This window comes from Populus alba, chromosome 14 (genome assembly GCF_005239225.2).
Source record: "Populus alba chromosome 14, ASM523922v2, whole genome shotgun sequence".
In the NCBI taxonomy this organism is placed as follows: Eukaryota; Viridiplantae; Streptophyta; class Magnoliopsida; order Malpighiales; family Salicaceae; genus Populus; species Populus alba.
The window spans coordinates 7,688,392-7,975,475 of record NC_133297.1 but is presented as its reverse complement, the minus strand read 5'-3'; the positions used below and the strand labels follow the sequence as shown (position 1 = coordinate 7,975,475).

Sequence of the window (287,084 nt, the reverse complement as noted above, 5' to 3'; positions counted from 1 at the left end):
TATTAGTTTACTTTATGAGTAATAAAGTACACAATAATTTTGCATATTACTAAAAAATTAATTTGTCGGTATTTAAACACTGAGTTTGCTAGAAATATTTTTACAGATGGATTCTCGAATGATTATTGTTTGTCAAAAAAACTTATTGGTATCATTTCATCAATGATTCCATTAGTGAGTATGATATATTATTGATAAAAATATTATTTTTAATTTTATCAGTGATTTATTTTCATATCATTGATGGAATGAACCCACCAGTGAGCACATATTGTTAATGGCATTTGCTGTAATGTTTTTTTAACTCTCTGGAACTCTTTGAGAGTTTTAGTTTGTTGGTGATTCTGTCTGCAATAATGAGTGACATTTCATATATTTTTTTTGTCAATTCTTTGGAAAATTTTGACAGACTAAGTCTGTCGGTAAGTCCATTAGTAATCTGTTTATTTTTTTTAAAGAAATTCTAATAAATAGAGTAGACAATAATTAAAAAAAAATAAAATTAGATTAAAAAAATAAAATATTTATTAAAAATGTAAAAATCTTCATCATGAATATAATTCATCTAAAAGAAAGGGTTAGAGAAAGCGATGGAGGTGTGTCTTTGTTGGCATAAAAGGCGATGAGGTAAACCACATGTACCTCCCATATTTGAGTTTAGGTCCACGTACAATCGTCGGAGTTTGACCATCTCAACACCAAGTCATTCTATCTCAGTAGCAAGCCTGGTCGTTCGAGCTTCAACTTGTTGGTTTGCAATTGCATAGAAATTTGTTTATAATTGCTTGAGAGCATCCAACGATTGAAACGCTATGGGCTGTCAGCAAATTCTCGATTGTGGTGTTTAAGATATCTTAAACATGATTTCTATCAAGTCCACGACAATCTAGCCTCAAACCATAAATCTTGATTTGGTTATGGATGGGTCGAGGATCATTCTCATATTTCTCCTGCAACCAAGTGTTATATGTTTTCTTGAATATTAAAAAAAAAAAACCCAAGTCAGCAGATTTTTTTTGTTGAAATCTAACTTACCATGAAATTCTAAACTTAGCTATACATGAGTTGTTGAACCTCTTTTCAAAGGTTATTATTTCACATGTGAGTTTCCACAAAAAACTTCATTAGTCCTGGCTCACGTCCAAGAACAGTTGCCTGTAAAAAAAAAAATAGTTAGTTAAATATTTTTATATAAAATAACAATTTTAAAAAATGGATGCAATAAAAAAGAATCTTACCATCCACTTCGAATTCGAAATAAACAAAATGGATCAGCTGGTGTGCGTTGTATTTGAACCATGAATCTCTTTATTCTGGTTTTCAGCACCGAACTGTGACCGCCATATGAAACACTTGGACATCACGTGCTGGATATAATCTACCAATATAGCCTCCAAGATATGCAGTGGTCTAAAATCCCTCAAAACTAACATATCTCCCTGGTTTGGAAGATTGCTTTTTTAGCATATTTGTTTTGGTTTTTTATTTTGTACCTCATACCAAAAATAATGCAACCTATATAGTAGAAATGAATTATCGGTTAAGATAATGGAAAATAAAAAATTATCATGTAAATAAAAAATATAAAAATTTGAATTAAATCTTATATAATTGCGACATAATTCTCTCAAACCTTCATAACAATAATGTTTCCAGCCATATCCCATAATTGTTTTTCCTTGCACATTAAATTTGTAAAAAGAATTAGTTTATTAAAATTAAAAAACTAACTGAATTAACATAATAAAAACATTGTTCAAGTATAAACTAACCTTGAATTTTCCAAACCATACATCAATCATAGGTTTCTATTCAAAGTTTTTTTGAAAAACCTAACTCCATTGAAATAATGGTTACTTTTCTCAATGATTTCATCATTGATATTATATATGTGAGCAACCTTCATATTTGTAAACTTGAAATTCTTTTGTTAAATTGAAATTAGTATTTCAAAATTATTAATTGTTGTTTGTTTTTTAATCGTGTAGGAAAGAAAAGCAAATTTATATTGAGTGGTTAGGTTTCCACTTAATAATATACTTCCCAATATATAAATCCCACTTAGAACAGACCCCCCCTCTATAAAATGGCATAACATTTGATGAGCATGCATCGAGAGAGGGTATATGTGCCTTAGATGCTTGTTCATGGTTGACACCTAACGAATCATGGTCACTAGAAAATGCTGCTAACAGTACAAGTAAGCGCTCTTGTATGTATAAACACATATTGGCTTTTCCCTTGATATTTACATAAATTCTCATCTACTATTTGATATCATCATTGTCATCAATTTTTGTATATTCACTAGTTCTCAATATATCATTTAACTTCTCAGTATCAACAGTAACAAAATATATTCTCAACGATGGGAAAATTTGGGTTTGCTTTTAATTTAGTAAAAAAACCAACTTGATATGGATCAACTAACTTATCGAGCTGAAATACATAATCTCTTGCAGTTACTTCATCATTACCATTATAAACAATTTGAACATAACCTCTAGGTTTGGTTTTTCATATGAAAACCAATCAACCTTATAACAATCCTTCTAAAAGAAAATAATGTATATATAATAACCTTTCCTTAGCAAACAATGATGAAGATCTATTTTGAATATCTCTATTAGTTTATAACATACCAATACAATTTAAATAAAAGACTTTTATTTCTAATCGCTATAATATTACAATTCAATCTTATCTTCTAACTTCTCATAATAATCAACCTTTAAAGAATTAGAAGTTGATCCCTTAACAATAAACCCCACTGTTATAATATCTTTCACCCAACCATACTCTTTAGTATAGAAGACATGTCCATTGAAGAAATACTTGTTATAGCATTTCACTTTTTTTTTTTAGGATTCAAAACATAGTAAATTTAAAGTACCACTAACATTTCTCTCTCAATCGATTAAACCTAGTACAAGATTACAACTATTAAATGTTAAAGGAGAAAGGTGTAATGAAATTAAGTTTTACAGAGATAAGAAATAAACTAAGCAGTTACTTACATTGTATTCTAAACATACATGAAAAATTGTTTCATCCCTGTAAATTAAAGATTTAAGATTTAGTCAGTTGTAAGTTTTTGAACAGTAAAAATTGATGATGTTGCCTATAAAAAATTCATCAATCTATCAATTTATGATAATATAAAAGATAATTGGTTAAAAAATAACGACATGTTAATTATTGTAGTTACTAAATAAAAGATCTCAATTCATTACGGTTAAATAACATATAATTATGTGCATATCTGAATTTGATTTATGTTAAGTATCTTTTTCCCTTTATATTTTTTGGTACAAGTCATCCAATATGGAAAAATATTGACTAATTCCCTCACCAAGGCACTTCATCATTGTCATTATGTTTTGAAATGCAGTTGATTCTTGTTTTCAAGTGACATTCGAAATACAATAAGATAAATGTTAAGATCTTTTCAACAATATAAATCTCGCATATTGAAGCCTCAATATACATCTTGTCTTTTTTTTTTAATTTTTTCTTAAAGTTGAATAAGTATCTGTATTGAATTAAATGAATGTTTTAGATTTTAAAAAAAAAAGACAATGAAAATTTAATTAAGATGCATATGTAATCTCTAACCTCTTGAATTAATACATCCCATCTATAAAAGTGATTTGAGGTATGTGAATGCATCCAATACCCTCATTGGTAATAAATTCCTAGTAAGTAAGTGGATATGATTGGTTTGCATAAATACATTACAAACATGAATTTTTATTTTATAGCAATTAAGCAATATTTTTAAATTCACTATTCCTAGATATTGTTTCAAGTATGTCCAATCAGAAAAACATAAAATTTTTAAGCCATTTATAGATATAATAACCTTGTATTTATTGTTTTAAGACGAGGTTGGCTTTTGAGTTTTGCAACTCTTGACCTTATCATAAATAAACCTCTATATTCTTATAGTGACAAAACAAAATGTATATCCATTCATAGCTTTAATTTTGTCCTTTGTTTTTCCTTTTCACCATTCATCATCGTTTTAAAAATAATTTTTTAAAAACATGTTTTTTTTAATATGCTTGACATTTAGATTATAACGGAGGAGATAAGTCTTTCAATAAGGAAGCTCCCAAAAAATACTTTGCTTTACACAAAATTAAAAAAACTTTTGCTAACAAGATTGAAAAATTCAAACACAAATGTTCATCGTACTGTTAATATCAACATCATTATAATTTTTTCACTCGAATGGTACTCATCAGTGCAACATCCCTTTTAAAATCTATCAATAAAAAAGTCCTTTCTAATTTTTTTTAATACTTGTTTGCTACCCCATTCCATTTTTGAACCCATGTTTTTTTGATATATTTTTCAAAAAAATCCAAAAATAGAGAAAAACAATGAAAATCCAAAAAAAATATGTATTTTTTAATATATTCTCGTCATTTTAGTATTTTCAGCGTCGTCTAAAAAGATTTTAATTTTTATTTAAAGAATTTAATTTTTTTCAAAAGATTTTTCGAAACGCGTTCGACTTTTCACGCGTTATTTTTAAAATCATTGATTTTTCCATATTTTGAGTCGACGTTGATATTGCTCGTTTTTCAAAAAATACAAAAAATAATAAAAATCAAAATTTACAAAAAGAAAGAAGTTGAGGGACCAAGTTGAAAAACCTAGCAAAATTTTTGTCTATAAATACTGGTTTCCAACACTTGCAAAAGGAGGGGGGGCAATTTTGAAATATCAGAAATACAAAAAAAAATAACCTAACCCTAAAACCTATCTCTACCAAGCCTGCAGCCCCCTTTCCCCTTGGTTTGAATTTTTTTCCTACAGCCGCCGGCCACAAACCAAAGCCAAACACAGCCACCCCTTCAGCTGTTTCTTTCTCAACAGACCCCCACATTTGAACGCCACGGTCCAACCATCTCTTTCAGCCCTTTTGAAACAACAGAACAACAGCCGTCTCCAAGCCTTTTTTCCCGTTACAACAGCCACCACCGTTTTTTTTCTTCTCTTCAACCTCACAAAGGACGCAGCCGGCGGCGCCCCCCTTTTGGGTCTTGAGTTTTTCCCCGGCCCATCTCTGATCTCCCTCTTCTCAGCCGGACAGCCATCGTCTCCCAGCTCTCCCCATTTTTCTCCTTCTCACAGACGCACCAGACTTCCCTCTCCGCCGAGACAAGCTCTCGACCAGCAGCCGCCAGCTCCACCGTAGCTTCAACAGGCGAGCTCAGCCTCACACCGGATCAGGCCTCCCTTCCCTCAGCCACCGGGCAACAGTCGACCCATCGCCCTCCACAGCAGCGACGGACGACAGCAGCAGCGACCACAGCCGCGGTCCCCTTTGCAACCACCAGATCGGCCGCCTGAAGCAGAGGAGAAGAAGAAGAAGAAACACACGGACTGATCTGCAGATAAAAGCAGATCCGAAACCGAGACGAAGAGAAGGAGAAGCAGATCCGAAGAAGGAGAAGGAATGAAGCTGCAGATCTGAAAAGAAAGAACAAAAAAAACAGATTTGAAAAACTAAGAAAAAAACTTAAAATCGACTGCCCTTGTTGTGTTTTTTTTTGGATTTGCAGGTGAATAGATCGAAGAGAGGAGGAAGCATTACAGCCCCCCCCCCTCACGCTGCCTGATTTTCGCACGCGCCGCCAGTCACTGCGGTGCGTGGGGTCCACCGCGCCGTTACTGTTCAGGCAGCCCAGAACTGTTCCTGAAGGGTTTCCCAGTACTGTTAGGGATTGTTTAGGGACCATTTTGTAAATTTTAAAGTTTTTAATGTAATTTTTGTTTATTTATTTTAAATTTGTAAATATGTGAATGTAAATAGAAAAAAGAAAAGAAAAAAAATAATAATAACAAAGGGGATGTGTGTGTTGGTGTATTTTTATTTATTTATTTTGAATTTGTATTTGTATTTGTATTGTATTTTGTGGATGTAAAAAGAAAAAGAAAAAAAAAATAAGTGAAAAAGTGTATGTGTGTGTTATGTATTGTTTATTTTATTTATTTGTATATATATTTTAAGGATGAAATTGCAAAATACATTAAAGAAGAATTTAAATATTTTGATCGGGATCCACTGGTGAAGAATTAATTACTTATACGTAAGTGATATTTCTAATTTCCGAAGAAAAAGACAATTATTAAAACTTCTTTAACACGTCAAAGCCACGAAGAGCTTACCTCAGGTTAGGGTGTGTTTAGGGGTGCTAATACCTTCCCTAACCACAAACCAGGTCCCTTTACCGCGAATCTCTGACAAGAGACCAGTGCATTCCGGTTTTCCTAGTAGCCCGCAATTCAATTACTAGGTGGCGACTCCAAACGAACCAATTCAAAGCAATCGCAACAAAACGAGATTTAAATTCGCCAGCCGATGCCGCGCGCTTGATTTTTTTTGGGGTGCCGACAGAATGGCGACTCCACTGGGGAAGGTATTTTTTTCGATTATTGGACTAAGCTTTGTGTATTTGATGTGTTTAAGTTTTTGCATTTTTTATCTTTTTGTTAATATTATTTCCATGCATTTTATAGAATTGTCTCATGCATCACCTGTATTTATTTTTAAAAAGCACACACAAGCTTCTAGGTTAGGTGGGGAACTAGCGATCTGCCCTAAGACTATTGGTCAGGGTTCAGATGCGTGAAACACCCAACTCATATCTGAGTGCCTGCTTGGTAATGGTGGGTATACTTGCCTTAACCATTTCTTGCAACGCCCCCATTACTGTCTTTACGAAGAACGTCACTGGGCAGATATGAGACCCTTTTGAGACCAGATAGAAAACCTATCCATGTTCACATAATGAATAGAACCTGTCCTTAGGTTGTATGTGCTATCGTTTTTTGCATAAGGGCAAACCCTTCTTGAAGCATCTTGAACTCAAGACTTGTGGGTGACACATTGGCCGTTGCTCCGAAAATTTTCATTGTAGAGTTTGGGCAAAAATCACGATTCTTGTCCATAATTACAAGAGTTTACGACCATATTGTCACCTCTCGAAGGGTGAGTTCATCATATAGATTACATGTTCATACATTTATCATGCATGAATCGGTTTGAAAGGTGGGTCCCCTGTAACAAGTTGTGATGCACGTGATGGAGGTGAAGAAATGTGTTAGATAGAGGCTCATTATCAGATTAAGGTTTGAGAGCATTAAATGTGAAGTAGCTACACTCAGATCTGCTCGAACAAGTGTTGAGCATCAAATAGAAAGAGAATGTCTGCATAGTCTTCTGTGGGAACACTGCTGGTTCACATCTAATTGAAGCTGTATTCTCCTTTCCGTCATGAACAATAGCAACAATGCCTTCAGTCATCAACTAATGACAACTCTGATTCTTGTCTAGTTGCATGTTAAGTGTTCATCGCCTCCACATCATCTAATGGAACCAACGACTACTAGCCTCACTGTACAGGGTGCATAATCTGCTTTGAAGTTACCCAATTATAAGCTCAATTCCAGCACAAGATGTTGGTTCGAAAAAACCATGATTGAACATTGAACTTCATGTGGCAGAGCTCTCTCTACAAAAATCAATTTATGGCTCTGCAAATTAGGGAATGCAAGAGGGATTTATAAGTTGCATATGCTACAAATATTTCTCTCATCAGTTTTCAGCACGGAGACATCTTAGTACATTAAAGATCCAGACTGGTCTGAAAAAATACGAGCAAACTTCAAACTTCAACGTAGCAGAGCTCTTTCGCAGGAATCTGTTCGTTAGATCCGCAAATGGGAAATCCAGAAGGAATACAGTAGTTTTCATATCAGCTATGATTTCCTCCAACAGTGTCAGTAATTAAAATGCAAGAGTTAGAGAGAAGAGACATGCCTAGAATGAAAAACAATGAAGAAGACTGAAACTTCAACAGAGGCAGAACTTCCTCTATAGGTGTTTGTTTGCTGCACTGTCAGTGAGAAAATGAAGAGGGGACAAAGGAGTTTAGATTCACCAGTGCTCGTCCATAGAAGACAATGTGTGATTCCACACGTCGGTAGCGGCGATACTAACGAGTTTCTAGGCGCTGCCAAGATTTACCAAGCTATTTGAAAGTTTTTCTAACAATCCTCAACCAACCACAACAACATTGAAATGATGTTGTGAGGATTTGTCGAAGAATTGAACAAGCTATGAAGAGAGGAAAGATTGAAGGATCTGCCATGGATTCCAGAACAATGATGAGAGGTGCATCAGAAGATGACTCTCGATTGAGAAACCTCAGTTACTTTGCCTAGTCAAGTCTCGCTCAAGCATCAATTGCTCAAGTGTCTTTGCCAAGATTGACATTCCTCTGCCACTTATGTTTGTCGGCCAACACCTGCCAGATTCTAGAATTTTTGCTTGACTCCGACAAATCCCATGCAACCACCAATTTCTAGGTGGTATAATCCAGATAAGAGATGTGATGTCATGGTGGGGTCCTCAACCATTTCAAGTGAACAGTTTCAAGAATTGCAAGAATGGAGTCTGAAAGTTGGTGAGCAAGAGACAAGTGGAGTCGGTAAAGGAGGGTGTTATTGGCTATATTCCCCCCCGAACATCTTCAGAATGACATGTGATCGAAAGTGCTTGGCCGAACACAGATGTTGCCAGAAAAGCTGATTCAAGAATGGTGATGAACAGTCAATCATATTGTTATGGATTTCGGCATTTTGTTTTGGGATCACATCTCATCCTTCAACGAAACATGTCTTACTTTTGTCTCTTTGTTGTTTTGAAATCAACAGATGTTTAGCATTTTATCCTGACAAAATATTTTGATCAAACTCCAACATGCAATAAAGGTTAATCAATCCGGAAGATTAAAAGTGTTTTGATTACAGAAATGACCCTATGCTTGAAAAGGACATGAGGTGACCGACAATTTTGAGCTCACACCTGAAACTGAACCACACATCATATAGCTAAGTTTTAACAGTATGCAATGACATGTAGTGGATTCGGTAGTTATAGACTCGTGAATCATGATTCTTACAAGTCCCAATCATTACACTGGATGAGGTCAAAATTTATCGGTTCTAACCGACCTTGCTTGAAATGAGAAAAGGCCATCTTTGATATCCCTTCACTTTCTAAAGATTATATCCCTTGCAGTCCCATTTTGAGCCTGGTAAAATATTTTCTTTCAAAAAAAAAAACTCTGACTAGGATCACACCCCACACTGGGGGCAAATGAGAGATATTTTGGAGACACTGATAAAATCAATGGATCAAAGAAAAGCTTAGAACAAAAGTCCAATGTTTGAGAAAGGGCTAGCAGAAGAAAATCCATAGATTGAGGGTCATCCAAGAAAAACTTTGAGGAAGGCTATGAAAAAAGAGAACGAAAAAAAAAAAAGTTGAAATTTCCCTCACTTAAATACAAGTCAAAGATAAAGGAAGGAGAACGCCTATCAAGTCTATGAAGAGCAAAAGAAATTTCAATCAAGGAAGGGCACAACAAAAGTCAATACCAGAAAAAGACTAAGCTATAAACGTGACTTTTGGTGTCCATTATAAAGTCTCTGATGTTATCAGGTGATTAAGGTTGGTTATTCATCAAGGAAAGGTGGATTTGCATTATGACTTATGTTAAGCGAAGGCTGATCTTTGAGGTTAACAAGGTTATATGTCGTCTCCTCTACAAAGACAACAATATAAAAGAGTTGATGAATAGTTGATGTTGATCCTAGGTCTTTGAAACCCTCAAACACCGTTTGAGCCTTTGAAATTCCTTTCTTTCATAGCCATGAACCATAGCCTGCATTACGTGCTTTTAAAAGCCCTTTTTAATCAAGCAAGCAATTTGAACCGATAAATGGCGCTCTCAAAATTTGAAGAGTTTTTCCATAAGGGTCGTGACTTCATGAATTAAGCTATTGGTTATTATGCATGCTGATAAAACAAGTTATAAGAAGAGAAACAACCTTTCTTGATAAAGCCGGAGTTTTGACTTGAGCATTTTTGTTTTTTTGAAATTCATGCAAAGGTCACCTCATCATAGACTATTAAATGATATACCCAACATCAAGGATTCAAATTGATACAAAGAACCATGGAAAAAGCCATTCTTAATCCTACATTGGGTCAATTTCTGTTTTCAAAATGCATGACAATCAAAGGACTATATATTCGAATAACGTGTGTTGGGTCTTTGATCAAAAAGCTTGATTTTCAAAAGATTTTCAAAAAGGACATCTCTGATTTCATTTCAACAAACTAGACTTTTGAATAGACATGATCTTTGAAATATGAGAGTTGATTCCAGAACAAGGAAGATTATCAAACACAGAAGAACATTGATTGAGTATGCAGAATCGTTGATAAAAATGACATTGAAGTCCTCGACACTCCTTGAAAAGTTGAGCAGCTGGGGGCAATACAGTAGACCTTGAAAAGGAAAAACAAGCAGTGCTCAGATCAGCTATGAGGCAATGTTTAGATGATGAATCAGTGAACTGAAGGCAATGATGTTCAAAGACAGATAATCAATGAACGAGCACATTCGGATCATACTGAGGGCAATGTCATTCCAAAATGGCCCATGCTTTAGTGAATCCTGTCGGCAATGGAGAAACAAAAACGTACCTGAAGGGCACTTTCCTATCATCATTTTTGAAACATGGCTCGCGATCGATGAGGAATACACAGATGAATGTAATTGAATAGAGAAAAGATGCATACCACCAAGACTGACTGTGGAACAATGTTGCACTTAAAGGACAATCTCATATTGTCATTCTTTGAAACATGGTTATAGACAGATGTTATCACACAATTGCACTGAATGAATGTCGGAAAGGCACCCACCTCGAAGACTGATTGTGGGACATCTATTCTGAAGCTCAAATGCGCACTTCACCGCATGAATATGGGTGATAACATGAACATCATTGATGATGCCAAAGCAGAGCATGAGATACATGTTTGGATGACTTGGCAGTTCCATGAAGGCTGGTCATACATACTTGAATGGTGTTTCAACCGAAGGCAAGTTCATGACTGATTAACAAACGTGATGGGTGTTGGCATGATACACACAACCAATCAGAAGATAATTCCCAGAAGAATCCAAGAGAGAACATCCTTCATAATAAATCAAGCAACACCACACTTGGGGGCATTGTCAAGCTTGATGAACCAACGAGAGCAGTAATTGTCAAAGACAACCCGGTATGGGCACTGCATTTACAGCTGAGTGGATGGCTAGCACATGAATAAGTCAATACATCGAAAGAACAAGGAAAGCTATGGAATGCAAACAAAGGCACCCTATGACGATGAAGCATTAAAGAGGGGGGACCTATTATTTCAAATCAGGTAAGGATGCATGCATATCATCTAACCTCAAAAAAAAAAAAAAAAAAAAAAAACCATTTGCACATATTTTTGAATTGTTACAAGAAAATCCTTAATGAGGTCCAGCAAGATGGTGGAAAGAGAAAGAAGCATTGTGGTGATGATAATAAAGAATCGGTTTTGATCATGGAATAAAAGGACGATGGGATGAACCCTACCATTAGGAAAATCCCAAAGAAATGAAAAGATCAACCTTGCAATCAGGAAGCCTCGAATTTTCAACCCTTGCAGTCAGAAAACATCGAGTTTTCAAACCCTATGATTGAGAATTATCAGGAAGCACCAAGTTTTTCAGCCCTTCTTCTATCATCCCCTCAGACTTCGCCAGGTAAGTCCTATTTTTCACACTTGTCATATCATATTTTTTCCACCTGGGTTGGTCACCCATGACAATGAGACCGTGTTTTTCACATTTTTTCCATCCGGGTAGGTCACCCATGACAATGAGACCACACTTCATCATATTTTTCTATCTGGGTAGGTCACCCATTACAATGAGACCACACTTCATATTTTTTCTATTTTTTGGGTAGGTCACCCATTACAATGAGACCGCACATCACATTCTTTCTATTTGGGTAGGTCGCCCATCGCAACGAGACCACCTTTTCATATTCTTTCCACATGGATAGGTCACCCATTACAGTGACCACACTTATTCACATTTTTTCCATGTTGGGTCGGTCACCCATACAATGAGACCAACATTTTTCTTGGGTCGGTCACCCATACAATGAGACCATCATTTTTTTCAGGGTTAGTCACCCGTACAATGAGACCAGCAGTTTTCTAGGGTTCGTCACCCGTACAATGAGACTAGCAGCACCATAGGGTTCGTCACCCGTACAATGAGACCAATATAGGGTTCGTCACCCGTACAATGAGACCAGCTTTTTTTTCTAGGGTTAGTCACCCGTACAATGAGACCAGAATGAGGTCGCCAGATGGGATCTCATGTAGCTTTGGTTAAAGGGAATCGCCAGATGGGATTTCAGGTTAACCGAGTTACGCATATTTCGTTCCAGTTGAATGAGGTCGCCAGATGGGATCTCAGGTAAACCCAATGTGTGGGCAGGTCGCCCGTGAAAATAGACTATTGGGAGAGTGTGGGTCGGTCGCCCGTGAAAATAGACTAGAGTGAGTATGTGTAGGCAGGTTGCCCAAAATAATGAAATCATTTTCCTTTTGTTTTCTTTACAAAGCTTACTATGCAAAATTTTGAGGATTTTCGCTTCGTAAGCATTGTAAAGAGGGGGCATCTGTTGCTACCCAATTTTTGACCCATGTTTTTGATATATTTTTCAAAAAAATCCAAAAATAGAGAAAAACAATGAAAATCCAAAAAAATATGTATTTTTAATATATTCTCGTCATTTTAGTATTTTCAGCGTCGTCTAAAAAGATTTTAATTTTTATTTAAAGAATTTAATTTTTCAAAAGATTTTCGAACGCGTTCGACTTTTCACGCGTTATTTTTAAAATCATTGATTTTCCATATTTTGAGTCGACGTTGATATTGCTCGTTTTCAAAAAATACAAAAAATAATAAAAATCAAAATTTACAAAAAGAAAGAAGTTGAGGGACCAAGTTGAAAAACCTAGCAAAATTTTGTCTATAAATACTGGTTTCCAACACTTGCAAAAGGAGGGGGGGCAATTTTGAAATATCAGAAAATACAAAAAAAAATAACCTAACCCTAAACCTATCTCTACCAAGCCTGCAGCCCCCTTTCCCTTGGTTTGAATTTTTTTCCTACAGCCGCCGGCCACAAACCAAAGCCAAACACAGCCACCCCTTCAGCTGTTTCTTTCTCAACAGACCCCACATTTGAACCCACGGTCCAACCATCTCTTTCAGCCCTTTGAAACAACAGAACAACAGCCGTCTCCAAGCCTTTTTTCCCGTTACAACAGCCACCACCGTTTTTTTTCTTCTCTTCAACCTCACAAAGGACCAGCCGGCGGCGCCCCCCCTTTTGGGTCTTGAGTTTTTCCCCGGCCATCTCTGATCTCCCTCTTCTCAGCCGGACAGCCATCGTCTCCCAGCTCTCCCCATTTTTCTCCTTCTCACAGACCACCAGACTTCCCTCTCCGCCGAGACAAGCTCTCGACCAGCAGCCGCCAGCTCCACCGTAGCTTCAACAGGCCGAGCTCAGCCTCACACCGGATCAGGCCTCCCTTCCCTCAGCCACCGGGCAACAGTCGACCCATCGCCCTCCACAGCAGCGACGGACGACAGCAGCAGCGACCACAGCCGCGGTCCCCTTTGCAACCACCAGATCGGCCGCCTGAAGCAGAGGAGAAGAAGAAGAAGAAACACACGGACTGATCTGCAGATAAAAGCAGATCCGAAACCGAGACGAAGAGAAGGAGAAGCAGATCCGAAGAAGGAGAAGGAATGAACTGCAGATCTGAAAAGAAAGAACAAAAAAAACAGATTTGAAAAACTAAGAAAAAAACTTAAAATCGACTGCCCTTGTTGTGTTTTTTTTTGGATTTGCAGGTGAATAGATCGAAGAGAGGAGGAAGCATTACAGCCCCCCCCCTCACGCTGCCTGATTTTCGCACGCGCCGCCAGTCACTGCGGTGCGTGGGGTCCACGCGCCGTTACTGTTCAGGCAGCCCAGAACTGTTCCTGAAGGGTTTCCCAGTACTGTTAGGGATTGTTTAGGGACCATTTTGTAAATTTTAAAGTTTTAATGTAATTTTTGTTTATTTATTTTAAATTTGTAATATGTGAATGTAAAAGAAAAAGAAAAGAAAAAAAATAATAATAACAAAGGGGATGTGTGTGTTGGTGTATTTTTATTTATTTATTTTGAATTTGTATTTGTATTTGTATTTGTATTTTGTGGATGTAAAAGAAAAGAAAAAAAATAGTGAAAGTGTATGTGTGTGTTTGTATTTTATTTTATTTATTTGTATATATTTTAAGGATGAAATTGCAAATACATTAAAGAAGAATTTAATATTTTGATCGGATCACGGTGAAGAATTATTAACTTATACGTAAGTGATATTTCTAATTTCCGAAGAAAAGACAATTATTAAAACTTCTTTTAACACGTCAAAGCCACGAAGCAGCTTACCTCAGGTAGGGTGTGTTAGGGGTGCTAATACCTTCCCTAACCACAACCAGTCCCTTACCCGCGAATCTCTGACAAGACCAGTGCATCCGGTTTCCTAGTAGCCCGCAATCAATTACTAGGTGGCGACTCCAACGAACCAATTCAAAGCAACGCAACAAACGAGATTTAAATCGCCAGCCGATGCCGCGCGCTGATTTTTTTTGGGGTGCGACAATACTTATGATCGACAAGAACCATCGGTGACAATAAAAAAAATGTTTTACCATAATTTTTTAAGGTCTAGGACCTGTTATTTTCCATATACTATGGACATGCTACTTTTCCATGCTTGCTTCAACCAAAAACCATCTCATACATAGAAAAATAATTGATAGTCCACATCAAAGATGCCTTCATCTAAAAATTATATTTCATCGAGATATCACAAGTTCAAGTCCTAGATGACCACAACTATAAATTATAAGTTTCAATGAGATATCTTATGGATATATAGATATAGAGGAGTTTGTTGAGACAAAAAATATATCTTTATATAAAATAGATCTACACTAGATTGCTTTTATGTTATGTTTCTAGTTAAATTAGTTTTTTTTAGCAAAAATAAAAAAAATAAAATCAAAGTCACAAAGGAACTATTTAAAATTGTCATGAAACCAAGTTAAGTAGGCAAACTTTCCAACCAACTCTCTACCTAGTCTGGGCTGTAAAATGTTTGGAAATCGTTCTTTCTTGTACAATTGATGACACTTGATGGTATTTTAAAACATATAAATTTAATAGCTAAACATGAGAATGCATACCAATATATATATATATATATATATATATATATATATATATATATATATATATATATATATATATAAAAGGTATTGCTATATTTTTGGTCTCTTATCATGTTTGTTTGGGTTGCTATTGAGGCCTATTAGGTCTTTTTTTCTCATATTGTTGTCTCTCCCAAATTAGGCCTAGTGTAAGAGTTAGTAATGAATCATAATCTAAAATGAGAAGATATTAGAGAATTAAGGATTAAATTGAATGAAAAATAATTTTTTTTGGCATGTGTAACACATGCGTTAACGTGCGACTTCTCTAAGCTCCAATGGTGGCCATTCTTGAAGCTGTTAGAAAGGTCTCGACAAAGTTTTCCCACCACAGTGGCGTGTGGTGTAAAGAGTAGCTTTGATAATATTTTTTGTTTTTGCTCTTTTCCTTTTTTTTCTTCTCTTTCTTCATTAGATTTCTGTATCTGACCTTATAAAAAATATAATAGGGGGATTTATTTATTTATTAATTAATGTAAACTTTAATCCTTATTTTTTTAATTCTTATTTTTAATAAAAAAAATATAATTCAATATTATAGAATCAATGCCCAATACACAATGTAATGTGTGTCCAAAACTATTAACATGCTAGGAAATATAAAATGAAAGAAATTTTTGAAACATATGACATGAAAGAATGAAATTAAAAAATCAAAACTTGAAGGGGAAAAAAAAGAAAAGAAAATGAGAAAATAATGAAAACGTCACTTGAAAGCAGCAAAAGAAAGTTGAAAAAAATTACAAAACTTGCCACGTGTGAAAACCACTTCTTTTTTGGATTCTTGTTAATGTTAATTAATAGCCTTACTCGCTCACCACTCTATATATATGGACACCAACCAAGCATTTCCATTCAGCCCAAAAATCAGAAGCCACTCTCTTCTCTTGTCAGCGTGGAAAACATAAAATTAACCCTGTATTTGTGTAACCTCTCCTCAATCTTCAAAATTCCACTTAACCTAGCCCACCATGAGAACCGACATAGAAAGCTTCTGGATCTTTGCTTTGGCCTCCAAATGCAGAGCCTTTACACAAGAAAACATTGCATGGTCACTTTTGATCATTGGTTTAGCTTGGATAGTTGTTACCCTGATTTACTGGGCATACCCTGGTGGTCCAGCTTGGGGAAAATACAAACTCAAAAACACTTCCTTCACGATTTCTAATGCAATTCCAGGTTCCAGGGGATTGCCTGTTACCGGCAGCATGAAGCTTATGACCTCCTTGGCACATCACAAGATTGCAGCTGCTGCAGCTGCATGCAAAGCCAGGAGGCTCATGGCGTTTAGCCTTGGCGATACTCGTGTTATCGTGACATGCAATCCTGATGTCGCTAAAGAAATATTGAACAGCTCGGTGTTTGCAGATCGTCCAGTTAAAGAATCTGCTTATAGCCTAATGTTCAATAGAGCAATCGGGTTCGCTCCTTATGGTGTCTACTGGCGAACCCTTAGAAAAATAGCTTCTACACACCTTTTCTGCCCCAAGCAAATCAAAGCTGCCGAGTCTCAAAGGCTCCAAATTGCTTCTCAAATGGTGTCAACGTTCAGTGACCGAGAAAAGAGCAGTTTCAGCGTTCGTGGGGTCCTTAAAAGAGCTTCACTTAACAACATGATGTGTTCAGTTTTTGGACGCGAATATAAACTGGATTCATTTAATAATGAAGTTGAAGAGCTAAGAGCTCTAGTTGAAGAGGGGTACGATTTATTGGGTACACTTAACTGGAGTGACCACCTTCCTTGGCTGGCAGATTTTGACCCTCAAAAAATCCGGTTCAGATGCTCAAATCTCGTCCCAAAAGTGAACCGGTTTGTCAGCCGAATTATAGCTGAACACAGAGCTCTACCCAGAAGCGAAAACCCAGATTTCGTTGATGTTTTGTTGTCTCTCCAAGGCCACGATAAATTATCAGACTCCGATATGATTGCCGTCCTTTGGGTAAGCAAGCAGGGGCGCGCGCGCATATACACACATCACACATGAATCTTACTATAATATTTTTGTCCCAGATACGTAACTTATTATTGTTATGTGTGTTAGTGGATGAACATACATATAAATTATTCTGAGCAGCAAGCAATTAATGCTTTTATTTCTATCTTGTACTATGTTGTTGTGCATTTGGACGAGCTAAATATCGCTGGGTTTCACTTTCTCTGTGTGTAGGAAATGATTTTCAGAGGGACTGATACAGTGGCGGTTTTGATTGAGTGGATTCTAGCGAGAATGGTGCTTCATCCTGATGTTCAATCAAAGGTCCATGATGAGCTTTACAAAGTTGTTGGAAGATCAAGGGTTGTTGCTGAATCTGATATCACGGCCATGGTGCATCTCCAGGCGGTGGTGAAGGAAGTGTTGAGGCTACACCCACCTGGCCCACTTCTCTCGTGGGCCAGGTTAGCCATCACCGATACAACCATTGATGGGTATCACGTGCCGAAAGGGACCACGGCAATGGTGAACATGTGGGCCATTTCAAGGGACCCAGAGTTTTGGGAGGACCCACTTGAATTTAAGCCCGAGAGATTCGTCGTGACTAAGGAGGATGCGTTGGAGTTTTCTGTTCTCGGCTCGGATCTTAGGCTTGCTCCGTTTGGTTCCGGTAGGCGGACTTGCCCTGGAAAGACATTGGGCATAACCACGGTGACCTTTTGGGTTGCATCACTGTTACACGAGTATGAATGGGTGCCCGGTGATGAAAACAACGTTGACCTGTCAGAAGTATTGCGACTGTCCTGTGAGATGGCGAATCCATTGACCGTTAAAGTGCGGCCCAGGCGTTCCTTCCACAACCCCCCTGTACTAGGTGTACAGAGAACTACGTCCTAGATGTCTAGTTTGGATCTTACAAAAAGAAAAAAACAAGTACTTGGTGACGGGGTGTACAACCCTTGATCCACCACATGATCATGTTATCTTTAGCCTGTTCTTTGGGGTTTGTTTTTAAATTTCACAGTCAAGTATCAAATATTGTGTCTCTTCTATATATATATCATGACATGTTTCCACTGGTGTAAATACGAGTGAAAATGAAAAAAAAGAGTTCCGAGTTTTTCATTGTCTCTCAACTCTCAAGAGCTATCATGTATGGTTCGTCGTTATTTAGTTTTTAGAAGCACTTAAATCTCTTTTGGTTTGCGAAATTACCAGCAAATTAAAAAATTCGATGGTGACAACAGTTGCATCTGTCTTCGGTAGCTTCTTGACAAAGGACCTTGACGTATGCTATGGAAATATATCTTTCTTTTTCTCCGCCGTATTGCGCTCACCGTTTTATGCCCGAAATCTTCGTTTCATTCGTCATTTAATTATTCTTGCGGTTTTCCATGGCTTGCTCCGTTATGAGTGAGATTTTTCACGAGCTTGGGAAATAATAAATTAAATCACTTATCCAAAATTTAGATGTGACATTGACATTATTATTTGGATAAATTTTAATTTGTTCATTGAGTGTTTCTATCAATTACACGCCAATTTCTTAACTTTGCTAATTAATTAACCACCAATAATTTAAAAATAATTCTCAGATTAGCCTCGTCCAGTCAATTTATTAAAAAACTTGATGACATTGGTCATTAAACGAGCCAGTTCTATAATATGATCATTATCCAGATAAACCTTGCTAAAAAAGTCAGTCAAATATGATTTTTTTTTAAAAAAAAAATCCCACAAGAGAAATAGAAAAAGAATAAAAAGAGTTTTTTCTGTGCAAAGTCAAGAAAATCCCGCAATGTAGTGTAAAGTCAAAAATAGATTAAAAAGATTAAGTACTTCAAATTATTATTATTTTTTGCATACTTTATCAGTTAATAAATTCACTTATAAAATTCTTATTGATGAACTCATCAATAGACTAGAAATTATTAACAAGAATTTTTTTGATAGATTATTTTTATCCATGAACTTGTCAATAAGTTTCTTGTTGATGGACTATGAGATGAATACCAATATTTTTTTTTCAATAAATCTAAAAAATTTGGTAGTTCTAGTTTAGGGGTTTTTTTTTCACAACAACACTAGTCAATTTGTGTCTCTTATCAATTATCAATCTATAATTTCAATTTTTAATTAATTCTTGAAAATGAGAAGGATTTACTCTGTCCCCTCCCCTTCTTTAGTTTGTCTTTCTGTAGTTCTAGTTTTCTTCATTGTTCTACAAATGGTGGGATGAAATCATGCTACCGTTGATCATGAGGAAGCGGAACGCTTGGCAAGCCCCTCTGCGTCGATCTTTGGTTCATTTGATATTTTGAAAGAAAAATTGATATTAGCGGTGGTTCCAAACACTTCTCCATTACTCAAACTAGGGGTATTCACGGTTCGGTTCGGTTCGGTTTAGACTAAAAAAACCAACCGAACCGAATTTCACTATTTTGAAGAAATATTAACCGAACATGACCAAAAACCGGTTCAAACCGAGCCAATCCGCTTCGGTTAAATCCGGTTTTTTTTGGAAAAAACCGGGAAACCAAAATCCCTTCATTTATGGGTTTTTTTTCCGGTTTTTTAAAAATTGGCTTAGCCTTACAGTTTAAAAATTTATAGAAACCTGAATTAATTAACAACTTGGCTCACTGCCATAAACAGGAATTCCCTACTGAACACTTATGCATGCAATGTGGAAGTGCCATCTGCAAGCCTTTCTTCTCCTGGTCACTCCGAACTTTTCTTCTCCTTTCAAGTTAAGGAATATGCAGCAGACAACTTTAAATTCAAGGGGCATCCCAAGACTGATGACAAATCAATTTATTTTTCATGTCTTGTTTCCTGGTTTATAAGCCTGAAGTTGTTCAAAATTCAAATGGTTTACAGGCAGTGATCTAATAAATCAATTTGTATATCCCAAAAACAAAACCATCAGCAGAAGGCAGGAAATAAGTACTCAGAACTCAGAAGCTAATATCAACTCGGCCATAAACTGAGCAGCCAACAACACTTTCAATGGGTCAATTGCCATCCACTGGTTCCTAAAACACAATGAGCATAAGCAACAAAGACACGGGTCAGGAGAGTTGATGGGGAAGGTCAAGCCTACCACATGCGTCAAGTATAGCTTCATCCAAGTTCATCAGTCGATAAATATTGATGAAAAGAACAAGAGTTGACGCAAAGGACATCAATTAAAAGCAAAGGAACCCTTCTAGAAACACTTGTCATCTGATCTTTAAATATATCTCCAAAAGAAGCTGATCCATCAATTACCCTCATATAAAATAACGATTTCGCAGGAAAGATTACAACCAGAACAAACTCATCTAGTATCCCAAAGTAACCCCAAGCATCAAGGACTCGCTTCACCATTCTCATTCCTGTTTAAGTTTCAGGATTTTATAAAAAACTTAAAACAAGAGCACACCAACAAAAACCAACTTGACCTTGTTACTCTGGTTATAGAGAACTTGAAAAGGAGCCATTTGGAAAAACCTATAACAGCACAATGAAGGCAGAGCAAATAGCTACACGGAAAAAATTTGCAGATCCATATCATTAGTAAACAATAGTTGGATCACTTGTAACTTTGCTTGTTCTAATCAAATTGCAAAAGCAGAGGATCAGATAACTTCAAGAGAGCAAATCTGAAATAAGAGCCCACAGTTCTACTACCAGTCCTGTAGATAAAGATTATAGAAAAATACATGCAGAAGGAAACTGAAACCTCATGAAGTTAAGATTATCATCATACAGTTTTTTGGAACTTCTATATCTAATAGACTAACAATATAAACAAATGAAATGATAAGCAGAGATCAGAGAAGCATCAAAGTTTGAAACAAAAAGTTGAACTTATAAGCAGTTAAGCACATGAAGATAAACTTACCAATGGAGGTGCCTTGTCGTTCTACTGCAAGCCTGCAAGTGAAGAGAGAAGCTTGAGGTTTTCTTCGGGAGATGCAGAAGGGAGAAGAGTGGGCGGCGGCTTCAGTTTAGAATTGAATTAGGGTTAGGCACTTACACTGTTACGCTTACTTATTTATACTACCGGTTCGGTTCACCAGTTTAAGTGGTCAAACCGGAACCGAACCGAACCGGTCAAATTTTATGGTTTTAAAATCAGTTTAATCGGTTTTCTATCTCGATTCGGTTTTCTCGGTTAATTTTTCATCGGTTTTTTTGAACACCCCTAACTCAAACCATATGAAATTCAAAATTATATATGGTTAATTGACAAAATGAAAAAAATATAAGTCTTAGATGGTTTTTATATAGAAAAATAATGGAAGAATGAGATCACTTATTTTTAAGAATGCAATGGTTTTTTAAGGATACACACACCCCTTTTTTAAAAAGATGAAGGTGGATAACTTTATATATACTTCTTAGGAATCAATTAAAAACTTGAGTAAAGGACAAATTTATCCTCAAACTCTCTCACATGTTCCAATTGAGTCCTCCATCTATTGATTGTCCAAATTGAGTCCCCCATGTATCCAACTGTTGATCAATCAATTTATCCTGATTTATAGCCAAATGGGTATGTTTGAGATTGTGGGTTATAGTGACGGTTCAAAATGTTTTTTATTTATAAATATATTAAAATAATTTTTTTTATTTAATTATATAATTTAAATTGTTTTGATGTGCTGATATTAAAAATAATTTTTTAAAAATAAAAAAAATATGTTGAAGAGGCATGTAAAGTCACTCTTCGTACCAGGACTTGCAATTTGTTTTTCCGCTCAAAACCTTGCTTACAAACGGATACCTTTTAGAATTGGCATCAAATCTCATAGTGATGTAAATAAGCTTTTTTAATCACGGAAAAACGCAAACAAATCCGAAATTTGTGCCGCGATTTGGCTAGTAGAGTGACCTAGCTATATTCCTATCATGTGCAAATTTAAGGGATCGTTTATTGTAGATCACAGTGAGGATCAATTGATCAAAATCTAAATAAAAAGGAGAGTCAATTAAGATAATTGATAGGTGGAGGATCTAACTGGGGTAAATCTATCTTTTTCCCGGCGATTTTCTTAAAAAAACACTATTTATGTCATTTCTAAGAGAAAGAGAGGAACATCCCATGCTTTAAGGGTTAAGTATGACTGAAAAAAAAGAAACAGCTTTCAGGGGAAAAGGGAAATATACCTTTCGTTTTCCGGCCGGGGTCAATTGAAGAATTTTAAAGGGAAGGACTGAATTCATTATCTCTCTAAAATGAGCAATCCACGAATAACAAGCACAGCTCAGCTAGACAGGACTCATGACTTATATTTAATATTTAATAGTAGTTTTATTTATTTATTTATTTATTTATTTGGCAAGTCGTATGTTTTAATAGTATGTGATTGCTGTGGTGCGATCGATCTTAAGAAATTGTAATGATGTTGGCGTTTTGTCACTAATCATGAGATTATCCAAATTGATATTTAATAGTATTTTTTTTTTTTTTTGGCGAGTCGTATATTTTGATAGTATGTGATTGCTGTGGTGCGATCTATCTTAAGAAATTGTAATGATGTAGGCGTTTTGTCACTAATCATGAGATTCTCCAAACTGTCCTCCAGCTTAATTAATTATACATACATACATACATACATACAAGCAAGCAAGATTCGCATTGCCAATTGTGCTCTAGCGGGGCACGTACAGCGGCTTTTGTATGATAATAGTGCTCCAAGTCTTTAAATATATCGTGTTCCAACATTCGTGGAACAACTTGGACACTGGATTTAGGGAACTTTGTTTCATTAATCCCTGTTGATGACTACGATGCTAGCTAATTATAAGTGTTTTTCATTTTGATTAGTGCATATGTAGACTTGATTCGATATATGAGGGAAGTCTAAATGATTTAATTTCATAAGAGAATTCTAGCTCCCAATTCAAAGTTTGATTCACTCAAATGATATTCACTTGTGAATATAGTTCTTCTAACTAATCATTCCTCATCGAAAAAATTTAAAAATAAAATAAAAAATGATTTAAACGAAATCGAACATGTTTAATTTCATATCTACGAGAATAGCAACAACAACCATCACCCTCTCCCCCAAGGGCGGAGGTGTGCTGAGGGCTAGGATGGGTTCTAACCCAGGTTAAGATTTTATCAATATTTTTTAATTAGTTTTATATAAAATAAATTTTTAATTTTTAATTGAGTTATCAAAAAAATTTAAAAATTTGCGTAGAGCCTTGTAATATAATACTTTAGCTTAGATTAAAATTTCAGAATTTTTGGAGAAATTTAGAAATTTGAGAAAAATCACAATTTGACTAGTTTTACGTTATTGAACGTAATTTTCAATCCGACTATTAAATTGAGCTGAAATTTTACAAGGGATCTTAAAATATATTAAATAAAATCTGGTTAAAATTTTAGGATGAATGGAGCTTGGTAGTGCTAACAAAAAAAAGACTGTCAAATAAAAGCAAAACAATTTATTAAGGGTAAAATGATTATTTGCCATCAAAAAATAAAACAAATAAGCTCTTCCTTTCTTTTATATGTTGTCGACTGTAAAGAAGCAGAATAGAAAAAGAAAGAAAAGAAAAGGCAAGAGAGAAAGAGAGAGAAGGAAGGGAAAACATTAAAAAAAAAAATCCAAGGAAAAAAAAAGAGTAAGAGAATAACCTTATAAACTTACAAAGTATAACTTATAAAACTCTAATCTAAGGAAGAATCAAGTGAAGGAAGGAGGAATTGAGAGAGAAAAAAATTAATTAATTTTTTTTTCCAGTTGACATATGAGATTATTATTTTATCTCGATTAAGGGGTTGTTATAATATTAATTCAGATTTGATTATAAATAAATTATATTTCATAAAACATCGAAGAATGTAACTTTAATAGTGAGTTTCTTTTTACTTTTTACTTCAATTTTATGCATTTTTTTTAATATTTTAGGTAATGTATTTGAATTAAAATTGTAATGTTATCTTCAAAAATTTATATACATGAATTAATAGTTATTTTTTTAAAAAATTATACATTTATTTAATAGTCCAGGACAGGAAAAATTCCTGGCTCCGCTCTTGCTCTCCCCTTAATTGGACAAGCAATAAACAAGTAGAGAGGATGCCAAATCTAGAAAACTAGTCCCAAAATACCAATTTTTTACATTTTAAAATTATTTTTGAAGAAATTGAAATTTTTTATTTAAAATTATTTTTATATATATTTTTAAATCATTTTGATATATTCATTTTAAAAAATATTATTTCAATATATTTATAATTAAAAAATATATTTTAAAAAATATTAACTATTACAAAACCACACATTCTCAAAATAAATCCATGTCTCATTTCCCTGCGCAAGAAGGAAGTTACTGGAAAACTGTTAACCTCGAGCGGCTGCGACTACGTGCGGATTTTTTTTTTTCTCAAGAAAACAAAAGATTTTGTAGACTGCTCCAGCACTTCACCAGCAATTCAATAATTTTTTTATTCAACGGTCAACAATTCTTTTACTAGCTCTAATCTAATGAAATTAATTAAAGCATTTAAGGACCTGTCCCGAATTTTTTTATTCTAGACGATAGAAGGACCCTTTGTATATCTTACATCATTAATTGTTTTGTAGGAAGTTGGTAGAGTACTAGAGTCTAATCTTATTCTTGGCAAGAACAAGGTTCTAGCCATGGCATAGTTCGTTACTTTTGACCAGACAGAGATTTGATCATGTTTAGGCTTGTCAGATTAATTAAATTTTGACTTATGAATTGAATTTGATTAGATGAATCAATTTTTCACTTTAATTTCAAAATTGAATTACAAGATTATCAAAAAAACAAAATTTACATGATAAAAAAAATATAATATAAACTAAAATTACAAGTAAATTTTTGTAATAAATTATATATTAAAAATTTATCTAGAAGATGAAAGTTTAGAAAGGATTGTGAATCAAAGAAAATTAAACGAAGAAACAAAAAGAGATTTCATTCCATTTTGAAACTTAGAGGAACCAAATTGACATTCTTGTATGAAGTTTCACTCTCTTTTACTCTAGTTAATATGTGGTTAATTTACTTAGGAATAGATGATGGAAATTAAAATGATTTTACTAATTGATTTTAGAGAAGCCAAGAATGTTAAACAAAGGAATGGGAGGAGATTTTGTTCTATTTTCATCAATCTCGTGTGAACCAAAAATAACCATTTTAATTTGTTAATGGTTTTTATCCTTTTTTTATTTTGATAAATATATGATACTATCTATTTTTGCTTGATTTTGTAGAGGATCTCATAAAATAATATCAGAAGTCATACTCAATTTACTTCAAATACTTGAGTGATTAATACGATTGTATTTATTTAATAAGAAAAAAGTAACTCATATGGCTATTTTTATGCTAGGATTAGCTACTTCGCTCTAGTTAACTCTAGGATTAAAAGAATACAGGAAGTAAATAAATCAGGTAAAACCCTTAAAAGATACTACACATATCCAATTAACCTCATTTGCAAATGTATTTTTATTATGATTTAACTAATAAATATGTTCAGAATTCCTCAAGATGTATATGAATTCCTCAAAATATATATAAATTTGTTTAGAAATCCTGAAAATACACATGAAGTTAGAAGTATACCGTTTTTTTTTGTTGAATTTGTGATAAGGTTAAAGGCAAAAGCTAACGGTGTCTTAAGCATTATTTAAATGTAATTATACTTCATTTATTATTGGATTGTGATAAAAGAAGTAATAAAAAACAAATATTTTAACTAAAATGAATTGTGGTGATTATATCTATTAAATAAGTGTTATTTATAAGGTAATAAATATTTTTAAGCATTGACAATAAATTAAAGATTGACTTGTAACATTGAACAACTCTTAACTATGTAAGAACCCTTGACATAGATGCTAGAGCTTATAGACAGCGGTTTTCACTGGTTGGCATATTGTCATCAAACAATTTTAATCATGTTTTCAAGCAACAATGAAGTTGACATGACAATTTTTTTTTTCCTGTAAAAAACTAGTCCAGCATACAGTTTAGCAGCAAGTGTCGTCATGTCGAAGTCCATGATTGATATATATATATATATATATATATATATTACAATTTAATAGGTCAATATCGTGCCATAAGAGCTTTCTACTGTCACCGCATTAAATTAGCTAGGAGTGTACTGGCTCAGATCATCTGGATTTAAAATTTGGTATTAAAAATGGAGCGGTAGCCTGTTTGCTTCAAGGAAATGGCAAGAATATTTAAAATTGGGTTCGGGTATTTTTAGATAGATTAATACTTATAAAAAACCCCATTTGATAGATTTGTGGATTCTAAGATGTTTAGGTATATATATATATTTTTTAAAAAAAAGTAAAATGATATTTTAAAAACATAATTTAAAAAATACATATAATAAAAAAGTTATGAACTTGAAGCTTGACTGATTCATGTGGTATTTATAACTTATGAATCTTATATTTTTGTGAAGAGGAGAGACTAAAGTTTTACTTCATTTTTATGATATTTTGAATTATATTTTATTCAAAATAATACTTATTAAATTCATATAAAATATTGAAAAATTCTGTGGAGTCTTAATTTTTTCTATAAAAAAGTATTGGGTGCAAGAAAGGTGCATGAACCTCTTAGAAAAAAAAAAATTAAATATGTAATATAAACTCAAATATAATTGGCTCAGGTATAGTAGCATAAAGCCATGTGAGTGGTGGGGTTCATTCCCAACACCACAGGTGTTAGGATGCAAACCCAACATGAGCTCTAACTATTATTTCCCATGCATCTTGACAAAAGTTGAACTTAAATATGATTGTTTGAACAACAAAAATATATTTTTTAAGCTATTTAAAGTATTTTTTTACACGTTAAATTTGAATTTATAAGAATAAAATATAATAAATATATTTAGATAATGCTTAACAGATATCTTTTATCTTTTGTTAAATTCAACGACATCTACCCTTATTTATGCAAAAAATAAAAACAAACAAATAAAACACCAACCCATTTTACTTGCCAGGCATGTGATTTTTCTTCGACTAAACAGAGATCAAGCTCAGAAAATATTTCTACCATTTGTTTTTTGGTGAAAAAGATATTAGTACCTTTAATATTATCAGATAGATAGCTCTATACGCATCGTATCAACTTCTTTGCCCATTCATAAAATTAAATAAGCTAAAAGAAAGTATCTTCGCTAAACTACGTCACTTGAAAACCGTGTGCGCAAAATACTATTCTTAGGTGAAATTAGTTGCTGAAGTTATAATAAAATTAAAATACAATTATCCAGCACATTGTGATCTTACCAAATCCAACTGTACAAGTTACGAGGTCTTTAATTCAGACGATCGATTGAGTTGCTTTTGCAAGCACGCGACTCATAATTGATGATTGGTTCCTATGTGACTATATCCTTCTTTTCCCCATGAAATCCCAAAGGGTTCGGCCTCTTCTTTTGTAACAGGAAATAAAACAAAATAATTGAGCATCGTTAATTATTAATAGTTAAACATGCGTGTTGTTGGTGGCAATATGGAAACATGATCCAAGCATAATAGAGCATCGGTTAGCCATGGATCGATGCTAATTAACTTGGATAATAAACTTATTTGATAGTTTACTAAGAATCTGTGATTAAATTCAGCCCAAACAAAAGATTTTGAGGAATCATGCAAGGGGAGATATTCCTCACTAAATTACACATGACTATATCTAGAGCCCACAAACAATCGCCAAGAAAGTAAAGATAAGAAATATTAGAGTGTGATTTCGGAAGGAATTGTACTGTTCAAAGAATACAGGCATCACTAATATGCCAGCCAGTACTGCATAGAAATGAGGGGTGCAAAATGCAGATTATAGCTACATGATAAATATAGAAACCTATCTAAGATTGGTGTTATTAAAGGCATTGCCTTGTATTATATCCTTTCTTATGGCAAAATCTTACGTGTGATGCCTGTATTCTTACTGTTAACACAGGAAATAACCTTTCTTATGGCAAATGAGGTACTGTTAACACAGGAAATAACCGAGGAAAGGAGAACAGCAAAATCTTACGTGTAGAAATGTGATAAGTTGTTGTCGCTCATTTGGCTCATGCAATATGAAGACGGTTGAGAGGAACATATGGAGCCAAAGACAGCGATCTAATGCACAATTTTAGCCTTTATCTTAATGAAATCGATAAAGACCCGCCACCAGTTCCATAACCTAAATACTAACAACATTTGATTATGAAAGCCGCAAGATCCTGCCCGTGCCTTACTCTGTGTCTATGGAGACAGATCGTGACATGCATAACAAATGTACGCATAAGGAACAAAATGAGATGACTTCCTATATATGTTTGGATAAGGAACAGCACAGCTTGGAATGAGATTTCATTTCTGGACTAGTTCAAGTCCTTTTCAATCTGATTTCTTTTATAAGATGGAACCTTGTTAATTAGTCCATTGCTGAAGTGTGATGATGTTTTGTTTATTAAGGGTGCTATAAAAATGACAACTTGCTAATAACGAGAAAGATCATAATAAATTCAGGTGCACGCGTGTATGTATTAAATAATATTTATATAGTTTTATTTATGAATAATGAAATAGTATTTTTAATTTAATCTATATATATTTTCTTTATATTTAGATTAACACTAAACTTATAAATAGATTATTAAAAATTTTAGATTAGGAGAGAACAAGTGTCATTGATGACTGATCAATTGTGATTTTTCTTTCACTTGCCGAGTCAAGTGCTTTTGGTGGGCAGTGAAATACCTCATCAATCAATGGGAACCAATATTAATCATTGTTTATATAATTCATGCTAAAAAAATAAACAAAATGATCATTATATAATTAAAAATGAATAAAAAAACTGATCAATACATATATGGATGTACGTACTCTTGTAAATGGAGACGGAAGGGAGATGTAATTTATATGACAGCTTGAGAAACCCTAGCAACACAGGGTTATCTAGCAAGCCATGCCGTTATAAAATACAATTGCCGGGGCTTCTGCTTTACCAAATGTGTCTAGAAGTAATACTTTGTAATTTTATTTATTTATTTTTAATTTGAAAGAAGGAAAGGTTATTACTTATTATCACGCCATTAACCTAACCAAGACTAGATAAGGATAATGTGCTGCTAGATTCTGATTGGCCTTTAGGAGCATGTCCCATTACAAACTTTGCTATCTGTCTAGCTGGTGAATTATGCTTCTTTTCCATGTCTAATCTACCAGCCAATTCAAGAACGCAGCATATCCCAGAAATCTCGCAGATCATCATCACCCTTTACATTTCTTATTGCGTCGGCAGTACTGTAAAATCCTTGCAAAGGAGGATTGGTTACTGAGGCTTAATTATTTTGTTTTTCGCAATGGGATATCACAGTTCATATGCAGTGCCGCTAAAAATCATCAAGTGTTGAGCACTTAGCAAGCTGTGGGCTAGCTAGGTAATCAAATCGTGTTTAATTATCATTCTAAGTATCTGGACTTGGGTGATCAAAATCATATCACTCTAGCTAGACCCACATGGATATTCGCTCTTACATTATTGGAAAAATGCTCTTTTTGATAACCCCAGTTTTGTTAGCCTTTTCTGTTCTTCCTGAGACACACTAATTTCCACTCTAGCTACTCCCTCCTGATTTCCACTTGTCATTTTAACAGCACATGCATGTGATGTGCCTTGACTATTGTTTTTCTTTTAGCAAACAGTAATAATTGCCATATGAACTTCTTCTGTCTAGCAAGGCGTCCTTCAGAAGAAATCGAAACTCTTCCACAGATCTGGTAGCTAGCTAGCTAGCTAAGATAATTAATTGGTAGAGCTAGGCACAATGACAAATTAGCATGGCGGGCGTCCAAATCGCACCAAACATTGCATTTGTAAGGCCATGGCTGAATGTCTGGGACGTACAGAGAGGCACCATCAGACAATAGAGTAGGTTTATGTACATTACTGCCTATATATATATATGGACAGCAGAATGTTTCATTCGCCTTGTGTGATCACCTGAAAAAAGAAAGAAAAAAGACTTGTTTTATATATGTGATCTTAGACACTTGTTTCACTTCAACATGCAGAGTGATTAGGAACCCGAACTCATCCTTACAATTATTTTGCTATAAAACAAGTGAGTGAAATCGTGATCAGTTTAATTTAATGTATCTAAATTAAGTTTAGCTATTTTAATTTGATTAAAAACATTAACTATTCATGCAAAGATTAGGAGATTGATAATATATTGTAGCTAGAAAAAAAAGTGTTTGGTTATAATATGCAACTCAAATGATAATCAAGAAGACATTTTTACTATTGTACTAAAATGAGAATAAAATTCAATTATTAGAAAATTATATTTTTTTCTCTTATACTAATATCATATGTAAAACTTTTAATGATATTGTATTTCTATATATATATATATATAAAGTTATTTTATTATATATAATTGAACCATTAATGGTACTTACAAGTAAAAACTAGAACTGTGTTTCTTGGGGGGGGGGGGGAATCATTGGTTTACCATTTTAACCTTGTTTTTGGGGTGTTATTAATTTTTTTCTGTTTTAATTTTGAATTGTTTTAATATGTTAATATAAAAAAAATAAAAAATTATTTTAATATATTTATAAATAAAAAATATACTTTAAAAAAATAATATGAGATTTGTGAAACGTTGCATTCAATTAATATCTACAAATCGGAACCATTTGGGCTTCTTAAAGTAGATTCTACAACTAGTTATCATCTTAACAAAACACCTCCGACGGATCATGAAGAAAATGCATAATTATTTAATAATCTATTAACTCCTTTGATTTCTTTTCTTACCTTGTGTGTTTACTGATGTATTTTTAATTAAAAATATTCTTAAAAAACACTTCATGATTCATGATATCAAGCGGTACATTCTGAAACATAAGCATACGTTAAACCGAATGTTTGGGTAAACAAGGCGACCTTGCAATCCAGAAACGAAATGAGCTTTAAGCCCAAGAATTGATCCACCAAATCATCAATCTATACGTCCCATATATCAACTTTATTTTAAAAGTTATTGCAAACTCCCAGTACAACATTGGACCTTTTTGTGGTCCAGATAGAAGTGGGCCTATTAATGACTATGAAGCCCAAGACTATCAACTCCAATAATGCAGTTGCTGGTGCATGTTTATATTAACTTAGTTTCTATCCTCTATGTGTGTATTAACAAAAATTAAACCTTTATGTGGGAGAGCTTTGCCTCCCTTACGGGTCTCACCCGGCTCGAATCCGGATTAGTCGGCAGTGGCCGGAAACCGGATGGTTATACCAAAAAAAAAACAAAAATTAAACCCTTTTTTGAAAAATATTGTTCACCCAAACTTATGCCGAACAAATTATTATTTTTTTATGTAAAAGAAGTGATGGGTTAAGAAAAGTTAAAGCCCCAGGTTAATGGTTAAATTGGCAAATTGAATATTTATGAAAAAAACCAATAATAGTAAATAAATCATCGACAAACAAAACAACAACAAAAAAAGAAAAACAACACCTAAGGCTATTCAGTTTATCAAACAACCCAAAGCTAACCTAACTGAAAAAAAAAAAAACAAAAGAAAAAAGAGTCAAACTAAAAAAAAAAAACAAAAACCCAAGCAATCCTCTTAAACAAAAGAAATAAAGCTTGTTGGAGACTTACTATTGCTCTTCTGTGGACATCATCCCACCAATAGAAAGAACTCATTAAGGCAGTTCTAACGCTACTGTAAAATACTGCATGATAACATTGATAGAGGCTGCAAGCGCTATCAATGCAATGACCTAGAAATCAAATCATATCAAATAAAATATCATGAAGTGAGCATCTCATGTTTATATCTAATTAATTAGTTTGATTTAATTCAAAAAACAATTTAAAAAAACTAAATTTAACAAAGAACAACAAATAAAAAGACCCGAGATAACCAGATCATTTTTAAAATCAATGATAAATTCTATAAAAAGCAAATACAAAAAATAATGGAGCTCAATCTCCAATTAAATAAATTTTAAAGGATGAAATTGAAAAAATATAAGTTTTCAAAAAAAAAAAAAAAACAAAACAAACACGGGTGAATGTCCTAAACCTAGATTAATCCTCAATGTCCTTTTGATAAAATAAATTATTTTATCGAAAGATGTTGTTGTTGTATAATCTTCAATGTAGTTTTATTATTTTCATAATTTAATGTTATTGGTGTTTTTTTGCCTTCTTTTTATGCATTTTTAGAGTTTTCACATGCCAAGTAAATTGTTAATGATGTATTATCTAGATTATGAGTGATTTATGATGCATTTTTAGAGTTTTTTTTCCCCTGTTATCTTCCTTCTTTTAGCATTATTGTGTTATGCATTGTTGCTTTGATGAAGACAACAATTATTTCAAATTAGTGGGTTTAAGAGGTGGTTGTTGAAATTTATTATCGTCAAGATGGATAGACATGTAAGCATGACAACGGCCATCTCATCAAATTTTATTTGAATATATCTAGAGTGTTATATTTCTTTCCCTATTTCTCATTATATGTATGGTTTTCGTTAAACATATATGGTCGTTGTTTAATGGACAAAGAAAGATTCTTAATGTATTTAAAATGTTTTGCACATGTAGTGGTGTTTGATGAGGAAAAAGAGATGAATGAGATAAAATTTGTTACGACTTACAAAAGAATTTAGACAATTTGGCATGTTCCAAATTCCCAACAGGAGGAATGTCTTTAAAACAAAAATCTAGTTAAATGACGGCGCCGCACCTAATAATAGCCCAAATTATTTGCTACAAATTAATACCTGTCGAGAGATAGGACTAAAATATAGGATTTTTGAAGCCAAAAGAACTGAATTTAATATTCACTAAAAGAAAAGGGACTAATTTATAATTTATTAAAAACCAATGCATTGTTCTTGTACCCCAATTCTAGCCCTTCAGTGGGCATGACGATGGCTCAAACTCAATTTTGTTTGTTTTCGTTCACTGAACGAATTGAGGGAAACGCTGGAAGGAGCCTTTGGAATTAGAGGCACGAGCCTCGAGCCCTAAGGGCCCTGAAAAGAACTTTGATTCTCTTTCAAACAAACCAGTTAAAATGGAGTTAAGATCACGCATTTATATTTAACATGAATTATTAATATGATTTTTAAAAACCAATTAAAATTGAAAGAAAAATTATTACCAAATAATAAAAGTCTCAAATCTAAAATAGCTTTGTGAACTATGAGCTCATAAGTTTGGACTTTTATTTTAGTCTTGAAAATATCTTAGAATATGAATCAATACGTTAAATATGTGATTAGAATTAATATTATTACGAATAATTCATAAACTATGAACATTTATTAATCATGAAGATTAATATTTTTCTTAGACTTATTTCTATATTCTGGAATTTAGGTTTGGTTTTTGTAGAGAGATATTGAATACAATTCATTTGAGTTTGTTTGAATGCTAAGATTGTGATTCTATAATTTATATAAGTTTATATATTTGTTTAATAAACATATCAGTCTTTTTCATTATAATTGCAGGCTGTCATATTTTTATTGTATCGCGTGTTTATAAATTAAACATGTTTTTCTCACTTTTCTAATTTTATTTGTGAATTTTTGTTTTATTTTTCAACAAAAGAATTTATCTGCTCGTTGTTTTGGAAAAGGATAAAAACTTTAGAGGCAAGTTTGTGCCCCAAATGAGGTGCCTCTCCAGCATCCATGCATGCACATTCTGCTACACAGAGTTCAGTAATTTGATACTTCAAAGGATGCATCACATCGTCAAGATCCGTGAACAAATGAAAGCCTGTTAATGTGTTGGCAACCAAACATCCAATATTTACGAAATCCAAAACAGAAGAAAACTTACAAAACAGATCACATAGTTCCAGGTTACACGCACACACATGCATACAACAACCCGATTAACATTAACGGAAAAAAATAAATTAACAGCAAAACCCAAATCCATCTCTAGCAAATTAGATCATCACTGAAAGCTCATATGGCAGGACCTGCAATACAAGTCACGGCAAGAGAGATATGTTAGCAAAGTCACTCTGCAGTACAAATCGCAACGCTACAAATAGTAATCATGCGGTGATGATTGTATACGTAATATGGAGAAGGGGAGAAAATGTTACTGGTCTGTATGCCCTACCAGTCTATGGACAGCTAGGAGATTACACTGTAGCAGAGTTGGACTCAATTTGAGAAGGAGAATTGTTTGAGCATTTCCATTCATATCGAAGCTAATTGGAACGTTTTTATTGGATGGCTTCCTCTTTGGATTTATGTTTTAAGCTTTTTCCTAGGAGGGACCCCATTACCCTATAGATGATGGAAACCCTATAAGAAATCCATGGAAAATGACAGGGAGGCCAGCTCCAGCTCTCTCCCGTCCACCCAGACCATGCATGCGACCAAGGCACGTCCAAGTAGAACAGGTTGTAAAGCACATACGCGAAGTTTAGAAGTCCAAGAAGAATTACAAGATATCATACATAATGTGGGAAATTGTTTTCTGATTTATGTGGCATCGATTGTTAGATGCTAAGCACTACCAAATCACAGAGAAATTAAGATGCAGATTCTTGTCAATCGGGGCCACTCTGAAAATGGAGATTAAATAATCTGCCGATGGAAATTGTTGACACACCCAATGATTGGATGTTTAAACATATTGCAATCATCCATTGTACTAAAATGATTATACACAACTTGACAGATTAATTTTTAAGCCGTGTCCTCAAGCGGTATGGTCATATGTGCAGGTTCATTGGATGCATATATACAATTCTTGCTTTAATTATTTTGTCTTTATATTTTAATGTGAAGATTAAGTGAGCATTGCTCGATTATTTATTTTATGTTTTTTTGAACTTTTTTTCCTGAGAGAGGCAGAGATCAAGTACCTGATGGAGTTTGAAGCAGAAAAACTGATTCGGCTTCATTTCCCTTGCGGATTTGGACATCCATAATGCCAGGCTTATTTTGATTGTCTGATTTATTTCCCTTCCCATCAAGTTCTGGGTGAATTTTTCTCTTCAACATCCTCCTCATCAACTACAATACATCACAAAATTGACTAATTGTTACTTGAAAATACCTTGAAGAAAAGTGTATCATTGCACATGAAGAGAGAATCGATACTTACCTGGTTGAACTTTTTTATGGGACGTGAATCCTCTCCTGGGCGAGTACGTATTAGCTTCTTGGCGAAAGAAAGGCCACCCTTGGCACGAGCAACCGGCTTTTTATTACCTGGTTTGGTCTCAATTTCAACAGAATCCGGCTTCTTTTTCATGTCAGCATCTTCCAAGAACAGTTCTGCCAGTGTTATTCTTTCTCCTTTCCTTTTTCTTTGTTCTTGCTCGGTGAGACTAGAGTTGGTTATGACATCACATGTCACGGTATTTGATCCAGTTCCCTCAAAACTGTGCTCAAATGTTGCATATATCAAAGGGCTCACTTCTTCATCTTCAACATTGTCATCATCAAAATAATCATCATCAACTGAGTATTGTTCTTGTTCCCTTTCTACTTCCTCCTCTTCTTCACTTTCCAAAATGAAATACTGATCATTTTGTTGGTTAAAGGGTTTTAAAGGGTCAAGACCTAATGTGCCAATTGTTAAAATGCCATCTTTCCAACCATCAAGCACATCCACCAGGGCTACTTGTTTCAGCAATGCTTGCTTGTCCGCCTCGTTTGTAATGGATTCAGCCTTCTTCACATTTCTAGCTAGCCCATCTGGTTAAAACAAATTTCTCATCCATTTAATTGAACAATTATATAAACAACAATCACAGTCACAATTAAATAATAATTTTAATGATTTTGATTGGCAAAACAAGTGTTGATAATGATTGTGACACAGGCCTGTTGGGGAATAATAAAAAAAAAAAAAGAGGCGAACTAAAATCAACAAGGCACTCATTTATAGAGGGCACGATGATTATTATAATACTAAAAAGAAATTCTCAAGACCGAGTCAACTAGACTTTTGTTCCATTCAAAAATCCAGTTTGTTCCAGTAGATAAAAAAAAAAAAAAAAAAAAAAAAAAAAAAAAAAGAGAGACAGAAATACGAATGAATACCAAACCTTTCATTGCGCCATGATGAAACCTCCTCTGCACCCAGTTGAAGATCTGTTTCCAAGAGAAAAAAAACATTAGAAACCAATAAAATATCATCACTAGAACAACTGTAGAGAGTGAGAGTAGATGATCAGCCTGGCCATTAAAAAAGCATCAAGATACACTTCAATTCTGATAATGTGCTATACTTCTAACCTTCATGTTCACAGCAAGTTCTCGGCGAGGGAATTGGTACAAAGGAAATGTCAAAATGAGGGAAATGACTTTGAAGAAAGAACTAAAAAGTAGGGGTCAAGTGGGTGGAGGCCTTTGGTGATAACACGTGTCCATGAGTAGTGGGGCCTCTTATATAGCCTATGTTTTGGGGTGCATGGCATGTTTGATGAGCCACAAAGTTGGGTCTTTCTGGCATGATCGATGTGTCAAAATTCTCGAAGTGATGTGCAGAGTGTGTATCCCTCTCTGATGCATGCTAGTTACTGATACAGAGATCTACTAAAGACCTACCTAATCTCTTTTGCCATCTTTTATCGATTTGTTAACATTTTCACCTCATCATAGTGAACTGTTTTCTCCTTAGTTAGTTATCCAGTAAACGTGGATAGATTTGGTAAGGAGCACGAGACGCTGAGACAGATACGAGATAAAAATTTATCATGTTTGATTCTATAAGGAACATGGTTGATTAGCTGGTTTCTTGGTATTGTTCCATGGTAATAATGATTTGTATAACGATTAAGGAAAATACTTTCTTTTTAGCTATCAAGTTCAAGCCCAGAATAAAAATGAAACTGATCCACGTGGAATGATTAACGTATAACTGATGCAGGAGGTTAAGAGGAAAGCCTTGCAAATATTTTTGGAAAAATTGTTTTAAAAATATGGGTATTGTCGCATTTGACATCAAATTAAGTTTTTTGAGTTAAAACTTTGTTGGGATTTATTCTTTAATATAAACTATTTAATATGTAATATTAACATGATTAAAATATTTTATGAGTAAATAAAAAATTAATCTAAAAAATCAATGATTAATATATTTAAAAAAAAAAATTAGATCTAAAAAGTACCCGAGTTTTTAGAAAAGAAAATACTTTAACAAAGTAAACTGTGGAGTTAAAACACATGTACAACCCAACTTGACTTTGGGTTTATACTTGAGTTTGATAGGTTTATTGTAAAATAATTTTTTGAGCGGTAAAACTATTAACTTTTTACCAATCTATTATGGGCAGGGGTTTGAGCTATAATTGTTTTTTTCCATAAAAAATTATTTTTTATCAACCCATTATTTTATTGAATCCATAAAGATATAAATCTGATTAGTTTTTTTTAGAATAATGTTTTCAGCTAAAAAACTTTAAATTTAAAGTCAAAACTCTCAAGTTTAATTATGGTTTTATGGACAGTAATCAAAGTTAATAATAGATGAAAATTATTCTAGTTTGGTTTCAAAAATTCATTATAAAAAAAGATTGAAAAATAATATATATAGTTGATTTTTCTGCATTGTTTCAAACAAAATTTATGCAGATTCTTTTTACTCTTCTTCAACTTAATTTTCTAACTGCTTCTCTTAAGATTAAAGCTTTGATCCTCATCTTTATCTTCCTTCTATTATAGAGCTTAGATTAGTCATGTAAAGAGATTTTAAGTCATATTCCTTTAAGTTCATTGGAATTTTAAGCTTAGATCCTCACCTAAACAAGATAATGATGCTAGAATCATGAGATACTTATTAAAATCAAATATTTTACACCAAGTAAGGAATAATAATGCTTTAAAAATAAAAGATTGATAATTGACAACAACAATAAAATTTCAAGTTAATTATATAGTAAGTATTTCAACAAGTATTTTTTATTGGTTTTGTTTAAGTATATTTTCAATATATGTTTAGAATGTATGCTAGATTGTGTTTCAATTTCTTACGACAACTTTCGATATGTGTTTAGCATACATTCTAGAATCCTTATATGTTTTTAGTTTTGATTGCATATTTGCAAAATTACATGCTTAGAAACCAAATTAACTTGTATATAAAAAAAAATTCCTGGATATATAATTTTTATTGTATATATTTGTTATGATAAACTAAACAATCAATGCTTATTAGTCTAATTTTTAGAAAACAAATACATATTTGAACTAGATAGACAAATCAAAATCCAAAAAAAATTCTAGTTATGCCAAACAAATAAGCTTCTAAGAAGCTCATAACTTTATATCTTATTGTTAGATTGCACATAAATTTTGCCAATAAATTCTATAAGTCATGTTTTATAAAACGCCCAGTCAGCTTTCCTAGCTCACCTTGGGAAGACCTCAAAAGGGGATTGAAAAATGTTGTTTGAATTAATTTTTTTTTATTTTTCTAGGTAATTTTAGCTTTTAAATTTTAGTTTAATTTTTTGGTTTTATGTTTAAAAAAATCAGTAATAAAATATGACCGGAGTTTTTGTTGTAAGCCCTTTCATGAAAATCATGTCTTCATTGTTGTTTTATTCATGTTCTTCCCCATCCATATTATAGGTTGCGTCACTACGTATACAAAGATTTCGACTTGGGTTTAATTTCAAGGATTCCATTGTTATTTTTTCACCGTCATGAATTGATATATATATTATTCAGAATTGATATAGAAGGAGACTTTGTCTCCATGTACAGAAACATTAACTGGCATGCTAAAGTTCGATGCCAGTTAAAAAAATTAATTACAGCCTCCAAAAAATAAAGCAAGCTAACCCCCCTGCAGACCACATCAGAGAAGCTCTCTTTTTCCATGTAAGAGTTCAGTCACTTGTAGCATTCAGGATGATGTCTAGTGGGACTAATGATACTACTTTTCTTTGTCTTTCTATTTACCTTTTCGCCTTTGTATCTTATCAAAGGTTTCTTAACAAACTTTTGATTTGAAGAGAAAAGAGGAAGTCATATTGCTCAATGGCAGACATAGATCATAGCTATCATGCAACTCCAGAAATTACACTTTTGCATAGATGGAGTTTGCCAATGACATTACAAGTAAAAGGACAGGTTCTCCTTAATTTGCATTCTTGCCAGTTCACTTTCCACCACGAAGCATTCAGCATTGAACAAGCTCTTTTGTTTGTATTATCTATGGTGGGTGACAACTAAATTAATTGGAAATTCACTTAACGTTTCCCCTAGCTATCGCCATCACTGATCATACTATGAACAGAGAGATTTAACTTTAACTGATCAGTTCAGTTAACAGGAATCTCTGGATAGAAGAGATCACAAGCTAGGGGGATCGCCATAGCCCTTAGTGCACCCCAACCAGTATAGATGAATAGGAAAAAGAAAAACTTGCAACGACAACTATGGCATTAATTTGCAGGTGATGATATGAAACTTTCTTTGCTTTTTCCTTCTGTACTTTGGACCCAAAAATATCCCTTATCCAATGGCAATAAACGACACTCATCCCTCCATCATGATAAGGTACAGGTGGATATTCTAATTAAGTTAGGCCTCCGATTGCACAAAATAATTAATATCCTTTCTGCAACGCCTAACAGTTGCCAAACTTCTTGTCTCTGAGGGCCTAGCTTGGAAAGTTGAACGAAACAGTTGGATCTGGCTCCTCCAAGCTGCCATGCGATGAAGCTGGTTGGATAGAAAGCTAGAAGTGTTAGCACAATTGTCATGCTATGCTTGTAAGTTTGTGCAGTCCCAGTTCGGTTAATTTCCAGTTGGAAGCTGTGTGATCCTGTCTTGGACTTGATAAAAAGTCAAGTCTTCACTGAGGACCAGATAAGAGCAGCTACTGCATATGACTGATGATGGCGCTGTTGGACGACAGACACTGATGTTCGAAGGTAGGTCATTATCCCAATAGTTTGAATTTAGAAATTCAATCCAAGTAATTTGTGCTCACAACTAGTTTTTTGATGAGGAAAAGCCCTTGTCTTCAAACATTAATTTTGAATTAAATTCCCCATTGCAAATCTGCTTAAGATGGTAAGTCATCACTTGCTCTGGGAATCATCCTTAATTATTCTTCTCTTAGTGTGTGAATGGTAATGTGAGTTTTTTAATTGAAAATTAATTAAAATGATTTTTTTATATATATTAACATATAATTTATACACGTATCCCCTTGTAGTTGCTCCCTTTATTTACTTATTTTTGGGATTGGCGGGTTGCCCATTAAAAAAAAAACAAACCCTTAGCTAGCTGCCTCGTCTTCTGTCTTTCAAATAATTGAACCACTAGTTTTCTGCCTTTTATGGTGACACGTGGAAGAGCTAGAAGCTAGCTAGATTCTCAAGGACAAATCAGACATTCAGAGGTGGAATGTTCCATGAAAAATGATATCCTAGCCTGGAATAGGTGTTCAACAAGATCTGACCGAGCAAATAGCGAGAGGAGACATGGAGAGTTTTATTAGTTACAGTGCGGCTATTAATTCTTGGCAAGTTGTCACTTCTCATCATGGGGCAAAAGGTATCGTCGGTGTTGTTTATAAAAAAGAAAAAAGGGAAGGAAAAGATATTTATTTCAGACAAGAAAGAAATACTTTATTCTTCAGTGTTTATAGAAATGAATTTTTATTGTCCAGTAGTACATTAAGTATTTCTAGTGAGTTTTTTTAATATTATTATATAGATATTTATAATATCAAAATACAATATTTGACATTTAATATCTTACTAAGATTAATTTATTTTTTGAATTAATTTATTTTATTTTTCTAATTAATTTTGATATTTGTGATTGTTAGGATACAACTGAATGATAGTTATTCACTTTAACTAAATTTATAATTATTTCATTAACAATTATATAATTTTATTAATAATTATAATATTTGCAGATATAATATTAGATTGAAAGGTAATTAATTGATGGTCGTAAGAATCCTAATAAGTTAAATATTTTGGATTCGTAAAAGTATAATACTTTTAAATATAAAATTCTTTTAAAGCTCTCACAACAAATGCTAGCTGTTCTTGTGTCGAGAATAGTTTTCAAATCAACCCCTAGTATTGGTGGGAATATACTCAATCAATTTTAAAGTTTTTTATCTCCAGCAACAATACAAATACTTGTTTGTTATTAAAATTGGTTACATTATGGATCAATTCTAATCAACTTTAGAGCTTTGATGAATGATATTAAAACCTGTAAAAACTTTGAGTTAGATAATTTATTTTATAAATTTATATTTTTTTATTTTATGATTTATTAATCAATGCATTGATAATCTAACATGTCTAACTTGGTATTTTATAGAATCAGGTTAAAAGTGGGCATTTGCAGCTGGCAGCTGACTTTGATTTTTTGAGTGTATATAATCATTAATGCCTCATTTCTAAATGATATATTGATAGTTGCATACTAATGTTGCAGGATATGGGAGACGTTTGTCATTCCTAAATTCTCAAGTGTTGCAGGATTTGTGTGTGATCATTATGTCCCTTTGTTTTTTTTTTTTTTGATTTATGTAAGTGTCCGAGCCAGCTTGCGCGCACCACGACTAATCCCACGACTCACTGAACATCCTGCAAACTCAGTGAGCATGTAAAGCACCGCGGGGGTGACAGGCGTGCACGGTGAGGTTTGAACCCAGGATGTAAAGAAAGGGAACAAATCTCTTCAACCGCTGGGTCAAGACCTCAAGCGCATTATGTCCCTTTGTTTTTGTATTTACAGGATGTGTGTATTTTAATATAAATCGAGGATCTTTTCATCTCCTAAATAAACATTTTTATGTTTTCATTAGTGATAGGAATATTTGCAGGATGTGTTTCATTAAATGATGTAGGTTACTCTTAGGATTTTTGCATATGATGTTAGCCTATGTTTCATTAAACAGCCCGAGTGGATTTGGCCATAAAAAACCCGCATGTTTTGCTAGTTTTACTCTTTAAGAAAACAAACTGAAATTGACCGGCGTAAACCGGTTTCTGGTATGAACTGGTTCTGAATACATAAAAAAAACAAGTGCCGTGTGATTTTGCTAGGTCTTGATGAATGCCTTGAAACAATTTCACTCGCAGGTTCCAAATCTCCAGGAGCAGGTGCTTTGGATTCTAACCGAAGCGATCTGATCCAATCCTTGAGCTATGTGGGCCTCGCCTAGCCTGGGAGGTCACTTTGGTCCCTCCCGATTACAGCGAAACCTCTTTTTGAGTGGCAACAAAAGCAAGCTTGGAAAAGGAAAAGGAAAAGGAAGAACGTATTATCCAAATACAAAATTGATTTAGCACATTAGAATGTCTAGTGGAACAAGAGATTTTATGTGGTCCAAGTTGTTCGACAGCATAATTCAACCTTTTCATACATGCTTCTGCTGCTTTCAAATAATGGCTTCTCTAATTTCTGGCTCAATGCCCCTACTAAAGGAAGCGCTTTATAAAATCGTAATTGACTCTACATAGAAATTCCATGTGCAGAGTCAATGGCCTGTCAAAAAGTCTTGAGAGAAAAAGGGAAAATGTTCCTTTTTTCTTACTTAGCCAATCCCCAATCAATAAAACAAACAAATACACGTTGCACTTTGTTTGCGTAGCACTTTCTTAAGTGAAAGCTGGTCCTAAACCCTCAAGTAATTTGACCTTGTCTCGATCCTTCAGCAGCAAGTTACAACGCCCAGAACACCCGAGAGCTGTTAACGTACGGTGATGTCTATTGACTCCACTGCAGCAGATCTAGCTTAAATCCCTTTGTTCTCTACCGTACGTAACAGGCAAATCCACCCCTGATCAGCACCTGAGCTAGCCCAGGTGGCTATAATCATGCAGGTATGTGACCTTGCTTTCCGGTCCCCTTCTTTAGGTCAAAGAGCTAACTATTTGCATCTTGTCGAACTCTTGTCCTAATTTTTCCTTTTATCTTCCTCCTCAAAATCTTCTGCATTATTATTATAGGCCATGGCAGAGTCTCAGAGTAACCAGGGCCAGAAATTGTTACGAGCCATGACTGTCAACAGGTGCATCGTATATGTTATCTGAGGCACATGCAAGGCTTTTAACGACACCAGTGAATTGAAGACCCACTCAAAAAGGTTTTCATAACAGCAGTTTGTAGGCCAACTATAGTGGAACCACAAGAAGCATCCTAGCTATTGGCTCATTGTGTTGGAGCTGCTATTCCCCATTCAAACCCTCACCAATAAATTATTGCCAATAGAACAAAGGAGATGGTGTCAAGATTAATTGCGTGACTGGCAAAGAATCAACGTGTATATCCCGTCTGATTTAATTTAAATATAGAAAAATATATATAGAGGAATGATTGAACTGGCAATTAATTTAAGAGATTATATTGTGGAGAGTACTCAACAGTTTGGATGTGGCAGGGGAGGTTTAAAGATTTATATAATGTGATTATTATATTATTTTTCTAGTATGAAATATAGCAATTTACTATATTAATGGTATCGCGCGATGACATGGGATGTAACATTTTTTTATCAATTAAAAAAAAAGGTATTTGGAAGACGTAAATATATTTTAAAAAAATAACATAATTCGGGCATAGAATCGATTGAGTGAAAAGTAATATAAGAAAAATATAAAAATAATGAGAATCTAATTTAATGATATGATGTAGTTTTACTTTTTTTGGATTTTAACATTATTATTTTTTTGGGATTTTTTTAATCATTTCAGAGTTTTCATATAAAGTAATAATATAATATATGGGTTAGGAGTACTGACTTAAGAAGCTTACTTTTATGTTATTTAAGGTTTTATATGGTTAATAAATGGTAAAATAATAGAAAAGGGGTATTAACCTATTTTTTAGGTTTTAATAATAATTCTTTCTTTAATAATTCCTTCAATGTTTTTTCTTAATTAGTGATAATGGAATTCATATATTAGTGTTGGAGACAGGCCACAACGTTAATATTGCATGAAAGGCACAATAACTAATAATTGTTTTTTTATATATATATAGACCTGACAAGGTTTCGACGCAACAAGCCTGGTCCGGAGTCCCTGCGGCCCAATCAATATATTTTTATAGACCCAGTTAGAGTCTAACTCAGCATGCACAGGCCAATCTCTAGATCGTGATTTTAGCCCAGGCCCCAATCCGGTCCTACGCTACTGTTTCATACAAAGTTCCCCAATCTTTCTTATCTTTTTCTTTCTTTTTAACAAGAGTTTCTTCTTTTCTTTTGACTGCAAGAAATATTTGTTTAATTATCAAATGAATTAATTATGACTTAGGATCTCTTTTTAAAAAACAAATCTAAGAAAGAAATTATTTTTGTATGGAAAATATTCTCCTATATTAAAAAATATTTTTTCTATAAAATAATTTTTTATTATTATTGATGATGCTTGAATGATAATAATATGATGTTAGTGGTAGTGGTTGTGGTTATGAAATCAATATTGATAATAATTATGATGTTAGTATTTGTTAAATGAAAGTTAGCTAGCCATTTAAAGCTAGCAAATTATTACCTTGTAAAGCTTTAACAAGTAATTTCTTTATTTGTAAATCTTTCTTTAATTGGGATATACTAGATATTTGGCGAATTGAATCTAGTATTTTGATTGTTTTAAAGGCTAGAAATCAACTTGTACAGATTTTATATTTTTGTATTTTTCTTATATAATAAAAACTCTATAGGATAGAAAGTAGTTTTTCTTTAAAAGCTCTTTAAGTTTAATTTGGTATTAGAGCCACAATTTTAATTCCTCTTGTGTCTCTTGCTCATAAGCCTAGTTCAGTTTTTTTTTTCTTAGTTATTCTATATCAGTTTATTCCTTGGCATTATATCATCAAACGAGTCATATATTTTTTAATGATAACAACTACTTAACCTGAAAATTCCACTTCAAATTGTTTATCAAATGCAGGGATTTATGAGATCATATTGAGGGCATCAACCCTGCTCCTAACAAAGATAAAGACAAGGATTTGTACGCCAAGTGGAAAGTTAAAGATGCCCAAATCATGGCATGATTTCTCGAATCTATAGAACACAAACTTGTTTTGAATCTCCAACCCTTTAGATTGTTGCCAAAATGTGAACTTACCTAAAAAATATCTACAGACAGCATAATAATGCTCATCGATTCTAGCTTGAACTTGAATTAGCCAATCTTAAGAAAGACAGTCTCTTTATCTTTGATTTTTACTTTAGTTTCATGAATTTTTAGACTAAATATATTGATATTATGTATGCTACCTTACCACCCAAAGGCCTTACCTTTGGATTATTTGGTTATACTCATTCATCTCCTTTATTGTATCAAGAATCTCCTATTCGCTCGATTATTTGGTCATACTTCAACTTATTCTACTTTTTTGTATTTTTAGATGTGTGTTATGTTCATCTCCTAACACACAAATGCACAAAACTCATGGCTCAGTCTATCCAATGTGATTTTCTAAGATATTTTATACATTAAAAAGGTTTTCTTTGTTTTGATCCAGATCTAGGTCGTATTTGGATTTCTATAAACATAATTTTTCTAGAAAACTAATATTTCTTTCAAACTCACCATGATCTCATTTACCTTTAATTTTTTTTCTTTTGCTATGTCATTATTTACTAACCATTTTTTTATATTCAATAACTCTTAAGCCTTTTCTAGTACATTAGTGACGATCTGGTTCCCTGTCAACTTAGATTCCAACACCTTTTAAGTCCCTTTCAGATCATCCCTTGACTATTGATTTTGTTTCGACAACTGCACTCACTCCTCTCAGGTATAGTACTTGAGTTCGTAGACCCCCATATGGGTTTGATTTTAAAAATCACTTATCTTTAACAACCACTTTGTCTTTTATTATTATTCCCTCGAGTTACAAACAAGCAATGGTACATGGGTGTTGGTTAAAAGCTATTGAAACAGAATTTCTAGCACTGGAAGAAAACCACACCTGGGATTTTAATGTTTCCTCCATCTATGAAACATATTAAGAGCAAATGGATGTTTTCTATTAAGCTTCATTCTGATAGATCCATATATCATTACATATTGAGAGTATAGCCTAAACCATGATGAGACATTTACACCAATTGCCAAGATGACCACCATGAATACAATCATAACCCTTGTAGCCTTTCAATCCTAGCATTTACATCAAATAGATGTTAAGAACGCATTTCTGCATAATGGTCTTAATGAGAAAGTTTACATGAAACTTCCATATGGTATGGTTACTTCTTCACCTACTAATATTTGCAAACTAAACCTTTTTATTATGGTTTGAAACCGACATCAAGAGCATGGTTTGAAAAATTTTGCACTGCTCTCCTTGGGTTTTTATTTACTCAGAGTTAGTACGACTCCTTTCTTTTGTAGCAGAGAACATCTAATTGCATAATCTTCCTCCTTGTCTATGTAGATGATATTATTGTATTTGGTTATGATATGATAGTTATCTCTAATATTAAAAAAAATATTATATCCTTCTTTTCACATTAAAGACCTAGGGCAACTCATCTATTTCTTGGGGTTAGAGGTGCATCACTAACTTTAAAGTATTTTCTTAAAATCAAAACAAGTATATTTAAGATCTCGCTCATTTAGTATGACTCACAAAATATCTACCTTTATGTGTTTTATATTGTTAGCAAGTTCATGCTAGCCCCTTAATCCCCACCTCATTGTCGTTTGCCATATCATTCGATACATCATTGGCACATCTAGTCATGACTTATTCTGCCTTGGTCGTTCTTCACTCCAGTTACAAGCATATTGTGATATTGATTGGCTTGGTTGCCTAAACACTAGAAAATCCACTACTAGATAGTGCTTATTTCTTGTTAATGCTCTTATCTCTTATAAATACAAGAAGATTGCGTATTTAAGTACTTTATTAAGGTAGAGTATCGTGTCATGATTACTACCTGCTCCAAAATCATCTAGCCATGTGATCTCCTTACAAAGCTTGGTTTCTCTCAGGTTTACTCTACTCCACTACATGCTAACAACATTGGTGTCATTCAAAAATATTGTCAACCTCGTTTACCATGAGCACAAGAAGCACATAAAAATTGATTACCACTCTCTTCGGAAGGTCTTTGACCGCAAAGTTATTACCTTTGCACACGCCTCCACTACTCTATAGATCTTGGATATTTTCATCAAAGCTATGACACGTTAACGACATTATTTTCTTGTTAGTAAATTGATGTTTGTAGATTTACCAATATCAATTTGAAAGAAGGTGTTAGAGGAAAGATATGTTGGCCATTTAAAGCCAACATATTCTATACCTTGTATATCTTTGACAACTAATTTATTTGTTTGTAATATATTAGTTCTAGGCTAATTGTGTATCGTAATTTTGATGTTTTAAAGGTTAGAAATTAATTTTATACTCTTGTACTATTTTTATATAATGAAAATTCTTCATCGAGATAAAGTATCCTCCATGTTCTTGTTTGCGATGAATTTGAATTGCAAGACAAGAGAGAAATAATGATTTGTTAAATTCATAAAGGAAAACTGTCGTACAGTAGGAACTGACGAGTAGATATAAGTGCAAATCAATACAAAGCAAACTTGCTGACTTATTACATATATATTTATATTTCAGGTTGGCCTCTACCAAAGGCAGGGCAATGGACTAACTTCTTCTGTAATCCACAAAAAGTGGTACGCAACAATGAAGAATAGAATCCATGCCCTTTTCTTTCCATCACTCGGTTACTTGTATTTATTTTCACAGTATAATATCGTATGAAGACATAAAATCACAACTTTTTTGTTTCTTTCTTTATCCCTTTCAACTTTGGTAGCCATTGCCACGGTCCTTGACATGGAATCCAGCAGAACCAGAAGGTTTTATGAAGTGAGCAACATGCACCCCAGGATCATGATGACTGCATGAAGAATTGTAAACGATTGAGTTGTTAACACCTTGCACATTACTGTTCACAAATGCACTCATAGGAGATGGCCCAATTGATCTTCCTTTGTGGTTCTTGTTCTTCTTGCTGTTGTCTTCTTCACCACTGCTGCTCCGGCTTCCCCAATCACTGCCTTCACTTCTAGGATTACCCTTCTTGTGGAGAGTATGAGAATTGCCTTCAAAAAAATGTTTCTTGGGAGAACGGATTACTTCCATGAAAGCACCTTTGTTTTCACCAGCAATTGTAATTACCCTCATGCCACCATCCTCAGAATCTGAAGAAATCTTCTTGCCGCTATCTTTCTCCTTTGTTTGATCTTTGGCAGTTTCTTGCTTTGCAAGACGAGCAATGCCAGAGCTGAGACTGTTTGCAAAGGCCCTCAGCGAATCACCTGCCTCCTTAGGCTTGTCAATAATCTTCTGAACCAACACAGTTTTTTGCTCTGCTACTAATGGAATCTTGGGTTGGAGATCAGCGTCAGATTTTACTCGGGAAGGTGGAAGTATTAGAGGAGAAGGTGGTGGAGCAGTGGGCTTAGGCTTAGGTGACTGGGGTGGGGTTTGAACTGTAGGCTGGACGATTCTTAGAGATGGTGTAGGGCCAGGCACACGAGCTGCACTGGTGGTTACAGCTTTAGTGGCTGGAGAATTTGGCACCGAGGATGTGACTGTCGCTGGCTTAGGGGCAGGAGAGCTTGGCGCTGAGGATGTGGTTGACGCTGGCCTGGTGGAAGGAGAAGTTGAGACGGAAGCAGATCGAGCTGGTGTAGAAGCTGGGGAGGTAGGAACTGAAGACGAAGTACGTGATGGTTTGAGGGTTGGAGAAGGTGGAAGTGAAAAAGTAGTGGGTGGAAACACTCTGGAAGTTGGGACAGGAGAAGTTGGCACTGAAGATGAAGGAGCAGGTGCCCTTGGAGCTGGGGATGTTGGTAATGATGCGACACCACCTGCAGCTTTTACAGCTGGAGATGTTGGAACTGAAGTAATACCAGCGGCAGGTGGCAATGGTTGTCGTGGGGGAGCAGCTACAGGCGGTGGCACTGTCGCAGCAGAAGGAGGTGGTGCGGGAGTGGGTTCTTGAGGCTGTGTTGGCACAGGCTGAGGCAGAGAACTTAGCCTAAATGAAGGTCGAGCAAGAGCTGGACGGGGTTGGGTAGGCGGCGGCTCTGGAGTTGGGGTTGGAGCAGGGGCAGCTGGCCGAGCTATTGATGGCAAACGGAACCATGGGCGAGGCGGGGCAGGTTGGTTTGACATGTCGAGGAGAGTTTTTGGATTTTAGAACTTGACAGATAAGAAACGCAGGAATGAATACAAGTATAGAATATAGATGATTAATGCATGCGAGCTGTTATTTATAGTGTTATAACGATGGACCTTAAGCTAGCTTGACATAGAAACAGAAAAGAAAAGGGGGGGTGGGGGAGGCCATGCGGAACGCACTCTATTGCATACAGAGAGATGAAAGGAATAAGGGAAAGGCATCAGATTCAGAAAGCACATACAGCTGACATTGGCTCGCCCACAATCTAAGATTGGTATCAACTAGTCATATAGAAACTTGGCTTTTCAGCCATGATGGGATGACTTCTCTGGTTTCATGGGGGATCATTGGATTGAATTAAGTAATTGAAAAACGAGTCCGAAGGTAGACGCTTGTTTTCCAAAACTGATAGAAATCCACCTCATGTGTTAGTATTAACATTCTGAAGAAAAACTGAGCAGGATCCTGCCATCATTTTCGAAAATGTTCCTTTCACTTTGGTGCAAGCTTTTGAGTTCACCAATCGGAAAGAAATAGCATATGCCATTTTAAATTGTTTGGATTTTTAGTGACCGCTATAGGAGATTCAACTCCCAGCCCCTCCTTCGAAGCCTGGCTACAGATTAATTTCCACCTCGGCAAACTTTTAATTAACATCATCGTCATAATCGACTTTTTTGGTGCATTGTTCTGCAATTTTCTTGCACTTCTCTTGCTGGGATCATAGCAGCCGTTCCTTTCCAAACATGATAACGGCTGTCCACCAAACTCATATTGACTAATGAGCATCTTCATGCTGTGCTTATTGCGGCTTCACTCCACTCTCCCTATTTCCCATCGTTAAAAGGAGAATCAGAATTTGTCGATATGTTTTGTAGTTAGTAACCACAAAGCATACTGTAATAATATTCTTGAAATCCCCCAGGGGATTTTAGTACCGTAGCTGTCTATGTATTCGTCTTTCACTTTGCTTGCTACATTTAGCCATTGCGATTCTTTCCGTCTTTGTTTTCCTTTTCGAACTTCGTTTACCTCACGACGCTTCAAGATTTCCCTTCCATCAAAATAACTAGGGGTGTTAAAATAGCTGAGAGAGGATAGAGAGGGGTAGCAATAGTTGACGGTGACTGAAGATACACCAAAGTTCTCCATTTTTGTAAAAGAAAGGAAAAGAACCTCAGAGGTGTCCAGGGAATATATCTACCCTATCTCTTCGTCTCTACTTAGGAATCGCAAAGGTTGTAGAATCTTCTTTTACAAGTCCCCTTCAAATATTATTTTAGTAGCTTCAAATGAGATCAAGAAAATTGTTGTTAAGAGAAGACCGATGAAATATGTCAGAAGAGAGATTCTGGAATAGAATATTAGGCAAAAACTCTTCACCTGGAAGTATCGATCAATGTTATATTTGGGTTCGTTTAATCTAATTATACAGCAAAAATATTTCAAATGCATTACATTGACTTATGGGTGCGATGTGATATATATATATATATATGGCAGCTACAGATTGTGGTATCCAGACCAGTAAATCAAGCTTCTTAGTGGATTTAAAAGGTATTTGGAGAAATGGAATAACATCTACTTTTTAAAATATATTTTACTTGAAATATATTAAAATAATATTTTTTATTTTTAAAAAATTATTTTTAAAATTATCACATCAAAAAGATTTCAAAATATATTAAAAAAATTAATTTAAAAAACAATAGTTTGACAGTGACATTTCATTGCATTTAATACGTATCGGTTTATTTTCTGTTCCACTATCTACCTTCATTCTGATAGATTCTTTCTGTGTCTATGAACTGCTAGCGCCCTTTATGTAAATTAATTGGCACCAGGGGAAATAAAATCTTAGTTGTATGTGTCTGAAATCTTGAAATGCATTTGAACTTTTCAGATACCATTTACAGGGCACATGAAGGTGTCAACACATTTGTTGGATTTGCAGATCGAACAAAACATTAGGTAAGGACAAATGCAGATACTAATGGGTGCTGATGAGCTAAACCAATTTTCTTGTAATCTAATGATCTTGGAAGAAATTTGCCTTGGTCTAATTCTCAACTCCTTCAACAGAGAGAGATTCTTCACTGTCATACAGTACTGCTACATTTCAATAAATTGCAAATTCTCTTCCTGTAATTTGATTTTAAAAAAATGGTAAAAGCATAGCCTGAGAAAAAAGAAGAAAGCAGTTGCATATGAACTGAGCAAGTACTTATGACATTCTTTTGCCGAACATTAGTAGATACCATGAGAAGAGTTATGGTAGGATTTCCGTTGAATCTACAACATTTTCCAAATGCTATTTCTTACGGATCGAGGAGCATCAATTGCATGGTAATGCATTTCTTTCTGCTTGATCATATATACTAATGACAAGGATACAAACAATCACAGTGGAAGTGGATGGAAAAATTTTCGAGTGCAGGTTATACAAGTGACCTGATATAGAGACAATATACCTGCCCGGTTTGTAATAAAGCTCACACTCGAGGTCTCTATGATTCAAGGCCATTTAGTGAATTCAAACACTTTAAAAACTATGTCAATTCCAGTGGGGATTTGCCACAAGAAGAGAGCAACGTTAATTGCATTCAATGCAATGTGAAGGTTCCTTGCCGTTTCATTCCCTTTCTGCATTGCAGGGACTAGGGCGGCGGCGGCTGCCCATAACACTGTAATGCCTGTGACACAATTAAAAACAGTAAGATCAGCTGATCAAGGCAGTCTCTCAGAAGTGAAAGCCAGCAGCATGACTAGATTGAACGGCAATTTAGAAAACCTTATCCTATAACACGCGAGTCAACCTACAAGAACCCTTGTTTCCCCTTTGGGGTTATAATTTTGGATTTTGATAAACTAAACACTGGTGCTATACCTGCTCCTGCAAACAAATGAGGTCCAGGGAATAGCTTTCCTGTCCTAAACCATGTGTTGACTCCTCCACCAATTGCTTCAAATACTCCAAATCCTAGCAATATTGATCCCGCGTTGAAGTGCCTGTCCCTGTAAGACCCTTTAATCAACTCCTTCCTCTCCTGTATTAGAAATATCAATGCCTTAGATAAACATATTCTCTCCTCGACTCCTTCAGAAATGCAATTGGTTGGGAAAATAAATGCCTCCAAGAAGTCACACCATTTCAACATTCATGCAATGCAATTCCTCAAAAAAAAAAACTTTCAAGCAATGTAGCATTAACAACAATTTATGTGTAATTAAGAAATCTACAAAGAATTTGAAAAGAATCATAATGAAACATTTTCACCCCAGCCAGGAGACCATGGTACTCCATACAATTTTAGAAGTGATCTTTGTTATTATATGATAGGATGTGAATATGCAAACAACAAAGAGAGATAAATAATTTCATCTCTTAGTTATATTAAACTAAATCTGGTAATATTGGAAGAAGAAATGTACACCAATTCCTTCTTCGATGACTAATCATGATTCGTTCTATAAACATATCTAAATCGTATTACTTAATGATATGTCAAACATATCATCAGGTATCAATGGCATTCACATATAAAAAAATAATAATAATAAAAAGCTGTCATATGGTTTGCAAATTGCAATCCTCAAGCATTTTTCCTTCTCAAATGACTCCCTCAAATGGTAACTCACAGAAGGAATTCTGAATCACTACAATTAAAACTATTCTTGTTTTTTACGCCTGTAGCCTTACCTCAGTGAGTTGCTGAATTTTGAGCTGAACAGGAGATGGTGCAGCTTCCACAGGTGTGCCTTCAGGAGTAACTGGGGTAGGTTTCACTTGCCTTTTAAGTTCACTGATCTCATTCTGCGTGGTCCTAACACGCCTCCATTGCCACCCCAAATATCCAGCCCACAAAGTGTAGAATAATAAACCACCCATCACAATGGGGTGGATAAGTGCAAATGACCTTCCCTCCAATATCCCAAACTCCCCACCAACAGCAAGCGCATCCTGCAGTCCCCAAAAAAAAGGAAGGGTCAGCAATTCAGTCCAGAAAATGATAAATTAGAGCAAAAGAGGATTTCTAAAGCTGCTTGTCGATGGGCTTGCCTTTGTGTCTAAGAAGAAAGGTAATGCGAGCGATGCAGGTGAAAGAGAAGATGAACTTAGATGCTGGATGGTTTCAGTGAAAAGCTTACGAGGGCCATGCGATTCCTTTTTGCAGACATCTAACTTTGATGAGTTAGAAAGAAGAGGCATTTTTGAGTGGATAAATGGAGTATTATTCTTCTGAGCAAGAATTGGGAATTTTAGAAGGCCGAGTGTGGTGGCCATGCTGTCCTCTGTTGCCTGGCACAGGAAGATAGAGCAAGAGAGGATAAACTGGCTACAACAAAAGATAAGGAACTGAGATTTGCAAGACTTTTTCAAGCATTTGTTTTGGTTTGTAAGAAAATGGGCCCGTCTCTGTAACGACTACATGATTTCTGATCCATCTGTTCAGTTTGTAAGTTACAGTCTAGTTTTGAAAACAGTGTTGTCATTTTGTAAAATGAGGCCTGGGCTGTGATGAAGACAAGGTGCAAGATCTATCAACATTTTAGATCATAAAAAGATAGGCTCTCTCATGGGGTGGGTTCAGAACGTTGCTAGGGTCCATTTACAAGCTCTGGGAAATAAGAGTTGGAGATCGTTGCTGTGTTCTTCGAGTGATTTATGACGTCTGGGGATATTCCGAGGTTTTGGGCTTGCCTTGTGGCTCAGCCGGATCCAGAATGAAACGCTTCTGCTTTCTAAACTTTGTTATGGAGGGACAATCTTAGGTTATTCTCTTGTAGCCTGTAGGCTTATGTAATTTGATGTCTTTTGATATCTCCATTGATGTGTTTCGAAAACCTAATTTTGGTAAGGCTGTAAAGATCAAGTATTCTTGAAGTCTATATTACAGCTCTTCTACTTCTAGCTCGGTCTGAACTTAGACAGACACCTAAACCTAATCCTTGGTTCCCTCCATCGTTTTTAATTTATTCTATATAGCCACGGGATCATTTCAACCAGGTGGTAAACTTTATCTCTCCACCTTTCACGAAGAATTTCAAGTATTTCTTATCAAATCGAAAGGTTTTCTGATTAAATAGAAGCAAAAAAAAAGCAATGATTTCCCCTTTGATCTTAGCCTTTGGCTTAAGTCTATGCTGTGTTTGTTGTGGATTAAAAGGATTAAAAAGATATTTGGAAGTATAATAACTATTACTTTAAAAAAAAAAAAATTACTCAGAAATATATTAAAATAATATTTTTTTATTTTTTAAAAATTATTTTTAACATTGATATATTAAAAATAATCTAAAAAATACCAAAAAAATATATGAATTTAAAACAAAAATAATTAATTAATTAATTTTTTAAAAAAATATTTTTAAATCATAAAATCAAACCGATCCTTAATATTAACAGTGATGTTTCTTTAAATTTTTTATTATTTATTATTAACGTGGATATCTGAGTCAGTTTGCGTATATCTCGACTAATTTTACGGGCTCTAAAATTAACAATTATATAAATTTTCAATAACTATCGTATTAGAAATTACTTCTAATACTCAAATTTTAATCTTTAAAGTAGGGAGAGATAAGCGTTAAGCTAACAGGGGTGAGGTAAAAAACTGGTGGTGGGGGGAGGAATTTGGGGTTTGTGCTAAAAGAATTCTCATTGATTTTTATTAAAATAAAGCATAGAACCCATAACTATGCATTGTTTATTATTTATATTTACTGTGGATTATATTTATTGGACCCATGTGATTCTTCACATCTATCAAACATTCTTAACACTCTATCGTGCAATCACTTTTTACAATTTTAAGATTTCATCACTTAACATTTAACTCCTTAAAATTTAGGGTGTGTTTGGTATTACGGTAGCTGTTGTGGTTGTGATTTTGAAAAAGTTGTTTTATAAAAAGTGCTTTTAGTTGAAGTTGGTTTGAAAAAATAAGTATTTGGTTAAAACTGTGGTTGAAATTGAAGTTGAAAAAAAAGTAGTTTAATGTGTTTGGTTAAGAATGCTTTTAAAATTGAGGTTATAAAATAATTTTAAAAAATATATATTAATATTGATGATTTTTAATTTAAATATTGTAAATTTAACTATTACTATTACATCATAAAATAAATCATACTTACTTAATATAAAATATTTTTTATTATTCCATGAAAGCATCTACAATTTCATTACATATGAAATACATCCAATAAAAATTATAGTTTCCATAATTATTTTAGCATATAATAAAATTAGATTAAATATTAACATGTATAAAATTTACTCTAATTTTTTAAAAAATATATTAAAAAAAAAAAAGAAGAAGTGTTCACGCAGTGCAGTGAACAGTGCAAGAGAATTGCACTGTTCACATGAACAGTGTACCGTGTATACTGTTCATGTTAATTGCACTGTTCATTGAACAGTGCAAGAAAAGCAGGAAAAACTTGCTTGCTAAAAACCGCAAATTAAACATCAATTTTTTGTGGGTTCCATGGCTAAAACACAGCTGCTGAAGATAACCAAACACCATGTTACTGCGTTTGAAGAAAAAAGCAGAAGCTAACGCAGAGCCAAACAGAGTCTTAATCTTCAATTTTTAATCCCAAACCAAACACAGCTTTGAAATCTTATTTTCTTTGACTCCATGTCAAATCCTAAGATTACCGGGCCTGTTATAGTCTTCGTATGGGCACAGATCCTCTTTAAGTCAAGAAAAAAAATAATTGATTGTCTAAGGACTGGATTTGGTAAAACTTACTCTTAGTTGACAGAACTTACACGGAAAGAAATCAGTCTTTTAGTTACGCAAGGTTATTCTTTTAATATATAACTAAATAAAAAAATAAATGCTGCCGTAAAAAACGAAATATCTGATACAGAAGTCCGGTGAGGACATTTTAAGCTCCTCCTCCTGACTAGAATTTAAAATGATTTATCTCTACAGAATTACCTAACATCGAATTACCTAACATCTGGTCCTTGATTGATGCAGCTGGTGTACAGTAGGCATAAGAAAATGGGAAAGGAGAGTGGGCCTTGTGCTGGACTCAGTCGTGCTGGACCACCGGCCACCTTTTCCACCAAAAGCAAGAACGTTCTTGAGATGCCGGCAATTAAGTAGAACAGCCGGTCCACGGTATGGGCAGCAAGCTTCTTTTTGAATATTAGGTGTCCTCTCGGGTTTTGCGAAGAATGGAAGGACTGGTCTCCTTTGCAAGAAGGTTTCGGTAAAAGCTCATGAGTGTCTTCGGAATATCTGTTAAATATTGTTTAAATGTTTTTACTGTATTTCACCTGTTATTGAATCGTAATAAAAAGAATAGAAATCAAATATTTGAATGGAAATTAACGGTATTGTTTATAGAAATCAAATGTTATTTTATATGATAATATTTATAAGTGTTTATAGCAAATTACTAGCCTACTTCTCGCACTACCATATGGCAGGCTAGACTAAAAAGATTTTAAACGTTAAAAGAAATATTCCAATTACAAGGAATCTTTTAACATTGTTATTAAACTCCATCTAGCAAGCCAAATTTTAAAACTATCGACTTAACTCTTTTTTAAGGTCCTTGCATGCTGAGCTCCAATAAACATGCAAAGGCATTAAAAAAACCCCTGCCATATGAAAGCTTGTTTTTATAAGGGGAGTGATATATCATCCATTTTTAGTTTTTAAAGAAAAAAAGAAAGAAAGAAACATGAGACGTGTGGCGTGCTAAGGCAAATGACATGTTGTTTCCCATGCTTAACTTGGAATTTAGCCACTAATATGGTGGTTAAAAAATCACAAGGTGAGTTTTTTGGGGTTGAAAATCTATTTTTGATCCATTTTTACAAAAAAAAAATCCAATAAACATAATAAAAGTCTTCATAAATCACTAGCTAACCTCAAAATACTTCAAAATCACTTAAAAAACCAATATTAACCGAACTTAAAAAATTAAAATGAAATTCGATCTTCTTTTTCAGATATATTTACAGGGAAACTCATTATCATTAAACTCCCTTTGATGCATGGAATATATTGACACCAATTTTGATCATTTTTACCGTTAGTATTGTGAAAACAAACTATTTTCTTTATTTTTTGTTGTTTTTCAATAACTTTCTCTTTACCTTTTCTAATTTAAAAAATGAAAAAAAAATAAACTAAATAAAAAAAAATTATGAATTTAGAGTAATTTTTTATGTTTTAATTTATACCCTAATTTTATATAATTAGACTAAAAACAAAAGATGCAATTAAAAAAAAAAAACCGAGTAGGAACCGTGGCTGACTTTTAGTGTTTTTTTTTTTTTAGTTTATGTTATAGTGTAACTAAAAAAAGGGGAAAAAATGACATGTTAAGGCGAATCTTAAAATGAAATGCGAACCAGCCAGCTGTTTTTTTTTTTTTTGGTGTGTGTGTGTGTGGACTCATGAACCACGTGGCTACATTTCTGTGCGTTTTAAAAATGGCATGATTACAATTAAGTAATTATTAATGCCATCTCACTAATTGGCAATAAATTGTTTCCTTCAGAAATCACCTGCCCATCATGCATATGGACCATATGGTATGTGAGGCAGGTGTCTTGCCTTTATGAGGTTACATCATTGCAACGACATGTCATCAGAACACTTGACAGCAGACGATAAAGAATAGAAGGATAATCTTAGTTGAAAAGGCAAAACCACTAAATCCACGAGTGGTTTCGAAACTTCAAACTACCAGCACCAAGCAACTTAAACAAAGTAGATTTAATTTTTTTTTTTTTTTAGATTTAATTTTTTTAGGATAGTTAATTGGTTAGATTTTAAATTTATTTTTTAATAAATAAAGTAGACGCTGCTTCAAATAAATATTGCCTGATTTTGTACCACTAGCCCGTGATGGTCCTGAGTTTTGATATTCCTTGGATCGTTGTGTGCGTGGATGAGTTTAGGTTGATCGAAAATTAATTAATTAAATAATAGTTTGTGTACGAAGCCCAGTTACACTTACCTGTCATGGAAATAGCAAAAAGACGTGCATACTTAACCAATTGAAAAGCACTGTTGAACATTGTAATCTTCGCCCTTTCCACCCAAAAAAAAAAAAACATAAAAAATGAATGTCTTGTTTTGGAGGTATTCGTGTCTTTTCAAAACCCACATTAGTCATAACAGGAGGTATATGTATTTTTTTTTTGTTTTTTAAACAAAGTGAAATAACTTAAACATCCATAATAAGAATTCATCATTTTGGTAAACAGGGTTAATAATTTTTATTTTTATTTTTTAAAATACAGTAAAAAAAATAACAAGTTTACTTTTAAAATGAAAAAAAATAAATCAGGCAACTAGAGAGCCTTGGATCTTTTCACTCTAGGTTTTTTTATCATCATCAAATTCATTAAAAATATTTTGATTTTTTAACCATGTTCAAATATTAATAAAATTAAAAATGTTATTAACGAGTGTAGCACACTCACCAGCGCTTTTTAAGATCAAAACCGTTTTTTTTTGGGCTATTGAAGCACTACCAAAGTCTCGTTTGTTTGGTGAAAAATTTAATTTTTATTTTTTTTATTATTTTTTTTATTTGAAATAATTTGGGTGTTGATAGAATAATCTGCATATTTGTCCAAAGCCAGGTGTTTATAAACTTTTATACATGCCTCCATGGAAAAACATATAAATGGAACGAAGTGGGTCACGAATCGGTAGAGGAGCACCTAAAAACAATGAACCAGCAGAAAGAGGAGATGAAGGAGACTCGTTGCGTCTTTACACCACAATTTTCTCCACCTTTTGGATTCTTAGAAAATCCGTGTGCAGGGTTTAATTGAGGTGGACATTTGACAAACAGATGGAGAGCATCTGCATCTCTTATTGCTCTGTGGAAATGCCGTAGGAGAGAAGCTTGGGATTTGAAGGTGGAAAGTGTTTGCATAATTGCTTATTCTTTTAACCTTTTAATTTGATCACTAAACTTTCTGTAAAGTCTTTCTTTCCTCCTGTTGGGTGTAATTTTCAAAACAATTTTCCTTTTCTCCTCCGTTAAAGAATTAGACAGCGGGATTTCTTATTGTGACGTCATACGCGTGAGTCCCGGTTTTTATGAAATGGATGAATAAATTATTTTTCAGTATCGACATTTGATTGTGGTTATTGTTAGAGATTGTTTAGCTTTATGTCTGCGGCTGCGTTTTATTTAAAATGCAGCTTACAGCTATTTAATTAAAAAAATAATAATTTATTATTCACTGAACTCTATTTAATTTCTGTACTAGAAATATAGAAAAAGAAAAGCAGCAATTTTTTTTAATTCTTTAACTTTATTGGTGTTGTTCTTAGGAATTTAGCATATCAAGTAAGAAATTCAACACTCCATAAATATTTACAGAATTTTCTTGATGTTGTTGTGTTTATCTCTTTAAGATTTTTTTAATAATATATATGGTGTTATTATTAGGGTTTGGTAGAATCAGTTAACCATAATGGTGGGCAATTTAGCTAGCATTTTAAATTTTGAATTAAGCTATCTACTCGCTTGTCAAGTTTGAAAGTTATGCCAGAAGGAATTTTTAAAACTAATTAGGACATTTCTTAAAACTTAGTAAACTATGACCAATGTGTTTTTTTTTTTTTAATATCACAGCTACTTTTACCAACCCTTTTTCCTATTTTTTTCACCGGTTCTAATTTGGCAAGAACATTTCTAAACTATGTTTTAAAAGAAAAGCATCACACAGTCCATGGGTTTGCTGGTAAATGCTTATTTGGTACTGTAGTAGTTGTTATTTTTTAAAAACAAATTATTTAAAAATACATTAAAAATATTTAAAAATAAAAAAAAAATTAATTTAAAATAAAATATTTAATTTTTCTTAAAAACATTTGTAAGATACACAAACAAACAAAATTTTAGTAGGAAAAGAAATGAAAACCCGTCAAACACTGTTGCTGCTTAGTAAGCTGGCCAAATTCGAATTCTGGGGGTCCTTCCACTTGGAGAGAATTTGTGCAAAAAACGAATTTGTCACTCATCTGTTTATTTGATGAGAAATCATGTAGATAATGAATAATATCTCAGTCCTCAGATCAAAGTAAAAGCAATTTTTGGGTATTTCACAAAATATATGCTGTCTTCTTCGACTTGGCTATTATTTGTCACAGCCCAAAACGTGTGCAGTTGTAATCAAAACCAAGTAATTTGAACTTTCCAGTTCATAAAAGGGAAGAATAAAGCGAGGGAATTTGAATTTGTAACTAGAATACTGTTTTTTTTTCCTTCTCCTTTGGATGTAATAAGTCTACAAGAGTCCTTAATGTAGAAGGAGGACGAAACTGTAAATAATAAATTCTCAGTGGAATTATTTTATGAGCTTTCCGTGGCCAACTGGCTCGTGAAGAAATTCCCTGTTCATTTTTCACCAAGATTCAGCGTTCTAGAGCGAGGAATCCAACATTTGATGGATTTTCTTAGCATCATTAGTATACCATATAGAAAAGATTTGGTCCTCGCTTCCAATTATTCATTTTTCGTTGTAAATTTGTTTACCGGATGATTGAGATTATTAGGCAACTCCTTGATGGGTTATTGTTTTGTTTCCCATGAATTTCACAAATTAATGCAAGATATATTTTTATATATATATTAATGTAGATATTTAAACTAGTTTGTGTGTATCTTGATTAATTCTATGAATTCTAAAATTAATAATGAAGTAAGTCTTCAACGATCCTGAGATTTATAAAATTTAAATTGGTAATATATAAAGATAAAATTTAAAATATCATCAATTAAATTACATCTATTTTTTAATAATGCTTTAAGTGGTTTGGAAAAACAAATCGAGTAATTTATTCATCTAACCGCGATTACTGCTAAAAAAAATCAATAGAAATTGAATCCATAATTACTGAGATGGATTTCGTCACTAATTTAGGCTTAAATACTCCTGCTTCGCCGCTTGGAATTGCCCGAAATGAAAATCGGTCTACGGCCGAAATAACAATACAAGAAGAACACGAGATAACTCGAAGACAAATATTAAAAACTTAAAAACAAACGTAAGATATAGAAAAAGACAAAAACCTCAGAAACGATATTATTTATGAAATAATAATTAATTTAACATCCTGGCTGTCAAGTAGATAGAAGAATCGCAGAAACGACTGCGAAACACAAGAGGGTTCGGCAATCGCCACTCTCAAGAAAAGGAAAAGAAATCAAAACGCAACGCAACGCAACACTTTCCTGGTGCCGGCTATTCGCCGTCTCTTAACTTTAATTAGTTTTAGACTTCGCTCCTCTCATCTCCTATTTTAATCAAATCTTTCTAGGTTTTTTGCTGTAGATTTCTCCGTCTCCCTTCCACTTGCAGATTCCCTCACTCATGGCTCCTTCTAAATCTTGCAAGAGGAAAAAATCTCCCATTAAAATCCCAAGACTCCATCTTTGAGTTTATATCTTCTTCTTTTATTATTATTATTATTTTCTTCAATTTGCAGCAAACCATGGAAATTCTTTATACCCCATTCTTACTTTTGTTCATAATTGTTAGTCTACTGTTTTTGCTTCGTGTCCTTTTATTCAAAACTGGGCTAATTTACATCACCAAAAAATGGTGGAGATCTATAGAAGATTGTTTTCATGTCTATCAATTCTTCAAAGTCCCAGAATTCAACGAGAGCATGCAAGAAAATCAGCTTTATCACAAAGTCTCAATTTATCTCAGCTCTCTGGCTTCCATGGAAGACTCTGATTACACCAATCTCTTCACCGGAAAAAAATCCAACGATATCATCCTTCATCTCGATCCCAACCAGGTAATCGATGATTATTTCCTTGGAGCTAGAGTTTCTTGGATTAACGACGACAAAAGCGATACGACTTGTTGCAGAACCTTGGTTTTGAAGGTCAGGAGAGCCGATAAGCGCAGAATTCTGCGTCCTTATCTGCAGCACATCCACATCACATCGGACGAGGTCGAGCAGAAGAAGAAAGGTTTAAATCTCTACATAAATATTGGCAGTCATGAGCAAAACAGACGGTGGAGATCTGTTCCATTCAATCATCCTTCAACGTTTGATACAATTGTGATGGATTCTGATCTCAAGAATAAGTTGAAATCAGATCTTGAGTCATTCCTCAAAACCAAACAGTACTACCACCGGCTGGGGCGTGCCTGGAAGCGAAGCTACTTGTTGTACGGTCCATCAGGTACTGGAAAATCCAGCTTTGTTGCAGCTATGGCCAATTTTATTGGCTACGATGTGTATGGTATTGATCTTTCAAGAGTTTTGGATGATTCGGATCTGAAAACGCTATTGTTACAAACGACAAGCAAGTCAGTGATTTTGATTGAAGACCTTGATCGGTTTTTGATGGATAAATCAACGGGTGTTAGCTTATCAGGTGTTTTGAACTTCATGGATGGGATATTAAATGCTTGCTGTGCAGAGGAAAGAGTTATGGTTTTTACAATGAACGGTAAAGATCATGTTGACCCGGCTATTCTTAGACCGGGCCGGATTGATGTTCATATTCATTTCCCTTTGTGTGATTTTGCTGCATTCAAAACTCTGGCGAACAGTTACTTGGGTGTTAAGGATCATAAATTGTTTCCTCAAGTAGAGGAGATTTTTCTAACTGGGGCAAGTTTGAGCCCAGCTGAGATTGGGGAGCTTATGCTTGCGAACAGGAATTCGCCCAGTCGGGCCTTGAAATCGGTTATTACTGCTCTGCAAACGGACGGTGATGGAAGGGGGTCTTTGAACATTAGAAGACAGTGGACTGACAGTTCTTCAAGGAAGTCAACTGAGGATCCAGGGGAACACTCGGGGGTTTTTTCCAAGGAAGGTGTCCATGCCATGAAGGATTTTAGAAAACTGTATGGCTTGTTGAGATTCAAAAGTAACAAAACATCGGAATCGTTTGATATGACACCAGACCGTAAGGACGGGCAATCATATGGTTCTTGACGTTTCGAGGAGATGTCGGCAATTTCATTGCCTCGATACATCTCAATGTTTCACGTTCATAAGCAGCAAGGGGGCATGAAGAACTTATACAGGGCAGAAGCCAGATGTTGATAAGAATATAGCATAGCTCAGAACAGTTAGTTTTTTCTTTCTTTTTCTATTTTTTCTGGTGTTTGGATGCTTTTGTTCCAATTCAATTAGAATATGATTCTGTTTGTGTCATTTGCTTTCCCCCTTTTCTTTTTAAATTATTCCCTCGTTTAGATTAGCAATAGAAGGAGTTGAAGTTGCGGTTAGTGGTGGTTTGGTAACGCATTAAAATTAATTTTTTATGTTTTTTTAATCATGTTCATATAAATTTAATTTTAAAAAGATCATTTTGATATAATATACCAGACACCCTTTCATCTTCTCTGCTTTTCCTCTTAATAGTTTTCTTTGAAGTGTTTTGGTTTGTATTCAGCTTTGATAATCTGCAGTTTATGCAAATTACATGACTATACATATGCAACCAAAAGGAGAATCGACAATCAAAAGTAGGTGCTATGTTATTATCATATAATATACTATTCTGTAGGCCAAATGTTGAGGTAACCAAGTGCAGCATAATCATCATCTACCTAATTAAAAGAGTAAAGGGCTTTAAAAAAAGAAAAGAAAGAAAGGTAAAGAGGTGAAATTTCTCATCAATTTACACGCTCCTGGCTTGAATCACTGAGCAAAAGATCCTCCTTTTAGCCATGTCTGCAATTGAACAAACAGATAAAACACAGTATGACATGCTGGGTTCCCTTTTTTGTATGTTGTTTCCACTTCCTTCTCTATTTTGTGTCAAAAGATACTTCACTCAGAATTCAAACTTCATATTTTTTACCCTCATTTACTATTTGCTTCTATTTGATAATAAAATCTGGGCAATGCTCCTAGATCCGGTGGTTTGGTGTTACGCATCCAACCGTATAAACAAGGCTAGGACATGCCAACAACATGGAACATGAGGGGCTGGTTAGAACTGCGTCTCAGACAACCGTTATCTTAAATTTTATTCATATATATATAGATTATTTTGATGTGTTGGTATAAAGGGCTGGCCTTTAGAGTTTGATGGGATGTAACTGAAGGTGAAACGAGAAATCTGTAATGGTCTTTTAACGAACAGAGCAGAGGCACACCTGACTTAAACCGAGTATATATGGGATGCGAAAGTTTTGGAAATGGGACTTTTCTTGTATTTCTAGCGCAATGCCAATCTTCTTCTCCTGCCAAAAGCAAAGATGCTCAAACCATTTTCTTACTCTTATGATTGGCGACGGTGTGCTTGATTAATGACTCTTGTTGTTTCTTGTAAAGTGCTTTTGTCTTGTCTCTTTGGTTTTTAGCGTTTACACAGGGAACCAGCAGAATGCGGGCAATGTCAGAGAAGACTCCGGGACTGGGAGTCCTTGAAAACATTATAGGTTTTTTTTTTTTTCTAGTCTTAGGTGGGTTTTTCTCTCGCAAAATGCCAATTTCTTATTTGATATCACTGTTTAATAAAATTGATTTTGTGGCGGAGATTCTCTTAAAAATATCATTCACCACTCCTATTATCTACGAACACATTTATTTAAATAGGTTTTAAAAATCTTAATTGGGAATATTAAAAATTAAATTTTTTATAAGGATATCTCTATCAATAACAACTAACAATCCAAATAAAGAGATAGTATTTAATAATACATGCCTCAATATGTCACAATCTCAACTGTTGGAGGGCAAAAAAAGTTATTAAACCTCATATTAGCTTATATCATTTTCATAAGAAGAAGACATATTATCCCAATGTATTCTATTTATAGTAAGTTCCTTTGTTGTTTATTCTAAATCATGTTTCTAGTAATTAGTTTATTTAATATTTAAGAAAAGTCATTCTTAGGAGATCCTAATATTATCATGTTAAGTTTGTCTAAAAATCCATTCTAAAAGACCTAGAAAAAATCTATATAAAGTTTAAGAAAAGTCATTTTTGGTGAGTAAATTCTTATCTTATTATGTTAAAACCCAATCATTCCAAAATCCAATAAAAGAAGGTTTTTTATTTGGAATTTTGGTCAAATCCTAATGGATAATCTCAAACTTGATATGATACCCATTAACTGATTTTTTTTTTTCAAAGTATAATGGTAATGCAATTTTTATTTCTTATAAAATATGAATGGAAATTTTAGGAATTTGGTCGTGTGCACATAAAATTAAACATATTTTTTTTGTATTCTTAAAATGATTACAGTTTTTAGAATTTTTTGGTATTTCAGCGAAAATCAAGTATTTTTAATATCGAAAAAGTATCTTATATTTAAGTCCCCCAGTATTAAATGAAATTATTGAAAAAATATGTGAGAGTCTCGTAAATAATTTTAAAATGATTCTTGATTTTTTTTTTTTAGAATTGTTTTTAAAAAATTTGGGTCTGTTTGGCAAAAAACTCATTGTCCCTTTAAATGAAGTTGCCAAAATAGACTTAAAGGTATGTTTGCTAAACACGCTCTTGAGCCAAAAAAACCTTTATCAAAATACTTGCCAAACAAACAAAACATAACTTAATTAACTCGAAGTCAGACTGATCGGGTTGACCTGAAATTATTGGTTTGACTGTGAACCGAACATAAAATTTTGGTTTAGCTAAAAATCAAACCCAAAACAAAGTAAATATCCAGAAATATATTCAACTCAAATAAAACATGAAAAAAAAAATCCTTGATAAAAAACATATCAAACACACACGAAATGAAGAACATGATGAATGTTCTTCGTGAACCTAAAAAACATAACTCTCATCATTGACTAGATACAGCAAAACAAGATCCACAAAGATATTATAAATCATACAATGATCAATAATCTAGCACTTATTACCTTTAATTATCACTAAAATATTAGTGATTTGGTAAAAATGGGTGTCAATTTGAAACTGAAACCTTAAGATTAAAATCATGAATAAAATGTTACTGAGACAAAAGAAACCTAGATTACTAGCTAAAGGAGCCACGAAAAGTGGTTAGTGCCAAGAAATGAACTAAAAGTAGTCCAATTTATGTAACCAAGGCAATGTTCTGAATATCTTCAATTTGATCTTAAATTGACCGCCAAACTTTGATTTTCTTGTAATTTTATCCATGATTTCATCTTATTGAGTTTAGAGAAATTAAATTTGGTCCTCTAAAATTATAGTCTTCTCAATTAAACCCAAATTAAGCTTCTAAACTTAAATTTTCACTAATTAAATTCCTATAAAAGTATTGACTCATTAAAGTCCAATTAAGTCATTACACTTAATTAAATCTTTTAATTTGATGCAAATTAATTCTTACACTTGATCAAAAATTTAATTAGGTTCATGATTAAATCAAACTGATCAATTAAAGGTTTAATCAAACCCTCATACACATGCAAATTAATTTTTATGCAAATTCATTTATTGATCATTTAATTTGACTTTAAATCCGTATTATCATTTAGTATGGGATATAATGGGGTAAATTAAGCTTCCAATTTCATCAAAAATCTCACCTTGATTCCTTCATATATTTGAAACCCTTCTCAGCCTACTTATGTCTTTAAAGTAGAAAAAAATTAATAAAAAAATAAAAAATTAATTCAATATCATAAATTTTTTATAGCCTCAATCTATTTGTTTATACAAGATAAATGTTAGAAACCACCAGGCTAGGCTAGGTTTGTTAGGCCAACTAGATCGTAAGATGAAGTTTTTTTTGTTCTTCTTTTTATTTATTTTGTTTTATAATTATATTTTTAAAATTTTATCCTTTATAATTGAATTTTATTAATATTTATTGCTAAAATGCTTTTCAATTTTTATCATTCCACCACCAGAATGGTTTTCTTTGACCTTGCATTCTATCTTTGAGCTAAAAACAAAATCGCGCGCGGTCCAACTGGTGAAATAAATTATCGCTACTTTGGTTTTGTCCCCTTTCCGACAGATGGTGGGTACCAAAAGTCAGCTGTCCTAATAATGATCCTCGGCGCCAGACGTAAATTACGGCCAATAGAAAATGCTAAATAGTTATTTCAAATTGATTCTATAGAGAATAATCTGGAATTAGAAAGATATTCGATATGCTTTTAGGATCAACAATTGAAAAATTGAATAAATTTAGTTAAATCGTGCAAGAGACGCAAATGCTTCTTGAAGGCTTTTTTTCCCCGATTGATGAAGTGTTTTTAATTCTCATGTTCTACGCATGGTATACTTTTGACTATAATAAATCTCCCTTCTTTTCTGTTTTCGAGTGTTGCGAGGTTTAATATTTTTTTTTTAAGTATTTTTAAAAAATATTTAATTTTTTTAATTTTAAATTAATATTATTTAATATTTTTATATTATTTTGATGTGTTAATATCAAAAATAATTTTTTAAAAATAAATAAAATATTGTTTAAATATATTTTTAAATAAAAAATACTTTTAAAAAAATTATAATCACACTTCAAAAAGGTCGATTAAATTCCTGATAATTTAGCAATAAGAGATGGTTTAGTTACAAATCACTGATTATGAAAGGACAATTGCCTTCTACATGACACGAACAACAATGGCATGGCTGTAAGAACATGTAGTTTCATTACTATTTATTGTCTACTAGAATCTTATTTTCATTAATTAATGGTTTCCATTTTTCATGTATATTGTTTTTATTATTTCGTATTTTGATTAATTGATTTTATTGTTATTAAGATTAATGATTGCTTTATATATTTGTTCTTGGATTAGAAAGTGTTTCGGCTGTTATTAAATGGCTTTCGTTTAAATAACTTCTCCTTATTTGATGATGTCTTAACATACAGTGGTTTAATGTTTTTTTTTTAATATTTTTTAATTAAAATAATATTTTCTAGATTTTTTTTAATTTTTGATATTAACATATTAAAACTATAAAAAAACACATTTTAAAAGGCTTCAATTTATTTATTTTTTATAAAAAAATAATTTAAAAAACACTTTAAAAACACATAAGTAACAAACACTCATTTTGTAGAAGATATGATTTCTTGAAAGATAAAAAGAATTTAGCTCATGAATTTTTTGGAGCGAGGGAAGACATGGTATGAATTAAACTACAAGCTATTTAATGACATTAAAAGGGTGTTTTAAAGTGTATTATAGATTATTTTTTAAAGTAGTTTTTATTTAAAAATATATTAATATAATATATTTTTTTTATTTTTTAAAAATTATTTTTGATATCAACACATTAAAATGATTCAAAAACATTAAAAAAATTAACTTAAAACAAAAAAATAACAAATTTAACAAAAAAACAATAATTCAACCTTGGTATCAATACAAAAGGGATTGAAATTGATCTACTTTTAAAAATTATTTTTAATGGTGATGGTGGTAGATATATATGTAGGTAGTGTTTGAGATTAATATATTTCTCCGGTTGTTCCTTGCTCTTGAATTTATTTAGGTAATGTTTAAAATTGTAGTAATGATTGTTTTTTTATGTATTTTTTATTTGAAAATACATTAAAATGATATATATATATATATATATATATTAATGCATCAATATAAAATTATATAAAAATTCAATCTGAAACAAAAACAAATCATAAATTTTCAAAAAAAAATGAAACACTTTTTGCTTGTATGTACATCCAAGTTCCAACAAATAACATTTCTCTTCTCTTTTTTTTTTTTTTTTTTTTTTTTGGTAACCCAGGGTGTCCGGGCCAGCTTACGCGCACCACGACTATTCCCCGGGCCCACTGAACATCCTGCAAGGCCAGTAGGCAGATAAGACACCGCGGGGGTGACAGGCTGGTACTCTTGAGGATCGAACCCAGGACCTTCGCAAAGACAAGCTTTGCTGTTGACCAATGGGCTAGACCCTCAAGTGTAACATTTCTCTTTTTTACTTCTACACGTAGAATTCTCATTTAAGATTTAAGATATTTCTATGAATAGATCTAATCGAATGTAAATATATTATTTTTTTAAAAATCTAATTGTAGAATTCAAATTAAAAACCTCCTCAAATTAAATGTGTGTTCTTTTTATCATCCGAATCGACTCCACATGTTTCAGAGAACCAGGATGAATGTATGTGATGTGTATGCTCGCACATGACGTGTAGAGATGAAAAGGGCTATCAATATCCATCAACCAGCTCGTATGTGTTTGTCATAAATAGATCAATACAAAATTTAAATGGAACATTAATGGGTTGACCCAAAAATACCCTAAAATTAATTCGATTAGGTAGGGTTGGGTAAGGGCTACCTACTGGAATCATATAAAGATATGCACTCAAAAATGATTACAAAAAAAAAATGCATTTTAGTCCCTACAACTTTGAGATTTTTATTTTAGTATATAATTTTATTTTTCTTGCAAATTAGTCTTTTTTTATCCTTAAATTTTTTAATTAAAATTTAATCTCCGGTTGATTTTTGAAAAAACTTCCTGGAAGTCAAATTGTAACATTGGTCAAAATCAGTTAAATAATTTAAATGGATAAATAAAGGAGGGTAAGGGTCACAAGTGAGTTTAGATGGAAATGATCCAAATCTATCTTTAAGCTCATTATCACTCTCCTTCTCTCATTCTAACTTTTCCTTGAAACCTTAATTTCATGAGTTTTCTACCACTCTAACTCCTTTTTTTTTTTTTTTTTTTTTCTTTTCCTCTCCCCTCCCCTATATGTGCATGTGTGTTTAGAATTTATAAAGATCCTGGTTAATGTTAAAGATATTTTTTTAAAAAATATAATAAGAAAAATAATTAAAAAAATTAGGTTATAACAAGTAGGGAGGGTCAACTTGAATTAATTTAGTTGTAATTCAATTTGTTTTTTTTAAATGGATCAAAATGTCTTTTTGATTAATTTTCTTTTTAAAAATCAATGAGTTGAGAATTGAGTTTTTTTTTTTTTAAATTCAATCTAGATTTTTGGTTGAGTCATTTTTTATTTATTTTTTTTAACCTGAAATAATATAAATTATAAATCATCCGGTTCTAGATCAATTCACTAAGTTGATTTGGATTATATAATTAGGATTTAAATAAGTACAGAAAATCTCATTTTCACTGGAAATACAAAGTGCATCATGTATCGAACGAAATCATTTTACCAATGAGTTGCAATTTGTTTTAGGCTTTGCAAAATAAAATCCATTTTCACGAACGGAGAATTATTGACTCAAGCATGTCTCAAAACTTATTTTATAACCAATTTGTTGCTAAATAAGAAGAAATTACAGTTGCCTCCATTTTATTCACAACCATCCGTGATAAAGCACAAGAACAAAATCCACATATAATAATAAAACAGATTTATTTGACAAAAAAAGAAGTTATAATTATGATACATAACTATAGCCACGTGTGTGATGCGATGAACCTGATAATTAGTTAACTATACTACATCACATATTAAAAAGATGCATAATGAGATGAATTTTTCTATGCAATTTGTGTGTATATATATATAAAAAAGCAAAACAGGAATGAAGCTTTAAGGTTAAAATCCTCAAAAAATCTCCCAACAATAATTAAAAGAATATATAAAAATGTGTAGAAGTTAGGTAAAATAAGTTATTTTTTTATTTTAATACTTTATATTTGACGCGGACCCTATCATAAGACTATGAATTGTAAAAACAATTAAATACACAAATCGTTCACATGAGCGGGGAAGTGGACGAGTGTTAAAAGAATTATTATAGGAGGGACCAACCGCAAATGGGCAAAGGAGGGGCAGACAGACAGAGAAAACAGAGCCTCATTAATTCTTTCGAAAGCGTTTCATCATAAAGAAGCATAGATTCTTCTCTGAAGGTTTCATCATAAAGAAATCTATATTTAATCTTTGTGTTGATTTGTACTGTTCACCATTCACTAGTTTCACTAGCCTCATTTCACTTGTTCAGAGGTGATTTTTCTTTTTCCCAATGAATCGAGAATTCCAACAAATGAAGGAAAAGGAAAACCATCCATGCAAATCAATACATATAAAAAAACCAAATTCATGGGTTCTGTAAGACAAGTACAATACTGCTAAAATCTTGACAGGTCACAGAAAAGAAAAAACTTGCCACCCTCACCACACGACCGATCACCACTTTCCAAAGAAAGCCACAGAATCAATTAAGAACATGGGAGTGGTGAAGTCTTATAGTGCACAATTCACAAGAAAAATGATCAAATCAACACGAGCAAGCAGATAATTTCTTCATCTCGCTAATCTCCAGATCCGTCCCTGATATGCCATCAATCTTAGAACCTCTAAGCGTTATGGCATCAGCAGCATGGGGATTTCCATTGCCACATTCCAATGACTTCTTACAAATCACACCGTAAATTTCTTCTAGCAGCCTGAAAAATGCTCCGTCCACATTGTCACCACTAAGGGCTGATGTCTCAGAAAAAAACAGGCCTTGATCCTCTGCAAATTCCACCGCGTCTTCTGTTGGAACTGCCCTGAGGTCCACAAGATCAGCCTTGTTTCCAATCAGCATGATCACGATTGAGCTGTCAGCATGGGCTCGGAGCTCCTCCACCCACCTAGCCACATGATCAAACGTTGGTCTCTTGGTAATGTCGTAGACTAACATAGCCCCTAATGCCCCTCTATAGTATGCGCTTGTCACTGCCCGGTACCTGCAGAATTTTGTTTGTTTTTTTTAATTTCTTTCAATAAATTGGATTTGATATATCATAGTTTTACTGCAACTTCGGAAGACGTAGTGACGGTAGCATCGCCATTTCAATGCTATTCACGAGCCAATATGGAACGGATCCAAATATTGCATTCAAGGCACACATTTCCACAATTATTATATATAGTAATTCTAAGAACATTTCTTTTATCAGCATGTTTTTCTTAAGAAAAAGGATCATCTCGTTCGTAACAATTGAAAAACTCTGAACATCAATTAGGGTTTTTATCTTCTGACAAGCAGGCAAGTAGCTATACACTATAGTTTTAAAAACAATTACATGTATATTCTAGCCGGGCCGAAAGGGTCAAGCAAAAAGGTACGTGTTTGATGAGGGTATGAGAAAAGAGCGAGAGAGAGAGGACCCCAACCTTTCTTGGCCAGCAGTATCCCAGATCTGAGCCTTGATGACCTTGTCTTTAATGATGACAGTCCTCGTCTGGAACTCGACACCGATGGTAGACTTTGAATCAAAGCAGAATTCATTCTTGGTAAACCTGGAAAGAACTTGCGTCTTGCCGACTGCAGAGTCACCTATCACCACCACCTTAAACACATAATCGATTTTCTCTTGCACATTCTCTTGGTGGTTCTGATCAATCTCAGTATCAACACCATTCATCTCTTGGTTCATTTTTTATCACCCCTCAAACAAACTTGGGGCTAGGAAAAAGAATGGGACTTTATCTTGACTTGGTTGCTCAGCTGCTATGTGAAATATAATATGAAACTCTTGAAACTTTGTTCTTGGTCTTGGGACTCTAGTCGAGGTGGTGAATGGAGTATGTAAAGGAAAGAGATCGAAAAAGAGGACCAGACAAGACCGATGTTTTCAAGGGTTCGTAATCCCTCACTAATGTAGTGAGAGGAGGAGCTGTGAAACATGCTCTGGTCTCTGTCTCTCTTTTAATTCTTTGTAGCTGTATGCGCACCATGCATTATTTATTCATATAACACGCCAGAGAAATTATTTAGCATTAGCCATTGTAGACTTATTAATTACTGCCTCTCTACATCTTTATTTAAAAAAAAAAAAACAGGAACAGGATACATCTGTCAACACACCATGGTGATTTTCTCTGAGACATTTTAGTCCACATGTTCAATACAATACAAACTTAACTAGATGACATGCGATTTTTGGCCTCTAAAATCACTCAAAAACCAGATTATGCTATTCTCAACCCAGCAACTCGCTGAGCTATTTTCCCAGATATTTTTTTAAATCATGATAGTTTATTAAATATTTTTTTTTGCATGAGTTGGTTAAAAAAAGAAAGCTCTATAATTACAGAATGACCACAGGCTCTAGATCAACACAGACGGATGAGAGTGTGAGTTGGGATTAGTGAACGTAATTATTTGTCCAGGCAGCTTATATGGTCTAATTTCCTGGCACAATCTCGGGATTGAGCTTCAGCTTTTGTTTATTTTAATTCGAGGCTCTCTAGAAAAGTGAGAATAATAATGGAGTCCTGGTTCAAGCACGGTAGCTAGTGCATCACAACTTGGATTTTGCAGTCATTCATACATGCATACATACATGCATGCATGTACACATCGGAATGGAAAGATGGGCTGGAAACCACCACTCGAAGCTGCAATTTTTAATATGTCAAAGCTTACGGAACTTAAGTCCCATTGAATGACATCTTCTTTCAATTAAATGCGCGCCTCCTAACTAAAATTCATGTACAGTAAGGTAGACGACAGATAGTCTAAACGATGTACACGTAAAATATATACCTTTTTTTTTTTTTTGAAATACCCATAAAATTAATTTGAAGCTTTTTTGTTCCAGATGGGGGATCGATGTTCCTAGTCTTATTGCAGTGACCCCATAAATACACAGGAAGCTTCGAATAAAGCTTGCTTGATCGCAATAAAATCGAAATGAGCTCCTAATTTTTTAGCACCGACAGAATTTTTTGGGACAGTGAAATTCCTAAGAAAGGGGGTAAACCCCGCAACGCATTTCAAGGAAACTAAAGTACTCCTGTGATGTCTGTCTCTGAATGCTCAGACTGGAAATTCATGGGGGAAACTAGCCAGCTGCTACTCGTTTGTGCTCAATTGGTTTTTTGACCGAACTTGTAAGCCTTTTATATAGTCTGATGAAACTGGTCATTTGACCCCTTCTTTGTAATTTAGTATTTAATCTAACAATTATTTTTCTTTCTAGAAATGCCATTTGTCATTTAAAAATATGCATGCAATTAAGTAGCACTATGATTCGTGAATTTCTCTCATTTTTCCCAGTAAAACCACACATTTGGTTTTTAATGATGAAATGAACTAACCCAACATCATTATGCTGCAGAAAGCAAACAGCTAATCATAAACAAGAACATTTCTAACACTTGAAAAGGTCAAAAAGCAGGAATGGGGCCATCAACAATGGGGGCCAGTAACACTGCACTCTGATCCTGGCTTGGCACGTAAATAACGATTGTTCTTCAACTTCAAATCGCCTTGCGTTGGAATATATATTAATGGGCCAGGGGATCTCTTACCGGAGATTTGAAGTACAATCTGACTGTCGTGACGGGCCAGGTTCTTGTAGGCCTGCATCCCGGTACAAATTTGTCAGTTTATAATATATATGGGCCATGAAATATCTCTTGTACCTTTGTAGACCCAACGACAGAAAAAAGGTTGTAGGCTCGCAGCTGTTTTTCGTTCATGTTGCACTGTGTTCTGGGTGCACACTGTTTTTGCATCAAACTAAACCTATACGGGAAATTAATGCGGTGAAGCCCACTAAGGTTGGTAACATTTATATGAAACAAGCTTGATCCACCGAACCAGGCTGGTGATGTTGGGTGTCCTAAACATTCACCTTGTGAGTCCATGAACGAGTCAATCTCTAATTCAACTCCAATTATTATTATTATTTTTTTTAATATTTTGCTCAAGGAGGAGAAGTGGAACACACAGTTTGTGGCTTTAGCTTTACCAGGGGCATAAATCTTATCGTCATCCCTCGTCCTAAAACCAAATCGGAAGCATCCCCTGAAGCACTATTCAAATTTTCCACTCTCGCCATGGATACCATCTCAAGTTCCATTTCAACCCTCAAAGGCCCTGCCTTTCTGTCAACACTTCCTGAATTGCAACATTTAAGGACTCCTCACGTATCTCATCTACTCCCTCCTAATCTTACAACTAAACCCAACTCTTCAATCTCTAACAGAACCCCATCTGAGACCAAAACCTTATCTTTTAAGAATCTTAATCCTCCACTCTTTTCTAACATCTCTCAAAGCTCATCTCATAACTCATCTCCACATATCCACAGAAACCCTGTCAGTGGCTATGCCGCCGCACTTGTAGACATAGCTCGATGCAAGAGTTCCCTTGACATCGTCCAAAATGATGTGCAGAAATTATCGAAGCTGCTTCAAAATGAGCAAATTCAAGCTGTTCTGGGTAGCCCGTTTGTGGGTGACAAAGAGAAGGGACAAGTAGTGAAGGAAGTGGCAAAGAGAGGTAAATTCAATAGATATTTGGTAGGTTTGGTGAAGATGTTGATCGATAGAAATAAGGTGATGATCGTGAGTGATGTTTTGATGGAGTTTGAGAGGATATGTGATGAGATGAGTGGGACAAGAGTGGTTTTGGTTCCGTCTCCTAAAAAGATGAAGGAAGATCAGTTGTTTTGGATTGCCAAGACTGTGCAGAATCTTACCGGGGCTGTGAATGTTAAGGTAAAAAATTTCTTTGATGAGAAGTTGCCAGCATTTGTTGTTTAAGTTCAATTTGATGTTAAAAATTGCACATTTTTTATTGTAAATTAGTTATGGTCGAGCCTGTGACAATTGGATGTATCTGAACTGGATAAAGCTCAGTTCCTTTGACTTACATCTTGTCACTTGCAATTGCTCGTGCTACCCAGCAACTATTTCTAAAGCCTGCGATGTTGAAATGTGTACTCTTGTGAGCTTGACAGATTAAACTAAAACATCAACCTTGGATTATATTCCGGACCTGTATTGATTTGCCTAAAGTCATAGATGATTTTTGTTTTTATTCTCTTGGATAATGGGATAAGCCACTGATGGTTGAAGAGCTCCACTTAATTAGTTACCTGATGATCGAAGAATATAGAAATGCCATAAATAGCTGTAATTGTTGTCTATTCTTTATATAATAATCCTTCAATCATGATTACTTTTGTCCTCTTTTTGGTGAATTATTTTTATGCTTTAGACTGACCTTCATATCTTGATAGTTTCGTCCTAAATATTGATGAAGGATCTTAACATTGATGTCATCATGTAAGGGAATTAGGAATTGTATGAACAGAATGATTATTTATAAAGAAAAAATGCAGAACTGTTTCACCTTTTATTTGGTTTTGCATTGTAGAACAAGAGACTCTTAGGAAGTGTTTGTTTCTGTGTTTGTAATTACGTTTTGGCAAATTTCAAATTTTTTTTTTCACTAAAATTGAGTTACGGTTGTACTTTTTGGATCGTTTTGATGTGCTGATATCAAAAATGATTTTTAAAAAAATGAAAAAACATCATTTGCATGTATTTCGGCACGAAAAGCTATTTGAAAAGCAACCGCTATCACATTAGTAGTAATGGATGGACAAACATTTTTTTTTCCAGCCTGCCAAGTAGTTGAATCATTGTAAAAAGGTTTGTGTTTTTAATGAAGAAAGAGCGGAATACCAAATCCATTATGCTTGGATTCACCCGTGGGATGAACCCATGACATCAATGGTATGATGAGTTGTCAAACTTATTTTTTATAGGTTTTATTATATATCAGATCTTGTTAGACTTTGAGTTCCTTATTAGTAACATAGGGTTCTATTTTCAGATTATTTACATTAATTGTTTATATTAGAAACAATCATCTCTTTACGCTAATAGAAGTGTTAAAAATCTCTCAAATTGTCTATTATATTTCTCTCGTTAATGTGGAATAAATATTTGTTCCTTATTAATTATATATAAAAGATTTTTATTTTTTATGAATGTTATTAAAAGCAAGGGACTTTTCAATCTCTTATTTTCCTGAAAACGATAAAGTTTAAGAGTTATAAAATACCTCATGAACCATCCAGATAAATAATTAATACTTTTTCGTACTCTAAAAGCTTATGCTTTGAGCATTAATAAGAAAATATCAAGAATAAAAATCCTTGTTCTTGAAATTAAAAGCTTTTTTATTATTATTTATCATCATTTTTATTTAAAATTATTGATTTTATTATTGGAGAGTCTTGAAGTTGCATTGGCAAGAATTGTTTTTGCATGTATTAGGACTAGCATCATCAATTTTTGCACTTCATGTGCTTGGGAGAAGAAAATAAAGACATGAACATTAGATTAGCCATAATTCAAGCACATGTTCATTGAACATATTGGATTTCTAGAACATCATTAATATTATAAATTATACCAAGGAAGTAATGTTTATATTTTCTAGATTATTCTATCAAATTAATATTTATTTTATAAATATTTAAGTACGTGGATAGAACATGCAAGTCCCTGTATTAGTTATAAAAAGATAGCACAATTTTTTTGTCGTGTGAAATGGGCTTCGTCAATTTTTTTCGAATATGGTAATAAAAGAATTGGAGATGGATTAAGCAGTTTATATTTGGGAACTCCATTTTTCACGATGCTCATTAAGTTTTTTAATCTGTGGTCTTTACATGCTTAATGATATTATCAACAGCTTTTCAAGATCAACAATGGAAGTGTTTTGGAGCTAGCTTTTGTGTGGCGAGACCATATTCTCTACTCATCATGTCTCTTGCAGATTATTCACATTTAGGTTAGGAAATGTTTTTAGAGAAATCATTGTTTGTGTCAACAAGTTTTAACATACTTCTTTTAATGGCCGTTGCCGAGTAGCCACAAGCTTGTTTTTTCCTTCCCCAGCCCTTCAAGGAGCACGCCTCTCTTATCTTGATATGGGATGGTAGAGGTCCTGCTGAGGATTCTTCAAAGAAATATATAGAGTAAAGTATAAGTTAATCCTTTTATTTTTGCAAAATGAATTAAATAGTCTTTTTAATTTTAAAAGTTAATTAATTAGTCCCTATATTTGTTGTAAGGAGTCACGGTGACTTTAACTTATGACTGAATCTAAATTTATTAAGTCTGAAATCTTACTAGATTGATGTTCAATTGGGCTAACACTCTATTTATGAAATTGAATTATTTATAAGTCAAAACATCAATTATCCAAGATTCCAGCGGGTTACTAATTTCAAATTTAATTAAATCCAACACGGATCATATAAATAAGCCATGGTCAATTCATTTGTGGAGCCAAGGGGCGCAGCTCTCCAGTATCCAAGAGCATTTAGGATGCCCACATTGACCATACATTTCTCAATTATTTTCCATATCAACACTGTTTTTTATTTTTCAAATGGAGGATTCATTCACTTATGATAAGCAATAGAACTTCATATGATTTCTCGGAGTCAATCTAAGAAAATAATATCATTGTCACGAAGATAACAATCTAATGTTAAGAAAATTTAAAAAATAGTTTGGTGAACAATTTCTTCTCTATTGATTTATCATGTTCTTATAGTTAATGCCGTGAGTTTTGCATAATTTTTTAAAATGATTTTTTTATATTTAATTTTTGAATAATTTTTTTTATTTTATATAGGTGAATTTTTTTATAAAAAATATTTATTCTTAAATAATATTTTTTACATGTTTGGTGTTGCATAATGTTTTCAGTTTCCGTATTATTATTATTTTTTATTGATTTTAATAAATAAATTCAGTAAATACAAATGAATAAATATTTTATTTTACAAAATCAAATATCTTGGTTTATATTTATTTTAAATTTTTTTATTATCAATGATTTTTTTTATTTATTTACATAAATAATTATCACTTTATTTAATTAAATTTTTACATAAATTTTTTAATTTATACTTTAATATTTATTAGAAAATAACCTACGTACTCCGAGTGTTTTTTTTAAATTACGGGTTAAGTAGCCACTTCCACGTCTTTAGCGAGCAGTACTCAACTGGTACACTCTTCAACTGGCTTGAGAGAGAGAGAGAGAGAGAGAGAGAGAGAGAGAGAGAGTCTCTCTCGAAATCAACATCAGCTCCACAAGCATTTCTCATCCATACGATATGTGGACTTGTCTCAGCAATATCATCATAGCTTATGTACCGAAATGTTAAATTTAATTCTACTGCAAGTAATCAACTCTTTACATATTAATAAAACGACAAGCCATAAATAATTTTTTTTTAAAATCAACATGCACGAGCATGCCTCAAGAAAGTGAAAGGATCATTAATCGAGTAATATCTCTAAATACAATGCTGTAAATGAGGAATTTTTATAATACATTTTGATCACATAGCAGAGGAGTTGCCATTTGCTACTATAAAACGTTGAGAAGTCAAACCACAAAGACCAACAAACAAGCAGAAAGAACGAAACGTAGCAAAGAATGAAAGACAGAGTCTTCGTCTATGTCTGACATTGCCTAGGCGATTGTATGTATCTTTAGCCTTTCCAAAACCGTCTTCTTCTTCTACCTTGTTTATTTTTCTTTTTTTTCATTAATATATGCTTCCTCTTTTGTTTTTTTTTTTTGTTTTTTTTTTCTGGGTCTTTCGGGTCGATTTCATGCATTATCGCAAAATCTCTGTGCATTTTCCAGGAAGAGAGAGCAAAGAAGCTGTTCTTCAGTGAACTTTCATGGGCATTTACTGTCTAAACAGGTTCTTCTCTCTCTGCTTCAAAGATAATTGTAATTGGACTTTGAATCTAATTAAACGTTTCTTTTTCTCCCGTTGACTATTTTTATTTCAATTGCATTTTCTGCTTTGAATTGAATATAGAAAAGAATAGCTAAACCTTTCTTTTATCCCCTGTTGTTGAATTTTGATTGAAATTGAACTCATGTTCATGCTCCAAGGCTATATGCCTGAACTTCATAAATTTGTTGCTTTTGATGCTATTTCACTGGAATATTCCTGTTTGGTTTATCAACTAATGTGGGAAAAGAACAGGAATTTTGGTGGAAACTTGGACTTTTCTGCTATGGAGGCTCAGCTGTGTGAATTCGAGCACTTTACGTGGAGGCTTAAAGAGATTTGAGAAAAAAAGAAACAAACACCATTTCAGATGATTTTTGAACAAAGAACTTGTCTAAGCAAAGCTTAATAATGGATTTAAGCACTTTACGTGTAGGCTTAAAGAGATTGCAAATGATATGAAAACTATAATTTATTCTGTCTTCCAACCAGGTAGATTATAGTCATACGATTTAAATCTTTTTCTGCATTTGTTTTCTTTTGTATGCTTAGCAACCAAGTGGAGGCTATGACTTTAATTCCTTTGAATATTTTGTTTCCTCTTTGTTCTTGTCAACATGGGCTCCAAAAATCTAAAGCAAGAAGTTCTGGCTGATCTGAACTAAATGCAGGCATTTTATGAAACCTGATCTGGATCGAAATGTCTGGATGGTTGGCTTGCGACCGTTTTTTTGACCTCATGGGAATAGAGGGTTTTGATTCTTAGCTGTTGTAGGAGTAATACATGATGGCATTAGATATGGTTACTAGTGTCTCTTCTGTTCCAGTTGCTGAGTGCCTTTCGCAAATCGTGGAGGGCATGATGGATGTTGTATCTGCTGCCAACAATGTGCTCATTAAGGAGGGCAGTTTTAAGGAACTTTCTGTTTACTTGGAAAGGATTGCACCTGTCCTAAAAGAGCTGAATAAGAAGGACATTGGTTGTTCTGGGAGCATAAACAATGCCATTGGGATCCTCAACCAGGAAATCAAAGCTGCTAAGCAGCTGACTGCTGATTGCACCAAGAGAAACAAAGTGTATCTCCTAATGAATTGCCGGACAATAACCAAGAGCCTAGAGGACATCACAAGAGAGATAAGCCGGGCCCTAGGTCTTCTTCCTTTGGCCAATCTGGATCTTTCAACCGGTCTAATCGAAGAGATTGAAAAGCTTCGCGATAGTATGCAGAGAGCTGAGTTCAAGGCTGCTATAGCAGAAGAAGAGATTTTGGCTAAAATTGAGTCTGGAATACAGGAGAGGAATGTTGATCGTTCTTATGCCAACAAGATACTGGCTCACATAGCCGAGGCTGTTGGGATCTCAACAGAGAGGTCTGCTTTGAAGAAAGAGTTTGAAGAATTCAAGAGTGAGATTGAAAATGCGCGGCTTAGGAAGGACCAGGCTGAAGCTATACAAATGGATCAGATAATTGCTTTGCTAGAAAGGGCAGACGCTGCTTCTTCCTCTAAGGAGAAAGAGATAAAGTATTACACCAAAAGGAAGTCTTTGGGTAGTCAGCCATTGGAACCTCTTCAGTCCTTTTATTGCCCAATTACTCGGGATGTTATGGTGGACCCTGTGGAGACCTCTTCAGGACAGACATTTGAGAGAAGTGCAATAGAAAAATGGTTAGCAGATGGGCATGAAATGTGTCCTCTGACCATGACCCCCCTAGACACATCAATTTTAAGGCCTAACAAAACCCTGAGGGACTCAATAGAAGAATGGAAGGATAGAAACACCATGATTACAATTGCTTCCATGAAATCAAAACTTGTGTATCAAGAAGAAGAAGAAGAAGTGCTTCGTTGCCTGGAACAGTTAGAGGATCTCTGTGAACAAAGAGAACAGCATCGGGAATGGGTGATCTTGGAGAATTATATACCACTTTTTATCCAGCTTCTTGGAGCAAAAAATCGTGATATAAGGAATCGTGCTCTTGTTGTCCTTTTGATTTTGGCAAAGGATAGTGATCATGCCAAGGTACTTCAAAATTTATTTGATCTATTATGGCGTGTTCTCTCTTTCTCTGTTATTTCCATTTCTGACATACTTGGAATCATATTTGCAAATGCATTTTACTAAGCATTTCAGCTCACCTCAACTCAAAATAACCAAACCTCTATATGAAAGTAGCTGGGGTTGGCTACATGGATCCACCTCCTCCAATCCATTTTTTTGAGGCTAAAGTTTCATTGTGATGCTAGATTTTCTTCATCTCTTGAGCTCACGTTAATTTTGGTCTACCTTCTCTACCTCCTCTCTTCTAACAAATACAAATTATACTCACAAATATTGAAAATATGTGGCTACTGGACACAAACAAATGCGAACACAGAACTTGGATTCACATGCACAATATGCGTATACATGAATAGGAAAATACAATGCAGGCACATGAGGCATTTTCGTACTTTAAATTTGGATCAATGATACATCCTCGAAATCTATATATATGTGAGCTGTGATAGCTGATTTGTTTGTTCTGTTGAATTTAGTTATTTGATTTATTCTTGATAATTTCAATGCTTGATTGATACTAAACAAAAAGAAGCTCCTTTTTTATTTATATTGAAATCACACAAAAAATTATCCATGATATTGACTGGCTTAATTATATTTGACATATTAACTCAGTAGATAAAGTAAAATCAAGATTGTGTTTGTTATTAGTAATTCTTTTCTAAAATCTGAAATATGCTGCAGGAAAGAGTTGCAGATGTTGATAATGCAATCGAATCCATTGTTCGATCACTTGGACGCCGTATTGGGGAAAGGAAGTTAGCCGTGGCATTATTGTTGGAGTTGTCAAAGTGTAACTTGGTAAGGGATGGCATTGGAAAGGTTCAGGGTTGTATTCTCCTCTTAGTGACTATGGCAAGCAGTGATAACAGTCAAGCTGCCACAGATGCCCGAGAGCTATTGGAGAATCTTTCGTTCTCTGATCAGAACATCATACAAATGACTAAAGCAAATTATTTCAGACATTTTCTGCAGCGTATATCCACAGGTGATTTTCTTGCATAGGACAACCTATTTTAAGCTTCTTAATGGAATTTTGATTCTGGCTGTCATCAATTTTTCCCCTTTACATTTTCTTCTTTTTGTATTTTTTTTTGGTGCAAATTCTTTCTGAAATAGTTGCTGCCCCTTGTCAAATGAGCAGAATCTGTCACAGTATGGAGTCAAACTGTACCTAATTATGCTGTCGCTTGCATGGAACCCTAAAATCCTTACGTGTTTTGTGTGTCAAATTGTACAATTCCAGGTATCCTAATAACATGCAGCATGCCGTATTCACAGCATACTGGATGCTGGTCTCCAACTTGCTATACATCTCTAAATTGTTTTGTTGTGAGTTCAGCAATTTAGCCTGGAGTTTAAATTGTTTCTGCCAGTGGCTGCTAACTGTATTATTTATATTATAATAGTTTATGTCCTAGCCTTGCAGTGATTGAAGAGAGACATATTCATACTTCAGAAATACTTGTTTGTATGTTTATGCAGGATCAGAAGAAGTGAAAACGATGATGGCATCGACTTTGGCAGAATTGGAGTTGACTGACCACAACAAAGCATCTTTGTTTGAAGGAGGTGCTCTGGGTCCACTTCTTCACTTGGTATCATGCGGTGATGTTCAGATGAAAAAGGTGGCAGTCAAAGCTCTTCAGAACCTATCAAGCTTACCTGCAAATGGCCTGCAGATGATTAAAGAAGGTGCAGTGCAGCCATTACTTGGCCTTCTCTTTCAGCACATCTCTTCATCCTCAAGTTTATGTGAGCTGGCGGCCGCCACAATTATGTACCTCGCTCTATCAACAGTGTCACAAGAATCCAGCCGAACACCAATTTCATTGTTGGAATCTGATAATGATACTTTCAGGCTCTTTTCTTTGATCAACTTGACGGGTTCTAATGTGCAACTAAACATTCTTCGAGCTTTCCATGCCTTGTGCCAGTCCCCATCAGCATCAAATATCAAGACCAAGTTGACAGAGGTAACAAGAGGTTGTGTCTGTGTGTATGTCCAGTTCTAGTAAGAAAATTACTGCCTATTAAAGGGAAAGAAAAGTAGACCGTGGCCATTGTGCACACTAACTACTTGCATTTTCTGGTAATATCATGATTATTTTTGCACAAGCCACCCTATTACATGCAGTATGACGCCCAAGAAATTTAATACCAAATTGAGATAAAAGTAGAGATATTTTCTCCTACAAAGAAAACAAGAAATGTTGGTGCCTAAATGTGATTAGATATGTAGATGCAATGATATGACCAGAGATCGGCTAGACTAACAAATTTGGCTATATGGTGCCAGAGTTCAGAATGTCATCAAGATTCCGATCTTCTAATAATCCTCTTACAAGATGAAAGGGATCTAGAAACTCACAATAATTGTAGAGAATAAAGTTCCAGATCAGATCAAACATATGATTATTAAATACTGTTTATGAAACCTGTATAAAAACCAGGCAAATCGCCAATTGCAAATACCTGAGAAGTTATTTCTCATCCCTGAGGGCTAATTCATTGGGGAAATGTGGAATGCTGGGTTTCTTATTGCTTCTTAGTTTTGTTGATTTTGAGATGTTTATTCCCCTCTTTTTTTTCTAATGTAATTGTCTTGTCCCACCACTCTGCTCCTCCATATTTAAGTTTCCTCTATAACATTTTATTCAATAGGGTTTCATCGTATTTACACTAATTGGTCTTGATAACAGTGTTCAGCCATGCAAGTATTGGTCCAGTTATGTGAGCGCGACGACAACCCTAATGTAAGAGTAAATGCTGTGAAGCTGTTGTATTGTTTGGTAGAAGATGGTGATGAAGGCACCATATTAGAGCATGTGGGTCAGAAATGCCTCGAGACCTTGCTCCGGATTATCCAATCTTCTAATCTTGAAGAAGAGATTGCTTCTTCAATGGGCATTATCTCAAACCTCCCAGAAAAGCCCCAGATCACTCAGTGGCTTCTGGATGCCGGGGCACTTCCTGTAATCTCCAGAATTCTCCCTGATAGCAAGCAGAATGATCCCCATAAAAATGACTTAGTCGAAAATGCTGCTGGAGCCATGCGTCGTTTTACTGTTCCAACAAATCCAGAATGGCAAAAGAAAGCTGCAGAAGCTGGGATAATTCCTGTGCTAGTGCAGCTGCTAGACTTCGGAACCACCATGACAAAGAAATGTGCTGCAATTTCTCTGGCTCGTTTCTCTGAGAGCTCGCTTGAGCTTAGCCGGCCAATACCCAAGCGCAAGGGATTCTGGTGCTTCTCTGTTCCACCAGAAACTGGCTGCCTGATTCATGGGGGAATCTGTGCTGTTGAATCATCATTTTGCCTCGTGGAAGCTGATGCAGTCGAACCCCTTGTGAGGGTTCTTCGAGATCCAGATCCTGCAACCTGTGAGGCTTCTTTAGACGCCCTGTTGACTCTAATTGAAGGTGTTAAACTTCAAAATGGTGTTAAGGTGCTCGCACAAGCAAATGCCATACAACCAATTGTTGGATTTCTTAGTTCTTCCTCCCCCATACTGCAGGAAAAGGCCCTAAACACTTTAGAAAGGATCTTTCGGCTGCCCGAGTTAAAACAGAAGTATGGGCCCTCTGCTCAAATGCCTTTGGTTGACCTGACACTGCGGGGTAACAGCAGCGTGAAGTCTCTTTCAGCCAGAATACTTGCTCATTTGAATGTACTTCATGATCAGTCCTCTTACTTCTAAAGAAATTCAATGTTTATTCCCTTGAAATCATACAGAACTGCTCCAGGTTTGACAAGTAATTACTAGTTACTAGGAATGCATCCCATCTTGATTCTTTGGCAGCGCCATGGTGATTGTGAACAGTTGCAAGAAGCCCCAGTATCGCCAGGTGTAAGACTTCTCATTTCCAATGCCGGATAGTGTGTGAACCGATCCAAGAAAAGGTTTCAATAAGAAAATTTAGATTTTAGTGTAATCTTTTTTACTGTTTAATTTTATAGCAACAATTATAATTTTTAATCTAATTATTGGATCGGGCTTCAAGAAAGTCTTGTGAATTTTTTATTTGACAAGGATCTTTTTCCTACAAGATGTGCCATTTTGTTATAGAAATTTTCTAATTTTACAAGGATTTTTAATGAGTTACAACATAATTTCCAAGTGTAGTAATGATTTATTAATGTTTTAAAATTATTTTTTTATAAGAATTTTTTATTCATCCTAACCACACAAGAAAAGAATGATTGATGGTATTTAATAACAAATTAATTATTTTTATTATTTTTTTCATTATAAATAGGTAAATATTAGCTCATAAATTTTATGTGGGTTACTAGTTGAGCTATTACATAAAATTTTGTAAATTGAAATTTTCAGGAGTCATGGATTTATGAAATAAACTTATGTTTTGCGTTAACCAACATGTGTTCTTTGTCGGGATAGAATAAATTAACTTATTAAAGTATAATTGATTTTTCCTTCAAGAATTAATATTGGTAAGAATTTTTTATTTTAATAGTTGATGACTTGAAACAGATTTTCATCTATTTCCTATCTGTGAACGTGCCCAGATGTTCATGGACACCGGACAGTGATAGGGACGATATACAACATCTTGGATTTATTCGTACTCCAACAAAAACGGCAATTGTCTCAGAAAGAAGAAACTTGTTTCCTTAGGTTTCTCAACTCCTCTTGCATAGAGCACGCGCAAGCACAATCACCGTTCCTTTTAGCTATGAAGAAAAATGAGAGTGGTTATGACGCCTTCCATTAAACTGGAAGAAAGATTCATAGTTTCAGAGAAAAGAAAAAAAAAAAGGTATTTAAGGAATTTAATATGAACAGAAGCCCCCCACTGTCGAGGACACCCCTCGAAAACTGATTGTGCTCACTCACGCTATCTTCTCTTTCTTGGCTCTATATCTCCCACTCCTTCCAACAAATTTAAGAGCCTCGTCAATTAGAATTACAGGTGCTGAAATCAAGATCACTAGAAACCATTCTTTCAGGCTCAATGGAACGATTCCAAACACATCAGCCAGGAACGGAACATACAGTATAACGCAATGCAATCCGAATGAGACTGACATGGCCACTAAAAGCCAAGGGTTCCTCCAAGGTGGCATCGTAACCAAGCTATTGTCTTCAGAAAGCGCGTTTAGGGAATTGAACATTTCAATCGCCACCAACACAGAAAGTGACAGAGTCATCGCCTTCACTTTGCCAGCAGAGAAATAGTCACAAGGGTTTGAAAAGGTGATCATGCGTCCCCCACCAACCTGGTATGGAGTCACGGTGAAATTTGACCATGTGGGGCACTCTCCCCAGTTGCGAAGCTGGGAGAGTTGAACCAGTGAGTGCCCGTCGCTCACGAGATTGATACCCAGAAAAGAAGCCTGGGTATACCACAAAACAAAGATTCCAACAGTTGCAATTCCTACATAAGAACCGATGACCTGAACCGCAAAGATGTTAAAATGGTGTTATTCGATGAAAACAAACGTGAGACTTTCTTCGCTAAGTGGAGTAAAGAAAGAAATTGATGTTGTTTTCTCAAACAAAGACGAATATAAAAGAGCAACACGTGTCAAAGTCTTTTTATGAGATCAAAATGAACTAGAGTGCTGAAAATGATTTACCAGGTAGCGGAAGAGAACCCAGGAATTTATAAGGGCATCATTGCATTTGCGGGGTGGTTTCCGCATTATATCAACATCAGCAGGATTAAAACCAAGAGCTGTAGCAGGCGGGCCATCAGTAACCAAATTCACCCACAAAAGCTGTACTGGTATCAAACACTCTGGTATACCCAATGCAGCAGTTAAGAAAATGGATATCACCTCTCCAACATTAGATGATATCATGTACCTGCAGATTGAAGAATATATACAGCTTCCATAAAACAGAACTTGGAAGGAAAAGATCAACAAAGAGATGTACCTGATAAAAGCTTTCATGTTGTTATAAATCGAGCGACCCTCCGCAACTGCTGAAACAATGGAACTAAAGTTATCATCGGCCAAAACCATATCAGAAGCTTCCTTTGCCACCTGTATTGGTAAAAATGGCAGGTGTTACTGTTAGCCTAAAGATCTATCCCTACGCAGTTCAATAAAAAAATGAAAGTTAACTTGTTAACTGTAATTAAAGAGTACAACTTTGCTTAATGGATGGAAATCGAACAGCAGTGGAGCATTGATGTTGCATCATGCATTGGCCAGAGAGGGGTGGGCAGTATGAAGGCAACAAGTGAGAAATGCATCCCCATGTCCCCCAGTAAATGATTGACAAACTTACCTCAGTTCCTGTTATTCCCATGGCAATTCCAATGTCTGCGAGTTTAAGTGCAGGTGCATCATTGACACCATCTCCAGTCATTGCCACAATTTCGCCCATATCCTTCAGCATCCTTACAATTTCTTGCTTGTGTCTTGGCTCAGCACGTGAGAAGACCTTCCCTCCAGGCTTGGACAAAATTTCCATTTGTTCTGAAGGGGAAAGAGCAGTAAACTCTTTGCCAGTAAAACTTCTTCCCCTGAGACCTTCACCTTCACCAAATAACTTGATTTCCTTACAAATAGCCTCAGCAGTAGACTTGTTATCTCCAGTTATAACCATAACTCTAATCCCAGCACCTCTACAATCTTCAATTGCTTTGTGCACTTCCTCACGTGGGGGGTCCTGTTCAATATTGAAATTATTTTTACCTTACTGGTCTTACAATAATGGATGTGAAACAGAACGATTGCAACATATACTCACCCTTAGACCAACAACTCCTACAAAAACCAAATCACTTTCAATGGACATGTAGTAAGCTGGATCGAGCAACTTCTTGTGCGCACGATGATTTTCAGCGTGGTAGTCTGAAAATTCCCCCAGGTCATCCTTATATGCCAGTCCCAAGCACCGCAACCCCTTAGAGCTCATCTCCAAAAGTCTCAGAGATAACAATTGCCTACAAGGTTCATCTATTGGAACAACAGATCCATCTGCAAGCTGCACATGTGAACTGCGCTCCAGTAAACTCTCGACTGCTCCCTGCAGATCCCAAAAATTAGTTTCATCTCCAAATACCAGCAGATGAAATCAATAATTGAAGCAAGCTATTGACCAAAAACACCACTGGCAAGAAAAACATTGATAAAAACTTGTTTTGTAAATTGGCACTGTCAAATTCAGCAAATCTCTCCAATCAATAGCTAAGATGCAATTTTGTTTCTTCTTGTTTTTTTTTTTTTGTTAATCAGAAGCATTTCATCATTAGTAAAACAAGTGTTATCACGTTTAAAATCAAGCACTAAAATAATATATTGGAAAACAATAACTGAAGAATTACTTCAAGATTAGTCAATTCAATGAAACTTCAACTTGACTGGGCAACCACTCAACCATGCATCAGTTAGCCAGAAATTAATCCAATTTAGATGGGGGGAAAAAAAGGGATGCCTTGTACACTCCACTAGCTTTAATAATGAAACACGACCAGCAAGCATTGCAACCTTAGTTTCTAGTTTTGATCAGGATTTGTATTTGCATTTTTCATGCTGGCAAACAATTAATTCTCAAGCCCAATAGGTTTTCGAGCTTAACCAATCAGGAACCTGTTTTTAGTAGATTAACTCCTGTTTCAAGTGAATTGAGTTTCCCAATAATACAGAAGAAACGAAAGGCACTAGAATAAGTACTTCAATTTCCTATCACTATTTAGATAACATGTAGGAGACAACAAGTTGATCACTAACTCCGAGAAGTGATTTTAATTTCATCAAAATCAGCAAGGAAGATTAATAAACCTTAACAAGAAGTCGGTTTTGTCCATTGGGCTCCCGTACAATAATGCTCATTGACTTACGAATGCGATCAAATTCCAATGTGGCAAGCCTTTTCAATCTTTTTGTCCACCACTCGCAACTCCCTACAGTGACCAAATGTTAATAAGACAGAAAACTGCATAACTGTTGCACGACTTGCATCATATAAATATGTTCAGATTTCTGCTTACCTAATTTCACCGTGCTACGATCAATCAAATAGTTTGCAGCAAGCTGCATATCCCGAATTTTTTCTCTTGCCTTGGCATCTGGGACACCCATCTTCTCAACCAAAACCTTAAGAGCAGCCTCAGTAGGCAAACCTGTAGCCCTGAAAAGACGACCGTCACAAAAGATCCCAGCGTCGTTACAGACAGCACAAATCTCTGCCATGGCTTGCAAATTAGCATCCATATTGTAGCAAGTCCAGTCAACAATTACACCATCCTTAGGATCATAAGTTGTTCCTTCAACACGAAAAATTCGAGAAGAAGTAGTTTTTCCACCCAAAGTGAAGAACTCTGTTACAGACATCTGGTTAGTGGTCAAAGTCCCAGTTTTATCTGAACAAATCACAGTTGTGCATCCTAAAGTTTCCACGCTTGGAAGCTTTCTCACAATTGCATTCTTTTGTGCCATTTTCCTGGTACCCAGAGCCAAACAAGTCGTGATTACAGCAGGGAGGCCTTCTGGAATTGCTGCTACAGCTAAGGCTACAGCTATCTTGAAATAATAGGTGCATTTCTCAAAAGAAAATCTGATATTTGCAGGCCATCCATCCACAACATCCCATGAGAGGAAATTTTTGTAATTAATGACCCATACAACGAGGCAAGCAAACCCAATAGCAGTTGTAAGCCTGCCACCAAATTCATCCAACTTCTTCTTCAGTGGAGTATCACTCTCTTCCAGAGAAGCCTCGTGTATTTGCTTCTGAATTTTTCCAATCTCAGTTTTCATCCCAGTGCTTATAGCAATGCAAATACAGCTCCCATTAACAACAGTTGTGCCAGCAAAAACCATATTTTCCTTAGCCTGCAACTCACAGTCATCCGTGAATATGGGAGCAGTGCCTTTCAGAACAGGCATCGCCTCTCCAGTCAATGAGCTCTGCTCAACTCTCAAAGTCGATGTCTTCAAAACTGCCACTCTCATGTCAGCCGGCACTTTATCTCCGACCCGCAGTTCCACTATGTCACCAGGGACAAGCTCTCGAGCTGGCAAGTCCGGCATCATGTACCCATCCCTTAAAACCTTTCCAGATTCACATTGCATCTCCTTAAGGGCTTCAAGAGCCTTTTCGGCATTAGTCTCTTGCCACACCCCCACAATAGCATTTAGGGCTAAAATCAAAACAATAACAATGGGCTCCACATAAGCTTCAAATCCAGCCTCCCCAGACTCACCCGCATGTAAATAAGCTAGAATAAATGATATAAAAGCTGCAACCAGGAGTATCTTTACAAGCATATCATCAAATTGTTCTAACACTAACCACCACAAGGGCTTACCCTTCTCTTTAGCAAGCTCATTCCAACCATACCTCTCTCGCCGCTTCTCAACCTCATAAGAACTCAGACCCTTGTCTAACTTCACATTGAACTCTTTCAAACACTGCTCCACGGACCATGACCATGCAGGGAATGGTTTTTCCTCCATCGAATTCAATTTCAACTCCAAAACTTTAATTTACTCCAAAAATCTTAATCTAACTTCCCTCAAAATCCTACAACACAGTTGATTACATCGTCAAATCCAGTAACCAGTTTAGAAAAAAAAAAAAACGAATTTCACTATTTCTAACTACAGATAAACAGAATATTGCCGCAAACACGAATAAAGCATGCAACTTCATTAAATTTAAAAGCATAGGTATATAAACCAAAATCACTTTGAAAACTTTTTTTTTTTTTTTGCTCTAATCACTAAAAACTCATGCCAGAGGAGGGGTAAAAGAACAATCGATAAGCATGATAACTCAAATATGCAAGCAGGAGGTTCATAATTCCAGCACACCAAACCCAACCACCCAAAACTAAAATCCCTCTGATAACTGGTCTTGTCATACACCCACCAAAAGAAGAGTAGTAGTTAACTAGTTACAGTACCCCCAACAAACCAAAATAAACAGAAAAACTCGTTAAATCAAAACAACTTACAGAAAAGAAAAAAAAAAGAAAAAAAAACATCATCATCATTATCAAATGTAGACTGTAAATCTTACCCGTGGATCAAACATCCATTTGGACAGCAAAAGAAAACAAAATCTTCCAAACTTATAATGCAAGTAAAAACTGAGGTATAAAGAGGAGAAGCAGAATTGGAACCTTTGAATGCTAATTTAAAGACAAGAAAGTTGGCTTGGAGACAAAGCAAAGGCTACAAAGAAAAATTCTTAAGCAAAGGCTACAGAGAAAAATTCTTTGTTCTCTGAGGAAACACCATATAAAGAAAGGAACAGGAGAAGAGTGAGCCAGTCAGACATTCCACAATTGTGATCAAGACTCTTTTTCTTCTTAATCCAGTCTTGATTTTTAGGACTACATGCTATGTCTCTCTCTCTCTCTCCCTTCTTTTGAAGAATCAAAGGGATGGTGGGTGGTTTTGGAATTTTGGGATCTTTGCTTTTGAAATTCCTCCACTACAGGCAGTTTAAATATTTTGAAAATGGAAACCGTTTGTTCTTACTTAAATACCCTTTAAAAAGGTTGTGGAATGACAGTTCTACCTTTGCAGGGTTGACCTTCTGGAGTTTGTAATTTGCATATGATGAATTGTGTTGTGTCTTTGACCGTACACGTATAAGGAATCCGGAACTTGTCGGTCTCTGATAGCGAACGTATATGTATGTGTATTTGCCTGGAAGTTTCTGAGGGATCAAAAATGGGATGGGGCACACGAGGACAATGACGTCTTGTGGGACGCGGGCTCATCAGGTGGTTTTCATTAATATGGTGCTGCACCTCACATGATAACTGTCATCATATCTACTTGCATAAAAAGAGGTGATTAATAATTGGAAGAGTAGTGGATCCTCTAAAATTTATTGGTTTTTTTTTTTTTATTATTGTAGTAGATATTATTTTTAAAAATATTTTTTATTTGTAAATGTATTAAAATTATATTTTTTTTATTTTTTGAATTTTATTTTTTATATCATTATATCAAAACAATTTAAAAAAAATTAATTTAAAACAAAAAAATTTAAATCTCAATAAAAAAAAAGATTAATTTCAATATCAAATACCTTATTAAACCTATATTGAAAAATATGTTTAAGAGGTTCATTCTTTTATAAAGCTCTTTTGTTTTCAACGTGTAACAATTAAATTGTTATTGTAAATGTTGTGAAAATGTGGTGAACGGACATTCTACACTGGTCATCAAAATAAATTAATTTTATATATTTTTATTTATTTATTATTATATTTTATAGTCTTTAAGAGTTTAACTTGTAACAAATGTTTTATTCTTCTCTTCTGGATGTATCAAATGATATCAGAACCTAATAATTCTTCATGAATTTAGTTAAAAGTTGTAAAAGACATGTATCAAAGCTTAACAATTCTTAGTAATTAGTTATTGTGTGATATTAAATAATCATGACCAAAATAAATTGCAGAAGATGATGTGTTAGTGTAGGGGATCACAAGGAGATTTCTTTTAAGAAATAGATGTTCAAAAAACAATGTGTTATTCTATATGTGTCAGGTGTTATTGTTATTGAAAATATAATAACGTGAGTCGTACAAAAATATAGAGTAGTGTTAGGAATAAGCAATAGGATGACCCGTGCAAAAGTATTAGGAGTCCACGATAGAGGGGTCCACACACAAAAAAAAATGTTTGTGATGGAGAACAATTACAAATTGAAGTCAAGATCTTTGTCATAAGTTTAACATGTTAATTCAGGTAGACTCAAGTTATTTTTATGTTTACTTTCTAGAAGGTTATTTTAATTTAATAACTCGAATCACGAGTTTGGAATGTCAACTCATGTTATTTTTAACCTTTTTTTTTAATTTTATTATTTAACATTGAATTAATTAAGAATTAAATTTTATAATTTGTTTTGATTTGTTTTACATAGAGTTAATTGGATTTATTTTTAACCATTTTCTTTAATTTCATTCATATATTGGATTTTATATTTGTGAATCAAATTATGTTTTTAGCTGTAATTTAAATTGACTTTAAACTTATAAAATTAATTATATCAGATCAGATCAACCTTTACATAATTAAAAAAAAACACTAAAAAATTATCAAAATGCCAAAATATATTTTTTTGTATTAAAAAATAATTCAATCTAATTCACGGAGGCATCCATCTAAAACGTGTGTGTGTGTATAAAAAGTTAAAAACCTACAATGAGAGTGAAAGTACAGGTGTGCAGTACTTTTTTCTTATCGAAACATGAGCAAGACTTCTCGACAGAGTGTTAATGGAACAGCACGGTCGTTTTAATTTAGTATTTTCTCTTTTGCTGTGAAGCTAATGCGCACATAATCACGATCAGCAATTTTTTAAAGCATAACCTGCCTTCCTGGAAAGTTCCATTTTGCTTTAATCACCTGCCACAAAAGTTGCCAGCACTGCATCATGACGTCATCCGAAATCCAAAGACAGCAATGCTGCCATTTGTCCAACTTGCTCGGTCGCCTCGTTCAGTGTACTTCGGTGGTGTATATCATTACGGTACACCTTTATTTCTACAATTTTTTTTTTTTTTTCATTTCAAGTTATTATATATATATATATATATTAAAAAAATTATTTTAATATATTTTCAAGTATAACTATTTTAAAAAACAATTTCTATTATAATCTCCAATAATTTCTCCTCACCGGTTTTCATTTAACTAACAAGGAGTGCAGTGTAAGATAGTGTCACGCTCGATTAATTTTCATGGTTCGTGTTGCTTTCCTTCATATTTTATAGCCTCTTTTTCTCATTTTTTTTAGTTGATCTCTTCCATCCCCTTCGTGATTGTTTAATGCGTTTGTTGAATTGCTTCGTTGTTAGCAAAGAAGTATGCCAGTTGTGGAGGGGGACTACTCTCATAATGAGTATATGTGGATACTGTTTGGAAACCGGTTTGTACAAACTGTATTTTATAAAAATTTAATTTTTTTTGTTAAAAATTAAAAATATTTGTATTTTTTGAATTGTTTTGATTCATTAATTTGTAAAATAATTTTTAAAAAATAAAAAATATTATTTTAATACATTTCAACATAAAAATTACTTTAAAAACAACCAAAATCATTCTCTCAAATACCGGATAGAATTGCACCAGACTTGGAAAATGATATGATTATTGGTGTAGACAAAACTTTAAGGTTTTACATTCCGATTTCTCTGACTAGCGAGTGGAGTTCGTGAGAAAATAGCGCTGTTTTTTTTTTTTAAATGTATTTTAATTAGAAATTTATTAAAATAAAATTTTTTAATTTTTTAAAATTTATTTTTAATATTAATATATTAAAATGATTTAAAAATTTTTAAAAATTTTAAATAAAAAAATCAGATTTTTAACATTGCGTGCAGGAACGCTATTCTTGTTGTGTGTTTTAAATGCAATATAAATTAGAAAAGCAGATTTTCACATCTCTTGAAAAATAAAATATATTGTTTAGAATGAAATGTTTTAGGTTGGATTTATTTGATTTATGGGTTAGCCTATAGGCGGGTTCCTGCCATATTTTTACAGTACCAACACAAAGTTAATTGGTTCGATCAACCGATATTTCTAGCAAAAATTGTTCAATTTTTTTCTCTTTTTATTTCCACTTAAACAATTTTAACTTGCTTTCCTCTTCGTTTATATACAGCTTTTTTATTTTATTTTATTTTGCATGTACCAGTCAGTCGTTAATTAACTCGATGGATTACGAGCTACATGGGATGAAAGGATCATTTGAAAATACGGTATAATCCATATTTCTAAAAAAATTAATTTTTTTGGTTAAAAATTATTTTTTATATATATTTTCGGATCGTTTTGATGTGTTGATCTCAAAAAATAATTTTTTAAAAATAATAAAAATATTATTATTAGATAATCTCTTGAAGTCATTTTTATTTTATTAGATATATCCTTGAGATTAGTGTCGGTTGCTAAATACATATGATTTATATAAATGTATAATGTAAATATGACTAATTTATATGAAATTTGTCAAGGAAAAAGTACAGGAATGAATTACAATAATCTCTTGAAGATATTATAACATAAAAAAAAAAAAAAACCACTAACCAAGCACCTTGAAGAAATGAAAGAGATTATATTACTTAAAAAATAAATTTTAAAATAAAAATAATTAAAAGATAAGGAGTTGTGTTAGATATAAAAGGTCAAGTCCGTATGCCAAGTCTTTCTTTTATTTTTACTTTTTTTAAAAAATAAGCCCAAAACATCTTTAAGATCTTAATAAACATATTTTTATTCTCAAAACATCCTTTAATCACTTTATTTTTTTAAAAAAAATTAATTGAATAAAAAAACTTATGTGCTCCGATCTATCTTTTTTTTAGCATGATCAAATACATTTAAAAACAAAAACTACCCTAAACCAACCGGAAAAATTGAAAAATTAGCACACAAAATCAAAACAATTGACAAATTAACATAGGAGCAAATCATTTTGGTAAAATAACACATTTTCATATTGTTGCACTTCTAAAACATGACAAAGTGAAACTTTAATTATTTAGCTTAGCCGATCGACTGGTTTATAATGGTTAGTAAAATTAGTTGACCGGTTCAAAAAATAACAAGAAAAATCTAAAAAATGCTAAAACTAGAGGGTCTCAGTGAGATTTTTTATATCTAGAGATTCGATGGTCTATGTAGTAAAGCAATGGCTATTGTAAAGAAAACAGCCTCCAAAAATTTTTGTAGAAATTTGACCACGATCCAACAGTCGGATCAAAAGTTATTGTCCTTTTAAGTTGTCATTCTAGTCTATCGTGAACCAACCTTCTTTTAGATCTAAACTTGTCCCATTGGTCCATAAAATGCATCTTTTAGACTATCAATGTAATATGTTTGGGGTTGATCCTCATTTAATCATGGCAAACCCACACATGACTGTTCAAAATCACTTGTTATCTCAAGTCTAGCTACATCATTGACGTTGAACCATAAAATGCATTTGTTAGACCATTTATTTAATCTGTTTAGGACCGATCCTCATTTAGCTATGATAGATCCACACTTGACTGTTTAGAATCACATGTTATCACAAGTTCAACTACATCATTAACGTTGAAAAACATAGGATAATTATTGTGTGAACAATAACTTTTTAAGATTTTAATTGTTGTCAATTTTTAAGTCTCCAGGTTGGATGGAGATGCATGTTTTGACTTATAAAACATATTTGAAAAAAAAGTTAATTGAATTATGATTTTTATGTGAAATGATCGACCGATTAATATAACTAAATCTAAGTGGTTAATCGGTTAAACCAGATAAATAAAGTCTGACATTGTTGTGTTTCAGAAGCGCAACATTTATTAAATAATATTATTGTAAAGCAAAGGTTATTATTTTTTCATTAAATATCACACTTTTAAAATGTGATAAGATGTAAATATGTTATTTAAAAATTAATAAATTGCAAAAGATCTTTTTTAAAAACTGTTATAATTGTTTTTAAAATCCAATCCAACCACTCGCTTTAACATTGTATCAACCCCGAGACAATGTCCTATCCAATAAACACATACAATGGTCAAAAGATACACTCAAAAGTTATCCTGATTGGCCACCCTTTTCAAAGAATCCAAGCAGTTTTGCTGTTGTCCTTGCTCATCTGACCTCCCCTCCACACTTCGACCGTTATCCTTTCTGCAACGCTATTTCCTGGAATTACATCCCTCCACAAAAGTCTACTCCTAACCCCACTATTCATAAAAAAATAAAAAATAGAAAAAGAAAAAGAACGTGTCTAGTGGATTGTATCGTTTGATAACGGCTATAAACGGCTCAAGGGGCTGTATGTAGTTTTTTTTCCTGGATATTTGAATACCTCTCCTCTCCAGCTCACCCCTCCTTCGGCCACTAATTCCCTTGTGTCGTGGCTACTGGAATTGTTAGAAAAAGTCCAATTCATTTCCATTATTTATATGTATATTTTATATATAATAGTGTAATTTACAGCCAGTGACGGAGAAAGGGGCTGGCAGTACCGTTACCCCGACAAGGAATTTTTTTTTTCGCCCTTAACAATATCTATAATTTTAGCTCAAAAAATAAATAAAATAAAATAAAATCTTAATCTCCAGAATAATTTTTCTAACGACCCTTAATTTTATTTCTTTTTAGCTCCGCATCTGTTTATAGCAGTCATCAAGACAATTAGATTAATAATTTGTGAATTTTCTTATCAATAGATCATTTTTTGAAACATGGATTAGATTTTATAAATATAATGCTTCGTATTTATTAAAACAATATTTTTTTATATTAATATATCAAAAATTTATATATATATATATATATTTTTAAAGACAGGATATAGTCACCTAAACAAACACCCGGAATCCGAGAGAGAGTCTGATCAAAATGATACCTGGCAAGGTAAGGTAAGATGGCCTTAATTAAACCAACTCTACTGAGTTTTATTTATCCAGTGGGCCTGATTATATTACCTCTTCAATAAACCCAACGGGCTTTATCCCTTCCTGTATCTATTTCACGTCAAACATCGTTTCCATCTATATCATCAACTTGATATCTCAAAAATACCCTTAATTTCCAGGGCTGAAATAGTTGGCAGTTGGCACCACGAAAAATAAGAAAAAGTGGCAAGGAAAATCCAAAGGTGGAGTCTAATTACGGGTTTATATTTATATAAGCCCTCCTTAAATATCCCTTGTTTCCTCCAGGGTTTTACTCCTTTTATCATCACGAACACACTAAGTGCTCTTCCTCTTCAGGTATGGTTTTCGATCACTCTCCTTCCGTTAAATAAATCTCGCCTCTATGGTACTTATTTGTCTTCGACTGTGTTGGTGTTTAGTTAGGGGCGAATCGATTTGCAAGAATGGCGCGGCCAATTTTCGTTGGAAACTTTGAGCAGGAGACGAGGCAATCGGAGTTGGAGCGCTTGTTCAGAAAGTACGGACGGGTGGAGCGAGTTGACATGAAATCTGGTAAACTGTACTGTTTTTTTTTTTTATTACTTTATTTGGTGATGAAATGTGGAAGGACTTGTAATTGAGTTTGATAATTGGTTTAATGATATTATTTATGATTGAGTTGTGGTTTAGGAAAGAATGGCAGTTATTGGTCTGATTGTTGTATTTTTTGCATTTCCAGTTCGATTATCATTCAACTCTTTTTTTTTTTTTTTTTGCCTTGTGAAATTCTGTTGATACATGGTCTGATGGTTTTTTTTAATGGAATTTGACACTGTAGTTTCTTGTGTCATGAACGATTTGTTTCGAGCTAAGTTTTGAGATTTCCCCAAGGGATTGCTAGTTTTGGTTTTGAGTGGGATTGGGTGGCTATTGTGTTAATTCTTGACTGGATAGGTATTCTGAAAATCAGTTTGTGGGATATAAAATATATGGCTACTTGAGTAGTGGTGATTACGTTCAAATTAAAAATCCATTTAGAAATAAAAAAGCGGAAATGGGCAGTTTGAAGTTTCTCTGGAGAACACCTCCATATTAAGTGTTTGTTTTGACGCAGGAACTCTTACTAAGGAAATTTGAGCTTCTATCTGGGCTCGCCAACATTTGTAGTGGCTTGGAAACTTTCATGCTTGTCTGCTCTACTTCTCCTTCCACTCACAGATGGAATCATCCTGTATTTTCTTCACTCGATCATCTGTCACTCACCCACCTCACCGCCCTAACTATGCATTTCAAAAGAGTGGTTGTGATGATCTCAGTCAATTCACTATGCCTTGTCTACCACTACTGATAATAGGAGGATGAATTGAAATCTGTCTTGCCATGCCTTCCATTTCTGAACTAGTGCTATCTGAATGGCGAAGCATGCTTAGCAATGACATCTCAGCGTGAAACTTTGGATTTTAAACTCTTAAATGCCAACATCTTCACTTAGTTCATCATGCAACGCTTCCACAATCTACATCCCTATGTGCATCAGCCCATCAAGTATTCTGCAGGTGTTGTATAAATTTCAAGTTCTTACCAGGACAAGGAATCCTGATTTGGCTGATGTACCCTGGTTAAGTGGATTTAATTCCTAGGCCATGCATCACCTATTCTGTCTCTAATTTGAGTCTTTGCTGCAGGGTTTGCTTTTGTTTATTTCGAGGACGACCGTGATGCTGCAGATGCTATACGTGGACTTGACAATATACCTTTCGGTTATGACAGGCGCAGGCTTTCTGTTGAGTGGGCTAGGGTATATGTTGCTCTCACTTTGCTAGTTTTTAATCTAATGTTTTGTCCATGTGTTGCTCAGATTGTTGCTATATTTTTTTGTAAGTGGTTGAGATTTATTTTGTTTTCTGATTATATCATGAATACGCTAGGGTGAACGTGGCCGGCATCGAGATGGACCAAGGTCAACAGTGAACCAGAGGCCAACTAAAACCCTGTTTGTTATTAATTTCGATCCAATTCATACAAGGGTTGAGGACATAAAAAGACACTTTGAGCGTTACGGAGAGGTTCTTCATGTCAGAATTCGACGGAACTTTGCATTTGTGCAGTTTGAGACACAAGAAGATGCTACCAAAGCTCTTCAGTGCACGCACATGACGTCAGTAAACATCTTTTGACTATGTTGCTTGTTAAAATGGCCTGGTTATATTTTTCTTGTTTAGATCAGATGATTAACATATTGTAACGTCTTACATTTCTGCAGCAAGATATTGGACAGGGTGGTTTCTGTTGAGTATGCTTTGAGAGATGACAGTGAGAGGGGTGACAGATATGATAGTCCTCGAAGAGGGAGTTATTATGGGAGGTCGCCGAGTCCATCTCATCACAGGCGGCCAAATCATGATTATGGTCGAGGTCACAGCCCTGTTTATGATAAGTACAATGGTCCAGTGCATGACAGGCGCCGAAGTCCTGATTATGGTAGGAACAGAAGCCCTGAGTATGGCAGACACCGCAGGTATTGCTTTCCACTTGAACTGAGAGTTTCTCCACTCTTTTTTTTCGCTCGTTTTTCCAAGAAACAGCACAGCTGTTTGAAGCTTATCTTCTCATCTCTTCCAGAGGAACGCACTCAATGTCTTGTTTTCTTATGCTTGTTTACAGTCGATCACCAGTTTGAAGATCAAGAACACGAGGAATGATGGGGAGCTTTCTGCTTGTTTCACTGCACCATCTCGTGTAATTGCAATAGCTTTAGATCTGTAGAAAAGTGCATATTGACATAGTTTATGTAGTTTCTTCTCCAGTGTAGATTTCATGGATTTACAATTTGGGGCACTTGTCTATTTTATATCAAAGTAGAGATATTGGTCGAATTTGGTTATCATTGGCCGCATAGTAGACGGAGATGTCCTTGAATGTTTGCTCTGGGCTTGAAGCAGCGCATCTTAATTCTTAAGGTTCTGGCATAATCCTCGTTAAATTCCTATTAATAGATGGTGATTTTCTGTCAACCCGCTCCGATGCCTTCAAAATTGTTTTTTGGTGATGTAGCTGGGAAGTTGGATATTCAATTAATTTAATAAGTTGTTTCCTTGGATGGATGGATGATTAGGCTAAAAGAATTGTAAATTATATTCCCACTTCTCCATTGAGTTCACGGGCGGTTTGTTTTTTAACTCAATTATCACGCCTGCATGTTTTGAGTTTATGGCCTTTTAAGAGAAGACAAACCTGTCAATTATCCAACGTCCTATCCAAGCATTTTAGGATTTTTGCTTTCCTACTTTCTCGCCTGCTAGAAGTTTATTTGTCTTGCTTGGAAGGCTAGCCTACCCTGTCCCGTCTGTGATGTGCCTAAAATAAAAGCTTTTGAGTTTTCATTTTCAGTGAACAATGCACGCGTGGAATACGAACTTGGAGACCCACATGATCATCTCCTCACCGTCTCCAGCGCAGTTTACGTGAAGGTGAGTGGTTGTGTATTTGTGTTACTTGTTGCTGTGTTTGGCATCTCTTTTTATTCAGTTAGTGGCCGGATCTGTTAATCTGAGAGCACTTCCTGTTAAGGGTAGATGAAATCCTGCATGCAGTACAAAATGAAGTTCATTGTGCTCATCAATTACAACCTGCTCGTACAACATAATGAAAGAGACAACCTTCTTCTAAGTTGATACAACAGGAAAAATCAGGGCGAGGATGTCCTTGGTTCCTGTTCAAGTGCCTTCTGGAGCCAGGCTTCAGCATCCTGCATCATCTCAGGACTCAGTCTCACCATCAGAACGCAGAATTCTGTTTCATTGAGTGCTCCATCTCCGTCGAGGTCTCCTTCTCTCACCATAGCCTCCGCATCTTCTTTGCTCATCCCATCCATCCCTAGCAGTGCCGAATTCCTTCGCAGACTCTCTGATGTGATCAACCCCTTTTGGGGGTCCGCCAGAAGACGAAAGCCCCCACATAATTCAGACACAAAAGCCTTTACATCAAGCTTCTCTGCCATAACCGGTAACAAATCCTGATACTCGCTGCTTGTTGCAGTTTTCATCCCGGTTTGACCCTTCTCCATTTCTGTTGATGAGAAAACTCAGGACAGTATTTGGGCGTGGAAAATAATATAAAGCCTTGGGGATGAACTAAGGTTGACAGATTTATCTGACCTTTTATAAGCATGGAAAGTGTCATTGCTTTTTCGATATGGTCCCATATCATTTGGGCAGTTTCTAATGAAGTTCAAAAGAAAGTAAACACATCAAAGCCATCGATATCCACCCACTATTCCTGTAAATGGACGGTCCGATTCATGGGTCAGGACACATATCTAGAAATTGGCAGTTCAGCGTCTTACAAGTTCTGTGGTGGTGCCACCATTTTAAGATTTTTCCTTTATTTTATTCCCAGGAATACAAGTTTCTAGGAAGGTTCATCTTGCGGGGAATACAGGATCGTGTGGGCTGTGGCTAGACGCAAACTAAATAATTGATGGGATGAATTGGCTTAAAATGTCCGATTGGTGTGCTTCTGTGAAGGTTCCTGTTCTCTATCTCTCTCTCCCCCTCCCCCACTCTAACAATTTGATGTTTGGATTCTTCCATTGATTGTTCTGTGTCCATATAATACTATGATTTATATGTTCCATCCAATTCGTCATTGATTCCAGCTTCCAACGCACGCACTAGACCATTGGAAGCCTTCACATGCGTAATCATGTGAATTGTGGATGCTTTCAGAAATTGTTTAGGAGAAGCAACGATTTTGCAGAATATTTGACATATAACCAAGCGAATAACATACTACACAAACGATAAGCACGCACATATAAAACTATTTCGGATCAAAACAAGAGATAAAGATAGTTGTCTGTCAAGAACTGTATTTCTTCTCCTTAAAGCTAAATTATTCGTCAATTAATGTAAACTATTTTAATATAAATAATTTGTCGGGATTCTAACAAGGATATCACAAGAGCTAAGAAGGGAAAGAAAATAAAACATTTTTTTCTATGTTTTCGAACTATTCAGATTTTCAAAAATAATTTTAGTTTTGAAAATTAAAGCAGAATAATAATAATAATAATAATAATAATAATAAAAACGTGCTTGCTCTCCGTTAAGACTAAATCAATCCATTAACTTTATCATAACCAGTTTTCCAACTTGTAGTTGTTAAAGCCATCCACGAGTTTTTTTTTTTTTTCCTAGTAATTAATGAATTATTTATCACGTGTGCTTGCTCTCCGTCAAGACTGAACCCTAATTAAGATTTTTTTTTTTTCCCTTATTGAATACATAAGATTAGGGGAGATTCCCATAAAGACTTGCTTCCAGCTAAGAGCCTAAGACCCTTTTAACACCCATAAACATTAGTTTTTTTTAGCTGAATTTGATGGTGAGAGATCCTTGCCAAGTCATCTAGAAGTTTGCACAGTTCGGTTTGAAACTAAATTCTCTTAATTTTTGATGATCCTTTCGAATCATTATATGCTAATTGCTTACCCACTACATGTTGGAGTGAAGATCTTTCCAAGTTTTTTCCTATCTTCGAATTAAATATCAGTGCCATATATTATTCAGGAGAACTATTGACCCCGTCAGTTTAATGACAAAAAAAAAAAACAAAAAAAAAACCCACGTTTCTCGAATGAAAGACAAGCAAGAAAGCTCAAACCCACACATAAAACCAAAGAGAATCTCGTACTCTCGAACATGGCAAGTGATTGGATAGCAAGCGCTCACCAGTTGCGAGTTTTTGGGCTCACGAACATCTCCTATTGGCCTTGGATCGAGTGGTCTTGCCATGCCCTTGGGTCTTACCCAAGTGATGTGGTGGGCTAAACGGTGCGCGGCGAGATGGTGGCATCATTAAATTGCAGGGATAATTGTTTTCTAGTCTGATGGAAGCATAGTTGGTTTTTTTATGCTTACAAATTTCATGAGCTCATCAGTTACGAAATTGTTGTCCTCGTCTCCTTGGTAGCAAGGCCATTTTAATAATTGACGAGTACCAGACTGTCTGTGTGTGCAAGTAGACAATCGAATTGGGGTCATCAGTTTGTTTGTACATTTTTGTTTAGCTTCATGTCTCCATCAAAAACAGCATTTTATGTTCTTCACCTCAATTTTTTCTTAAAAAATTATTTTCTGATGTTGTCTCAAGAGATTGTTTAATGTTTCAAGTTTTAGTCTTGCTATCTAACTTCAGATAATATGACATGTTACTCAACTGGTTTGTCGAGCATTGCTTGCCAGCAGCATTCTAAGCTTCGAGCGAATCAAAGTAAATGTGGCTGAAATGTTTAATATTTTCTGTAGAGGTTTACAAAATTACATGGCTTAATCAACTTTCACGATCTTGTTGTCTGGAGATATGCTAGCTAGACTGCCAAAAATTGGCTTCACTGTATGTGCATGCATCAGTTTATACACATGTAAACACGGATGGGGAAATTTTGAAAGTGAAAAGGAATAGGAAGCTACCCAGAAACTACCAAAAAGATTTTTTTTTTCATTGATGTTCGAGACGAAATATCATCTTCAATCCCCTTACTTGCCAAGAAGCTAGACACCTGGGTACAAAAATTTCACTTTCCCACTTTTCTTGACTTCAAAACACAAGATAATACAACATTCCGATTTTCAATGCAGAATTCGAACAGTTACCGATCTTAAGATTCTGTTTAGAATATTTTTCACCACATGAAGCATGCTAATGTCCATTTAATTAGAATTTGAATAGATACTGTGTAAAAGATAAACATTCTTAAGGCAATCAAAGAACTTGTATGGATGGCCATTGGCCAGGACACGAGGGCTTGTGGTGACCATACATCTGCTACCAGTTTTCCTTGACAATCTTGAAATTTTCAAGAACAATTTTTCCTTCCTTGTACTTCTGCGATTCTTCATAAGCTTTCCAATACTTCCAACCTAATAACTCCCCACAATCGGAGCAGTAAACATCAGCAATCGTGTGGAGACCAGTGATAAGCCGGCGGTCCTCTTTCGGCCCTAAGATAATGTTCATTGCATGGGAGAACAGAATGGCTCTACCATTGTTTGCCTAAGAAAATATCCATTGTTAATGTGAAATAACTTGAAATATTATCATCCAAATGTCGAGAAGCATCATTTAATAAACCAAGTTCTTGAATTATAGCAACACTGAAGTTAAATGACTTAATTAAGATCGTGTTCATGTATATATAGATACTTCGATTCCATATGTGTTGACATGCAAAGATCCTTTAAATTGTAATTACTAGGCTGATTGAACATGTAGAAGAATTTTTTTATGCGGACCGTACCATTAATTTCATGTTTTATAGTGTTATTTACTTATTTACATTGCAGCATAAAAAAAAAAACCTTGAGAGTTTGATGAAGCTCACCCGAAAAGTCTTGGAGACGATATCATCGTGACAGGAAACAAGGTTTCTGCACTTAAAACAACAGTACAACCGTGGCCCAACTGCACCCTCAGCCATGGAAACTTTGCTTCTCCGAAGAAACCAGAGCAAGAGAAGGCAAAGAAAAGAAACTAGCCAGCCATTAAACCAGAATTTGCTTTAAAGGATAAACTCGATCAGAACATTAATAAGGCATCAATGATTGAGAATATGTAGTCTAATCAGAGACCCCAATAAGATAATTGATGGAGTAACGAATCCAAATAAGAAAAATATAGTAAATTGAATAAACAAAACCAGGTTGACAAAGACGTTAATGGTAGGGGCCAAAGCAAAACCCAAAACAAGATGAAAAGTTTACAGTAATGACATAATTAACAAGCATTAAGCTGTTGCTTTTAGACTAAGCCTTCGTCCTGGAAATTCTAATTCTAATAAATTATTAAAACATCAGTTTCACAGAATGTAATGTAAGCAAAAACAACCAAAGACTGCTAAGTTATCTAAATCTTCTGAATTGATTGCCTTCCCCATATATAGGCCATAGACAATATTCATTTTTCAGCAGACCAGTTCCACTTTACATAGATGCAATAGCTGCTGCCAAGTCCTTTTGGGAAGGAGACAGGTAAAGAAAAGATGATCGCGATCCTCGTCATCAAAATTACATATAAAGAAACTTTCTTGATCCATCTGGTTTGATCGTGCAGGAGGCCACATCCGTTCTCCTGATCTTGAATCACGGCGCACAATTTTGAATTCCCAGATAAACCTAATTCAATGATTATCCCTCGTCGAAGAGCTTTAACAAAGGGACCACAAGGGTACCAATTAATTGTCTCACCATATAGAAAATTCCTTGCCATAACCAATTATCCACGAGCACTGCTCCCATACACCGTTCTTCAGTTTCATTATCTTTCTCCAAGCTTCTGCCTTTTTATTTGAAATATTGAATGAATCTCTCATTTATGCACCGAATAATTGAGAGGGGAAAGAGAAAGAGGAGAGAAAGACTTATTATTTTTTTTTTTTTTGTTAAGAGTTAATTATAACTTAGTTTTAGCAAAACTAATTAATTAGTCCTTATTATTTAAAAAACTATATATTAATTTAATTTTTATGTTATTAAATCTATTAATAACTTAATCCTTTTTGTCCATTTACTACTATTTTTCAATTTATTTATTTTTATTACTTAAGAGATAGAGAAAAAAAAGAAAAAGAAGTGGATAAAATATGACAACTGATGAGAAGAAGATATTTTTTTCTAAGAAAAAACACTTCTTTCCGCTTATTCCAACCACTACCTTTTCTTTTGAAAAAATAATAATCTTAATTATGATTTGATTAAGTTCTCATTAATCACTTGATTAAAAATAATTATTCTGAATTGTTAATTATAAACTAAAAGAAAGGGTTTACTCTAACCTTCTCATAAAGAACTATTTATTGAAATAATTATTTTTTAAAAAAATTATCATTTAATATTAAATTTTTTTAATTGAGTTATTATATTTTTATAATACAAATTATGTATTTGATGGATTAACCCTATTAATTTATTTTTTTATTTTATTTTTTAACATTAAATTGATTTAGATTTTACTAAACTTCTCGTAACATGGCATTATTATTCAATGCTTCTGTTTTTTTTCTTCTCCGATTTGTTTTTCAATCAAAGGACGACTAATTCTAGTGAGGAAATATAATACCTCAAGCTGTGAGAAAACGAACACACATAAACATCTCGGTTTATTTAATAAAAAAGGGGACTAGGTCGGGAACCTCATCCGCTTAACAATGGAAATGCTATGCCTTGCTCAACTGGTCGGTTGTGTCAGGGTTGAGTTCACGAGTTTTACAAGGTTAAGCTGAACTTGCTCACCTAATTGCATGAGAGAAATATTTTCAATCTCCTTATTGGATTTGACTAAGTTATGATATTCAGTTTCCACAGTTCAAGACGATGCCTTGAGTTTTAGCTTGTAAAACTGGTCTTATTTTTGAATCATTCTTGTTCACCCTGCAGCTCCTTCATCAGGGCAGATGAAGGCTCGCTAACTCGAATTCGTCTTATTTTCTTGACGTCGTTTCTCAATTCTACTCCTTTCTCTCTTTTATTTGATTTCCCTTTGCAACTTCGGAAAGGCCTGTTAACGGGAGGTACAGATTAGATGAGCTCATAAGCCAGCAACAGCATTTTACTTTTGCTTGAATCACACGCGTGGAAAGATGTGATGTGCTCAGGACTTGTCATCCATATTTTTGCCTTGTAAGCCTCACAAGTTATACTCAGATCTTCGAAAGTTTCAAGTTTCCATCCTTGCATGATTCGGAGTTGAGTTCAATAGTCCTGTTCACGCATTCTTGTTTCCGATGTTACAGATTTGAGATGTCTATGTAGACTGGAGATGCTATGATAATTTTCTAATGAAATTGCGTAACTTGCTCTCCGTATCATTTGACATCAAATTGAGAAATTGTGAATAGCAACTAAGAATTGAGAACTTACATGGACTCTGCTGTAGCCCCTGATGCCCTCCTCACATTTCTATCCAGACCTTAACCTGGGACCATACACCATGTCCTCTGACATGCACAACAACGCTTAAAACAAAATTAACAGTTCATTCTAGCAGTAAAGATCGTAGCTAATGCTGGTAAGAGATGAGATCAGATATCATGTAAAAACCAGCAAGTTTGGGCAACTATATACACTGCACTGCGCTTACAAACAAAGTCAACAAAGAAATTAGCTCGCAGAGCACAAGATGAAGTCCCAAGTGCCACAGCTTCCACTAAAAAGAGCCGTAATAAATACAGGATTCAGTTAATACATATTACAACCCTTAAACAAAGTATTAGTGAATGTTATTACAAACAAGATAGAAGAAAACACACAAAAATCAGCTGGGTGATAGGTTCTTAATCAATGAGCAGCTAACTTCTTCTTTTCTGTCCATCTCTTTCTGGTGGCCTCCAGCGCCTCCTCTTTCATCCTAGTAAGTTCTACAAACCAATTATGGTACTGTGCCTCTATTGCATCAAGTCCCAGCTTTAGATCATCATATCCATCTTTGTCAGCTAATGATTGAGAAGAACAGCTGCTCGTCAAGCTCATAACATTTGATGCTCCACTTTGCTTGGGGAATGACCACTCTGAGTTCTCTGTAGATTCGTTCATTGAAACGAATTCTCCTACATAACTATCTTGTCTATCCAACTTGCAATTGAGATATGCATCTCCAAGCTTTGACTCAGTAACATATCCATTTGTGCCTTTGAAGCTTCCATCATTGATGTCATATTCAGACGTTCTATTGTTTATAGATGAAGCACCTTGGACAAGTATCTCTGAAACAGCTGATGACTGAGATTCTTGATCTCCCATGTCAGCTAAACTTGGAGAGGAATTGTATACAAATTGAGAAATCTCATTATTGGGGCTGTCACTGATATTATTATCATCAGCTTGTACGCAATGACTCCTTGTTAGCCCAGAGAGATCATCTTGCTCAGCTAGTGTTCCAACAGGAACACTACTCAACATTGAATTCCAAGGGTATGTAATTAATTTTTCTCCATTTTCAAAGACTGGGGACTCAGTGTAAGGACCTATTGCAACATTTGAGGAACCATAAGACGATGGCTTCCAACCAGGGAGAAGTTTCACAATCAAGGAATCAATAAGTTCAGCTATGAAAGCGACATCATGATCTGCCAACTCTAGTTGTTCAACCATCTCACTTGCCACAGATATTGCGGTATCGCTGTCAAGGTAGAAGATAAAATGAATATTCCTCACCCGACCTGCAAGTAGCAAAGACCAAGTTGAAGTTATTGCATTTGCGAGCATGAGTAACAGTAAGTCTTCCAAAATTCATAATTCCTTACCACCCAAGTCAGAGATTCGTAAGGTCAGAGACGCGGAGTTATCATCATTTTTCATCCCCTTCAACCCAAATTCATTGTTCTTATGTGTTCTCTGATATTCCAAAACTGGAGATTTTGGACTTCCATTGTTGCTTCCGGTACATGTACTTTCTGAAAGTTGCTTTTCGTCGATATCCATGTCCATGAATAGAGGGCCAGACTTCGGTAGACTTAGTGATATAGGAAACTGGTTAGGTACCGGTAAGGGATCACAGACCTGTTCCAGTATTGGAATCTCAAGCTGAAGAAATGGATGTTTGAGTAGCTCCTTGGCAGACAATCTCTCAGATGCTGGAAGAAGACATTTCTCAATAAACTCCTTAATCTGTGTGTTACCCACTGTCTTGAGGGAAGCAGGTTTAATACCCTGCAAATGTAGTGAAATGCACATCAATCAATGAAGAAGATAGTCATATAAAGAAATTTGATAAGAAAGGCCATGTAAATGATAATAAGCTGATGATTACAGAACTTACAGAGGTAACCTTCTTATAAATTTGAGCTGCATTTCTGCATTCACTGTATGGATAATTACAAGTAACCAATTCTAATATGCACATCCCAAAAGAATATATGTCGACAAGTTCGTTATATTCCTCTTCATATAGTTCTGGAGCCATAAATTCAGGAGTTCCTGGTGTAAACAAGAGAAATGCTCAGTAATTCTAACAAAGTTGGTTTTATCTATGCATAGGAATTGAAGCATCAAGTCAATACCGATAACGCTCTTTGCAGTAGGCTTCTGCATAACAATGGCCAACCCAAGGTCTCCAATTTTAACTTCTCCATGATGTCCATTAACAAATATATTGTCACATTTTAAATCCCTGTGAATGATAGGCGGACTGTGACCATGGAGATAGACTAAACCTCGGAGAATTTGCCTCGCCCAATTCTTTATTGCTTTTATATCAATATTTCTGTGCTTCCTTCGATATCTGATAACCAAAGACAAAAAAATAGTGCAAATGTAAACAACAAAGACAAATAATGCAAGGCAAGGAAAAACCAACAAAAAAAAGATTCAAGAACATACTGCCTCAGATTCCCAGATGTGAAGAGTTCAGTAATCATGTTAATTGTTTTGTTCTTATCATCCACCCAAGAATTGGAGAACTTGATGATGTTTTCATGGCTTAGTGACCTTAGCAGATAAACTTCAGAATATAATTTTTCAAAATCTTCTGGCGACCGCAAGACATCATCAATTCTCACTTGGTTCCAAGCAACTTCTATCCCATCCACTTCATCAAATGCCCTGTAACTGCAAAAAAGAGTACAGAGGGATCGCCATATATGCATTCAAAAATTAATTCTCTGCTTTCAAAGATTTTGGCTTTCTGAAAATATGTAACCTCCAAATAGACTTTTCTTAAATAAAAGAAGGGTTAAGCATAAGGATCATACACAGTCTTAAATGCACCCTTGCCCAGCACATCAGCATACTGTAATCAACAAAAAGGAAAACTGAAAATTAGTGATCACAAATAGAGAAAAGAGCTTTCTCATGATAAAAGAAAACATGAACAATAAAAAACCAAAATATAACTTTAAATTGCCTCAAATTAAACCAAATCATCTCATACAGCACCTGAAGGCAACAACTTGAAAAGCTAAATGCTAAAACGAACATGAAATTGAATTGAATAAAACTGTTATATACCCGGACATATCTACCGGTTGGATCTTTTTCTACCAAATCAGCCCCAGTATCAGAAGGCTCCATCGCTGAGTACATTCCATTATTTGATGCCAAAACTAATCCAGCACTATCACTAGTAACATGTATCATTCTTGCCGAACTAAAAACCAACAAAGAAGAACCAAAAAAGAAAAGGAAAAGGAAAATGCACTCGTATTTCCCTATCTTGTTGGGTGGTCAAAAAACCTGTGTTATTTACTAAAATTTTCACACCTAATTAAGGCAATTCCCCTTGATCGACAGGCGAAAAACATTGACGCTTTCCGTGTCGATGCTCGGAGAATGCTTCAGAAGCAATGCAGAAGATATCGAAAGCCGAATGTCGCAAATGAAATCGGCATTCGATGACAAGAAATGACACGTCTTTTTGTTGTTGATCTTGAGGCAATGAACTACAGAAATTCGTAAGCACAAAAGCCACGCCTCTACAATTCTTGTCCATTCTCTAAACCAATCCCAACACCACCAAGTTCTCTACTAACATCCTTGTAAACCAGAACCAAGAAACAGAACAAAAAAAAAAACCCAAAAAAATAAAAGAATATATATATATATATATATATATATAAAAAGAACGTCTGTTTTGAAAAGAAAATGGAAGTGAAAAAAAGAAATGAGAGAAGGAATGGGATCGGCTAAAAAGAGGAGAAAATGGTGGTGATGTGCGGGACCGGAATAGAAGGAGTAAACAAACACTTGTATGGTCGATGAAATCAGTAATTTTAGTAAACTAACATGCGATGGTTCTTTTCTTGTCTTGGTTTAGGTTGGAGAGTGTCGTTATGCGAAGTTGGTTTTGTCTTGCCGCTTCTATTATATCTATTGCCAGCTTAGGTTTCAACCGTTACCATATTTCTTTACCCCCCCCCCCTCTCAATTAACAAAAACTAAATCGGGAATTTACTGTAGCTATTTTCATTGTTAACTCTTTTATATTTTGTTGTGGATTATAACAGTGTATTTTAAAAAAATATATATTTTAGTTCTCAAATATTTTTTTATAATTAAGCAATTTTACATTCAAATTAGCACTTAATTATATGTTTCTTTTTTAAGGGTGAGTTGAATTAAAAAAAATAAAATTTGAAGTTAAAAAAATATGAGCAACATAAGTGGTGGCTTTGAAATTTGTTTTAAAAATTTATTTTCTTTTCTAATATTTTTTAGTTATTAGATGACCTGTCCTTATAATTTTTAAAAAATATATTTTGATATCAAATTTTATTTTCTTTTTTTTTTAATTCTTTTTTTTGGGTGAAGAAAAGGACGGGTCGCTGAATTCCGACTTAGAGAGAAAAATTTGATGTTGGGGAAGATTTCAGCCACCAAAATAGTTTATTTTTGTGTCAAAAGGTTCCATGTGGTGAGAAAAGTTATGATTAGATGTTTTTTTTACTTGAAAACACCAAAAAAATAAATTTGAGCTTGAGAAGATTTTTGTTTCTAGATTGATTTTAGGTTTTGAGATATTATTTTTTTGTGTGTTTTTAGAGGGCATGAATTGGTTTAACAAGGTTTCCATTTTTTATGTGTTTTGGGTACAAAATCAGTTTAAAATTGGTTTTTAGATAAAAAAAAGCCTTATTTTTCCACCCACACTAGTATCTAAATTCTAGGATTTCCAAACAACATGTTTTTTTTAGGAAACTAGCGAACGACACGTTATCTACCCTGTTAATCTTAAAAATAAATAAATAAAACATAGATCTCAAGTAAATAATTTGTAACCTTATAGTTTGGCACAAAATCTTTGATTTACTTTGCATCTAAAGTTGATATTAAGTCAAAAATTTTATTATTACCTACTTTCTCTCGCTATTAATTATGTTGCTGTCTTTAGCCCCTAAAAGAAATATGCTTTCTTTTTTGCTATTTATTTGTTTTATCAAAAACTTATTAAGATAGTAAATTACTCTTTATGGTTTTATTTTAGTTTTTAAATACAGCTCGATAATAAATTTGTTATAAGTTTTGATTAAATCATTAAATCAATTATGAGTTTTATATAAAATAAATAACATTGTTTTGTTAAAAAATATAATCTATGAGTTGCAATCGAGATTTTGATTAAATCTTACCAGATTAATCAAATCATTCAAATTTTTATGTCTTATTTTATTTTTTAAAATTTGGCTTAACTCCCGTCTCAAGTTGGTAAAATACAAAGTCAACCCGCCAGTTAAATTTTAAAATTATGATTTTATTGTATAAAAAATCTACCTTACGTGAACTCTAATTTTCTAGTGGGGTAAAATGGTATCCCATATCAATCCTTTTGCCACCCCTATACAAATTGTGGTGGATTTTATGATCTTCCGGTGAGCTAAAGCATGAAAGAAGGTAGCTTTTCTATGATAGATAGAAGTTTTCATTCTAGATCTATTATGTTAGTGTATTATATCGAAAGATCAATTCTTCTTCTTCTCCTCTTCTCTTTTTTAAAGTTTCTCTGAAATGGGAAAGAAACATGCAAACATATTAAATAATATATATATAAAAATATGGCTAGCCTCTACAAAGCGGTGTCGTGGTGTAGTTGGTTATCACGTCAGTCTAACACACTGAAGGTCTCCGGTTCGAGTCCGGGCGACGCCATTTTGTTTTTTTGAATTATTTTAATTTTTGTTCTCCGAGTATATTTTCCTTCATCTTGATATGCGACGCCATATTATCTCTTTTTTTTCACTTGAAAGTTGAAACCCCGACAGCTGGCATTCTATTTCTCTGCGTTAATAAATCTTTTCCTTTCCCTCTCTTTTCTTCCCTCCGACTTACTGCCTATCCCCTCCTTCTCTTCCCTCGAAACAAGAAGAGAGAGAAATGGAATCAAGAAGAGAGAGAGCATTCTCTCGAACCAAACACAAGAAAGTTGACATAACCTCAATCCTACGAAAATCATGGTACCATTTACGGTTGTCGGTCAGGCATCCTTCCAGAGTCCCTACATGGGATGCTATTGTCCTGACTGCTGCTAGCCCTGAACAAGCCCAGTTATATGAATGGCAGCTTAACCGAGCCAAGCGTATGGGCCGGATCGCTAATTCTACTATCACGTTAGCTGTGCCTGATCCCGATGCTAAGCGGATCGGCTCCGGTGCTGCCACTCTCAATGCCATTTTTGCCCTTGGCAGACATTATCAGTCTCTCGGTCTCCATCTTGGCGAACAGGTAAAATTGCTTTAATGTAATGCACTGCTGATTTTGTTCTATAATTGTTGTTTAATGTTGATAATTTTCTTGGGAATAATTTGGAAAGTCTTATCAGGGATTTAGGAGAGAATTTTATGAAATGAATATATCTCATAATTTGTGTGTAAAAGAATCATCTCAATCTAAAAGTTTAAGCTGTTATATGAGGTTCTAGGATATGATTTATATTATTTTCTAACACACCTTCTCAAGTGAAAACTCTTTGGATTTGAAACTTGCACATGTCCATATTATCTTGTGCTTAATTTTTATCAAATAAATAGGAGTTGTGAGATTCGAACTCTTGACCACTTGATCATCAAGGCTCTGATACCATGTCAAAGAACCATCTCAACCTAAAAGCTTAAGCTATTAGGTGAGGTTTTAGAATATGATTTATATTATTCTCTAACAGTGTGTTAGCATAAGAGTGTAATATTTATTGCTGTGAAAGATAAAAGATGGATATATGAGCTAAAATTGTCTGGTAAGGTTGTCACTATTAGAAAAAAGAATATGCTTCTAAGTCCATCTAGGATGAGCAGATGATTGCTATTGTTTGGAATGTTTTGTAGGAGCAGAAATCGTGAATCTTTAAGGATGAATTTTCCTCGAGTCTATTGCTTTTGAGATAGAATGTTCTTTTACCCTTCTTTATGGAGTTTTATTCTAAAGGGGCTTTCAAGGAGTTTCATCCGTTTACTAGTGTTTTTCATTAAATATTTTACATAAAAGAAAAGGAAGGAGGACGATGGAAGTACCATTTAATTATACTCTAATTGTGATTCACTTAAACTTATGATTTTGTCGCAAGAAAGATTAACATCATCTTCCGTTCTTGTTTTGGTATGCATTTGACAAAGTGGGGATGCTGTGGTGTTCTTCGCTGTGTGTATATTTCTCTTGAGTTGAATATATTTGATGTTGGTTGTTATGGTTGTCTTCACGATGCATCATTAGTGCGTTACTTGATAATCAACATTGCTCTTTACTGCCAGGCTTGATAAGATATCTGTGATCAACAGGTGGAAACAACAGAGAATGGCAGTTCTGGATCAAGTGTGCCGCATGAAGAGTCTAATAGTGCAGATTCTACTGAGCCAATGGTTAGGTTTATGGAAAAAAAACACATACTATTGCTTCATGCAGGAGGTGACTCTAAAAGGGTACCATGGGCAAACCCTATGGGGAAAATTTTCCTACCACTTCCATTTTTGGCAGCAGATGACCCTGATGGGCCAGTTCCGCTGCTTTTTGACCATATTCTTGCAATTGCTTCTTGTGCAAGACAAGCATTTAAAAATGAAGGTTATTTTTCCGGCTTGTTACATTCAAGTGAAAATTGGCTTTATTTGAACTGTAAAACATTCATAATCAGTATCAACTTTCTTCAATGTAAAAACATGTATTTGCTATTTTTATATTAATTTACATCTGTTTATTTTCACTAAATGAAAAGAAAAGGAAAAGACTGTCATAGTAAAAGCTGAAGCTCTGGTAACACGGGTTGTATGTAGTCTATTTATATCCTTCTATGGTGGACAGTATGCGAAATATTTGTCTGCATGATTAAATTATTCGCAGTGTGATTTGTGATGGTTTGTGGGTGTTTGTGTTTATGTGTACTTATCCATATTGTCTGGAACTATTTAGCCATTATCTATTCTGAAACTGCATAGTATCTGTATTTACGTTTCCTCATCGGCATGATTTCCAATTCTATTTTGATTTGAGTATACCCGAGGATAGTTCCCACACCTTGCTGCCTGAACAAATTTGATAAACTGTTTTTCAAACTTTTGATGACATTGTAACATTAAGATAGCATTTGGTTGTGTCTTGAGACAGAAGAGATGAAGACAGGGGAGACATGCACCTCTTGTTTTGAATGGACAGAAACTCACTATAAAATTGTCCCAAAGACATTTATTTTATGTCTTTGTCTCCGCCCCTTCAACCAAACATGATCATGTCCCTTTTGTCTTGGGACACTAACCAAACACAACCTAAATAATCCTCATATTCATGCTAGAATAGTGGTACTGGAACAGATTCATGTCATGCCCCATTTTAAGTGTTTACTTACGAATTTGTAATCTTTGCAGGAGGAATATTGACCATGACTGGGGATGTCCTTCCATGTTTTGATGCATCCACCTTGGTTATTCCAGAGGATGCATCCTGCATTATTACTGTGCCCATCACTCTTGATGTTGCATCTAATCATGGTGTTATTGTGGCATCTGATACTGGTATTCTCACTGAAAGCTATACAGTCAGTCTAGTTGACAATCTCCTACAGAAACCCAGTCTAGAGGAACTTGTTGAGAATGAAGCTATATTAGATGATGGTAGAACATTGCTGGACACTGGAATAATAGCAGCCAGAGGCAAAGCATGGGCAGAACTTGCCATGCTTGCATCATCCTGTGAACCAATGATTGAAGAGCTTTTGAAGAGCAGAAAAGAGGTGAGTACCCATTTTTTGAGTTGTTTAATTGAAAATGAAGCTATACATGCATGCATGGCGGTCATCTCTATTTGTCAAATTGTTACTGATTTCATGCTCTTTAGGCCTTCTATTCTAAATCTTCATCTCCATGAATGTTTTGTAACTCAGTTGTTTGTTATTCCTCGCTGTTTGTGTCTGGGACTTCCAAGCACTCTCATTTATGGATGCGCTGCCCAGCATTTTGTGCTATAATTCAGAACTTGCTTTGAATCCTGGTATCTTATTTTGATAATTTCCCAGCTCATTAATACTATGTTCTGCTCCCATTTTGATCTCCTTTTTTTTTTTGCGAGCACCCTCATTGATTTCCTACATATGGATGATTATTTCACTGCAACAAGAGCCATTGTTTGGGTCATCCTTGATTGTCATGTTTTGCATCAATCCCTTTTTTTTTTGTTTTCTTCCGCTACTTTGCTTCTTCCATGTTAGACCTGTATACTCTCAAGTGTCTTTAATTCTGAGACTACTTGATTTGTGACTTACTGTAAGTCGATACAATAATGAAAAGAAAACATATGTTGTGCCCTGTAGGATTTTGTGACTTACTTTAAGTCGTTACAATAATGAAAAGAAAACATAATGTTGTGCCCTGTAGGCTTTTCAGAGTCCAAGAAGTGTTGACATATAAATATTGAAACTGGCATCATTTCTGGAATGTTATGCAGATGAGTTTGTATGAAGATCTGGTAGCAGCTTGGGTACCTGCAAAACATGACTGGCTGAGAGCACGCCCTCTAGGCGAGGAAATGGTCAGGAGTTTGGGCAGGCAAAATATGTTTAGTTACTGTGCATGTATGTTGAAAGAATCTGTAATTTTCATATTTTATCTCATTGCTGTTATAATATGCCTTATATTTGTTGCAGATGATTTGTTGTTCCTACACCTTGGAACCTCAAGTGAAGTATTGGATCACTTAAGTGCAGCTAGCTCAGAACTTGTTGGCCGAAGACATTTGTGTTCCATCCCAGCCACAACCTCATCTGATATTGCAGCATCTGCTGTAGTCCTTTCTTGCAAAATTGAACCTGGTGTTTCTGTTGGTGAAGATTCTCTTATATATGATTCATTCATTTCCAGTGGAATACAAATTGGTTCCCTATCAGTGGTTGTTGGCGTTAATGTCCCAAGAGATATTGGTGGGATGGCAGATGATTCATTTAGGTTCATGCTTCCAGATCGTCATTGTCTTTGGGAGGTTCCTTTAGTGGGATGCACGGAAAGAGTAATAGTGTATTGTGGCCTTCATGATAATCCAAAAAGTTCCCTTTCCAAGGATGGGACCTTTTGTGGGAAACCCTGGAAGAAAGTCTTGCTTGATTTAGGTATTCAAAAGAGTGATCTGTGGAGTTCAGTAGGTGTTCAAGAGAATTGTTTATGGAATGCAAAATTATTCCCCATTCTTTCTTACTTAGAGATGCTTCATCTGGCATCATGGTTGATGGGGTTGAGTGATCAAAATTCAAGAACCTTGCTTCCCTTGTGGAAAAGTTCACGCCGTGTCAGTTTAGAGGAATTGCATAGATCAATTGACTTTCCAAAAATGTGTACGGGCTCAAGTAACCATCAAGCAGATCTTGCTGCTGGAATCGCTAAAGCTTGCATTAACTATGGCATGCTTGGACGGAATTTATCTCAACTATGCCAAGAAATTTTACAGAAGGAGGTTTCTGGAGTCAAAATATGTGAGGACTTCCTAGAACTTTGTCCCAAACTGGAGGAGCAGAATTCTAAAATTCTCCCCAAAAGCAGGGCATACCAGGTGCAAGTTGATCTTCTTCGAGCATGTGGAGATGAAACAACTGCATGTCAGTTAGAACATAAAGTTTGGGCTGCAGTTGCTGATGAAACTGCTTCAGCGGTGAGATATGGATTCAGAGGTAGAATAAAAAATATTCATGTCTTGAACAAAGCAAACTAGTAACCTCTAAATGAACCAAAACTTCTGGCATAGATTCATACACTCTTTACTTTCTTTAAACTCTGTTGTCTTTTTTCAATGGATACCCATGGTTTGTTTTGTTTTTCATTGGAGTTCATATAGGTTAGTCTTTGATTTTTTAATGCTCATGGTTCTTAAACTCCATTCTTTTGTTCTATAGAACATGTCTTGGAGTCCCCTAGCAGCACACCTACTTCAGCAGACCAGAACAATCATTTTGATGGCTATGTGGATCAACCTTTCTGCCCTAGAATGGTAAAGGTTGAGTTACCAGTTCGTGTAGATTTTGCTGGGGGATGGAGTGATACCCCTCCATGGAGCTTAGAGCGTGCTGGTTGTGTTCTGAATTTGGCAATAAGTTTGGAAGGTTGCCTTCCAATTGGCACCATTATCGAGACAACAGAAAAGACTGGAGTTTTGATTAATGATGATGCTGGAAACCAGTTATTTGTTGAGAATCTTGTCTCTATTGCTCCTCCATTTGATGGCAACGATCCATTCCGGCTCGTCAAATCTGCGTTGCTGGTGACTGGTTTGGTTCATGAAAACATTCTTGTATCCATGGGCTTGCAAATCAAGACATGGGCTAATGTACCCCGTGGTAGCGGACTGGGAACTTCTAGCATACTAGCAGCTGCTGTTGTGAAAGGACTTCTTCAGATAACAGATGGAGATGAAAGTAATGAAAATGTTGCTAGACTTGTTTTGGTATTGGAGCAACTCATGGGGACAGGAGGTGGCTGGCAGGATCAAGTTGGAGGTTTGTACCCTGGGATTAAATTCACTACAAGTTTCCCTGGAGTACCGTTGCGGCTCCAAGTCATTCCTCTATTGGCTTCTCCTCAGTTGATTTTGGAGTTGCAGCAGAGATTGCTTGTAGTATTTACTGGTCAAGTAAGTCTCCATCCTTTTCCCAGTTTGGACATGCTTTGTGAGTATATTTTATAAAGAAATAATATAACCACTCCAACTTTTTATTAATGGCTTATGAAGTCTGCACAACATGATGTAGATATAGTAAGGATCGATGGTCCATTAAGTGGTTAACTGAACCAGATGTTTACTAATTAAATTTGGGCAGCTTGTCTCGTCAATAGTAACATTCTTATTCGAATAATCAAATGTTAGATGTAATTTTATGGAAATTAACTATTCCTCAAAATACATGCGACATGCAAATGTAAATTTAAAACTCGTATATGCTAGGTGGTCATGAATATGTAAGATTCTTTAATTGAGAGTGTTTTTTTAGAGCTGACAACTTTCTTCCTGCAGTGGACAGCACCCCTGCTGTTTCTTGGAATTTAGGTGCTGTGTATTATATGGCGATTTGCACATCTGAGGGTTTCTTTTTTGACTGTAAACATTTGAGTTACATGATTGTTATCTGGAATGCATACATCTTGAGTTACATGATTGTTATCCGAAATGCAAACGTCTGCCTACTTTAACCATTGCCTTCCTGTGTTGTCATGCAGGTTCGTCTTGCACATCAAGTCCTACAGAAGGTGGTAACTAGATATCTTCAGCGGGATAACCTTCTTGTATCCAGCATTAAGCGCCTCACTGAGCTGGCCAAAATTGGTAGGGAAGCTTTAATGAACTGTGAGGTAGATGAACTAGGGAAGATAATGCTCGAGGCCTGGAGGTTGCATCAAGAACTTGACCCTTACTGCAGCAACGAATTTGTGGATAAACTCTTTGCATTTGCTGACCCCTACTGCTGTGGATACAAACTTGTTGGTGCAGGCGGCGGGGGCTTTGCTTTGTTACTGGCAAAGAATGCCGAATCTGGAAATGAGCTGAAGAATAAACTAGAAGATTCCAATCTTAATGTGAAATTCTACAATTGGAAGATCCATTTAGATAATTAGATTAAACGCAGATAATAAGAAATATAGTTTTCATGTAATGTAATTCTTACCGCACAGCCTTATTATTCTCTCTGTCACAGGGCATATAAGCTATTTGATACCTATGATTGTCTCATTGTTGTACACATTAAGCAGTGCTGCAAATAGAACACAAAATATTGGGTATCCATTATAAAAAAGCTTAATAGGATGTAGCAATAAAGCTGTTTGCATTACTCTCTCTATTTTGTACTTCTGCTTGTATTTCGTAAACGACAATAAAGCTTTTTGCATCACTCTCTCTGTTTTGTACTTCTGCTTGTATTTCGTAAACGGTACTCAGGCCATCCCATCATTTATGCATAGACTTTTTCCTCGAATTCAGATATTCACAACAAATTATTATTATTATTATTTTTGATTTATGTAGGTGTCCGGCCCAGCTTGCGCGCATTATGACTAATCCCACGGCTCACTGAACATTCTATAAACCCAGTGAGCATGTAAGACACCGCGGAGATGACATGCGTGCACGGTGAGGTTTGAACCCAAGATGCAGAGGAAGGAAATAAATCTCTTCAACTGCTGGGCCAAGATCTCAAGTACACAACAAATTATTTTCTTAATTGAAGCTGTGGTTGTCATATTTGTCCTTTGGAAGTGCCTTTTTGGAGGGGCTGCAGTAGAATTATTATTATTATTTTTTTATAAAAACTTATTTATTTTATTTTAAATTATTTTTTAAATTTTTTTAGATTGTTTTAATATATGAAAAAATAAAAAAATATTTTTAAAAAAATTGAATGACCCCAAAGTTGAATTACAAATAAAAGTGTAAAAAGGCACATCATCATATGTGTCAAATGGCAAAAGTATGAAGAGGATAACTTGTCAGCCCAGCAAAGAATCCAAGGTGCATTGGACTCCTATTAACTTCTCCCTTCTGAGGAAACGGTATCGCTCTTGCCTTCCAATTAAACATACCTGCATTACAACATCCGATAAGGAATGACATGGTCCATTAACCTTATCAAACCGGTTCTGTTTATGATTCTGTCGGTTTCAAATTGCTCATTTTTTACCCTTCGGAAACGAAGTCGAGTCAAGGCCCCAAGAATATGAAAAGTCAAGAAGGAAAAGAAAAGGTTACCGTAAAAGTCTAAACAGCAAGAATTTATCTATCACAAAAGGAATCTTCATCAATATCTCACCATCATGATAGACACCTTTTTAAATATTTTTTATGGGGTTTTCGGTAAATGTAGTTGTATTGAGTCTATTGACTCTAGAGTTTTTTGTTTTTGTAGCTTTAGACCAGGTCCAGAGGATGCTGCCGTGCTGTTTCTATTGACCTGAGTAAAAATTACGAGTGGGGTAACGGAGAGTGAAGGAGAGGAAGACACAGAGAGAGATGGGTTTCCTTAGCCATAGAGTGGAGAGAAGTGAAATCAAACCAGGAGATCATATCTATACTTATAGAGCTGTTTTCACTTACTCCCATCATGGTATCTCATCCCTCTTCTTTTTTTTTTTGTTTGCTTCTTTCTGAATTTTGCAATGTGGGTGTTTCTTATGTAATTCCCATGCTAAAGTTTGTTCCTTTTTTCCTACTGTTGAAGATTTGTTAATCTATTTGATTTGAGAAGGTGACTTTTCTTGTTTATTTCAAACAACATTATTGTTTGAGTTTACATGCCTTGTCTAATAAGTTCTTTTCTTTTCTTTTTTATCTGTATTTTTTTTTCCTTACTTCTGGACTGTGGATATTAATTAGGTTGGATTGGGTCTCCTACTGATGTCTGAAAGTTCCCGTATAATTTGCATTTGGATATTTATAATGATCATTTGACAGTTTTGAGGTGGGTGAAGCTTGGAATTTCTTTTCTAGCAAGGTTATGCCTGTGGATTCCTTCATCATGTTTAGCAGTTGTGGAATATGTAACTTAAAACTGTAACATTTTCCCTGGATGAAGGGTAAAACTACTAACAGCATTTTCTTAACATTTGGTTGTCATTTGACTATCATATCATCTTCTTACTTGGATTTAGATTGCTTGGTGGTCGTTTAATTACCTTTCTTTAGTTCACATTTGTGTTGGGCTTTATAGCTTGAAGAATCAAGGAAGATAGTTAAAGAGGAAGGACTCTGTAGATTATCTCGGTATAATTTTAGGGCAGTGATTGATGAAAATAGTATCATCATGAAGATGGGTGATGAGCGGTAGTTTTGCATAAAATGGACCTTATTTTTGCTTTTGATCTCAAGAAATTGTTCAATTTTGCTCTTCATAGTGTTCATTAACCCTTAGCGAGCACTGAATCTTGGCTCGTATTCTGATGGTTTTGATTTCTCTGTGTCGGCATAAGGAATTGGAAGCTGAATGGCTACCATCAGGATTAAATTGTGTTTATAGAATTTTGCATAATGTCTTCATGTCCTTGTTATGATTAACCTTGTGGACAATTTAGAGAAGCTACTTATACACATTTAGACTTCTTGTTCTATGAAAAGAATCAATTGGCCTTTCAGGATGTCTAGAGCTAGAAGGCTAGTGACATGAACAAGTTCAGTGTATGGTGGCTGTGTCAGCAACATTTGTGTCATATGGCACCATTTGATTTCTGACAATTACATCCCTATATTAGTGTTGTTGGAAGTTGCTTGTCATGGGCAGTTTAGAGCTGTGGGCTATATTTCTAGCTCTTCCTTAGCTCATATTTAGGAAGGAATGTTAACCCATGCCATTCTTGTCTAGTATTATTGAGCAACTTTGGTCTTGAATCAATATATTTGTAATTCTTTTATACTGTTCAAAACTTATTGTGCTGTAGTTTTTCCACTCACACCGTATAATTTTATAATTTTCGCCAACCAAGCTCATGCATCAAGCATATTAGGAATGAGCCTTTCTGTAACTTGGGTTTTCGCTCTTAAAGTTGTTTTGTGTTTTTCTCTAACTTGGGTTTTAGCTCTTAATGTTGCTATATTATCTCTAACTTGGGCTTCTCTCAATGTTGTTGTTTGGTAGGTATAAAATGCCATGTGAGAGCTTAGGGTAAATTCAAGCAATTATTGACCTGGAATTGCATTTTCTAATGCTGAGTTATATTAAATAAATAAATGAAAAATACTGTAAATAACATTTACTGCCTAACAAAGCACTCACAAGTTCACCATTTGTTTTATTATAATTGTTATCTTTATCTTTAGCTTCTTTTGTATATGCATTTGCTCTGTTAATGAGTTACATCTGCAGTTGGACTTGTTTTGAAATGGTCATTGCTAATCTTGTTGGATAGTAGCATTTCTTTCTGTGGTTAGACATATAGCAGAAGCTATATTTTTTATTTGATTGTGCAGGTGTCTTTGTTGGGGGAAGCAAGGTGGTCCATTTTACACCCAGGCAGAATGCAAATTCAAGCTCTGATACATCTTCTGACTTCTATGATTCAATGTCAAGCATTCCATCATCTTGTGAAACCTTTCCTGACTGTGGATTCAGACAACCTGATAGTGGCGTGGTCCTCTCATGCCTGGACTGCTTCCTCAAAAAAGGATCCCTTTACAGCTTTGAGTATGGGGTGCCCCCTACTGTTTTTATTGCAAAAGTACGTGGAGGCACATGCACCACTGCAGCATCTGATCCACCAGAAACTGTTATCCACAGAGCAATGTATCTTCTTCAAAATGGATTTGGCAATTATGATGTATTTCAGAACAACTGCGAGGATTTTGCAATGTACTGCAAGACAGGTCTTTTGATAATGGACAGACTGGGGGTTGGAAGAAGTGGTCAAGCTTCTTCGGTTATTGGTGCTCCATTGGCCGCAATTCTTTCATCCCCTTTAAAGCTGTTAATGCCTAGTCCTGTTGGTGTGGCTACGGTAACAGCTGGAATGTACTGCATGAGCAGATATGCTACTGATATAGGTGTTCGGAGTGATGTAATCAAGGTGGCCGTGGAAGATTTGGCTATGAACCTGGGCTGGGCTGGCCCTCTGGAGGAAGTACCTGAAGACAATGAGGCCTCTGGTGCACTGATTGCCAGGTGAAGTGAATTTCATCTCAATGCATGTCAAGATGCGTATATATGTGATTGGTAGTCTCCATTAATAAGAATTCATTGACGTAAGTGCACTCACATGAGAGAGTCTATTGTTTTCTTCTTTCTTTGCAAGTTAGTTGCTGTTGGTTCTGTACTAATAAATTAAGTTGACCCTCCGGAGGCCTGGACTGGTCTGCTATAATTATTTACTTGTGAAATTCGATCTTTGAACTTTAGTGGTTTGTCAAAGCTATGGTAGCATGTTTCTTCGCTTTCAAACATCAGGTGTGACAGATGCAGTTCCTGCTGACTTTACATAAATAGTCAAGATCACAGTCCAATACATGGCATGGCAGATTTGGTCTTTTTAATTATAAACTTGCAAATTTCTGTTCAACGTGAAGAGTACCTCATTCAGAAAACGCCGTGCCCTTCTTTTCATGGTAGTAATATCGTTTGATGGTGAATTGTACCGGGAAGCATTTTCCTTGTCACAGAGCAGCTTTTTATTACATAATTTGTCAAACCGTGGCCGAGATGATTAAGTGATTTTCTCTTTGTGCTGTGGTCTTGACTGATTTGAATCCCATCTTGCTTTCAAGTTCCATCTAATGTGACACTTTTTATTGAACTCCTAGGACCTGTGCATTCTCTGTTTTGCTTGCTTATTGTGTTTCGTCATTAGTTAATTTCAAATCGAACAGTCCTGATGAATGGACCGGCCTACTTAATGATTCACACGACGTGTACTGCAATATAGGGTTCCAGAATTCGATAACATGATCATTTGTCTTTTCGATAATTGCTAACATATTATATTCGAATAGACATGAAAGCTGTGATGATGCAATATGCGTAACAAAAGATTTGCATAGTGGAATGCATAGATTAAGTTGGTGGTGTGCTTGGTGTCGGGCAATTGCCCAAGCAAGCAATCGAGTGCGTTTGAATAGAGTGTGTTTAGAAACGCGATTATTATTTTTTAAAGTATTTTTTAATTAAAAAAATATGCTAATAATATTTTTTATTTTTTAAAAATTATTTTTAAGATAACATATTTTATTTTTTAAAACGATCTAATTATTTTTTAGTTAAAAAAATATGCTAATAATTATTTTTTTATTGTTTAAAATTATATATATATATATATATATATATATATATATATAATTAGATCGTTTTGATGCGTTGATCTTAAAAATAATTTTTAAAAAATAAAAAAAATATTTTTATGCATTTTAGTACAAAAAAACATTTTAAAAAACAACTATAATCACATTCCAAAACAGGCTAGGCTGTTTCTGTCAGCAAAGGTACTAATGTTGCTAGTCGAAGAATCTCCATGACAGATGGTGTAGCGGTTTTTCTGATAGGCTCTGCTGTGGCATCTCCATCCGATGTTGAGGATGGTGCAGCAACAAGGTGGTTAGGAAGAGATTCCTAGGCCTTTTGAAGTTCTTTTACTGCATGCTGCATCTTTCCAATTGAGTAGTCTATTTTTGATGATTTTTTCATAGTCTTAACTGCAACAGCCAATTCTTTCAAGACATGTGAAGCATAAGAGCTCAATGTGTTGGAGACATCACTGAGATACCTCTTTAGATGCTCAGGTGCCTGTTGCGATACATTAATGTTTCCAGAGCTGACAGCGTGGAGCAAACCGAAGAGCATAGATGGAAGTGAATTCCATATTCAGGGTTTACCTCAATTTTCAAAGTTTAAGCAACCAATGAGAGTTCCAATGCAATATGCGCAGCTTCCCAACGAAGCCCCAACCTTTAGGTACTGGTTCCATGGATGCCGGAAGTTGAAACGACCATGTGCAGGTTCCCATCTTGCGAAGCCAGCCTGCGCATTTTAAAGGGGAAGTTTATCAACCATTGCAAGAAGTTCACTGAAAATCCATTGCTAAAATGATTTGGATTGGTTAGTAACCTACCATAGAATCTTCAGCTGCCTTTGAATTAAGAACGAATTTATAGCCTTCCATTTTCTTACAAGAATCACCATCACTGCTGCCTGTGAAGTACCCGGCAATACATCCTGCAATTCATGTTGACAGCTATTTTCACCACAAATCAGTTATATTGTCCTTCTGTTGAAACGGATGAATTCAATTTCCATGGTTGGCTGTGTGCATATATACCATCTAAAGCATCAGCAAGCTTTTCCAGGTTACGACGAATCAAATTGTGAAGCTCTTCGCCACCCCAGATGAGATAGAATAGCATGCTTATGAGAATGCAAAGGGAGGCCCCAATGGCAATTGCGGATAACCTTTGGTGTGCGATATCAATCACCTTATCCTCGCAATAACCAGAAACTGACACTAAACTAAAGGTCAGTATGAAGATCATAGCACCATAATCAAATCGGGCTTTAACTGATGGTATAAACCGCGAAAAGTAGCTGCTGAAGCTGTCATTTAAAGAAGGGTGAGTGAGTGGAAGGGAGGTATTTAAAGAACAAGACAGTACCCACAAACAAAACAGCAGGTAAAACTGCAAAGGGAGGAAATCTGTTTTGAGAACAGGTTCTAACTCACCAAGAAGCAAAACTGAGATTCCAAGAACAATGGGCTCAACTCCAGAGTGATTTGCAGGCCAATGAACACCAACGCCAAGTGATCCAGCAAGAAAAGTGCCTATTCCTCTGTTAATACATTTATATAGTGTTGCACCAGCAATACAAGGAGCAACTTAAGAGTAAATGTCATGGAACATTGGAACTTCATGAAGACATAGTTTGCAATTTATGGTTTCGATCCTAGAGTACTACACTGTTATCTCTTAATAAAGTAGACATCATACTTAAAGACAGAAAAATTAAATGAAGCTCACAGATTGCTGGGGTTTGATTTGGAGTACTAACCCGCAGTGTTTTCAAAAACTAACACAGCTGTCATTATCGCCCACACAGCATTCCCTAACACCTTCATATAAAGGCCTCATAATAGTAGAAGAGCGACACAATAGAAAGTTCCATCCCTACTTTGAGACAATGAATAACCTTTTTAGGCGCATCAACTGCTATGTTCCTAGTCTTCTCCAAAAACTTCCAAATTTTCAATATGAATTCTCCTAGCAGACCCAGCCAGATTCTGTGGACTAATTCAGATTCAGGCTGCAATATCTCTAATGTTCCATCAGGTACATTTATCCTCCATTTCAGTATGTTTGACACTTCATTTCCCATCACCATTTTTGAGGCGAAAAATCACTCACAAAATGGCTTAATTCAGATTGGTAGGACAAATTTAATATACTTAGCAAATACGTTGTTTTTTTTTTAGATTAATATAGGTGTTCGAGTCAACTTGTGTGTACTTTAACTAATTCCACAGGCTCTGAAGTTAATAACCATGTAAGCCTTCAGTGACTTTAAGATTTGTAGGACTCAAACTGGTGATCTTTTGAGATCAAATCCAAAACTTAATCAATTAAGCTATACCCTTCAAAATTAATGAGCTGTTCATTTGAATCCATTTGTGCTATATCAGTGTCTTCTAACAAAAAGGATATATAACTAGAGAAACTTCAATAACACTAACAGGAATTTTTAAGCTTTCAAAGGCTTATTTTCTAGGTTAACTGATATCGGTTTGTTCTAGGACTTATGACTAGTTATCACAAGTAAAGCATTTATATACATGCCAGCCTCTGCTCCACACCTGCCTAGCCAGGTCTCTAAAATGAATTTAGACAACGGTCTGTTCGATGGTCATACAAGAAAATCTCCAAGGTACTTGGAGGTAGACAAATTAGAACTAGGGTACCTTCGACACATTAGTGGCCAAAGATATGCGATTCTTTATGGGCAAATGCTTTTATATTAGAAAGCACGGAGAGCACATATAGAAAAGAGATAACATGACATCGCCTTGGAAAATTATATCAGATTTTGCTATTAAACGCCATTGCTTCGTGGCTATAGTTAGTGATATCCTCGTGCTCCTATCCTTTTAGACAAGTGGTGTTTTATTAACCACATAGACCCTCTTAAAATGCACTTAAACTACTACTTCTTCTTCTTCTATAAATTTTGTATCTGAAATTAAATTAGCAATTTTGCAAAAGATGCTTAGGAGTAAATTGTTATAATAGAGATCCAGGGAGATAAATATTCATGATATTAATATTTTATATTAAAAGTTATAAAATTAAACAAATAAAATTTTATGGCTCAATAAAAAGTCTATAATGATCATCAAACTTATACTCACTTGGGCTTGGCGTGATACTAAACTCACGAGCTATGAGTTTGGTAACTTGTTAAACTTATATTTGCTTAAATTCAATACATAGATAAACTTAAAAATATTGAATCAGCTCGTTAGACTTATATTTATTTAGACTTAATACATAAATGAATCTAAGGATATTAAGTTTAGCAACTCGCTAAATTTATACCCACTTGAGCTATGTTCTTAATCACGTCCAAAGACATAATATATAGAAATGAGTTACATCTATATTATCTAGGTCTTATTTTCTATCAAGTTTAGATATTATAGGTATAAATATAAATTTTATCTATTTAGGGTTATCAATTTTTCGTTGAATGTTTTAAATAAAATTCTAAATTAAAAATTATATTTTGGAAATATATTGATGCATCAATGTCTCCTCTCCACACACACACACACTTTTCAAACTTTTCGGTGTAAAATTTTAAAACTGGTGTTCTGAAATTCAAATTCTGTATAGCTGGATCGGATTCGTTGGAACAAAGTGGTCAAAAGCGTTTTTTCTTGAATTGACCTTATTAATTGCGGCGTCCAAGCTGCGAGCAAGCGACGAAACTTCACGAGCGCTAAACTGGCAACTTGTCTCGAATTTATTGCACGCGACTAAGTGCTACTGGATTGAGAAGACAACATGGTTCGGCTCTTTTCTACGTTCCAATTTTACGTCCGAGTTTAAGGGATTAGACATACGACCTAATTATAATTTATATATGTTTCTCGTCAAAACTATTTAACAAATTTCATCGGTCGAGTCATTATTAATTAGGCCTTTAACTCTTTAAGTACTTGAACGTTTCCTGCACACACACACACACACACACACACACACACACACACACACACACACACATATATATATATATATATATATATATATATATATATATATATTAATTAGGCCTTTAACTCTTTAAGTACTTGAACGTTTCCTGCACACACACACACACATATATATATATAATTAATAATGACTCGACCGATGAAATTTGTTAAATAGTTTTGACGAGAAACATATATATATATATATATATATATATATAAAGATTTCTAAATGATATTTAAAAGGATTGTTATTACTATTGAAATGAAAACTCTCTAATTATGAGATTAATATACATACATATATATACTTTACTATTGAAATGAAAATAAGCTTTTATGCAATTGCCATGCATGCTTATTGTCTTGAGAAAAATAACTAGTCAATCCCGATTGTTAAAAAACCCACAATTCAATTCCTATATTCTCATACTTGTTTATGACTTAATCCTCTGTTATTTTCCTGACAATTTAATTTTTTTTCCTTTCCCAAATGCACTTCATTTACAACAAAACTTTCTACGTACCTTGTAGACGTATGCATAGTGATTTGGCTGCATTTACCCGGCGGCATCCTGCTCTGTTCTGCTCTACTGTGTATTCGTTATGCATGGCGGCAAAGCAGGACCCTTTCAGTGGCAGATCGACGCCAGTGAGTTGCGGGCCGCTAATTAATCATCCGTGTATACATATTCAGGCCTCATTATTCAGCTACGCCGGGAAAAGTCTTCCAACTATTATCGTCATATGTTTGGCACTTACAAATCCGAAAGAGAGTAGCTGATATAATTTATCAAAAATGAAAAATATATTGATGGTTTACTTTGTCAATTACATGTTCGCTTTCGTCTTAGTGGAGGTTGTTGGTTTGGGATATATGATACAATGTTGACACGTACGCAGAGAAGACTTGTTCATATTTACCTTGCTTGTCTTAAGAATAATTGTTTGGCATGAATTATTGGCTGCAATATTGCTCATCCCTTCCCTTGGTAATATTTAACTCCCAGCTGTACTATATACTTATGACTACAAAACCCTAGCATCAAATATAAAGAAGGTATTTCAAGCTGTTGGAGTAGTAAACTTTTGCCTATGATGTTGCTAAAATATTGCAGTATCCATGTATATATGCTGCAGAATCCATATTCACGTAATCAAGTATACCAGCATAAATATTAGAGTATAACAGTGGTGTTGCTAGCTCCCACTGCATAAATATATAGAGTAAATTTATTGTAACAGAAACAGAATATTCTAGATCTAAAGTTCTTCCATTTTATGATTTACAATTGCATCACACACTAATTGTTGAAAATAATAGAGACTATTTCAAAAAGTTTTTATTTCATATTAAAAAAATACAGCTTACTTCTTATGAATATAGAGTATGTATATATAATGTATTTTATCTTACATTGAAAAAAATAAGATCTTCATCTAATTTTTATATAGTAAATTTGATATAAGATAATAATCAACAAGAAAAAGATAATGGACTTGCATGTATAAGGTTAAGCCAAGCAAGAGAAAAACCTTTGATTGTCTTCATGTACGCGATTCAACGGAATTAATTTTGTTCAATTCATTGTTAGCTGTTACAATAAAAAAAGTGCCGAAAATCGTTGTCTTTTTTAATATTTGCTAAACTTTTTGGTATTTATTCTCGTTCTTGGTCTAGCTATTTTTATGACCGTTGTTTTAGATGAATAATATGTTGAATCCTAAAGAATAATCTTGTATTGAGAACATATCTTTAAAATCAAGAATAATGTGAGTATACGACTTCAAGTTTTATTTTGTTTTTTCTTCATCATCATATTTTATTTACTACATTAATTTGGCAACAACTACAAAATGGGGATAAACAGAACGGCCTTCGATCCACTTGAAAAACATAACAAATAACCAGGAAAATAATAATTCACATAAGAATAGTTTTGCAGGAAATTAATGATTCTCTCTACAATGTGGACGCAAGGTAATTAATCAAGCTTTGAATGAAGAGGGGAAACAAGGGGACTTGTTCCATGTTTTGAAGTGAAACTCTAAAATTTCCCTGGCCTTTTCCTTGGTCTTTGAATTGCATATTCCACTTTGTATCACCAAGCAAATCTTAGTCATTCCACCCACCTCCATAAATTCTTGAGCAGCCTCACCACTGCTAGTACAAAATCTTAAGACACATGACAGCAAACTTATTGATTTATCATCTCCAACATGGGAAACCTTCAAGATCTTTGACACCACAGCTGCCATGCCTGCTGGATGTGACAAAAAGGCCGCCCGCCCTTCTGCTTTCTGGCACAGTTTTTCTAGAACGACTAACATCATCTCGCAGACATGCCTCTCATCTTCCTCAGCTAGCAACTCGATCAGGATCGGAGTGCATCCTCCCTTAATAGCTTTCTCTTTATTCTTCCCATATGATAAAACTCTTATTAAAATAGCTAAAACTGCCATGCTTCCATGTTTTGAATTTTGGTCCTTTAATATCTCAATGATATTCTCAAAGAACTCAAATTTAAGTCCTTCCTTGTAAATGTCATCTACCACTTCGAATATGGACTTCAGGACAAGAGCAGCTTGAATTCTAAGCTGTAGATTACTCAGATACTGAGTCATAATTGAACAGAGTGAACAGATTAATAGGCCATTTTCATTTTGTGAAACCATCTTTAATGCCTCATCAGAGGGACTTAAAAGACATAACAAAGACACCGCTTCAGCGATCACCGGAGTGTCATTACCAGTAATCTGTGGAATCCCTGGTAACTCAGTTTGGACTACAAGAGATACTGCAAGGGAAAATACACTATCATCTCTAATGCAACTAATCCTGCTATTATCACCATGATTCTCTTGGATTAATGACTTGATCTTTCTAAGAGATTTTACCTGTAAATGGGGTTGCTTAATCTCCTCAAGAAGCACTTTCATCAAGGCATCATGATTAGGCTCCGCAAACTTTGTTGTTGATGATGATGCGTGTTGCAAGTGCCATGATTGGATCAAGCGAAGAAGATTAGAGTTTGGGGTGAGACGGAAATCAGAGAGGGGTTGTTTTGTAATAGGACAAGCGATGTTTTTATAAGAGAAAAGCCATTTCTGTATGCTTTCTCGATCAAAGGTCATACCTGTGGATATAGTAACTGGATCTTTCATAATTTGAAGAGATATTGGGCAGATAAAGAAAGATGGCACAATATGATGAACAGAACCATCCATTCTTTGAATCTCTTGTTCCTCTCTTTGCATGTAATGCTAAACTAGCAAGCTAGCCAGGATGAAGAACAGAGAGAGAGAGAGTAAATGCAATTGCTATAGTAGCAAATATGGTTGTAAATAGCAAGGATATGATTAATTTAAAAGGGGAGGATGGGGTGTTGACATCGTTGACATTTGAATGGTCAAAAGAAGGCGCTGCAAAATATAAGTAGAGTGGAAAAGAGATGCCACGGTGACACCGTTCTTATGTGAGTTCATTGAATCTCTTTTGTTCACCGGAGCTGCGTATATCCTTTTTTATTACTCGGAGCATTGACTACGTGCAGTTTTCTTAACTTGTACCAACCATAATTAATCTCGGACTTCATTCTCGTCGTTGACTTTCGATTTGTTAAGCCAAATGTTAATTTCTATATGCATATAACTTAATTATAGTATGAATTAAGCCGAACGGAGATTGTTGAATTCGGTTTATATGTCATCGATCTTATACAAAATGGTGGAGACCAAACTGCTTCCTTCGACCCAATATATTAATGGGTTTTCTCCCCCTTTTCCCCCTGCCGATATTGGCGTTTTGCTTCTCTTCTCTTTTCTTATATGAAGAATTAAAATGGGAGGTTTTATTTTCTTCTAAAAATAAAATCTTGGTATATATGCCGTGAAGAAAAAGTTCCTTGGCACGAGGAATGTAGTTTAAGTGAAGTAGCTTCCATAATTTCAACCAAAAGCCGTCATATGACATGGATATGGTTGTGGTAGCGCGCGCGATTTCTTCATTTGGTGGCTTTTTGTCGCCTCATTTATTTCTTGCCCAGTTAATTATGATTCACAATTTTTTGTCTTTTTTTTTCCCCTTGTAGCTTTTAACTTGAGTAAATTAATATTATTCTTTTCTTGTTTCATTTTTAAATTTGATTTTATATGATCAAATATGCCCACATAAGATTTTTAAATTAATATTATTTATATCTATAAATATTAGCTTTTAAAATTGTAAGCATTTAATTGATAAATTTTTTAAAATACAAATGTTTAAATAGAAAAAATAAAAATATAGTATAATCAAATAGAAAGAAAAAAGGTAAATACACTTGAATAATAAAAAAAAATAAAGTGCAATATTCATGCATATTTGATATAAAAGTTATCTTACTGATCTATAAATTTAATTAACAGCGACATCAACTTATACTTGATTGAATATAACAGAAATGCTTAGCTATTTCTTTTTAATGTTTACATATTTAAGTATAAAAAATAAAAATACGTCCTCAAATAAAAACATACAAGATTGATTAAAAATTAATAAGTTATAAAGTATAGAGAAATTGAATGTTACGATACAATTGAGACAAGTTGTAATATATAAGGATCACCGTTAGTTTAAAAGGTAAAATAGTTTTCTACTAATTAATAAGTGTGAATTGGGAATCTACCAATGGCAATGGATGAATGATTATTATACATTATATAATTACATTAAAAGAATATAGTTTGTTACTTGCCCAACATATGTTGTTTAATTTTTTCTTTATCCTTGAACTTTATTCTTCAGTATTTTCATCTTGCATAATATGTTATTGATATTGTTTATGTTGATATTTTATTTTCTTTGCATATTTTTTTGAATTCAAGGTGTTTGATGATATTTCAAAATATAATCAGATGCTAATTTAATAAAATTAGATTTAAATTCATGGTATTAAAAGAATGATCAAATTAAAAAGAACACAAAGAAAATTTGTTTCATTTTGATGTGGAAAAAATCATTTTGGTATATATATAAAGATTTAGTTCATGGATGTTCGGTCCCTATGGTTTTTGTGGTTTTTGTAATGTATGCTTAAGTATTAAATTTCATTTATTCAACGTTTTAGTCCATAAGTTTAAGAAACAAGAGAGAAAATCGCTGAAAAAAATAAAGAGAAAAAGTAGTTGGTTTCCTACATTTCAATAACAACAAAAGATGATCTTGGTGTCAATAAATTTAACTTGCCTTTAAGAGTTCCATTATGGTTTAAAATTTTTATCTTGCCAGAAAAAATAAATTAGGGTTCAAGAATATTTTTTCTTTTGATTTCATTTTGGATCATTTTTTTTGTCTTCATAAAAGGTGTTTTGAGGTTATAAATAAATTTAATGTTGTTTTATGGTATTTATTGGGAGTTTTTCATGTGAAGAAATGTTGAAAATAGATTTTTAAAGTTCTAAAACTCGAATCTCAACTTTTTAACCACTTGAGGCAATCCAAATCAAAACTATAAAAGATAACATGATGTTTGCTAATATGACATGCGAGACCCTGGAACAAAAAAAGAAGGAAGAAAGCCATGTTCATGGGCTTTTGTCTTTAGAAGCCCATGTATGTTTACCTTTTTTATATAAGTTCAAACATGTGGGCCAAACTTTCTATACATAGTTACCTCGCCTTGTTTTTGTATCTTTTTAGGTTTTTTATATTTTAAAAATTATTGTTTTTAGGTTTTGATTAAAATGCACTCTAAATTAAATGATTGCCAAAAAAAATTAACAATGTGCTCAAGAATATTTAATAATTTTTTGGTTATTTTTTAATAGAGTTTTTGCATGATTTTATAATGATAATTAATTTTTCCTTTAATCATATACAAAATATTGAGACAATATTTTAATGTTTTTTTTTTTTTTATTATTATTGAAACTTGATTTTGAGATAATGGTAAGTTTTTATTTATAAAACCATTGCTTTTAATTAATTACAAAATACATTAATGTTCTTGAAAAAAAAACACATCAATAAGGAAATTGATTTTAGATTGAAGAGAAATATTTTTCCTACTTATTTTAAATGATTGAAATATTGAGACACTATTTTAATGGTTTTTCTTTATTGAAACTTGCTTTTGAGATCATGATAACTTTTCATTTAGAAAACCATTGCTTTTGATTAATTACAAAACATGTTAATTTTCTTGAAAACAAAAAAAAAAGACACTTTAATAAGGAAATTGATTTTCGATTGAAGAGATATATTTTTTCCTACTAATTTTAATTTTAAATGAGTAAGATTCTTATGAATCTTTATTCTAATTATCATTCCCTTTTATTCAAAAAACATGTTGCTAAAAAAATTATATTTTATTCAAACCAAAAAAGATACATGAATAAGAAAAGAATAATTCACATGATAAATGTACTTTTTTTTGTTTATTATTTTAATTGTAAGGAACTAAATAAGAAGAATTTTTAAAATTTATTTGTGATATTAATTGTGTAAATAACTAATGTGGTATTATTGATATGGGACTTTTATTGGTTATATGAATAGTACAATCTTTAAAAATTTAATTTGATCCTTAAAATTTCTTACAAAATTAAAGTAGTTAAGTCAACAGAAGCTAAAAATATTGGGCAATTAGATGGAGATTTACCATAACTAGATGAAAATATCTTATAAATAGACTATATAGGAAACTTAATAAATGTTTTTTTATGGATAAGTGGAACACGGCTAGGCTCACGAGAAGGTATAGTTGCGTTATACTAGTATAATAAAGAAAAATGACCATAACTTTTATTTCAATCATTTGACAGAGCTTTTTTTTTTTCTTTCTTTCTTTTGTTCTTTTTGCAAGAGATCACCAAAGCCCAATTATATAGCGAACCCATTTTTTTGGTCAATTCATTACATGAATTACTTTAAATTAGGCTTAGAAGGTTCTATTTTAGCTGATTTTGTTATTTCTTGTTGTTTATTTTTAAATTTCATGTTTTTTTTGGATTTTCTATGATTTTCTTTTATGTTCTAAAATTTTAATTTTATTACTTAGTAGAGGTTGGTTTTTTAGTCTATTTAAAGAAATTATAAACCTCTTAAAGATGTATACTTATTTATACTTTATTTTAGTTAATAAAACTATGAATTTAGGGTTCATGTCTCCAACCATTTTTGCTTATCAAACTCTACATTTTTTTGTGCTTGTTAGTTGTTTTTTGTGCTTTCACCTGCATAAAAAAATTCAATTTGATCCACACATATTATTATTTTTATATTTTTTATTTTTGGTCCATGCAGTTTTAGGTATTTATATTTTGATCCTAAAACTTCATTTAAGTCAAATATTAGTTCATGAATTTTTCAATTTGATCTGTAAAAATTTATTAGAAATTCAATTTGGACCTTAAAGTTTTTTATTTTTACATTTTTTGACCTTGTAAATTTAGGTGTTTATGTTTCGATCCTAATTCTTTTTTGTATTTTTATATTTCTTATCCATGTTGTTGTTTTTTTTTTTTTGGATTCATGTGAAGTGTTCGAATCAGCTTGTGCGTACCTCGATTAATCCTCACGGGCCCTAAAATTAATGAGTCCATATTGTTTTACGTGTTTATGTCATGGTCATAAAACTTTGTTTTCCTAAAGCCAGTCCCTAGATGTTAAGAAAGCTCAATTTGGTCTTAGGATATTTCACAAAAGTTTTATTTAACCTTTCATGTTTTTAATTTTATATTTTTGGTCCTTGTAGTTTTAGTTATGTATGTTTTGGTTCTTAAACTTCATTTACCTCACATTCTAGTCCTTTTATGTTGCAAGAAGAGAGACAAAGTTGACAAAAAAAAAGTGGAGAGAAAATTAAAGTCAACCATATTATAACCACAAAAAGATTGATGTTTATATCAATTAGTTCATCTTTGGAAGGATAATTTAATGGAGATGGTTTTGCTCTTTAACCATGTTGAACAAAATAAAATGAGGTTCATAAAGTTTTATAATTTGGTTTGATTTTGTACTTTAAGATTGATTAGAGAGTGCTATGAGATTGAAAATGGGGTAAGTAAGGTTGGATCTTTTTAGTTAAAAGAAGTTAAAATCTAGGTTTTTGTAGTCTAAAAACTCAAACTCTGGTTATCCAGTAAATGGCATGTTGTATGCATTGTTGGTCTAACTAAGGCTTCATTTGTTTCATGGAAAGATGTTTTTTAAATTTCACTTTTCAAACTTTCACATGTTTGTTTACCATTAGAAAAATTGATCGAAGAAAAACACTTTTTGATAAAAAAAAAAAAAAAACTTGACGTAGCTTTTAGAAAAATATTTTCATTTTATTTTGGGCAGGATACTTCTAGAAGTTTTTAAAAAATAAAAAAAAAATATGATGTTATTTGTTAATTATATCAAATTTGGTCCTTATTCCTTTGATTGCTATATATTTTATTTTGAATCTTTTTTTGATTTATTTTTTATTTTCAATTTTATTCCTTAAAATTTGATTTAATTTGATTTTTATCAAAACTTTGCTAATTTTTCTTCTGATTGTTATTTGTTTTTTTTTATCCTTTTTTTAATTGAAATTTTTTATGTATCATATTTGGCTCCAAATCTTTTTATTACTATTTTATTTTATTTCAAGTAATTTATGAAATTAGATTTTTTTTCTCTCAATTTCATCTTCTTTTAACTTCTTTTTTTTTTTCTTATCTAATAGATTTAGTCTTTATTTTTTTATTGCTATTTTTTATTTGAAATAATTTATGAAATTGATTTTTTTTAATTTAATATTCTTTAACTTTTTCATCTGTCAGTTTTGGTCCATGTTCTTTGATTGCTATTTGTTTTCTTTGAAATAATTTATCAAATGAGATTTTTTTTTTCTCAATTTCATTATCCTTCAATTTTTTCATATGTTAGTTTTGATCCCTATTCTTTTAATAAACTTGAAAAAAAAATTAAAATAATAAAAATTTATTTTTCATATTTTTCATGGCATAACCAAATACTAGAAAACTGTTTTCCATCTCATTTTTAATGATACTATTAAATATCATAAAATAATTTATTTTTCAGGAATCCATTTTTCATGGAAACCACTTTAAAAAAACTTTTCAACAAACAAATATAGCTTAAAAAACCAAGTCATTTATAATATCAATTCGTACTTCTTTTAGATTAGGAATTAACTTGGACTGGATACCTAGTATATTCCTAACAAAATATCAAAAGAGTAAAAAGAGCGAAAAAAAATAGAATATCATTGTTTTACATGTATTTATTTATCATTATCACTTGCAAACGTCTTGTAAATTAATGTGTTGCCCCTACCCTAACAATGAACAAATAAGCATGAAGTACAAAAGAAAAGAAAAGAAAAAAGTGCTGAGTGGTCTCATATTTAATTGTTGATTCACACAGTAAAATAACTATTTTGTCATTCGAGGAAAAACTTAATTAACTTGATCTTAGGGGTAAGAAGATCTTTTCTATAAGATCTATTAGTGATTAAAAAATAAATAAGTTAATCAATCTTCTTACAACTTTATTGCACAGTGTACAAAAGCTTTATGAGCTTTTCAATTTTTTTGGTACAGTATAATGATTTAAATTCCCTTTAAAATCAAACTTTATTGGCTTTAGATGCAATGGCACTTTCATTATGTAATTCTAGCTTTTTTGTTATTTTTATGTGGGGTCATGTGTAATTACATCTTTTAATACACACACAATAATAATAATAATAATAATAATTTAATTTAACAATTAGGTATGGGTAACGGCCTTTTAGGTGGCATGTTTGGCACCATAAAAACCTCAAACACCATCTTTTAAGGTCATGTTTGATGCACCTCGCACCCTTCTTATGGTGGCGAGTGCGTGTCACCAGATAATTAGCAGTTGAGCTTCAGTTGCATGTTTTTTTTTTTTTTTTCCTTTCCCCCTCCTTGAAAAACACATTGAACATTGCAAGAAAAAAACAAAAAAAGTCTAGTTATTTACTTATTGAATCAAATTAGATCCTCGTTCTTTTAATTGCAATGTATTTAATCTTGAATCTTTTATTAAATTATTATTTTTTTAATTTTATCAATTAACATTTTATTTTTATATCAAATTTGATCTTCATTCTTTTGATTGTTATTTGTATATGTTTTCTTATCCTTTTATTAATTGAAATTATTTTTTAATTTCATCCCTAATGATTTGATTATATTTTTTTATGTTAAATTTTGATCTTTATTCTTTTCAAATTTATTTTTTCTTTTTGATCTTTATTATTATTTTATTATTTCATCCCTAATTATTTTAGCTGGTTGGGAATTTGACAATATTATGTTTCAGGTTTGCCTTTTATGTTTTAATCTAGTCTCATGATTCGTGTCAAGAGCTTTAAAGATTAGATTAGATGGTTTTAGTCTTTTTTATTTTATTTTATTATTATCTTTTTTATTTTATTTTATTATTATTTTAATTTCATTAGTTGGACATTAGTATTTGAATTTTTTTTTTGAATTTTTTTTTTATATGTAGTTATCTTGATGTCACGTTTCAGGTCATGGATTCAGCAGGTTTACTAGGGTTGACTCGAGCTTTTTTTCTCATTGCTTTTTTTTTTTTTTTTTTAATTTTGCCTTTAATATTAGGTTGATTTTGATAATTGAGTTTTATGATTTTATTCAATATGTTTTCCATTAGGTTATCCCAATCTTACAACTAGATTATAGATTTGATGTGTTATCCTAGACAAACTCAGGTTAATTTTAATATATATATATATTTTTTTTTTTCAATTTTATTATTTTATTTACTGATAATTGAGAATCATATTTTTTTTCTTATATGCAATTATCTCACTCACATTAAATATTTATTTTGTTAATAAATAAGATCGTTGAAATGTTTTAGGAATATTGCAAAGATATATTTTTATAATATTGAAAAACATTTATTTTTTGTATTGAATTATTGTTGATTTTTTAAATTTATTATCAATATATATTTTTTAATTATATTATATTATATTATTAAATTTTCTATTAGATTTTTTTTTGTTTTATGTTGAATAAAAAATAGACAGCGCGTACTTTCTATCTAGTGACTTTAGTGGGCAACATTGGTTTTATCAAGTTAAGACAAATGTATATATGTTTTTTCTTTCCCTTCCGGCGTCAGTATGTTATAAATCAATTAATCAAATTAGTAGAAGTAAATTAATTAAATTAATTTTGATTTTCATGATTAACCAGCCACCAGCCGAAGAAAGAGAAAGGAATCTTTTGCTTCTTTAGATTCTTGAAATTATCACAACCATCCACCAGTCTTAAATTATTATCTGATAATCTAATCTTAATTTGAAATCATTTTCTTTTCTTTTTTTTCTTATCAAACAAAATAAATAAAATCATCATAAATCCAAATAATCTTCATAATTATCAACAACCAACCACACCGAGAGAGAGAGAGAGAGAGAGAGAGAGAGAGCGCTGTTGTTCAATCACCAAACCACAATACTTGATTGAAACGAAACGAAAAGAAGGAAAAATTCATTGAAAGAAAGAAAGAAAGAGAAAAGGTAGAGATGGCGAATCTGTATGTGACGGCGGTGCCACCGGCGGATCTGAACAGGAACACGGAGTGGTTCATGTATCCAGGGGTTTGGACTACTTACATATTAATATTGTTCTTTTCTTGGCTTATTGTTCTCTCTATCTTTGCTTGCTCTCCTGGCATGGCTTGGACCATCGTCAATCTCTCTCACTTTGCCGTACGTTTTCTCCCCCTTTTCATTTTATAAATATATGGCTTGGGTTAGCTTACAATTTCTTGATTAGGGTTTTCATATTTTTTTCGTCTCCATTCCTAGTGGTTGAAGAAAGATAGCCAATTATTATTATTATTACTGGATGGAGTGTTGATGATTGCATGCATGTTTTGTTTAGTTTGCTAATTTGTCAAGTTTCCTTAGCTGCATAATACTTAATTGAGATTATTGTATTTGTCATCAAATGATAAGACCGAGGATTAGTGTTTCTGTATGTAAATGGTAAAATGGGCGCCTTTGTTTGTTGCAAGCAGGGACCTTGGTCTCTGTGATTTGTTCTTTACAATGAGCGGAAGAGTTCCATTGCCAATACAGTATTCCCCTCATTGATTAGGTTGCAAGTCTTGGTGCAGATGACTCTATATCAACATTTTTTTTAGTAGTAGTTAGCATCCTCACTTGAAGGATTTTGGTCCAAAAAATGACCACAAGCTATCATCATGAAAGAGTGCTAAAAACCAAAATAAATAAGATGTCCAAGTAAACACAGTGAGTGTTGATTAGAGTGTGACCTTGTTAGAATGGTAGAATGGTTCTGCAGCTCACCACAGGCATGTTACCCTCCTCCTTCCTCAAACCTGCATCCACCTCGTGTTTTGCTTCCAATTCCCTTAGTACAAGCAGTGTGAAATAAATTGAAAGTGCAACCTCAAGAAACTTTACCAGCTATGCTAAGGAGACATGAGCATTAGTGTACATGGATTTAATGGGAAATGCATAAAATCTGTGAAGCTATATGTTTTGAACTGTTAGCCTTGTCTGGTTTTGTTCTAGGCTTAGGTTACTAAAAGATGTGGGGAACACACGTTAATTATGACATGTTATAGATTCATAGGCTGTGGATATGCAATGGAATTTGCCAACCTATGATAGGCTACTTACTTTCATGTAACAACATTATGAACTGATTTGGGTATGGGGTTTGCTCACTGCAGATTTGGATTTAAAAAACTTGATGTTGGGGTATGCCTGTATTGTTTGAACAGAAACAATGATTTAAAGAGTTTCTAATTGAGTAGAATGAAAGCTTTTGTAGTTGTAATAAATGGCAGAATATATTACTTTTTAATAGGTGTCATATTTCTTTTTCTTTGCATTAAAATGGCTTAATATTGATCTGTTTTTTACCACTTGTACAACTGTTCCATAAATTATTGTTAACCACCATGACAAGTTCTATGTTCATTTCAGTGCTCTATCTGTTTTCATTTCCAGTGGCAGCTAAGATGCTTTGTTTTTTGCGGAAATATGATTGATTAGAATGATTCACTTTTCAGATCACTTATCACTTTTTCCACTGGAAGAAAGGAACCCCATTTGCAGAAGACCAGGGGATGTATAATCGGCTGACCTGGTGGGAGCAGATGGATAATGGAAAGCAGCTGACACGGAACAGAAAGTTTCTAACTGTTGTACCTCTGGTGCTGTAAGTTTTCTGGAAGACCTTTTATATTTTTAAGTATGCATGTGTACACACATGAGCTGGCATGCTTTCTATTTCTTCATCTAGAAAAGCTTCTTGTTCATAGTTATATGCATGTTAAGCAAATATTTCCTGACTTGCTTTGTACTCTTTGTAATCTCATTGTTTGTAATGCATGTACAGAATGATTGAATTGTGTAAATACATGCGGGAGTGGTGTTTCATTGCTGTCCTTTTCTAGGCCTGTCCTGTCATGGATTACGGCGAATACTTTTGCCCTGTTTTTTACTGTACGGGAGTTGTAATTATATTCTTTGGCAATTTAAGTCTCATTAATTGCCATCCATGGTAGACTATGTGCTTTAAAGCTTGTCTGTGAAAGTTTGAACTTTGTAATGCCATATTGTCAATAGCTATGGAGTAAAATTTGAATTGAGTTGGATAAATTCACTTAATAAGAGTAATCTAATATTGTAAGAATTCATGGTGCTCATCAGTGAGATGCCTCGGTTTTGTCTGGGTTAAATTGCTTTGGAGAAAGCATAATGCATCTTAGATGGGTTAGCATAGCTGCAAGCCTTTGATTACTGGACTTGAGCAGCTCCCTTGGGTCAATTAAAATCTGCTTGTATTGGTTGAGCACCTAGGTTCAGGCTAGATTTTTGTGCCTCTAGTTCCGTAGTGCAATACAGTTTTTCAGTCTTTAGGCTCTCCCCAAATCATGGAAAATTGTGTTGAAATTGCCTGATATTTTTTTAACCAGGAGACTATTTACCTGTTTGACCTTGTCCAAGCACAATTGCTGTCTCGTGGAAAGTTATGATTCAGTACTTAGTTTCCCCTTGACATGATATCTGTAATAGGATGGACAGCATTGCCAAGCCCTTTTGTGTTTCATTTCATGTATTGTTTGGCACAATTAAGTGTGCGTTATTGTACATTAATCTTAAATTTACTTTGATGTTGTTTGCCTATGCTTGAAATTGAGATTATACTTTCATTTGCTTTCTCTGGCAGGTACTTGATAGCCTCACACACAACTGACTATCGACATCCAATGCTCTTTTTCAACACTGTTGCTGTGATAGTGCTTGTTGTTGCGAAGTTCCCAAATATGCACAAGGTTCGGATCTTTGGAATAAATGCAGACAAGTGAGCTGGGCATTGTTAAAAAGCTGCTTTACCTGTTCAACGCCACCAATCCTTCTGCAGTTATGCTTAAAGATTAACGTATCTTTGTATAGATGTTAGGACTGGAAGGATACTTGAATATGTAATGTTTTTTTTTTGTGCTGACTGCTCTTGACAAGTTGTTCCTTAGATGAAGGAATAACTGTATTCGTTGTACAGTTGAGAAATGTTGTGTATCTTTGGCGTATCACACGGTGCATTTTCGCAGCATTACAACTTCCATCACTACAACGAGTGATTATATTTCATTTTTTGGCTTGTAGCCTTACTGTTGACAATCTTGTGGCAAACCATATTCTGTCAATTAATGAACTCTTAGGTTAGGTTAGTTTAGGTTTCTATATGGAAACAAATTAGAGTGGTGTAGGCTATCATCTGTACGCATCCTATGGCACCGCTAGGAAGTGCTCGGTTTGGTGGTTCCTTAATATTTCTATTAGGTATAGGTGATGTGGGACTTGGTTGCCTGACCCTTCACTCCCCCACTTTCCCTAAATAATTTTAGTTAGACGAGAAAGGCTTCTGCCTAACGTTGTGGGGCGTCGTTTTATGCAAATTGAGGGCGACTGGAAAACAAAACGGGATCGGTCCCTCGAAGTTGCTCGGATTTTCTTCCTTGAATCGTGTGATAAGCCAAAATAAAATGAAAGTGGCACCAATCGTTTTCCCAAGCTGGAACTACCCAGCCCGTGTCCTCTAGCGACCGCTTTCCTACCCTTCTCTGCTCGCTCGACGAGAAATTAAATCATAGTCGATTGATGCCGAAATTCAACGTCAACGTAGCTGAGGAACCAATGGACACGAGGCAGTTCGATGACTCTAGAAGTCACAACTACGGTCACGTTTGAGTATTGTGCAGGTAAGAGCTCTTGTTATAGCATGCTATAAGGTTGAAGTGGATGATGGTTAAGACGTTTAGAGTTTAACAGAGAGGCAAATCAACTTTTCTGCAGAGTCCTTGAGAGTTAGAGCCCCTGTAAGTAGGAGATACTCATTAGTATTAATAAAATAAGATTACATAATGGGAGGTCGTGATTATCTTTGGTGCAGCTTTGCCGAACCTTGTATCATTTTAGGGGTCTAGATATTCAACACCGAAGTAATGTATGACATCCATAAAAAAGAAACTAATTAACAATAAGAAAATGTTATGTTTTCCCACATGCTTCGGTTGGTTTGTGTTTGTCAATTGTCTTTGGAAAAAACCTAAAAGAGGATGAAAAAACTGCAAATTTGGTATTTCATAATACATGAAGAAAAAACAGTTTTGGCTAGGGGTGAGCAAAAAAACCGATAAACTGATTAAACCGAGAAAACTAAAAAAAAAATAACCGAAAAAACCGAACCGAAAAAAAAACTGAATTAACTGATTAAAAAATCACAAAAAAATTCCGGTTCGGTTCGGTTTCGGTTTCTAAAGTCTGAAACCGATTAAACCAAACCGAACCGAACCGGTTCAATCAACCAGCACTTAAAAAAAAAAAAAACAAGTATAAATACAAACATTTCCTAACCCTAGCCGCCCCCCCTCTCTGTCTCTCACTGCACCCTCCCCCCCCCGCCCCCCACCCTCTCCCTTCTCTATTCGATTAACAAACTTGATTCCATGAAACTAAATGCATCTTTTTGAGTCTCCCCCCCATAAGTCTGCTTCGTAAGTCTCCTATGGAGTAGCTTAAATATTTCCCCTGTATTACACTTACACTCAAAGCTCGAGCTTGATTCTGGTGGAGAAACAAAAAGTTTCTACTTTTGAAGATATGCCCCCCTACCCTCTCCCTTCTCTGCATCTCACTTTACCCCACCCCACCCCACCCTCTCCCTTCTCTGCATTTCTCTCACTTTACCCTCTGCCTTTGATTTTCCTCCCCTCTCTTATGGATTTGGTTCCTTTGGGTTTTAATTTTCTTGTTGAGTTTGTGCCATAAATGGAATTGGAATAGTAGATCCATTCCTTTTCTTTTGTTTTTCAGATCCATGGATTTCTACAACCCCCTACCATTTGATTAATTATGCCATTTGATTAATTACAATGAAATGGAAGAACTTTCCCTCGAATAATCAACGTTATGTGCAGTTGGACGTTGTTGCGGTCAAGGTTGTAGAAGAAGCAGAGAGGACCATTGGGTTTGAACCGGTTTGTAAGGGAAAAAAACCGAACCGAACCGAAATTAATCGGTTTGAATCGGTTTTTGGTTCGGTTCGATTCAAAAAATTAAAAAAAAATCGGTTTGGTTGTTTATTTTGGTTTAAAACTGGACCGAACCGGAAATGCTCAGCCCTAGTTTTGGCTTACTTGCGTGCCCAATAGACTTGATGACGTTCAGTCTTCACCGACCCACCATTTTGCTCTCTCTTTCTATTTTTATCACCCATCTATTTCTCTAGGCACACCAAGCTATATATGGTATATCTTTATCTACACTCCAGCTATAATTGCCGCCAACTATAAGTGATAGGGTAAGTTATGTAATAATTCTGTCATCTTACTTGTCAAGTAGCTTCAAATTTTTTCTAGAATAAGATATATATTCCCAAGTCTAGAGGAGAAAATGAGGATTTTTTTCATCTCAACACAGAAGAAAAACATCTAACTCTTTCTGTCCACTGTCGTTATATCATATCAACCTGAAAAACCCTAAATTGACATCAATATTAGAGGATTCTTTTGTAGGTAACACCCCTATCCAACCTATTATCATCCGTGAAAAAAGCTTAATCCAAAGAAGTTTTTTTTAGCTTCATCAATGATGTCGTCCATAGAAATATAAACATAAGCCTTGTTTGTTTTCTTTTTATTGCTCATTTACATCCTCAACATAAAGATATACACTAGGAGGGCAAGTTACTGAACACCCACCATCATCGTTAGCTCCAATAGATTTCTAATCGCCAGCGCAACAAATGAGAGCTCTCAAAGAGGTTGTGTTAGATATACAACAACAACAACTTAGAGCTCTCAATGATTATCCTCAGAGTATACAGGCCACCATACAACCATCCAAACCTCCTCTAGCTCCACCAATTTCACCTTATATGCAACGATAACTTCAGTTCCCAAAAGAGATTACCATAAACGAGGTGGAAGACAATAAACATCATATTATTACTCTTACAAGGACTAGGCCATGATATCATGAGGAGCCTTCTCATATCGAATCTATAACCTACATAGATCAAAAAGCAAGGCTTGGGGCTACATCCCTCGCCATCAACCTCGATCTCTTACAAAGTTTTAATCTAGCACCCTACAACCTAAAAAGGCTGCATACCAAAGACAAGGAAAATGACTTGAGTCAAATAAGATATTCTTCACTATATGATAGTGTGTTGAACACTCGTCTCTCTAGATACTTTGTAGTTGCCAAGATGAACTTCCAACACTAAGATGACCTATTTGACTCTAGACAACATATATAGAATATAAGGAGAAATTTGGAATTTGTGATTCAAGATACTAATGCCATGCATAAAATACTTCTTACCACTATTAGAGGATTTACACGAGCCTGGTATCATAATCTAAAGCCTAAATCCATATCCAATTTTTTAGATTTGTATAATAAATTGATCGCTCATTTCAGCATGAATATTCATGCCAAAAAATTTTAATGAACTCTTTTCCATCATTTATTTTGAGGGAGAAAGCATAAGGGCCTACTTGAAGAAATTCAATGAAGTGATGCTAAAGGTGAAAAACCTATTGAAACTAGTGACTATAAAAGCTTTGATTAGTGGTGTGTTCAATTACTTCGCATGGGAATGTATTTATGCATTACCTGATAGAATTTTCTCAATGTGAAGCAAGCTATGAAAAATCATATTTGCATGAAAGAAGCAAGTGTAGCATGAAAAAAGCATCCTCACTTTTATATACAAAAGGAAATATCTCTCAAACACGACAATAGGCATTCCTCTTAAGATACCCCAACATTTAAAAGAAATCCCAGAGTACTTACACAAAACAAACTTATATACTTTAAGTTAATGATGATTATTGAATACCACTAGGGCCAAAGTGGCAACTGTAATAGAGAGAAAATGAAAAGGTGATGTTTCCTTATGAAGATGCCCTGGTAATCTATATGGTTTTGCCAAACTACAACGTACATATTATACTTGTTGACGATAAAAGTGTTGTGAATATCCTCTCAGAAGATGCAATGACACAGATGGATGTTGACTTCATAAAACTAACTCTAATGAGGACTTTTTTTATATAAGAATTAAAGGGAAATGAGTACTAGTAGAGGGTGCTCTAAACCTTTTAGTTACCATTAGAACATACCCAAGGTGTAATATATTTCAGCAAATATTTATGATGATCAATATATATCTCTCTTACAATGTCATTCTTGGTCGGCCTCTCATTCACAAGATCAATGCAATGATTAACAACAAGTATTTAGCCATGGAATTCTTTATAGACAAGGGAGTAGCTACTATGAGGGGAAACTAATTGATCTTTAGAATGTATACTTTAAGATGCCTAAAAGGGAAGAGTACTACTTTGTGTGTAGACCATATAGTGCCCATAAAAGAAAAACTTAAGATAAGAATAAAAGTTAAAAGAATTGAAGGAGGTTAGCCTCTATTTAAAAGAAAATACCTTCACCATGATTGGTTCAACCCTGGGTCCAAAGTAAAAGAAAGCTTTAGTACAGCTTCTTAACACCCAAAAACAAAAATTTACCTTTCAACCCATCTGACATGCTTGATATCAACCATGAGGTGGTTTTTTATTAGCTAATGATTATTCATTTCTTCACTCTTGTTCAACAAAATAAAAGGAATTTTGGAGGGGGAAAAAAAGCCATCTCATTATAGACATATAAGCCAATAAATATTGAATTCATTCATGAAATAATGTACCTAAAATGGCTTATCAACATGGTTATGATGACAAAGTCAAATGAAAAGTGGAGAATATGTGTCGACTTCACTGACCTTAACAAGTCGTGTGTCAAAGACACGTTTCCATTGCCAAAGATAGACTAATTGGTAGACTTTATAACTGATTTTGAGTATCTGAGTTCTTTGAATGCTAATTTAGGATATCATCAAAGTCCTATCCACCTTGATGATAAAATAAAAATCGTTTTTTATCACTGATCAAAAAACATTTTGCTATCGAGTCTTGCCTTTTGGTTTGAAAAACATAGGGCAATGCACCAACAGATGGTGAATAAAGTTTTCAAGAATCAAACATACCAAAACATAAAAGCCTATATTGATGATATGTTCGTTAAAAGCATGATTTTTAAACAACATCTCCAGGAAATGGAGAAGGTCTTCTTTATTCTACCCTAGCATTAGATAAAGTTAAATTCTACCAAACATGTCCTTGCCATGAAAATAAGAGTTTCTGTGTTTCTTGGATAACAACATGGGGATTAAGCCCAATCTTGAAAAGATACAGGCTATCTTGAATATACATATTCTTAGTCCACAAAAGATGCCCAAAGGCTAACTTAAAGGATTGCAACCCTCAACAAGTTAATTTCTCGCCTTGGAGATTGTTGTTTGTCATTATTCAAAACTCTGTAGAATATCTCTAGTTTTGAATGGACTTCAGAGTGCTAGCAAGCCTTTGAAAAGTTCAAGCTCCATCTGTTCTCCCAAAAAGTTCTTTCCTAGCCTAGAGAAAGAGATGATCTTTTTTTTTTATTTGAGGAATGTAGACTTGGCAATCAATTCAATATTTATGCAAGATGAAGGAGAATTTCATAAGCATGTATATGATACCAACAAAGTGCTTCATGATACAAAGACTATATATATATATATATATATATACACCACCTGGTATACGACAAGTTATATATGGTATAACTTCATTTACACTTCAGCTATAATTACCATCTATTATAGGTGATAGGCATCATAAAATAAAATGATCGCTATCTTATACCTCGTGACCGAAAAAAAAAAGGTTCGGATTGAAAAATGTAAAAATAAAGAAAATTGATTAATATTTTTCCCACATTTTGTTTTAGTTCCAATTTTGTTTATTCCTTTTTTATAAAGAAAAAAAGCTAAACTGAAAATATCTTTTGATAACAAAAATAAGAGAAAACAACCAAATTTTGAAACTAAATCCACCTATATTGCAACAATTATTAATGGTCAACACTGCTCAATAGACTAGAGCGTGTTTGGGAGTGTGGTTGTTGTTGCTTTTCAAAGTACTTTTCACTCAGAAAAGTATGTCAATAATGTTTTTTTATTTTTTAAAAATTATTTTTGAGATCAGCACATCAAAATGATTTGAAAACATCAAAAACATATTAATTCAAAACAAAAAAAAATAAAAAATTTTCAAATTTTTTCGGAAGCGCTTTTGAAAAGCACTCCCAAATACCCTCTAAGTACCTCCATCCTATCCCACATTGGAGTATTTGAGAATATGGTAGCAGTTGCTTTTCAAAGTATTTTTCATTCAGAAATATATCAAAATAAAGTTTTTTTTATTTTTTAAAAATTATTTTTTGACATCAGCACATTAAAATGATTTGATAACACCAAAAAAATATTAATTTGAACCAAATAAAAAATAAAAAGATTTTAAATTTTTTGAAAAGTGCTTTTACAACGTAAAAACAAATATAAATCTTGATTTTTATTGATTTTGATTCATAAAAAGGGGAGAGAAGGTGAAAGAATTTTAAAAGGGTGTCTTAATGACAATTCATATTTTTTCAATATATTATTTTCTTTATCTAATTCTTTTTTATTTTCATTTTCTCTATTTAAATCTATTTTTTCCCACATGTCAAGCGATATTGACCATGCCATCACTTTGCCATTACTTTTCTCGCAAAGAATTTCACAGTGTGCGCGCGCGCTCCGATAAAATCTTAATAAAAAGTTGGGTAATAAATATGTGTTTCCTCCTTTTCTGATTGGAATACAAGTTTTTGTTGCATGGTGCTAGATCATGGTCACGTCACCAATTAATTGACAAAACTTGTTGTTATTAGGGGGAAAAACTAAAGATGAGCAACTAAATAAGTAGATTTGAAAATTCAAATAATAAAAAAAAATGATTGCTAAATTTGTAGTTTTCTTTAAGAGGATTAATACGCAACACAACTACGGTGGTTTGCTTTTGGAATGTGCTTAGATCAAAGAATAAGGCAAAAGTAGATTAGCTTACCAAAGAGCAAAAATCAAAGATGATGACACATGGGGTTGTGGTTTAGTGGTTGAAGGGACTTGTTTTATTTTTTCACATCAGGGTTCAAGCTCCATTTGTGTACGTCTGTCATCCCTACGGTGCCTTACATGCTCACTGGGCTTGCAGGATGTTCAGTGAGCCCGGGAATTAATTATGGTGCGCGCAAGCTGGCCCGGACATCGCGGGTTAAAAAAAAAAAAAATAAAGATGATGACCGAAAGAAGGTGAAGAAACATGAAGGAAGGAATATAATTATTTAGGATATTTTATTTATGATCCCGATGCAATTGCACACCAATCAATAGAGGAGCATATCTCATGCATGGACCAATATGATCATTAGGCACTTCGATGAAAGACAGGAGTCTAGCTAGCACCTAGCCTGAGGCCTGAAATTGGGAAGAAACAGCAAATTTCGTCCAAAATCAGAGTCATGTGATATGCGCAACACATAAAAAGGATGGAGAAGAAGAAATTTGGATGGATGGATGGATTCTCTAGGCAGGAGGGGGAGATTATTTCTAAGCACGCTTGCCCGGAGGAATGTTTGGGGGTCCCTCTCAAGACCAAGGAGAAAGGTGGACTCGTCAGATTTTCCAAGTCTGTGAATATTAAAATAACTAATAACATGCAGGAATGATCATTTCATGGATTCGGGGTCATCCGCTGAATCAAGTGGGTGATTAAAAATTATATCAGGAAAGCTTTTAGTTGGGGCAGGTAAATTTGTTTTCCAAGTACAATTTGCTTTGATGTTTTGTTTATTAATTAAGACTGGACTTGCAAAAGAGATTTGGACAGCAAGAAAACTGCTCTAAAAGGTGGGACATGCCATGTTGTTCTTCTTCTTTGGCTTCTGTGCTAGCTTGCTCCCATGGAGTGCGTTTTATGGTTGCGAGAGTCTCATCGATTCGAATGGAAGACAAGTCAGACCTGACACACCAGACTGGTTTGAGACACAAAGAGGGGGGGAATGTTCGAGACAATTAGATAACGATAAGATCACACAGCAGCACTAACTAAACCACACAACTTAAGAGTTGATTAGTTAACTGAGAGAATATTTTTGTGTCGAAACTTCTTCCAAATCTCATTCTCATTGCAAACTTAACCGAACCAACTCTGGACACTCAATACAATAATACTTCAGGTGCAAGTTCTGATAGAAGCCTTTATGAATACAAGCCATACTGCCATGAGAAAACCCAGACTCGTATTCAAATCTTCCTCTATCTTGACAACATTATATGTGTAAGAACCCTTTTTGAAGCCAAAAACCAAATGAGCTTCAAGATTGTTACACTGCTCAAAGAGTAAAGAGAGGGATATAAAGCAAAGCAAAAAAGAAACCATGCGTATCCTATATATGTTAGTCATGAACAGCTTTCAACATGTGACCTAATACCATGCATGTGAAAAGGAGTGCAAAGAAAGAAGATAAAGCAGTTTCTTTGTCTCTTTGTCTCTTTCTTCTTTCTTTTTACCATGATCCTCCGCCAAACATTCCATTCCAGTATCCGCTTGAAGCCCCCTGTCCCTTGTTTTGATCAACTTCAGACGTTGTGCTTGAAAGCTGTTTCAGCTCACCAAATGGAAATAAAAGCCTCCCGCTATTTTCTTGAATTCCATATCTACTTCCAAGCCCATCAGCAGGAAAGCTCAGAGTTGGTTTCAGTTCTTGGAAAGGGAATCCACCAGAAGAATAAAGTGTATTTGAATCCGGCATCGGTGTTGGGATAAAGGTATTCAGACCCCTAGAAGCAAATCCACTCCTTAGTAGCTCCATAGCTGAAATTGGAGAAGAAGTATAGGGAGAAGAAGAAGAGTTATGTTGATTGTTGTTCCTGTTTTCAGTTTTGGCCACTTCAGTATAATGAGATATACCTTGACTATCCTGCATAGCTGGGAATGCCAGATTAAGGTCTTGACCTTCATGGGTACTCTTAGGGTTTTGAGAAGAGAAGTGTGAGAGGCTTGGTGGGTTGAGATCAGGGATCTTAGACGAAGATGCCGCCACTGACGATGATGTAGATCTCTTGTTCTTTCTTGAACCTCCTCCAACAGGAACATTTCTAAGAGATCCTCCTTCAGTCCAGTACCTTCTGCAAGCCTTGCAAAAGTATCTTGGTTGTGTGAGACTGTAGTTGTTATAGTAACAAAACTTGGTGTTGGTTGAGTTACATCTTGGACAGTTCAATTGCTCTTGAGGCCTTGGTTTTCTCTCTACCTCAGGCCTTCCACATGAATTAGATGCCATCTCGTCCATGGACTTTACCGGTTTAATATCCTGCAAACCCTAGAGTCAGACAGCAAAAGGAGATCTATAACTATAGAGTACAAAGAAATAAGGGCCATGAAATCTTGGAACCTAATTAAAAGATGGTCGATGAGATAACAATCAGTAGATCAAAAAAAAAAAAGAGAGAGAATAGCTAGGGTTTTTGTCTGCAGAATTACATGAAACAGGAAATTAAAATACTCCATAAAAGAAAAGAAAAAAGCCTTAAAGAACAAACGATAATAACAAATGATGTCTTTTCCCTTTCCTTTATATGTTCTCGCATAAGCAAAAAAGTAGAAAGAAAAAGTTCAGTGCTTTCATGCATGGTTCAAAGAACAACCTTTCCATAAAGAAAATTCAAATAGAAGGGTCCTTCAGGACTGTGCTTGAAGATCTCAAAGACAAACAAAAGAGCAAAAAGAGAAACAACAAATAATATTCGATCTCTCAAAACAAAACTACTGGGACATGCTCCATGGTATATAAACTTAAAGCCAAAAACCAGAAAAGTCACAACTGTACGAAGAAAATCTTATACAATACTAATTAAGCAAACAAATATCTACCCACCCGTGGCCATGAAGCAGCATCCGTAATTCAGAAGAAAAGGAAGGAAAAAAAAGCAACTGATGACTTCAGAGATAGAGAGAGAGGGAGAGAGGGAAAGGGAAAGAAAGGATCGTATTCACCTCCTTAATTTGTCTGCAGCTGTTCTTATTGCAAGAAAGAATGTTTTAGATTGTTTGTATGCTGGCTTTATGTGCTAGTTCACTTTATGAAGATGGAAAGAGGAAAAAAAAGCAAGAGAGAGAGATGTATTTGTTTTGACTACATTAAGAACACACAGGATGTTGCCACAGGAGACTAGTCTAGTAAGAGAAAGAGCGTATAAATCACATTTCGAAGTGGCTGCGCTGGTTCAATCCTGTGTGGGGTTTTCCTTCGTCAGATTTCAATTCAATAGTGGATTTGTACATTTGTTTATTCATCGTGGGTGGAATCATGAGTGTGTGGGTTTCAACTTTTTGACCTTATAATGGGGAAGTCTTTCTTTATTGTTTGTTCGATCTCTTATCACGTAACTGTTGTTTTTTTAAAGCTGTTTTTATGTTTCCTAAACATTTTAAGAAAATTTTCAAAAATTTAAAATTTTTATTTTAAATTAATATTTTTAAATTATTTTGATTACTGATTTTAAAATAATTTTTTAAAAATAAAAAAGTATTTTGATATATTTTATAAGAAAATTATTATTATTATATTTTGTTTTCACCCTTTAATATTTGTTTTTGGAGCACTCATGAACAGGGTTTGTCAAGAAAGATAAGATTGTGATTACTTTTTAACATCCTCTCCCGCAATTAATTTCTCGAAAGATCCTTTCTCACAGATTTCGGAGGCAACTTTTTATTCACCCTTTATGTTTGATTGGAGTTTATCTATAGTTATTTTTTAAAATTTTTTTTATTTATAAATATATTAAAATAATATATTTTTATTTTTTTAAAATTATTTTTGAAATTAATGTTTTAAAATAATATAAAAATATATTAATTTAAAATAATAATAAATTAAATTAAATTAAATTTTTTCAAAACTATTTTTAAAACACAAAATCAAACAATTCTTATCCACATAAACATGTTCTTTGCTTTTAGATTAATTAAGCTATGTTAGGTAGATCATACCGACCGATGTTACGACTTGATATACTTAACTATTTTCTTTAGTTAATGCTCATTTATTATTTGATGAACCTCCATGCATACAAAAGTAATTCCCGCACAAAAAATATTTTTGGAAATCTTCACACCCATTCATCAAGATTTAATCTTCATTTACTCAGGCTTCCTTTTACTCCCTCCTTTGACTAACGAGATCAATCAACATCAAGTTGAATCCAAGTTTGTCTAGCTAGCAAGATGTGCAGGCTCGTATTTCAAATTTGAAAATTGACGGTCCAAAGTCTGTCTTTGTATTCTGTTATTTTTACAATCATTTCTTTTCTAGCTAAAGCTAATAGCACCGTATAAAGTATATAGTTTAAGTTGCTTAATTAATTGATCTTAAAATTATTTAGCACATTTTTCAACTATAGTCAGAGTTGCTGGTCTTTACCGCCGTACTTTAAAAACAATTAAAAAATATTTTTTTATTTTAAATTAATTTTCTTTAGTATTTTTGAATTATTTTGATACATGGTATAAAAAATAAATTTAAAAAATAAAAAATTTATTTTTTAATAAAAAAATATTTTAAAAAGAAAAGAGAGTGAAAATTTTTTAAGTCTGCTTAATTAAATAGGTATTATGCAGAGTAGAGATCTTCGAAGCTTGTACTAAATTAATGATTAAATAGTTTACCATCTAATTCACCTGTATTTTAGATGTTTCTTTTAATTATAAATATTAAGGGGCCGGATTGTAAGGAAAGCTATAAATGCAGAAGTGAAAATGGACAGTTCATGGAGGGATCGAGAGGGGGAGCCGACAAGAGCCGACAAGCGCAAAAGTGGTGGGGCCCAAATAATGCGCGATGTCTTTTACGGGATGCCGACAGCTCTGGCTTGAAGTTCTTCGAAATGGCCAAGGAACCGAATCTTACTCGCAGTATTCACTCGGAATTATTGTTTAATTTGTTCTTCCTATGATGCCCTCTCCAGACCAGAGAAGCTCCGTGCATAACCTTGTTGATATCACCGTACCGTGATTTTACTATTTTCCACCGAATGGTGCTTTTATGTTCGGACAAATTGCTTCGATCATCATCTCTCGGATTTTGGCAAAAATACAAGCACTATCGGCAAACTTTTCCGAATATCTCAACTGGGCTCGAGCTCGCTGGTATGGACCGAGAGCCCCCTTGTAGCCCGATTCTAGATGGCATGGCGGAACCGAGTTGATTTAACCTCATTTTATATTGTACTAGGAATTTATTATTCTTCTTTAAAATTCCTTGAACAAAGAAATAATAATTTATAAAACACAAAAGTTATATTGTACTAGTAATGTTCTGTCATTCTTTTTTTTTTTTTTTACATTAATATCCTCTTTATTAAGAAAACACAAATGATACAAATTTCTAAATAAAACTCCTGATTGATTACTGTATTATAAATAAAAATGAAAAAAATATTTTGTTAACCAAATGCCAAAATTTCCCGATTTCTTTATTATAAATTAAAAAAACTTTCGTAAACCAAGTGACAAAAAAAAAATTCTTTATTTTCATCATTTGAGACTGGTTTTCATCTATATGTTTCTTTGAATGGAGATCCTTTTAAAGAAGTATATATTTTCTTTTGTACAGATTTTAACTTAATTTAAATAAATAAACAAAAGGAAAAAATTGAGAGGATAATGTCAGATAAATCTCACTGAAACGGCACAATATTGAGGAAACATAATTAATCAAATGATCACGGTCAATATTTTTTTTCTTTTTCAAAAATGAAATGATTGCTGTGGTTGATCTTATTATTATTATTTTTTCTCCTAAGAAAACACGTTTTCTATGAGCAAGAATGGCCGGAATAAACTATACGACTCTTGCTTTTTTTAGAACCTAGAAAAACCCACCACAAAAAACAAACTCCTGGTCGATCACAAATTGACTTGTTGCAACACGAAGTTGTGTTTGTTGGAAGGCAAATCAGCAAGAGCTTATCTGATCGATGCGTCACGGCCGGTGATGGGCATATTTTTAACGTGAAAAACATGGAGCTAGCTGGTGCGTTACACGTCAATCGCCTTCTGCTTGCAAGCACAGGCAATTCTGCATTTTGGTCTTGTGCTGCAATCATAGGTTTTCCAATAAAATAAATATATTTCCATGTTGGAGAAAACAATGTTGATCCGATAGAATGTGTGACAGGGCATGTGTAATTTTGTTTTCCAAGACCAAAAGCTCACAGGTCTCGTACCCACATCCCAAGAATTTCTTCTGATATTTGAACATGTATATGCAAATTCCATTCTCTGGGAATATTTAATTTTGCTATTTTTTTAAACTTTTTGAGAGATTAAAAAGAGGAGTTAATCTGAGCACAAGGGTGGTGGCGAATTACTCTGAAGGTTATTCACATTCCTGTCCAAATGTTTATGGCCCAATATCTGATATGCATTCCATCCTCGATTCACGACTGTTAAAAGAGGAAAGTTGCTTCCTCTAGCAAGGCCCAGGAACGGCCCATAATAAAAGCCTCGTTGTTAGGAGCTGGGTCTAAAACACAAATGCTTGGACTCATAGAGTAAATATGGGCCCATGGTTCTCATGCATGCATTTTCTCTTCTTCCTTCTCTTTTTAAATTTGGTTTACACACGTTTTTTGGTACTATCGAATATACACACACTCAAATCCTGCACGCAGGGAGGCTATAGATGCCAGTAGTATGACGTCCCACTTTTATTTTATATCTTCGTAAAGAGACAAACCCACTTTTGAGGAAGAACTTCAAGCCCAAAACATTTCTAGATGAGATGAAAATAAAATCCCTAATCTACAGTCATAAAGACGATGAGGGGTCCTTATTTTCTCTCAAGTCATTTTCCTATTCTACTAACGTAAAAAAGGCAAAACATTAAAGGTGTGTTCAATAACAAAAAAACTATTTTTCATTTTCATTTTTTTTTTCTTTTTCAATAAAAAATTTAAAAAACATGTTCATGCATTGAAACAAAAAAGGATTTTTTTATATAAAAAAAAATTCAAAACCATTATTTATAATAGCTTTCTTAATATTTTATATTTGTGTTAATATAGTTATAAAATATCAATTTTATTTCATTCAAATAAAGAATTATCATGAAAAATTTATATTATTAACTAAAAAAACCCTTATATTAAATTTAAAATTATTGAAAATAAGATTCATGCAACTAACTAAATATGAAAATATGAAAAAATACTTTCAATATTTTACATTGCTAAACAGTGTTTATATATAAAGAAAAATTTTATTGTTTATGTTTTTTTTTTCATTTAGAAAATAGTGAAAAACTTGTATTGAAAAAACTATGAAGAGCCTCTAAAATATTTTTTTCAAATTCAATAAAAGTTTTAAAAAGTGGGAAACTAGTTTTCTAGTTTTGTTGGATGGATAAATATTTTAGTTTTCCTTTTTATAACTCTAGTTTCTCAAAAATATTTAAGTATTATCACCGCCAAAATTCTTAGATTTATTGGCAGAATTTTCTATCAGTATTTACACTAATAGTCCATCAGTATGTATTTTACCAATGGCCTTACTGATAAAAACAAGCTGTTAAAAAATCTCTTGTTAGTAATATGTAGTTTATCAGTGAGTTCATTGATAATATAATCATTGATGGATTTATTAACTGAAAAGACACACACATAAAATCTCCGCTTTATTCCATCAGTATTTCCCTTGGAGAATTTGACATCACTAACAAAAATATTGTATGGAATCTCATTGGTGATTAAACAATGATGGTGGTATTTGCAGTAATTGTTTTTCAACTCTTTGACATTTACAGATGGACTTAATCTATTGGTAAAACCGTAAGCAATTATTCAAAAATATATATTATTTAAAAATATATTAAACATAAGTAAAAAAAAAAAGTGTACAAATTAATATAAATCAACACTCAATAATACTCGGGAATTGAGTTTCTTGAAAAACAAAAAGAAGAAAATCAACTCAAATAAATTTGCAGCAAATAAATTCATTTAATTGAAATTGAACAAAAAAGAATAAATAATAATAATTGAAATCAATCATATACATTTAATTGAAATTTAACAACAAAATTGAAAAAATTCCAAAACAATTGTTCTCGTATGAAAAACATTTCTACAACAACATCCATACAATTATTAAGAGCATAAAAAATAAAAATATATTAAAAAAAAATATAATGCAAAAAACCACAAGAAAAAAGAAAACATTTACCTTAATTTTTTTGCTAGTGAAGCTGAGAAGAGAAAACAAAATTCATAAATTATGTTAATTAACAAAAAAAAATTAAGAAGAGAAAAGAATAAGAGAGGAGAAGACATACTTGCGTGTGGAGAAGAAGAAAAAGGAGTTAAGGAGAGAAGAAAAGGAGTTAAGGAGAGAAGAAAAGGAAAGAGAAGGATATTTTTCACAAAAAGAGAAGAGAGAAGAAGAAGATGATTATGAAGAGAGAATATTAAAAAGAAGAGGTGTGTTTGTTATGAAATTAGTGATTCGAGTCTTTTAATTGAGCATTTTTATCAATAATTTTACTGATAGATAATTAAATATTAATATTTTCAATCATTTTGTTAGTGATTTTGCTTGTAATATTTAATTTAAATTTTTAATTTTCCTGTAATATTTAAATTAAAATTTTAATTTCATTGAAAATTTTCAGAAACCTCTCAAATATCACTGATGACTATTCAGTCCATCGAAAATTCTATCTGTAATGAATGATAATTAATAGTGTAATTAAGAAGTTAATAATTTAAGAGCTCTCGGGAAAATACTAATGGACTTAATCCATTGGTGATCATGTATGTAATTGACGACATGAATAGTGCAATTGAGAAATGAATAATCTCAAAGCTCTATGGAATATACCGACGAATTTAGAGTGTGTTTGGTATTGTGGTAGTTGTTGTGGTTTGAAAAAAGTTATTTTATAAAAAGTACTTTTGGTTGAGGTTGATTTGGTATTTATGTATGTTTGGTTAAAACTGTGGTTAAAATTGAGGTTGAATAAAATATAGTTTAATGTGTTTGGTTAAAAATGCTTTTCAAATTGAGGTTATAAAATAATTTTAAAAAATATATATTAATTTTGATGGTTTTTAATTTAAATATTGTAGATTTAACTATTATTATTACATCATGAAATAAATAATACTTTATATAAAATATTTTTTATTGGTCCATTAAACTATTTACATTTCCATCACATATGAAATACATCCGACAAGGACTATAGTTTTTTTGGTTTCTTAAGCACACAACAACATCAGGTAAAATATAATTAGGAACAAAATTGGGATTGCGATCAAATTTTACAAATGCTATGTCATCAAGCGATCTTTATCTAATTTATGTAATGTGAATAATATTAAATACTAGTTTTTCGAATAAAACACAACTAAAAAATAAAAATAAAAAAAATAATTTTTATTTTTTATTTTACTAGGTCGGACCCGATTCAATGTATTTTGAGCTTTGGACTGGACCCGGTCCGGTTGGAACCGGTCCAACTGGAACAACATGCTACACTGTTTAATGAACAGAGTAGCATGCTACACTGTTCAAGCTAATTAAAATTCTATGAGTGCGCAAGAAGCATAAGAGAGGCAAGAACACAACGAGAAGCATGGAATTTCAACTTCAACAAAATAGTGTCTTCAACACTGATAATGGTAGGACCCATATATAAAAATCACATCTAATTTTATAACCAAACAATGCATTTGCAACTGTTACACACTAAACACAGCCACAAACACTTAGCCAAACAGGCTCTTAATTTGTTGTTGATACCCTCTGTATTTAATACAATAAACAATGTCAGAGAGAATGTAACAGTTCCAATGCTCTTTAAAATATACCGACAGATTTATTTTGTTAATATATCTATTGGTATTTTACAGTTTCAACGCTCTTAAATATTACCAACAAACTTACGAACGGCTTTTACCAACAGATTAATATTGCTAATAATGTTGTCTGTATAAATAACACGTCATCATATCTTTTAACTTGTTTTAATTCTTTATTTTTTCATTGTAATCCCCTTAGTATATACCGAAAGAATATTTTCATCGGTGTTTATCGATAAAAATAGTGATGGAATATTTCATCGATAAAATTCACAGCAATCTATCGATTAAAATATTCCGTCAGTATTTTTGTTTGTATTTGTCATTTTTCTAGTAGTATATTTTGTTTCTTAACAACTCCTATATATATTTTTAGATGAAAGTAAAACATTATACTTAAGATATGTTTCATACAAGTGTATGTTTTTATTCTATGATAGAGATATTTTCGGACTAACTTGTATGTCAAGTGTGATCCCCCCCTTCCAAACATGCGCGAGATAGCAAAGTGTATTTAGAGGAATTTAATGAATTTCTCCAATATTGACTCCAAGACGTGAACATAGAAAGTCAAGAAAGAAATCAAACCTTCTCAACCACCAAGCAAACCCTAGCTTTTGCTCCTTGTAATTAATATAAACATATTTTTCACATAAAATTCTATATAAGCGCATGTAAACCTCTTCTCTCTCTTTTTTTTTCCATGAAAAAAGCAATCACTTATCATTTATAATATGCATACTTTATCACAACTTAATACATCAGTTTTACAAATTTTGTTATAGAAAAAATATTTAAATACAAGTCATTTTTCTATTCTACTTCTATATACGAGAGGAAAGAATGACTTTTTACTTGTATAAATCACAAGGTTAGATTTTTTTTGTTTTAGGGTATTTAGGCCCTACTAGTTAGGTTTAAATTTGAACCCGTAAAGACAAAATACCGATGCTTTATAAAACAAGTGATTTTGATACATTACCTAATAATTAATTAACCTTTGATTTTTCATGAACTAACCACTTCCATCTTTTGAATCCATTGTCAACGTCATCTTTAATTACTTGTTACAGGTATCCTTTTTTGCATTCTCTCATCTTTAATTATAGTCATCCAATTATATATATATATATATATATATATGAGCATCCGAGCTTATGCGCACTTTGATTAATCTCACAAGCTCTAAAATTAACGATCATGTAAGCCTTTAATGGCCCTGAGATTTATGAAGCTCGAACTGATGATCTCTAGGGAGCAAACATAGGGCCTGACCAGTTGGGTTATATCAAAAAACCATCTCAATCCAATAGCTTAAGCTATTAGGTAAGGTCCCAATATATGATTTATATTATTTTCTAATACACTACCTCAAATGAAAACTTTTTAGACTTAAAACTTGCACAAACCCACATTAACTTGTACTTAATTTTTATCAAATAAATAGAGATGATGAGATTCGAACTCGTGACTGCTTGGTCATTAAAATTCTGATACAATGTCAAAGAACCATCTCAACTCAATAATTTAAACTATTAGATAAGATTCCAATATATAATTTATATTATTCTCTAACAAGTTACATGCGTCCGGGTTAACTAAATCATAAGTTATTGTGCCAGGAAGTAGTAGGAATACGTACGCATTATAGGGTGCTATATATTGACTAGCTCATCAATCATCAATATTTCTCCATTTCCATTCACGTTTGAATTTGTCTGTTTAATAATGTGTTTGTTGTCGTGGGAAAAAGAGTATTTTTGAAACTTTGACATTCGACGCATTTGTAAATATGTATGACGCATCACTTGCCAGGAATAGGAGGGTTCGGAAAACTTCAAATTAAGAATGTTGATGAGCATGCTCTTGCGGGGATTCTCTTGGCCTCTCTGCTAGATTACAATATTGAATTCTCCCAGCTGTCTAATCTACTTTCCACTACCCCCTCTGTCATTTCTCGAAAGACAAAGTTCCCCGCAAGCTTCATCTCATCGAACATCACTTCTTAAAATGAGGTGATACAAGTAAAGAAACCGTGCATCGCCATATAGAAAAACTTATTATAAAGTAGTGATTACAGGTTACAAATAAAAAATAAACGCCTTTCCTCCATAATTGAGCATTAAAAAAGTTAATAAAATCTATATATCGCTCAGTATGAAATGTGAGGGAAACATTAACGGTAAAGAATGACATTTCAGAATTCCTAACCAGAAAAAAAGAGAAAAAAAAGAGAGGATAATTGACCCAATTAAACATGATTAATTAATTATATATCTAGCATGAATATAGGCAATCCTTGGACATGCAAAGTTGTAAGGGTCCACGAAATTTTATAAGATATCCGCAATTTTAATGTTTGCACACCCAGAAAAGATCGATATTTCAAATCTTAAAAACGTATTGATTAAGCAGCTAAATGTTTGTCTTTACATATTATTAGAGATAAATATACAGCAACTTTCATATTCCAACTGGTCATATGGTAAATACACAATAACATGCAACCACAATCATTTTTTATTAGCAATGACAATTGGCCTAGAAAATAAAATATATAAAATAAAGTTTCAACATCATCACTTGATTTTTTCTTACCCAGATCAGGTTTTCACCAATTAACTTGATTTATTATGAATATATATTTGTTTTTTAAAACAAATACTGACACCTCAAATTTTTTTATTTTTTCCTATGATGAAATACGGGCAACATAACAGGGTAAAATCTTAAGCCATCTGTTATTTATATATAGAGAAAATATAATTTAATCTTCCTATTCTGAATGAAATAATTAATAAATTCCATCTCATTTGAAAAGTTTAATGTTGAATTTTATATATTTTTTAACTTAGTTATTCCATTAATTATTCATGACAATTTGATTACTTTCATACCTAACAACATTTCTTTTCATGATAACTTCCATACCTACCATATACGTCATTTTTTTTTTATCTCTTTCTGATTTGACTGCCCACGAAAAAAGAACATTAAAAAAGGGTAATTCTTACATTTAAAAAATAATTAATTCTTAACTCTAGTAAAATAATTGACATTTAATTTTCAATACTACAAATCATTAAAATCATATATATAATTTGCTTTTATTCTTAACGTTGAATGCTTGCACGCACATACGCGATATACATCATGATTATTTATTTATTTATTTATTTATTTATTGGTGTTGGTGTTATAATCTCGTATTAATAATATTTAATTCAACGACAAAGACAGCGTTTTGTAGTCTTGACAATCCAATTACCAGTGTCCTTGAAGTCAAGTAGGGGCAGCCTTCCACAGAATGAACGGTCCTAATTGAGCCGCCACGGTGCTGATCATTGGGCATAAGTAAGCCCAGTGGAAGGAGAAGGGCAGATGGGGAAGAAGGACCGCTGAGTTACGTGCTCATTAATGCACGAAATTTAAGTGGCCGTTGTAAAGTGGAAACCAAACATGCCATTATAAATAGAAAATTGCCTCGTTTTAAAAGCAGAGGAGAATGAGAGTTCTTGGCCTTCATTAATTAATTTGCCAGAGTTTTAAAAGGGGGAAAAAACCTGTGGATTACTATGCTCATGACTTGGAGCATCTGAAGTCTTCAGAAATATCCCCCTTCTCAACGATGTCGTTCTAGCTAGCTCGTTCTCTCACTTTTTTATTCCCCTTTCACACTTGGAATTCGAGAGAGGAAAGAGATAAGCAGGGAAATGGGAAGGGCTCCCTGTTGCTCCAAGGTTGGCTTGCATAGAGGACCGTGGACTCCCAGAGAAGACACGTTGCTTACCAAGTATATTCAAGCTCACGGTGAAGGCCATTGGAGGTCTTTGCCTAAAAATGCTGGTAATTATGTTTCTGATTAGTCGAGACTAATTGCCTCGCTCTTCTTCTTTCATTTTGATTTTGTTCGTTTACTTTCTTTTATTTTTTATTCTTTTTTGCGCTCTCCTTCCTCTTCAAATTAAGAAGCTTTAGTAATCCTTCTTAAAAAAAAAAAAACAAAGAAACTTACCAATCCAAATAAACGTTCCCTATATTTGCTCTTAATATTAATCGTGGCTTGAGTTTTTTGTTTGTTTGTTTTTACAAGTATAGTTTCGGGAGGGTTTTCTTGACGACTTCCGATTCTTTTTTCTTTTTACAAATTTTCCCTTTTCTTCAACTTTCAAATTTCAATTCTAAATCAAACAAAAGCAATATTAAATTGTTTTCTTGGCTTTTTTCAATGTTATTAAATTAATCAGGACCGACGGGTCAATTTAATAATCTGCATATCCGATTCCTAGGTCGGACCAAGTTTTAAATTTAACAGGGTGAGAGTTGATCCAATGTAACGTACTTAATCTTGTGGGTCCATCATAACTCAGTCGACCAAATCAAAATCCAATTTTATTTATAAAATATTATTAAAATATTATTGTTTTATTTTTTTTTTTTTTTAAAATAATATAGTTTTAAATTGATTCGAGTCAATCCACTGTATCTTTAACCCAATTATTTCACTTAACTATAATTTGGGTCTTAAATTAACCTTATGAAAAGTGTTCAATTCTCTTCATGATTCTCTGTTAATCCAGACCGATGTATTTGTGATCTTGATGTCTCCTCATGTTCCAGTGCCCCCCCCCCCTTTTTTTTGGCCTTTGTGCAAATATGTCATGTGCCATACGTACATTTATAATTGGAAGAAACCCGACTTTAATTAATTATCTGACGAATCTTCCGCCCTTTGTATTTCCAAAATTAAATGAAGGTCTCCTCAGATGTGGCAAAAGTTGCAGGCTAAGATGGATGAACTATCTAAGACCAGACATCAAGAGAGGAAATATCACACCTGATGAGGATGATCTCATTATTAGAATGCATTCCCTACTTGGTAACCGGTGGTCTCTCATTGCCGGAAGGCTTCCGGGTCGAACCGATAATGAGATCAAGAATTACTGGAACACTCATCTCGTTAAGAGACTTAGAAGCCAAGGAACTGACCCCAGTACCCACAAAAAGTTACCAGAACCAGTAAAACGTGAAGCCAAGAGAAGGAGAAGTAACAAGAACACCAGTAACAAGAAACAAAACAAAAGCAAAGCAAAACTTTTGCCTGCTGAAAAGCATGAGGTCCACCTCCCTGAACCTGTTAGGTTTACCTCTTTACCTTTACCAAGAAATGACAGTTTTGAGAGCAACACAATTACTATTTCTCCAAGCCAAGGAAGAGATCAAGGGTGTTTCGGTACTGGGGATAGCATTCTTGTTGGAGATAATGACCGATACGGTCTTGTTAATGGTTCAGATCTTGAATGGCGCCAGTCTCTTGTGCCTCCGACGAACACATTAGATGTAGAGAAGCTGTACGAGGAGTATCTTCAGCTCCTGGAGATAGATGGTCGTCAGGATCAAGTACTATTAGACTCCTTTGCGGATTCATTGTTGGTATGACAATTAATTTCAAGAACATGTAATAATTTACCCATGCATGAGATGTAATGTACTTTCAAGTTTCGTGGATGATGAGCTTGATTGACTCGTAGTTTTCACGTGCTTAATTACCTTCTGGCTTAGCTGGCCAGCCGATCGAGGATGGAGTTCGAGGGTCCGATTCTATGTTTAATAATTTGTAATTAGATAATGATTAATGATATGTAAGATTACGATATGCGAGGAAACCGGGTGTTTTATGTGCTGCACATTATGCTATTTGTATCATTAATGACTCTCGTAGCTACTGATTTATAATCACGATGTGCAGTAGAATACAAAAAGTATTGAGCTCTCCTCGATTTAGGAACAACACGATGCATAATGTTGGTGAAATTCAAACTTTGGGTTTATCTTTTTACAAATTATTGGGTGGTTGAAATTTTTTGAAATTGATAATTATTTTCTAGATAACATACTAAATTCAAAACATTCAATTTAAATTTTCAAAATGTATTGACCCGAGTCAATTCAAAATAACATCATTTTAAGAATTTAAAAAAATTAAAACAATATTATTTTAAAAAAACATTTAAAAAAAAAAACAAAATATATTTTTAATTGAGTAACTATTCACTAGATTGATCTGGTTTTAATGAGTTAATTTTTTTATTTTAATTTAAAATTAATCCAATCTAAACTAGTTTATGATTTAGCTAATTTCTGGGTTAATCACCAACGCAGGCAAGTTTAATAACTCTAGTATTCGTAAGTTAATTTCTGATAATAAACAAGGACGCTAAAACAAAACACTAACCTTTTTTATTTGTTTTACTAAAGTTATTTTTATTTGATTTTGTAGATATTAAAATAAAAATTTATAAAATTAAAATAATTGAAATCCTAGAGTAAAAAATGTATTTCTTCATTCCTTTTTTAATTCATTTAATATTTTTATTTTGATGAAAAATAATTATTTTCTTAACAACATGGTAATTTAAAATCAAATTTAAAGAAATTAGAATAAATAATCATAAAAATTAAAATGGTTTAAATTCAATAGAAAAAAATATGTTTCTTTAATTAGGATCCATTTTTGTTATCCATTTATTTGGTTTTTTAAATTTTGACAAAAGAATTTTTTTTTTTTGTGATAAGCATGATTTTTCAAAAAAAGACTTTTCATGATCTATATAGCAATTTTCAACAATGAAAAAAATAAAAGAATAATTAATTAAAAAACTATATAAAAACTTAAAATAAAGAAAATATGTTATTCTCATTTAACATTCACGAGCAAATTATTATTATTTTTTTTAAAAAGAGTATCTAGTAATTATTTAACTTTAATTATAAAATAATAAAAAATAAGGAAAGGAAAGGTTATACATTGGTAGGCCTATAGAAGGCAACTTCATGCACCTGGTTTTTTTTTCTTTTTTAACTCAGGCAGATGATGTTGATGTTTTCTGCTTGAGCTATTTTTTTAATAGATGGTATGACAAGTTATTCACCTTGATAGTCAAAAGTCATTCATTATAATACATCATGACTATTAGAGGTGATCATAAAATCAAAATATGAATAATTTAGATTTTAAAAAGCCACATTTCAATATTTTTTCATTTAAAAACAACTTAAAAGCATATAAAAACAATGAGCTAACAAGAAAAATTAATGTTACCCACTCATCTTTTGATAGCGTGTGTGACTCATTTCAACAATTGTTTGTAATTTTTTTTGTTATTCATGGATTCATTTCATTAAAATCATTTTAATGATTATGCAGATGATATTATTGGAGTTTTATTGTTATTATGATGTTTTATTTTTTTTTCTCCTTTATATATTTATTTTTTCTATCCTGTTTATTGATTGTGAAAATTAAAATAAACTGTAGTATTTTAAGACTATAATTTTTTCAAAAATTAATTTACTTGTTCTAGTTCTCCATTTCTTTTAAAAAAAATGTACTAATTTTCGAAAAAACTTTCTTTAGCATGTTACATCGTCCTTTACTTGGATTCCTGCCTCCGTCATCAATTCTTGAAACCAAAACAACGAGCTGACAAGAAAAACTGAGTGCAAAGAAAAACGAGACCACATAGAAATTAAAGCTTCGAGAAACATGCATTTTGAATCTATCTCAATCCGAATTTCCCAATCAATCGACCTGTCCCGATTTTTTTGGCATTGATTGGACGTAAGCACATTGGCTAAATATTATATTTGGAGCCAATTAGTTTTTTTTTTTTTTAATCGATCTCCGAATGTTAAATATCGTATGATTGAAGCACTATGAGAGCGAAACATTGCAACAAGAGTAAGAGTCCATTTTTGTGTTTTTTTTTAAATAATGTTTTTGGATGTTTTTACATTCTTTTGATATATTGATGTTAAACAAATAAAAAAATAATTTTAATATATTTTTAAATAAAATAATTTTAAAAATAATTACTATTACATTCTTAAATACCCGCTAAATATTACAATGAGCGCACAAACGATTGAAGGGAGATTTATTTATTTATTTATTTTATGGCTCTGACCTCTCCGATTGTCCTCCAAATAAAGGCGAAATGGGTTTTAAACTTTCCCCTTTCCATTACGCTCAATGGGAGCTTCATGTGATTTTATATATATATATATAAACACGCGCTGGGGGTTTATAATCTACCGGAAGAAGGATGAGGACCCAAAATCGAGTTAATTACAAGTACTTTTTCTTTATTTATAGGTGATTTTAAACTGAAATAGCTTCAATTTTAATCTAGACATAGATTATAGACATGCTAGTTTAATTTTTAAAAATACTTAATATCTCAATGGATTCTGGATCTTATCCTATTCATCACACAAATCTCTACCCTCAAGAAAATAGAACTCAACTAAACTTCCTAATTAGAATTTCAAATTGAAATCATTTTAATGTATTATTGGTGGGGGAAGTTTTCTAAAATTGACTGATGTCAACCTAAGGAAGGCTAAGGTGGCGCTATCAGTTGATTTTTGTTTGTTCTTAGAACAATATTGCCTGATGTCATTGATGATGATGCTGCAAATATACAAAATGGCCCCTCATTCCCCTCTTGAGGGTCTATTATTATTATTATTTTATTATTATTAATCATGGTTGTCCCAGCTAACTTAGGTGCATTTTTATTAATTTTTCAAGAATTTAAAATTTATGATATTTAAATTAATAATTTCTAAAAAGTAAATTTAAAACCTGATTAATTTAGCGTCATACTTTAGAGTTGAAGGTTTATTATTATATATTTTTTTAATCGGGATATCCATACTAGTTTATATGTATTTTAATTAATTTTTTAAGATTCTAAAATTAATAATTATATAAACTTTAGTAACTTTAAAATTTATAATATTTAAATTTAAATTGATGATTTTGTAAAGTAAATTTAGCAACCAGTCAATTAACTATTAGGTTGAGTGTGAATTACTGAACTTAATTAAAGACTAATGCGGCCGAAATAGAGAAAAAAAGATATTTGCTAAAATGCAAGTGGTTGGAGGGTTCGAGAAATTTTATAAGTCACCAGCAATTTGTCGTTGGCGATTACAACCATAAATTCCAAAGGTTAATAATTTCTGATCATTACCAATACTGACTCTCCAGTATTTAGCCCTCGTCAAGAACGTGTCAAATTAAAACGTGTATCCAGTTTTCTGTTTCATGTATTCTAGAATTATAATTTTTTATCCTTTATATATTTTTATATTTGATAAAAAAAATTTCTTTGAATTAATTTTTTTATTTTTAAATTCTTTTGATATATTAATATTAAAAATAATTTTTAAAAACTAAAAAATATATTATTTTAATATATTTACAAGTAAAAAATACATATTAAAATAATTTTTTAGAAATGCATGTAAGTGTTCGGCAGGAATACCATCAAATCTTTCGATAACTTTTCTATCACTCTCCACGAGTACAAGGATACTGTTCAGATGGAAAATTTTAAAACCCTTTTGCATTCAACCTTTCACTCTCAAGACTCTACCACATGGTTTTTGAAATATAGGAATTATGACATTTCTCGAAACGACTCATCAGCATTCGGATGCATTGCGTTTTATGTGAAAGATTTTAGATCAGAAATGAATTTCACAAGCAGTTACCTAGATCAGGAATGGCTCAATTCCATAAATACTTGGGTTTTAATTGGACTTGGCCATGGCTTCTAGCATATCCAGGGCAGTACAACGTCCATGCAAGAAAGAAATGGTGCTAAAATGATGGTGCCTATGGTAGTGGTCTAGTGGTAAAAGTATGAGATTAATAAATTTGTTTTTCCTGTGATTTTAGATTTAAATTTTGTAATTGTTAATATAATGATTATTAGAGACTTAAATGGTGGTTAAGTAATGGAATAATGCTTATAATTTTATTTTTATTTTCAACGCAGAATGAGAAAGTGTCAACACGTCAAGCTTTCCAATTATGTTGGCTATTCACAGGCACAGTAAAAATACTATGCGCAATTTATTAGTTAGGAAAATGCAACGTGGAATACATAGAAATAATTCGATCATCCGCAGTTTCTTTGTCCAATTTAAAGTGACATGAAATGAAAGTTAATTAATTTCAATAAAAGAAAAATCCTTGTGGCCCCGTTGATATATATTTGAGGGAGCCCAACAACTTTCCTTTGCTAAAGTATCAGTAGTCTTATTATACGCATCCACTTTGAAAAAGCAGTTGGAACTTCCATTTTCATGCACCATTTTCACATCCATGTGTACGGCTCCGCCAAACTCCACAGCTTTTTTCTTCAATTGCTAACCCCACATCCATTGTCATCAAGCTCACGATGTTGATCTTTATTGGACAGGCACGTGAAGTGCTCGATCAATTAAGTAGTCTTCAACTACTGGTGACCTGTGGCATAGCTGGGCACATTTATATCTGAAAATGATCGAGGAAGCAACATTATTGCCATACATTTCAAGCGAAATGATCACCATCTTAGGATATTAAGCTTCCACGACGGCTGCTTAAGAAATTAATTGAAAAACACAGTTGTGATTTGACAATGCTAATTGCCTTTTCCTTTTCTTCTTGCTCCGAGGGGGATCAATCCATACTTTTATCGTGCCGACGAAGAAATCTTGTTTGTCAGGGTAATTAATTATGAACTTCCAGGCAAAGGATGAGAAGTACGGGTTCCCAGTATATATATCATGAAGGGAACCATCATGCAGATCGATCGGTTAATCCAGTATTGGAGTACATGTTCTTGATCTGCCCTATATTTTCACGAAAAAGAGAGAGAGGGGGGCGATTTTTGTTATAGCAAACCTGTTACTGCCTAAAATCTTTTCCAGGGTTTGGGTCGCTAAAACACTGCAGTTGAATTCACTAAAATAAAAGTCTGCTAAGAATTGTGGCCCGAAACATATCTTATGTTAATGGGCTTCTTGGGTGGGTAACAGAACAAACGGCCCATATAATACACCATGACAAAATACCATTACTCGGCAAAGAGAGCCCAAACTGTTCAAAAGAAAAAAGCAAAGAAAGCCCAAAGAGACTTTACTGTTTATAGATTTCGAAAGAGCAGGGACGGGGAAGCAGAAGAAGTTAGGAGGAGTGGGGGTGAAGGGTGCGTGAGATGGGAACAGTAACTCAATGGAAGCAGCTTCTTCTAAGCGCATTAGAGTCAAACTCTCACCTCAAGCACTCTCCTTACTTTCAATTTGTATGCACGTCCCTCTCTCTCTACTCATAATTTTTGTGCTGATTAGTTATTAATAATGTTACTGTTTCTTTCAGGCAACGATTGGATGTAATGGCAGACCATCCAATCGCACTGTCGTTTTCAGGTCATCCTAATTCTTTTATTATATCATGAAAATTTGTTTCTATGAATTCTTAAGAAGTTTTCTGTCTGTCTGCCTGTTTGTTTGCTGCTGCTGCTGCTTTTTTTTTTTTTTTTTCTTTTCTTACAGAGGATTTGAAGAGAATAGCGATAGAATCCAAATCAACACAGATTGCCGTACACGCAAGGTTTGCTTGTCTCTTCGCTTTTTTTTTTCTTTTTTTTTTTGAATTTGGATAAGAATAATCCATTATTTCATCTTTGAGAAAACATGAATTCTTGTGCTATTTTTTTTATTAATAAAAACTTGAATATGCAGATTGAAGAACTAAAGCATTGTCCATTTGCCGAGGTAATGATAAATCGACAACTCTTCTGTATTTCAGAATTAGTTGTTCTTCATTTTTTTGATAGGAAAGTGTTTTACTTCGACCTAACTCAACTTGTTGTAGATATGTTGGTATTTTTCTGACTCTTGGGAGCAATTCCGGATCAATGGAAGAGTTGATGTTATAGATGGGTCCAATCCTGATCCGGAAAAGCTTCAGGTTCCATTCCTCTGTCCATTACATTATTATCATATTTTCTTACAAGATGTCTTATCAAACATATAGTTGATATTAAGTGTAGATGTCAAATGGTAATGCCCCTTTCTTGGGTATGAGAAAAGGACATCTGATGCTGAATGTTAAGTCGAGGCTCGTGATATATTCCGTATAGTTTTATGCTTGCATGAAAATTACAATTTTATAAGTAGTTTGATTGTGTGCAATGCACGAGGGAGAATTAAGTTTGAAAGATACAAACAGGGTAATGAGTATTGATATCTATCTAAGAGGAGATGCTAGTATGAGAGGGTATATAACTATATATTAATTGGTACCGACACTAATAAGAGTTTAAACATGGGGGGGAACCATTTTTTTGTTGTGGTTGGTCCTAATTAGTATGTGTAGATGACATTACTGAAGTAAACAACCCTGTCAAATTGTGACAGTCATGAAAAGATTGCTTTGGATTTGAATCCCCCATATTTCTCATCTTGTTAGTTCTTTATGCCTTCAATTGAAGACTCTGCATGTTTGAACCATAAATTTGGGGCTGAATCCTGCCCATGGGTTGTTGTGGCTGTTTGAAAGTAAAAAGGGAGGGGTTCCCAGCTCTATGTACCTCATTGTCTGCAAGTTGCAACATCACCCTTCCAACAAAGAAAAAAAGAATATTTGTCAATTTCATGGCATTACTTTACTATCAATCTTTAATGAAAACACAAGATTATCTTCATTAATGCGGTGCTTCAGTTTCATCATAACAGGCAGCCCATGAATCATAGAAGAGCAGTATCATCCGGTTATCTTCACCTTAATATTAGTGTCATTGCAGAATTAATTGAAAACAACATGATATCCGCAAGACTTTTCTGGTTAGAAATGGCAAAACCAATTTTTGTAAGGAATGGTTTGGGTGGTTGTATGCTGAAATAAGGCTTTTGTTAATTCAAGATAATGACTTCTGATGTGTTATGCTATTGATTTTTCCATTTCTCATGCTTTCATTCACCTGGAGCTGCTTAGAGTTTGCTCATTTCTTTAAATTAATCGTGCAGCAAAGAGAGAAATCATGGTTTGCTAGTTCTTTGAAATCAAGGCTGCAGTACTTGGGACCTAATCCTGGTCTTCCTTGTCTAAGTGAGCAATCTCTGAACGAATTATTTCTTGACCCCTCTTCAGGCCCAGTTGCCTCATTTTGTCTGCTGGTTTTAGATCCAGATCAGGTTCAACTTTCTGCAATATTGAATTAATTGACGCCACTTATTTTTTCTTTCAGTCTTCGTAAAATCCATCCAATTCACAGGTTGACTGCTTGAATTTGAAGAGTAACCAGAGAACAGTGTCCACCTTGTCACGATGTGCCAACGGAGAAATGTGTTGGAATTCAGAGATGATCAATCCGTAAATCTACATACAGAAAGAGTTGCTAATTTGCAACCATTAATTGTACATGTAGCAGAGAATAAAGAAGAACCCGCTGATGTTTGCTTGAATGGGTTTTATATAATTATCTGTTTTGCCTTCAATAAAAGGACCAAGATGTATTAGCTAGAAAAATCTTCAATGTCATCTTAATGTGAAAAAACCCTGATCAGGCCCTTGGATTTAAAACTGTTATTAGAACATAACCTTTATATCTCTATACAAGAGTTTTAGTTACCACTTGGATGTGAAATCTCTGATACGAATCATGTGATGTTTGCCAGCCTCCCATGTAAAGCATCTTGCCTAATTGTGCATCCCATTCCTTAAGTTCAAAGATACCAGGAGAATGTGGGACAGCCTATTGGAACAAAAGAGTAAACTTAAATTCGCCTCCACTGGGATTGTGGAATACACATTTGAGTAAGAGGCTTTAGTGCTTCCCTGCTGTTCAGGGCAGAAAGGGACTGCTTTTGTATTCTCAGTGTTGCACTTCAACTATGTAGTCCCCGTAGTTTTGTTTCAACTACCTGAAGTTTATCTGGGCATGAGAGGTGGTTGTACCACCCCTGGAAATGATTCCCGGGTTGTATTTACGTTGTCTGCGGTAAAGATCTTGTCAGCTGTTAGCTGACAAACATGTTTGCTGGCTTTGACCTGTTATTCTAGAGTTTAGTTAGACAGTGTTCAATACTTCCAGGAGGTCTCGAGTTTGAGCTCCCTCTAGCTCCTTTCCTGGATATTATTAAAAAGGAAAAAAATGTGTTTCCTTGGCACTTTCCAATTGTCAATATTCAATGGAAGTATCTATTTCTATGAAGATTTTTTCAGTTGTTACTTAGCTAACTGGTTGAAATATTTTCTCACTATTCTACGGTACTGGTACAATGTTTCATTTCATGTTTATTGTACTTCCAAGTTTATTGTACTACACTGGAGTACTGATTGTTCTATCTGGAGGAGGTCCCATTGATTAGTTTATGCATATATATAGTAGTGCAACTATGTTGTGCTTATTGTTTCTTATTTCAACACTTGCAAATCAAGGAATTTGGAGAGCCATGAAAATATGCATTCGTTTCATGCATGTTTTTTTCTCTAGTTTGATTTAGCTTAAAATCTCTTGTAGCATCTTGTGTCTTCTACGCTTCCAAAACCATGTTAAATTGATGAAGCTGTTTTATGATACTGTAGGATATAACAAAGTCAAGTTTGGTTCCGATGGATGCGACCAAGTGACTAACTGAAAGTACATCAAGTCAAGGTACAATCTTATTTCTTATTACATCTACTCTTTTTACTTACTGGTATTCCTTGATCTCCCTGCAATCCAATAACCACACACCATGGATCACAGCTCATTGATGAAGCTGTTTTATTAGGGTATAACAAAGTCAAGTTTGGTTCCAATGGATGCAACCAAGTGACTAACTGAAAGTACATCAAGTCAAGGTACAACAATCTTATTTCTTATTACATCTACTCTTTTTTTCTTATTGGTATTCCTTGATCTCCCTGCAATCCAATAACCACACACCATGGATCACAGCTCATGATCAGGGTGCCATCGCCTTTCGTTAAAGGTTCAGGACCCCATTCCATTAGTGTTTGACTTGCATAGGGAAGGTGGCTCTATGGATGCATGTTTCAGTGTTGATTCACTGTCATGTGCACGGTACCTGCAGCTCTAGTCCTAATCATAATCGTCCCCATAATAATAGCTAAGAATCAGCCTGAATGAGTCAGGTTTCTTTTGGGGTTGTTGTATAGACTTGTCAATCTGCATCAATCATTGTGTGATGGGCCAGTTTCTTAGTTGCTTATTTATGTGAATTCATTAGGTTAATGCATCTTGTCATATTCTCAATGCCATGTTATCTCATCTGCAAGCATGAAAGGTTCTCTTCCGCCTTCAAAGCCCTGTGTGTTTCCTAGTCTCAACTTGTGGAAGTTGTCTCATCTTTCTTACCACCATCTTGGATTCTTGACGTACTGACTGGATTGGCTTTTGCGTGACATCATGTGAGTCTGCCATAGTTTGAATTTGGGAATTAGGTGTGGTGGTTTTGGAATTGCATAGTTGACTGCATAATATATCAGTATACTGGACCAGCATGTCGTATATTTTTTTTTTGACAACAAAAAGCAAGTTTTTTAAATGTTTTTTTTTTAATATTCTAATTATAAAATTAAAAAGTCTGTGCATGCATTGAGAACATCTGTACCAATAAATACAAAAAAAACAAAATGTTAACGTGTCTATTCAACTTATCTCGTTACTGGTCAAATAATTTTTTTTTCTAATGTAAAAAAATTATTGTGTAAGTTTTATTAACGTGTTTTTTTGACATCAAATGAAAATAATAACCATAAATAAAAAAATCAATGCTTATATATAATAAAATATAGAGCGTTAATAAAAACATTTAAGATCTCAAGTTAATTTTTAATGTAGTAGAAGAATATAACAATGTTTCAATTGCTATAGTGAAACACCATTTTCTTAGTCTTCGTATAATAATTTTTCAAAAGAAATTAAAAAAGAATACAAATAAGAACAAAAAGAATGATATAAATAGGCCAAGTAAATATTTAAAGCATAAAAAATAAATAATAATATTTTTTTCCAAAAATAAAAGTAAAGAAAAAAAGAGGAAAAATTAAAAAAATATATATATATAAATAATAATAAATAAGTCAAGTGTAAAATGATAAAAATATCAAATATAAAGAGAGAAAAATATAAAAATACTTGTTCTTTTTATTAAAAAAAAACCTTGAAAATTACAATTTTGTCGTCATTGCAGTTAAAAATTTAGCAAAATTTATAATGGTATCATTTCTACGTGAAAACACCATTTTATTTTTATTATATGTATAATTTAGTTTGTTCTACCTAAATCCTTCAGGTCAGTCAAAAATATTATAGGTTGCTGTGTCATCCCCTGGTGTGGTTAGCATGATTTTTTTTTTTTTTCTTTTATGGAAAAACATAAAACATAGGTCAAAGGAGGTTTATTACCACCAAATACTTGTAGAAATACAAATACAAATGCGAAAGGAAATGGAGAATTTATTGGTTCTTTTTTCTTTTCTTTTTCCTCTTTACACCCAGAAATTGATGATCTGAAAGAAATTGACACTTGCTGAGAAAGAATCCATGATTCAAAAGATCACATCCATCCATCCATCCATCTTCACTGTGCTATTTATTGAAAAATCCGACGGCCCTAGCAGCGGGGCAGATCTGCTGGAGGATGAGGGAGAGTCTGGAGGTGCCCTTTCCCATTCTTCACTATAAAAACCGTACCTAACCCCCACGATTGGTGTATATCTAAGTGACAATGCATAAACCAAACACCTATAATAAAATTAAGAAGGTTGGTCAGGTACAAGTTCTTAAAAAAATAGCAGTAATGGACTCAGATAACTTTTTTTAATCAAGTGACATGTTTGCTCATAAGTGTCTTACCAGGATTGTCAGCAACAAATCGAATGGCGGCCCATCCACCCACTGGAACTCCAATTGTGTTCATGTATGGTGGATCAACTAAATTTAGACTTGCTGTCTGCGGATTATAGTTTCCTGCGCCATAACCCACGACGTAGAAGCTGTAGCCGTGAAGATGAATAGGGTGATTTTCAGTTGTGACCGTCCCAGTATCCTGCAAGATCATTTGCACGCGGGTTCCGTATTCAAGGACCTTGACCCTAGTCCCATTCATCGAGCTGGTGTCGTTAGGAGCGTTGTTCGGTGCCCCATTGACGAAGTCATAGAATCTGAAGGGTGCCCCGGGAAAGTTATCGGTGAAAAACCCGTCAATTCCTTTATAATAAGCTTCCAAAACTGAAACTGTTGGCTTGATGAAACTGATATTGTTCATGGAAGCTGCCATCGTCCCGTTATTGAGGCCTTCACTTGTCAATCTCTTTTGGAACATCGGAAGTGTGACTGTCTTAACAGCCAAATTGTCGTTAAAGCTAGGCAATCTAGCTGGTAAGGATAAGCTGTTAGGCAATGCTTACTGGAAGTACGCAATTGCAGATATATTCTGGAATGGAACGTTTTGACCTGACACATAAGGTCCCATGGCCATGGAGTATTTTCCAATTGTCTGATCAGCGGTAACAAGGACGATCATGGTCTGGCCTGGTCCGAGCATCACGCGGTCTGTGGTGAATGGTTTTGTGTATTCAGCATCGGCTTCCACTATTGTTAATTTGTGATTAGCAATAGCGAAGAAGCTCTCCATGTTTAAGCCTGCGTTTATCAGCCTTAACAAGTAGGTGATCTTGTACACATCTGAAATGTATTACGACTTTGTAGTTTAACAAATTTCAAAAGCAGGATTAATTATAATACAGTAATGAAATAGTTAGTAGCTGAGCTGCTTTTGTTTTCATGACTTCTCATCAACATGAATTTAATATTTGTCTGCGCACTTGAATGTCTCATGATTTAATTTAATCCTTGAAGTCATTTCTTGCTGACGAATGTATTAGGACTTTGACTGCTTCCAACTCTCTGAATAAACCTATCGTCTCATGTCTTGTAGCTTCACTGTTAGCTCCAGGGAAAATTAAGGGGTGTATAATAAAGGACATGACCATTAATGGTGTACGCATTTGCTGGTGGAGGACGCTTGCTACGACTTGGCGCTCAAGTTGTACAATATCCTGAAGCCAGTATTCCCCTAAACAGCAATGAGATTTACTGTACATTGATAAGTAGTGCTCTTTGCATGATGAAGTAATCAATTATACAGTGTGATGGTTAATTAGAGGCTAATGATGTACCTAGAATTACAATATGCTCTTCGTATGGGTACTTGAATGGGTATGGGACCCCAGGCTTTGGATATACGACCAGGGCACCATAAACTGTGGCCCTGAGCCAGGAAACATGAGCATGCCAGAAGAAGGTACCAATGTGAACTCATATGTGAAAGTCTGGCCAGGTTGAATCGGACATTGGGTGATATACGAAGGTCCGTCGAACCAGCATGATAGTATCTGCCTGACTCCATGCCTGTAACATAGCCAGTTTTTACCAAGAATTTAAAACAATTAAACGACGACTGATAATCGATAAGTTTGCCCAATATAATTAATTAGATTATTATGTGTATCATTGAAAGTTATATGGAGCAAGCATAATTACCAGTGGATAGTGGCGTTGTAAGGTGACTCGTTACTAACTTTTACGATCAATCTATCGCCTTGTTGGGCATAAACAACTGGTCCGGGAAACATATTGTTGACTGTCACGATTTGCTTAGAGTTGCACAGTTTATTGACTGTCATCGTTTGAATCTGTTTATCATAACCAAAAGAACAGAAGAAAAAAGAAATGGGGAATGGTGTGTGAATATTATATGGAAACATATCCAAGTAGAAAGTATGGAATTGCCATGCATGTATGTGTACATGGATAGAGTAAAAGAGAGACCTTGAAATCATAAAACCTGGTCGATCTCCCTCGAGGCCACTCTGGAGCAGCATGAATAGTAGTGTAAGCATAGGATATCAAGCATAACCACAGCATAAATGAAGTTACTAGGTTGGCCATGTTGAGAGAGATGAGAGAGAGAGAGAGAGGGTGATGAGTTAATTTGAAGTGCGAGGCTAGAGGGCTGGAAAGGATGCATTTTAATAGAGTTAAAGCATATTAATTTTTTAAGCATGGGAGGGGAAAAAAAAAAAATAAAGGGCTTGTCTAGTTTTATTATGTTTGTCAGCTTTCATGATTCCTCTAACATGGATTCGTGATAATAAGGTGTTGGGCGCGTGATTATTCAATGTGACCCAATGTAGGGAAGGGTTTTTCTCTCTCTCTCTCTCTCCCTCTCTCTCTCCCCCCTTGAAAAGGAGAGGTTTATGTGTTCCTCTTGATTTGTAAGCCTTCAGCAATTTTTCAGTGACGAAATCATGTCATTTGACTCAGGAAATAGCACACCTGCTTCCAATTAAACACTGTCTCCATCCACTACAACAGCTACGTACCTGCCCTGCTGATAGTTTATAGTATAATGTAGCATGTATTCGCCATGAAAGCATCTTTAGTTGACTGTTACATACAACCGCAGCATGCAAACCATGTCACAGAGAAGGCTTCAACTTCATTTTTCAATCAGTATTGGTTTTGAACCATTTATATACTTCTTGTTATTGTCATTTATTGCTTTGTTTCTCAACCTACATTATTTGCATATAAGACAACGCATAGAGAGATCAGCACTAGCCATGTATCTTTTCATCCATGTTTATAGAGAAATGTGTGTGATGATTTTGAGAGAGATGAAAGGCCAAACAAAGCTACAAAAAAGGCAAAAAGATTAAAACAATCCAAAAGATCGAATTCCAGCCTCTTTTTGCTCTTTCTTTTTTTATATGTTCAAGAATCCTACCTTCTTGCGCTAAAAGACAGCAAAAAGTGAGTAAAGGTAGGGTTTGTTTGCTGTGTTTTTCAAAGACATCTCCTGTACTCAAATCATAAGCATAGTTGGTGCACGCCTTCCCAATCCCCATGGACCTTCCTTGGGAGCGCTATGGCATGAACTTCCAAAGCCAAAATCTATGTATGTCTACAAGTGCTTTAATCGATCTCTCTTCCCCGGCCCGGCCATAATTAATTACTCCTCCTCCTTAAAGGGTGAAGCTTTTAAAATGTGCACTCCTTTTTATTGATCAACTTGGCTGCTATAAACAAAGCGTTTTATTTGCTCATTATGCCCACCATTTGCAGTTACTATATATCCCCTTTTCAATCTTTTTGGACTATAAGTGGGACAAATTATGATTTTGAGACGATATCTGATAAGAAATAATAATAATTAAAAAAAAAACTTCCCATTTAATTACCCCATGCCCTTATGATAGATTTGCTTTCCATGGATAATGCACGTCTAATTGGGGAAGATTTCCTTTGGTAATTGATACAGAAGAATTAATTATTGATATAATGAAGTAGTGATTAATTTAATTATCGGTCTGGTTTTGACCCACTAATCATACATTAATTTCTTTTATTTTAACTGCATGAATACTAATATATCAAAATCTTTTTCAAACGAGTTTTAAGAGAATCATATTCTGTCCTTGATTTGATGCATTTATTCACATCAAACGAGAAATATCTTTCTCGTATTCTCACTGCCTCATGGGCTAAGACCTTAAAGGTTTATTAATCACACATCACAATACATCAATAAAGCCATTTCCCCTTCATGGGTAAAACTAAAAGATACTGATGAACAGTCGTGAACAAATCAATGCCATAAAGGGAGAAAAACTTCACGTGATTAGTGTACGAATATTTCTTTATGTTCCCTTTGTAGTCGTTTGTTTGATTAGAACATCAGAGTACAAATTAGAGACACAAGTGTAGAGCTTTACAAAATTGCCAGCAGGAGTTTCCAAACATAGAAAAAGTGAAATTAAAAAAATAAAATTACAGGCGACCAAAATTGAGCCACTAGATCATTGTGCTCTTTGGCATGCATGATTTTTTAACTTCAAATTCACGCTTCAGGAATCAGGAGTGCTGTTGGTGTTATATCGTGTCAGGACTTAATTCTGACTTTGAACTCATAAGCATGCTTTTGATTCTCCCTCGTCTCGAGCTCCAAGGCCTTCTTTCCAGCTTCTTCTTCTTCTTCTTTTTCTTTTTCAATTGCTCGAGTTCCTCATGCAACAGCACAGCTATGACGATTAATTTAAATACGAGGAGCAGTTAATCAGCCTAAGAAAGTCCACTTGAACGAAAGAGATTAAGCCACATCCCAAACCAACTTGATTGTAGCTCTATTTCTGACAAATTAACCAGTTCTCTAATTAAATAAATAAATATTCCAGCCATAACTTGTATATATATATATAGACCTTTTTGTTCTTTATGAATTGCCGCCGTGATGCATGAAAGAAATGTTATTTAATTTGTTTGTTTTATAATGCATGCAAGGAAGCCATTGCATGTACGAATTAATGCCCACCTTTTCACGTAAAATTATAACTACACGACTCCTTTCTTTCATAATTAAATGAGGATTTAGATAGGATTCCACATGCATATATCGGTCCATTGATTAGGGTAGAAGCTAGCTAGCTCGGACAAGAAAAGTTTAACTCTAAAGAGTTGACCCTTCTACTTGTTTAATAAATCCGAACACTACAGCATAACTAACCTCGACGAATATTTCAACAGTTTGAAGGAGAATCTGCTTTTTTGAAAACCATTTTTTATCATCTTTCTCACCGGTGCTGGAATCAACGGCGACCATGGCCGGTTCACAGATTAAATTAAAAGGGATTGTTTTTTTTGTTTAATATTAATTTAATAACTTGCACCTAATCTTATATAAATCAAGCCATTAACATTTGGAAAGCCCGTCCGTGTAAGGATCCCTAGCTAAGATGCTACTCACATGTAGAGCTTTATTATTATAATTAGAGAGTTAATTAATAATAAGCTCTCTTTTCATGCAAATTGCAAATGTCTCATTAAAATTAATTTACAATTTACTCATTTGGTTCATTCTAAAAAAAAATCATTTGATTAAGTGGGCCACTATGTAGGTGGTTCAATTAATTAATCTCTTCTGTGAACATTCTTTGGGAAAGCACTGCTCATGTTCGTCACCATGGTTCGGCGAATAATAAACTCTAGTAAATGTTGAAGAAACTGCCTTGTCGTTTTAAAAGCATACTGTTAGGGGTTTGTGAGTGTTGAGGCGCCATTTATGCACGGGAAATGCTATATATTTGATGGAATATTACCATCAAATTTGAAGCTTGATGTGGGTGGGTTAAAGGGGTTTTCTTCTTCTTCTTTTTTCCATTACAGCTGCCAACGCGGTATAAAAAGCTTTGATATATGGAATTAGTTTGCACAGCATTGGATTTAAACTGTGAACCTACTAAGCAAATGAGGGCATCTGAAGCATCCCCCTCCCCGCTCTGTAAATGGTAATAATAATAATAATAATGATCAATTGTGGGCATTTTAGTTTCAAGTTGGCAACAGATGAAAATTAAGTAACTATAGCTATGATGAGATACGAGCAAGACAAAGATATAAATTATGAAAAAGAACTTGCCAATATCCAGAATGCAATATCTCAACTAATTCTAATTGTAATGAGGGATTTTCTGCCCTTGTTTAAGCATCTAAGTTGAAAAGGGTGGCGAAAAAAGATGATAGCCAAGATCTAATTAATAATGGGCTAGCTGGTGAAGAATCTCTAAATGATTGCATCATTTGCGAGGTATTATTGATATGATCAAGCATAGGAGGACGATGACAGACATTTATTAATAAACAAATAAGCTTAGTTTTCATGAAGGTTCTTCTAAAAGAAGCTTCGTCAAATACATACATTTATATATATATATATATATATATATATATATAGTCTATGAATTAAGAAAATAAGCATTTGACATCAATATTAATTAATTATACGCAAAGAATTAATTTCAGATCCTACTGAATGCATGAGACACTGAACAAAAAGCTTCTTTTCTAATCACCGTTTTCATCACTGTGCTGCTAAGTAATGTCAGGATGATGGAGGATTGAGAAGGGAAGGAAGGCAAGGCAGTCCTGCGGGTTTGTCCTCATAATTGTGAACACCACAGGGACATGAGAAGTGTACAAATCAGCAGGGAAGGAAGGCAATTAAGGCAGTCCTGCGGGTTTGTCCTCATAATTGTAAACACCACAGATCCAAAATTCAAATATTATCCCATTCTCTTTCTCTCTTTCTTTTTTATCTTTGGGATCTCATTAGCAGTAATATTAATAATGATAATAATAAATGGTTCCTTTTCTTCATAGGTTATCGATTTGATATATATCTATAAATAAATATAACTCGTTTTTCATTTCGTAAAACATTTTTTTCTCATCTTATTAATTTAACCCCGTGAGTGATAATATATAGAATGTTTCCTCCCTAAGGTCCATTTTGACTATGACTTTCAATCTATAGCTGCCATGTGAAATATATGAATTATTTTATGTATTGTAAAATAGTATACTGAATACATGTAAGAGTAGGATTTAGGAATTCTTTTTTTATGCACTACTAGCTGAGCTGTGTGGCCTGCACTTCCTGCTGGTAATTTTTTTTTAGATTAAAATAAATATACTAAAAATAAAAATTACCATTTTTAATTTTAATAAATAAAAGATCAGAAATAAATTTAATAATTTTTTTATTGAAATAAATAACTTTAAAATATACTAAAAATACCATTTTTGAGATTAGTGTTATATTTCTTTTAATAAAATAATCGAGTGTATTTTTTTTTTCAGCTATTCATGATTCCTTATGTTTTTAATTTAATTTTTCTTGTCGATGCAAGTTAATTATTGTTGCATGATTACATAAAAAACAGACTTTAAAAAACATTTTTGTATATTATTCTTATAGTTTTTTTTATATTTTCACAGCACGGCATAGTGATGAAAACATTATTTCTTTATTAAACTTAGATTGCTAAAAATCTTTAAAATATAAATTCTCATCATCATGAAAATAGGTTTTGAAAATCGCATCGCCACAAACAGTGTGCATAAGACGAGTTTGTTTCTAATTACGATGGGAGAAGTCTATTCCCAAAGTGTAATCCAATTTAAAATATGGTTTAAACTCGGTTCAGTTCAAGATTTGAGCTTTGAGTTTGAATCTGGTCATTGAATTTTGATCGGGTTACCGACTCAACCCACTGGATCAGTTGGGTAATACCAAATCATGACTTTTCCTATTTTTTCTTCAATCCTACCTGATTTCAGTCACGGATCGACTCGCTAGGTCGAGCCGAGTTTCAAAACTATATATGGGATCTTTCAATAAAAAACATTAAGTAATTAATATAAGATAGGGTCGACTTTCTTTCTTTTTTTATATATTTTTTTCATTTTATCGTTCGACATTAGTTTTGTTTTTAAAATTGGTTTTGTGATTTTCTTCAATTTCTTTTTTATCGAGTTATCTCGATCTTATGATTTGCTTCATGAGTTTTATGAGTTAACTTGGATTGACTAACCTTTAATTATCTAAGTTGCATGTCTATCATGCTATCTCAGGTTGACATAGGTTAATTTTTTTTATTTTTTATTTTATCCAATTTCATGTTTTCAAATGTTTTTTTTTTTCAACTTAACATGATTTTATATACATGAACTTTATTTTTAAAAATAAAATAAAAATTATTTTTAGATAATATTTATGACATGTACAATCTTGCATACTTCTTTTTTTTCTTTTATTTTGTTCAATTAATTTTTGTTTGTGTATCTATTTGTATTATTATTTTATTAAATAAAAAATAATTTTAATAAATAAATTCAGTAAATATGTATGGATAAATATTCCATGTTGTAAGATCAAATATCTTAATTTATATTTATTTCTTGATTTTTTTTAATTTTATTTTTAGTTATTGTTAAGGATTGTTTTCTATTTATTTACACAAATGGTTCTTGAATATTTTTTTTAGTTTAATGCTTTCATAAACATTTTAATTCACATTAAAAAAATTTATGATATAAGACATAAATGAAAATCCTGTATATAATTTTATTATCATCATAGCCTTTGGTAACCAGTTTTTGCCACGCATGAAGTTGGTCGCGCAACACACCTCACAAAAATTTTTTTAGTCTAAACACAACAAGTTACTTGTTTTTTTTATTTATTTTATTTATGTACCATCCACTACCCATCTTTAATATCTTCTTCTTCCTTTTTAATCACATCTCTGTTTGTAAAGTACATGACAACATAAAATAAAATAATTCTCAAATCATTCATAATCGATATCTCACCATTATTTAATTTTAACCATCAAAACTCCACAAATGCTTAAAAATTCAATGGAAGCCAATCATTTTAAAAATAAAAAATTATTAGATTTTGAAAATGTAATAAAATTATTGAACTTGAACGTATTAACTTAAAATTTATTAGAGATTCAGAAGATTTATTCTTTTGACAACATATCCAATATTAAAAAAGAAACATTTTTCATATATATGATTTATAAAGAAACAATTATTCATATTTCTATTGTTAATTTCTTTATCCACGTCTCGTAAAAACTTTTTATTATAAAAGGATTCATTGATACTACAAATAACATACTAAAATTTCTTAGCACCCTCTTATCAACATCATGCACTTTATTTATTCAAATTATATAATCACTCATGAGTTTAAATAAAATAATTGATAAGTTTTATATTAATAATATAATTTGTTAGGAGAAAACTTTGGAATTTCATGATATTAAAACACAAGTAATAGAAAAAATGATTTATAAACAATTTAAAATGATTATGCTGCACACACGCCTAGTTTCATGATATGTAAGTCCGGATCAGAGCAAATGCCAAGAAGCGCATCTAGTGTAGTGGTATCATAGTACCCTCCCACGGTACTGACCGGGGTTCGATTCCCCGGATGCGCATTGCTCTTTTTATGCCAGAGCAGTTCATTTCAGCCTGCATTTCAAGACTGAAAATAATAGGGGATATAGCCATCATTTCTCACAGGATTGTAGCTATCCAATCACCACAAAATAATCGGATGTGTTTTGCCATCATTCTAAAGAATTTAGGGTTTATATATATCTAAACGGGATAAGAGTTAGAGCGGATGAGCCTTGACTTAGCAGCAATCTTCTTGTCCTCTTCAAGAGATCATTGGAAGAGTGGAACTGTGGAAGGGTCACGGCCAAGTGAGTCTATGGCACTCACTCACTTGGCCATGACCCGCCATCGTGATAACTCCAGCTTGTGTTTTTAGGATCAAATCCAGTGACTATCCTCCATTCATGTCCCTGTGCAGGAGTCACCAGGGAGCTCAAAATGGCAATACAGTTCCCAACTAAGAACCACCGGAAATCCATGCGAGCTGGGCTGGCATTGCCTATCAGGTAACCTCCCCGCAAAGGCATGAAATCAAACACCTAATCAGGAATGGACTCCGGGATGACATTAAATTTATTGACTGTGGTGTGGGAGAACTCCTCAGTTTTGTAGCGATATATGTTTTTTAGCTGTGTGAAAGCCAGCCAATATTGCAGCTGAGATCTGTGATGCGCTTCTCAATTCGCTCGATAAATCCCTTGCTATCGCGCTCTGTTCTTAACATCTGCTTTGCACACCTCAGTGCAAAGTAGAAAAGTGCTTGGATTTCAATTGGATACCCGTTTATTCCCTGTTCCAAAAACAAAAGGAAGTTCAACTACAAAATTACAGTCCATCAAGAGAAATTATTGAATTTTCCTAATTATCTGGGAACCAAGATTAGAATGGGCTGCTATCCGAACCTCTTCATTAATGCCAGTTGCCATTGAGAATATCCATAAGTGCAATCACAGTTGTTCTCTCCAATGTAGTTAAAAAGAAAGCGAACTGAATGAACTGCTAGCTATTTCAAATTCAAGGGATAAGCTCTCTGCATTTGATTTTCATAACTGCGCATATAAAAACAAGATTGTGCTGAAAGGGAGAAGATGTAGAAATAAGAAGGGAAACCTAATTTTACGTTGACCTAAAATGAATGACTCAATGATCAGACCTATACTATAAAGTGTGGATCAGCATTATCAAATTGAAATAATATGGTTTCCCATATTCCATCAAGATTGTGGATTACAATGAAGAGAAAACTCACCATCCTCCTGTCATCATGCAGCACCCATCTGCACATAAAAGTGTTGGGAAAGTGTCAAAGCCATCCAAAAGGCAAAGTTTAAGTATCAGTTCCATTCCTCTCTGCACTTCTGGGCGATCTAATAGGGCACAATCACGAGTGCGCTTGATATAGGACCTAAGAAGAATTATCCACCAGAAACCTGAATCAACAGGTGCCACTCTTCCAATTGCACTGGCACCAAAATCCACAGGCAAGGTTTCCTTTTCCTGACCAGAGTCATAGAGGACCTTAAAACTTGCAGGCAAGACACCTTCTCCAAGAGTGAATTAAGTTATCAACCCTTTTTTTCCAAACCCTGGAGGTGGGGGGGGGGGTCTTCAGCAGAAAATCTTTCACAATCTCAGGTTCTGCAGGTTCCTTCATTAGACATGCTAAGCCACTAGGAACAAATTCTCTCACAAAAACCTGCAGGTAATAAAGGGGAAAAGGATAAATCTACAAGTCATGAAAAAAGGAAGAAACAGCATGGGCCAGTCTGGAATAAGTGAAGTTACATAATATAAGCATGAGAACTATGATGGCATTAGCACTATGATCTGACACAATCCAAAATTATGATATGAAAGGCCCAGTTAGCGAAACCTGAACAAAGCACACTGCAAGCACCGAGTTCCATTAAAGAAGGAAATGAAAGCAGCTTTCAAAAGGAATTTCAAACATATTTGAAACACCAAAGGAATTTAGCTCTTGCCACAACATCAAACAGCTTGCTGTAATCCAATTCATATGCACCGTGATCAAAGGGCCATCTACCTAGTCAGAATGAAAGGTGGATTGGAACCCAAGGACCCTTCAGAGAATCCAAACGATACATTTAGTATACAGCACACAAAGATCAAACTTTCAACCCACCTGGAACTTCAATAACTCTGAAAAGTATTCTAAATCAGGGAACATCAAACCAGCAACAGTTTTTCGGGCAAATTCAGATCAGATTCCAATGCTAAGTAAATCACAAGTTAAACCATCCTTTCTAATTACGTTTTACATGTCTGAAATACTAGGACGTCCTTAGATCAGATCAGCCACTGAAGCATACAATTATAACACGAAACACAATTATTTGCACACTGCTCCATTAAATTTCATTTGCCTTCTTCTCTTATTTTAAAACTGCCCATTAAGCATTTCATTTGTCTTCTTCTCTTATTTGCACACTGCTCCATTAAATTTCTCACACTTCATAGTAACTACCTATACGAGGAACACAATTATTCGATTCCGACTTCTTCTTTTTTTGTCTTCAAAATCTTAAACCTAGTTTAAAAACCGTTCCTTCTTAAATTTCCAGCCTTAGCTCATCCTATCTAACATCTACTGAATCACCGTAGAATCACCTCTAGAATCACCGTCGACAGATGCGCCAGCCAAATGAAAAGGCCCAGAGAGGGATAAGAAGGGTTTATCGGTTGGACAAAGCAAAGGGCGCATAAACACCAGCGTAAAACACACCGTTTGGTTATTTAAATGGCAGAGACCGTAATTTAAATACAGTGGAGGGGGTTTTGACGATATTTGCCAGTGACAAACAGACAGCCACTAACTAGTAATTACAGTACTACCCTGAAATTGAAACAGCGATTGCTGAGGAACGAAGCAAAGCATGGTGTTCTTGTAGCGTCAAAAGAAAGAAAGAGAACAGCACAGTAAAGCCTGACTGCGGCAGAGCTGATGGATTTTGTGTCTCTGTTTCTCCCTTTTTTCGTTGTAAAGCTTGTTGTCAAATTAAAATACTCTAACTGCTTCATCATTAGAAGTCTCTTCCAAGCCACCACCATTAATAATTAAGCCCTTTGTGCCAGAAAAGAGAAACCCATTAATTTTTCCACTCTATTTATCCAAAACCATGCAATGTGGATCAAAACATAGCCGCTTTCAGTTTCAGCTCTCCTTTGAACCGTAGAAACTAATCTGTATTGTGGATTACTGGTTTTTTTTTTTGTAACTATGTTGGGCCTAGTCTCTGCAAAAACCACACCAAATGCCACACCACAACATATTTCCTTTCCTCAAAACGGCAATTCCATCCATAAAAATGGCTATGAAACTCCATCTCCGCTACTAAAACGAACCCCATCACCCTCCTTCGCCAAACCAAAAATCAAACCTCCTAACAAGACACTGCAAGAACTACGCACCCATGAGTCGTCTCTTGATAGCCCGGATCTGGGTCCCTTTTTATTAAAGCTTGCCATAGACACCGTAGCTTCCGGTGATAACCAGAATAAGGCCTTGGATTATGCGGCCCGTGCGTCCAAATCGTTTGAGAACTCCTCGGGTCCCGGTCTGGACCTGGCTATGTGCTTGCAAGTGGAAGCAGCGATCTATTGCAGCATGGGCCGGTTGGAGGATGCAATTCCTGTTCTAGAACGGTCTATCGAGGCTCTAGATCATAAAAACGGGTCGGATCATGCGGTGGCGAAGTTTTCCGGGTTCATGCAGCTTGGTGACACGTATTCTATGCTGGGGCGAGTAGACCGATCCATATCGTCTTATGAGTCGGGTTTAAAGATCCAAACTGAGACTCTCGGGGATTTGGATCCAAGTGTTACTGAGACTTGCAGGTTAGGCCCTCCTTTTTAGCTGGGGGCTTATTATAGCCTTTTGCTCTATGGTTTGCTAACTTGCGCGACTATTCATTCTAATAGGCTAACATAATGATCCCCTTTAAAATACCTATCCAATTCAATTTAAATTCTGGTGCAATTTTAACCTCCTGCTAAGTTAAAAGTAAATTTGTTATTTGTAGTAATAATTAAATATGTATATATACAGGATGTTTGCTGTGAAACTTATTTTAACAGTGACAATGGCAGGTACTTAGCCGAGGCTTATGTTCAAGCAATGCAGTTTGACGAGGCAGAAAAACTATGCCAAAGGAGCCTTGAAATTCACAGGGTGCATAATGCCCCAGCATCACTTGAAGAGGCAGGTGATCGCCGGCTTATGGCTCTTATTTATGAAGCAAAGGGGGACTATGAATCTGCACTTGAGCACCTTGTCCTTGCTAGCATGGTGATGATTGCTGCTGGTCAGGAAAATGAAGTTGCTGCTATTGATGTTAGCATTGGTAATATCTATGTGTCCCTTTGTCGATTTGATGAAGCCATTTTTTCCTATCAAAAAGCCTTAACAGTCTTTAAATCCATAAGAGGAGATGATCACTCTACCATTGCATCAGTCTATATTCGCTTGGCAGATGTGTATTGTAAGACAGGCAAGCTAAGAGAATCCAAATCATATTGTGAGAATGCCCTGAGAATACTTTCAAAGCCAGGGCCTGGAATTGCAACCGAGGAGATTGCTAGTGGGCTGACTGAAATCTCAGCCATCTACCAAGCTTTAAATGAGCACGAGGAGGCATTGAAACTCTTGGACATGGCAATGAAGTTGTTGAAGGATACCCCAGGGCAACATAGCATGATTGCGGGAATAGAAGCACATATGGGGGTGATGTTTTACAAGGTTGGAAGGTACGGGGAGGCTCGAAGCTCCTTTAAAAATGCTGTAGCAAAGCTCCGGGCTAGTGGGGAGACTAGATCAGTCTTCTTTGGGATTGTGTTGAACCAGATGGGATTGGCCAGTGCACAACTGTACAGGATAGCTGAGGCAGCTCAGTTGTTTCAAGAAGCAAGAGAGATTTTAGAACAGGAATGTGGCTCATGTCACTTGGATACCATTGGAGTGTATAGCAACCTTGCAGCAACTTATGATGCTATGGGAAGGTGAGAATATTTTTGTATTCATCCCAAGGTCCTTTTTACATCATTACCTGCTATAAACATTTGCAGCTTCTTGTTGTTATCTGTTGCAGTCACTTATTTGGCTTTATCATAACGTCGAACCAGGCGAAACTCTTCATTTTCTCAAAAGCATGGCAATCATTTTGCATAGGCTGGTTTTGACAATTGGCATGTATAGTTTCCAAACGGGATGACATTCACCCTTTACTACTGGTTCCCCGAAGGTGTCTACCAGGAATAACGATCCCTTTTTTACCCCCTCAATATCTACTCCAGATGTTCTTAGATTGTCTTGAAATCCTCGTATTTTGCTTAGGTGTCTACCTGACTATATGGGACCTATTTATGATTATGGCATTTTACTTTGGCATGTTTTGGATTGGACCATCTATTCACTCATCTTACATGCTGGGTGATATTTGAAGCCGTAATGTAATCACTCAATGTTATGTGGCATAATGCATTGCAAAAATCGCGCAAGTCCCTGATGCAAGTTTCAGTGGGTTGGCTTATTGGAGAAACTTTTGTGCATTTGTTGATTACATTTAAGCATTCAATTTATGCGATTACTTTTCAAAGCCAAAAGTTGAGGTTCCTCTGTTGTTGGAGGCGCTGTACTGAATGTAGAATTGTGGTTATCTTTATAGGGTAGAAGATGCAACTGTGATATTGGAGTACATACTCAAGTTGAGAGAAGAAAAACTTGGAACAGCAAATCCAGAAGTTGCCGATGAGAAGGAAAGGCTAGCCATGCTATTGAAGGAAGCAGGGAGGGCTAGGATCAGGAAAGGCAATTCCCTTGTAAATCTCCTAGATTCTAGCTCGTAGAGAATAAAGGATGAAGCTTCAAAGAGATTGTCTCTGGATTTGGTTTTAGAACTAGGAATCTCTCCTTCACCTTGTTCTCGAAGACTCAACTGTTTGTAATATAGAAGATCGTGGCGTAATTTAGATATTTAGTGGAATCTTCTTGTTTCTTGGGATCCCTTAACAATTTGTTTCCGTGGCAATTTCCTAGTTTATTTGAATAATCCTCAGTCACCAAATGAAATCTCAGATTTATTGAGTTAACAAGTTCTAGTATTTGCTTGTCATAGTTTCGAATGTTGTATATGTTTCTTGTTCTTCTATTTGTTGAAAAAGAAGATAGAGATAGATGGTAGCTTGAAGAAGTTTAACTCTGTTGATTCGAGGATATACATGCCATCTAAATTTGATTGATAGTTACTCTATCAGGCTGTGGGAGCCACCGTTGATTGTCAATCACCTCATTACTGGATTCGTTTTTGTTAAAATTTAAAAAAATTTATTGTTTAAAATAATTAATTTTTATATTTTTAAATTGTTTAAATGCATTTATATAAAAAATAAATTTTTAAAAAATATATATTTTTAAATAAAAAATACTTTAAGCATCTTTTATTGAGTTTTTGCAGCAGCCCGAGAGGGATTTATTTTTACTTTTGTTTTGCAGCGACACTAATGCTCTCAATTCCAGTCGTGCAAGTTTAGATGCACCCTCTAGCATTTCTTTCACTCAGAGCCCAAGTGGGATGGCATCACTCTTCTCATGCTTTCACTTTCAGAGCCCAAATGCCAGTCAACTATGAGGTATGGCCAATCCAAATTTCAGGTAGAAGAATTCTATGTTTTGTATTCATAAGCATTTATCGAAAAAGAAGAGAAGAAAAAAATTCATGAGCAATAGTGAGTTTCACGAGCCCAAAACTCGACTTCAATTTTGATTACAAAATTTATCTATTAAAATGAGTCTTCAACTTATTTTATGATTTCAATTGCGTCCTCAAATACAAAATTAAGAAATTTATTATAGGAAAAAAAAAAAAAAAAAACATTGTTCACCATCTCATATTTCATTGTGAATTTTTTTTGTTTTGATACTCAAATTTTTTTTCTTGCATGATTATATCCTTTTGAGGCTAAATTAAAGGATAATTTATTCAAATTTATTGACCAGGGACAAGATTAAATGAACAAAGTCCAATGTGAAAAACGCACTGAAAATAAGTGGTGGGTTCAAAGTTCTCGTGAAAAAGCTCAGTTTAGTCCTTCAACTTTCTAAATTATACTCATTTGATACATATTTTTTTCCGAAGAGCTTATCTACAAAAAGATCCTTGTTAACCTTCACACTGTGATTTTTCTTAAAAACAATTTGAAAATATATCAACACTATGGCGCTTTAATCTGGCTTGGTTTGGTGCACACCCAACATGGTTAGAGTACAACATAGCCAAAAATGATGTCTTTTGCTTGTATTGTTATCTCTTCAAGTTAAAAGGGGGTGTTGATTCGTTTATGGGTGTTGGGTTTTCAAATTGATAAAAAAAAGGAAATATTTGATCTTCATATTGGAAAGTCTAACAGTAGTCACAATACATCTCAGATAAAATGTGAGAATTTGATGAATAAAAAACAAAGTATCATGACTTTGTTATTTGAGCAAACAGTAAAGAGTCAAAGTGATTATCGAACTCGATTGAATGCTTCAATAGAGTGTGCTTATTTTTTGTTACACTAAGGACTTCCATTTCGTGGCCATGATGAATGTGAATGTTCAAGCAACCATGAAAATTATCTAGAGCTTTTGCATTTTCTTTTCAGAAATAATGAAGCTATTAAAAAAGTTACTTTCAGTAAGGCTCCTATACATAACAAATTGACTTCTCCAGATATTCAAAAAGACATTACTCAAGCTGCTGCGAGGAGATTACAAATGTGATTATCAAAGATCTGGGTGACTTATTATTTTTAATTTTAATTGATGAGTCACGTGACATATCAATCAAGGAACAAATGGTTGTTCTACGATATGTAGACAACAATGGATATATAATTGAACGTTTTCTTGGTATTCAACATGTGCGAGATACAACTGCTAGTTCACTCAAGGCAGTTATTAAAGCTTTGTTTTCTAAACATGGGCTAAGCATATCAAGATTACGTGGTCAGGGATATGATGGAGCTAGTAACATACAAGTTGAATTCAATGGCTTGAAAACACTTATTGTAAATAGCAATCCAAATGCATATTATGTACATTGTTTTGCTTACAGACTTCAATTGACTATTGTGGTTGTTACAAAGAAGCATAATGAAGTTAGAGATGTCTTCAATTTTATTTCTAGCATTATAAACATAGTTGGAACATCATGCAAAAGGATGGAGGTGATTAGAGAAAAACAATATGCTAGAATTATTGAAGGACTTGAAAATGGAGAAATTTCTAGTGGACGAGGCTTGAATCAAGAAACTTCTCTTAGAAGGTATGTTGATACCCCCACTATGTTACAATTATTCGTTTACTTGCAATGTTTTCATCAGTTCTTGATGTGCTTGAGATTATAAGGGAGGATGAGATGAACTCAGAACAGAGAATAGAAGCAGTCGTTTTAACAGATATTATGGAATCATTTAATTTTATATTCATGCTTCATTGTTTGAGAATGACACTAGCAGTTACTAATGAGTTCTTACAAGCATTACAAAGAAAAGATCAAGATATAGAAAATGCTATGAGTTTATTGAAAACATTAAATGAACGATTCAAAATGATGAGAGAGAATGATTGCGAATCTTTATTGGAAGAAGTGTCATCCTTTTGCATCAAACATGATATTGATATTCTAAATATGGATGATGAGTACAAGCTTCATGGGTGTTCAAGGCGAAAATCTCAATGGATTACAAACCTATACCATTTTTGTTATGAATTGTTTAACAATATCATTGACATGCAACTAACTGAGTTGGATGATCGTTTTACTGAGATGAGAACATAGTTACTTCTTTGTGTGGCATGTTTAAACCCAAGTGACTTTTTCTCTGCTTTCAACAAAGAAAAACTTCTTCGCCCTGCTCTTTTTTATCCCAGTGAATTCTCTATAGTAGACCTTATGGTACTTGGTGACCAACTTGATACATATATTTTTTATCTACGTGGTGATGACGAGTTCTTCGGTATTGAAGGTATTGCTAGTCTTGCAGAGAAAATAGTACAAACAAAGAAGAATTTGATATTTTCATTAGTATATATGCTTATCAAATTGTCATTACTTCTACTAGTTGCAATTGCTACAGTGGAGAGAATTTTTTCTGCTATGCATATTGTCAAGAGTAGATTGTGAAATATGATGGGAGATAAATAGATGAATGATAGTTTGGTTGTATACATTAAGAAAGATATCTTCAATAAGATTGATAATGAAGCTATTATGAAGTGATTTCAATATATAAAAACTCGAAGAGAATAATTATAATATAAGTTTTTTCAGTTTAAAAGTATTTTTAAATTAATTTTACTTGATATAAATTAATATATATGTTTTGAATTGATTTCTAATATATATTTATATAATATAATATTTTTTAATAATTTACCTTTTTATTTAAAAAAAAAAAAACATATAGCTCCACCACTATGTCAACTAACTAACTAGACAAGATAAAATAACATCAGAAGGGGAGATTTGGGAGTTGCAGCGAGGAGTGCGCATGAGTGGGATAACGCGTGTGATTTATAGCATACCTTGCCTTGGTATAAGCGTAGCAGCATCTTCGTACTTCATGATGATGGTGACTGATGTGGGTGCCACGTACTCAACTAGCAGCCATAAAAGCATCAAGGATAATACAATTAATCTCGGTGGTTTTCTCTCTATTTCTAATCTTGGGAGCTCCGTCTCTAACATGCTTTTGTTGCATTTAGGTAGATTCTTTATCTGCCTTGAATCTTGACCTTTTCTCCCTCCAACCAATCACAACCCGCCACATGATTAACGAGCACTCTTTCTAATTGAAGACCTGGTTTCTTACACAAGTGTCAACCCAAGCAACCGTGAACCATGCCCGAAAACAATGTTCACTCGCTCCCGGGATACCTATCCCGTGTGCTACTCTTTAATCACCTGCTCAAATTCAGTTTATTTTTTTAATTTCAGATTATTTTTTAATTGTTTTTAACATGTTAAAAAATTAAAATAATATTATTTTAATATATTTTAAATTAAATATACCTTAAAAAACAATTATTATTCACTCATATATTATCTTAATCTTCTACCATAAAATAACCCCTAATGATTACGGTTCATCCAGTGCAAGAGCATTGGAGAGACTTAATTTTAAAATTGGCTTTGTTGTTTTTCAAGTTTCTTGACACTTTTTTGAATCTGACAATTAAATATATTACAATAGTAAAACTTCCATGTCTTTTGTTTCCTCAAACTCTCTCTTTTCTCTTTTTTTTTTTATTAACAGGAATGTTTATATCAGTTTATATTTATCTTCACTAATCTCATGGGTTTTAAAATTAATAACTATATAAGCCTTCAATAATCATTATATTAACAACCATATAACTCGAACTTGAGACTACAAGAAAAACAAGCCTTTTAATCTTAAACTCTTATTATTAGATCACTTACTATATGTTTGTTTTCTCAAACTCTCTTGTTTTAATTTGTATAAGGCATGGTGTTTCAAACACACCGTATTTGTTTAAAAATGTATTTCAAACAATATTTTTAAAAATTTTAAATTTTTTATATTTAAAAATATTTTTAATATATTAATACTAAAAATATTTTTTAAAAAATTAAAAAAATATATATTATTTTAAAACACAACTACTTCGCTACCAATCACCACCATAGTGTATCTGTAGTGGATTTTTATTTAGGCCTAGTACAAGTCGAAAGGATTGTGGGGTTGGATTCTCCCTGGGCGGCCCTATCATTTGGTGGACAGCCAAATAAAGATGGAGGGTCTTATCTCGAAAATAAGGGGTGGACCCACACCCCACCTAGGCAATTGCCGACTTGCCGTCTTAATCAACTGACACGTGTTAACGATGGATAACCGCTTGACTTCTATAATATAACCATGGGAGAAAAACCACTAGCAAGATGAACGGAGTAACTCCTCAGGCCAAAATGGGAAACGTGGGCCACGCTTGCTAAGAAGGAACATATAGAAACGGAGCCGTTTAAGATGACTTCAATGAAAAGTAGCTGGGTTAGTAGAGAGAAAGCATGTGGAAGACGATATCATAGAGAATGATAACTGGAAGAAAACCTGACAAAATACTCGTGATCGGATTCAATCTGTTTGGTTTGACGAGTACAATCGAATCCAATCGAAACGGATCGTTTCAACATCTTAATGATTTTAAAACTGTCTGCTGCGAGTACTCAGTTAATTGAATACAATTAGATCTGCTTGCCTGCTGATTAGGGACAGTAATATATCGCAGGCAGACACTAGTTTCAACCACTTGCTCATATCATTTCCGCTCATTTTTTTGCCTGATTCAATCTCCACATCCTCTCTCTCTCTCTCTCTCTCTCTCTGGTTTGTACTCTTCCTTTTCTCGCTTTATTTATTTGTTTGCTTTATTATTATTATTCTGCTAGTCGGCTGGTTACTTTGGATAAGTTGACTGCTACTTGGATGTTAACATTGAGGCAGATTTGTTAGTTTATTTCTTCGGTATTTTTGCTGTTTGATTTTATGGTTGTTTTTTCCTAATCTAGTGTTCATGCTTTAATTTTCTTTGAAGGATTTTGATTTTGCTTCTTCTACATCTAATAATGTGAGATAATCTCGTTGAAATTTACTGTAATCCATATCCTTAGCCACCTTGTGTTAGTTGTAGTTTATTATTTTGTAAAAGAGACGCTTAGTGAGTGCTTTGGGGATAATAAGTTGATGATTGTGTGTGTGTGAGAGAGAGTTTGTGTCATTTTATTGGGATTCATGAAATTCTCTCACTCAATTTGCTTTCATCCAATCATACATTTGCAAGTCTCGTTAGCACCTACGCATTCCTTGCTTAAAGTTTGGAAGTTTTCTATTGCTTTTGAAAGGAATTTGCTTAATTGTGCATGACACTAAGAAGAATTTTGCATCTTTTAAGTGTTTTCTTGTGGATGGATCTCCTATGATAAAATCGTCTTGTTTTGTTTCCTGCTTTAGCCATTGGTTTCATTTGCTCTTTTTATATAATAGAGATCCACTCCTATGTTCAGTTATTGTTTTAGCAGCATGCTCTAGTTTTTTGTGCAAAGCTTCTTGTATAATCTCTGATTCTAGTTACCAGTCTGGTATTTCTGAAGTCTCGCCACCATACTTTATATAATGAAAACTTCCTCGAGAACGTTTGAATCCTCTACAAGCTCCTACTCGTGTTACTGTCAGTGTATCAGTGTGGGGTTGTTCAAGTTCAATGCTTTCTTTGGATAAGCATTGATTACGCGTACCAAAATACTGATTGCTATATTAATTGGTATCTGAGCATGATTTAATGTTTGCTGTTATTGAAATTATCTAATTCCAGAGGACTCGTTATTCTCCATTGCATTTTAACTGCCACATTTTCCTCCACTTTTGAGTTTCATTGTCTGTAGAGCTAAAAAAGATTTTGTACTCTTATGTAGGAGAATCACTGAATTGTGATCAAAGTTTCTTATAAATAGTCGATGTGTGAAATAAAAGACAGGGATGGCAGCAGCAGAAGCCAGGGCTGTATGGCAAAGAACGGCTAATCGCTGTTTTGTTCAAGAAGATGCAAAAAGAGCTCCCAAGCTAGCTTGCTGCCAGTCATCATCTTCATCATCTAAGCAATTGGATGGCGGACCAACAAGTGCAGCAGATATGCCAGATCAATCTTCTGGAGGTTTCATGCCTCTCAGAAGGTACCCCTCATATTCCAGTCTACCCCCCGATACAAGATGGTGGCTTCAACTGCAACCTAGCTATGGTTACCAAAAATGTTTTACACTTGAGCAGTTGAATGCCTTAGAAGCTGAGTTGGAAAGCTTGACAGCGGACATTGTAGACTCACCTTCTAAAAGCAAGTTTTGCCAACAAGATGACACAGACAGCATTTTTGTGGATGGTAGCAAGAATAGCGAGTCTTCTCTTGATTCATGTTGTATGATCCCTGCTGATTATGTGATGAAAGATCATGATGTTAAGAAGCAAGAGCTAAAAGTTTTATATGACAAGGATTTTCAAGAATTTAAAGAGCTTAAGGATGCAAGGAAGAACTCCAAGTCGACAGAGATGGAACCTACCGGATGGCCCAAATCACAAAAGGACAGTGAGTATGGTTTTGATCCAGAATCTGCTTGGATTGGGGGTGAAAAGAACATGCCATGGTGGCGAGTGACGGATAAAGATGACTTGGCCTCCTTTGTTGCACAGAAGTCACTTGATTACATTACGAATTGTGACCTCCCCCCACCTCAGAAGATGAACATTGGGAAATACCCATGTGCTCGCCCTGGATCTTTTCAGCATGATAATACACCGGCATCATCTTTGGATTGGAAGGAACAAAGCGGTTGCATCTCCTCTGCAACTGATCCTGTACAGGGCTGTCCCAAATTTGAAGGCATGCCTGGAAAACAAAGGGCTTCAACTGACAGGTTATCACAAAGTGATTCTGACAAGGCATGCAGGTATGTTTTTAGATCACATCATCTGGTGGTGGTATTTGTTATACATTAGTTCTGTACAATATACAAAGGCATCAATCTATTGGTCAAATACAACATGGTTCTAACCAGTCATCCAAGTATTTTCTTAGCTTGTATCATCTGGTGATATTTGTTCTTGAATAGGTCTGCCTGATATGTAAATGCATCAATCTATTGGCCAAATACTGCTACACATGTCCTATTTTACTGCACTACTTCTCTGCTATTATGTGTCAAGCTAATATAGCTGTTTATTAACATGTCAATTCTACTATGTGCATGTATCTGCTGATCATCCATGGTGTTCAAATCCCTTACCTGCAACCTGAAATACAGTTTTACGAAAACCAATATGGAAACTGCAGAAAGTGGACTAGTTTCTCAGGGTGATCCTTGCAAGGCTCAACTACTGGAAGCACTCCGTCACTCTCAGACACGTGCAAGGGAAGCTGAGAAGGTAGCAAAGCAAGCCTGTGCTGAGAAGGAGCATACCATCAAACTCTTCTTCAAACAAGCCTCTCAACTTTTCGCATATAAGCAGTGGTTCCAACTGTTGCAGCTCGAAACCCTTTACTACCAGATGAAGAATAGCGACCAGCCCATGTCTAATATCTTCCCTGTAGTTCTTCCATGGATTCCTCGGAAAGGTAGGAAACTGCGCAAGAGTTGGCAAAAGTCATCCAAGGGTAAACGAGGAAAGCGATGCCGTCCAAAGCATGACATTGGCACGTATGCTGTTGCTTTTGCATTAGGGTTGAGTCTTGTTGGTGCTGGATTGCTGCTGGGATGGACTGTGGGTTGGATGCTGCCTTTCTAGATCACCAGCCAAAATTCTCACTTGTGAAAAATTGATTTACAAGGGAAAGTGATTGCGTTCCATTTGCTTACATATGTAAGTAGTTTTTTTTTTTTTTTTTTTTGTATTTGTTGCTTCTTCTTGATGTTACCTCTTGTATAGATGATGTGAGGAGTTGTTCATGTGTATATTCTGGGTTTAACGTGTTCTGGCACTAGAAGATCTCATCAGTTATCTCTCTTGGTGATCATCTGTATATTCAATTTATCTATAGCAACGATTAGGCAGTATTGCTGCTATTGTATTGCTGCTATTTCCCTCTCTTGCTTCAATGTTGTGGTAATTAGTTAAACATGGCAGGCGGGTAGGTGGCTTGGTGTGAGCCTTAAAAACTCAAGCAGAAAGCCTCTTTAGTAACGGCACGGCCCGACTCTTCTCAGGAAATGGATTCATGATTTGGTGGTGGTGTGCTGTAATGCTCTCGGTCTGAGAGAACTGTAAATTCCGATATAAATGTGCCAATCATGTGTAGTCATGGGAGTGAAATTTTTCAAGATTCAGGGCTAAAAGTCGCCCTACTTTACGCCCCTCTAATCTGAATACTGACCTTTCTGTTTGATTAATTAATTTGCTTGATTTCGTGTACATGTTCAACTGTAATCCCAGGTATCTCAGAATCACGCCGGCTTGGCACCTATCAAATTGTTCTAAAAGATTAGAAAACATGATAATGGACAGTGCCCAGCGAGTATATTGTGGTGGTGTTGATGATCACGGAAATATCATTATCATTGATACCTGCCTGACCTCTTTACTCAAAACTTTTGCAAATGCAGTTTGATAGGCTGCGTATCAATTTATCCACAAATAGTTCCGACAATGATAGCCAACTGATTCTAATTTGAAAATATAAGTGGTGTTTAGTATTTTTTTTTTTTAATTAATTTTTTTTTAAGTTCCTTTTTTTTTAATGGTTTTAATATGATAATATCAAAAATAAATTTTAAACCTAAACTAAAATAATATTATTTTAATATATTTCTAAAAAAATATTTTAAAAAGTAACCTATATCATATTCTCAAATAAATAGTAATGAATTCATAGATTTTACCAAGTTTCTAATTTAAAAAGTAAATAAATATATATTTTTTATTTTAGAGAAATAAAATATAAGTACATTTTATATGATAGCTCTTTTGACACTGCCTATAATTTAATTTTTTATTTGAAATTAATAAAAATTTTAGAGAAATAAAATTTTAATTTTTTATTTGAAATTAATAATTTTTAAAATTTTTAATTTTTTTTAATGTAATAATGTTAAAAATAAACTTTAAAAACTAAAAAAAATTACTTTAAAATATTTATATATAAAAAAAAAAAAACACTAACCATAATCATATTCTCAACAACTTTCTTCTGAGTTAAGTGGAGTTTACTTTGGGCTTTGAGGAGAATGGCCCATATATGAAATTCCAACGATCCTGAACATTCGGGGGTCCATCCAGCTTCAGAAGAAGATAAAGTTACAGACTAAAGAGTAGGAGAGAAAGGATCTCGTCCTCAAAGATCCCTTAACTGATAGAATACACCAGAAATTTGGCGACAGAGAGAGAGAGAAACAAAAATGCCGGTGATGGAAAAGTTGAGAAGGTTTGTAGCGCAAGATCCAGTGGTGGCTGTTTGTTCTTCTTCTTCTCAATTCCGTGCTTCAATTAATGATCATAGTTCGGTAAGATAAGATAAATTAGTTAATGAAAATGTAGAACAATCATTTTCGTGTTTGGTGGTTTTTTCGTGTGAACTGTACCAAAACACTATTAGGGTTTCTCCAAGCCATGAAGTTTTCGTTATTTTTATTGAATATTTATAGTGTCATTGAAATTCACAGCTAAATCCAACATACAAAGCTGTGGCGTAGCTGCTCACCCCCTGACTGAAGAATATTTCTTGGGCTGAGAATGATACTGCAAAATTATACTAATGTGCGTGCTGTAACTGAAACATTCTACCGATTCATGTGGTGCTGTTGTTTATAAGCTGGACAGACCTTATGCAATGACACCATCCTGCTTTATTTATTGTATGCGCTAAAGGCTTGATTTTTTTTTTTTTTTTGGCAGATGAAAAAATCCCCAGTACTGTCAACATTTTGTTTCTAGTAATGGATTTTTTAATCTTTTTGAAAATTTCAGGTCTCATCCATCCAGCTGCTGTGAAGCCATGCTGGATTCCTTAGAAGGAAGGAAGCACGTCCCTGAAAGGCAGCCTTCCATTAGTGATGTGAGTATTTAGTTTTATGGTTCGTTAAGTTTGGTATAAATATTTACTACTTTTGGGTGGTTTGTGTTTCATACTAATATGCATAACCGAGCTCCTGTTTTAGGCGTCAAACCTCTAGAACCTGTGGATAATTTTAGTAATCAGTATTGCTTGAACATGGCATATTATTTATGCAGTAATTATCCTTGTTCTAAAATGAACCTTGCTATAAGTATTGTTGTTTTGTTGGCAATCCGTGGTGTCTCGACTTGCTCATTTAAGTTGAAATAGGAGTATCTTTTCCAGTCATTAACATTTTGATATAATAAATTAATTGAGGAAACAATTGTTCTGGGTCTGATTGGGTTACAGCTAATTGATTGTTTGCACACTTAAACAAAAGTTTGTTTGCGTACTTCAACTGAAGTTTGTTTGGTTATGCATTTTCAATTTCCCACCACCTGTTGTGGTTTTGTTAAGTTTTTATGATTATTTTTAGATGAAGAATACACAAACCTGATGAAATTACACGGCTAAATTATCAAAGCCTCGGAGTGTTTTTACTACGTTGTAGGGACCTGTTGTGTGCTAGATTCTGTTGTTTTCCTGATCTTGTCGAATCAGGAAAGTGCAGTCCTGAAATTGGGCATCAAAGAACTAAGCCAATTTTGTGATAGTGCAAATGATTCATGAGGATTTCCAACTATGCTTTTCTTCCCTTCTCTGTTTTTGAGTATCGATGTCTTGCATTTCTGCAGTTGTTTGCAGGTATGACAGGGAAACAGCAGGGATGAATCATTTGATGAAGCAAGTGTCGTCTAGCACTAGGTGCATGCAATTTTTTTATTAGTTCTCGAAGAATACCATTCGGGTCTAATCCATATCATAACATTATCTCCATCATTAAATTCATTATGTCATCTATATAAATCAGCTCGAAGTTTATATTGCGCATTATTTGTTTGCATCTTCTTAGTGATCTCAACATGTAAATCCTGAACTCTATGTGCGAATGACTCGGCTAACTCAGACACTCTAGTACCAGGAGACAAGAAGAAAGTCTAAAGGCTTTCTAGGCTTGTAACCATGTATAACTTCAAAGGGACTCATGCCTATCGACTTATTGACAAAGCTATTATAGGCAAATTAAGTTGTAGGAAGAAGCAAATTCTAATTTTTATTCTTATCACTCATTAGACATCTAAAAAGGTTATCTAAATTCTTATTAACCATCTCAGTTTGACCATCAGTTTAGTGGTGGTAGGCACTAAAAAACTTCAATGTAATTCATACTATACGCTAAAAGGTTTGCCAGAAATAAATCATAAATCTAACATCCATGTCCGAAACTATAGTTTAGGGAAGACCATACAACTTGACAATATCATCAAAATAAAGTTTTGCAACTTTAGAAGAATATGTGGTCTTGGTACAAGAGATAAAATAGGTCATCTTAGAAATGTAGTTGACAACCAGGAAGATATAATCATGCTTCTTCACAGTACGTGGAAGCCTGAGCATAAAATCTATACTTACATCTTGCTAAGGTCAAATGGGAATAAGGAAGGGGGTGTAAAGACTAATGTTCTGTTTTCTATGCTTAGCTAGTTGACATGTTCAACATTGACTTACCAACTTAGCTATATATCTTTTTAAGTAGACTAAAAGAACTAATATTTCACCTCTTTAATGGTTTTATTTCTCCCAAAATGTTTTGAAAGACCTCCAGCATGAATCTCTCATGCCAAAAAATCATGTACTGATGTCTTCAGCACACAAAACTTATTATCCTGAAACAAATACCCTTCATAGAGGTAATAATCATCTGCAACATAGTTACTCTCATCTCTCAATGTCATAAATATCTCTTCAAATTTTGGGTAAGATTCATACTCATCTTTTAGTCTTTTAAATCCAGTAACTTCAACACTCATTATTGGTAATAACGTTTCCTAGTAACTCAAGACGTTTATGGCCTTATTCTTCATTCCATATTTATGTTTCAATATAAATGAATAGGCTTGCAAATACTCAGCTCAACAACCATGCTTATGGTGGAGCTTTGTTTAGGAGTTGAGATAGTAGAGGGCCTCATGGCTGAAATAAAGTACAAACTCTTATGGCGGCAAATAATAGCACTAATAGTGCAAGGCTTAAATATTTGCGTAAAACTCTTTATCATAGGTTGAGTACTCCTGCTTGGCCTTGTTAACTTTATCACTAATGTAAGCTATAGGGTGATATTCATGATTAAGTATTCCACCTCTATCAACTTTTGAGGCATTACATTCTACTTTAAACACCTTAGTAGAGTCAGGAAGCTGTATTATTAGGGTCTACATCAGCTTCTTCTTAACCTCATTGAATGTCTTATTAGCTCCTTTATTCCATTGAAACTCACATTGTTTCAAATAATCTGTAATAAATGACATGATAGTGGCTAATCCCTTAATGAAATGATGATAAAAAGTCGTAAGCCCAAGAAAACTATGAACCTCGTGAATATTCTTAAGCTTGTGCCAATTTACCGGCACTTTGACTTTTTGGATATCAACAGAGACTTCCTCGTATAACACTATAAACCTTTAAGAAAACCACTAGATCCGTAAAAAAAGAAAACGTTTTAACATTAACAAACAAACCATTCTTTTTTTAGGTGATGCAAACTTGAATAAGATGATTTAAATGTTTTTCCTTGGTTTTGCTATAAATAAGGATATTATCAAGATACAAACTTAAATAAGTTGACGTGGGACAAAAGAAATTTGAAGATAAAATGATAAGCTAACAAAAGAAATTTGAAGATAAAATGATAAGCTAAAAAGAGAGAGAAGAAGAAGCTAAGAAAAAGATAGAAAGAACAATAAGGTTGGAAAAGTCTGCAACTTTGTAATTTTTATTCAATTCATTAACTTTAAATGACAAGTGTAAAACTAGAAAAGTAAAATTCAACAAATCAAAAGGTAAATGATGATTTGAAGTGTTGGAGGCACTGTTAAAGAACTGTTGTGGTGGCATTATTGGAGGAGTTTGATTTGCTTTTTAATGGTTGCGCGATGATGGATGGTGGTAGTATGTCTAGGGTTTTAGGATGTTGGATCTATATTAAATATGAACAATAGTGTTTTTTTTCTTTGAAGATAAACAAAAAGATTAAATGATTTTATTTTCAAGTCTAGATCAACAATTGATTATGATTCAACACAAGCCCTAATAGATCGATTAATTAATTATAAGAAAAATGAAAAGCATGTGCTATAATACTAAAGTTGATGCGGGATAATGAACTAAAAATAAATAAAAGCAGGAACGAAAGAAAGAAGCCAAGAATTAAAAGCAATGAAAGAAAAGCTAGGAAGAAGAGAATTCATAAGAGGAATAATTTGTGATTTTTATTTAATTCGTCCAAATTATCCCACAACCGAAAGAGAAACATATAAATAGCATAATCTTAAAACATCTAATTATTAGGTTCAATCATTCAATTAAAATTATCTAAAATAAATAATTTATATAAGTAAACAAATTAAAATTATCTAATATAAATAATCTAAATAAACAAAACAAATACAATAAAATAAGTTTGAAAGAGCTCAATTTCCCAATCAAAAAGTGACAAATTAAGTCATTCTTCATCATCTTTATCAATAGATAAAATACTCGTGTAATCTTCGGTTAGGTATTCCCACCATTTTCTTGTCCGAGTTAATTGAACACTTTAATCAAAGCTTCCTTAAAAATCCGCCGCTCCCTATTCCGCTAAATATCTTACTCCGTAGGAATGAATCGCTTTCTATGTGTATTAACGCTAATATTATATTGGTAAGCTGCTAACCACTGTAATTGACAGCAATAGATTACCAAAACGTTAATTGTTTCTGGGATTCATCTGATCAGATTACCATGGAGAGACAAAGTCAAAGATGTTACCACCTATACAGATTGGTGTTGCCGTTGGCTTGCCCACTAGTCGAGGCAAACTGATCAACTGGTAATTTCTTGTTCTATTTTCTCATGTTGAATGTTCATGGCGGATCGCGCCAGCATGATTTTAAGGATGCTGCTCTAAAATGTTTAATGTGACTCCCCCAAAGTAAATTTCAAACAAGTTTAGCTTGTAAAAGTTGATAATTTAGCTTCACCGGAGATCACCAAGGTCAAGCTTGCCGGTTTAATTTGGCAGCGCATGCAGAGTGGTCCTCTTAAGCCAGGTTCACCCCCGAGAAAATTTCAACTACAGTTTAAAGATCCCAAGGTAAATCGCAGCAATAGTTTCAATATTTTCTTTGAAAACTTACCTTATAGTACATTTCAGTCTTTACAAAACGCTTTTACTGCTATTCATGAAAGAAAGAACGAAAGAAAAGCTTTCACTCGCACATTGACAATACCACCAAATTGCTGCCCTCGTCAACCGCTCTGCTAAAACGTCCAGTAAGCTCTCCCCACAGTTCAGAAAAAAGGTTGCAGCTTAAGGTCAGGCCCTTCCAAAAACGATGCAGATGACAGCACAGCAGGAGAACAGGCAAGGGGTGACGATGGGAAATACCATAATAAAAACGCCATTTTCATTTGACAGAGAAATATAGAAGGTCGATAGGATACAGGACCATCCCTAGCGGTCAACAGATAATTAATTGGGCATGTCCACCCTGCACTTCACATACCCGTGGTCTTTCTTCAGTTTCTTACGCCTCCATCCCACGACGTGCTTCAAGCCCTCATAAATACCCGCCTGCAAAATGTGAGAACAACTGTTTCTTTAGGTGATAGTAATGAAAGGTTACACTGTGCACGCTGAAATTTATACTTGACCACGCTCTTGGAACCCACTCCAACCTTCCTCTATCATTGTCGCACATGAGAAGCTGCCTCGGCTGGCGTAGTGTAAATGGGACCTCTACTAAATTATTTGCTCAACTTATCAGCACAATTAAAGTTGTTCAGTGATGTCCCTTTAAGGCTGTATAATTCGCTATGTCACAAACTCATTCACTAAACTTTGGAGAAGTAAAAAGAAAGCTAGTTTTGTATGTAAAACAGTAAAAAAAGAAGAAAGAATTGTTATGTTTTTTTGACCAACTATGAAGAGATTACAAGAGGAAAGTTTCTAGTTCCTAGCACGACAAAATCAACGATATTCTTTACTTGAAGAAAGAGGATTCGTAGTAAGAATCGCACATACGTAAAATCAAACCAAGGAAATTTAGGAAGAGTTTAAGACTGGAACTAACCCAGAATTGAGACCTGGCATTGGACACAGCAGAAAAACTCCCTGACCTTCTCATGGTTGTCATCTTGACTTTGTCGCTGCTACTGACCATCTCTTCCTCCTCATTGCTGCTTTGATCGGCAGCTTCTCTATCACCCGAAGATGGAAAGACATAACTACCCCCACCAGCCTCTCTATTACCCTTCAAATCCCTCCTTCCCCAACTCCAAGAACCCAAAAACCCGCCTTTCTCCTTGACTCTCCTCTTGCTAGGAGCTATGGTGCCAAGCTGACCCCTCTCGGGACTCCAACGCCTGCGAAAGGACCCGTAATTATATTCCCTTGATCCGGTTATTCTAAACGAAGAAGACTGAAATCTTGATGACCTTGATCTGATTATTCTAAACGAAGAAGACTGGAATCTTGATGACCTCCCCGTGTAAGGACTATCCAAGACTGTGGTGGGTGAAGGTAGGGTTTCTATTAACAGCCTCGGAGGTAACTCTAGGCACTTTTGTGGGAAGTCTATGGGCCTGGAGATCAGGGTGGTGCAATCCCTGGGTTTGCCAGGCTCTTCCTCCCACCGAAATGGGACAGATGCTGAAGTGTGGAGTGGTGGGGTCAGTGTCCCTGACCTCTCCGGTGACTGTCCAGGTCCATATGCACGTGGTTTTGGTATTAGCAGTGACCTTGGTGGTGTGAAGCGTGGCTCTTCTTCTGCCTCCGATTCCATTTCTCTGTCAAAGTGCCTATATCTAGTGACTTGTTTGTGCTTTTAAGGGGGGTGACCTTTTTGTGCTGGGGAGACAATGGGGAAAAGAAACAAGGTAAGGGCCAGACTTCTTTTAGTCATCGTTGTCTTCATTAAATGGAAAAGCTTAAAGTAGGACCATTTCTGAATTTGCATTTGCTGTTTACCCTCCCCGTAGCCTCATACGACTAATTAGGTTTCGATAAAATTAGTGATGGATTTATCACGAGCTATCTGATCATATTCATACGAGAGTACGGACATTTAAATACACTGATAATCACCGTTTGCTTTAAAATATTCTTGTTAGAGCTAGCCCATCATACATATATATCTTAGAGGAGAAAAGACAAAAAGCAATGGAAATTAAGTGAAAAGACACCTTCCTAGTAATTTCTTCTTCTTCTTCTTCTTCTTCTTCTTCTTTTTTAAAGAAAAAGGTTTTTTTTAAATAACATTTTTTATTTTAAATTATTATTTTTTAAATATTTTCATATTATTTAATATACCAATATTAAAAATTAAAAATATATTTTTAAATAAAAAAACACTTTAAAAACAACAACAATCATATAACAAACATCATCCTCTAAATTACATATGCATTATCTAATGCTGACTCTAAAACAAAACCTGCCCTCTTATTTTAAATTGCAAACAAAAAAACAGTGAAAGCACTATAGCAGATATTGTTTTTGGACATGAGAACAGCTAGCCTTGAGAGTGACTTTGTAAAGACTAAAGTGTTTTATTTATTTTAGGGTTTCTTTTTTTTGTTCAAAATAAAGAAATGTAACAAACAAGAGCACATATTTCAAATATGTCAGCCAATCTCAACTTTTTAGGTGTGAGGATCTCAATGCATAAGAGCACACCTGATTTTTACTTTGAATAGGGCAAGCATCGGATGCCACAGAGAGACAATCTCTTTGCAAAGAATTGACTTCTTGGACTTTACTTGATTCATCTAATGCCGGGCCACCCAGGTCATTCTACTTTCCATCAAACCACCGTTTTCCTAACCCTTCCTCGGGCCAATGGCGCCTGAGATTTTCGAGTGCAGGGCTCTGAGGATTCCCTGCTTGCAAAAATATATTTCCTTGCGACTTTAGAAAGACAACATCGACGAAGAAGAAGATGCAGCAGGTTGTGAGGTTGATCCTCTGCATTCTGGAGTATGATTACGCATTTCTTTAAGCAGATGACTAATATCCCAGGATTATTGAAATGCAATACACATAGGTGTGATTTGTGTCTTTTAACTAACTCACATTCTTGTGCTGCTTAGCCGACACCAACCTCAAGGAGGGAAAAATCTGTTTCGAGCTCTACATGAATTACACGTATTCCCAGATCAATCGATGTCATTTATAAGGATTTAATCCGGTGATATTAAGAAATACATCTTAATATGATTAAAAAAACAGAGTTTACTATATATTATTGAGGGATATTATTCTTAATTAATATCAAGGTCAGATGAGTGCTTTTTTAGTGAGTGGAAATGTGAGAGGAATGGAAATGAAGCAGCACCCGCCACCATAAACGCGAAAGTCAAAAGCGAAACGAAGAAAGTATCGGTCGTTTTCAAGATAATAAAGAAGCTAAGCATGCCCCCAAGCATAGCCCAGAACAGATTGGTCGCGTAGAAAGCATATATCAGAGTGCCCATCTCTCTCCATTGACTCTGCCTCCAGCTCTCACTCACAGTGAAAAGGTAATGGAAAACAAAACCCATCTGCGTAGCAATTCTCGTCGATCCCATTTTCCATGTTTGTGTGGGAACCCATTCAATCATATCATTGTGATGAAGTGAAACAAAGAAAGAAAAGCCAGAATTACCAAAACATGCAAGACTTTTTGTTGGATGCATATGCAATTTAAGATTATAACGTCATGGATTTTAGTGGGAAATAGAAAGTGGGCAACAAGGCTCAATCTAGGCTCTTACCAGAAAAGCAGAGCACGAATCAGATGGGCAAATCAGAGCAGCATAATTTGCCTTTGTCTTGTCTATGCAAACAAAAAACAACCTAAGAGGATAAACAATCGATGGCCAGGATACAATAAGTGGGGAGCATGATGATTTGAGCGTTGAACACTTACCGCAGCCATCAAAGCAACAGCAAGTTGGGCAGCCGGCATGCTTTTTTAATGGAAGTTACCAAGGACAGAAATGTCAGAACATGTCGACCAAGCCCATCAACTAGTTTCGAGCTCATTTCCTGGGCTGCTTCAGGCCTAGTTAGGTCCTGCTTCATTCTTGCTGAAGCCCATAACTTTTCAAACCTTTTTTTTTATATTTATAAAAAAAGCTTTTGCTACCAGCTCGGGCTAAGGGTAGCAGATTAATGAAAAGACTTTTGTTTTTTTTGTGGGTGTACAATGGGTGGCCCAAAGGAAATTACCCAAAAAATTAACGATTTTGAGCAACGAAGGAAACCTTCATTGATAAGGCTCAGGTGCCTAATAAGTTACAGATGGAAGGCCCAGATATCTAATGGGCCAGATGGACCAGACAAGGCAGCCCAAATCTTATGCCAGCTTAATTTAAGTCAAAATAGCCCACCCAAAAGAGGACGTCCAAGAAATTCCCCAGGCAGCCCATTGTTATTATGCTATACAATAAACTCGAGAGATTTGGGATATTCACTATCCATTCCCTCTCATTATAAATTCAAATAAAAAATGTGGTCGTTTTAACTGTTAACATGGATAGTAAACCAGGTGAATATAAAAAAAATGCGTCTGTAATGCCATCTTTATTTTTCCATTAAAAATCAACTTAAAATCATATCCAAAACATAGCATGAGTGTGTTGATTAGTGTATCTGATACGGTCGATTTAATTTAGACTAAAACTTTTTTTCTCAAATGATTCTAACAGTAACCCTTCACATGTTGCAACAAAGATGTATTCATAAAATCTTAATAAATTTTCTAAATTTCAGCCTTTCAAACAAGATAATCGCGAGAACACTTCATCACCAGACCGATCTCGTAACATCGCCATTTGACATTTGAGAGAATCTGTAATTTCCATGTTGCACAGTGCATCATCTTAGAAGATAGGATCTCTTGCCATTCAAAGTGTTCGGATACCTTCGATGAACAAACATAATATTCTTGCAAGTGTATTATATTGCAGGCCTCCCACCCAACAACATATCTTGCTAAGAATGATTCTCATAATGGTTATGCTGTAAGAACAAATGTCCTCGATGAGCTATTTAAATTATTAGTGATGGCATTCAAGACCTGTCTCCTTGGGCCAGCCACGCCACTTATTGGGGAACAAGATCAATCACGAGCCTGTTCAAGGAGTGCCTGGCATTTGATAACCATAGACAGACAAGTAAATGACAATTGGCAATCATATAAGTATTCAAGTTGCTGCAAATTAAAAGGAAAAAAAAAAAGATCTGGGTGCATGCATTTATAATTTTCTGAAATAGAAAGAAAAAAAACAGAGAGAGAGAGAGTTAACTAATGTTCATGTGCCCTGCAAAAATGTAAACAGAAAGAACGAAATTGCATAGAGAGAATCATCTTTTATGCTGGATAGAGTTATGGTGGCAGTGGGCCTTTCACCGGTCAGCAGAGCCATTGGTAATGGCCTGAGACGAGATACACAGCTGCGAAAAACACAAAATATCCAGCTACAGCCTTTTTTTTTTATCTCTTTCGTTTTCCTTTTCTTTCCTTCTTTCTGGGTAAAAACGGGGAACTGATCGTGAGAAAAACAACACTCGTAGGATTTAGGTGGTAGAGTGATTAAAAACTAAAAACACTAAAACATTTTGGAGAAATCTTTTCAAAATTCCTTTTGGAGCTCATTTGGTATCAAATATGAATTTGGGTTTGGATATTCTCACATTCTTGGGAACAATCGAGGTAATATCTGTACAGAGATCATGTTTGTGAAATTAAAACTCTTAATAGCTCAACCACGACTTGTGTGGTAACTGGACGCAAACCCTGGTTAATTAGATGAACGGAGAAGAGGCTGCAACAACGTGCGGCACGCCATGGAAAGATCATCAGGAGATCCCCTTTCCACTTGGATTAAATAATCCTTTTGGTTCCCATCCAAAAAGAACAAAATTCTTGTGTGGTCTTTGACTGATCATTTCAACCAGAATTTTATTTATTTTTAACTATTTTTTTCCGGGAAGTTTTCCTTCTTTACATCGGAAGCCAAAACTTTCAAACAGAGAAAAACTGCTCCCAAATCTTCCCATGTCATTGTCGAGCAGATTTTACAACTTTTTAAACCTCAATCCCTTCCTATTTCTCCACTTCAACTACTTCTTTTAAAATAAGCTAGCGATGTTTCCATTAAATGCTGCCGACAATTTTTCATGAAACTATTTTTTATTTAATTACATAAAAATAAAAATAAAAATAAATATACAAAAAAAAAACAAGGGAAAACATGTTTTTTTTTTATTACTTGATGAAGATTTGACTGTCTATATGGCTCACTTCATCAAGAGAAGAATCGATATATATGACATAAAGCTGTGTGTATGATTTTCACAGAAAGAAACTGTCGAAAACTTAGCTGTCTATTTTGATTTTCACAGAAAACAAATGGCGTGTTACTTGCCTGAACAAACAACGCCTCATTTTCTAGTTGACTTTCAAGCCACCTTTAGTGGGTGGAAAGTCAATGTTTGAGTTTCGAGACTTTATCACTTGAAATACCATAAAAACACCCTAAAAAATACAATAAACCCATTTAAAGAAAAAAAAAGCCTATAATCAATTGAAAAACTCCAATAAAATAAAAAACAATCTTATATACATATATATATATATATATATATATAAAACAAAAACACCACCTCAATTAAATGTCTTTCTCTTAATCGAACATGTTGATGCCAACATCAGCTTTTTTGGTGGTTAGGATATGGTCAACCAAATACTCTCTCTTCTTTTATTTTTTCCAACAACTCTTTTTCTCCTCTTAAATTTCAAGATTCGGAACATGAACTAAATGAAATTTGAGACTAAAATATGAAATCCTCAAAACATAAGGCCCAGGAATTAAAAAAAAAAAAAAAAAAACTTGAAGGATTGAACTATAGTTTTTTGTGCCCGGTGAACAGTAAAGAAGAAAAAAAAAGACTAGATTTTTTAAAGTGTTAAATTTGGTCCCAATAACAAGCAATTTATAAGGTACTAATTTAATGTTAAGATATTTCTTGGAATCCCAAATACATTATAACATGTAAAACCAAACAAATTATGAGGTTTAAAACTATGTTAATATAATGTGATGATGAAATATAAAAAAATAGTTAAGTAGCTATTGATGAGTTAACTTTTTTGTTAATATTTTTATAAATAAAAATCATCTTAAATAAAATGGGTCTGGAAAACATTCCAGACCTAAAGAATCTAAACTTGACAATCAGTAAAACCTAAAGTAATATAGATTTGGCAAGCATGCATGACTCAAAGTACTTCAAAAAAAATAATGTGTGTCTAAAGAAGATGTTAGACCCAACAAAATTTGACATTATCAAGTTCTAAGAATACATGTATGATAATAGACGGCCATCTACAATGAAAGTAATAAAAACATGATAAACTCTAATGCCTATACTCATAAGTACATACAAGGTTTTTTAAACGATCTAGCATATTTAATATCTCATTAATGATATATAAGAGATATTTGTCTCCCATCAATTTCGCTGAAAGCAAAAGACTTTTCAGTCCTTCCTTTCTCTGAAAACAACAAGGTTAAGGAGGTATGTCCCCTGAACCATACAAGTAAAAGGTTAGGACTTTTCATGTTTTAAGATGAAGATATATAGATTTTAGAGTATTAATCAACTTAAAACTCAAAAACAAACATTTTTGTTTCTTAAATTTATAGCTCTTTTAAGTCATTTAATAACTTTTCCATAAATATATTGACTTTATCATCGAAAGATCCTCCGATTATGATTGTTTTTGTAGGTGCTCAAGCTTCTATTATAAGTCTAGAGTTTCTTAGATTAAGAAGAAGAAATTTAAGCATTTGAACATATTAATTAACCATTATCTCAAATACTAAATAACCTTTTAGTTACATATCTTGGATTTTGAAACATCATCAACTATAACCACATAAAGTTCACGGACTACAATCCACACTACAATCCACATGCATGGGTTTTTTTTCCAATAGGTAGACGAATCCAATCTTTTTATATATAGCAGGTAATACACCACTTATTTGGACAAGCAACATGTCATTTTGTAGTTGACTTTCCATCGATTTTGATAGTAGAAAACCAAGGTTTGAGTTTTGAGATCTCCTTTTATATTCTTTTTTGATCTATTTACTAACATAGGCTTTTGTTTTTTTATTTTTTTTTGTTATTAATCTGACTATGAAACCCTAATAGACCAAGGTGAATGAAAGATGGGCTTTTGGTCTTCTCAGGTTTCTTAAAAACCAAAAGTGACATGAAAAAATTCTTCTCAGACCTCTCTAAAACCAGAGGCAACCTTATGGATTCAAGTTCTGAATTGAATTTTAGTTTTGAATCGAGCTTCTGATTTCTGGTTTTGAATTGAATCTTGGGAATGAGGGTGAACTTTTTAAGGAGTTATCAGAATATTTACCTAGGCCAATCTAGTAAATGCCAACTTTTTTGGCTTCTAATTATTTGTTATGAGTTGAATCTTGGAAATAAAGGTTGATTTTTTGAGCTCTTGAGTTAGTGAGGAACCATGTAGTGGATGTGTGGCATGGTGTTTGGCAAAAAAAGCTTGTCTCTTTGTTAAAGTTTAGATCTTAACAGTTAAAACTGCTGCTTTAATGATTTATGTGCTTATTGGGCATGTGATCATACACTTTGCAATCAAATCTTGTCTGATTCATCAATTTTTGGGATTGGTATGATTCAAAGTTTGTTTTTTAATATTGTTGGTGGTCAATTTTTATTCTTAACATTGTTTTGAGAGTTTGATTTCACACTGGTAGTCAATCTTGTTTTGTAATTGGTTTGATAAGATAATATTAATGGCTCTGTTTCAAATCAGAGTTTTGAAACCCGGTCTGGTGATAGGCCCTACTTAGGTCACCCGGATCAACTCTATTTTTTTTATAAATCAAAATGATATCATTTTAGTAAAAAACAAAAAAATAGTTAATAGGTTATAATCGTGTTTTTTACTGGGTTTTACTAGGTTAATCAACCGGTTAATCAGCCTCAAATTAACTAGGTCCCGAGCCGATCAGCTGTGGCAGGCCGGGTTTCAAGATTTTGTTTCAGAGAGCATGAATGTGATAGCGAGTTTTAACTAGCTAGCTAAAATGGATATAAATGCTCCAAAGTCTCGAAGAACAGGCTCCGTTGAACCATAGCAATCCTGAGAATGGATCAGCATATGATGCAACCGTTGGGTAAAAGACCTCTCTTTTTATTTATAATACAGAAAATATTGTAATAATTATAATCTCCACGGCAACAACTCTTGCCTCCCCATGCACGACAAACTAAAGGCGAAAAAAACACGCCAACCCGGTTTCCCCTATTATGGTTCTGGCAATGTCAAAATCACCATGGCAAGGACATTTTCCAAACCATCTTGGAAAATATATACTGGCACCTGAAAGATGAACATGAACTTGGGAGCAGAAGACTCTTGACCGACTAAACTGCGAAAATTGGAAACCCTCCATTTTTACAGACTACAAGCAGCAGTAATGAACAGCCCAGCTAGCTGAGACCTGAGAGCAATGCCATTGCCATTATAGAAAAAAAGGAGGAAAGTGCTTTCCACCTAATCCGAGAGCCAGACCATGCTTAACCTACCATCCAGTTCTCAAGGCAGATTTCATTAAAAAAGTTTGTAGGATCAGATATGATATTAATCAGGATTCTCAAGAGAAGAGTCCTTGTCAAAGAAAGGTCCTCTCTGGTACCAGCAGCAAGGACAATGATCACACCCTGAAAACTTATAGACTGCTCTGAACACCCTGGGGCATCATACACCATGTAATGTAATGGTCCCAGAAATTAAAATCAGATAAAGGGAGTTCAAGGAAAGAAAATGAGGGCATCTTCTCTGTTGGCTTTCCCTGAGGCAGGCACACAAAATGTTAAATGGTGAAAGCAACAACTCACAGCTTCCACTGGCAAGAAACCAAGAACCAACTGCCAGCCAAAACACAAGCACGCATTCATAAAATTTTTACAGGCTGATTAATTAAAGTCCTCGCCAACCCAGAATCAAGGTAAACGCAAATCCCAGTTCTAACCCTGACTTAATTTGACCTTTAGCAAAAAACACGAAATCCCTACTACAGCTACCTAGAGACCAAAATACTTTCCTCATTCACTCGCGCAAACAAGTGCAAGCTCCCAAAAAAACCGAGCAAACTTAGGCACCACGCTTCCTCCATTTTTACCCAAACTAAATAAAACAAAAATAAAATAAAACTCTGTATAAAGCAAAAGGATTTCTGAATTTCATGCATTAGACTTGTGCTCCGACTCCATGCTTACAACAGTCCCTTCGCCCTCGAAAGAAGATGTAGGAAGCTTGCATCTTGTGCTCATCTTCTTTACTTCCTCACTTGAATATATGAAAATCTTCTTCACCATCTTACAGAACTCACTACAATCAATAAAATATATTTCAACAATCCAGATACAGTTTTAATGGAGAGGAGGTAATCAAGTGATAATAGATGAATTTCTAAATCACTTACGGCCATGGATCATCGCCCAAGAGCATCATATCACCCTCATTATCTGTAAACACAACAGCCCATTTTTCACGCGTGGAAAGTTCTCCTCCAGTTTCAAACATTCTCTCCAGCTCATTTATGAGATCCTTGTACCCCTTCAACACAGTTAAATCAAGAGCACGGCCGACAGCAACCCCTTGCATTTGCACCTTCTCAAAATGAAACAAAATTTATTCATCGCAAGCTCAGACAGAAAGGGAAGAGCCACAGAGGACATAACTTCAAATTTTACCTTGGTACGAGTTCTCGTGGAGGTTGTGGAGCCTTGCTTGCTTTGTAACTCCTTTGCCAAAGTGTCTGGTACAACTTGCTTCTGTTTTTTTGAGGACATTGAAACATCCATGGTTTGAGCCTTCTCAGCCTCACTTGAAGCTGGAACAAGTCCTTTGGTTCCATTATAATCAACAATTGGATATGCAGGTTCCTTCTCTGGAGCAGCAGCAATGCCAGAGTTACTTGTCAGATCAATTCCAAACAACCGGCAACCTACAGAGTTCTCGAACTTTCTCCCCCTCTCCAGCTGCTCATTTATCAGGCCATTGCTTTGCCTTGATGATATAGAAGAGGCAACACCAGAGATAATAGACTGTGTTTTAGCACATTTGTTGTCCCCTACTGAATCTGGAAAAAAGTTGAGGGATACGTTCATGTGAGATGAAGAAGGCCAGATTCCTTCTGGTCGTGCCCTTGAGTTACAGCCACCGCTATTATTGAGATTGCTATCAATTTCCTTTTGCCTCATAGACCAGACATGGCTTTCAGAGCTTTGGACTTCAGCAATACTCCCTAGTTGGACTAACTCACGAGATTGGGTTGGTCCATGGTACCAGAAAGCTGAAGCAGCTGAATTTGTTGTGATCTCTACACTCCAATTAGTGCATAAAGTTTCAAAAAAAATATAGACAAAATAACTCATAGAGAAACCAAGACAATTATTCCACATACCAGATGTAGGAATATCCACAGATCGGGGCCTTTTGCCCTTCACCACCTGTTGAGTAAGATTTGGGGAAGCAGGAGCTGCAAAAGGCTCTATGTCCCATGGAGAAACTCTCTCTGGCCTTTGAATTGTTGCTGGTTCATCCCATTGAATCTGTATGGGAAAATAAAAGGGAAACAAGTGTCAAAAACAAGACACTGAATATGTCAGCATTCACATACGAATTCTAAAACGGTAATCTACCTTCAACGACCGCCATGTAGAACCAGACCACTCTGAAGAAATATCTCCAACTCCAACTATGGTGCCTGTGAACCTGATCAAACAGTTTCCACAATAATTAATTATCATCTTAAAACAACCATGAAACCAGTAGCCAAAAATATATGGCAGAGATACCTTCTCTCAGGAGTATCCTCTCCCTCAAATCTCATCTTGAAGCGCATACCAACAGAAAATCCATTCTTAACAGCCTCCAGATATTTGTTCAGCCCAATGATATACTGGTTCGTCCTGCAGAAGAGCACAGAAAGTAGATTTAAGATAAAAAGGATCAGATGACCAATTAACAAGCACGTGGCTTTACAGTAATGAAGGCAATGATCAAACCTTGGCTTGTAGTACACAACAAAGAGAGTCTGTGTCAAAACAGCATGAGAGGCAGTCGCAAGCACTCCTAAATGCATGCTTTGGCTGGATATCACAGATGACGGAATGGAGCTTTGCTGACGAGCAAGACGCCGAAGCCCAACTCGCAATTCCCCATTTTCACCTCTAAACATCATATACGACATAATTGTAAGCATAAATGGAGACCTGAATTTGAACAATAAATCAGATCATTTGGGTCCAACTACCTAAGAAACACAAAAGAATCTCCTGCTACCAGTCTTTTGGAAGTGACAAATGTGCTCCATCCTGTTGTAAGCAAATGCCTCCGTGGTTGACCTAGTTATATAAGTAAAAAACAAAACAAGTCTAAACTCCAGTTTCTTAATGTGTTACCCATTTCAGTAAGCTAGAAAATAGCAATATTGCACAAAGCAAAATTGATATGGAACATTCACCTCTAAATATATGCTTGAACCGCCACTCATAGCCATGAAGATCTCTGGCAGCCAGTTCCTGAGTAGGCGTTGCTTGGCTCATGTCCTGATGAAAAGAAACGGTTATAGTGGTGATTAATGACAAAATTTCCAATGAACATCCATCACTACATCTAAAAACCATTTAAGAGTTATCACCAAAGGAGGCAAGCATTCAGTTGCATGCTTTCGGAGAACAGAGAAACCTCCATGGGTGCTAGTATCAGAAGCTGTTAGAATTTTGCAAAAGGAATGAACTGTTTGCTTTGCCGGCTCGGGTGGGCAAGGGTCTGGACTTGTAGGTTTGGTTTGCTGAAATTGAATTGAACAAAGAATGTAAAATAAGACAGATTGATTCAGCAACAAGCCGAAAAAATAAAACCAAAAAGGAGAACATTTACTCACATCTACTTCTGGGTGCAGAGTAATCTGAGCATAAACCTCATCCGTGTCCTGTTCAGCCTAGAAATTTAGAGAAACCAAACATTAATAAGATAAACTAATAGAAAGCCTTGCAAGGAAAACATAAATATGAAATAAGGGCACCAGAATTAGAACTACCAGCAGTTGAATGTTTACGACACGACAAAGGATCTTAGGAGGAAGATTAAACCGTGGGATTTGCTGGTTCAGTTCTTGATTTGTTGATGCTTCTAACTGCATAAACAATCCATAAACCATAAACAATATAGGTAGAGGCTCAGATATCGATCTAAGAGTTTTAAAACAATGAAAGCAGAGAAATGAAGTTAAAATATTTCCAGGAAAAGTAAATCAAAAGCTACATACTTGTTCCATGTGACCTTGAGGGAAGTAAAAAACTCTCTCTCCAGCCTTTGGGACATCCACCAATGGCCCTGCACATGCCTTCCATAGCTCTGTATACAGATCATCACCTGCTACACCCATCAAAAGCCAGCCATATTAAAACACGAAATAACAAGAGATTTGAAGGTAACTTTTAAGTGGGTCTAAAACTGTCTGGTTGCTGAGAAAACCCGAGAAAAGAAGAGAGCACCAATTTAAGAAACATAAATTTGGCATCATTTTAGTACTTTCAAAGCAAAAACATCCGCTTCAGCAAATATTCATGATACCAACTCAAGTGAGATCAAAATCTTCAATCTTTTGCACACCATTTTTATTTTTTATTTTTGTAAAATGCACACCAAAATTAACTGGTAGTACATCTCAAAGCCCCCCTTACTTTTCGTTTCTTCTCCATTCTCAGCAACCATACTTGGTCACCAAATTAACAAAAAGATACCCATCCCCACTCACCTCTTTCAGCATGAGCCATCAAAACAGCCAGGCAAGCAAGGTCGTGCAAGAGAAGCCGAGAGAAAACAACGGAGTTAAGAAAGAGAGAGAATCCACTAAAAAGCTGGGAGCTGAACGAGAGAAGGAAAGAAAAGGGCTTTCAGGCAGTAAAGAACTACCCCATTAAACGAGCCAAGTCTAGGCAGGCATGACGGTTGTGCAAGATTTCATTTTTATTTAATAATTATATAGTAAGTAAGCAGTGGGGACTGGGGAGTGGCTCAGTCTCTCTCTCTCTCTCTCTCTCTCTCTGCTCTGTTTCGGTTACAAAACTGCTCCTGTTTTTGACCTCGCATCCACACAAAAAACGCTGTAATTTTTACAACACACAGAAAGAGAGAGGGGAGTGTTTTGCTGCTGCTGCTGCTGATGATGATGACTTCTTGTTGTGATTTCTCTATCTATCTATCTATCCAAGGAATTTGAGTCGACGTTACCAATATTTTTACCAAATCCCCCTCAAACTAGAATAGCTCTCTCCTGCTGATCATGGTCGTAATCTCATTCTGGTCTCTCTCTCTCTCTCTCCCCCTCCCTCCCCAGTTACTCACTCTAGTTTCCTCCACTCTCTTCTTTCTCTTTCTACTCTCTAGTCCTTTTCTGCCTCTTTAGTCCTTTTAGCTTAGCTTACACATTGTTTATGATTTTTTTCTTTTTCTTTTTCCTTTTCCTTCTCACAAAATTGCCGATTACTGCTGCATGAATAGCCACTAGCTAGTCACTGATCTATGGAGTATAAGACCGTACTACTTCCTCCATCAGCACAAAAAATGAGAAGTCATTGGTGAGGGATCCTAATTACTGATGCTACTTGCCAGACCTTTTATTTTACCATCATTATAAAAGATTGTGGATTAGTGATTGTTTTGAACTGTGTTCCCACATGATTCCGATTGTTTTAAGAATATATTTATTTTAAAAAAAATACAAAATTAATAATTTTTTAATATAATTTAATGATTTTAATAAGATGGTATTATAAAATAAAAAAATATTTGAAAAAAATATCATGTTGTATTAATTTATGCATAGTCTTTACGCAAATTACTTGGTGACGAAAAAAACTTTTCCTTAATTAAACGATGGATATTAACTAGCTATTAGTAGTTTAATTTTGCTGCTCCGGACGTGTTTTATAGCAGATGATAAGCGGAATATTTTGTTTAGTTCTAAACTCATACACTCATTCTCAATTGTATTCCATACCTATAAATAATTAAGTCTCGAACCTACCGTGTCCTTTTATTGATTTCTTTTAATAATTTATATCTAGTGTACATGTATTTATGAATTGAAATGAGTTGATTTAAAAAATAATTGACAAGAAAAAAGTTAATGAACATTAAGCTTTTTCAATGCAACATTAATTTCAAGAAAAAATGGTAAAAATATTGATGAATATTGATAATAGGACACGGTGAAGAAATGCAAGAAAGGTTTTATGATATTGATGGAATTTATAGATTTATAACTTAATTAAGAGCGAGTGTATAGGTTGATTAATCATAAAAAAAAAATTAATATGGATGTTCGGGCCAATTTGCACACACCTCAACTAATTATATAAATTTTAAAATTAATAATTATATAAGCCTCTGATAATAATTATATTAGCAACTATTTAGTTCAAACTTGGAATCATAAAACTTTTTGGTTTTTAACTCTTATCGTTAAACCATTTATTAAATAATTATTATTAAATTTAATTATACATCATGTAGACCATGCGTGCCAACTTTTTAAGTTAATTGGATTTAAATATGATGCATGTGTTATATGAGATTGTCAGGAGCAATACACATGAACAATTTACAATCATTCAATTGATTTACGTGAACATAGAAGTGAATATAATAATTGATTGGTTCAGAATTACAATAAATAAAATTTTAAATTACATTGTGATTTGCATGTGTATAGGTAGGTCCTCCAATTATCCATACGTAAAAATCAGATAAAGTATGAGTAATTAAGGGCTAAATTCAATATAAAAAAAAGTTTACGGGGACAATTGTCCTACTTTTTCTCTATATAGATTCCCCAGCACCAAAAACATGTAAACATGTTTTAATCAAAGATTTTTTTAGAAGAAATATTGCATTAGATCTCATTAAAAAAAAAAACCAGGATAATTTGCATGTTACTAATAATTTTCTCTTTATTCTCATAAAAAAATTTACAAAATTCATTAGCGAATTGGATTGAAGATATATGTATAGTGTTTCGCTTTATTGGTTTGATTGAATATTTTTTTAATTATAAAACATTTATGGTGTTTTATGAAATTTACCATAATATTCAATGTTTCCATGTAAATAATTAGTCTATGATATAACGACAACCACAATAGAAAAAGGATTGAACTAGTCTTATATATAAGGATTCACAAATCAATTTAAACTATTTTATTTTTAAATGAGCTTGTATCAAACTCGGTTAGGTTTTAAATTTTTAACTCATTATGGATACAAGTTGAATTTAAATTTATGTTTTAGATTTGTTATTGACATGAAATGTTTAATGAATATACATGTTTATGAATCAAGTGGACAAAGTAAAGCCCAAAAAAAGTATAAACAAATCAAGAGAGTTTTCTAACAAAATCAATCTTAAACAACCAAATCAAACATGATTGATAATCGACTAATCAACCAAGATCGATCATGCCCAAAAAATGTTAACGATGTTGTTTATTTTGAATGTTTGTTTACTTATCCAGTTATTTTAGGATTTTTTTTCTTGATTAGATTTCAAAGTTTTATTTGGTTTAGGTTTCCCAATAATATTGGTTTAAACTCTTATTCAAATATTTTTATGTGTTATTTTTAGCAGAGATTATTACTATTTAATTCTTATAAAAAATAGAGTTGTTTATGTGAAGTTTGGTGAAGAAGAAATTGAAGGAGACTATAAGGGATTTTGTAGATTATTGCAAGCTACAATATGTCAGCCAACCATACCCTAAGACAATGAATGAACTCTCATTCTCAAGGTAAATATACATAACTTAAATGGAGATTTAAACATGGAAAATTTCCTTGATTGGGTTGTAGAATACATAACTTACAGAATATATATATATATATATATATATATATATATATATATATATATATATATATATATATATATATATATATATATATATATATATATAAGAGAACATGACATGTTTTATCCTAAAGGTGTTTCATTTGCATAGAGCACAAAAAACCATTACTATTTACCAAGACTGTAAGTTCTTTAGTCATATGTTGGTGAATATTGTGGAGAATATATGATTCATATTTGAATTTCAATGGCACAACACATCCACAAACAGATGGAAAAGCATAAGTGTTGAATTAGATTTTTGGCAATATGATTTGTAATATTTGCAGTGTTAAGCCTGAATACTAGGTTGTTGCATTTGCACAAGTAGAATTCATATACAACAATACTAAACACAACACAACATATAAACCACAATTTGAAATTATGTATATATAGTGTATTAGGCACGTATTTGATCCCAAGTCAGTTTTGCAGGGTATTAGTTATAACATGGCTACTAAAAAGATGGTTATAGATGCACAAACTGTTAAAAATAAAATGAAACAAAAGTTGCAACAAACCAACACAAAGCATAAAGAGGTTATTGATAAATGCTGACACGATAAAGCAATCAAAGAAAGAGTTAAAGCGATGGTGTTTTTGCACAAGGATTTTTTTTTAGTAGGGACAATAAATAAGCTACAACATATAAGATATATGGACTTTATACCTTAATAAAACATATCAATGATAATATTTGTATTGCTTATTTACTAGATAATATAGGTATTCTAAAATCTTTTTGACATTTATCCTTGTTACAATGATGAGCCATCATATTAAGATTTCAATATTGATTCAAGGTCAAGTCTTTCATAAATAGAGATGATTGACTTGAAATGTTTGGTAGACATGTTTATAGACAACGTGGACAAAACAAAGCCCAAGAAAATATCTGAATTCATAAAAAGAGTTTTTTAACAAAATTAACCATAAATAACGTAATCTACAATGCCTAAAAGATGTTGAAGATATTGTTTGTTCTCGATTTTCGATTATTCTTCTAGTTACTTTATGATTTTTTTAATTAGATTTCAAACTTTTATCTGGTTTAGGTTTTTTTTAAAAAAAAAAATGCTAGTTTAACTTCATAGTTGAAAGTCTTGGTTGTTGTTTCTAGTAGGGATTGGTATTTTTGAATTTAAAAGCATCAAAACAAAATACTTTTTTTATGCAGTTTAAGATTGTAACTTAGAGTTTAAGTTATTATGATTTTCTATTCATCGCTATTCATTATGTCAATTAAGAATTCCTACCAAGTTCGAATTAGATAAATGTGATTCAGGAAGCATGTCTTGGCTTATGTGCATGCTAGATCATTATCCTATATTACGATGCGGTTTGAATTAAATTTTTTAACATAAAAATACATTTAGGCGTTGCTAATATTTTTCTAGTAGAAAAAAATTGTGTGAAAATTGATTTAATATAACTCGGTCATCTTGGCGGTCTAAAGGCAACCCATATTAATGATAAAAATATAGTTTGAGTCTAAATAAATATTTAAGATGAGATTTTTTAATAGACATTGAAACAATAACATATTGGATCGATTCGAGTCAACCTGAGTTAACCTTCTAAGTTGTATACCAAGTCATGAGATCATGATAACCCCATAAAAATAAATAAATAAAATTACAAAAATTAATTTCCAATAAACTTGATATTAAATGATGAAAATAAAATAAATAATCAATTAAAAAAAGGACCCAAAAAATAACTCAAGTCAACTCAAGTTAATTTTTCAAACTCGTGACCAAGGTTACGAGACAAAGATAACCCAATAGAAAGCAAATTGAAATAAATTATGAAACTTAATTCTTAATCAACTCAGTTTTGAAAGATAAAATTTTAAAAAAATTTAAAAATAACAAAAAAAATAACTCGAGTCAACCAAAGTTAACAAACCAAACTCGTGATCTGATTCATGAGATTAAGATAACCTCACAAAAAGTAGATTAAAATAAATTACAAAACCTAATTTTTAATCAACTTAATATTAAATGATAAATTTTTTTAAAAATAAAGTTAATTAGAAAAAAAAAGACTCAAGTCAATTGAGTTAACCTGTTACTCATGGTCCAGGTCATGAATTTTAAATAACATTATAAAAAGTAAATTGAAAAAAAAAACGAAGCTCAATCCATAATAATTCTTATATTGAATGATAAAATTAAAATTAAAAAAAAAAACACATGTTAGAATTAAAATAGAAAACAACAAAGAAAGGAAATAATAAAATAAAAAACATTCTAGTTAATAGTTATTATTTTTATTTTTTATCTGTTCAAATTACATTTGGTCTCACAATTTTTTATGTTAATTTTAGTTTTATTATTATTAAGGTTATTTCATCAATTAAACTTATTTGTATTTAAAGTAGGTAATAAATAACTATTTTATGGACAAAAAATAACTATTTTTTTAGTAATCTTGCTCAAAAATAAATATTAATTTTAGTTATTTTTTGCAAAACAAATAAAAGTAACAATAATAAAATTAAAATTAACTAAATATAAAAATAGTGTAGAATAGGGTTTTTTTTTCATGTGAGAAAAACCTGCGCCTCTCAAGCTATGCATGTTGGACCTGCATAATTAGTTCAAACTTATATTAGTTTGAGAATTATTATTTTTTAATTATTTTAATTTGGGTTTTTTTTTATATGCTATTTTTGAAGAAAAAAATCCCTAACCTCCCTGCGGTTACTGTGTTTAATAGAGAGTTCACGGGACTTGCCGTACGGCACAGTTGGAAAGGAAAGCCGTCTGATAAAAGCGGCGGGCTCAATTAAGTTATTACCCGTCACATCATTAGCGCGTCTCGAGAAGGGTAACTGTTCTCCGTTACATTCCGTTAACTCTGCCGCTACTACGGTTTAATTGCCGTCTCAATTTCTGTCTACATCGTGGCAGGCAAACGTGTTGGCTCGTGTAAACCCGGCAGACTTTTTTTTTGTTTTGTAATTTTAATTTCTGAGAAATTTATGATGTTTTGTTTTTTTTTGACGTTGGAGAATACAAGTTTTAATTTACACGTGTTACTCCTGACTCAATGGGTCCCACAAGAGCGCATGGTAAGTGCGTAGGCTTTTGATGTATTGAAAACCTACTCTCCCCCTTCAGTTTACATACTTAACACGCGCATCATTTTAGCGCTGGGTGGGAGAACCTGGGGCTAGTTTTGGGATTGGGCTGTGTTTACCACCTTTCATAATAGACCGTGGCCTGGTGAATTTAAAGTAAAGCTGCAATTGTGATCTGTTACGTGGTCCCATAGTACACGTCATAATAGAACCTAATTAAGCTCGGCCACGTGGTTTGTCTTTATCGTACCACGTGGCGTTTTACGATTTGCCTTCCTTTTTCAACGGTTACTTTTCAAATAGCTTTTTATACCGAAATACATGCCCATAATATTTTTTTATTTTTTAAAAATCATTTTTGACATTAGCACATCAAAACGATCCAAAAGGTACAAACTAAATTCGATTTTAGCAAAAAAAAAAATAATTCAAAATTTAGTGAAATACAGGTTGAAACGCAAAGCCAAACACTACCTTAAACATGGTGAAACTTATCGTATTTTCAGGTCACAGAAAATTAAATGAAAAAACGTTGTATATTGTCCTCACTCCATGTGTTTTCACGTAAAGGCAGTGTGTCGACCCTAGAGAGGTTGATCCAGATGCTGACAATGAGATTTTTTTTTTTTTTTTTTTCTAATTTGAATTGTTATGTTTGCTACGAGGCAGTAGATTTGTGGCTGCCGCTTCGCTTTGACTGGTCTCAAAGGACAAAATTTAAGATACAAGACATGGTAATAATTAATAATTCAAATAAAATGAATGAAAAAAATAATAACAATGAAAATTAACAATAGAAAATATGCAAAACAAAAAAAAACTAAAATATTGAATAATAAAACTAAAAAGAAATATTATTTTTTAAAAAAAAACCCTATAAAATCTGGACAAACCTTCTAACCAAGGTAAAGATCTCAAATTCACAACCAATTAAACCTTGGACACCAGTTAAATTAAAAAGCTTAATTTCTAACTAATTTAATATTGACTAGCCAAAGTAAATCCAACAAGGGGTAACAATTAAAAAAACTCAAGAAACCTCGAGTTATTTTTTCAATTAGTGGAAGACCCCAGAACAAAAATAAAAATAATTTAAAAGTCCATCTCAAATAAAAAAAAATATTAATCAAAAGATCAAGTAATAAATTGAAAAGAAAAATAAAATAATAGGGGATAAAATAGAAAAGAAATTCAAACCTTATAAATTATTTTAAAAATCATTTTAAATATTGAAGGAAGGGATCAAGAAAAAAATATAAATTTAAAGAATTAACAAAAAGACCCAACAAAGAATAATAAACAAAAAGACTTAAGATAACCATATTATTTTCAAGATCAATAAAAAAACCCACATAAAGTAAGCTAAAAATAAAAGAACCCAGTCTTGAATTGAATAAGTACTAAATGATGAAATATGAAAAAAATTAGCTTAGCAAAAGAAGAAGAAAAAAACAGCAAACCCAAACAAATGTTCTAAATTTAATCACTCACAATGCATATGTCACAAATGTCAACATGTTTTTTTAATTATATTTAAAAATATAATTTACAACAATGTTTCTAAATACCATTGAAATTAACAACAAAAACAATGGAAAACAATGGAAAAGCCCTTGAATGAGAGTTTTGTTGGTTTTGTTTTTAAGGGCATCAAAATAATATACTATTATGAAAAAACTAAAAATTAAAAATCTCATTGATTAGTTATTATAAGGTTAAATGAGTAATTTTATTGTGAAAAAAATATAAAATTACTAATTTAATCCTATATAATTTGTAAAAAATAATTTTGTTATGATAAAAATATCACCTTATCCTGAACACTTAATTTATCGGGTTTTTTTGTTTAAGGGTGATTTTATAATTATATTATTCTAATAAATAGTAATTTATATCTACAGGTACAATAATTTCTACCCCGCCGTTTTGTTTTCTAATGTAAAGAGAGAGAGAGAAGAGAAATCAAGATTTATTATCTAGTTAGTTGGATAACAGTAGAGGAAAAGAATGAAAATTAATATATCTGTATTAAAATCATTCAAAAATAAAATAAAAATAATGTAAATCAAACTGTCCAAAATAAAAGGATTGAGAACTAAAATGAAAATTAAAAAAAGATCGAAAGCAGCATTCCAATTCCATCGTTGCTGTTAAACAAATTAAACAATCAAACATTTTCGTCTCTCCTACTCCTTTCATGCCTAATATTCGTGTGTTGCCGCCTCCCTCTTGGTTGGAAGATGACATATTTACAATAGATTAATATACTAAAATCAACAGAGTTTAATTAATCTTCAATCCTGACATAAATTTTATTTGGTTCCTCAAATGTTACATTCTTTATTATCTGGTCCCTCTTCTTTGGGATTTTCACTTTTTTAAGTTTATATTTTCGTGTTTCATCCCTCGAATATTTTCACTTTTTGGTTCTTAGAGCATATTTTTTGGCCACAACAGCTCCCTCTCGTGGTAAAAAAAACATTGGATGTAGATAACATGTGATTCGTGTTATGTAAGAAATAAATCGTATATCCTTTTTAAAAAACAAGATAACTAAGTTTGGTCATTCAAGCCCGAGCATTATAGTTTTGGTCTAGTTACACTAGCTAATGTTTATAGAAGAGGTGCGCCTAGCTTCTTTTTTTCTAAATGAACTTCATTTTTACATTTTATAACAAGATTTGCTTTAGATAAATTTATTCAAATGATATTTAAATAATTATCCACTTATATCATAGTTTTCAAATGATATTATAGTTTTTTATGATCATATTAACATTTTTTGAATAATTATATATTTATATAATATACACATTTATTTTAAAGAACCCTAATGAACATTTAATGTAGATAAATTATATATTTAATTATCTTTTTAATGTAAATATTTTACATGATTTTTCTTAGATTTTAGATTTCTTATATTTCAAGTAGCAATTATCGATTTATAATTTTTTATTGAAACTTACATCTAAAATTATGATAAGTTTTAATTTAGAAAATAATCCCCGTGATAAAAAAAAAAAAAAAAGGCCATGTTTTTTATAAGAAAAAGTAAACAGATGAATAAGAAAATGGAGTTGTGACTAGAAAGATATATTTTCACTCCTTATTTCAAATTTTTATAATTTTTATTTTAATCACCTTTATTTTAATCTAATAAACCATATTATTAATGAAAAGACATATTTTTTAACAAAAGAAATACATGAATAAGAAGAGTGGATCTTGACTTAAAAAAAAAATACATTTTCATCTAAAATTTAAATCATTGTCTTTCTTATGAATACCACGAATTAAATAAAAAAAAAATAGAAAAGTCACCTAATAAAATATTTATAGGTGTATCTATCTTTCGCCACAATAAAAATATATATTTTTTTTATTTTAATATTAAATTAATATTAACAACTATTTCTACAACTGATATATTTAAATAATTCATTTTATGAAATGCAAATATCATCTTTTCATATTTCAATAACAAAATTTAATGTTATATATAATCCTCAATGTGCCCTTTTCTTTAGCATTGCAATCAAGTCTAAAAAATTTAAGGGTGGGCGCATGCTTGCAGCTTCTCCTAATTTCAATTGCGGTTGTGTATCTATGTATTTAAAAATATGATTATAGTTATTTTTTAAAATATTTTTTATTTAAAAATATATTAAAATAATATATATTTTTTATATTAGCATATCAAAATAATTTAAAAACATAAAACAATATTAATTTAAAATAATAAAAAAATAAAATATATTTTTTTAAAAAAATATTTTTAAAATATAAAAATAAACAGGATTAAACTAACTGATATCTTAACTTCACATCAAAGTTGAACTATGATGTTGCTGCTGTTAACAAACAGTTTAGCGAGTGAAGACATCATTAAAAGGCTAAAGTTAACATGGCTGGATCAGAAGGATTACGACATAAGTTGACCCCCGAATACAAAAATACACGGAAAAGGTTACTACACATAACGATGATAACGCTAAGCTTTAGATTGCGGTGAACACTAATATGCACAATGTCAACACTTTACATTTAAATATGAGCAAAAGATTGCTTCTTTGCCGTCTTTTACATTTCGGCAGAGGATTTTTTGAGGTTGACATATTAGATTTCGTGCGTAAAAGACCAGCTAACTAGATTGTCTACGGCTAGCGCTTTAGTTCTACTGCCAATCAAATTACTCCTTTTCCTATAAACTCGGGATTTGTTTTTTGAAAAGGAACACCCTTGGCTAAAAGTATCGAAAATATAACCCTGGCCAAAAAACCTACTCGAGAAATAACAAAATTTCAACAAAGACGTGATTGGTAGTGGTGATTTTAATAAAAATATAGTTAAAAACAATTATTTTAACTAAAATATTAAATCACAAGCAAACCTTTATCAATACCATAACCTCAATCTATAACCCTAAATCTCAAAAAACAAACATTAAACACTAACAATAACCACCAAACCTAAACACAAAATCTAATTATTAACCCTAAAAAACACCAAAAAAAATAAAAAATATAAAAAACAGCGGTAAAAAAATAAGAATAAAACAAGCCTAAAACAAGTGTTCTTATAAGATAACCAAATATTTTTATAATAACCTTTTAATTATCTGTATTCGATTTATTTGTATATCTTAATCATTTGTATTTAATAAAAGATATATGTATCCAATCTTGTATGGTACATATTATATACAAAACTAAATCAACAATACCCACTAATTTATAATGAACATAACCAATAAATTATTGAAGAAGAATCAATGATAAAATGCATATTAATATAATGTTGATAAAAACAGCAAGGAGTGAAATTAAAAATACTAAAACATAATGGAAATTGAGAAATTAGTTTAAAAACGGAAATTGAGAAATTAAAGGAGCACCAGCGACATTAGATGATACTCTTATTATTTTAGCTACATGTGACCAACTTGGACTCAAGGAATACTGCATCTTCATTGCTGCCCGGGAAGAACCTGAAGAACAATGGCTACATCACTCTCCAACGAACATATTATATTGATCTTTGCATATTCTCAATGCAAGAAGCAATGACGTATCGATTCAATCATAATCTTTACGAGATTTCATTTTATATAATTTTATATATTATCTTTTTACTCATCAGGATCTTCCCAATACGTGATTGCTGGTGGCGAATGTTGAGTGGCATTCAAGTAATTTCGCAGTCCTCGTAGTCTCTGTATGACTAATCAGTGATTGGAAAGGTTCTGGTATCTCATATTTTCAACATCCCAAGAGTTACACGTGGACTGACGTGGTTGGTGTTCTACCGCTTGGCTAAAAAATTGGAGACAAACAAATCGCCATCCAGGTTGGTTTATTTATTTATTTTATAAAAAAAGTACGAAGTTAATTCCAAGTGTTGCGTAGACCGTTCCTTTAAAGCAACCAACGGTAGGGAACAAGTATACAATTATTCTAATATTTGTGAGCGCACGGATGAGAATATTTTTTTTGCAAATATTAAGAAAAGCTCAGTGGAGGGGAGGAATCCAGATCATAGACTTAATCATTAAGACATGAGACCCCCTCTCGAGTTAAAACTGGTTCGGTGATCCCTGCCAACCTGCAACTGTTTCTTTCTTTCATTGTTTAATGGCTGCGAGACGTTCTTTTACTCGTTACCCTTTTACCTTTCCCTGTGGGTGACAATATTCATGATCATTCAGTTAATAGGGTGAGCATGAAGCACCATTTAATTTCTTTAGTTTTTATGTAAAAAATAAAATATAAATTATCGACTAAACCCTCACATCCACACACTTTAAAAAATCCATCAACACCTGGTTTATATATATATATATATATATAATTTTTTTTATCATAAATAATAAATAAAATATAAATATAAAAAATCCCCGGCCGACTATGTGTTTTTTTTTTCCACGTATTTTTTTAGCGTGAATTTTGATTGACAAGACCTTGAGAAAAAACAGAAAAAGAAAAAAAAAGTGGCAAATTAATGTCGGAGTAAGAATTTGAAATGCGAGTATCATACGGTGGTTGGTGGGATTAAGATCATCGTGGGAAATGAATAAAGTGATGCGGTGGTGGTCATTATATATATATTATGCATCATACGGATATTGGGCTAAGCTTCTTTTATCTCTCCTTTCACCGGAGAATCATTATATAGCCAAAGGATAACGAGTAAGTTACCAGGAACAAAACTTTCATTAAGCCACAGCCCGGATTTTATTCCTCCCCCGCATCTTTTCAAATTTAAGCAACTCTTTTGACTTTCGCGTGTTTGATTTTACCTAATAAGTTACTCTTTTTTTTAAAAAGAAAAACTCTTTTGACTTTCCCCTGCTTAATATTATATTACAAATTATATTATTTTTTTTAAAAAAATTATTTAAAAATATATCAAAATAATATTTTTTATTTTTTTATTTCAATACATCAAAACAATTTAAATACATAAAAATATAATTTGAAACTAATTTTTTTTAAAAAAAAACACGCACAAATAAACACTACCTTACCAAGCTAAAGCTAAAGAAGAAAATACCCCATTAACCATGTTGTACCGTCTTGATATCGTAGAGGATTAATTTAACCATCACAGTAAGTATAAAAATTAAATTTGGACTGTTTTTTTTTTATAGAATGTAAAAAAGGTCAAATTCAAGAAAATATTATAAATTAACCCCCCGGACTCTTAATAAATATCAAGAAGTCATTACTACTGAGCTAAACATCAAGATACTTCAAGTTCAAATTTACTTATTCAATACCATTACAAGAAGCATTACCAGACACTTGTGGCAATGCTTAATGTCAAGTGAATGAAAGGATGCAGTTTTTTTTTTTTTTTTTAATTCCCTTCGAGGAATATTATTTCTAAACCTGACAAATCTCACTAAATAACTATATACAAGACAATTAAATAATTGTTTTTTACACAATGGTAATACACTCAGAAGTCAGACCAGTTTTGAACACAAGAGAGGGTATACATGTCATATGTGCCTTAACGGGGAGGACAGGCCAGTCACATTAAGGCACGTGTACTCTGCGGACGCCCAGCGTATAATCCTAAGATAACCGTAGTTAATGACTGCAATATTCTAATCTCAGAGCGACTCTTGCCCGTTCAAAAGGGTTAATAAGACCTCTAAATTTCATAACATTATTTAATGAAGAATAATAATATACAAAGTAGAACTAATCTTATCGTATAATCTTATATTTCCATCGATCTGTAGATTCCTTTAGGATTAGAGATTAGATCCCCCTCTAACAAAGATGAGCTGTTCCTCGTGACCTGACTGGGAATGCCTTGGTCGATTCTCTACCTCCATTTTTTTTATTTTTTTATTTTTTTTTACATGAAGGTTTGGTATCTCTGAGTGTCGACAGAATCTTCTGAATTGCTGCCATTACTTCGGGCTGTTGTTTGTAAGAAGAAAAAATAATTATTTTTTTCATTGGGCCATGCTAAGAAAAACAGAGAGAGCTGCTGACCTCCTTCCAGACAATGTGTCCTTCTTTTGCGACATAATATATTGGCAAGACACATGATTGGTGGGGGCTAGTGATCTTGAATGCACACCCCGTGTGGAGACCGACTCCGCTCGTGTTCCTTGGCTGCCCTAAACCTTGCAAATTGGAGGCACCCCCTCTACATGCCTCCTCTCTTTATGTCCACCTGTGTTTTGTGCACTTGACATTAGGGTACCCTATAGAATTATTAAAGAATAAACGTCAGAATTTGCTATATATTTATCTGGGCACCTTGGGAATCATAAAGAGCTTAGCATCTGAGGTCGGAATTCATGTTACAACATGTGAAGAAAATCACGAACGATTGGACTTTGTGCAGTTTAAAAAATAAAAAAAGACTGCATGAGTTTTAGTGCAAGTCCCAGAGATCAAGAGGTTTCGGTTTCCCCATCCTCGTATCCATTATTTGACTGTCGGTGTCTTTTTTTTATTATTTTTTTTCAGAATGAAAAAGAATTTTATAACCATTATAATCTACTTCAGGACGGGGCAGGACTGTATTGAAGGGTGGGGGGGGTGCCAGAACTCTGAGAAATTTTACGTTTTAATCCTAAAGTTCTGGATTTTTCAATTATATCCTTTAATTTAAAGTTTATCTTGTAAATATACACACTCTCTACCCTAAAAAGTCATGTATTATCCAATTGACATCTCCAATACTCTCTCTATGTACCATACAAACCCTTTGCTAGATAAACCTTCCGTGTCTACTGGTATAATTTTGGTAAGATGTGAATTAACAATTTGACCGCACCTACTTTTTAACGAAGAGATACACGAACTTCATTGACGGAGGCAGTCACTTGTGGCCAGATATACAAGGAATGGCGGAGAAAAAATAAATTAAAATAAAATAAAACTAAAGGAAAAGAGGTTCTTACTGTACTTTTTTTTTTCCATGTAATACTATTTACTGGAAAAATCCTTCTTTTCTTTATTTTTTAATTGTTTTTTTTTAATTTTTTTTATATTTTTTACCATTAGATTTATTAATAATTGAATTTTATAATTTATTTTGTATGAAGTTATTCTATATTCATTACCTGAAATGCAGGTTTAACACGTTAACTAAATTAACTAAGTTGACTCGAGTTTTTTTTTTAAAATTTTTTTAATTGAATTTTATTTTTTAAAAAATTTATCCTTTAATATTAGATTGGTTAGGAATCGAGCTCAGTGATTTGTTTCAGTCTGCTTTATATGAGGTTTTCACCATTTCATAACTTAGGTTACACTGGTTGACTTGAATCTTTTTTGTATCCTTTTTTAATTAATGTTTTTTTTAATTTTATCTTTCAACATTAGATTGAATAAGAATTGAGCTTTATAATTTTAATTTTTTTTTTAATTTTATTATTCAATATTAAGTTGATTGAAAATTGAATTTTATAATTTGTTTTGATGTACTTTATATGAAATTATCATAATCTTATGACTTAATATGTAGATTAACAACTTAACTAAATTGATCCAAATCAATATAATATATTGTCATATTAATATTTATTAAAAAATCTCATCTTAAATATTTATTTTGAATCAAATTATATTTTTTATTGGTTATTTATATTGTCTTTAAACTCATCAAAATAATCGAATTATATCAAATCAATTTCTACACAATTTAATTTTTCTTATTAGAAAAAATATTAACACCTAGATATTATTTATATTAAAAAAAAAAAGTGATCTGACCAGACTATGGCGCAATACAATATTATAGTGTAATGAATTAAATGTACACAACATTATTTTTTTAAGCACAAATTTATACAAACACAATTGAAAAACACGCTCCAATAATATCTCGTCATAGATGAATGAAGTGGCTAAACCCTCTTTTATAAGCCAAATTTCATCTTTTTATAGGTTAGAGAACTTTGATCCAAGCTGCGCCGTTAGATTATTTAAAAAAATAAAAAAAAAATTAATGTAAAAAACAACCTAAAAAGATAACCCAAGTCAACTCCGGTAATCTATTAAAATCATAATCCAGGTTATGATACCGGAATAACCATATAAAAAAAATTACAAACCTTAGTTCTAAATAATCCAATATTGAAAAATAAAATTAAAAAAATAATAGATTTTAAAAAAATAATAAAAAGAATCCGAGCCAATCCTTGTTAAATTACCAAATTAACGATCAAAGTCATGAGATCAAGATAACCTAATAGAAAAAAATAAAATGTAGTTCACAATCAATCTAATATTAAAAAAAAATTAATTAATAACTATCCAAACTTATGACGTGGATAATAAGATTAGAATATATTTAGTTGGCTAAACATTAGCATTTCATTAATCTCATCTTTTTTAATTTTATTATTTTATATTTAGTTGTTTAGATATTGGATTCCATTATTTCTCCACTCTCGAAGAAAGATTTTTTCCCCTAAGTTATATGGCTTTGTTTTTATCAGTTTATTATCATCATGTATTTCCGTATAGATCATGACTTGCTTTTGACCTAAATGGACGCTTTCTAAAGCCATTAGATCCGTGCCTAAGGTTGGGGATCTTGACAACCATTGGCCCTCCATGGCCTCTACCTTCCACCAACTTTAACCTTCTTCTTCCGAGCAATGAAGCTGAGTTTCATGTCAACTTTACACACAAGTTGGAAGAAAAGGACTAGAATCCCGAGTGGAAGTTCCCATTTAGTGACAATATTCATGTGGGGTTCATGACATTGATTTCCTTGATTATTTACACACAAAGCAAATTAGCATAAAAAAGCAATGCCAAGGCAGAAAATGGAGAATTATCCCTCTTCTTGCTAGTTGCAAGCCCGGACGATAAAGCTTGTGCTAAATCCACACAATCTCGCCGACTGTCTGGGAATATGTTTCTTGGATCGTGCTGAAACATATTGCCATCCAATAAAAAAGAATTATATGACACCTTTTTTTTCTTTTTCTTTTTCTTTTTTCTCTTGAATGAGTTTTGGTTAAAAATTATACAACTTGAATTTGATTTTTAAATTAAAAATCACAAACTGTTGAGTTAGTCTCAAGGACCTTGACGAATCGAAACCATTTATTTCGAATGGGTTCCAAAGGATTTGTGAGGTCGGCTCGTCTTGTCAAATCTATCTTAATGGATAACCAAGAATGGCCCATGCTATTTCTTAAGTAATCTATTGCAACAAATGCTGAGCCATATGAATGTCAAAGGTTTTGCCTTTTACACATGGGGTTGTGGACTAGTGATTGAAGGGACTTGTTCCTTTCCTTCACGTCAGGGTTCAAGCCCCACTTGTGTACGCTTGTCACCCTACGGTGCCTTACATGCTCACTGGGCTTGCAAGATGTTCAGTGAGCCCGGAGATTAGTTGTGGTGTGCGCAAGCTGACCCGAACACACCGGGTTACCAAAAAAAAAAAAAAACCTGAACCGTATAGTTTAACTATATTTATGTTTTAAAAATTATCAGTTCAAGTTTTACAAACTTCAAAGCTATTAAAGATATTATATAGTTTTTAACTTTAAAATCTGTAAGATTAGTCGAGATGCAGACAAATTAACCTGAATATCCACGTTAATTAAAAAAAAAAAACAAGAATAATTTTACTTCCAGGTCCTGATAGATCGTTTAGAGGCTCATTGGGCAACTGGTTTAGTGCTTAGAGTAGGTGATCCGGGAGGGCTCGGTAGGGGACCATATAAATGGCTCGGCCTGAACCACATGATGGTGGGGTTCATCACACACACAGTGCAATAATGATTATACCAGTAACCAATATTTAGAATTGGAAAGGACACTTATTGGTATAATATGAAGTATGATATGTTACTAGTAAAAGTAAAGAATTACACCATTGATCCTCCACCAGAAGTTAAAATATAGCATGTTTAAGCTTAGTGGAAGTCCGTTTGGGAGCCTAGCAAAATCAGCAACATTTGGTGGATGAAATGTACCATTACTATTAATCAATTTCTTACAACATATGATCCGCGTTGATGTGTAGTGAGTGCTTCTGCGTGGATTTGAAGAGCCAGACTGAATAATTCTCCAAGCAATTTGGATAAAATAATCAGAGGGGGGGAGAATAAGAAAAGGTCACCAGGGGAGAGAATAGGAAAAAGGATAGATGCAGAAATATTTTGGGTTTTTTTTTTTCCCCGTTAGTCCCAGCTCCAGTGTTCAGGGCCCATAAGAAACAATCAAAATGCTGTCTGATTGAATGTGGGTATTTATTATGTTTTTCTTTTCCACAAGTTAGATTTTTGGTGCATGACGTGTTCTTCTGGATTCTAATAAAAATTGAGATTTGTGGCAACGAACATTTTTCTTTTCCTTCACTAGAAAGAGAATAGAAGACTGTTTTATATTTAATAAAAATGGAATACTTACGCTTGCATGCCATATGAACGATGGCAGCATGGGCATCACAACAACGCATGCTCCATTGAAGTCCAAAATAGCTATCAAGATAAAACTAAAAACAAAAAATCAAAACATATGAAATTCTTGAGGTCCAGAGACAAATTTCAAGAAAAAATGGTATGTCGAAAAGGTAGAAAGCCCAAACGCTATTTTTGTGTTTATGATGATGATTAAAGTAATATTTGTTTTTGTATTTTAAAAATATTTAAAAAAAATTAATTTTTTTTTCTTGTTTCAAATTAATATATATTTTTAATATTTTTAGATCATTTTGATGTGTTAATATTAAAAATAATTTTTTTAAAATTTAAAAACAATTATTTTAATAAAAAACACTTAAAAAAAAAATCACAACCATATTTTTCAATACAGCTTAAAACTCTCATTTTTCAATACAGCTTGAAACTCTGGTTGAGGAAGGTGATATTCACACTTCCACCAAGGTTAACCACACTAGCATCACCCATCCTTCTTTCAAATCGACAACAATATCTCTGAGAGAAGTAGCAAGTTTCTCTCTTATCAATTTGATTGTTAAACAACTCTCCCCTCCACCACCACAAAGCATACATTTTTTCCCAAATTGCCATACGTATTTTCAAAGCACCATTTTCGGTGGAGGATTTTCAAAGAAAAGACCATCCTACCGTGTCACAACATGGTATTGAACAAAAACTAATAGAGAATTAATGGATTTTTTCTTTTAACAGTCTTTGAGAATCCGTATCTTTAATTAATATCAACAAACATAGATTTTCCCCTCCTTTTCCTCTTATATTTACAATACTTCTTTCAAGCAAATTGCCAAACAAATCCTTTTTTCCCACATCCAAATCCAACCACCAGTAAATCCGAATAAAAGGAAAATGTCCACAAACCTGCAACCCGTGGATAAGGTGGAGAGTGGGATTTGAGAGCCAGGAGTTATTTGAAGCTGAGTGAAGATGTGAACTCAAAATATGCCATATTTTCCTAGTCATGGGATTTGAGAGAAGGAAATGAGTCCATTCCAAGCTTCGTGGAGAGAACTAATAATGAGAAACTATATATTCATATCCTATTTATTACTCAGATCAGAGCAAGAAAAGAACTTTCGTATTCATATATAGGTTTGTACTCCTTTCCCTTTCCTTTGTGTCTATCCTGGGCCGCTTTTAATGATCTCCTACGCTTCTTTCAGGTTATGACAGGATTCCCAATGTGTTTGGGGAATCTAAGTGAAGATATCACTCAGGACGACGCCTTTTTAGACGGCTTGTTTGGTCTTGCCCTTGATAGCCCGCAGAGACTTCAATCCCTGTGAACTTAGTTAAAAAAACTGGCGCTGCCCAGGTTCCAGATCATTTAAAAAATCTAAATATTTAAATCATATCTTTTGCATTTTAAATATTTACTATTTATTATTATAGAGAGTTGTATACAAATATTAAATGGTAAAATTATATATTAATGGTAACGAGTGCTAACAAGTTGATTTTCTACTATATTCATTTCCTACTCATTACATAAATAGATTTAAATATCTATTATTTAATATTCAACATAAAATAACACACATAAACACATGTATATAGGATACAAATACGTACCTCTTAAGTTAAGTTTAAGCCAGGCTTAACATCTATCCCCTATACCCCCTAATCATTAATATATATATTATATATGGATCAAATTCCAAATTAAAATTAACAATCTTCATACCGTATCTATTATCTATAAAATAATTATTATAAAAGAAAAAAGCACCTATATAGATTATAGATTGATTCAATTCAATATCCATAAATTCGGGGTTAAATTACCTACCTTTTTGCCATTTTAATTTGCCTTTGCCCATGGGTATCATAATCGAAAAAAAATGTAATTGGAGTGTGGTTAACCTTCATGGAAGTGCAGGTATCACTTCCTACTGCTTCGGCTCCCAACAAATTTGGCCATCGAATTTGCACCTGAAATCATGGAACTTCTTGTTCTTCCTAAACACCCTTATTCAGTGTCAAATAAATTCCTGCCAAATCATGCGGACTTCATCTCCATTTGGAACATCATCATTTTACAGGAAAAATGGAAAATCAAATTTACCACAGGAACATGCTAGTAGTAGTTATGAAGACTTGCAACAGCAAATCAACCAAAATTCACCTTCACATTAACTGACTGACCTAATACCCTCAAAGACTTTTTTTTTTTTCCTTTCATGGGCCCAATGACAACAGTCCATGCATGTAAAGTACACAGAAACTACATTTAGATCACAAATGCAGTTGAACAAGACTCAAATAACTCTTCACAACAAAGCCTGGAAGGAGGTTTGTCAAACCACATTGTGGAACTATCATTAACTGTTTAGGAAAATCGCTGCCAGGCTGTGGCCACAAAATCAAGTCATTACTGCATATATCATGGGAAGTTGCAAACAAGATAATTACTTGACAAAGCCAGTCGACCAAAATGCAAAAGGTACCACCTGCTCATAAATGCAATGAAACCCCTTGTTGAAAATCCGACCACATAACAGACCTCAGCTCCCACATGATAATCTGAAAGGGTGCACAAAGAATTAGTTAGATCTCTCTCTTGTGGTTGCAAGCAAATTTAAAAAGTACAAGGGAGGAAATTAAGCTGATGTCCCTTGTTCATCCACAACAGCTATTAGTTAAGAATGCTACATCATATGGCATTTAGAATTACAAATTAAAAATAATCAAAGACACAGAAAGATAAGCAACCAATGCAGCTGCAACTCCATAACAAGAGCTCTTTTGTGGGCTTACTAATAAATTTCGAGGAAGATTGTAGGAAACAAAGCAAAGTATGAAGTTCAATTTAAAGGAGAAGAATAACCAGCTATAAAAAATTATGAGCTATCATAAAAGCTAGCATGATGATTCCACTGCAACACAACTTCAGAAAATAATGTTAGCAGTCTTCAGACACAAAATAATGCACCGGTGCTAATACTTGGAAATTTATGATATATGTTCTTCACTGTTTAAACTAAAGGATTCAGATAGTTAATTTACAAAACTCTTCCCTAATGAGTCAAGTAATTTGTAAAATTGAGCTTGTAAAGGCTTAAATTCACAGCTTTAGCTTACATTTCAGTTACTGATTTCTTGCCTTAAATATGTCACCTAGCTACAAAGTCATGGGATGATTGCAGAATGCATGTATTTGTATGTATCAGCTACTGAAGAATATAGGAGTGAAAGATGCAGCCATGATAATTCACAAATTCTCAGGAAGAATGAAATTGGTAGCAGGGTCATGAAAGAATCAGTTGAGATGGACTAATGACCGAAAGCTGTTTGAGAAAATTTTTAGAAGACCTGCCTTAAATTGGTCATGTTGACTTCAGAAACGATAGAATGTATGATAATTGCACAGTACAACACACAAGACAACCATGAGGTAAATTCACTACACTGCTCACACTTTGTAATAGAAACCAAAGCAGATGCAGTTACACCCTAGAAACTTGTTGAATTTCAGTAGGCTTCTCTCTGGCAGGACCACACAGGTAGAGATTAACTGTGCATTGATAAGTATTACAGAATTATTCAAAAGAACGGAATGATCAAGTCAAGTAAAAAGAAAATATCACAATGAAAACATGCTATGGTACCATAATGATAACACCATATCAAAATTATGCTGATTATATCATTATTATCTGTTGAAAATGTTTGGAGAAGATAACTAATTGCATTAAATTGTTAGTCAATAGGAATGGTTAACTAAGGCAGTCCCTGAATCCATGCAAAGCAATTAAATTCATCCAAAAGGTTCACTATGATTGGCAAGCTTGCATTTTTATTTGTCAAATACAACCATAGCAATGCTCTACTGATCTTATCCAGTGGCAAATTTCTTGGATATAAAAAACACAATAAGAAAAAAATGAACATGAGCAAAGACAGTAAAAGTAATTTAGTATAGCTACTCACTCAAACAATTGGACAGTTGTAAGTGCTGCAAATCTGGAGCAATACTGCTTGATTTGCTGGATCAAGATTTTCATTGATGATCTGGGGAAACCTTGCAGGGGAAAGGGCAGAAAGCTTCGCTAATGAAGTAGCCAAGAATTCCTTAGGATCTTTTATGTCCTTCAAAGGATCCTCCTCCTTCTTTCCAGCATTGTACAGATTCACAAATGAAACAGTATAACCTGCATTTTCAGCAATATCTGGCATTTCCGGTTCATCTCCAACTCTATCCTCCTCTGTTCGTGAAAGGAGAGTTACAATGCTGTCAAGCATTTTCCCCCAGTGTCTAACAGCCCCAGCATCCAAAAGGGCAGGAGATTCACAGATAAGTCGGATTGAGGCAACTGATACTAACTTGACCTCAATGCGCCCAGTGATCAGCTTGAGATTAGGTATCAAGAACTGCTCCAAAATCACCAAAAATATACCAGCTTGCACTGAATTCATAGAGTCCACAAGGTTTGCAGAGCCATGCTTGACCACAAAGAGTGACATGAAAATCGAAAGAGACTTGATAAACTTTACTGTGCGTTTAATTTGCAAGCGTGAGAATAGGGCATTCCAGATGTGACCAACATAGGGAGCAATGGCTCCATAGTCAAGATTCTCAATAACAGTGTTCAGCACATAGAAGCCTTGTTCATCAGTGCTCGGGGCTGACACGAGCCTGTTAAATATGCCAAGCACCTGAGCTAGTCTCCCCTCTTGGGTGACCTTCTCAGGTGCTTTCTCAAGGAAAGCCTGAAGGAGACGGACAAGGGCTGGGACATTTGAGTTTCTATTCCATGAATCAGGAGAAAGGAGAAGTTTAAAAATTTCCATGTAGGTATCTGAGATGGGTGGTCTATTCAACTCAACAAGTTGAGCCAATAGCTGGAATGCATAAGGCAAAAACTCAGTTACATCATTTCCCAAGATCTCCTGGAGTCTAGGAAACAAGCTTGTTTCAAAAGATGGTATGAGAGAGATGTCTCTTTCACATGCCCGCCTTACAAGAACAGCCACTGATTCAAAGAGATAGTGATTGAAAATTGGATTCTTTGGATTCTTGCAAACTTCAGCCAGAATAGAAGTCAATCCAGCAATGCAAGGTCCAGCAATCTCAGGAGTTATTTCTGCAACCCCTAGAACCCGCATGATACTCTTCATTATGTATTGATTCTCCTCTGACTCCGGAAACCTTAAGGCAGTAAAAAGGTTATTCATCAGCACTAGAAGATTTGGAGCTACATCTGTTGAAGTATACCTTGATCTTCCCCCTTCATCCTTGACCAACAAGAGTTTTTCTATACAGCTTGCAGCATAAGAATGAACAACGTTTGACTCTGCACCTAGGAATTGAATCAAATACGGAAACAACTGAAGTACAAGAGGCTTTGGTATCTGATTCCTAAACATTGTAAAGAATTTAAGAGCACCAGCCTTGAGCATTGGGAAGGCATTTGCATCCTGACTCTGCAACTCAGGCACTATTACCGATGCAAAAAAACTCTGAACATCAACAAGATCAGTTGAAACAGAAGTACCACCGGCCTTCTTAGTTGAAAGGGATACGACCAAATATATCGCACAATCCTTGTCCTTCCAGTGTGCAGCTGGGTTTGCAGCATACGAAGTCAACAAATTCTGAATCTGAACAGAAACTATACTGATCACCTGCTGCTTATAATTTGTTGCAATCCCTTTTAGTAATTCACAGGCAATCCTCCTTTTAGTGTCTATATCACTCCCTTCCATATCCCTCCTTATAAACTCAATATAATTCATCTCAAAGAGTTCCTCATCCTCATCCCTCAACCTCACATTAGGAATCACGATACTTTGGCAAATCTGTGGTATAACCCCGTCAACCGCAAACAAAGTATGATGAACACTAGTACTCACAGTAGTCAAAAACTTAATTGCAGTAACAGCTAAACTATCACGACTTGAGGACTGGGACACATTCCCTAACAAAGTCCAAACAGCTTGTGCAAAATCATTCAAATAATCCTTAAACTCCTCCTCATTTTTCTCCATATAAAGACTAATATTCTCACATACTGCAGCCCTAAGCTCATCAACAAGACCTAATCCTTCCGCACTACTCTCTAGCACAGGATAGCCATTTGTTAAATATTTCTTAAATTCAGCCATCCACTCTTTCATATGATCCTCAAAAAACTCGGGCAACTCTTGAAAATTCAATGAAAAAAATATTCTACAACACAATCTCTGTGACTCAAACAAAGGCTTTAGAGTAACAGGTGACCCACCACCTGAACTAACCATGGAATCAATCAAAGCCGCTGTTCTAAGGAACATTTCTAGTAATGGAGCGGAGAAATTATCCAAACAATACTTTAAATCAAGTAAGAGATCATTAGTTTTATACTGATAACGAAACTTCTTAAAAATGGAATTAGCAGTACCAAGAATACCATTAATTGAAGCATAGTCGTTTGACTGCGAAGCGGCTCGGAGATTTGACACCAGCTCAGGCAGCAAAGTGGGCCAGGATTTAGGGAAATCGTGTTTTCCAATAAGAGAGAGCGATTCGCTGAGCTGAGATTGGATTCGAGGAGTAGAGGAGAGCATGAGAGTGACAATCAGGGTTTTGATTTGGTCCTTTTCCGCGTCGAGGATCGGAGTGAAGGAGGAATCAGGAGATGGAGCCCACCGGGAGCGGAGGTGGTTTTTGAAGTTAACTGCGGCGGCGTGACGGATCTGTTCATTGATAGAGGGTTCAGCTACGAGGCGGAGGACGGCAAGGGCGTAGTTAGGGTGGTCGGCGAGTTCGGCGAGTTTGGATTCGGCGGCACGGCGAGGCTCGGGTTGTGGAGAGAGTGTGTGGAGGAAACATTGAGAGAGGAATTCTGGATTGTATTCCATGATATGGTTGTGTTTTCGTTGGGGTTTGGGAGTGTTGGCAGCTCTCTAGGGTTTGAGAAATTGAAATTTGAAAATTGGAGAGAGAGTGAAATGGCTAAAGAGGGAAAAGTGAAGGATTTTTCGTCAAAATTCCTTACGTGCCTTTGTTTTGTTGGATGATATATATTGGTCGGTTGCGTGGGATTAAGATCCGTTTGTTTTCTCGGTTGGATTTTTTTCTTGGAAAATATTTATGTAAAAAATAAGGGTTTTTTTAATGTGGTTTTAGATTATTTTAATATAGTAATATCAAAAATATTTTTTTAATTATTTTAATGTATTAATTTTAAAAATAATTTTTTTGAAAAAAAAACTTTATTTCAAAGCACTTATAAAAAAATATAATTTAAAAAACAAACACAATTATAATCATAATATCAAATAAACTATTGAAAAGAGGAGATCCATAAGTTTTCAAGGGCCGAAGAGAAATAGGGTGTGTCTTTGTTTTTTAAGTTTAAATTATTTTTTGTTTTAAAAAATATTAAATTAATATTTTTTTAAGGTTTTTTATGATTTTGTTATGCTTATATAAAAAATAAAAATTAATTTAATATGTTTTTAATTAAAAATAATTTTACAAAAATATCGTACAACATTACTAAACTCATATTTAATGCCAATTTGGAAATCATTAATTTGGTTATAGTTGTGATTTATAGCCGTATTATAGCTTTTAAATATTTAGTAATACATTATAGTCTCTTCCATGTGTTATTTTTAAAATCTATAATTTATAACTTTTTAAAAGTAATAATTACAATTAAAAACCACAACTTTTCTGAACGGATCTTTTATCGAGTCCAAGCTCTTGTTTCTTATAGGCTCGATATGGCACCACTGGAAACAAGTGGATGAGACTGGTAAAAAAAATAAAATTATATTCATCCTTCTACTTTTGATTTTGTGCTAATTTAACCTTTATAGCTTTATTTGTAATTTGTATTAATGTAAGCCTTCTACTTTTGGTTTGGTCATTCCTTAAACGTCTATTGCATAAGATATCAAATCCTTCAATAAACTTTACCACATGACATTTGTGTTCAGCTAATAAAACAACTAAATGGAGTGTGCTCGATTTAATTGTTAATATAAATGATCAGTAATATAGATTTTGAATTGTCTGGTTTCAAATTCATGCTGTGGTTGAATTGGTTGAAGCGCACTGGGCTGATCCGGGAATCACAGGTTCGATTGGCAATCTATGGTTCTTGCAAAGAGAAAAGGCCGAGCACGCTTGCCTCCTCCATGCCCACACACCTAGCTATTTTGGACAGACCCAACTCAGTGGATGGTTCTTTTCAATTACATGTGTTATATTTTTTATTAAAATTTATTTTTTTAATATTGGATTAATGATAAATTATTATATATATATTTTTATTATATAATAAAATCAAAAAAATTAATTTAATTAAGTCGAGTCACGGGCAAATCAGAAATCAACCAAAACCCAACTGACCTCGCCATCAACCACACCTTAGTCTCTTTTTTGACACCGTCTTCCCCAACCACCATAGCAGTCGTCATTCCCCAACCACCATAGCAGTCGTCATTCCCCGCTGAAAACCCAACATAAAAAAGCTTTAAACATTTTTTATTTCACAGCAAAGGAGCATCAAAAATAGAAAGAGAGGGGAAGAAGTGTCGGCTGGAATTGAAGGTTAATGGTATGACAAGCTTGATACATAGCGTGTGGATCACACGCGCATTTTAAACCAGATTTACATATAAGTGGCATGTGGGTTGCCCGCGCTCCACGTATGCCAATGGTATTTTTCCATGATTTTCTAATGTTTTTTAACCTCGAATAAACATTCATTAGATTTGTGTATTTAATTTCATGTATTTGTACACTTAATTTAATTTTTGTATAAATCATGTTATTTTTTAGGAATAAGTTTCTCATAAAAAATATAATAAATCAAAGGGGCTTAAATAAAAATAAGTAATAAAAAATTTTGTTTTATTATTATCATTATTTTTTTGGTACTATTTTGAGCATTAGTTATAATAATTTTGACGGTTAATATGATACCATCAAGGCTTGTTGAGTGAGAATGACAGTCATCAAGTTTGTTCTAAAAAAACCAACAAAAATAAATGGGTCAAAGCCTGGTCCTAATTTACCATCATATGGATTCAATGCTCATTTTAAAAACAACTTACGTGACAAGTCTCCTTTTTCCAGCAACAAAAATCAAAATTTGTTAAAGACAGGTATCCATTTTAGGAGACAAATGACCTTTTTTTTAAAAAAAAAAATAACTAAATCGACTAGTTTCTGAAAAATTTTCAAGAACGACGTTAATTTTTTTATAAAATGATTGAAATTGAATAAAAATAGCTAAAAGACCAGTAATTACAAAAATAAATATATGAAAAAAACACAGTTAAAGTAACTTTTCATTAAAAAAATAATAATGTAAAGGTGATGTCGTTCTATTTTTAAATATAATCAATTCCTTACATCAATCTATAAATGTACTTTTTAGGATTACGATGTATTAAGGCCGTGTTTGATTGCAGGAAAGTGAATTCCTGGAATTTACTTTCCTGCTTTTCCTATGTTTGACGACGATAAAGAAAAATAATGAAAGGAAACTGAATTCCATCCACCTAGAATTAATAATGTGCTTGAAGGAAAGTGTTTTAAGGAAAACACTTTTCTTTTGGCCTGCGTAGCGCACGCCTTCACTTGCTACAGTGGCAAGCGATATAATTCACTTGCCACAGTAGCCAGTGATATAATTTACTTGCTACTGTAGCAAGTGAATTATAATTTGCTTGCCTGTAGCAAGTGATATAATTCACTTGCCACTGTGTCAAGTGAATTATAATTCGCTTGCCACTGTAGCAAGTGAATTATAATTTGCTTACACTGTAGCAGTTAATTAAAATGCAAAGCGGTGGGTTTTTGATTAAATCAAAGTTTAATTAATTCCTCAAACTCATTAATTCTTCAATTAAACTCTTGATTTCATTAATTAAAATAATCTAAATTTTAATTAAATCAATTCTCCAATTAAACCCTTGATTTAATTAATTAAACTAGTCAAGAGTTTAATTAAATCTTTAAACTTCCAATCATGTTGCCCTTAACCCAAATTTTAATTAATCCTTCATTTATTTTATTTTTATTTTCATCATCTTTTTTTTTTAAATAATAAAAATAAAAAGATCAAAAATTGGGTTATGACAATTGTAAGTGATTAAATATTTTATATTAAATATTTTATATATATTAGATAAACTTGAAAAAAAATTTAATTCATTAATAAATTATTTTCCAGTTCATTTTCCATAACACAACCAAACACTGGAAAGTATTTTCCAGTTCATTTTCCATAACACTACCAAACATCAGAAAATACTTTTCCGGAATTCACTTTCCCCGGAATTCATTTTTCAAAAGGAAATTACTTTCCTGCAAACAAACAGAGCCTAAGTCTTCTCCCATGTTAATTGAGGTGAGACAATATGTCTAAAAAAAAACAGAGAGTTATGGGCTATTACAACTCTTTTAATCTGTTGGGCTGAGGAGCTAAAAGCAAGTTAATTAAGGACGGGGAAATTCAATAGATTTTACAACAAATTGAAAAGAGACTATTGGTTACCACAAATACTTATTTAAAGGTGGGATTTTATTATACAAGGGAAATATATTTATAAGTAGGGAATGTCCTTCAAATCCTCTATCATGCAATATATATATAAACGATAATCCATATTCCAGACCATTTACGGTATGAAAGAACCCTACAACGAGCGAAAATGGGTTTTTCTAAGCAGGGATGAATGCTAACATAAAAAATTATATCAAGAAATATGACATTTTCAAAGAGCTAGGATATGTAACATTAAACCCTCTGGTTTACTACAACAAAAACCTTGGACATTTGATTCTATGGCACGCAATAATAATTTTATTTTAATATAAAATTATTTTTTTAATATAAAAATACTAAAATATCTTCTATGAGTCTAGAATTACAACAAACCATGTAAAAGAATAAAAATACCTTTAAGCGCATGCCTTGGTTTTTGTCTTTTTCTAAGGGCAAAGGAATCTTTTTACAGTACTCTAAAAAATAAAAAGAAAAAAGAACTCTCTGTTAACAGTTATAAATTTAGTTGATTTTGGAAATAAATAAGTTGTTTTACTGTTTCAATTTTTTTGAAAAGATAAAAATACTCACTAACAATCTTTTAATAATTAATGGAGAATTGAAAATACCAAATTGCCTCAACACTAAGGTTCCTATTTTTCCCACCTAAGGATAAAATGGCAGTTTCATCGTAGAAATCCAGATGAATTCGTGTTTGGTATTCCTATAATTTTAGCGAAATAATTATTTAATCCTGCTATAATTTAAACAACCTATATTGACCCCCCTGAATATTCAATTATAATTATTTATACAATTTAATTTTCTTCCCTGAAATATCCAGCCTTTTAATAGTCATAATGCCCGATTACAGCAACTGAAAAAAAACCCTAAAGAATGATTAAAAAGGATATTTTGAAAATTTTAAAAAAATCTTAGCGTTCAACTTTGTTCAAAGGTTAATGATTTTCGAAACCTAATTACAAAACCATAAGAACTACAAGGACTGAATAAATAATTTACTCATACAGTAGAAAGGAAGGGTCGAAATGGCCATACCCCATGACTTGGACAGGTGGAATCAGTGAGTGGAGCTTCCCATGACATGGCAAAATATCAAAAGTGTATTTGAAATTGTGTTTTAAAAATAATTAAAAATTTTATTTTGAATTAATATATTTATGATATTTTTGAATTATTTTGATATGTTATCTCAAAAATAATTTTTAAAAGATAAAAAATTATTATTAATATATTTTTTTAAATAAAAAATATTTTAAAAAACAATCATAATTACACTCTCAATACACGTTAAAAACAATTACAATAATAACCAATAACGTTATCATAGAGATGATAACGTTAAAATATCTTGCTCTCCTATGAAAAATCTCGCTAGATTTTTTTATTGAAATGAGTACCAATTTGGCGGCCCTCTTGAATTTAGTTGGCAAGCAACATGGTATAATGAGGGGTGGACATTTACAGGCTCATCTGCATGAGCATGATCCTTGATGCTGTGGGGTTTATCCCTACTTGCAAGTTGCACCTAGCACAGGACAATCAATACGGTACCGACTCAAAACAGGAAAGTCCCACTTGATAAAGATCTCTGTTTTAGAAACGTCGTGATGGTGACTTTAAGCCAATTCTGGCTTTTATATTTTTTGAAAAAATGACTTTTAAATATTTGAAAATATTTGAAAATCATAAATACATTTAAAAATCATATCGATGATTGCTTCTCCACATCCTCCCTCTAAATTCTTGTGGTGTCAATGTGTCAACAATAGACTGGCTTGAAATTCGTAAACCAGCCACAGCCTCGTAATGTCATTAGAGAAGTAAGACTAGAAAGCAAAGGAAGAAGAGGCAAAAAAAAAAAAAAAAAAACACCGCAAGGCAAACACAAAGCACAGAAGTAGGGAGGTAAAAGAGTTTTTTCTCTGGCACAATGGAAAAGGGGATATTTTTTAAACTAGTATAATTTTAAAATATAATTATTAAGCTAACACAGTTAAAGCACTCGTGCTGGTTATATTTGAGCACGAGCACCTTTCATTTTTTTCCTTGCATATCCACGCATGCCCAATAAAATTACTTACCCTCCAAGCATTTAAAAATATCCAAATCAATCTACATTAATTTAAATATACAAAATTCAATATTTAAATTTCTTCCTTTACTTTCCTTTCCTTTCCTTTTCTGTCTTATTATCTCGTCTTTTTTATGATATCTCATCTATTTTTCTAACCATTGAATTTCAATATTTAAATATGTGTCTTGTTTTTTCTTTTTCTTTTTCTCTTATCTCTCTAAAAAAAAAATGAGATGTTATAAAAAGATAAGAAAGAGAAAAGAAACAAAGAGTGAAACTTGTATATTTATGGTGACTTTGATATAGAGGGTAATCTGAATGGAAATGCATGAATCTACAGGAAAAAAAATGAAATGTGCTAGCTGTGTAGGTAATTCTTGTCTGTTTTTTTTTTTATTAATTCAGATATTTGGGTTAATTTATGCATATATTTACTAATTTCACGAGTTCTAAAGTTAACAACCATATAAATTTTCAGTGATTCTGAAATTTATAAGACTCAAACTAGTAATTTTTAAAAAACAAATTTATGATCTGACATGTTAAACTATACTTCTCAAGGTTTAGTATCTACACGTATTGATTAGAGCAAATGTGACTTGCACGAGTGCTTTATCTGAATTAATTTGGATTTTATTTTTTTCGCTTAACTAATTTGAGAAATATGTTTTTTTTTCACTGTGTTGATCTAGAAAAAGACTCCAGGGAAAACCGAGGAGCAGCATCCTGAAATGGAAAGCAAGCTGCAAAAACGAACTGAAAACCACATGCGATGAGGCAAGCACATCTAGCTGTGGAACCAAAAATGCCATACAGAGGTAGCAGACAACCTTCCAAGAAAAGACAGTCAGAAATGGCGTGGAAAGACCAAAACTAAAAACTAAAAGTTGTGAAAAAAGCCTACCCGTCAAATGCATCAAATCTGCCGGTGCTCTGGAAAATGTTCAGAAAAATATGCCAAATTGCCAACTCTCCATTTTGAAAGGCAGGCAAGGCACCCAACACGCCTCAACTGAGGATGAAGCAGAAGAGCATAGAAAGGGCATGAAAAAAAGAAAATCAAAAGCAAACAGCAGCAGTGGCAACCAACTCATCTGGTAACGTGAGGTTATAATCGAACGAAAGCAATTGAAACCAGCTCCCAATTAAGGGGAAAACGACCAAAGAGAAACACAGTGTGTCCGATTACAACCTGCGAGCTACTAACCTGTTCCTTCTAAGAGCACGAAAGCTCCATCCAAAGACAACATGTGATGAGGGAGATGATCAAAATAAATCTGTGCATTAAATGCACATTGATGGAGCTGATTTAATTGGCGAAAAAACCCACCAAGAACAGCTTTTTCCCAGGATAAAGAATGGGGGGCAACACCAACAGACAATAAACACAGTGGCCACAACAATTAATTACCGCAAATTAAGTACACTAACGCTCCCTTTCCAGAAAGAGAGGGCGAAGATCAGCATGAGAAAATACAATAGACAGGCATTGGTGAAGGAAGAAAATAAGAATAGTGCTATGAACATGACTCTGTGAGAGTATGAACAGGGCTCACACGGTAAATGTCTGAGCTCTTTTGTTAATTGTTTGCTAGCCTTAGCCTTAATTGTCAATAACTTGGAGTACAATTAAGGCCATTCTAATAAAGTGATCAATGAATGATTATGGTCTAGAATCCATTTGGCATGTCGGTTTTGTGGAATTGCAATTTATATGTGAATGATTGTAAGGGAACAAAATGATAGAGAGAGACTTGTTTCAATATACTAAATTGCTCCAGAAATTGAAACAAGAAAAAGAAATTGCTCCGAGAAACCGAACGGGACTCTAGTTCTCTCAAACTGAATGTTTCTCTCTCTTATGTGATTTTTTTTCTGGCAATATTCTGCTGTCAGCATGCGGAAAGCTATGGAGTGGGATGAGCTCCGAGTTGTCTATTTCTGTATCAATGAAATCTCTCTTCATCCGGGATAAAAAAAAAGAATCTATTTGTTAAATAAAGTAATGCAAATTTATTTAGGCGCACACAGACGCTCTTATTGGCAATGAGTTGATTTAAATAAATAACTTGCATGGAAGGTGAATCCTCCATAACATCCACCAAGTAGGCGGCGGAATACCTTGATCTGGGGAGTGTTTGTGAGTGGCCGCATTTCTGAAAAATTATTAGAGCTTTTAAACTGGCTGTTTTGATTCCACACCCCAGACTAGAAAAATTACTATCCAGTTCATCTATGTAGGGATGTTAACCGACCACTTTTAAAGTACTTGAAGATCTGATACTTGCCTAGAAGCTATGCACACTAATAAAGACATGCCATGAACTGTGGCAGACCCTCTCCATCCTGCTGCCACGTTGAACTATCACTTGCAAAAGTAGTACTCCATCCACAAGAATTCCAACAGCACCCGCTATTACTCGTCAACAATTCCGGCAATTCTATCTCGCCCCAGAAATCATCATCGGCAACTTCTCCGTCGACACTATTATCACTATTTGTTTCGATGCTCTTTTTCGTTGGAAGCAGCACTGAGTGTGCTGCCTTTGCTGCTGCTGCTTGGATGTCCCTGGCCGTGCACGTGGACGGTCTAGGCAAGTCATCCACTTCGTCGGGAAAATTAAGTTGCGCTTTACAACCTTTAAGACAATACGCTGCCACATCATATGCCTTGGCTGCCATTTCTGGCACAGGAAATGAGCCTAGCCAGATACGTGATTTCTTGCGTGGCTCTCTAATTTCAGACACCCATTTCCCCCACCTCCGTTTTCGGACACCGCGATAGACAGGATTTCGAGTGCCGCTGCCCCGTGGAGTCTCAGAATTTCGGTGGCTTTTGGCGGTGGCTGCCTCTGGAGAGTTTGTGGCCGGGTCATCTTCAGTGTATGGTGGTTGCTCCATTTTCATTAAGACTCATGGCTTAGTGTGTCATGGTATTATTAATATTTATATTGTAGTAAACGTTACAAGACAAAAGCAATGAGTTCAATTACTTACATGGCCTTGCTAACCCCCCCCCCCCCCGCGTATAAAAAACCCTACAAATTGACAACAGCATATTTCACCGCCCAAGTTTTAGGTTTGGGATATTTATTAGGGTCCTCGTATCATTATAAAGTTGTTAAATCAAAGTATTTTTTTAATAAAATGGGTCTAATGAATAAACAAATGGGGGTAGAGTGGATAAAGATAATTGATAGCAATACTAAATTGAAAAATGAATTACGAAGAGTGTGGATGAATTAGTTAAATCTTAGATTTGTTCTTAAAAAATCACTAATTTAAGTATATATCATAAACTTCAGGGTCATTTGAGGCTTACATGATCATTAATTTCAGGGTGTCGGAGGATTAGTTGAGATGCATATAAACTGATCCGGATACCAACAATTAAAAAGAAAAATAAGGTAAAGTGGGATATTAATGAATCTTTGAAGGAAGAAATATAATTTTATTTTTTTTAGGGCCTAAAGTATTTTTCATAATTACTAGATATGAGACTTGTTTTAAAACCAAATTAAAATAATTTTTTTTTAATATTGAACTAGTGGAGTCTAAATTGAATTTATCAAATCAACCATATTTTATTTTTTCATTATCTTATATAATTTAACTAAATACTTAATCTAAATTAAGTTTTAGATACTAAATCTTTAAATTAACCCAATAAATCTAGTTGATTTTAATAACTATAATATTTACCGGGATAAAAAACATGGCATGACCGAATTACGTTTTCACGTAATAGATGTCATTGTGAAGACCTGATTGCTAATTGCTTGTGGTCTCGAAGAGTTGGGGAAGGTTCACATGGTGAACGGTAGCACGGGATGTAGGTGACAGCGCTTCGTTTTTTATTTTATTTTTTTCCGCGCTTTTTGGTGTGATTTTTTGCATGATATTTGGTGTGTGTAGTTATGGTATTAAAATATGATTGGGACGTAAGCCCACAGGTCACCCAAATGATAAGGTCAAAATATTTTACCAACTCGAACCTTTTAATCGTATTTATCAGTACTTTGAGATCATAAAGCATGTTCTTACTTCCCGAACTTTTCACTGGCTTCTTTCCTTTTCCCCAAAGAAATTTGATAGCCAGTATTTATCAGTATTTTTTTAAATAATATTTTTTAATTGGCCAAGTCTGTTTTAACTATAGTTTTGAAACCCGGACCGGCCAGGTGGATCGCCCCGGGACCTGGCCGACCTGGAATTAGAACCGGGCCAGGTTGAAGAAAAAACAGGGGAGGAAAAAACCCTTGACCCGGCAACCTGGCTGACCCGTCAAGACTCGGCTACAAACCCGTTGACTTTTATTATTATTTTTTTTATTAAAATGATGTCGTTTTGATTTTAAAAAAAAAAATTAAACCAGCCAACTCGATGACCCGGTCAAAACCTGAAACTCGAGCCTTGAACCAAGTCAGGTCTTAAAACTATAGTTTTAACAACGACCTAAATCGTGAAGGACAATAAGCTTTGAATCCAAGCTATGGTACTATACATAGGTATTGGACCCGCACTAGCATATGTGAGCTTGAATATAGTAGACATCCAGTGGCCGCAGACTCGGTTGTTGCACCCGAGCCTATGTGCACACCCGACATCCCATGGGTTCTGGCATAGCGCCCAACCTTAAGTTCGAGGCCCATGCTCATCGCTAAATGGACTTATACCCTGCACATGAACCCAAATACATTACACAATGATCTTGGGCTTGATGCATATCCTAGCTTATTCTAGACCTACTTTTATTGTTTGGAAGCAACATTTATTCTATTTGGGTCTCTTTTTTGTTTAATCAAACCCAATCATTTCTTGCTAGATCATACTTAATATACACTTTATAAGATAAAGTCTAACGTGACCTATTATATTTTCATCTCATTAATGTGTATGTAAGTGGTATTTATCCTCTATTAATACAAAAATAAGATATATTGGTCCCTCGTTATTAATATAACAATAGGAGAATGAGTTTCAAGCTCTCTTCTTCAAACAATAAGTCAATATTCATGAGATATAAATAGTTCATGAATCACTCGGATATAGATTCACAATTTCCATTTTTAATACACAAATAACATTTCTTTAAAGAGCATTTATTTTAAACCAAAACAATAACATACAACTTCATTATTAGAATTTAATGCTTATTTGTATATTTGTTATATTTTTCCTTTATAAAAATTCTAACTTAAATATATGAGAGTCCTTAAATCCATCAAAAATAATTTTTTTTTAGGCATCCGGATTCTTTCATCAAGAAATAAACTCCATTTACTATAAAAAATGGATTTAATTACATGAACACTTAATTAATCTATAACCCAACCACTAAAAAAGCTTATTTCTAAGCATCTGAATTTTGAAACAGTATCTAATTATTGAGCATCTTGCTTGTGAATGAAGAGCAAAGAAAGAGAGAGACTTATCATAGAAGTATTTTAGTTTTCATACATTATGAATTTACTTTTTTACAAATGAGATAGTCGAACTTGAAATATTTAGGAAAAAAGAAATAATTTATACATATATCTGAATGGAGATTTTATATAAAAAGTTTGTATCCATGTCATTAATTAATTAATTAATTAACAATAAATTAAAAGGCATGGTGTTTTTACTGTGTACCACCTCACAAAATACTATTTATTTCAATTTCATTATTCAACACTAGGTTGATTGAAAATTGAGTTTTAAAATTTGTTTTAATTGATTTTATATGGGATTATCATGACCTCATGATCTAGATAGGGAATTTAAAAGATTAATCCAAGTTGGCCCGAATCGATCCACTATGTTGTCATTTTAATTAGTTTTTTAAAAGAAAAGATATTGTTTTGAGTTTTTTTGAGTCAAATTATATTTTTAACTATTGTTTGGGTTGTTTTTGGACCTATCAAGTTGAACACGTTACATTAGTTCAACCTCTGCATGGTTTGATTTTTTTTTTTTTTTACTGGAAAGACATAGCAACGCCTAAATATTTCTTTTATATGCAATGAAGGTCAATGATCTAATAAAAAAACTAAGAGTACATTTGTTTTTGCATTTCAAAAACGTTTTAAAAAAATTAAAATTTTTTATTTTTTTATATTAAATTATTTTTTGTATGTTTTTAGATTATTTTAATGTGTTAATGTAAAAAATAATTTTTTTTTAAAAAAATATTATTTTAATATATTTTTAAATGAAAAATACTTGTAAAACCAGCCACTATTATACTTTGAAAAATCCTAATAAAACATGATTATAACTATCATGTTCATCCTCTAGTAATTTTTTTTTCTTTTCATTTTGATATTTAAGCTGCAGTTTCTTTTACTTTAGTCCACGAAGTTCTTTTTTCCGCAATAATCATAAGTAAATTTTCCTCCACAAAAAATCACTATAAAAACAACAAGTAATTCTCTTTTGACGACGGTTTTGATTTCATGAAATTAATGACCCAAAAAAAGAGCAATGATAAAGTGAGCGGTCAGCGATCGTTGAGCTCTCCCTTGGATGGAAACGACAGACACCAACATGTTGCGTGTTGTCTTTCTCATCTTGTTGGCAGATGATCTGCTCCCTTTCTTTACTGCAGTCTAGCCCCCCGTACCACCAAAGTATAGCCTGAGTTTTAGCGTGCCCAATAAAGCCAGATACTGCCGATCATGATCCTGCTCCGTCCAGAAACCACCACGTTTTTCATATTCTCTTTTAACATTTGACGAAGGCCCCACGTTTTTTCACGTGTACCTAGCGACGGAAAAAGATGCATCAAAGCCATCTATTTTTTACAAATATGCAACATCAGATTAAAAATCATAAAATCTTAAAAAAATTGAAATAGCCTACAAAAAAATTCTCATATTGAATAAGTGATTAATCAATTAGTTATAATAATTTTATTAATTTTTTCTAGTCAAGATAATTAATAACATATACTTAATGCTTGGTAAATTATTGTGGCTTGTGACTAGTAGTTGTAAAAGGTTTTATTTGTAGAAGTTGAGACTTCCCGATACTTAAATAAGTATTTTTTAGAGAGAGAAAATAAAAGAATATTCGAGATAGATGCTCTATACATATATATGTAATAGAGAATGAAGATTGTAAACCTTTAATTTGAAGGTTTAATAGTGTATTTATAGCCTCTGAGACTTGTCTTTGTAAACAGATGGGTCTGTGTAATAATTTTACTTTGATAGCATTTAATAAGATATAAATATCATTTGCATCTATATTAATATTTGATAAAAATATAATAGGTCCCTGAATGATTTTTATACACCTAAAAGATGTCGGAAAATTAAGATCTAAGACATCATTTGTAGTTGAGCTCATAGAGGCTGAACTCTTCCATTAGGCTAGACCCAAGGGAGGAGGGTTATTTTCTTGGACGTGCCCTAAATAGGATGGTAATTCCCTTGGGCATGCCAAGGGAGGATCATACTCTTAGGCGTGCCAAGGAAAGATGCTCGTTATCTTGAACTTGGTTAACTACCAAGTCTAAATACCTTGGACTTATTGGATTATCAAGTCCAAGTGTCTTAAGTTTGTCATGTTTGTCAGACCCAAGTTATCTTAGACTTGGTTAACTGTCAAGTCCAAGGGCGGATGACCAAATCCAAGTGCCTTGGGTCTGTTATGTTTTCCAAACCCATATTATCTCATTCCTTTGGGCATGCCAAGATAGGATGATCATTCTTTTAGGTATGCCATTGGAGGATGGCCATTCCTTTTAGTATGCCAAGGGAGGATATGGCCATTCTCTTGAACGTGCTCAAGGAATGATGGTCGCTGATATGAACTTGCACAACTGTGAAGTCCAAGTGCCTTGGATTTGGTATATTTTATAGACTTACGTTACCTTGAACTTGATGAATAGTCAAGTCCAAACACCTTAGATCTAGCATGCTTGCCAAATCCACGTTATCTTAAACTTGGCTGATAGTCAAGCCCAAATGCAATAAACTTGGTTGACTACTAAGTAGAAGTGCCTTAGTTTTTGTATGTTTGCTAGACTCACGTTACCATAGACTTGACAGACTCACTTTGGGTCTGGCATATTTGTAAGACTTACATTACCTCATTCTCTTGGACATGCCAAGAAACGATGATCATTCTCCTGGATGTGACAAGAAAGGGTGTGATAATTCCTCTAATTAAGCATACCCAAGAGATGATGGTCATTCTCTTGAGAGTGTCATAGGAACAATGTGCATTCCCTTGGACATGCATGGGGCTTGGCATACTGCCAAGCTAAATCGTGTTTGGATCTGGCTAATGCCAGACCCAGCATGCCCGGGGCTTGACACATTACCAAGCTTAGCGTGTTTTCACCGGACGTGCTTATTTTCTCAAAAGTTTATACCTGTAAATCTTTATTGACCTAATGTTTTTTTTATTTTTCTTATAAAGATATACTAAGAACAACTTGGTTCATCAAAAAGTGTTCCCTTCTTTGTCTCTCACCAACCATACATAAACAACCTAGATTGCAAAACCATGAAGTTGTGTTATCTTTCCCGTTATGAATCATTTCTTGCTTTCTATACTTAAAATCTTGTTGGAATTGGTTTATAAAATGTAAAATGAATTTTTTAAAATATTGAATTATATATAAAGTCCATTCACTTGCAAGTCAAAACCATGTTGGATTTTGTAATTCAACTTGAGTACTTCAATGTTGAGATATTAATATATTTTAAAATTCAACTAAAAATGAATGATAAATTGTTCTCAAATAACTTTTGGATAACAAAAGTTCAATTCCAAGATAACTTTTTAGATTGAATAATGAGCTTGTTGGCTTATAAGTTTTGACTGGAGTTTCGTTAATCAAAAATATTTTATATTAAATCCATGTTTTATGGGTGATTTTTTTTAGTCCTTCAAATATCTTAGTACATGAACTAATACATTAATTATATAATGAAAATGAATGTTATTATGAGTAATTCATAAATTATGAACATTGATGAATTCTCTCATTAATTTTTTATTTTATGAACTATGAACATTCATGAATTATGAACATTAATCTTAGTCAATAAACATTCATGGGTTTTGAAGATTCATGAATTATGAGTATTAATGTTTTGGTTTCCATGTCTCATAAATAGATGTCTTAAATGGGTGGAAAAACATCCATGAAATTTTCTTGAGTTCTTTCCTTTATATATTGTTGTTTTTTCATGGACTTGTTCTTTTATTTTAAAGCCGAGATTTAATCTTTGTAGATAGATATTGAGTTTAATTGTTTTGAGTTTGTTGGACCTTGTTTATGAGTGCACATAAATATAGTGTTGTTATTGGAATCATGAGAGGTTTATTAAAGAAAGTTTATTTGCACCAAGTGAAAAATAATAAAACCTTAAGGACAAATAATGCATCTTAATATAAAACATGTTTATATTTGTTGGTCTCATCTAAAGTTTAAATGAGAAAAATCAATAATTTTGAAAATGATATGTTAAAAACTAAATGTGTTGAAAAGTAATTTGAATTTTGAATTTTTTTGAGAAGACACCAAATTTTTTTGAAAATAATACAAATATATCAAAAATATATTTTTTTATATTTTAAAATTATTTAGAAAAAACAGCTGGTTGAAATTTTGGAGATGACACTTAGGATGCAAGCGATGTTTTTATAATGGTTGACATGTTTTATATATTTTGTATGGTAATAAACTAAATATATTTTTTGTACACCACCTTTCAGATTTTGCTTCCAGGCACGAGCTTGACAGACTTAGTTTAGTGAATTTGAGCAGCTAAAAGACGAAAGGGAGAGAGATTCTGTGTTCGTTTCATGAAAATGCTAAATAAAAAGAAATATAAGAGGAACCTCGTGGGGGTTGATATCTTAAATAGGATCCAACTAGTAATATCACTCACGTTATGTTGGCAATAGATTTCTAATTAAGATTTTTTTAACGCAAAATGTTTACTTTATAAATGTGTTTGTCAGTATCATAAATTTTTTAATGAAAAAACAAAAGGATGATTTTTATGTTTAATAAAATAAATTAAAATATATATAAATTAATAAATAAAAAAGAGTTGTTAAAGGTAATTTTAAATACTAAATAGAAAGTTGGTTTTTATATTAAAAGCAAAAAATAGATTCACTAATAAATATTTTATCCGGTTGTCTTTTTATATTGTTTTATGCATTTTTATTTATTTTATCTTCTAGGTTAATTATAGTTGTTAAGAGCAAATAATTTTTGGTTTTATAAATGTTTATGCAAATGCAACAAATCTAAGTAAAATACAAGAGATAAAAAAATTATCATCCCCATTTTTCTATGTGTTTTCAAGAATTATATTTCTGATCCAATTTAATTTTAGCATTTAATTTAATTTTTATCATGATGATAATAAAAAAGAAAAGAACAAGTTTAGTAAGTGAATTGAGAAACAAGAGAGAACTGGAGACTACATAGAGCAGGGACTAAAATAATAATATGAGAGATTATACAAAAGAGAAAAAGAAAAATAAATGAGAGGATAAAAAAATATATAAATTATATGAAAGAGATCCTACATATTAAGAAAAGAAAACTTAATTAGTTAGGAAATCCATGATAAATAAAAACAATATAATTGACTGATATTATTTTTTCTGTTTAGTTTTTTGTGTTTTTGCAAGGGATTCTAGCTAATATAAATAGAAGATATTCAGAAAAAAATAAAATAAAGGGGAGACACTTAGAGACATTCTTACAAATAAAAACCTAAAAAAAAATAAAAAAAGACCAAAAAAAAATAAAAACACAGAAAAACCTAACCTCCCTAAAGTAGGAAGACAACCTAGAAAAACTTAGCAAAGCAGTAAATTCTCAGTCGTCGACATTACCCGCACCAACAAAAACAAGAGGAAGGTGGCTCAGTGGTCAACTGCAAGGCTTGCTTTGCGACTGTCCCGAGTTCGATCCTCAAGAGTATCAGTCTGTCACCTCCGCGATGCCTTACCTGTCTACTGGGCTTGCAGGATGTTCAGTGGACCCGGAAAATAGTCGTGGTGCGCGTAAGCTGGTCCGGACACCCCGGGTTACCAAAAAATAAAAAACAAGAGGGAGGTGTCCATGTCGGGGAGTGGTTCTCACACCTCCCTGCCCTAGAGGCACGTGCAAAGAAGCCTTGAAAATTATATCTGTTACTCCATGCGTGTACTCCATATGTCGAGATGGTTTTATTTTTTTGGAAATTTATTAGACCACCTTCCTGCCTGCCCTAGTAAAGAAGCCTCAGAAGTCATATTTGCCCATATGCGCGTGTACTCCACACACTAGGATTGTTTCTTTCTTTTAGCAATTTTATTGGTGAAGACTCATAAATGTCAATCTTAATCCCACATGTGATGTATTTGCCACGTATAACTCCGTCATCTTTTTTTTTTTTTTTTTGTTAGTGTATGTGGTGTCGGTCACCTTCTCCTAAGGTGGGAGATCAACGGCCGAGAAGGTGGTTGCTTGCTGAATTTTTCTAGGCTGTCTTCCTCCAACCTGGAGGGGGGCAATTTTTTTTTTTTTTTGTGTTTTTGTTGTTTCTTAGTTTTTTCTTTGCAATGTTTAATTAATTTTGTGCAATTGTTTAATTAATTTCATTCTCTAGAGAAAATTCTCATCTTAACAAAAATCATGATGTCTATCAAAGAATTAAAGCATTATAAACGCAGAAGAAAATTGGTCCTTCACTGCTTAATTTGTTGTGCAAAGAAATTTGAAGACTCGATGGACCTTGCATTCACTGCATTTCTCTCTTCGGCACTCAGTCACTATCATGCTCTTCAGAACCATCATCAATATAAATTATTGGAATAGGAGACGGCGTTGTATTTTGAGCAACACCATTAACAGCTACTGGAACGGAAGTTTCTCTGACATCACTTTCTCCCCTTTCCCTTCTTCTACCTCGCAACTGCCCGAGCCCAGAACAATAGTAAAACTGGTTTGCATTTGAACTCGGAAAGTGCCCTTTATTTGTAGCCCTTGTCTGACCTTTGAGTGCCCTGGTTGCAGGTTTCTTGATAGAGGGGTCTGTAACACTCAGGCAGCCGGAACCACTACTTCTCTTATGAGGTTTTACCATGTTCAAGTGATGGTCACATGTTGACTGTGCTTCTTTGCACTCATTTATGCAAAGCAATTCCTTGCCTTTAGCCTTGTCGAGGTGCAGTATCTTTACCCCTCTCTTGATTTTGAGCTCGTTCTCTCCTTTCATTTCTTCATTAGTGTTGAACCCTTTTTTCTCCGGGCTTCTTTCCATGTTATAAATAATTGTTAGTGATTATTTCTGCGATATTAACGTCATTTAAAAAACACCATGCAACTTTCCAACAATATTTTTAAAAAATGTATAGATAGTGCTTAAAAACCCTTAATATATACTCGACAAATAACAGTGCCGTGTAATTAAATCCAATAAAAAGTACCATACAAAACAGTGTGTGTGTGTGTGTGTGTGTGTAAATTAAATTACCTTTGAACGGCGCCAATAGCCTTCCCACTAAAACAACGATGATCTCCTTCTCCAAACTAAAAAGAAAAATGTATCAATAAAACCAAAACAGCATTAAGTAGCGAACCAAAGGATGATGAAATAAATATCGAGAAAGGTACGTAATATTAACCTAATCTGCCATTTACAGGCCAATACACGACAAAAACAAGAAAGAAAATAGGCTTAATGAAACAAGACAGCGGCACCCACCCTTCAAAACCCTAGAAAGATATACATAGAGAAAAATGTAGATATGGAAATGATTAATTCATGGATAGAGTAGTGAAGCGCACTTAAATTGATCAAGCTAAAAGTGTGGAAAGAGAGGAGAGAACTCAGATTAACCTGATGAAGAGAAGGTGAATAAATCTCGTTAGAGAATGGAATCACGTCCCACGGAGACTGGTTTAGTTGGCAAATGGTTTTTGGAACTGTTTGGTGGGGTCCCAATGTACTTTCCAGGAACATGAGTGGAGAGAACTCCCCATTTTTACGAATCCTCATATCAAAGAGAGCAAGAGAGAAGACAGATTGGGCTCTTTTTACTATTTTGCAGATTTTCTTTTTCTTAATAAAATTGTTATATCCTGTCTCCTTGTTTGGTTATGTGTTCTTTCGGACGGTTTTACATACAATTTACAGCTCATATTTTGTCCAAATCCACACAATAATATCACACGTTCTCAGTCTTCGCTAAAATCTTATTGTCACTCTCTTACATTCCATATAAAGACAGGTATTTCAAAATGCTTTCCTGTTGCAAATTAACTGCAGATCTTAAGTTCTGTAAATCTTTTTAATACAGGGAAAAGGGTGAGAGGGTTTGTAGGTAGTAGGATAGTCTAATGTCACAACACAAACAAAAACATGATTGCCAGAACTTTAGGGACTATTGGTCAGCTTTTCAATTACGTGGGACTAAATTTCCATGCTGAAAGCATAAATGGAATCCGCAACCTCTTGCACAAAATGCAAGAAAACACATATCACCGGACCACAAAATTCTTGACAGAGGCAAGGACTTCTTGAATATGGTAAGAAATGTTTTGCTCATATATATATACCTTTTATGAATTTTAATTTTTGGGTGAGTCAAGCACGTCACACAAAATATCTCCAGACACAAAATATATATATAATGCTGGTAAAAAAAAGTCTAATTTATTTAATAATGTGATTCTTTAATTGCCTATGGGGGAATTCAACTAAAATCACAATTTAAGTATTTGAATGGAATATTTGGTAAATTTTATTTATGTTTCAATAGAAAAGGCTGGAGAGCAGAAAAACTTCTTTTATTCATTGTATATTTCATATAATAATATTGATCTGTCATTATCTGAAACTACCTAATCTTTTTTTATTATTATTTAAACAATTCTAATTGTATATCTAAATATCTCTTACGTCCTCTCTCAAGCTTAGCATGGTTGGGCAAAATGTGAAGCTTGTCTTTGAGAAAAACAATTGACACTTATAAGTGGTTTTGTAAGTATATCTACTAGTTGATATTTGCTAAAGATATATTGAACTTTAATGTCACCATTTGCTATATATTGTTTAACAAAATCATTATCTGAACTTTAAGACAGTAGGGCTGTCAATTTGCTAACCAAGTTTCCTCATTAGTGATAGTAGCCAAATGATTTAGAAATGACATTAGCAACCACCCTGTATTCTGCTCCAATGGATGATCTAGACATTGCTGATTGTTTTTTAGCTAACTAGGAAATCAAGTTCTTTCCTAAAATTACTACATAACCTCTTGTACTCTGTCTATCATCTTGTGTGTCTTCTCAAGCCGCATTAGAAAATGCTTCCAACTGTGTTGTTGTCCAAGAAAAAAAGAAAAGACTTTGATTAAATATTTCTTTAAGATCCCATAAAACTTTTCTAAACTTTGTCAATGTGTTGTGGTAGGATTAGACATATATTGGCATAGCTCGTTAATAGCGCAAGTTATGTCTCATCTTCTGTATAAATTGGCTGACGATGGTGGGATTGATCCCTGTGATGACTATGCCATCCATATAAACAAGTAGAAGAAACAAAATCTAAGAACTATGCTCATGGAGCCTACTTCGAGCCATAAATACACTTCTATAATTTACATATATTTAAAGGCACTTCTCATCAATAAATCTATATGGTTATGACATATATACTATTTAGTTATATTTTGAGTTCAAAGCATTCAAGTTATTTAATTACTCTTCAAGTTTATAATTGTTTTGTTTTTTTGCATATAAAACTAACACAGTTTTAAACTTATATTAAAGCGATATTGTTACAAGTCTGGAATCACAAGTCTAAAATTATAAAGATAGTCCATAATCGAAGTCCAAAGTTTAAATACAAGGTTATTGTATTTTTGTTCATACCAGGCTTAATGCTCAGCTTTGAAATCCGGAGTTCTTTTAATTAAGGCTTGTACAAAAAAACCTGAAATAACTAGCGATCACAATGAAATTATAGTATTTTTTTCTTTGAAATTATAGAACTGAAAAGATCAAAATTACCTGAAAACTAGATTTTCTTTATTTTTAAGTCCTCTTTCTTTATTTTCCTTTCTTTTCTTTGATTAAAAAAAACAACCCGTAAGCATGAGAACATAATTGGTCATCGTCACTTCCATTGCTCTGAACTTTGGTTCCCAGGGCATGAGAAGTCAAGAATTGAAGACACTTTAGGCACGATCAGCACGTGCGTCCACCTATGGAATAATGGAATGGCAATGGTTAGGAGGCGCGTTCTGACAAGGAATGTTACTTGCTAGCTAACGTCCAATAAAAATACAGATCACCAGCTATCATGGTCTACTATATATATCCTGGGAAGGTTAGGGCGTCAATTATTCAAGGATCCCTGTTCATGAAGATGGGTCCTCCCATGCTGACTGCCTAGCTCAGCCTGCCTGAATTCCGATGGTGTAATAGACACGTAAGTGCCTCACAGCCATTGAATGCAAACTACTGAGATGCTCAATAGCTTTCACTGATTCTTGTCCTTAATTGATTTAAGATCTTAACATAGAGAGGCTTATGTCCCACCAATTGCCTTCACTGTTTTAAGGATCACGTCTAATGCTCCCGGCCGGTGCTTGCATCTCAGGGAGGTCAGAGTATTCATGGAGCTTGAATCTTGCTGCAAAAATGATAAATTAAGTAGTATCCATGGGAGCTTTCTTCAGGATCATGCGACATCCCTATGATTTCAAAACAAAAAAAAAAAAACATGAAAAACCTTCAATTTTTTTGTTTTAATTTCCCAAAATTAGAAAAGGGATCTTTTATTTTAAATGTTGATGAGAATGAACTAATATGTTCGATCTTGAAATTAGGTTTTAAATAAGATCAGCTTCTTGAGGTCTTTCATCCTTTCATTCTAACGATGGTGATTATATTTGCTGATGAAAGGTGCCATGTTTGAAAAGAATGATGCCGAGTTTCGACAATTGATGCTATGCTTCACTGCGACGGTGAAACCGTGTTACACTAGCAATGGGAATCAAACGAATGTTCCCGGAATTGAAGATCAAGCCGGCGGTGCCGGCCTACCCTTGCATATTGTTTTGACCTTTCATCGTGGGCTCCGACAATGGGTCGCACCACCCGAACCACCTTCTTCTTGTTCTTATGTTACCGTGCACTAAAACCTTCATGTGACCTCTGTTTCACCATTAATTTTAGAACGGCCCCGGCATAATTTTTTTCATTTTTTCTGTGTGTGATATCATGGTGGAAGATTTTTTTTACAGTGATTTTTTAAAAAATATATATATATATTAAAAATAAATTTTTTTAGATTTTTTTGTATTTTTAACACTTTTACATCAAAACATCAAAAACTTTTAAAATAAATATCAATTTAGTTTTTTTTTAAATTAAAAATACTTTAAAAATTAGAAATTATAACATTTCTAAATACTCTCCTGAACTTACCTGATTATAATAAAAAAATAAATTAACTGACCAAAATACCCTGCATTAGCAAGATAAAAGCAAGTATGTTATTCGAAAATTAAAACGGACTTCCTTCGTGGAAGGGTTTTTATATTTTCAGGAAACTTTGAAAATCCCTCGTTGACCAGCATTTACTCTTGTTTATTGAAAAATCCATTGCATGATGAACTAAAATTGAATCGTGAATGATATTAGCGAAGACATAGCATGTCGGCAGCATTGAATACCATCGCTTCCCCCTCTCCAAAGTCACAACATTACAAGTAGTTCTAAATCTAGAGGCACGTTTTTTGCACGTGCAACGTATTGATGATTAAGCCATAGTTTGGCACGTTTTAAGCGCATGCGATATTAGCTATCTACAAATTTGAGAAGGTTTGTGATAAAGCTCTAAAAAATTTATATTATATCTATTTATTCCAACCACTGGTTGATGAGAGCTGAGAGAATAATTAGACATGATTACGAGTTGATGAATTGACAATGTGACTTTTAGCTTTTCTACAAAAATAAGTTTTTTATTAGAATAAAAGATTTTTTTAATATTTGAGATAATAGATCTAAAAAGAGAATAATGTATAGTAATAAAAGGTGAAGTAGAGTTTACATAGGAGAGGAAAAGTGTATGTAGTATAGAAAGAATGTGCATAGCCGGGGAAATAGTATGTGATCTTGTGTGCCATCTTCTCTTGTATGGGTGACCTTGGATATTTATAGTTTTAGCCACTTAGTGGAGGAGAAATATTTATTTTTCATGGATATAATCGGTAAAATAAGTAGTTGAGTATAAACGTTATACTAAATAAGATAGGTGTTGTAATTACATTTGATGAACATGTAGGCGGTTAATATTCATTGATAAGAAAAGTGGGCACTCTATTGATAATTTCAAGAGATCAAGCATTGCAATGGAGAATTAGATGCGTGTCACGTAAAACCAATGGATGGGGGGGACAACATGACACCAGTAGATGTTGTATAACATTGTTATGACTTTTTAGAGTTTGTAATATTGTGTGTTAGGTCTAGGAATTTATGTGTTATTAGGTCGATACGGTGGCTTAAAGCGAGGCTACTTAAGTTGACTAAACAAAGTGGTTTGATTGGGCAGCTTAACCGAACTGCTCTATAACTTTTTTTGTATCATCGGTATAGTATTGAAATCCATGACATAGATCCTCTCGTGTTGACTTAAAGGGTGTTTGTTTTTGTAATAACACTTGTGTTTAGGACAAACCACAAAAATAAAGTGTTTGGTTATCATTTAAACCATCACTTTAGAATGTCTGTGATCACCATTGCGATCAACATTATGCCACTGCCTTCTTTAAGTTTTGAAGGATAAGTTGTCATCTAATTAATTGTTTTGTCATCCATAATCAAATAGATATTCATTAAACCACAAAGGTCGCATAGATATTAGCTCAAAACTCATAACTAATTCCATTGTTATTGGAATGATGGTGGTAGTGATGACAATATAGATGATGACGATGACGGTAAAAACAATGAAAATGATGTTGATGAGAAAGATGAGTCATTTTGGTTGAGAGAGTATAATCGTTGTAAACTAGTATTATACATAACTAGAGCTCTCGCAATGTATTATAATAATTATATTTATAACGAACCTTGTATTGTTTCTTACAATATAGAAATGTGATGGTTGAACAAAATTTTATATAAGCATTGGAAACATTGTATTAATATGTTTAGGATGGATGCAACGAAATTTTAAAGTCTTTGCTTTGATTTATAAACCCAATATGGATCAAAACCATCAAAAGGATAAGTGTTATTGAGAAGGTTGATATGTTTCTTTGTACATTAGTGATAGGTGTTTCATATAGAAAAGTTCAAGAGAGATTTCAACATTTCGATAAAACTATTAGTAAATATTTTAATGAAGCTCTGTGAAGTGTATTTGCTAGCAATAGAAATCATCAAGTCACGAGACCTTAAATTTTCAAACACCCCATGAGAAATCACCATGAATCCATGATATATACCTCATTTCAAAGTAATTATAATGTAGTTTAATGCATAAATAATGTTGATTAGTATTTGGTATAAATTTGAGCTTGTTATATTCAAAATGATGTTTATTGCTTCTTGTTTTTCAAATAATTGTATTGAAGTTATCAACGGCACATATGTTTGTGCATGTGTATTAGTAGAAAATCAAATATCATCTATTGGTTAAAAAGGTATATCGATGAAAAATATAATGGCGGTATGTAACTTTGACATGCAATTTACATTTGTCTGGGTTAGATGGGAAGGTAGTACACGTGATACGAGAAATTTTTTCTAAGATGATTGACAACCCTAATATTAGATTTCTAAAGCCATCGAAAGGTATTGAGGAAGAAAAAAGTAAATGTTATTGTATTTAAATAAGTTAATTTTTTTAATAAGTGATGGGGATTAAATTACATAAAAACAATATGTTATTGTAGGGAAATACTACATTATTTCCACAGGAATATCCAATGAGTATGACTTTTTAGGTCATATAGAGATGAGAGATATTATTTTCTAAAATCTCATCGGTGAGGCCATTCACAAAGTCAATAAGAAATATTGAATCATGTTTATTCTTTAATATGTTGTGTAACAGAACATACGTTTGGAATGTGAAGAGTTTTGCAAAATATATAAATCAGTATTATAATAATTGATAATTTCTAACATTTGCTAAAAATCTAACCCGTAATCTCTCGGTAAATATATATATATATATTATATATAAAATATATATATATAAAACCAATACCAATAAACAAAAAGAAAGACTTTCAATAAAATTAGTTACTATTCGGTTGATTGTGATTGTTTTTTTAAATGTTTTTAATTTGAAAAATAAATTAAAATAATATTTTTTTTTATTTTTTAAAATTTATTATTAACATCAACGTATCAAAATAATCTAAACACATAAAAAAAAATAAAGCAAGAAGAAAAATTCAATTTTTTGCTAGGGCATTTTCCAACCACGCAGCAACAAATGCAAAAACCAAATGGATCTTAATCTTTTAAGTTATTGATACTTGGGTCCTTGTATAAAGTCTAGTTAAACCTGTTCCTGGGCTGGGTCTATTAATTTTATTTTTTAAATTGTTTAGTCCATGTCTAACCTGGACTGTCAAGTAGCCCGATCAATGAACAAACTGAATCTGACTCGGCGTTTCAATTTTCTGGTCGACGTGATTATATTTGTGGAGGAAAAGATGCCATGCACGGAAATCATGTTGCACATTGATGTATTTGATTGCGACGGTGGAACGGTGTTGCACTGTCGGGAATCAAAGGGATGTTTCAGAATTCAACATTGTGCCGGTGATGCCTACCCTTGAATGAAGGCCACACGATTAGAGGAAGAAAAAAATAGAACGAGCGGGGCTAGCGGTGCTTCATGCTTTGACTTTTCCTCGTGGGTCCTCAAAAATTCAACCCTCCACTGCTTCATGTGAGCTGAGCTCTCTGTTCTTGGGATTAAATTGTTAATACTTTTTAAATTTGAGATTTGTATAAAAAAAATCTAAATATATATTTGATTATAATTTTAATTAGTTAGAATGAACATTATGATATTAAAATTTATAATCATTTTAATCATTAAATATCTCATATGATATAAATGTTAAATAATTATCTCATTATTAATAAACAAAGTAAGTAAATCGGTATTATAATATTTGATAATTTTTATTCATTTGCTAAAAATCTAACCTGTAAAACTCTTGATAAATATAAAAAATATTAATATCAATAAATAGAAAGATTTTCAACAAAATTAATTGGAGCTTATTTAGTTGTGATTGTTTTTAAAGTGTTTTTATTTTGAAAATATATTAAAATAATATTTTTTATTTTTAAAATTTTATTTTTAATATCAATACATCAAAATAACCTAAATATACAAAAAAATAAATTTAAAGGAAGAAGAAAAATTTTAATTTTTGCTAAAGCGCAACCGCAACGCAAACGCAAAAACCAAATGGGTCCTCGTATAAAGTCTAATCATACTTGTTCCTGGGCTGGGTCTGTTAGTTTTAAATTGTTTAGTCCATGTGTAACCTGGACTGTCAAGTAGTCCTCGTATAAACAATTTGGCCATTGTGTATTTGATGGCGACGGTGGAACCGTGTTGCGCTGTCGGGAATCAAAGGGATGTTTCAGAATTCAACCGGCGATGCCTACCTTTCATTCTTTTTCTTGAATGGAGGCCACACGATTAGAGGAAGAAAAAAATAGAACGAGCGAGGCTGGCCAGCGGTGCTTAATGCTTTGACTTTTCCTTGTGGGTCCTCAAAAATTCAACCCTCCACTGCCTCATGTGAGCTGAGCTCTCTGTTCTGGGGATTGGGATCGAGAGATAAGAGCCCAATCCTTCCTTTATATTGTTGTTATACGTAATTAGACATTCAGTCTATTAGAAGTATATAATTAAATTGGTTAAATAAGTAGTCGATATAAAACGTTGGTTATTTTAACGAAAAATTGGCTGCATGTGGCAAAAATATTGGTTATTTATCTGAATTGTTGATTATATATAGCATAAAGGTGAAAAACAAATTTACAAGAAAAGTGGTAAATACAATAATTATTTGAGATGTGTTTGTTTTGAAAAACAAATATCAATATATTAACATTGATTGAAATTAATTAAAAAAAAAATGTACCATGTTAACTTGAGATGTGTTTGTTTTTTATAATATATACTTTTTTTTTGAAAAAAATCATAAAAAATAATTATTTCATTGTAAAATATTTTTATTAAAAAATGAGCCATTTCCATTTTTATTTATATGTTAAGAGAAATATTTTAAAAAATAGATTGTATGAGTATTTGTACGAAAGTAAAATACTACATAATAAAAAACTAAAAGATCAAGTCACATATACTTAAAATATGTATATTTTATGGTTAAATAATAAATCAAGTTGTTTTTTATTATTATTATAATAACAATAATAACAAGATAGGAGAGGCTCGAAGCTTAGACCTTTTCGAGGAGGTAGACATGTATTAAATAATAATAATTTATATATTATTGTTGAAGCTGTTGATGTTCTTCTTCTTCTCTCTGTAGTAATATTTTAATTTTTAATACCATATGGTAAAGAGACAAGACCTAGTGGATAACTCTTGTTCATACCCTTGCTTGGTAGCCGGGGATGAGACGAAACAAAATGTAAGGAATATTTTATTTATACTGATAATGTATTTCTTGTGCATGTCATGCTTGAAATGTGTTTAAATATTTTATATGTATCTTTTAAATATTTTTTAATACATATATTTTCTCTCCTAATAAAATATTGTAGATTCGAAGTAAAAAATGTATACATTAATACTTGTGATTTGATTTCAAAGATTATGTCTAGGCTGGATATAAACCCAGCATAAAATGAAGACCTGAACGAGACGTCATGGAACGCCGTCCATGCGGATAAAGCATCTTCTAAGGCTGTGTTTCAAATTCACAACTAATAACATTAATTCAATTGGCATTAATCTCTAGGCATTAGAGAGGAAGAAAGGTAAAACACAACTAATAACATTAATTCACAATCAATGACATCTTTTTATTTTTAAAAATTATTTTTTACATAAGTATATTAAAATAATTCAAAATATAAAAACCATATTAAATTTTAGTTAAAAAAAAATTTAATTTTATAAAAATACAATTTCAACTGTATTTCCAGATACTCTCTGAACTAGAAGCGCTGCAAAACTCACTTGCGAAATCAGCAAACAGCAGTACATCCTTTAATTTTAAAGTTTTCCTTCACATCAATGCAGCATGATCGCATGTACAAATTTATGAGTGAAATATCATTGCAGAAATCTCAAACCTGGTTAAGATTCGAAGACAACTCTCCGTAGTCAGATTTTCAGCCAAATCCAAAAACGCAGCTGCTATTTCACCGTCGAAACACAGTCTAGAAATCTCAGCAATCTCCTTTCCATCTCAGAATTTCAGCACCTAAGCTCTGCAAATTCCAGATCTCTCACACAATTTGCACATTGACATCTGCACGGTGTCAAAACTAAAATCCATCCAAATCCCCCAACATCATTTCCAAATCTTCATGTGCAGAGAGCTACAATCCCACTGCCATGGTGACCAAATCCTCATCTGTTTCTCCATTTCTTCAGAGCGTTTCTGCAAAGCTAAATCGCCAAAATCCCAAAAAAGCCAAAGCCCCACACATTATTAAAAATTCACCATGTATACAGTGAAGCTGAACCAGACGCTGAAGAGGAGAAGAGTTCCAACAACCGTGATCCCGATTATGAGTATTTTGACTTGGGAGGGCTTTTTCAAGTCTAAACTTATGACAAATGAAGTGAGGGCTAGCTTTTTAGATAGATCTAGGACAGAGGATTGACTTCATTTTTTTCCAAATCCAGCTACTGAGATCTAAAACATGAGGTTCGATCAACGAATAAAGCAGCAAGTTATCTTGGGCAGCATCTTCATGCAAGCGCTTTAAAGGTGTTAGCCTTGGACCTCACATCATTTCCAAATCTTCATCTGTAGCGAGTCAAAATCCCACAGCCATAGTGACCAGATCCTCATCTGTTTTTCCATTTCTTCATATCATTTCTGCAAAAGCTAGATAGCCAAAATCCCAAAAAAAAAAAAAAAAGGCCGTATCCCCACACATTATTACAAATTCATGATTTCTACAGGAGCCAAAATCTCACACATAATTTCCAAATTGCCATTTCTACCGTGAAAGAGCATTTCTTTTTAGTTTTTTCTATAATTATATTTTCTTTCCTATTAAAAACAATTCAAAATTATCATGGATGTGAATTTGGTTTTATATCAAATTTTATTTTTTATTTTTTATTTTTATTTATTTATTTTATTATTATAACTTGTTGGTAGGCTATTAAAACTATATTAGGGACAACAGCCCCACCCAACCAGATATTATTACTTTACTGGTAGTCATATGAGAGCCATCATACAGTCATTCCAAAATATTTTCTTTCATAAATCTGTTTATAAAATATTCTTATAAAAATTCTATACCATACATTCATAAACATCATATATAAATAAATCAATTGGAACATAGCAAGTGCATGATCTTATTTTAAATATATAATACATGCAATAAAGGAAAAATATACAATTAAAAAATATTTATTTTGTTTAAAAATAATAGAACGTAGAAAAATTTACTTACCTATCTGGCTTAAATAATCAGAGATCAAAATCTCAGCTCAAACAATTTATTCATAAATATATAACCTATTAAAGTCTCTCCTACATTTCACTATAATAATCTATTAATTACACATTGTCTCCTAATTAACCATAACTCCTTTATAAAAAATCAGAATCTCATTTTGTTTTTTGGGTTATAAGTTAGACTTCATTTTCATTCATATATGACTTATCTAGTAATATTTTTTATAGAATTTATAACAAATCCTAAAATCATTATTGGTATCGATGTCAAACAGTTTATGTATCATTTATTATTTTTACTATAACTTTCTCTATAAAAATTGGATTAATATATTGTTTATAATGTTAAAAACTAGACAAAATTAGGTTTTTCTACAAAATTAGGGTCAAAAACCATAGATTTAATACAGTTTTTTAATAAAATAGAAGCCTATATCAAACATTTAAACTAACAACTTTTTATTTTTATATCATTTTCATATATAAAAAAACCTTATTCAATCCAAGATCTTTATAAATAAAAAGGATTCATGTTTATTATCTTGAAAAAAAAAAAAAACTTCAATCCTTTTAAGGTCAATTCACTTCACTCTTTTCTCTATACATATCAAAGAAAAAATGACTCTCAATATTGAATGAACTATAAGGTTTTATCTTTTCTTTTACATGGACATGTATAGTATTACATGAATCTGTTTTTTTCTACGTGGTCTAAAAATAAAATTACATGTAAACTTAGTTTTTATAGTGTACTAGTCCACAAATATTTGGGTTGGGATATTGCACATCATACTTAAAAGAACCAGTATTGTAAATACCCCCTCGTGAAATTAATGATAACAAAAACAATAAATATTGGCAGTAAAGCATGCAGGGGCAAAAAAGCAACCGCGTGAAATATAGGGATGGCAAAAAAACTAAATAAACTGAAAAAACCAAGAAAAAATTAATTGAAAAAACCAAATCGAGAAAAAAAAACCAATTAAACTGATTAGAATAGTTAGGAAAAATCTCGATTCGGTTCGGTTTTTGGTTTTGTAATGCAGGAACCGGTTAACCCGGACTGAACCGAACCAGTTCAAAAAAAGGTACTATGAATAGAAAAATTATCCCCCCTCTCACTCTTTCTCTCTAGTAACCCTCTCTCCTCCCCGTTCCTCTCCCTTCCAACAGCCCCCTCTTGCCTCTTTCTCTCCCTCTCCCTCCCTATGCTATAGAACCGGTTTGAGTTTTGATATTTTTTATATAAAAAAACATAGGTTTTGATTTTTAGCTTCTGGGTTTTCTTTTAAATGCAGAGAAGATAAGATTTATTTGTATAAGAAGATTTAGGGTTTTAATTTTAGAAAATCAAGTTTGGATTTTTGGCATTTGGGTATTTGAAAAATATAGGAAAAACCATGTTTGTTTTACAAGAGATTTTAGGTTTTGATTTATAGCAGAGCTTTGGATTTGGGATGAAATCAGTGGCGTTGATTTTTGGCTTTTAATTCATTTGTATAATGCAGGGAAAACAATAGTTGTGAAAAGGCATCATACTAGAGAGTTCGAGAAGAAATATGAGCATATAGGTTTTCTCGGTTTTTTGAAATCAAGAACTGGACCGGACTGGACCGAAACTAGTTGGTTTGACTCGGTTTCGGTTTGGTTTTGGTTTTTTTCAAAAAAAAAAAGAGAACCACTTTTGTTGTTTTTTATAGTTCAAAACCGAACTGAACCAAAAATATTTATCCGTAGTGAAATCCACGGACAGCTCACACAAATGACTAGTAAAAGAGGAAGATATTCCACGTCATAAAGACAGGTCAAATAATTGACGTGGCATTATCTGGTACAAACACACGCCAAACTCGTTGCACCACATTTATAAAAAGTAGACTCACTGTTTGAATGCATGTCACGTTCTTCTCGCACAAACAATCCCTCCTACCTAATTCACGATCGCTTGCAAGTCACGTGCTCTTCACGATCTTTTTTTACTGTTTTTTTAGTGTTCTACTTTTAAGGGAAAACTACAAATCAGTCCCAGTATATATACTGAACAGCATATCAGTCCCAATACATTTCTTTCTATATCAAACCCGCCCCTTATCAGTTTGTAACTATAAAATTTGTGACGGGAAGGGACAAGTGACATGGAAGATAAGGTAGAAAGTAGCAATATTTCAAAGATTGGAGACTGGTTTGTCAAGGAATAAATAGGTTGGATGCTGACTCGTAGTTATCCCTACTTTTGATTGGTTTGTCGAAGGAATCGAGGGCAGATGAGATTGCGACACGTAGTCACGGGGTCCAGCATGAGTAGCACATGGATGGCATGAACGAGTAAACGTGTGTGATTTTATGAGTGGAGGGATAATTTGATAAAGACACCCACCCAAAACGCGTGACAGGGGAGCTGTCGTCACGTGATTAACGAAAATTGAATCTGGTGAACCATCAGCACGTGGAAGGCAGTAAATGGAATCCAAGCTTTTGACAAACTTCCATCTAGCTTTCCAAGGATCTTGATTTCGGACACTCCAAAATTAGAGAAATTAAATTATTTGATTTTTAAATTGTAAAATAAAAAATATATATTTGTTTGAATGTGGCGGAGGAGCAGCTAAAGAAGAGGTCAAATTTGTTTAAAAAAATCACGAAGTGCGTGCCGCCTCATTCCGATTATTTTGAAATGTATTTACATACTTAATCACTGATGACTATAGTTATTTAAAAATATAATTAATTTTTTATTTTGATATAGACGTGTTAGGATCCTTATTTATAATAATAATAATAATAATGTTGTGATGTGAGTGTAATATTTTTAGATTTAATTTTCTTGAAAAAACTTATACTTTATGAAATTGCTGGTTTCATATTATTGATACTTAAACGTTTGTGTTTGAAATACTAGCACTTGCAGTTTTTAATTAATTCTCCTCAGTTTTATTCTTTAATGATATAAATATATAATTTTAAAGTTTATTACTTATTTTATTAGCATAAAATAAAAGATTAACAAGGTCTATGAATACTTAAATCTTTAATTAGATACGTGTTAGGATTAACTCTGACGTTATATGATCTAACATATCAAGTTAATATAAAAAATATATTGTTAAAGAAAAAATCTAATTTTAATTTATATGTAAATTAATATGAGGATTTATTAATTTTTAATTAGGTGGACTTGGAACTGAGGCTTTAAAATGCAGTTGCACCATTTAATATTTAGATGTAATTTTATAGTGTTTGATTTAACAAAATTAAAATTATTTTTTTTGTATTTTTTTATCATTTTAATATGTTAATGTTAAAAATAAAAAAAAATATTATTTTAAGGTATTTCCGAGTAAAACATACTTTAAAAAACAATCTCTATCATTTTAACAATTTTTCATTGCCAATTGTCAAAGAACCATCTCAACCCAATAACTTAAACTGTTAGGTGAAGTTTTTATTTTATCGCGTGCTTGATTTTTATCAAATAAATAAGGATAATGAGATTTGAATACATGATTATTTGGTCATCAATGCTTTGATACCGTGTCAAAGAATTATCTCAACCCAATAGTTTAAGCTTGTTAGGTGAGATCTTATGATATGATTTATATTATTTCTAACATAGTTTAATTGTGTTTTTTTTTTTTACATTTTTTTTGAGTTTTTTTTTAGTTTCAAAATATTTTTTATATTTTAAAATTATTTTGATGTGCTAATATCAAGAAATTTTTTTTTAAAAAAAATATCATTTTAATATATTTTCAAATAAAAAAAATATATAACAAACTTTGAAATAAAAACTAAAAGCATTACATGCCAGAGAATAAAGGAGCTGGACATCTCATTAATTTTGACGTGCATTGATGCATGGCTACAAAGTTTTTGATGATCAATCTGTGTGGAATTCTATCATCAGAGATTGGCATGGTCGAAAAGGTACAATAAGCGTTTTGTTTTTTTATACGAAAATAAACAGTGACCCCCCCCCCCCCCCCCCCCATCACGGTTTTCCAATAATTTAATAGTTGCACAACATGTCGAATATGGATCATTTCGTAATTTCACGAAGGGACATGATTGACTGGTTGTTGTGAGCCTTGTGGCCCGTTACAGGTCTGTTCATGTCTGCAATGTCACCAATATCACAAAAAAAAAAAAAAAAAAATTAATTATTTATTTGATTAATGTTGATTATGCTGAACTTGGTAGCTTTTTATTTCAAAAAATGCTATCTTTTCGCATCATCTTCTTTTTTTTCCTATTTAGAAAATTGAAAAACAAAGTAGATTTAAAATAACACGAAAGGGGCAAAAACTATTAAATTATAAACGAATTTAAGAGTATGGAGATTAAATATATAGTTTTTCAAGATCATAAGGGCTAAACGGCTGGTTTTGTTAACTATAGAGACTGAGTTATAATTACACTTTACACGATAAATGAATGAGCCCACGATTAGACTTTGGCTTTGTATCGCTTTCAACCTTTATTATTCTTAGATTCTACTCAATTTTGTTCAGCATAACAGACAGGATAAAATGTTGCCATGTTTATTTTTTTATTTTAAAAATATCATTATTTTTTAATTTATTTTTTTTAATGTTTTTATATAATTTTAATATACTAATATTAAAAATAATTTTTAAAAATTATATAAAAAATATTTTAATATATTTCTAAAAAAAAAACACTTTAAAAACTAACAACTGCTATACTTCTAAACACCTTCAAACCTCAAACTTGTCAAGAAATTATAAGTCTCCTAGGATTTCTTTTTGGTTAACTTTCAGTATCAGGATCGATGGCCAAAGCGACGCAACCTCAACGATTGGTTCATTTCCGTTTGATGGAAACATGATTGTGGGTTAATACTGTCGTGTGCGGATATATTTTTGTCAAGTGTTAACCCGGCTACTTGAACGGTAGGACCCACCGTAGTCGGGCCTCTTTGCTTTCTGGGTGGTTCAATACAATACATGCTCCGCGTGCTCCAGAATACTGTCAGTACTCACGAGCCTTGAAAAGAGATAAGCTTTCAGATCCGTGGTCACTGCGCACGTTTTGAAGACATGGTTTCTTAAGATAATATTTGATTTGCGAAACAGAAAAAGGACGAAGATAAGTATAAATAGGATAGGTAAAATAAAATAAAAACGTAAAGATAAAATTATATTTGATTGTGAGATACTTATTTTTATATCAAGTTTAATTGAGAATAAATGAGATAAGATAAAATATAAAAAAATATATATTACTTTTAATATGAATTATTTTCTAATTTGTATATTTAAGAAAACAAATATTTTTTTAGTGTGTATTAAGTGTTTAAATTATTAATAATAATATAATAAACCTACTTATAAAACAAAGCTTAGTATCAACTTGGAACCCGAGACTAAATCACCCCCTGTTTAATAAATATATAAAAAAGAGAACTGATCTGGCATGACCCGATTAAAGAACTCAGGTTAACTCGAGCTAAAATCCATTGACTTTTTTCTTGAGATTTTTTTGATCAAAAAGAAGTTTTTTTTATTATTTTAGAAAAAAATCAATTTGGATTGACACTTCTATCCCATGACTCTAGCCTTGTTTCAAGCAAACTTTTAATTTATATTTAAAAATCATGATAATAATTATTTTATTTTTACATAACTTAGTTGAATGATTTTAAAATTATAAATTTTTTACAAATGTTAAGGATAACAAATAAAAAATATTATCCTTTAAATATATCCTACATATATCTTATATTTTTAAAATATAAAATATCACTTTAATTATTGTGAAGATAAATCTATTTTTATTTTTCCAACCAAACATGTTATTGTTCCTATTATCCCAATCCATTTTATTCTGAAAATATAACCATACACCACCCGATTAATTAAATAGAAAGTCTGCGTGCACGATATAAAGGCATTAAAATGAAAGAAAAATGCTAATATTAGTTGAATAAATATCATGTTTGAGGAATTTCCTTTTAAAAAAAAGATTTATCGAAAATCACACGAGAAAACTAAATCCAAACATCGACTGAAGCATGGAACAGATTTTTTTGATCCTAGAACGTACGTGCACCATCTGGGATGGTAGGATTAATATTTTTGCTGCCGTATTAATTATATATTTAGGGTATTCCATGAGAGGAATTTGTGAACGCTTTGCTGGTGAAAATTATCTTCAAGAATTTAATTTCAGCAGGTAGAGTCACTTCTGGTGAAATACATGAGAGGAATTTGTTTTGATGATTTAGAAAAATAACCCAAGATACCATTTGTTAACAAAAATAAATAAATAAATAAATAAATAAACATAAAGAAAGAATGAAACCAGTTTTATCGAATATTCGTTTGGAATTTACTTTCTAAAAAATCAAATGCATAACTTTAACAAAACTAGCATTGCTCGTAAATGAAAAAAGGGAAAGTAAACTACTTTAAAACAAAATCGAAGTAACATTTGAATTGAATGAGAGTGGAGATCGTATCTTTCTTTTTTTGGATTATTGGGGACTATGGCATGTCTCTTGGTACACATTAAATGATGGGATTTTTTTAATATTATTTAAAGAGTTATTTCTTGGATTTATTTTTAAAAAAGAGAGATGGAATACAAATTAAATAAATAACAATATTATTAGAATTGAACTTCACTTTGACCCGAGAAAGATGATGGATTATTGATCAAGTTATTGGATTGGATCAGCATTTAATTGATAAAGTCGACTAACTCAAAAAAAAATATTTTATTGATTTGCTGATAAATATAACATAGGAGGTTTTGTTTAGATTCTGTGCACTAATTTTAGAACGATGAATAATATATTATCTATAAATAATATGTTATTTATGAATTAGTGTGATTGGATTGAGTATTTGTTTTGGTTAATTCATAATGAATTTAGCCAAGTCAATTATTTAAATGATTCAATTAAAAAATTAAATTAGCTTAATGATTGGTTCATTAGATTGACCGGTTTTGATAACAATAGAAGAATAGATTTAAAAAAAATGATTTGAGTATTTATGCTTACAATGAGAAACGATTTTTTAAAATTCTCTATTCTCTATTTAATATTTGAGTGAAGTAATCACCAGAAATTATTGATGAAATAATATAAAATTTCTCTTTAAATAATCCTAAGATCCCACACTTGTATCTTCTTTGATTTAAGTGCGAGGTTTCCGAGGAAACATCTCAAGCTTCAAGAAGATGGAGTCCTCTTTGTAGATTCATGAAACTTAAAAGAAACAAAAAGAAAAAGAAAAAGGAAAGGAGAAATCCAGTACCACCACAGCAAAATAAAGGGAAAAGTGGTAACGTTATTGGAAAAAGCCCTCCAACTCGAATGCCGTCCGTTCTGGTGGTGGGGGTGTTTCTATAAATAGCAACTATCCGATCTATTTAAGGGACTCTGACACTGCACACGGACTCCTTTTTCATCTTTCAGAATTATTACACAGTGGCAAGTGGGCGCCCCAAGGTCGCTTGTTACTTGCTGTGCCAGGATTTTTTTTTTTTTTAAAGAATTTGTTAACTAAATAAACAGCTCGAAAATGTGATTTTTAACTGAGAAAAAAAGAAAAGATCAAGCAATTTAAGAGGAAAAATGAAACTATAATTAATATATCAATATAGGGTCTTTTAAAAATAATTAGGAATATTATAGAATTTAATGACTGTTTTGACTGACACAAGAAATCTATTAAATAATATGTGTTAAATAAAAAAAAAAGAATAAAAACATCATGTAGTTGTTTTTAAAATATAAAATACTGCATAATTTAATTAAGATCATGTAGGCTCTATATATTTGTTATTAAGATTTCTTTAGGGTTGTTAAGATTCATGTGCATTATATCTCATAGAATACCGATTTTCATACTTTTTTTAACTTTTAAAATGAAAAATAATAAATATTTAAATAGAGCCACCTTTCACTTTTAAAAGTTAAGCAACAATACAAATTAGTATTTTATCTTGATTATAATTTTAAAATTATTTAATTAATCAACACATAATTTATTTTTTTAAACCCCAACCACTAAAGTTACCCCAATACCAAATATTAAATATAATTTTCTCTTACTTGTTAATTAATTTAACGTGGTGCATGTTTTCAAGAGTGATCTAACATATTAAAAACGTGAAATGTGACCAAAAAAGAAGAAAATCACCTAAAACATGTACGATCCAAGTCATTTGATGATGGTTTTAATAACGAGTCTCACTAATTGACTACTTCACATATATTTTTAAAATAATTTTCTCATTATCTTTTCTCATGTTTAGAATTACAGAAATAACTTTTATATTTCACGAGTAATCACCACTCCATAATTCATCCATTCAAATTAAATTATATATACAAAATTAAAGTTGATGAGATTGTAAATTAGAAAGCAATATGCCATCAGGAAACTAAAAATTATATAAACTTTAATGTGATATATTAATAAAAAAAAATATATGGCTGAAGTTAAATGAATGGAATGCAGAGCAGTAAGTACTAATGGACTTCTAAATACTAAAATAGTGCACAGCATCACTCAAATCAAAATACTGACAAGTATTAGAGAAGAAAAACAAACCAAGGAAGAACAAGATGAATCTGAGCATATTTAAAAATGTAGTTATTGATTTTTTTAAAAGTATTTTTTATTTAAAAATAAATTAAAATAATATTTTTTTATTTTTTAAAAATTACTTTTAATATAAAAATAATTCGAAGATATTAAAAAAATATTAATTTTAAAAATATTAATTTTTTTAAATATTTTTAAATATACAAAAATAAACAGAGTTAAAGCAAGTTAAGCAACAATTGGAAACGATTAGCAACGCTGTCAGAATTTTTCCTTCCCACCTGCCAAGGGAAGTCAATGAGTTGCAGATTTTTATTTCTAGTTAGATTTTTTCCGCATACAACTACAACTCCAACTGCAATTCATTCATCTTCCATGCCACTTCTCTCTATGACGATAGAGAGTTTTTTTTTTTTTTTATGTTTTTTTTAGAGTGATTTTTATTCTAAAATATATTAAAGTTAATAAATTAAAAGAATATTTTTTAAAAATATCCCGATATCTCCAGATTTCAAACTTGAGGTCGGTCTATGGGGGCGTAAAATCCTCATAATTGAAAAACAGATTTGTTTTTAACACATGGAAATTATTCTAAGATATCACCTTCGAAATGAAAATAAAAAAAGAGAAGAAATAATAAAATGCAAATTATGTTACGGCAAATAAGTAGCGGGCCGCAAACAGTAAGAAAAACCAGTGGATCCCAATAATTTAGGACAATGGTTAACAAATGTGATTTGTGTTAAGAAAGAAGAAGAAGAACATAACAAGTGTTAAAGCTGATCGGGTGTCCGCCACTGTTTACCGCAACATGGAATCTAACCTTGATGTCTGGAAAAAAAGAAAGTGTGTGTAAACAAGGGTTTTTGTAAAGGGTTTCCAGGTGAGCCTACTGTTTACTGCTTTTATTAGACCAACAAACAAGCTCCACAAAATCGTTGCCGACTATCTCTCAACCTCCAACAATTCTTTCTTTGTTTTTATTTTCATCTCTCAATCAAAATACTATTAAATTTTAGGTTTCTTTTATTTAATCATGCATTTAACCATGGTTACTTTTTTGAATCCAATCTATACTTAACCATGGTCCACTTATGCAGTTAAGGACTAAGAGGGCAGAACACCAAACTGCAAATCCACTCCCCTCTCTCTCTCTCTCTCTCTCTCTCTCTCTCTCATTTTCCACCCTTTGGCTCTAAAGAGAGAAAAAGCCTTTCCTTTCCTTTTTTCCCATTCCTTATTGTTTCTGAAATATTTAACAAATTTTCTGCTTGCTTTCCGGGATTTTTTTTTTTTATAAACCTGTCCCTTTACCTGGAAAACTTATACCACCTGAGAATAAATACCATCCTGCTACCTTACCCCAATTGTTGTCTCATTATCCCAATTTGCCTGACGCAACCGGTGTGTATTTTCTTTCAATTGTCTCTTCTTTGCATCAATCTACTTTACTTTTTCTGGGTTTTCCTTGCAACTTGTTATTTTTGCTATTTTAACTTATTGAGTTCCTGAGATCTGAATTTATGCATATAGTATTGTACGAGAGAAAACATGTGGGCTTGTTTTATTTTGCTAAATGCATTAGATTTTAGTCCCTATCTATTATAGAAACTAGGGGGTTCAGTACCAAGATTTGATTCTGGGTAATAAAGTTTGAAGCTTTGTGTTTAGTCGGTAGTTTGAAGTTTCAGTTTTGGGTGTCCTAGAAATGAAGATTGAGCTGGGTGTGGGAGGTGGGGCATGGAACGATGAAGATAAGACCATGGTTGCTGCTGTTTTAGGCACTAAAGCTTTTAATTACTTGCTATCAAATTCTGTAGCTAATCAGAATCTGTTAATGGCTATGTGTGGTGATGAGAGTTTGCAAAATAAGCTCTCTGATCTTGTGGACCGCCCCAACGCCTCCAATTTCAGCTGGAACTATGCCATTTTTTGGCAGATTTCATGTTCCAAGTCTGGTGACTGGGTTCTTGGTTGGGGAGATGGGTCTTGCAGGGAGCCTAGAGAAGGTGAAGAATCTGAGGTCACTAGAATTCTCAATATACGCCATGAGGATGAGACTCAGCAGAGGATGAGAAAGAGAGTTATTCAGAAGCTGCAGACGTTGTTTGGAGAATCAGACGAGGATAATTATGCCTTGGGATTGGACCAGGTTACTGATACTGAGATGTTCTTTTTGGCCTCCATGTATTTCTCCTTTCCCCATGGAGAAGGTGGTCCAGGAAAGTGTTATGCCTCCGGGAAGCATATGTGGATCTCTGATGCTTTGAAACCAGGGCCTGATTATTGTGTGAGGTCATTTCTTGCAAAGTCTGCGGGGTTTCAGACAATTGTGTTGGTGGCTACCGATGTTGGCGTTGTTGAATTAGGGTCAGTGAGATCTGTTCCTGAAAGTATAGAAATGGTT

At 33.6% G+C, this 287,084-nt stretch overlaps 28 protein-coding genes, 2 long non-coding RNA genes and 2 other non-coding genes across 44 annotated transcripts in view; 16 read left to right on the top strand and 16 right to left on the bottom strand.

Annotated features, from left to right (window-relative positions):
• The first annotated feature begins 16,124 nt into the window (after window positions 1–16,124).
• LOC118041209 (cytochrome P450 78A3) lies at window positions 16,125–18,299 on the top strand. Its single transcript, XM_035048442.2, has 2 exons — window positions 16,125–17,194; window positions 17,423–18,299. Exons 1-2 carry the CDS (start codon window positions 16,226–16,228, stop codon window positions 18,083–18,085), a joined length of 1,632 nt encoding a protein of 543 aa, XP_034904333.1. The 5' UTR covers window positions 16,125–16,225; the 3' UTR covers window positions 18,086–18,299.
• Window positions 18,300–34,019: 15,720 nt separating this feature from the next.
• Window positions 34,020–36,583, bottom strand: LOC118041210 (protein TILLER ANGLE CONTROL 1). Its single transcript, XM_035048443.2, has 5 exons — window positions 36,500–36,583; window positions 36,310–36,355; window positions 35,361–35,956; window positions 35,119–35,269; window positions 34,020–34,218 (listed from the first exon to the last, which is right to left on the bottom strand). The coding sequence occupies exons 1-5, from the start codon at window positions 36,503–36,505 to the stop codon at window positions 34,205–34,207; spliced, it is 813 nt and encodes a 270-aa protein (XP_034904334.1). The 5' UTR covers window positions 36,506–36,583; the 3' UTR covers window positions 34,020–34,204.
• Window positions 36,584–51,757: 15,174 nt separating this feature from the next.
• On the bottom strand, window positions 51,758–53,783 carry LOC118041212 (uncharacterized). Its single transcript, XM_035048446.2, has 4 exons — window positions 53,479–53,783; window positions 53,119–53,379; window positions 52,306–52,465; window positions 51,758–52,111 (listed from the first exon to the last, which is right to left on the bottom strand). Exons 1-4 carry the CDS (start codon window positions 53,701–53,703, stop codon window positions 51,933–51,935), a joined length of 825 nt encoding a protein of 274 aa, XP_034904337.1. The 5' UTR covers window positions 53,704–53,783; the 3' UTR covers window positions 51,758–51,932.
• Window positions 53,784–61,536: 7,753 nt separating this feature from the next.
• On the top strand, window positions 61,537–63,595 carry LOC118041213 (AAA-ATPase At2g46620). The gene has a single exon (XM_035048447.2). The coding sequence runs from the start codon at window positions 61,907–61,909 to the stop codon at window positions 63,371–63,373; it is 1,467 nt and encodes a 488-aa protein (XP_034904338.1). The 5' UTR covers window positions 61,537–61,906; the 3' UTR covers window positions 63,374–63,595.
• Window positions 63,596–71,353: 7,758 nt separating this feature from the next.
• LOC118041214 (ras-related protein RABA3) lies at window positions 71,354–73,020 on the bottom strand. Its single transcript, XM_035048448.2, has 2 exons — window positions 72,471–73,020; window positions 71,354–72,040 (listed from the first exon to the last, which is right to left on the bottom strand). The coding sequence occupies exons 1-2, from the start codon at window positions 72,731–72,733 to the stop codon at window positions 71,587–71,589; spliced, it is 717 nt and encodes a 238-aa protein (XP_034904339.1). The 5' UTR covers window positions 72,734–73,020; the 3' UTR covers window positions 71,354–71,586.
• A 1,989-nt stretch (window positions 73,021–75,009) lies between these two features.
• LOC118041886 (ATP synthase delta chain, chloroplastic) lies at window positions 75,010–78,098 on the top strand. The gene is made up of 2 exons (XM_035049396.2): window positions 75,010–75,806; window positions 77,797–78,098. The coding sequence occupies exons 1-2, from the start codon at window positions 75,144–75,146 to the stop codon at window positions 77,893–77,895; spliced, it is 762 nt and encodes a 253-aa protein (XP_034905287.2). The 5' UTR covers window positions 75,010–75,143; the 3' UTR covers window positions 77,896–78,098.
• Window positions 78,099–79,425: 1,327 nt separating this feature from the next.
• Window positions 79,426–85,965, top strand: LOC118041215 (U-box domain-containing protein 24). The gene is made up of 6 exons (XM_035048449.2): window positions 79,426–79,606; window positions 79,774–79,834; window positions 80,542–81,893; window positions 82,617–82,920; window positions 83,418–83,908; window positions 84,635–85,965. The coding sequence occupies exons 3-6, from the start codon at window positions 80,655–80,657 to the stop codon at window positions 85,631–85,633; spliced, it is 3,033 nt and encodes a 1,010-aa protein (XP_034904340.1). The 5' UTR covers window positions 79,426–79,606; window positions 79,774–79,834; window positions 80,542–80,654; the 3' UTR covers window positions 85,634–85,965.
• Window positions 85,966–86,631: 666 nt separating this feature from the next.
• LOC118041216 (calcium-transporting ATPase, endoplasmic reticulum-type) lies at window positions 86,632–92,336 on the bottom strand. Of its 2 annotated transcripts, none has more exons than XM_035048452.2 (8): window positions 91,934–92,336; window positions 89,901–91,435; window positions 89,692–89,813; window positions 88,658–88,936; window positions 88,193–88,576; window positions 87,836–87,945; window positions 87,535–87,763; window positions 86,632–87,351 (listed from the first exon to the last, which is right to left on the bottom strand). In XM_035048452.2, exons 2-8 carry the CDS (start codon window positions 91,366–91,368, stop codon window positions 86,788–86,790), a joined length of 3,156 nt encoding a protein of 1,051 aa, XP_034904343.1. In that variant the 5' UTR covers window positions 91,369–91,435; window positions 91,934–92,336; the 3' UTR covers window positions 86,632–86,787. The 2 variants fall into 2 exon arrangements, with proteins under 2 accessions (XP_034904343.1, XP_034904344.1); XM_035048453.2 differs by having other exon boundaries at window positions 92,037–92,336.
• Window positions 92,337–98,497: 6,161 nt separating this feature from the next.
• Window positions 98,498–101,176, top strand: LOC118041218 (serine/arginine-rich splicing factor RS31). Of its 2 annotated transcripts, none has more exons than XM_035048454.2 (6): window positions 98,498–98,657; window positions 98,741–98,873; window positions 99,986–100,098; window positions 100,229–100,458; window positions 100,564–100,818; window positions 100,965–101,176. In XM_035048454.2, exons 2-6 carry the CDS (start codon window positions 98,765–98,767, stop codon window positions 100,978–100,980), a joined length of 723 nt encoding a protein of 240 aa, XP_034904345.1. In that variant the 5' UTR covers window positions 98,498–98,657; window positions 98,741–98,764; the 3' UTR covers window positions 100,981–101,176. The 2 variants fall into 2 exon arrangements, with proteins under 2 accessions (XP_034904345.1, XP_073260618.1); XM_073404517.1 differs by lacking the exon at window positions 98,498–98,657 and adding an exon at window positions 99,415–99,856 and having other exon boundaries at window positions 98,736–98,873.
• A 712-nt stretch (window positions 101,177–101,888) lies between these two features.
• LOC118041219 (calcium-binding protein KIC) lies at window positions 101,889–102,653 on the bottom strand. The gene has a single exon (XM_035048459.2). The coding sequence runs from the start codon at window positions 102,364–102,366 to the stop codon at window positions 101,989–101,991; it is 378 nt and encodes a 125-aa protein (XP_034904350.1). The 5' UTR covers window positions 102,367–102,653; the 3' UTR covers window positions 101,889–101,988.
• A 2,314-nt stretch (window positions 102,654–104,967) lies between these two features.
• Window positions 104,968–106,711, bottom strand: LOC118041220 (protein yippee-like At4g27745). Its single transcript, XM_035048460.2, has 2 exons — window positions 105,685–106,711; window positions 104,968–105,356 (listed from the first exon to the last, which is right to left on the bottom strand). The coding sequence occupies exons 1-2, from the start codon at window positions 105,778–105,780 to the stop codon at window positions 105,129–105,131; spliced, it is 324 nt and encodes a 107-aa protein (XP_034904351.1). The 5' UTR covers window positions 105,781–106,711; the 3' UTR covers window positions 104,968–105,128.
• A 1,681-nt stretch (window positions 106,712–108,392) lies between these two features.
• On the bottom strand, window positions 108,393–112,088 carry LOC118041221 (probable serine/threonine-protein kinase WNK4). Its single transcript, XM_035048461.2, has 7 exons — window positions 111,302–112,088; window positions 111,046–111,083; window positions 110,675–110,902; window positions 110,356–110,576; window positions 110,115–110,272; window positions 109,600–110,005; window positions 108,393–109,515 (listed from the first exon to the last, which is right to left on the bottom strand). The coding sequence occupies exons 1-7, from the start codon at window positions 111,428–111,430 to the stop codon at window positions 108,635–108,637; spliced, it is 2,061 nt and encodes a 686-aa protein (XP_034904352.1). The 5' UTR covers window positions 111,431–112,088; the 3' UTR covers window positions 108,393–108,634.
• A 1,773-nt stretch (window positions 112,089–113,861) lies between these two features.
• Window positions 113,862–113,935, top strand: TRNAV-AAC (transfer RNA valine (anticodon AAC)). Its single transcript has one exon. It is a non-coding gene; the product is annotated as a tRNA-Val (tRNA).
• Window positions 113,936–114,019: 84 nt separating this feature from the next.
• LOC118041222 (bifunctional fucokinase/GDP-fucose pyrophosphorylase) lies at window positions 114,020–121,014 on the top strand. The gene is made up of 7 exons (XM_035048462.2): window positions 114,020–114,508; window positions 115,555–115,837; window positions 116,635–116,999; window positions 117,710–117,836; window positions 117,909–118,922; window positions 119,145–119,878; window positions 120,463–121,014. The coding sequence occupies exons 1-7, from the start codon at window positions 114,161–114,163 to the stop codon at window positions 120,856–120,858; spliced, it is 3,267 nt and encodes a 1,088-aa protein (XP_034904353.1). The 5' UTR covers window positions 114,020–114,160; the 3' UTR covers window positions 120,859–121,014.
• An 809-nt stretch (window positions 121,015–121,823) lies between these two features.
• LOC118041223 (protein LEAD-SENSITIVE 1) lies at window positions 121,824–125,132 on the top strand. 2 transcript variants are annotated; one of them, XM_073404315.1, is made up of 3 exons: window positions 121,824–121,982; window positions 122,145–122,342; window positions 124,199–125,132. In XM_073404315.1, exons 2-3 carry the CDS (start codon window positions 122,249–122,251, stop codon window positions 124,888–124,890), a joined length of 786 nt encoding a protein of 261 aa, XP_073260416.1. In that variant the 5' UTR covers window positions 121,824–121,982; window positions 122,145–122,248; the 3' UTR covers window positions 124,891–125,132. The 2 variants fall into 2 exon arrangements, with proteins under 2 accessions (XP_073260416.1, XP_034904354.1); XM_035048463.2 differs by lacking the exon at window positions 121,824–121,982 and having other exon boundaries at window positions 122,038–122,342.
• Window positions 125,133–126,323: 1,191 nt separating this feature from the next.
• LOC118041888 (aluminum-activated malate transporter 10) lies at window positions 126,324–128,084 on the bottom strand. Its single transcript, XM_035049397.1, has 6 exons — window positions 127,893–128,084; window positions 127,755–127,815; window positions 127,030–127,581; window positions 126,823–126,926; window positions 126,660–126,731; window positions 126,324–126,497 (listed from the first exon to the last, which is right to left on the bottom strand). Exons 1-6 carry the CDS (start codon window positions 128,082–128,084, stop codon window positions 126,324–126,326), a joined length of 1,155 nt encoding a protein of 384 aa, XP_034905288.1.
• Window positions 128,085–131,787: 3,703 nt separating this feature from the next.
• LOC118041224 (E3 ubiquitin-protein ligase PUB23) lies at window positions 131,788–133,265 on the bottom strand. Its single transcript, XM_035048464.2, has one exon. It carries the CDS (start codon window positions 133,204–133,206, stop codon window positions 131,938–131,940), a length of 1,269 nt encoding a protein of 422 aa, XP_034904355.1. The 5' UTR covers window positions 133,207–133,265; the 3' UTR covers window positions 131,788–131,937.
• Window positions 133,266–141,335: 8,070 nt separating this feature from the next.
• LOC118041225 (uncharacterized) lies at window positions 141,336–144,553 on the top strand. Of its 2 annotated transcripts, XM_073404184.1 has the most exons (4): window positions 141,336–141,695; window positions 143,030–143,178; window positions 143,359–143,465; window positions 144,193–144,333. In XM_073404184.1, exons 1-3 carry the CDS (start codon window positions 141,510–141,512, stop codon window positions 143,414–143,416), a joined length of 393 nt encoding a protein of 130 aa, XP_073260285.1. In that variant the 5' UTR covers window positions 141,336–141,509; the 3' UTR covers window positions 143,417–143,465; window positions 144,193–144,333. The 2 variants fall into 2 exon arrangements, with proteins under 2 accessions (XP_073260285.1, XP_034904356.1); XM_035048465.2 differs by lacking the exon at window positions 143,359–143,465 and having other exon boundaries at window positions 141,348–141,695; window positions 144,193–144,553.
• An 8,068-nt stretch (window positions 144,554–152,621) lies between these two features.
• Window positions 152,622–154,686, bottom strand: LOC118041227 (dof zinc finger protein DOF3.7). 5 transcript variants are annotated; one of them, XM_035048473.2, is made up of 3 exons: window positions 154,395–154,679; window positions 153,428–153,839; window positions 152,622–153,331 (listed from the first exon to the last, which is right to left on the bottom strand). In XM_035048473.2, the coding sequence occupies exons 2-3, from the start codon at window positions 153,807–153,809 to the stop codon at window positions 153,024–153,026; spliced, it is 690 nt and encodes a 229-aa protein (XP_034904364.1). In that variant the 5' UTR covers window positions 153,810–153,839; window positions 154,395–154,679; the 3' UTR covers window positions 152,622–153,023. The 5 variants fall into 5 exon arrangements, with proteins under 5 accessions (XP_034904364.1, XP_034904362.1, XP_034904359.1 ...); XM_035048471.1 differs by having other exon boundaries at window positions 152,622–153,830; window positions 154,514–154,686; XM_035048468.1 differs by having other exon boundaries at window positions 152,622–153,839; window positions 154,514–154,685.
• Window positions 154,687–164,867: 10,181 nt separating this feature from the next.
• On the top strand, window positions 164,868–167,066 carry LOC118041228 (uncharacterized). The gene is made up of 2 exons (XM_035048475.2): window positions 164,868–165,225; window positions 166,136–167,066. Exons 1-2 carry the CDS (start codon window positions 165,093–165,095, stop codon window positions 166,816–166,818), a joined length of 816 nt encoding a protein of 271 aa, XP_034904366.1. The 5' UTR covers window positions 164,868–165,092; the 3' UTR covers window positions 166,819–167,066.
• Window positions 167,067–172,359: 5,293 nt separating this feature from the next.
• Window positions 172,360–174,853, top strand: LOC118041229 (pyridoxine/pyridoxamine 5'-phosphate oxidase 2). The gene is made up of 7 exons (XM_035048476.2): window positions 172,360–172,520; window positions 172,595–172,644; window positions 172,771–172,828; window positions 172,960–172,992; window positions 173,093–173,188; window positions 174,247–174,414; window positions 174,495–174,853. Exons 1-7 carry the CDS (start codon window positions 172,434–172,436, stop codon window positions 174,594–174,596), a joined length of 594 nt encoding a protein of 197 aa, XP_034904367.1. The 5' UTR covers window positions 172,360–172,433; the 3' UTR covers window positions 174,597–174,853.
• A 2,760-nt stretch (window positions 174,854–177,613) lies between these two features.
• LOC118041230 (laccase-6) lies at window positions 177,614–180,220 on the bottom strand. Its single transcript, XM_035048477.1, is given in 8 exon segments — window positions 177,614–177,974; window positions 178,086–178,932; window positions 179,217–179,254; window positions 179,257–179,307; window positions 179,411–179,542; window positions 179,545–179,642; window positions 179,775–179,926; window positions 180,063–180,220. Coding segments are annotated over 8 exon segments (1,569 nt in total). The 5' UTR covers window positions 180,183–180,220; the 3' UTR covers window positions 177,614–177,843.
• A 6,793-nt stretch (window positions 180,221–187,013) lies between these two features.
• Window positions 187,014–187,084, top strand: TRNAG-CCC (transfer RNA glycine (anticodon CCC)). Its single transcript has one exon. It is a non-coding gene; the product is annotated as a tRNA-Gly (tRNA).
• On the bottom strand, window positions 187,020–189,911 carry LOC118041889 (uncharacterized). Its single transcript, XR_012167755.1, has 3 exons — window positions 188,296–189,911; window positions 187,949–188,095; window positions 187,020–187,836 (listed from the first exon to the last, which is right to left on the bottom strand). It is a non-coding gene; the product is annotated as an uncharacterized lncRNA (long non-coding RNA).
• Window positions 189,912–189,971: 60 nt separating this feature from the next.
• On the top strand, window positions 189,972–193,154 carry LOC118041231 (protein KINESIN LIGHT CHAIN-RELATED 1). The gene is made up of 3 exons (XM_035048478.2): window positions 189,972–190,901; window positions 191,154–192,062; window positions 192,728–193,154. Exons 1-3 carry the CDS (start codon window positions 190,285–190,287, stop codon window positions 192,906–192,908), a joined length of 1,707 nt encoding a protein of 568 aa, XP_034904369.1. The 5' UTR covers window positions 189,972–190,284; the 3' UTR covers window positions 192,909–193,154.
• A 4,840-nt stretch (window positions 193,155–197,994) lies between these two features.
• Window positions 197,995–202,022, top strand: LOC118041233 (uncharacterized). Of its 2 annotated transcripts, XR_012167909.1 has the most exons (4): window positions 197,995–198,452; window positions 199,538–200,563; window positions 200,918–201,473; window positions 201,738–202,022. XR_012167909.1 is itself a non-coding variant. In XM_035048479.2 (3 exons), exons 2-3 carry the CDS (start codon window positions 199,602–199,604, stop codon window positions 201,396–201,398), a joined length of 1,443 nt encoding a protein of 480 aa, XP_034904370.1. In that variant the 5' UTR covers window positions 197,995–198,452; window positions 199,538–199,601; the 3' UTR covers window positions 201,399–201,690. The 2 variants fall into 2 exon arrangements, 1 of the variants encoding a protein (XP_034904370.1); XM_035048479.2 differs by lacking the exon at window positions 201,738–202,022 and having other exon boundaries at window positions 200,918–201,690.
• Window positions 202,023–202,814: 792 nt separating this feature from the next.
• Window positions 202,815–204,594, top strand: LOC118041234 (uncharacterized). Of its 3 annotated transcripts, none has more exons than XR_004686280.2 (4): window positions 202,815–203,110; window positions 203,270–203,461; window positions 203,574–203,661; window positions 204,399–204,594. It is a non-coding gene; the product is annotated as an uncharacterized lncRNA (long non-coding RNA). The 3 variants fall into 3 exon arrangements; XR_012167749.1 differs by having other exon boundaries at window positions 202,816–203,110; window positions 203,270–203,363; XR_004686281.2 differs by lacking the exon at window positions 203,270–203,461 and having other exon boundaries at window positions 202,837–203,110.
• Window positions 204,595–207,898: 3,304 nt separating this feature from the next.
• On the bottom strand, window positions 207,899–209,840 carry LOC118041236 (uncharacterized protein At4g00950). The gene is made up of 2 exons (XM_035048487.2): window positions 208,875–209,840; window positions 207,899–208,375 (listed from the first exon to the last, which is right to left on the bottom strand). The coding sequence occupies exons 1-2, from the start codon at window positions 209,583–209,585 to the stop codon at window positions 208,274–208,276; spliced, it is 813 nt and encodes a 270-aa protein (XP_034904378.1). The 5' UTR covers window positions 209,586–209,840; the 3' UTR covers window positions 207,899–208,273.
• Window positions 209,841–217,766: 7,926 nt separating this feature from the next.
• On the bottom strand, window positions 217,767–222,447 carry LOC118041235 (auxin response factor 18). 2 transcript variants are annotated; one of them, XM_073404181.1, is made up of 14 exons: window positions 221,668–222,447; window positions 221,176–221,285; window positions 220,948–221,043; window positions 220,792–220,848; window positions 220,546–220,698; window positions 220,369–220,453; window positions 220,159–220,249; window positions 219,911–220,075; window positions 219,701–219,814; window positions 219,545–219,617; window positions 219,307–219,454; window positions 218,594–219,222; window positions 218,323–218,510; window positions 217,767–218,228 (listed from the first exon to the last, which is right to left on the bottom strand). In XM_073404181.1, exons 1-14 carry the CDS (start codon window positions 221,684–221,686, stop codon window positions 218,081–218,083), a joined length of 2,076 nt encoding a protein of 691 aa, XP_073260282.1. In that variant the 5' UTR covers window positions 221,687–222,447; the 3' UTR covers window positions 217,767–218,080. The 2 variants fall into 2 exon arrangements, with proteins under 2 accessions (XP_073260282.1, XP_034904377.1); XM_035048486.2 differs by having other exon boundaries at window positions 221,176–221,282; window positions 221,668–222,445.
• Window positions 222,448–241,871: 19,424 nt separating this feature from the next.
• Window positions 241,872–246,814, bottom strand: LOC118041237 (exportin-2). Its single transcript, XM_035048488.2, has 2 exons — window positions 243,768–246,814; window positions 241,872–242,360 (listed from the first exon to the last, which is right to left on the bottom strand). The coding sequence occupies exon 1, from the start codon at window positions 246,675–246,677 to the stop codon at window positions 243,768–243,770; it is 2,910 nt and encodes a 969-aa protein (XP_034904379.1). The 5' UTR covers window positions 246,678–246,814; the 3' UTR covers window positions 241,872–242,360.
• Window positions 246,815–254,411: 7,597 nt separating this feature from the next.
• LOC118041238 (ethylene-responsive transcription factor ERF023) lies at window positions 254,412–255,352 on the bottom strand. Its single transcript, XM_035048489.2, has one exon. The coding sequence runs from the start codon at window positions 255,327–255,329 to the stop codon at window positions 254,727–254,729; it is 603 nt and encodes a 200-aa protein (XP_034904380.1). The 5' UTR covers window positions 255,330–255,352; the 3' UTR covers window positions 254,412–254,726.
• A 30,444-nt stretch (window positions 255,353–285,796) lies between these two features.
• The window catches only part of LOC118041239 (transcription factor MTB1), a 2,720-nt gene continuing 1,432 nt past the window's right edge, over window positions 285,797–287,084 (top strand). The window contains exons 1-2 of the mRNA XM_035048490.2: window positions 285,797–286,081; window positions 286,384–287,084. The exon at window positions 286,384–287,084 is cut by the window's right edge and continues 1,432 nt beyond it. Of these exons, the coding sequence (XP_034904381.1) occupies window positions 286,386–287,084 (699 nt within the window). The 5' untranslated portion in view covers window positions 285,797–286,081; window positions 286,384–286,385. The remainder of the gene's footprint in view (window positions 286,082–286,383) is intronic.

Bases quoted from the DNA above. Each gene is read 5' to 3' on its own strand.
- LOC118041220 (XM_035048460.2), bottom strand. From the start codon at position 105,780: ATGGCTGAGGGTGCAGTTGGGCCACGGTTGTACTGTTGTTTTAAGTGC. The intron at 105,357-105,684 runs GTGAGCTTCATC...ATATTTTCTTAG, and splicing joins TCGTCTCCAAGACTTTTCGG to GCAAACAATGGTAGAGCCAT.
- LOC118041216 (XM_035048452.2), bottom strand. From the start codon at position 91,368: ATGGAGGAAAAACCATTCCCTGCATGGTCATGGTCCGTGGAGCAGTGT. The intron at 88,577-88,657 runs GTGAGTATATGT...AATATTGAACAG, and splicing joins TAGGAGTTGTTGGTCTAAGG to GACCCCCCACGTGAGGAAGT. The intron at 87,946-88,192 runs GTAAGTTTGTCA...TTACCAATACAG, and splicing joins TGGGAATAACAGGAACTGAG to GTGGCAAAGGAAGCTTCTGA.
- LOC118041886 (XM_035049396.2), top strand. From the start codon at position 75,144: ATGGATACCATCTCAAGTTCCATTTCAACCCTCAAAGGCCCTGCCTTT. The intron at 75,807-77,796 runs GTAAAAAATTTC...TATTATCAACAG, and splicing joins CCGGGGCTGTGAATGTTAAG to CTTTTCAAGATCAACAATGG.
- LOC118041229 (XM_035048476.2), top strand. From the start codon at position 172,434: ATGGGAACAGTAACTCAATGGAAGCAGCTTCTTCTAAGCGCATTAGAG. The intron at 172,829-172,959 runs GTTTGCTTGTCT...TTGAATATGCAG, and splicing joins CAGATTGCCGTACACGCAAG to ATTGAAGAACTAAAGCATTG. The intron at 174,415-174,494 runs GTTCAACTTTCT...TCCAATTCACAG, and splicing joins TGGTTTTAGATCCAGATCAG to GTTGACTGCTTGAATTTGAA.
- LOC118041210 (XM_035048443.2), bottom strand. The intron at 35,957-36,309 runs GTTTGGTATTCA...TGTTTTAACCAG, and splicing joins TCATCATGGCGCAATGAAAG to ATGGGCTAGCTAGAAATGTG. The intron at 35,270-35,360 runs GTAAGTATCGAT...GATGTATTGTAG, and splicing joins CCATAAAAAAGTTCAACCAG to TTGATGAGGAGGATGTTGAA.
- LOC118041222 (XM_035048462.2), top strand. From the start codon at position 114,161: ATGGAATCAAGAAGAGAGAGAGCATTCTCTCGAACCAAACACAAGAAA. The intron at 117,837-117,908 runs GTATGTTGAAAG...TATTTGTTGCAG, and splicing joins TATGTTTAGTTACTGTGCAT to ATGATTTGTTGTTCCTACAC. The intron at 118,923-119,144 runs GTAGAATAAAAA...TTTGTTCTATAG, and splicing joins GGTGAGATATGGATTCAGAG to AACATGTCTTGGAGTCCCCT.
- LOC118041215 (XM_035048449.2), top strand. From the start codon at position 80,655: ATGATGGCATTAGATATGGTTACTAGTGTCTCTTCTGTTCCAGTTGCT. The intron at 81,894-82,616 runs GTACTTCAAAAT...AATATGCTGCAG, and splicing joins AGGATAGTGATCATGCCAAG to GAAAGAGTTGCAGATGTTGA. The intron at 82,921-83,417 runs GTGATTTTCTTG...ATGTTTATGCAG, and splicing joins TCTGCAGCGTATATCCACAG to GATCAGAAGAAGTGAAAACG.
- LOC118041235 (XM_073404181.1), bottom strand. The intron at 221,044-221,175 runs GTATGTAGCTTT...TTGTTTATGCAG, and splicing joins CTCAAGGTCACATGGAACAA to TTAGAAGCATCAACAAATCA. The intron at 220,699-220,791 runs GTGAGTAAATGT...ATTCAATTTCAG, and splicing joins CTCTGCACCCAGAAGTAGAT to CAAACCAAACCTACAAGTCC.
- LOC118041212 (XM_035048446.2), bottom strand. From the start codon at position 53,703: ATGGCCACCACACTCGGCCTTCTAAAATTCCCAATTCTTGCTCAGAAG. The intron at 53,380-53,478 runs GCAAGCCCATCG...TGGGGACTGCAG, and splicing joins CTTTCTTCTTAGACACAAAG to GATGCGCTTGCTGTTGGTGG. The intron at 52,466-53,118 runs GTAAGGCTACAG...TTTCTAATACAG, and splicing joins AAATTCAGCAACTCACTGAG to GAGAGGAAGGAGTTGATTAA.
- LOC118041238 (XM_035048489.2), bottom strand. From the start codon at position 255,329: ATGAAAATGGAGCAACCACCATACACTGAAGATGACCCGGCCACAAAC.
- LOC118041227 (XM_035048471.1), bottom strand. From the start codon at position 153,809: ATGGACGAGATGGCATCTAATTCATGTGGAAGGCCTGAGGTAGAGAGA.
- LOC118041221 (XM_035048461.2), bottom strand. From the start codon at position 111,430: ATGATACATGTTACTAGTGATAGTGCTGGATTAGTTTTGGCATCAAAT. The intron at 110,273-110,355 runs GTATTGACTTGA...TGTTTACACCAG, and splicing joins TACTGCAAAGAGCGTTATCG to GAACTCCTGAATTTATGGCT. The intron at 110,006-110,114 runs GTAAGTTCTGTA...CTACATTTGCAG, and splicing joins TTTATAAGAAGGTTACCTCT to GGTATTAAACCTGCTTCCCT.
- LOC118041213 (XM_035048447.2), top strand. From the start codon at position 61,907: ATGGAAATTCTTTATACCCCATTCTTACTTTTGTTCATAATTGTTAGT.
- LOC118041228 (XM_035048475.2), top strand. From the start codon at position 165,093: ATGGGAAGGGCTCCCTGTTGCTCCAAGGTTGGCTTGCATAGAGGACCG. The intron at 165,226-166,135 runs GTAATTATGTTT...AATTAAATGAAG, and splicing joins GTCTTTGCCTAAAAATGCTG to GTCTCCTCAGATGTGGCAAA.
- LOC118041231 (XM_035048478.2), top strand. From the start codon at position 190,285: ATGTTGGGCCTAGTCTCTGCAAAAACCACACCAAATGCCACACCACAA. The intron at 190,902-191,153 runs GTTAGGCCCTCC...TGACAATGGCAG, and splicing joins AGTGTTACTGAGACTTGCAG to GTACTTAGCCGAGGCTTATG. The intron at 192,063-192,727 runs GTGAGAATATTT...TTATCTTTATAG, and splicing joins ACTTATGATGCTATGGGAAG to GGTAGAAGATGCAACTGTGA.
- LOC118041223 (XM_073404315.1), top strand. From the start codon at position 122,249: ATGGGTTTCCTTAGCCATAGAGTGGAGAGAAGTGAAATCAAACCAGGA. The intron at 122,343-124,198 runs GTATCTCATCCC...TTGATTGTGCAG, and splicing joins TTTCACTTACTCCCATCATG to GTGTCTTTGTTGGGGGAAGC.
- LOC118041225 (XM_035048465.2), top strand. From the start codon at position 141,510: ATGGCGAATCTGTATGTGACGGCGGTGCCACCGGCGGATCTGAACAGG. The intron at 141,696-143,029 runs GTACGTTTTCTC...TTCACTTTTCAG, and splicing joins TCAATCTCTCTCACTTTGCC to ATCACTTATCACTTTTTCCA. The intron at 143,179-144,192 runs GTAAGTTTTCTG...TTTCTCTGGCAG, and splicing joins ACTGTTGTACCTCTGGTGCT to GTACTTGATAGCCTCACACA.
- LOC118041214 (XM_035048448.2), bottom strand. From the start codon at position 72,733: ATGAACCAAGAGATGAATGGTGTTGATACTGAGATTGATCAGAACCAC. The intron at 72,041-72,470 runs GTTGGGGTCCTC...AAAATTCTGCAG, and splicing joins GATACTGCTGGCCAAGAAAG to GTACCGGGCAGTGACAAGCG.
- LOC118041888 (XM_035049397.1), bottom strand. From the start codon at position 128,084: ATGGTGATGGGAAATGAAGTGTCAAACATACTGAAATGGAGGATAAAT. The intron at 126,927-127,029 runs GTATATATGCAC...CATGAATTGCAG, and splicing joins GCTTGCTGATGCTTTAGATG to GATGTATTGCCGGGTACTTC. The intron at 126,498-126,659 runs GTTGGGGCTTCG...GTATCGCAACAG, and splicing joins CATGGAACCAGTACCTAAAG to GCACCTGAGCATCTAAAGAG.
- LOC118041224 (XM_035048464.2), bottom strand. From the start codon at position 133,206: ATGCAAAGAGAGGAACAAGAGATTCAAAGAATGGATGGTTCTGTTCAT.
- LOC118041218 (XM_035048454.2), top strand. From the start codon at position 98,765: ATGGCGCGGCCAATTTTCGTTGGAAACTTTGAGCAGGAGACGAGGCAA. The intron at 98,874-99,985 runs GTAAACTGTACT...TCTTTGCTGCAG, and splicing joins GCGAGTTGACATGAAATCTG to GGTTTGCTTTTGTTTATTTC. The intron at 100,099-100,228 runs GTATATGTTGCT...TGAATACGCTAG, and splicing joins TTTCTGTTGAGTGGGCTAGG to GGTGAACGTGGCCGGCATCG.
- LOC118041233 (XM_035048479.2), top strand. From the start codon at position 199,602: ATGGCAGCAGCAGAAGCCAGGGCTGTATGGCAAAGAACGGCTAATCGC. The intron at 200,564-200,917 runs GTATGTTTTTAG...CCTGAAATACAG, and splicing joins GATTCTGACAAGGCATGCAG to TTTTACGAAAACCAATATGG.
- LOC118041236 (XM_035048487.2), bottom strand. From the start codon at position 209,585: ATGGAATCGGAGGCAGAAGAAGAGCCACGCTTCACACCACCAAGGTCA. The intron at 208,376-208,874 runs GTTAGTTCCAGT...CACATTTTGCAG, and splicing joins ATGCCAGGTCTCAATTCTGG to GCGGGTATTTATGAGGGCTT.
- LOC118041219 (XM_035048459.2), bottom strand. From the start codon at position 102,366: ATGGAGAAGGGTCAAACCGGGATGAAAACTGCAACAAGCAGCGAGTAT.
- LOC118041237 (XM_035048488.2), bottom strand. From the start codon at position 246,677: ATGGAATACAATCCAGAATTCCTCTCTCAATGTTTCCTCCACACACTC.
- LOC118041209 (XM_035048442.2), top strand. From the start codon at position 16,226: ATGAGAACCGACATAGAAAGCTTCTGGATCTTTGCTTTGGCCTCCAAA. The intron at 17,195-17,422 runs GTAAGCAAGCAG...CTCTGTGTGTAG, and splicing joins ATATGATTGCCGTCCTTTGG to GAAATGATTTTCAGAGGGAC.